General features: G+C 38.7%; 2 protein-coding genes across 2 annotated transcripts; one reads left to right on the top strand and one right to left on the bottom strand.

Annotated features, from left to right (window-relative positions):
• The first annotated feature begins 19,825 nt into the window (after nucleotides 1-19,825).
• CFTR (CF transmembrane conductance regulator) lies at nucleotides 19,826-109,261 on the top strand. The gene is made up of 27 exons (XM_059817050.1): nucleotides 19,826-19,878; nucleotides 32,806-32,916; nucleotides 34,213-34,324; nucleotides 40,996-41,211; nucleotides 42,133-42,222; nucleotides 43,634-43,797; nucleotides 44,257-44,382; nucleotides 48,112-48,358; nucleotides 50,680-50,772; nucleotides 51,302-51,484; nucleotides 53,829-54,020; nucleotides 64,622-64,716; nucleotides 67,389-67,475; nucleotides 68,359-69,091; nucleotides 70,224-70,352; nucleotides 73,335-73,372; nucleotides 74,571-74,824; nucleotides 75,883-75,962; nucleotides 81,443-81,593; nucleotides 82,692-82,919; nucleotides 83,634-83,734; nucleotides 91,709-91,951; nucleotides 95,639-95,794; nucleotides 103,818-103,907; nucleotides 106,978-107,150; nucleotides 107,504-107,609; nucleotides 109,055-109,261. The coding sequence occupies exons 1-27, from the start codon at nucleotides 19,826-19,828 to the stop codon at nucleotides 109,259-109,261; spliced, it is 4,458 nt and encodes a 1,485-aa protein (XP_059673033.1).
• Nucleotides 109,262-117,452: 8,191 nt separating this feature from the next.
• On the bottom strand, nucleotides 117,453-206,181 carry CTTNBP2 (cortactin binding protein 2). Its single transcript, XM_059817022.1, has 23 exons — nucleotides 206,113-206,181; nucleotides 194,187-194,294; nucleotides 172,383-172,607; nucleotides 164,279-165,941; nucleotides 157,573-157,776; nucleotides 152,034-152,133; nucleotides 148,543-148,693; nucleotides 147,166-147,420; nucleotides 145,636-145,753; nucleotides 142,920-143,195; nucleotides 141,967-142,062; nucleotides 141,480-141,559; nucleotides 140,281-140,367; nucleotides 140,098-140,197; nucleotides 134,814-134,966; nucleotides 134,358-134,545; nucleotides 131,444-131,622; nucleotides 127,717-127,922; nucleotides 127,305-127,490; nucleotides 125,421-125,481; nucleotides 124,407-124,539; nucleotides 121,098-121,199; nucleotides 117,453-117,982 (listed from the first exon to the last, which is right to left on the bottom strand). Exons 1-23 carry the CDS (start codon nucleotides 206,179-206,181, stop codon nucleotides 117,737-117,739), a joined length of 4,986 nt encoding a protein of 1,661 aa, XP_059673005.1. The 3' UTR covers nucleotides 117,453-117,736.
• Between the last annotated feature and the right edge of the window lie 48,694 nt (nucleotides 206,182-254,875).

Raw genomic sequence — 254,875 nt, 5'->3', positions numbered from 1 at the left:
AACTTTCACTCCAGACTGTAAGGCATTTATTCTGTAAAAAGCACTGAAGTGGCCTGTGTCCTTTCTGTGATATGTGCAATCACCCTGTGTGTTAAACCAGTTTTAGTTTTGCCATCGTGAAATTTTGTTATGAGCTGCTGCACTACAGCAAATTGAGTTATTCATAGTTATTTCAGTCATTGTTCTAATGGACTTAAAATAGATGGAAAGCATTTAATTTCAGCTGTTTTGCTTCTGATAATTCATTTTTTACAGCTGTGTTCATCCTGTCCACTTTGCCAAATCTCTCTGGATAGTACATGATGTAAAACTTTCAATCTGCTGCCAAAAGCTTGAGTATAAATTGCATACCAACTGTTTTCCTGTTCATAAAATTTATTTGTTTTCTGGTAGGAGCCTGAAATCATTGTCAAAATGAGACCACATAAACTAATTAGTGGGGAATTCACAGGTGTGGTATAAACCTGAATCCTTTTCAGGACCTCCTGGGTGCCAGTGTCATGAAAATATCTTATTATTGCAGTAATGTATAAAAAACCTAGAACAGGAGTTAGGATGTTGAAGATAATTTCTTCTCTTAGTGTCAGTCAGGCACATTTTTAGCTTCTTTCCATAAAACCTAGAAATTTCGGTCTATATAGCAAGTCCATGTCAGAATGATTCCTGCTATTAGTAGATTCATCCTCTCTGTTAAAATTTCCTCATTCCTCTACTATCTCTACTCTGTTCTACACTATTTCTTCCCCTTAATCTTGACTGGCAGTACTCCCACTTCGTTATCATGTTGCTGAATGGTGAGTACCTTCTTGTTTCAGCCTATTCACTCTCTGCTGATCCTCAGGCGGCCACTTCTAATAGTAGTATCTGTCTCTTGGAAACTCAAGTGTTTGAGTATACTGATGGCTGTTTATATGGTCAAGTGGTGCTTTGAACTTTTTACCCCATTTGCCTTTTATTCTGATATATCCCTTTATCTTACCACTTCTATCAAGATTGAAGTTTATCCAGATATTTCAGTATATTCACATATATAATATTTTTGTTAGCTGACACATTCTTATTTCACTCTGACCAGTTTAGAAGAAATATGTCTTCTTGGAAAAGGGACTGAATCAAAAGCTCTTTTTGCTTTATTGTGTTTGGTTGGTTGTTTTTTTTTTTTCTTCTTGGCAAAACATGTGATCTAATTGGCAGTTTTGCATATTGAACTGCCTTGCTATCATAGGTTTACCACAAGATATTAAGTCTCTGATTATCTCTTATTTTTATGGCTGCTGGGGCTGCTCATCAGTAATCTCTGGGCATTGTGACAACACACACATATACTGTCATCTTGGACTTGTTATGCTTGAGTTTATGTCAGGATGGTATTTTACATTATGGTCTGTGATGGTGGTTCTCCAAAATGATACCAGTAATTCTGAGCTCCTAAAGCTTCACAGCCTCTCTTCTGAGAAAAACTATTCAGCCCCTCGCTGAATTCCTAAGATGTGCTAACTGAACTTTGCTACTTATTCCTTTTATCTCATTCATCTCTTCCAGGAAAGTCAGCATCTCCTTTACATCTGCTTTAAGCTCTTCTCTTCGAGCGTGACTGTGATACTGTCCACGTCCCCAGTGGCATGAAACTAAAATTGTTAAAAATGTCAACATTTGCAACATGAGAACATGCTCTGTGGGAAAACCATCCAAAGATGTTGCACTGTTTTCTAGCTGTATTATACTTGCATTCTTATGCTACTCTGCAAACTTTTGTCCAGAAGTGTCTAACTGTGGAAGAGACTTTTATGATCATTTCTGGGTACTCTGACACAGATGGCCCAATAGAGGGAAGCCATAAGACTTCCTTATTTGTCAGGTGGGAGCTGTTATACACTGGGGATGCCCTGACTGACTGGCTGTCTAAAGCAATGACTACTGAGATTGCAGAGAAAGGTTCCTTCCCTCTAGTGAATCCCTGATATTTAAATGGCCATAGGCCAGCCTCCTGTGTGCCCATATTGAATTGTGTTGTTACATAAGATCCTGTATGTGTGTCTGCATCTTTTTCTCCCCAAGTCTCTAACCACTGATTACAACTCCTTCATGCAAGTTGCTGTTGCCATAGATGTAACAGTTCTCTTGTTACAAAACCCTTTTATTAGTCCCATTAGCTCCAGTGCCTGAAATCTCAGAATTACCAACAGGCACTAGTATATTAAAAACCATACCTGCTGTCTAATTTGTGCAGTAAAATCCTCAGAGGTTCCTATCCACTTTGATACTGTAAAAATGCTCTGAATCTTAATCATGCTATATACCAGAACTATTCAGGTTATCGAAGATATGGTTTCTTCTCTGTTAATGCAAATGTATAAGCTGCCAAAACAGCTGTTTGCTCTAGATTTCTTTCTCATAACGCTTTCCTACAAAACTTATCTTGCACTAAACTTGTGGAATCCTAATTGCCTGACTATAAGGCTCTGCATATAGTTCTTTCCTATGTTCCTCCTTGAAATACCCATTCCTTTAACCAGATCATCCAAACTATCGTGGAATGTATCTAAAAGCCAGATGTATACGGGGGAAAAATGGGGCCACGTGGCTTCCACTGATGATCCATGATCATAGATTTCCTTGGCCACATCAGCCAATTGTAACAAGCCTCCAATTAACCCCTTGGCTAACTTCCTGCCAAATATCCACAGTCCCCTTTGGCAGTGAGCTCAGACTTGTCATTTCAAGTAGATGGGTTTTTGTAATAGGCAAATGTCCCTCTGTGAGTTGAGCCACTTTCAGGTAGATAGCCTAGTAGACAAGAGCATTCTCTCCCCAATGAGCTGTTTCATCATTTGGTAGTATCTCTACTTAAAAGCGTATGTTAAGTACCTTATTTTGGTTACCAGTTGGCATTATGTCAAAAGAGACATTGAGATGTATTGATTAATGTCATGGGAATAATGTGAGGATTGTGGGACTACAATATGGATGTATCCATCACAAGTGGACAAGTGATGTATCATAACTTGGAGAAGAGAGGGGAATAGTAATTTTCTGTGATGGGGACCTATTTCTCTGATGTTGTTGCTGTACCATTTGGTCCTGTCAGTGGGATGTTCCTCTGTGATAACTTCACAGTCATTGTTTTTAACAGGAAAACAATCCTTTGCTCAATTGGGATAGCATGCTGTAGTAGCCTTTTTCCACCCTTGTAATCCACTATTGTCCTAAACTTTGTGAATTGTATTCCCAGCCTAAATACTTTATTGTCCTATCCCATAGAATGAAAAAAACCCCAACTTGTAGGTGCTTTAATATTTCTTAAGCAACTACTTGTTCCTCCAGAAAAGTCCTATATTTTCCACAGAATTGAATGAATTTGATTTTTTGAAAGGGAGAACAAAAATCCCTTTCCTCTCTTTCCAGTTACAGCTACTTACTGGATGCCTCAATATCACAACATTTTAAATCTTTCCTTTTTCCTGTGGATTGGCAATTCCTAGCCATTTGTATTTATGCTGCTTACGCCAGTTGCTTGTTTATGTCCGGAGTTTTGGCATCAGAAATTTTAGTTGATGATCCTGTGTAAATGCAGACCTTCTACCAAACGTGCAAAGTGTATGCTTGATGCTAAAGTTCAATATTCTAACCTTTTTTAAAATTATTGGATGCAGCAGTATTAGAGAATACTGGCAAGCTGGTGGAATTCCTGTCCAGTAGTAGCAAAGCTTAAGTAGTTTATTGTTGTAGTTTACCTAATTCTGGACTTAATCGAATTAATTTGAAGCAGTGATGCTTATGGGATTCTCACTATTGTTATCATCTAGAACAGACCCAAGACAGTGTGCTTTAAATCTTATTTTCCTGGGAAACTGAAATTGCAACTGGGTGTTAGAATTTCTGACTTGTGATTCTGAGTTGAGGGAAGCCCTTGAGGAATGCATAGTCCTAGCAAGGCTCTTTTTTTGTTTGTTCAGTTTGATTTTTTTTGTTTGTTTGACTTTCTCCCTACCTGTCTGGTTTCTGTGATCTGGAGTGGGATGGGCAGGTTTAGATACAGGTGACAATATAATTAAAGATAATTAAAGATAATAAATAAATAAATAATAATAAATAAAAAATACAAAATAAAGGATTTCAATGTGATTGGGTTTTGACTTTTGGCTTTGCAGTGTTCACATTTTTAACATAATAAGTTTTAGAAGTGTTTATATTCTAGTTCTTACTAGGTTTGGAGTTTTTCAAAGTTAACACTGTATATCCAAATAGCAAAATTAAGTCTAAAAACTTCAGCAGAGATACAAATACACTGCTCTTTCACCTTGGTTTTACCTAGCCTAGGGTTGTGTAGAGTACTGCACTTGGGGTGGAATAACCCCATGCATCAGTACAGGTTAGCGGCTGACCTGCTGGAAAGCAGCACTGTGGAAAGGGACCTGGGACTCCTGGTGGACAACAGGATGACCATGAGCCAGCAATGTGCCCTTGTGGCCAAGAAGGCCAATGGCATCCTGGGATGCATCAAGAAGAGTGTGGCAAGCAGGTTGAGGGAAGTTATCTCCCCCTCTACTCTGCCCTGGTGAGGCTGCATCTGGAGTTCTGTGTCCAATTCTGGGCTCCCCGGTTCGAGAAGGACGGGGAACTGCTGGAGAAGGTACAGCAAAGGGCTATTATGATGGTTAGGGGACTGGAACATCTTTCTTATGAGGAAAGGCTGAGGGACTTGGGTCTTTTTAGTCTGGAGAAGAGAAGACTGAGGGGGGGGATCTTATTAATGCTTATAAATACTTAAGGGGTGGGTGCCAGGAGGATGGGCCAGTCTTTTTTCAGTGGTGCCTGGTGACAGGACAAGAGGTAATGGGCACAGACTTGATCATAGGAAGTTCCATCTGAACATGAGGAGGAACTGAGGGTGGCAGAGCACTGGAACAAGCTGCCCCAAGTGGTTGTGGAGTCTCCTTCTCTGGAGATATTCAAAACTCACCTGGATGCATTCCTGTGCAATCCGCTGTAGGTGAACACTGTTTCTTTAGCCCCTAGTACAAAAAATGCCGCTATCTGAAGTCAGTGGAAGTTTGGTTGTCAGCCATAGAGATGGCAGTAGTTGGCACAGTTGTACTGAGAACTCCAATTCCAAGAGATAACAAAATTTAGTTTCTGTATTTGTAATACAATTGTGCTGTTTTCTCATCTTTAGTCATAACATAATGGTGTATTACACTCATTCATCTAGAGCAGCTCTTGAGATTTCTGCTGCTTTTTTCACCCTGCCAGATGTTTGTTTAAAATAACAGTGGAGGATGGTAGTCTGTTACGTGCTCCTAAACGTGGTTTCTTCTGCACAGTGGTCTAAAACTATCACTGTACCTGTTCAGAGATAGGGGAAGACACGTCAGGAAAGAAAATAAGTCATTGGACTCAGGCTAGTCATTTCTTCGTAGCAAAAATTGTCTAGTGCTAAAACTAACTCTTGAAATTACACACTATGTATAGGTTTAGGTGGTGACTACAGGAAATTTTATTCTTCTCTAGGCCTTGACTCTCTTCAGGACTATGAAACATACTTGCAAACTCTTCTTAATTCTAATCAGTGTAAGTTAGGGTTTGTCATTTTCTGTATGTATGTTTGATGTCCTCTAACAAGAATGCATGCTGGAAAAACACACTTTCAAAAAAGTGTTAAATATGACATTCAAACTTCATCTAAGCCTCATCTACATTGCCTGAACAGCATAGCATGAGTATTTACAAATAAATGAGCAGACAGCAGTGTTTGCTGAAAGAAACTGATTTTGTAAGGAATTAACGTGACCTTTTAAGCATAATCTAGGCTTGAATACAAAAAAGGAATTGGATTTCTCCATTATGTCTGGAATCAGATAGTGTTAAAGATGTTTATGCTTTCAAATAATTTAGAATTAATTTATAATTTTTTTTCCTACTTGCATTGTTTCTACTTTTGGTATGTAAATATGACTTCTGATTAACGTCTGCTTGTTATTCAGGCCTTTTTATTTATATGCATTAACAAAATAGTCTTTTGTTTTACTTGCTCTTGACATCCGCTGATCATTTTGTAACACATTCTAATGTTACAGCTTTGAGGCTACAAGGCCGCAAGTCACTGTATGGAAAAGACCGTATCACAGCTGACAGCAGAGGGGCGTTTCATGTCATGTCATGTTGTGGCTACTAACCGACAATTTTAGAATGGCAGAGCCCCAAAGAACACAAAGACCATAATGCATAAGAGTACGTATTGAGTATGTATCTATTCACAGAATACGCCATTACAACTCTGCCTTTTGCATGCTTGTTCAGACCTGTCAGAGTCACTTCCATCTTTCCTGGATTGGTACCAAGATATTTTGCTTCCAACTGATCTCCAGATCTGTGAGACAAAAGGTGGCATAGTGAATACAGTGTCAGGGTAAGAACAAAGAGTTTCCCGTTGAGAGTGCATGGTGCTTGAAGGGCAGGATCCCTGTGAAATTATAGTTCCTAGATGGTTTCTAGTGGGAGTGCTTGCTTCTAGTATCCATACTATCTAATTTCAGACTTCTTCGTATTTGTTTCAGAAAAAGCAATAAACAATCCCATTGGATCGAGGAAAATTTTCTTGTTTGTTGTTTTTTGCTGACATAATTTAGTTTATTTAAATGCTGCCAACAGAAAGTTTAATGAGTCTTCTGCCTTGTCTTGCTCAAGTGTGAGTAGATTTTTTTATGCAGAGGCACCTAGCTTCAATTCCTATACAAATTCTTTTTGTCTAGATGTCTCTGAAACTTAGAGCTAGTGAGGAAAAAGATCACAACCTAGGAACTTAGAAATTCTTTAGCCTCTCTCTAAGGAGATGATGAGTAGTTACCCATCTACTGATTTTCTTTTACCTTCTGCAGCTAGGCCAGGGATTGAACAAAGATTTCTTGAGCTATCATCATGTCCACATTACGCCTGTAGCTCCATGCAGCACATATACACAATATAGAGGCTATTCAGGTGATAGGTATCTGAAAAATCCATCTCCCTTTGGAATCATATTCCTACAAAACACTGTGAGCAGTGTTTTGTAGTGAGCAGTGAGCTCACAAGCAGGTGTTCCTTTTTGTACCGTTATTGTCTCTTTCCTTTCTTATATCTGAGTTTTTTAATATATATTTTCCTATCTAGTCCCAAAAACATCTTATCTGGAAAGAACGGGAAAAAATAGGTACTCCTGATACTGTAAATTTGAACCCACGTCTACCAACTTCAATGGCAACCAGTGATGTAAGTTCAAATGTAATGTATTCCGTTTAACATTTTGGGGATGTAATTGTTAGACATTCAATATTTGCTACAGCAATGATTGTTTTGTAAATGTGGAGGAAGCATGTAGCTCAACACCATCAAACGGTTACGCCTTAATTTGTTCCTTAATAAAAGATGCAATTTCCCAATTTATTATGCCAATTTTACAAAGATATAACTATACAAGTGCAAACAAGCCGTTTTGACTACAGCGCTAAGATAGACTTTGAAATGGCTGACTTCCTACAAATATAAAAAGCTTAGAAAAGACTGTTTGACATTTTTAAACATTTTACAAAGGGACAGAATGAATATTTTCAGACTTGAGTGCGTAACGTTAATCACCTAAAGTATTTAATGTCTAATAAATTACCAGCAGGTCCAGTGAGGAACTGTGTTTAGTTTGAGCACAAGATGATAAATACAGATCTTTGGGGAGTTTTTCTGCAAAACAGCACTGTATGTCTTGTTACACTGTTATTGAAGAGGACCTCTGGGAAGAGACAGCTTTTCATTACCTATGGGTTCTCATGCTATGATCAAGCGACCTAAACATCTGATTGCTCTATTGAATTGTTAATCTCAGTGCTGTACTTGTTGCAATACTTTTGGGAGACTCTATTAAAACTGCAACTATCTCTTGAAATAGTATTAAAAGTTTTCAACAGGTGATGGTATAAAAAAGATTAATATTTTTTTCCAGAAGACCTGAGGAATAAGGAAGAATTTTATACTAAGGCTTCTAGAAGCAATGAGTAATTATTAAGCCACTTCTAGTGATACAGTTAATGATCAAAACAGCAACGGCAAAAGTATAATGAGAACAGTGGATTAAGTATAAAGAAAGGCAGTGTTTTCCATTTGGTAGTGTAGTGTTCAGTTGACAGCATTGAAACTGGTGTTTGAAAATAAATTTAATCAAAGGCATTGTGTGTGGGAGTATATAGATCTAATTGATCCAGAGATGATTAAAAGGCAAAAAAGAGATTTTCTATTGATTAGGCTGGGTTTTGCATCATGTGCTTTATCTGTTACTAAGTTGCAGCGGTAACTTAAGAAACATCCCATTTGGTTTGGTTACATAGACTATTGTTTACCTTTCTCTGCCTTCATTCTTTCAGTACTAAAAAAAAAAAATATATAAAATTGCAGGAAGTAGGATCTAAGGGCCCTTTTTAGATAAATGATATCTGAAGCCTTCTGGGTTTTGCAAGCCTCTGACGGGTGTGGATCCTGGCTCCAGTTAGGCTGAATGATTCAGAAAAAAAAGTCAACCTCCTAGAAGAACACAAAGGATATTTTTTCATAGAACTCAGTGCCCGAAAGTCATGGATCAGACAGGGAAATATCACTCTGTAGTTGCTCTCCTGTTGGAGCAGCACTGATCCACACCTGCTTTAATTTAATTTCTCATTGATGTATTCCTGGGGGATATCCCAAGTGGGAATCAGTTGGTCTCTATGCATTTACAACTGATAGAGCTACAGAGAAAATTTCAGCATTCCCTTATCATGAGTTCTGTTATATGGAGGATATTCCTTCTTCACTGTTTTTTAGATCAAATTTTTGTTCTGATGGTAACAAGGTTTCTGCTGAGGGTCAGCTATGTCTGCATAGTGGTAAGTTATGCTTTCTGTGTTTTCTTTTAAAAGGCTGCCTTCTTTTTCAATGGAATCTGTTTGCTGTTCCTGTCTGCTGAAGCAGAGTATTTATGACAAGCTACCAGCTCAAGTTCATTGGATATAGAGAACGTGTTATACTGGGTGTGGGCACTTGATGTTCTAGCCTGTGTTTTGAGAGTGAGTTTTCCCCCAGGCATTTGTAGTAGAATACAGACATTTGTAGTTAGACAAGAAGGTGCTTGAATGGTAAAGAAATTTCTCATGGCTTAGGAAAACCTCCTCCTGATATGTTCGGTGTTCAGAATTCTTATGACATTTCTCAAGACAGATATATTTTTTTCAGTTTTCTTGTTTTGTGGTGGTTTTTTTTTTTTTTTACTGTTTATATTTTTTCCATCAATACATACATGAAATGAGGTGTGTCAGCCATACCAGTAGAGTTTTAGCTGCATCTTTCAGCATGGTATCCATTTAAAAATTCTCATCTCATTTCCTTTCCTGGCTTAATCTTTGAAGAATGAAAGTTAATTATTTCTGCTACTCCCTTTCTTCTAGCCTTCAGTGTTTCTACTCTCCCCTCAGCATCTATATGGAGTTCAGGGAACACAACCCTCAACTGTTTTTTCTAGCTTTGGTCTTTTTACTGGTATTCTTAATTATCTTGCCTCTTAAGGAAGGAGGTAAGAAATCACACCACACCTCTGTTTAACCGCTTTCTAAAAATCACAAATGTTTACTGTTTCTGAATTCTCTCTTCTTATGCATCCCAGGCATCCTCCTACCCTCCCAGGTGTGCTCTAACTGGGTGGACCTGCTCTTTAAAAGCATGTTTAATCTGCTTTACTCAGAGAAGCAGAAAGCTGGCTGAGGTTGGGAAAAGGGTGAGCTGAAAGAGGGGCCTGTAGTATGCGTGCTGTTGCCTCTTCTTGTTACAGGTTTTCTCACAGTCTGAAAGCTTGTCTTACTTGTATCTTACCTTCAAACTGGAACTAGTTTGAGGAAAGATGGTATAATTTTCTGTCTGTTTGTGTTCAGTAGAATCCCTATTTAGCTGACTGTAGGTAGTACCACAATTATAGGGAGAACAACTTATAAGGTAATAGAGTAAATAAACTAAATATTAGAGTAAATACCTCTTATTTCTGGTTTCAAAAATGGAATTATTGTATGGCCAATGGATGCATATGTGTTCCTATTCTTTAGTTTTCTGGCTAGTACTCAGATGTTGTCCCTTATTTTCCAGCTCTAAAAGGAGAGTCTAAAGCAGTACTGTATTTCTGTCAGAATAAGATTGTCTTAATTTGTGTCAGTAAAAACCTCCTTAGTTTCATGCAGCCAAATGCATATGACAGACCAATCTACTGTGGCTGCCAACCCTAGCCAGGATCCTGTATAGGATACCACAGCGAAAAGAATAAAGCTACAGTAACAGAATGTTTTGTGATAGGCTACATATACTGGATGTTGCCTCCTGAATCAGTACAAATAGAGATTGTCTTAAGACAAAAGCATTTCAGATTTTGATAAATAAACAGTGTAAATGCATTAAATATTTCCCTTTCTATGTAAATATCTGTTTGTGTCCTGACTCCTCATAAGCTTGACAAAGTCGTGGGTCGTTGACTTTCACAGCTTAATTATATGTTGAATAGCAAAAGCATTTCCTCTTACTTATATATTATGAAAAAGTGTAAAGAAAAGTGCTTGATATTCTTTTTTTCCCATACAGTATTTCAAATACATTTTTTATTGTTCTCTAAATTCTAGTCTATTGTTACATTGTTTGTGATAAAAGATGAATGAGACTGAAACAAGTATGTGATGAGAAATTGTTACATTTCTCTAGAATATAATGAAATATTTTAATTATTAGTTTCTGTCTCATAACTTGGGCTTACACCTTGTGTTGTCCCCTCCTGTTTCATTGTGCTGTCTACAATTAGACCCACAGCTGGTTCTTTCCCTCAATGGTTATACTAATTTATAACCCATTAGAGTGCATGAATAGATCATAATGTTCCTTTCATACTGGCACAGGGAAGTGTAAATTAAGTTTTTGTATGCCAGCAAGGGAGATGTCTATCCAAGGATAGAGTATTAAATTCCTATTTTTAATTTCTGCGATAAATGCAGTTAAAAATAAAACTCTTTTATCTGCAAGTATTTTCCATTTCTTAAGTAATAAAACCAATGTGTGAGTTATAATTATTTTTGTGTATACCTGGCTTTTTCAAACTCTGTTTCAAAAATATTGCAAATATTGGATGTTTTGGGAGGTAATTGTGAGCATATTTGGGTAACATTTGTCCACGTAAGGCTGACATTAAGCAATATAACAGACCTTGTTGTAGCTAGCTAATTACAGAAACCCGTGGGTAGGAAAATAAAAACGAACTTTTTTAAAAGAACCTTTGTAGATTCTAGAGTCTAATCTGAAAATGCTTTGTCCCATAAACTTTTTAGAACTGCTTGAATCTGTCATTTCAATGCTCAACGCTGTTAAATTTATCTTTTTTTCTTATTTTCTATTATCAAACCCCATTGTTATCAGCTCTCTCCAGTCTTATACCAAAGAAAACAGTGAGATTATCCATTCTCCCATTCTGCTGTGGGAAGAAACTGAGACACTTGACAAGTTTGGGGTTTTGGGTTTTTTTTTTTTCTTCTACTATCAAAGAGTACCTTTCCTTTCAGAAAAAAACCCATCATTTCTCATTTGAAAGATAGAGCTCAAATAAAGGATTGGAACTTGGGTTCCACTAAGCAGCTCGTGACTGCGGGTGCTCGGTGGTCTTCAAGGGGAACAGCTTTAGCAGAGCAAACGGAAGGCTCATCTCAGATTGATTGCCCAGGTAGGTCTCTTATAGTGTGGGAGATCATGGTTCAAGTTCATGGTCAGAACTTAGTAGAGCATGAATTTCATTACTAGTTTTTTAAGTCTTTGCAAAACTCCTTAATCTCTGGTTGACCCGCATTTTATTCCTTTACATATCAGCTGTTATATCCTCAATATGTAAATTTTGTTCCTTTAGTAAATAACTGAGTGAAAAGTCAGGGGCCTGAGTTGCTTTATATGCCCTTCATGTCCCTTGCTCCCTTATTTTTGCAGTGTAACTGTGGTAGTCAGTATTTTACAATAAACCTTAATTTTCCTAGATCACTGGGAAATATTTTTTGGACTGCAGCATCTGGAGGTGTGCAGTATTGCATTGTTCTGCAGGTTTCCTTGCAACAGCGGCAGGCTGGGCTTGATGATCAAGCTTTATGTTCTGGTGGTTTAGCAATTTTTGTTAAAAAGTGTCATCAGAATTCTTAAATTTCAGGGATTCCTTCTTACGTGGAGGAATGCTGATTTCAACCAGTTCTGTGAACAACTTCTTGAAGGCTAATAGCTGTTTTGTCACATATATCACTGTGCTGCGATTGTCTAACATGTTTCTTACTTTCCTGTAATGTAAGCTTTTTTTCTTGCAGGAAAGTCACAAAGTATTTTGTAAAGAAAAAAAAAGGCAGTTATCTTCCATAGATATGTAATGGTGGGTTTCTGTTGCTGTCACTTATGTAAATCACAGCTTTACATAAGTTTACACAAATACAAAGGTCCTGCTTTTAGCTCAAAAATCTTAACTATTTAAAATACAGCTGCACCTGTTTGGCTTAGTACAAGTAGCTGCAAGAGCCCATGATGAGAAACACTTTTCACCTCAAATAAATTTTCCATTGTGTCCAATGTGAAAGGTTTTTAATTAAACTCAGTAACTCATAATATTCCGCTGTCAGCTGCCATCTAAAAAAAAAAAAAGACATCACTTCTCATTTTGGCTGGGAGAAAATCCTTTGTGAAAATGTCAGTCAGCGAGCCCAATCCTTATTCTTTTGTACTTGAAAACACTATAGGTTTTCTGAAGCCTGACTGAACACGGGGCTTTAACCTACTAACCTGAATCTCAGCGTGTCCTCTGGAAATAGGATGGACGTGGGCTGAGAATGCTGAGAAAACTGCATGGAGAACGGGGGATTGTATGTCACCCAGCCCTTTGTCTTCATGTGGAGCACTGTCTGCCCCCTTTTCCCCTCACAGTGAGCTCAAAGTCCTTGGGTATCTTTAGGGGGGTGGTTATCCCTCCTTTATTTTTCATTTATTTTTATTCTGAAGGTTGAGGCAACTTCCTTACTGAAGAGGCAATTGCAGAGGCAATTTTAGGCTAGTTCAAGACTAGGAAAAAAGACTAAGTCTTGGAGTTCTTTTGTAACTTGAGTAACAGTGGTGTTTGCTTCGAACTTTTTCCATTATGATCAGAAAATATTTGGACCCATATGGAATTATTTTAGTCAAGAATAGCATAAACCAAACTAAGCACACTTTCAAAAAGCAGTGGGTTAAGGATTCATTGTACTGCATGGATTCACACTGCAGAGTTTATACTGCATGATCTTTGTGGTAAGATTGCAGTGAAGAAGATGCCAATCTCAGTGCTCTGTCAGGAACTCAAGCTCTTTCTCTTTTAAACAGTTTAAATAATTAGAACTTTTTCTTATGCTCTAGGTGGTTCAATAATCTTTGTTGCTCAACTGTTTAAGATTGCCGGCATATGGCTTTTATTGAGTCATAGAAGGTATCAGTCTTGGATTTTTGCCCTTTTAACCTCAATAATATCATTGTTCTAGGATTATTACATGACAGTATGAAGAGGAAGAAGTTGAAGCTATTTTTGGCAACATAAACCTTGCAAGCTTGTCAGACTTGGATTCTCAGGCTCTTAACTCCTCTCACGTTTAATCTGGACTGAAAGCAAACAAACCCTGAAATCTTCAGAAAACTTTCTCCAGCTCATTTTCTACTGCAGCTTCCAAAGAACCAAATATGTTTTATGAAGTCTAAAGTGCAAGAGTGTGCCCCTAGATCCAATAACTGTTCGTTATATTGCTGCATCATCTTGTTGTTTTTTTAATTAGCTTCAATATTTGTCAACAGTGTCTCTTATTTTTTCTTTTTATTTTTTTTTTTTTTAAATGCAGGTGCCCTATCTGAGAGGACAATTTTCATTTGTGATTAAGCTGTGTTCAAACTGATGAAACCCTCCACAAATCTTGGTATTATGAGGGTTACTACCAGCAGGGCTTTCACCATTTTAACAGATCTTTTAGAATTCATGCTTAAAAATGAGTAGTATGACTTTCTTATGTAATCACGGCCACAGTCCAAACTTCCTCTTCTCAGATTCTAGTTCCTTCAGGACTTTATTCAATGTAAGCTTAGTCAGCAAGACCTCAGTGAGTGTTTTGATAGATAATGTAGCAAGGCAGATCAAGATGACACTTCAGCAGATCTAAAAGTTTTTACTGGTTTTAATGCACTGGGGTTCATCCATCAGTACAAATAGAAATGGATTGTCACAGAATCCTGTGCTTCTGAATGAAATAATACATTTTCACTTCCCTTACTGTGCATCAGCAATTTCAAAAGGCTTAAAAATAGGTGGTATTGCAGTTGTTACTAGCTTCATAGACCAAATGGCAGCATGTGAACGTCTGACTTTTGTCTTGTGGTTCCTTCTAGTATGATGTTATAATTTTTGTTGAAAGACATATGCAGTTTGAAATGCTTTGAAGATGTTGGTCTGGAGTGTCTGTAGAATCAGCCTCTGCAAATTCAGTATGAGTTGCACTGAACACCAACACACAGCTATTCTTCTGTTCTTACATCAGGCCTGTGATGTATTCATAGCTGTTTTCCCTTCCATGATTTCCTTGTAAGAGCTTATCAAAATGTGGTCTTCTGCCCATTTTGCCTCTCCAGAATGAAAGGTCTGGTACTTTCACAGTACTTCACCTCCCAGCTCCATACCTTGTATCACAGAAATACATGCTTGATAGAAGATCTGCTTAGTTTCCCTGGAATATGAAACTATTTTCAGGATTTATCATGACCACGTGTTGAATTGACATAGTCAGATACTGATGATGCAGTGTGGGAAAGCATACATGACTGCTTGCCAAAAGTATCCGGTGTGTGCAGATCGAGAATGTTAATCTGCAAATACTGAAAGCATTGGCTGAAGCAATTTTAGCACTATTAAGACAATGCATTGGGATATAGTTTTTGCTTGTGTAAATGAATCCAGCAACTGTCAGTCTGGCATCTTCTGTATTTAAAAATAAAATATTCTGTCCATCTGTATTCTGAAAGTATTACGAATGCAGACTCAAAAGATATTTGCTTGGTAAATATCTGTGAATAGTTTACTTTTTTTAACAAGAATGCTGCTGTAGCTTTTATCTTGGTTATGATTCAGTTTTCATTATATTTCCTGGGAATAGAGAAGCTCTTTGGAATTCATAGTAGTATAAGCCAAAACTGACAAGCAATATGAAAAGCAAGACGCTGCTAATTTATCCACAACTAGAGAGTACTATGGGGACTTCAACAACTAAAAATAGGTATTTGTAAGCCATCAGGTAGAATGCTTTTGTTGAATATTAAATTACACATACAATTCTAGTTGACAAATTTCTTTTCATTCTTACTGCTTTACTATTTTGAACCCTTATTTTAGGTTGTCTCTGTCTTAGTGTGTGAGCAGCTGTGCGACAGAGTAATAATTTCTTTGTAAGCAAAAACTGTAGGGTAAAGTAAAGCCCTGCCCTATGGAAAGGTGGCCAGGCTGCTCTCCCTGCTCCCAAGAGTAGTTGGAAGTTAGATGAAGTTAAGCCATCTCACAAGAGATACTGAGGAGCTATACCTGACCCGTATCTTAAGGGCATTCATCTAAGAGGACTTGAAGCCAGGCCTCCCACCATTATTTAAATCACTTGGAACGAGGAAGTGAACCCAGGTGCGCTAGAGTCCGGTTGGGCACAGGGAAACCTGAGGAAAAGACCATTGTCAGATTTGTGGAACAAGTTCTCTGCTTTTAGTGAAAAAAATTCTGGAGAATAGACCAGACTGCTTTTGGGTTGAATGAAGCTATTGCAACCAAAATAGTTTCCAGTTAATTAAAAGATTTGGAAAAATTTGAGGGTTTGGTTAGAAATTTGATTGATAGGCCAGGTTGCTTCAACCATCAAACAAATAAAATTAACTTCATCTTGATACCTGTTTTCTCTCTCCCTATCCCTGCAGCAAAGGACTATTTTTTTTCATCAGGGCTATTTTAAAGAATAACATTTTCAGAAGATTGGAATTATGAGACTGAATAAAACACTTTTTCATTTTAAGCAACAACAAAAAATCAGTGACTTGAAATGTTACTTTTGGCAGCTCCTTAGCTTTGTTTTCTAAGGACATGGTATTTAATATGATCATGCTTTCTACTAATAATTTCTACCCCTTTGTCCACTGATATTACCTAATCAAAGATTCAAATATAATTAATTTCTTATACCCTTCTTGATAACCAGCAGTTGGATAAAAACCAAAAAACCTCCAGATCCCTAATGTATTGCTGCACCTAAGAAAGGGGATGCAAAACTCCACTGATTACTCTATGGCAGCTGAAGCCAATCTTCCCCCTGCCCTGCCTTTCTCCTGCCATGCCCCTTGCAACAGAGTTCATACCCTTACTTACCTTGGCACTGGCACTAAGTGGGTTTTTTCCTCCTCCTAAGTTCAGATCCCACTGAAAATGCACCGCTCTGGTGGGGTTTTCAGCTAGACCAGAAGCCTTAAGCAGCTTTACATGGTCCTGGAGGGGAATGTGAACATGCACCCAAGAGCAGGAGGGAGGCCGGGGTTACAGCCCCCAGGGTATAAATCGCTTCAAGTTGCCATGACCACAAAAGCATCTAATCAGCCAATCTGTTTTCCACACATGTGACTTCAGACTGACCGCTGCACATTGGTTCTCACCTGGTTGAGGTACCCTACACACGTGTGGTAGCCAAAGTTACGGCAGCGATGGCACAGGAAACCAGCCTTTACTTGTCCTCTTGTTCATGTGCCACCTGGTTCTGTAACTCAGCCTCACTATGTTTTCTTCAGAGATACAGAGTAAAGTCAGATAGATGGTGGATGTGAATACAATTAAAGGATAAAGTAGCTCTTGTCATATCAGGTTGCATTTCTGTAGAAGTAAAAGATCATGTAAATGAAATTCATAGATAATACTAAAATTGGAGGTATTTCAGTCTCTAGAGAGAACAGAAATATTATGGTTTATTCCTACTGACAGTAATGCTAAAGACAAGTTTCACATTCATGTCAGCTGAGTATGTTCAAGATCCCTGAGAAAATTAGGAGTAACAGTTGCTCTGAAACTACAAAATGTTCAGTCAGAAAAAAAAAAAGGCAAGGAAATGTACCAGTGGAAACTTTGTGGAAACAGTCAAGAGAAAAATGGCAGGAAATAATTCTGTAAAATGCAACTAGTTAGGAGTTTGTGACGGGGGTTGGGGGTGGGGGTGTGAAAGTAGCTGAGTTATTTGCACAACTGCCCGATCACAGAGCAGGGAAATAATCACTCCCCAGGTTCTGGTGGTGCTGAACATGGCCATAGCTGGTACTGAAGGAAGTAGGCAAAGAAATATTCTAAGTTTAGAGAAGAAATGCTCCAAATTAGGGCTCTAGAGAGCTTGACATATAAAATGTGGTGGAATTTTTAATGTAAAAAGTGACATAATCAACAGTGACTGATGGGATGTCTTTGTTAGTCCCAAATTTGCTACAAATGCTTGTTAAGTCAGCTCTGGTGGTAATAGCAACAGGGAGATACTGTTATGAGAAATACTCTGTTAGCCATTGACATTTTAAGCAGTTTGGACCTGATCCACAAAAGGTTTTAACTGACTAACATGCCTCACCTTCTGATGTAAATTACAAAAAAGTCTAATCCGGTGCTCAGTTTCTGCCTTATTCACCTGCACCAGAGGTCCACAGGCTAGAAAGGGAACGAGCCTGTAGCAGGGGGTGTGTATTGCTCAGAAGACTCGTTTCCCAGTCTGTTTTAAATCAGCATTTCACCATTTTCTAACGAAGTGAAAGGATTTTGGAGACTTAGGTGATCTGCATGTCAGGGCCTACCCAAAGAACTTTCTTCAGAGGTGGATGGAGCGTGTGGGATCACAGCCTTGCCCCAAGCCCGGCAGAGGAGGCGTCTGAATCCTGATCGCTGAGCGCAGCGGGGCTGGAGGGGCTGTGACCGGCTGTCACCGCCGCGTCGGGGAGCGGCGGGAGGCGCCTCCCTGGCGCCCGGCACCAAGCGCCCTGAGAGGCCACTCCCGCCTTCTCCCGGCGGCCGCGGTGTCGTGCGGTGCGGGCTGCGCTGCGGTGCCGGCTGCCGGCCCGGCTCCGGCTCCACTAGGTGGCAGGGTGCCGAAGGGACCCGCTGCTGCCCTGGAGCCCGGGCGGGTTTAGCCCTGCCTCTGCGCATTGTCTGAGGACATGATAAAGTGAGGACGGTTTCCTGGAGCCCTGCCTGCCCCGTGTTTCTTACTGGTTTTGTCATTAATAAAGCAGAATCGGGAAGGATCCGAGGGAGGTCTGAGGCACAAAGGAGCTCGGTGCGGTGACAGGGCAAGAGGGCACCTCTTAGCTACCCGCAGTCGGCGAGGGAGAATTGCCACGGCAAAGAGAAATTCTTTATGAAAAGAGTGGGGTGTAGCGAGAAGCGGTGAAATAAAAAAAAGTCTGCAAAGTTTGCAAAGAGTAACAGCTGGTTAAATTGTAGCGCAGTCTGCAAGTCCATAGAGAAGCACGTTTGCCTCTTTACAAGGCCGGTTTAGAGGGGAATGGCTGCAAGCTTAGGAAAGCGTGACCTTTTCTATCCATATTTTTTTAAGTTACAGAAGTGAAAGGAAACTGGAGTGTGTAAATATCACAATAAAGCATTAAATAAAATTAATTCTTATACAGAATTAAATCACAAGTTCTTTTTCCTGCTTCTTGACATCCTTGTCTTCTTTTAAGCATGCTTTCTACTGTGGACTCTGAACGCAGTGATTTTGTTTGTACGGCGTGTGTATAACGCTTCAGAAACGGCTTCAGTGCTAAATCTGGGTGTTAGGGCTAACTTCTTAAGGCTATACCTTCAGCTCCCATTCCTCTCAGTGCGGGTAGCTGTGCCTACCAGAAAACTTGAATAACTGAAGCAAGTGTATGTCGTGTGATCGCGCTTTCCGTTCGCATTCGTCCTCCCCTCGGCTCACCGTCCACCGTCTGCCCCAAGCCCCCTGCGCCGCGCCGCTCCGCTCCGCTCTCCCGCGGGACCGCGCACAGCTGTAGGGGCGGCCGGGAGGGCGGTGCGGGGGCTTCTGGCTCGGGCCCTGGGCACCCACCCAAGCCAAACCCCCTAACCCGGCTTCGGTTCCCGCGGGTCTCAGGGGGGTTGCGAACAGGCGGCCGGTGGGCTGGGGCAAGCTCTGCGGTGGGGAGCTGCGCGCGAGGGGGGCGAGGGGGTCTCCGTGCCCCGAGGGGGGCTCTTCTGGCTGCGCTGGCCCGCTGCCCCGGGGCGAGGGCAGAGGGCACGTCTGGCGGGGTAGTTTCTCCCGCACGGCCCCTGGCCGGGCTTAGTGCTGGGGGGAGGCTGGGGACCCGGCGCGGGGGGACTCGCGAAGCGGAGTCGGCAGGAGAAGGTAACGGGCTGGCCGAAAGCCGGCGGGGAGCCGGGGAGGAGAGGGCGACCGCGGGGGGAGCCGCGGGGCGCGCCCGGTGCGCGGTGCCGGGCGCGGCGGGGAGGCGGGGGAGGAGGCGGCGGCGCAGGCAGCGCGCCGGCCGGGGCCCCAGCCCTCCCGCTTTTGAACCTGGGCAAAGCAGAGGCGGGGAGAGGGGCAGGAGGCAGGCGGTGACATCAGAGCCGGCCGAGCGGATAAGGTGGGAGAGCCGCAGGAGCGGAGCGGTCGAGCGAGGCGTCAGCGACTAGCGGCTGCCGCCGGTCCCCCGCGCACCGCACCGCACCGCACCGCACCGCGCCGCGCCGCGCCGCGTGGCTCCGGGCACCATGCAGAGGTCCCCCCTGGAGAAGGCGAACATCTTCTCCAAACTTTTCTTCAGGTGGGAGCGCCGGCGCGGCGAGACACGTGCGGGCCGGGGCGGCGGGCAGGGGCGGGCAGCGGCCGTGCGGGGGGCTCAGCGGGGGCTCCTCTCCCCCCCTGCTTGGCGGAGAAGGGGGCCGAGCGCTGGGCGCCAATTAGCACTGGAAAGGTCTGTGGGCAGAGCGGTGGGAGTCTCGCTTGTTGCCGAATGATGAGATCTCTCTTTTTTTTGTTGTTGCTGTTGCTGGGGTTTTAGCACCAGGAATGGGCTTTGTCTGTCAGGTGTCATAACCCCCCGCTGGACCCGGACAGATGAATTTATGACATGATTTGAACAACCTTTGGTAAATTGCTCAACTAGTTAATCTGTTATTTCACTGTAAACTGTGAGAACACGGCGGGGTGGGGGGGAGCAGAGGGGAAATGCTCTCAGAGCAAGAATTCCTTCTGTTTGGCTTTTTGGGTGTTTAGCATTTGCTCAGTGTGTAGGTGTAATACAAGATCTTCCTGGAAACAGTTCCTGTAAGCCTTGAAAGTGTTCTTTTACAAGCAAAGTCCCTGGCGCCTTTTCTTTCTCACAACTTCAAATAAAAAGAGAAGAAGGAGCCAATACCAACGCCTGGGCACAACGTACTTTATAAGACAATATAGAAGCCTGAACATGTTTTATGCGACATTGCTAGAAATGACACTGTCAACCGGAAAGAGCAAATAATCTTTCTGGCTTTGGCCCACATGCCACTGTTTTTGCCAGGGTGCTGGTTCCCCCTTCTGTTACTTGAGGGTCTTCTGCACAGCAGGGAGGGGAGGGAGGAGATCTTGTGTAAGACACTAACATGGTGACTGAAATGGGAACACGTGATGTAAAAACGTAACATTGGCACAAGGTCTTGAGGGCTTTTAGCTCACTTTTTAATCCTTTTGGGGTAGCTTTCCTTTTCAGCAGGTTGGCCTGGACCTTTTTTAAAAGTTTCTTGAGGGAAGTCGGTCTGTATTAATCACTCAGCCTGCTTCCCTCATTTTGGCCATATGTGATAGCGGGGAAGGATCCCAAATATAACCTGTTTCTAAAGTTTTACAAACATCCAGGTAAAGGTGAGGATGCTAGAGGTGTCCTCCAGTGGTGCTGCAGTGGGAAAGAAGCTGTACCTGCTCTCAAATGCTGTTAGAGCCAGGGAGTGTGGATGATGAGTCTTTACAAATTCTGCATAGAAGCAGCTCATAGTCAGTGCTCCTGTCAAGTATAAGATACAAATCTGTAGGAAATAAAGATGCATATTAACTTCATTGCTCAAGGAGCCACTTGTTCTATTTAATTTTATTTATTTGTAAAGCTTCTGTCAGAGTAGTGCTCTTCTAGAACCTCTGATGCTGAAGGTGTCAAGAAAAAAAACCAGCAAGATAAAGCGAATATACTTCTGACTCCTACCTTAGTTAAAGTTCCCATGGCTGAAACCAGTGCAGTTCATGCTCATTAAGTGCATAATTAACCATCCTTAGGTCTGACCTGGTCTTTTAAAATCAAAGTCTTTAAATCAATTAAATGATGTTTGAATCATGCATGATACATTATATTGTACCAGTTATCTGACTGTAACTGAAGTGATAATAATTAAGTATACAAAGTTAAAGAGGCGTTTATGATGAATATTGACTAGAGCAGAGAAATTTCTTTACAAAACTTTATAGTGACATTGTTTCATAGAAAAATCGGGCTATTAAGGTAAACATTCAGTTCACTGGGTAAGGACAGCCAAATTTGTATGTGTACATCTATTAAGTATCTAATATTGTTCTAATACCTTTGGAATGATGTTTCTGTGAATGGCAAGGTGAAAGCTTGGTTGCATTTTACTGCATACACTGTGAACATCTTTGTTTCTCCACAAATACTATATGAAATAATTGAAAAGGTCACAAAAGTGAAAGCCACAAGATAAGAAAATGCATTGCATCCAAATTGGCAGCAAGGATGCCTTTCTCTTTAACTAACTAACTAACTAAACATTTAAAAAACATACATTATTTATAGCGATGAAACATGTTAGCTTGTTTTAAAATGCATCCCTTCAGTCTTCAAGGACTCCATCAGTTTCCGTCTCATCAAAAGTAGATCAACATCAATGCTAAAGATTATTAAAGGGTAAGTTATGACAGAGCGAAGATTCCTCAAGGTATAAGAATTTCACAATACTTTGAAGTATATTATTTGTGATGAGCTTTACAAAGTCAGAAGCACTTGCTACGTATCAGCAACAAGAGACCTGTCCACTCAACTGGAAACATCCATAAAGTATAGAGATTAACGAGTGAGATTGGAACAAGGTTTTTTAAGATGTCAGAATATTCTGTTAGTGTTTTAACTGAATCTACACACATCATTGATTTCTGATACTGATCGTATTTAGTAAAGCACTCCAGGACACGCCTACATTTCAGTACATGCTTTACTTCCATGAAAACATGTGAGACAAAACTCAAGGGCATTATATCTGAAATAAGTAGTCAATTCTTTCTTTTTTAGAAGAATACAAAACAAAAAGGTGTGTGTGGAAAAAGATTGTTTTTTCCAATGATGATGAAATAGTTGCTTTCAAGTGCAACATTGCAGAATGCTTCAGTGAACTAACTTTTATAGGAGGCTCCTATGCAATTATGTGTGAAGTACCAATATGAATATAATGCAATAAGTTGAACATCCCGTTAGCAGAAGTGATGCTAAAGTATTAATTGATATTATTCAGGAAATCTTGCTGATAAATGTAATATTATTATTTAATTTTGTACAAGCTGTTATCAGCATCTTGATACCGATGTCTATAAACCTATTGGCAAGGTTTCATTGCTTCATAATGTGTCCTGTTTGGGCTGGAGGGATGGGTTTAAAGGTGTTAAAGTCAGAATGGAAGTCCTTGCTCATGAGTGAATAATTTAGACATGTTTCAGTATTGTTTGTACATTTTTTTCTTAGTTCTTTATGCCAAAAAGTGAGAAAATGTCACCTGCATACAAGGAGTAGTGTCTTGGGGAAAACATTACCTTTTTGTTGGATTTCCAAGGTTAGCAACACTGATGGGTCAAAAAAAGAGAATTGCTTGGGGTGGTCATGATAGAAAGTATTTAGACATTAGAAATCAACTTTCATCCTAAAATTTGAACAGTTTTTGTTTAGAAACTGAGTTTTGGTGGTTAAGAAATGAAGTGTGAAGGCAAGTGGTTTGAGAGCTTCCATTATAAAACACTAGATACTGAGTGTTTGTGGTTTCAGGGTTTCTTTGTGTTTTGTTTTATTTTCCTTATTACATTTTCAGAGTTGACCCCTTTTGTTCCCAGCCACTTGCAAGACATTTACCTGTGCTCTGGCAACTTTTTATGTTGTTTAAAAAAAAATAGAGTTTTATGCACAAGCAGTCAGATGGTCATATGCTTGACTTCATATTCATTGTGAAGCTTCACTTTTGTCTTTGTAACAGTTACTTACGTTCTTGGAGTTTTGCGGGGTCAAGGCCATACCTTTTGTAGCAAACAACATCAGAGTACTTTGCAATTATCTAGTTTTTATTGTAGATTAACTGAGATCAGGAAGTGTTGTTATGGTTTTATTAAGGCAAGTTAATAAATTAATTATTTTTTAGCTGGGTACCGGCACACTGAGTTATTGCTGGAGTTTCAGAAATGGCTGCAACTTTGGAACAATTCTGATTTTTTTTTTTTTTAATGCAAATTTAGATATTTAAATACAAGTTCACAAAAGGCAATCCTTGTGCTCCTGTCCAACTCTCTAAGCATATACTTTTGCTTTGGTACGTATCAAATGTGACAACTGTCTTGGCAGGACCGAGTAGTTCAGTGCCTGATTCATTATTAAATCCAGATGAGAAATACAAACTAAGCCAGCTTTTGTGCTATGTCTTCTCATGGGCTCAGTCCATCAGACCTGCTCTATTTGCTTCTTTCCTTCCAAACCAGAGAAAAAGTAACCTGCTGCCTTTTTACACAGCTGTCCGGTGGTTCCAAGAACAGTTTAGCATGTAGGGGATAAGTGTTGGATTCCTTCTTCTGCCATGTGTGTGCTGGGAGGAGTAGGAAAAGGAATTCAATTCTACACCTCAACTCTTCTAGGAAGTAGGACCAGTGTTACCAATATATGTTAGTGAAGGTGTTTTAGTTCTCTATCTCCAGCTCAGCCAATCTTTTTAAAGTGTAAGAGCAAGAGTGACTCTGTAGTCTGGCCGGGTAAGAAGCTTGTTTGCAAGTCCTGATTTCTGTTCGGAGGGCACTTTTTATGAAGTCTGTTAATAGCCTTTAGAGTGGATAACGGAATCCAGGACTTAAGTTTTGAAATTACCTAGCCCATGAGCTAGAGTCATGGTTATTCTTTCACACTTTCTACCTTAATTCAGTCATAATTGCAAGTTTGGAGTGCCTTGACCAAGACAGTTTCTGGTTTGAAAAGTCATTCTCATGAGAATTAGTTTGAATCCCTTCAGAGAAAGGAACTAAAGGCAGACCTGCCCTAGGCAGTCCCTGCTCTATCCTTCAACTATGTATCTTAGGATTTAATACCAAGAGGGTATTTAGGATTTTGATTCCTGAATAGAGAAGGATTTGTGTGCCTATTTTCTTGGATATCAATACCTAGCCGCAGCATCTTGCTCATCTTTCCTCTCTGAGTAGGGAGTCTCTGTGTACGTTGGCAGCTGTGAGCAGGTGGATTGAACTGCACAATGTGATGGCTCAGTTGCTGGGACAGCTGGCTTAGACACTTATACAAGGCAAATTTCTTATAATATATTCCTAAGGCCCTTTATGAGTCTAGTGCTGAGGACCTGCCTTTCACTGATCCCAGGTAATCATAAATCCTGGCTGTTAGTGACAACTAAGCACAGATGCAGCCACAGCACAGATTATGGCCCCATGAGGCTTCCTGGTCATTTGTCTGTTGCCACAAGTGGTGCTTGGAGACCCGTGGGTCTGCCAGCCCTTCAGACCTGTTTGAAATGGCAAGCTTTCAGTACTTCTGAAAGTCAGCCCCCCCAGATGGTTCAAAGATGAATAGAAGTCAAATTTTCAAAAGGAGTGCAAGTTTTGGACTCCTTTTGAAAATTTGACTTCTATTAATATTTCCAAGGTAAAATACGAAACTTGAAGTGAACTGGAGAAAGGATGCTGAGTCTCCTACTCTGAAATAATTTCAGCCACAGGAATACCTTCTCTAATAATAAGGCTAAATTGTGTCCTTGGCTCAGACTGATAGTGCATCTTTGGTCTAACGAGCAGAAGTGCAAACTCTGCATAGCACAGTGACCTTCTCTGGCTGCTTTATACCTCTAAAGCACAGTTGCCTGTATCAAGCTGCATCTGAGTTTCTGAAATATATATAAAGCTTCTTTTCCTCCTGCAAGAGGAAGACTTACCATCTTGATATTCAAAATGAGATGATCAAGCATTTGAAACATTTGCAGACCTGTCTGTACCTTTTTATTGTCCTCCATGCTTATTTGATTTTGGTGGAATAGAAAATAATAAATCCAAATCCTTGAACTCTTTTTTTAATACTCTAGGCAATGACATGGAAATTAGTTTTATTTTCTGTTTTATAGAGGCTTCTAAATGCCCTATCAGAAATTTGAAGTCTACTGTACTAAGCACTGGAAAATATTTGATAAGGAAGTCTGTTTTGAAGATTTAAAGTCTAAGTAGATAGCACAAAGGATGGGCTAGAAGGAAGTTTCCTTATTAGGGGTGTGTGCAAGGATTGTGATTTGTCCTGGGAGCATGTGGTGGAGTCAGTGCAGACTGCTTGAGATCTCCTGTCCAAGACTTTAATTGCACAAGGGTATTTCTGGTGTGACAAAGTTATTTCAGAATATTTCGACAGTGAACAATTATCACCTCTTTCATACACAAGAGTCTCAGTCTCTGAATAGCTAAATTTTTTGAATATGCTAATTTTCAAACTGGTGAGAATAGTGTGACTTATTGCAGGAGAGTTCTACAGGTTGCTGTTATCTTGTTTGGGTTTTTTTTTTCCTTCACCCCCCTGCTTTGCAGCATATATATGTAGGTATAGTGGTTGTGGGGGCAGGATGGTGCCAAGCTGACATCTGGGTAATAACGTGTCACATTATGTCCTCTAAAATAAATAAGTCAAAGGTCAAATTAAACTGTAGCATATAAGAAGACTTTAGTGATACACGTTGAAAAATTTTGCAATGTAAACTTGTAGATGCAATTCAACTGCCTTCCATGAGAGAGGGGATACATCTGGGTGAGATGAGCAAGAACTCACAGGCTGTGTTTACATATCACTCCCTCTCATATAAGCAAAAGGATCTGCATGAGCATTTTCACGGTCAGCAAGTAGCTAAACCAAGGCTGCATTGTCATGAAGCTCCCAAAATTAGGAGAGAATAAGTAGGCTTTTAAGACATATTTTGAAACAGCGTTGTTTTTCCCTTGAAACCAGAACCCTCCTGCCTGTCAGGTATGGGTAAGCATCTTTCCTTCAAGAGAGGGTAGGTGAGAGAGGGGATCGATCCCAAAAGGCAGCTCTTGGGGTGGCCTGCTGCAATACTAGTGCCCTGACTCCATGGGCAAGGTTGTGCCTTAGTAGAAAATCCTAAGTGACAGCTGAGAAAGGTACTTGGTTTCAGGTATGTTCCCATGTTTTAATGTTGGAATTTATCTTTTTATAAACTTTTTTCCAACTTTTAAAATAAAAGATATGAACCTTTGTTGTATTGGAGTCAACCTGCTTTTCACTTTAACTTGTGTCAACTTAATTCAGTTTAAGGTTAATCTATAAAATCTGGGATGCTTTTATTTCTCTGGATGTAACAAATACAAAGAAAACAAAACCAAAAACAAATTAATGTTGCTTTGCTCAAAGCCCAAGATCATTTTGGAAATCAGAAGATACGTGACATTTTCTCATTAACTTGCAAGGGTCAGGCTGAGGAGTGGCAGCATCAAATACCAGGATACAGAGAAGATGGCAAAAAGCAATTAGTAGAAGCAGCCCATAATTCAGGATTCATTCCATATTGTTGTAGTGGCGATTTACCTTTTGATAGTTGGTATCTAAATTAAAAAAAAAAAAATCTTCCCACCTTCCTCTTCCTCTTCCCCTGTTCAAACTGCCACAAATCTGTTCACCAGTTTTGAAGGTGTTTATACCTGATCACGTATCAGTCACTGAGGTTGGAACAAATTACAGATTTGGAAAGGGCCATCGCACCTGATGTGCAACTGTATACTAATTTGTTATGAAATGTATCTATACGTGCATGGCTAAGACAGTGGAGTGCTAAATTGGGTGAGATTTGTTGGTGTCACATTAGTGACACATCTGGGAGCTTTTCAAATGCAGTTCAGTCATGAATAGCACAACTATGTTTGCAGATGCAAACTTTCTGCAGTGTTCTTTGCTCATTTTAAGTGTCTTTCAAAAGCCTAGGCGAAAGAAATCTGTTTCTCTTGTTCTTGCTATGGGATAGATATCTGAGGAAAAGAGTGAAGATGAAGAAACATTCTCTCCTAGCCGGTCTCACTGCAGGTATATGCTGAAACAGCCTTGCAAACCCTGCTCATAGCACATCATCACCAATATGTTATTTTGATAACTTTGTTAAAAAAGAATGCAGTATACATGTTACATTTGACTTTCGTATCTAAACAACTGACAGAATGTATTCTATCCTTGTATGTAATACTGCTTAAATATCTTTGTGCTCCCTAATGTACTTTATATTTTACCTCAAAAATAGCTCTCAGTAGTTCTGCAAGCTGAAATACTTCGACCATTTTACTAACTGTTAGGAAAAAGTATTTAATTTCTGCTAAAAATCTGAAACTCAAAAAGCATTTAGAGATTAGATAACAATCTGAATAAGTGTCACTTTGCAAAAGCTGGGCATAATAATGCAACCTTTCCTCAAGAATTGCTGTGGAGTAATCCTAATTAAGATTCGCTATTGAAATCCTGGGGTTTCAGCAGAACATTGATTATTCTTAAAATGGTGCTGCTCACAGCTAGTGGCAGAGTCAATGATATTGCAGCTAAATATTTTCCATGTCAAATAATACCTCATGGCGAAGAATTTATTGGTTTATTAGTGAAGACATTTAAATCTTAATTTTAGTGACCTGGGGGAAAAACCCCCACAGAAATAAGTAGGGTCTGCAGTTATCTTCCATTTTTGAAGCCCTGCAATAATTATGTGTAAATATTAAGCTCAGTGTTGCATTTGTTTGTTTTTAAAGGGAAAATGCTGAGGATTTAATATAGTTTTCAGAATACATAACATGCTATTTCAGCAGGTTACCATTTGAAACAAAATAACTGCAACCCTACTCTGCTGAGGGTAACCAGGGCACAGGAATTAGGCTGTGGTGCCCGGCAGTTGCGCTCCGTGGGCGCGCTGACTTGTCCCATCTGTTAGCAAGGATCCTGCAGAGCTAGGGTCACCCTTCACGGCCGGCTGCATTGCAGGATGCTCAGAGAAGAGGGCTGGCCGTGCAGACACTCTTCTGGAGAAACATGTTTCGAGCCTAGTAGGGCTGCCACCTCCAGTATAAAGTAAGCAACGATTTGCAATTTGCTCTGCTGCTGGAGTGATGGATATAGTTTGAGAGAGAATGGGAGTGCAGAGCCTCTCAGAGAGTCCCATCTGGTTTGACATTTTGTGACTGTCTGAGATCTATGTGGTACCTCAGTCTTTTCCTGCAGTCAGTAGGAATTTGTGGCTCTACAAACAGAAGTTGGGTCCAAAGTATCGTAATCATGGCTTGATTATGTTACCCGCTGCGCCCCCCTCCCCGCCTTAAGGGGATAAGATAAAGCCAGAGGCAATTTTCTTGCTCTGTCTCCATCAAGATTTAGGTCCAGTTCCTTAGGAGCTGCAGGCACTATGCCTAACTATGTCGCGCACAAGTATCAATGCTTTGTAAGAGAAGGAAGTGAAGCCATGGTCACCTTTGTGCTACTCAGCAGATATTGCCATGTTGCGCACAGGACACCTGTTGAAACGGTATCAGCCGGATCAGGGACCCTTGCAGGAGACCTGCTCTGCTTTGCAGGTCTTGGATAGCCCCGTGTCGCTGCTCTGTCACTGTCCCAGTGCCCTGTGCTTCTTGACTGAGAGGGTCTGATGGAGCTGGGGAATCCCTGCGCCTGGGAGGAAGATCTGGGCAGTTAGCTTAGCAACACGGAGGTTCTTTCTGTCTTCAGTGACATGCAAAGCAGCCTTAAGGGAGAGTCAAATCCTGTTGACAAGTTAACAGTCTGTGTTAATGCTCTCTGGAAAGCCAAAGACATCTGTCCTATCAGTACAATTTTCTCGAGTGGGATGAGGCTGAACATGCTGGAGAAAGAAATAGCTGTACTAAGAAATCTTAAAGCGAATGACAAAGAAATGGTTGTTAGAAATCTACCAAAAGAGACGTTAAAACAGCATGTTATGTATATAATATTTACATATCAAGCTCATAAGGTATTTTTTGCTACAGACAATCAATAATAGAGGTGGAACTTGTTTTCCTTCTTTTCTTCTTTCCTACTGTACACCCTTGAAACTTGTTCCCTGCTGGGTTTCATGTGTGTGTACCCATAATAACATTCCTAGTTGGTGGCAAAACTCTGACAACACTACAGGTTTCTCTGTGAAAGAGTTCATTAAATGCCAGCCAGTAATCCAGTGGCATTTACTAACATAATGCTGTAAAGCCAATCTGTTTCCCTTCCTTCTTGCTCTCTTCCTTTCAAAATAAGTTTCTCGTTCTCAGCAAACGCGAGAAGAAAAAACTCAGAATTAACTGAGTTAATTAACTGGTAAATCGTTTCTATTAAGCCAAAAAATGGAGGAGCCATATTCATTGACAAACTCTGACTGAACTGCGTTACCTGGTGATAAAGAAACATTGATAACTACAGATTATATTGCCAGTTAAAATAAATCTATAGCCATTTTGCATTTCAAAACTTTGCAAAGAATCCAGAGTATAACGGTAAACTGGATGCTACTGGAATCCGGCAAAATGTTGTTTTTAGGAGATGTTTATGTATTCTAGGTCTAGTATATTCTTTTTCATAAAATATATACTGTCTCCCACTGTTCTTGACAGCGCAACTCAAGCAGCTGCTGAAAATCTGCCTTGAGACAAACAGCACGTGACAGGCCAACTCCTCCCACAACTACCACTCCAACCTGAAGCCACCTGACACAGCTTGCAAATTGGCCAGATCTAGTTAGGGTGGGACTTCCGAGCAAGGCCAGGGCAGCTGGGAGGTGAACATCTCTGTGCAAGCCCTGCCAGCAGCCTGCGGTAGGAACCTGGCTGCAGACTAGGAGGTCCCAGGATAGCCCAGCCCCCTGCGCTGTAATGTCCCAATGCCCTATGCTTCTTGACCGAGGGGGTCTGATGGAGCCAGGGAGCACCGCTCCTTTAGCTGCCTGGAAGAGTTCATCTACTATAGTTGCAGCTACCCTGATGAGCGGAGATACGAGGACAAGGACTGAACTAAGTCTATATCAAACTTGTTGACTTGGGAGAGGAGGGTAGTTTAGGGACCACATAATTTAGGTGGCACTGATAAGTGCACCTGGTTAAAAGCCAAGTAGAACAAGAGATGTTCCTAGGAGTACAGGAGGTCTGCTAAGCGTGCCACCTTCCCCAAATGATAAAACAGCCTGTCTGCTCACTTTTGAAGTGCTGTCATGTTTTGTTACTTCAGGCAGTGGCAAAATGCCAGGGTATCAAAAGTATAAATAAAATCAAATGTGTGGAGGGAAACAGTGCAATGAGAAATGTTTTCCCAAAACACACAAGGCCTGAAACTGTAAAGTGTTTCTCTTTTGTCAAGACAGGTTGGGAATTGCTTATTGCAGTCAAAGCATTATTAAGGGGCTCAGCAAAGTTATTACTTAGCTACGGTATTGAGAATTAAAGAGGTTGCTTAGGAAGTACTGTTGCTTACTTGCATTAGCTGCAGTAGTGGTTTAGTATCCCATAACTTGTATTCGTTTTATCATTGCCAAAATATCTGCGTATACACAACTTTCAGTGAAGCCAGTCCATGAGAGCTTCTGTTCCTGAAGCACAGGGATTAGGCATTTCTGCACAAGATGTGCACAAAGCCAATAGCAACTGGTCCTTTTTGCCATCAGGAGATGGCAAAATACAAATCAGTATCTGATTTATCACTTGCAATGGCCATCAAAGTCTTTTACAGAACAATATTTTTTTAAATTAAAAAGTTTTCGTCTAATCCATCTTATTATGTTGCTGAAAATGTTGGCCCCTATTTCCAGTAGTAGTAAAGTTTATGGATGTTTTACCAATGAATCTCCAAAGTGGAATCTCCTAGCTGCCTTGCTGAAACATACCACGAATCGTGTTATTTCTCAGTTACAGTGGTGTCAAAGACTGAGCTAAAGCCCATATGATTCATCTGAAACCATAGTATGATTGTAGAAACAAAGGATAATCTTCTAATTTCTGAGAACACGTTCTCTTTGCAGTGGGTGTAATATAACTGTTCACTTGGGAAATATCTTTGTGCTTTACTGAATTATGGGGATTATAGACCGGTGTCTCATACGATTCATAACTTCATTAAAGTAAATGTTAAGAGCGTGCATGTGTGTGCACACGGCTGCACACAAATAGGCTTTGACTGTTGTGCTAAGGTCTTTTTGCACTCGTGTAGTGTCTAATGATGTTCTTTTACCTCTTTGCAAAGAGGTTCATACCTCTTTGCACTATCAGAGGCTGCAATTGAGAATGTGGATTACTTTGTGTGTATGATACATGTTCTTAGAGGCATAAGGGTAAGCATCTCCAATGAGCTGTTTGTATTTTCTAAGTGACCATGGGAAACATTATTGCAATTTTGTTAACTGTTTTCTATAAAGAGAATTTAAACCAAAAGATTTTGCAGTGATTGAGGTTTTGCAGATCATAACTTTTACCATAATCACAAATCATATGTGGTTTTTTTTTTTTTTACAAACTGTGTTTACATATGGAAGCATGACAGCAATCAACCACCAGCTACTTCTTTTGCAGGCATTTCATTTTTTTAAGGAAATATTTTTTAACACTGGCAGTAAAGCAAAAACTCAAATAGTTTCAAAATACACCATTAGTTCTTATGGTTGCTTTTTTATGTTTTGTTGTAGTCCTGTGCTTTCAAAAAGATTTCTGAACAGAAACTGCTGCAAAATTTTGAACAAATTGGCACTTGGGGATTCATAGGCCTTTCAGGAGCCAAATTGTTCAATAAAAGTAATGGCTTATAAAGATTTTCTCTACAGAGTAGCCATTCTAGAGTTCGTTTCTGCTTTGGTTTAATTCAGTGTGCCCTTTAAATTGGTGTTAATTTTTTAAACATGACATTTGAAAAAAGAAATGCAAAATGTTTACACATGATGGACGCAATGAAGACCTTATGAGGAGTCCTGTGAAAGATCTCATGTGTTGTTAAGTGCATACTGCAATGTAAGCTGTCAAAGGAACACTCAAGCTATATTAAGATTTTCTGTCTTACAGGGATGAAACTTATATGTCCAATTTACTATAGTTATGATTTATTATTCATTTATATGGACATAGCACGTATTTGGAAATACAGTACAAAGGTCTCAATCCCCTGTTCATTTGTCTGCTACTGACAGAATAGGAAGTTTGGGCCATGATCCCACCCCAAAACTGATTAAATGCAACAATTTTGCAATTATTCTTTTAATGTTATGTTTGTCAATATAGTTTTGTAAATATAATGCAGAGCTGCACTATATTATGTCATACTCTGTGTGTGTGTGTATATATGTATGTGCACATAGACATACTTGGGTGCCGTGGACAAAATATTCAGGGTGAGACAACGCAACTCCAGAATTAACCTCAGAAACTGGTGATTTTTTAATTTTTTTTTTCTGCTTAGATGGACAAAACCAATTTTGAAAAAGGGTTACAGACGACGGTTGGAGCTGTCAGATATTTATCAAATCCCTTCTGCGGACTCTGCTGATAATCTTTCTGAAAAACTAGAAAGGTACGAAAGATTCATGAAAAAACTTTGTTTCAGGAATCACACTGCAATTTTCATTAAACAGCTGTTGGATAAAATGTTTAAATAGCATTGGGTGCAAGCTGGTTGCACCCATTGACAGGCTCAAGTGTGTCCACATTCAGCACACAGTTGTTCTTTGAGGCTGACTGGGATCCCTGGTGCAGATGTACCACCTAGATGCTCTAAATTACTGTATACAGGTACCTGTGACATCTGTCCACTGACTAGTGAGGCTAGACTCACAGTTTCAATGTTAGTTCCCTATTCTGCTGTTCTTTCTTCCCAAAATATCCTTGTAAAACCTTGTTTTATTTTTTTCTTCAACTAAATAACATTCTTAATTTTCTTTGATACCACTGGTGAAAGACTAATTGCTTCTGCAGAAATTGTTCCCTGACTTTCCTCATTTAGACTTCCTCTCTTCTCTACCCTATTTCAGTGGGTCCTAATTCAGAAACTGTGCTACACTTGGGAAAAACTCTTACAGATACAAGTGCCTAAATCCGGTCCCTCTCCCCTAGCCTCCGGTGTAGCTTTCCCTAGCGTGCCAGGGCAGCTCATGTCTGCAGTGTTGTGCCAATCCAATTAAACTTAATTGCAGTGTGACATACGTATTCAAAACTGGTGGAAAGTATTGAGAACATTGGTATGCTTAGTGCATTTTGATAGTTTATAAATGGAATATTCTGGTTATTTAATATTCTGTTGAAAAATGGAGAAAATAGTTAGCTGAGGAAATTCTTAGTAGTGCTTTAATCTGTGAGTTGAATTGTGACTAAACATATGCTTTCTGTATATACCATTGCTTCTGATCAGCAATTTATTATCAAATAGAAAATTATTGTCCCATCAACACAGGTTAAGAATAATGCTGTGCAGTAGGAAAGTCACATTTTTGATGCTTTGTTGGTGTTTTCTTTTTTGCAGACTGGAAGAGCTCCAAAATGTTTATTTGCCTATTATTTGTGCTTGGGACTTAAGTACAGCAGGTTTCTTTAAAACATACAGTGTGACCTTTTCATGAATTAATTCCCTGCGGGGTGATGTATGGCTGAGTATTTAAAACTGCCAAATATGTGGCTGAACTAGGTTTGAACTTCTATTGATCTATCAAGTCAATGAAGGCCAGGACTTTGGGGTCTTTGCAAAGCTTTCTTTCGTTAGTCACCTTAGCTAAATCTCCTTGGATATACTTGAGTGAATTGAAGTATGTCAGAGCCATAGATCCATGTATTTGCTCACGTAACTTAATGGTCTTGTTTTTCGGTTCCTTTTCAGAGAGTGGGACAGAGAGCTGGCAACTTCAAAGAAAAAACCCAAGCTCATTAATGCTCTTCGACGATGCTTTTTCTGGAAATTTATGTTCTATGGAATAATGTTATATTTAGGGGTAAGATTTGTTCTTCTCTTCAGTAAACTTTTAGTGTTCCATAAATAGATCCAAGTCTTAGGGATTGCTAAATTAATACAGAATCCTGTGAATAGCTACAGATTTTGCTCTCTGTATTGCTTTTAAAGATGATAAATACAGAGAGATTCTTAGGGACCTTAATAAAAAAAGTATTTTCTGATAATGTCTTAATATCTTTAAAACGTACATATTAATAATTTTGAAATGTACGTAGTGCTAGGTGCTGACATATGCTTCTCTAAGTACAGGTAGAGCACCTGAATTTTTGTATCACTGAACTAAAGTAATTATTTTCTCATGTTACGGTTTTTAAGAAGTTTCTAATGAATTTCCTACCCTTACATTAAAACAAATGACAGTGCAATTTCACATGATTTGATCAATTTTGTTAAGGTGACTATCAGCCAACTTCATAGTTAAATGCTTTATTCAGGTTTACATATGCAATAAACGAGTTGTCTTCATTAGTGGTAACAATTCTGCATAGATAAACATGTGAAATATGCTTGGATCTTGGTGCTGTTAGTGCTTCAAAGTGTATGATCAGGAACTTGATGTGAATGTCTGAACTGATTATGTTTATCACCTTTCCAACACATTAGTTAGGATTACCTTGACTTACGAAATGCCACCTCTTTGACAGTCCTATCACTGGGGTTAGGAGCTGTGAAAATAGTTCATTATTAATGGTGCCTCACTAGATGTGTTGGGTAGCCAGACTGTAAATCTGAAAATTACTGTTAACTGTAGTAAAAGTGAGATAAACTCCATGCTTCTCTGTTCAACAATGCTGTGGTATCAGAAACTGCAACTATAGTAGCCCAAATGGCCCAAAGTGGTCAGATGTACTCAGATAGTCAGCGTTTTCAGATGTGAGGTGGATCTCTAGGCCAGATTTTTATTTTTGTAAGGTTGATACAGAAAGGAACTAATTCCACTGGCATTAATGTTGAATGTGATCTAGTTTAGCTGTACTCTCAAGATCATGGATTGGGCAGAAGAAGAGTGGAAAGGGAGTTTATGGAAAATAGCCCACAAATGTCTCTGAAGTTCACATTGCTTGCTATAAAACCAAACTTGGCTTGTCTCCTGGCTTTCTATCAAGTATCCCAAGGAACTATGCTAAGGGATTATCAGAGTTATAGAAATGACTGTTAGAATGACCCTCTCTCCCAGGCAGGAAGGGGAGGGTAGTGTGGAGAGTTCTCATCATGCCCATGAACTTGCTACTGACTCCTCTGTAGAAGGGAAATGTCAAGCTAGGTAGATCTTCTAGGAGGTAGATGGAGAAAGATCATAATCTGGTCTATGTCAGCCATGCCAGATGTATGATAAGTGAAATCACACCAACACCTATACCCTCAAGTTTTAATAATTTTCTATAAAACACTTGAAACATAAATAAGAATATTCTGAAAACTAAAACACAAGTCCTTAACTACATGCAGAATTTTCAGCATTAAAAGGGAACTTTTTAAGAGTGAAAATTTTTAATGTATCAGGCAGCATTTCAGGGCAAAGAGTGTTTTTCAAGTTAAGCATTGAATTTGGAGCCTGACTTCTGCTAGTTTTATGCTGGAATGGTTCCACCCCAATAAACTTCCATGGAGTCCCTCCTGTTTACATGGCTGTGTGAAAGACAGGCTGATCTTGCAGATTGCAAAGTAGGTAAATTTATTTAGGGTCCTGGGATGAAAGTCCTGTAAAATATTCCTAAGTGCATTAATTTGGACTGCTAACTATACAAATGTTCTGGTTTAGGTCACTGTTGATTTGATTTGGATAATTAATAACAGACTACAATTTCACTTTGGGTTGGATTTTCCCCTAAGAATTATGGAAAAACTGACTGCTTCTTTCTCTTGAAACACCACGTCAAGGGGAAATGAGTATCAGTAATAGAATCAGAAAGTCACAAAGGAAAATGGTATAAAGAAAAAGGAAGAAATTCTCTAAAGAAAATGAAAATTGCTTCCGTTAAAATGTAGCATTCACATTCTTTTTAGTCTATAAAAAATTTAGGATGTACCGCAGTCTGTCATGCTGTTTCCTGGATTGAAAAAAAAAACCACCTTAATTTTTTACAATCACATTTAGACTGTCCCCCAGATGTAGCTCATAAAGAACAACTCTGAAATTTCTCAGCACCAAGGCTTGGTTTTAAAAATAAAACCTAGAATGAAATAGTTTTTTATATTTTATCTTTTTGCTTCTTTCTTGTGGATAGGTACACTCACATGTGTGTGTACACAAATTCTGATTAAAAAATAGGGGAATCAAGAAATTAGCTCCCAATCCACCTTTGTTCTCTCCCAGTTTAAGTCTCTCCAACTTGTTGGACTCTTGTCACTAGTGAAGAGCCTCAGGTCTCCTCTCACTGCCACTCGCCTCAGCCTGAAGTTGCCACTGCTGCAGATCTGGTTCAGAGACATGCCGTGCTTGCCTTCTCCGTACCCAAGGGCTGCACCAGGGGAAAGGAGAGGAGATGTCTCCACAGTGCTGTCTGTGCTCGCTCTGGAAGGCTTTTCTGCGTCAAACCCTGGGTTACCCTCTGGCTGTTTGAGTGTTGGGCAGGGCTGGCAGGAGGCAACGGCAACGTGGCTAGAATGGAAGTTGATGAGTCAATTAATTGTCTGTGTCCCGGTGGGGCAGTTAACCACCTAGGACAGGGCCTCTTGCTATCTAAGGGGCTGTGTAATGACCGTTCTCTCTATACTCTTTCACCTTGTTTGGTGACTTTTCTCTGGGACAAGACCCTTTGTGGACTCCTACCCAATTCTGTCTTTTATTGGCCCCTGCTATCTCATTACTGTCTTTATTTTTTTAACCTTTTTCCCCACCAAGCCAGCAACTCCTTATTCATGTCAGGTTTGTATTTAAAAAAACCCCCAGCAGTTCTACAAATTTAGCGTACCATACACTGTAATAGGTGTTCCTGCAGAGTCTGCCAGCCAAAACTATCACAGTAATGCATTCCTGTTAAAAGTTAAGCAGTGTCTGAGGGCTTTTGTAGGCAGTTTTGAGGATAACTTCCTTTCCCAGAGTACAGGCAAGTGAAGTGTGTGTGGGCATGCATGTGTGGGACTGTGCAGGCTTAATTTCTCCGTGTGGACTTTTTTAACAGAGTACTATTTTAGACCAGGTGAGGACAGAACAGGACTGCAGAATTTTTGAGTCATATTCTTTTTTTTTTTTTTTTTTTTTTCATTTCTTTAGGAAATGACAGATGTGCAATTCAGCACATAGGAAACAAAATCTGCACCTTTCACAATGAACATGGAAAGATTAAATCTTAGTTTAAATTCTTGATTCTGTTGTCATTAGTCTTCATTTTATTGAAAGCTGTAAGAGGAAAAACTCACTGCTAAAGCCACTGGTGTTCTTTTCAGGCCCTGCTCACGGAAATTAATGGGAGCTTTGCCATTAATTTGAATGGGGACAGGATGTTGTGCCCTATTGGCATAGATGCAACCAAGTTGTGCATTCTTTTGAACTTCACTTTCCTTTCAGCTCTTCTCTTGTCTAATCCCTGAGCCATTTTCACGGCACCTTTGTTGGAGTGTGGTTTAAACTCTGCTGACATCCCTGCTGTTTGTGTAGTTGTTGTTGCAACTGGCATCACAGCTTTGCTCTCATTAGGTCTAATAGTTTTTCTGTCTCTCCCTTTCCCCTCATGCGCCGTAGGTAATGATGTTATTGCAGGGTGGACACTTGCGCTCTGGCCCCCTAGAGTACTATGACTCTCCCTCATAAATAGTGTTGTGTTAGGCACGTTGAGTTACTGCATTTAATGTATCATCTCCTCCCCTGCTGTTCGAAACAGCTTCCATGCTTCACCTCATCAGCAGACGTGTCTTGCAATTTAAAGAAAAGGTGGTATGGTGGTGAAACAAAAATCTTGGTTTTTAGCATGATACTGGCTAACAAACTGGGTACTTTGCTGTGAGGATCAGCTTGATTCTATGTACATTTTTCTCTTATTTTCATCCCCATGAAATGTATATTTTCACTCAGGCACAGCAGCTGCTAACATTAACTTAGAAATGGTTTTAGTATCATATCCCAAAGGACCCTAATGAGGATTTCCTGAGGTTCTCGCATATAGGTCACGGGTGTGAGTGAGGAGGCAGAGAGGGATATGAAAGTCCTGAAGCACTTCTTGGGCATACGCCAAAACAGAGATGTGCATTATTGTCTTCAAATGCAGAGCGATTGAGCATATGGGGGATACACGTAACATAAAAGTTCTCATTGCGTAAGAATAGCCGTACCAGGTCAGATTAGCAGGGTATCCTGTGTCATACTCTCATTTCTCTTCAGGTCTTTGCTTTTTTAATTAAGATTTCTGCGAGGGGGACGTTTCTGCATCTCGCAATGGCCTATGATGAATGCAGTGGAAGGAGCAAGGACAGGAGAAGGAAAAACAGGACCCTTGAAAACCGGGTTTTCTGTTAGGTGCACAAATCCCATTCCTTATTTAGGCAGGTCATTCTAATCTGTTTATTTATTCATGTTTATATCGGTGGGTAATTTTGAGGCTACAAAAAGAAAAATGAAAACCGGGTAGTTCTGATTTCATTTGTATGTAGACTAGATAATATCATCTTTGGTAAGTAAGCTGATAAATCTGCACTTTAAACCAGTGAATTTTTACGCCCCATGAGATAGCAAATGATTTGGCTTATTGCCAGCCATTATTCTACCCTTAGTCTGTAAATCACCTTTTTTTCCAGCGAGCTAGGCATGTATGCAATACCTTTATAGTCACAACAAACACAGCAGCAGAGCCTGGCATTTTCACTAGAATAGGACTAAACAAATAATAAAAAAAATCTTGCTATTTTAAGCCTATATATAAAAGCTTATTTTGGAATCTCTTGAGAGTATGATAGTACCACATTGTCCTTGAGAGGTGACTGTTTTGTATTTTGTGAGTTCTGGGGAGTTTTGGTTTGCCGCTTCAGGATGCATATGGTCTAAGCACAGCTGCCTTGGGTCATGTGTGTTTTAATAAACACTCCTCCATTTGCCTACTAGTAACATTGAAGTCTTTGTCAAAGCCGGCTCCAAGTTTACAGCATTTGTGTTGGGGCAGGATGGTGTTTAATTTGGGAAAGGTAGTGCGTAGCACAGGTATGCTGTTTGAGATGTAAAATTTCATCTCTTCTGTGGGAAATGTGAACGATGAGTATCAGCTCCACCAACAGCGACATTCAAAAGGGGTTACAGTAATGTTTGTAGAAGTAGTTGGTATTGCTCTTGTGTAAGAAACCAAAAGGAACCCAAAGGAGAAGAAAAAAATTAAAGGGGATTTCCCAATCTATTTATCACTGTAAAACATTAATTACAGCTGAGCTTCACTAGTTCATTTCTCTCTGAGTCTCTGTATGGTGGTCTGTGTGGTTTACAGCTGGAAGGCAGTACTAATAACTTTTTGGCAGAATTTAATACATCTGACAATAAAGAATTCAATAGTTTCTTGCTATTTTTGAAGTATCAGATGCTTTCTGCTGTGACACAACAGAAAGAAGGTTAAGGAGACATACATAGAAGTTCTTAGCACTAAGTATTTTTACACTGAATATAACAATGAAGGAAAGGAGCACATACATACTTCATACCCTTCATAAGCTCATGCAGAAGATGAAGCAAATTGCTAGACCGCAGCACACCGATGATTTTTGCAGTTCTTGGGGAGGGATTGGGGGAGGAAAGAGGTGGTAACAGGCAGAGATGGAAAAGGATGAGGTTATAGGAGTGAAAGTATGAGAATGATGGGGGCGTGAAGGGAAATGGAAGGCAAAGGTGAGATAACGCTAGTGGGGTTTAATTACAACAGAAAAGGAGGCTGCGGACAAATGTAATGGCAGGCTAAGGTAAAGTCAGCGCTATAGCAGATCATTTGGATGCCTTGCAGTTTAGCAGTTTGATACCCCCTCGTCTTCCGCTCTGGTTCTCTACCATGTTTCTCATCCCAGATGGGAAGTTCTGGGGCTGCCAATGCAGGAGGGACTGGTTTCTCTCTGGGACTTTTATTAAACTTGTCTCCCCTACCATTTACGGCCTCTCATCCTGCTTTTGTTACAACCCTGGATACACTGTCTAGAACTGTTGGGTAGGGCGATCCAAGTGTTTATACTTTTATTCTGTTGCTATTTCCATTTACTTTATGTTTTAGCTATATCCTCACTGTGTTCTGTTGGTGTTCATTTCAGGAGCTCTGAGTCTTCTTGTGTCCTGTAAGTCCAGTAAAGTGCAGTGAGAACTGTTCCCTAGGGGCCAAAACAGAGATCCAGCCTGCTAAACTGGAATCAGTCGTATGATGTGGCTAATCCATTACAACTCTGAAAAGTAAATGTGGAAGCTAATCTCAGTTGTCACTTTTGTAGAAAACAACAAAATTTATAAACTCGATTTGCTTTGGTAGAGTTGCAGGAACATCACAGATTAAGACAGCAGTGAGTTGTCTGTTCTTCTATCCAATTACTGCAACTTTCTGTGGTTTGCACAGCAAACAGACCTGGCTTCATCATTTAAGATACAAAGCTGTAAATCTCAGTTGGTAGGACTTGAAATTAAAATGTTAACCATTTTGAAAAAAATGAACAAACTACTGACCAAAATTATTTTTCTCTTGTTTCTATCTGCAGGAAGTCACCAAATCTGTGCAACCCCTTCTGCTGGGAAGAATAATAGCTTCCTATGATCCGGACAACTCTGACGAAAGATCCATAGCCTACTACCTGGCCATTGGCTTGTGCCTTCTCTTCCTTGTGAGAACGCTACTCATACACCCTGCTATATTTGGTCTTCATCATATAGGAATGCAAATGAGGATAGCTATGTTTAGCTTGATTTATAAGAAGGTAATTGTTTCACTTACACTCAAAGCCAAACCTCTGTCTGTAGCCTATGTAACTTTGAGGCCAGTTTGTTGAAAGATTGATAGTTTTGTTAGTCAAGGTACACAAAGTACACAAAAGAATAACATGGCTAACATCAGTTTCTGACAGCCCTCCATTTCCTAAGTCCAAAGAATTAAATACTTGTCTACAGCTGGTTTGACTGAAGTCAGCCTCTGTGTGAATTCAGACTTGCTGGATGTGTGGCGAGATGCCTTAATTGTTCTACCACTGTGCTCCTGTTATGCACGTGTATTGCAAAGGAAAAATAACATATGCTGGTGGCTAAAGAATATTTTCAAAAGAGGATTAGAGGTGAAGATTCAAACAATAAATATAACGTAGAAGGGATTGAGTTTGAATGATACTGTGTGAGATTTCTATAGCATGAAGAATCAACAAATACTGATGCATTGCATGTTCACAAATCCAAAGATTTAAAAAGGTGTTTGGTTTTACCAATACCAAAAGCAGCTAATTTAAACAAACATGTTAGTTACTCTAGTATAAAGCTCACTGTGAAAATATCTTTCAAAAATATTTGTCAAGGTAGGCACAGTAGGAGATTTTTGAGGGTGCACAGCAGCACACAGCATGCATACTTAATTAAAAATTGCATTTGCATATATATCTATATACATAAAATATGCAACAGAAAGCAAGGACTAAGTTGATAAATCAATATTTGTAAAGCAATTTAATGGCTATATTAAATTCAAGTGACATAAATAACAAGTTTAATGAGACTTTCTTTATAGCACAAGCAGGTAAGTGAATTGTTATTTATACTACTGTACCATTGCCTATTATCTTTATCTGTATTTATTCTGTTTTATGGGGATGAGTTACATGGACATTTTTCTATGGTTTTGTTTTCTTTTACAGATCTTAAAACTGTCAAGCAGAGTTCTAGATAAAATAAGTACTGGACAATTGGTCAGTCTTCTTTCCAACAATCTGAACAAATTTGATGAGGTACGTCATCAGTTGTTTAATCCACGTGGTGATCCCTCAAATACAAATACAATACTTTGAGCTGTTCATGACAAATATTAAGGAAGGAAGGAGCATAAATGACGGACTGCACTGAGTGCTCATTGTAGATATGAAATGAATCACTACCTTAAGAAAATGCGTTGGCATGTGGTCATGGAAGTGCTTGTTCTGATACTTATGACATCCTTTATCTCTTATGCTGATTAGTAGAGGAAACCTAAAAAACAGATATAACATAAAACCACACTTGTTCTACAGTCCAGTAAGAACCTGCCAGGAAACCTCTGGGTTATGCAGTTGGTTTCATAGAGGTCAGAACTTGCCGGTTCAATCCTTCCATCCTCTTTTCCTGACCACCGTACCTTTTTACTAAGGTTATCCAGTCCGTTCCTGCCATTGAACAAGTGATGATGTTCAGCATCCTGTTGCTACTATTACCCACTCTCCTAAAAGTCTGAATAAGTGTGGATGTAAGACCTTATTAAGAATCATTCCCAACACATCCATCTTAGACCATACTTCCAGAGTCTCCTGTAAAACTTCTCTTTCATTAAAGACACAGAGGTAAATCCCTGCTAATAGCTTTGGGGACTGGAAACTCTATGAACTTTTCATTCTGTGAAACTTCCGTTCAGCATGTATATTTAATTGGCCCATTGGCAGTACAAGGTACTGCCTATGAAAGAAGCAAGATCAAGGAGACTGTAGACACATGGCTGGAACTGTGGGCTGTATTTACTTTAAGCAGTATGTTACTATATAGAGCAATGTCAGCTAGCACTGAACAAGCTAGGACAAGTGCCCTATCATTGCAGAAGTGTAGCTGCAGTAACGCAGACCCCTGTGCAGCCTGATCACAGGATTCAGTCCAAAATCTCCCCAATGTGAAGGAACATGACTGAAGTTTACAACAATCTGTTTTGAATTAGTTGTGTTCACACAACAGTCATCTCATCACCAAAGTATTTGCCTCCTAAATCAGTTTGAATCACTCTCAGAAGATTATTCTGTGTATTTTTCTCATCTTGCAGTGGTTGAAAAACCCAGCATCAATGGCAAATTCTGTTTACTTTTACAAAGCTGGGATTTTTCCTTGTGCATATACATAGAGAAGAGACAACTGCAGACTGAACTTTGCCTTACAAAAATCAAAGTTTAGGTGTGGAATGTATATGTATTGCTGTGCTGTCATCATAATTAACACCCAGAATGCTATGTGCTCAGGATCACAAATTCTCCTTTATAAACTTGTTTTACCACTGGAAATATTTGTACCATTCTTCATTACATTTTTCAAAGTGTCACTTTAATGACTTCTTCCTTTTCATGTAGTTTTCAGAGCACATCTGTAACTTGTATTATTGTTATTTTCTGCTGTGGGCTTCCACAGGGTCTTGCTCTGGCTCATTTTGTATGGATTGCACCTTTACAAGTGGCACTGCTGATGGGACTGCTCTGGGATATGTTAGAAGCTTCTGCATTTTCTGGACTTGCTTTTCTAATAGTCCTGGCCTTTTTCCAAGCCTGGCTGGGACAAATGATGATGAAATACAGGTGACGAGACTGTTTTAAAATACTTCAATATATTTTCCTGAAACACGTTGGTTTAAGAAGTTTATACCCCTTGATTAAGGGTCTCTAGTTATGACATTGTTACAAAAGAGGAGTCCAAAGAGTGTTGGCTGTGTCGGGAAAGTCACGGACAAGCCTTTACTTATTTAGCAGCAGCTGTCTAAACGTAACAAAATGGAAGGTCTAGTGTGCAGTAAATAGTGATAATGCTTTGTAGAATTAAAACTCCTTGTTAGTGACTTGATTTATTCTTTTGAGATCTTGTATTTTCTCTTTAGTAAAACAGTTACTAGATTTCTAATCATTCCTTTTACATTCCTCATAATAATTCTGTTAAAATAAACGTTTTAAGTGTAGGTATATAGGGAAAGTGTTTTCATAAGATACAATCAGATACAAACTAACTATACAGGATGAAAAAGATGCTTTTTTACTTTGTAGGAATAAGAGGGCAGGAAAGATCAATGAGAGACTTGTCATCACCTCAGAAATAATTGAAAATATACAGTCAGTTAAAGCCTATTGCTGGGAAGATGCAATGGAAAAAATGATTGAAAGCATCCGTGAGTAAGTGTTCTCATTTGTTAATCAAATTTTTTATGTGCTCAGAAAAAAAAAAAATTAGGTGGCTATGAACACCATCTGTGGTCTTGTTAGTTAAGAAGTAAAGCACACAAATATTAATCTTCCATAAACTAACTGTGCATTCCCACACTGCAGCTTGGGCTTTTTCCCAATTTGTCAAATTCATTATGGAGGTGAGGTTGTATTTTTTTTTTATTTGCTTCCTCATTTGTTATAATGAAATTTCAGTTGTTAGCTTGCGCAGGTGAAACAATTGTGGCATCTGTGTTTATTTCTGGCCAACCCTATCCTCATCTTACAATAAAAAGCCCTTTTGTGATGGTGGTTACTTAAGGCTTTACAGACTTTCCTATTCTGCGGTGGAGGAAACAGTACGAGACCTCTGCAGCCATTTTCTGAGAAATGCAATAAAGCTGGTTTTAAATGTTACATGCAATGTGTGAAAGGATTAAAGTAGCACAGCTTCATGTATTCATCCTGCACAACTGCATTAATATTTATTGCCTGTAGATAGCCTTGTATAATGCTTATCTCTTCAATTAATATCGAGATTGAACTGGAACTACCAGACCTGAAGCAGAAAGGAGGTAAAAGAGCTAACCTAGTTAGCTGAGAGCTATGAGAAGGAGGTCTTTGTTACCGACAGGGAGTCCTGGGGGAAGGGAGGAGAAGCGACATATTGATTGATGGGTGACGCTGCACTAAAGCTGTCCCATGTGTTTGTTTAGTCCTTTGCAGAGAATTAAGATTCTGTGCCAGGTGTGTGATTGGGAAAATAAAAGAAAATAAAAGAAATATAAGTGTCATATTATCATGTAAACAAAAGAGATGAAACGATATTATTACACAAACACCTTCTTGTTCAGCTGCTTTCTGAAAGACGATCCAGGGAAAGTGAAGTGTTCTTTACCTTTAGAATAAGGAAGATCTTAAAATTTGTAATGCTTTACTGTAAATGATGAGAGAAAACTCAGTCAGAATCCAGGCTGTGAGTTCCATCTCGAGGATGGAACCAGGTTAGGATTCCCCTGGTGTCACTAGTCACATGCATTTATGAAATCTGAGACCACATCTTGTGAGCAAATCCTGTAGAAATGAATTAAATAAATTTTGGTCCACAAAATGGGCACAGAAACCTGGAAAAAGGAGTGTCATTTTATGATCTATATTTTCAACAACAATTTATAGTGAATTTTGTAATGCTGGAATTCAATTTTTACTATATTATGCATGGATTTTTAAAAGACAAGAATGCTAGCAATATTACAAGATCAAAGTATCTCTCTTCTACTTCTCTACACCAAAATACCATATTTTTTTGAGTGATCCAACAGGTTACTTGGTGAAGACATCACCAGAGCAGGTCAACCCGGGAATGTCAGAGTTTCAATTGAATTTTGCTTGCTGAGGCAGCTCTGCAGGGCCTCCCAATCAGTTGGCTTGTCAAGCTGGTAGGAAATGAGACCTTGTGTGTGAAGCCATGCCTGTATTTTAGCAACAGTGCATTATAACTCAGTTGTTACCAAACCGCTTCTACATGCTGGCATTTTCTGATGAAACCCAGTTTAATCAACTCTAATGAACTAGCTAGACCTGTGCCCTTACTCTGGTAGACTTGAACTGCCGAGGCTGGCCATCCTGCAGGTGTAACACTGCTGCAGGCAAACTCCCCTGGGGAACTGTGACACTTCAGAGGGACCAATATGGGCTGTCTCCTGTGTGCCCTCTGAAGTCTGTACTGATAATAACTGTAACAGGTGTCTGAATAAACATACCTGCACTGCTATGGGCTATGCAATGTATTCAAAGAAGTAAAAAACCACAACACCAAACTATTCCCCTGAACCATAGCATAGCACTGGAGAAGGTGAAGTCCAAGGTTGGAAGTGTCTATACTTTGTCAGAAGAAGATACATCTTTGTATAACGCAAAGAATCTCAGGCTCATGTATTTGTACTGATTCCTGCAGCATCACTTCAAAAACAGACTTAGGCTGGTCTATACGCTATACATGTACAAGGCTCGTAGTGTCCCTTGCATCTCTCTCCAAGTGCCCGTATTACATCAGCAAGACCTGTCCCAAATTAGTGCTTAATTTACAGAGCTCTCAAGCCTGTATCACAGACAGACCCACCTCTGGAAAACTTTTGCTTGTGGCTGGGTCAGCTTGTGCTTGGCACTTGGGAGCATACTGAAAAGGGTTAGTGTATTGATTCTCTCTCTTTGGAGTAGCAGCTGTGTCCCTCAGCACTGGGGGGATTTTTGGTAGTTTCTACCCAGGCGTTTGTGTGGGACTGGATGAACACTAAGCCCAAAAATCTTTGTTATCCCTATTCAGTGCTGCCACCCACAGTCTCATACAAGCTCTGGAGGGACTTACAATGCCCTTTCTCCAGGGCAGTGGCTACTCCTGTGGTGGTGACCTGCATGCCTGGCCACTTTCTTCAGGCCTCCCTTGTGAAATACAGACTTAACAAGAAGTGTTAGGCACCCTGCTCCAAAACTGGCTGAGCTCAGATTTTCTGTCAGAAACTTTTAAGAACACTTTGGCTGACAAAAGCTGGTAAGGTGCTGGATGCATGTGGAAGTCTCATGCATAAGTAGCGTGGAACTGAAAGGGTGTTCCACACAGCTCCAAAATCCTGGATGGATTTTGCATGCAGACACTGGCTCAATACCAGAAGACACGTAAAGATTATGGTGCTCAGCTTTGCAACACCAGGTATTACTATCACCAATGCGACTGTGAACTTCTGCACAGTATCCCAGTGGTTAGGGTACTCACCCAGTGAATGGGCACCTTGGGGTCTAGCTTCATCTCTAGCCACAGTTAGTTGCTCTTGCAGCAGAGCAATTGCTCTTTCACTGCAGCAGAGGTGCCTCTGTTCAGGGAAAGCTGAGCTGCAGAGCATCTGGGGAATGTGAATTGAATGGGTCAAGATGAGAGCAATCAATAGAAAGCTTCAGCACTGTGAGTTAGGGCTATCAACTCAGAAAATGAATTACACTCCCTGGATTGTTTCTCTTTTTATTTAATAGCTTGCTGTAAGATGCATAGGCAGTGTGGAAGCAGCTAAGAGTAATCACCAGTTGCATTCCTGACTGCACAGCAGTCAATAAACTGCTCCGTAGATTGAGTTTCTACGGAGAAGGAAGGGGGAGAGCAGACTCTCTGCCTTACACCTCTTCAAGCTGAGGTTAACTGATAACTTACTTCATGGGTGAAGCTGTTAGTAGGGTGCTCTGCAAAAGGAGATGACACTATAACCAGATTGTGGATTGTTCTTATTGTTTTTATGGCCATGTATAGCAAATTTGGCATTTCAAAGTATCTTATTTCTAGGAGAGTTACCTATCTAAAGGGCCAGATGAGTATGGGATGATGCTTCTGGGAGTGTATCATATACCACAGCATTAGATGCTTAAGGATGGTTGTGCCAGGAATTGTAGAGGCTTGTGGTTTATGAGGTATCTAAATCATGACATAGATAATTTTTATTTTGCCTGACATCTCTGAACATTGGTGCCAAAATTTGGCTCCAATTAGTTTTTAGGTCCAAAAATTGGTTTGAATCTTGCTTTTTAACTGCAATCTTAGAAAATAACAATGATGAATGAGTTAATTGTTTTACCAACAGTTCCATCCAAAATATTTGTAAGATGTAAACTGTGGAATTCTATACTAATTATCTGTATTTGTTTTTTTAACAGAACTGAATTGAAGCTAACCCGAAAAGCTGCTTATGTGAGATATTTCAACAGCTCAGCCTTCTTCTTTTCAGGCTTTTTTGTGGTGTTTTTAGCTGTGCTTCCATATGCTGTGATTAAAGGAATTATTCTCCGAAAAATATTTACCACCATTTCCTTCTGCATTGTTCTTCGAATGACAGTGACCAGGCAGTTTCCCGGGTCCGTACAGACCTGGTATGACTCTATTGGAGCAATAAACAAAATACAGGTAGGGTACATACACTAAAATCTTCCCAAGTACGTAAGCTAATTCTTTATAGCGTGTTATCTTGTCAGTTGATCAACAAAAGCACACAGCATTTATGCAGACTTTCCGAATATACTATATGTTGCTTTGACTACACACCATGAAATGTCATTATAAATCTTGATAGTGTTATATGGTTTCTCAGGCGGCATAACCACAGGAGTCTCACGCTGCCTGCACACTGCTTTTTTTGAAACAGTGGCATTTAGTTATTTATTCTCATTGCAGAGTAAGGAACTTAATAAAAATATATCATGAGTTGTGGTGCTTAAGAGATGGTTTCCCTTCAGAAAAGGAAGTACAAAATTAGTACATGTTTTATATAGCACGGCTTCCAGTAGTTGCAGTCATAGACCTTCTGTTTTCCTAGCTATTAGTGGCAAGAACAGCAGGATATTGTGCATCTTATGCAAATGTGCATCTCATTCATTATGAGTAGTAAATATAATTAAGGTACCGGTCAAATAATTATTACCTACCTTACCTACTGAGATCAACTGCTCATATACCAGCATGAGAGGCTTATCTACAGAGTCAAATCAGGATGAATTCTTATTAAGTCCATCTGTTTTATCTACTGTTTTGAAATCACTCCTCAGGAAAAGAATTCTTATTCTATTTAGGGGTGAAATCTTAGGCTTTTTTTTTTTTACATATTTATAGATTTTTTTTTGGTAAAACATACATTTTATTATTTTTAGTGTGATAAAAATACCTAATATGGAACTTAAAGATCTTAATCAGAAATCTGAACTTTAATATAAAATAAGAGGCAGGTATTAGATTTTTATGATTTTCAACTGCGCAGAAAATTCGAAAAATCTAGCTATAAACCTTCCTATTTGACATTCAGAAGGCTGCCTTGTTGGGTCCCAATTTAGGCAGTCCTTGTGCTCTTAGACTCCCTAGGCATTACTGGAGGTATCCTGTCTCTCCTGTTTCCTGGAAGAGCATATCCAATGCCCTGTCGCAGAACTGGCAAGCCCAGTTGTCATACCATTGCCCTCAGTTTGCTGAACGCTTGTCTTTGGGGCGTTAGCTCTGTGGGTGCTCCAGAATCCATAAATAATCATCTCTTTGTGGCAGGTTCAGTATAGACACCATAGAAAGACTGCTTAGAATCCCAAAACACTGATGCCCTTTACTTGTCACAAGAAACATAAGCAAAAATAATAAACCACTCATACATTTCTCTGATTTAATTTCCTCATCAATTTATAGAGTTCACTGGGCCAGATATGTCCCCTGGATTATTGTATTTGCCCTCTAGCTAGACCCGTGTTTTCTAGACCATGAAGTCTTTCAGGATCAGTGTGCTTTCTCTGACTACCACTGCTCCAGCAACTCCACTGGATGACCCCACTGCCTTTGTTATGAAAGCCTAGCTATCAGTTCCTTCTTTTGCATAAACTGTTTGTGTTTTGTCTTCCAGTTTTTTGGTTCCTGCCCTTTCAATCATCTGCTTTTTCCCTTCTGCTTGTTCTGCTTGAGAAATTTGCAAGTTTACTGTAGAGAACTGTAGATATTTTCCCCCTTACCATCTGCTCAGTTTGTCTGCTGTATTGCCCGTGTAGACCTACTTGGTTCCATGTAATTTAAAAAGACAAGTTAGAGGAGATGGTACCTACAGACTCCATAACCTTAACAAAATCATGGAACAGAAAAGTTATCTTCCCTACATTAACATAGGCTTACTCGTTTTTCCTAATATCCCAGAAGGTAATACAAGCGTCAGGTTGCTGACTTGTGTCATTTGAAATTACGCTGCTTCACTGCTGCACTGGCCAGGATCATTATCTGCCTTTTTTTTTGTTGGCAAAGACATCATTCTAAGTCTTTTAAACTCTTGCAGTTTTGGAATAGGGAGATAGCAGCATATAGCTGCTTTGTTTCACTGTTTACCAGAGTGCAACCTTCCACATCCTACTCCAAAAACAAAGCTTTATTTGAAAAGTATTAAGGTTGGAGGGGTGATGCAGCCTGATACAAGTCCTGAAAGCAAAGGAAATGCCAAGTTTTGATACTATTTCTAAAGCAGAACCAAATACATTTATGGTTATGTTTTCACTAGCAATGAAGGTTTGGTAGTTTCAAAAACATTTCTTTCTGCATCCTAAAGACGTTGTATAAGCTATATTTATGCCTCTCTTTAAGACACTACAATGCAATAGCACCATCAGAAATATTAACTAGTGCTCGGTGTTGGCAAGTATGTACCGCTTTGTGTGATATGGCTGTCATCCCTTATTGTTTCATCTCATCTGCTTTCATGGTGTTTCTAGGATTTCTTGCTGAAAAAAGAATATAAAGCCCTGGAGTATAATCTAACAACCACTGGGGTTGAGCTGGACAAAGTAACAGCTTTTTGGGATGAGGTTAGTACTTTTACCCAAACTAGATTGAAACACAGAGTGTATCTTTTTTACCGATACTTGCCTTGGTGTTCTCTAAAAAGAGCAGCCTACACTCTTTCAGTTTAACTGGCTTCAGCTATCAGCAGGCAAGGAAAATATGGCAAGTAATTAATGCATGATATCAAATTATCCATGGTTGAGAAACTTTGGAAAAGACCTTTTAATAAATGTTAAGGCCTGTAATAAGTAGTTATTTCTGATTTAAGCCAGCCTTAAAACAGAATCAGGCTGTGGCATGTATAAAGATTGGAAAGCAGTTCTATAATAGGCAAATTTTGTTTGTGTCCACAAATTTAGGAGCAAGTAAAATACATACATTAAAAAATGCTTATATTTAAGAATATAATAAATATGTTATAGATAGGAAAAGTAACATCAGAAAAGTAAGTTCATATGTTTTCATAAGTCCATAGTATGATATACATGTCTGCATATACATGTTCTATTTATTTTTTATGTACATACAAATACACAGCTGTGTATTTTGCAGGGAATTGGACAGCTGTTTGTAAAAGCAAACCAGGAAAACAACAACAGCAAAGCTCCTAGCACTGACAACAATCTCTTCTTCAGTAATTTTCCCCTTCATGCTTCTCCTGTCCTTCAGGATATAAATTTCAAGATTGAGAAGGGACAGTTATTAGCTGTTTCTGGATCTACTGGAGCAGGCAAGGTATTTCTATTTCTGTTGTTTCAACAAAAGTCCTAATAATTTTAAGGAATAATATTGTGTTGTTATCTGTTGTTACCTGTATTGTTACTGTATTCTTGCTATCCTGTGCTCACTGTAAAAATGATGGCTGCAGGAAAAAGTATGAATCAACTGTAAGTTTCAATAAAATGGCCAATAGTTTTTTGAAGTTTTACTCTATGGTCAGTATGAGAAAGAGTTTGCTGGGTATTTTTTTGTACATACAAGGATACAGACTTAAAAAGGAAATAGCAATTTAAATTACAAAACTATTTTTCCATAGGAAGTAAAAGGAGATTTGCAGGAATAATACAGACTGAAACCTAAAGGTAATGCTCATGGTGAGAATCTCCCTGCCTTTAGAACAATAAACTGGAGCATATAGCATAGGTATCCAGATGGCTCAGTGTGTTAGAAAGCAGACTTTTTTTTTTCCTGCCTTGCTAACATTTTAAGGAAAAATGTGAACACAATATGGTCAGTAACCTGACAAACCTGACACAGATTATCCATGTAACTAAGACGCGTGCCCTGGACACATAGTATACCTGGTCACTTGTGCTCCGGTTCTGACTGTTCCTGTTTAACAAATTATTGGTGAACATACTCTGATTTCTTTTACTTGCACTGGGTAAAATCTTTGGTCTGTTGGAGTCAATGGCAAAGGACCCATCAATTTCAATATGATCAAGGCTTCTATATTGTTTTTCAGTAATGATACCAATAGGAAAGAGCAAGGGACTCAGGACATGAGGTTGTCCTCAAGCTGATATGTTGAAGTACATTTTACTGTGATACTTCTGAATTAACAGAATAGCTTTCCTATGTTGCTGATAATCTCAGATGGCTATTGCTAAAGCTGATACTTGTAATACAAAAATGTCAACTGAAGGATGAAGTGCTGAAGGATGTATGTATATCATCTCCTTTATTCAGCTACTTAGGAAACTGAGGAAAAATCAGATCACACTGAGCAGTTTATGTGAGTATATACATAAAACAAATTTGCACTTTTCAAGGCAATAAAGATAAAAGGCTTATAATATAATCTGAAAGATTTACAAAAAATAAGGTTTACACCACCCCCCCCCCAAAAAAAAAAAAGAATTTCTCCTTTCCTTTCACCCTCTTAATTTAAGATTTCCTTCATGTTGCTTGAGGCTGTTACTGTATATTCCAGGAATTGTCAGGCTTGTGAAACAGACTACACACTTACTTTATCTATAACAGGTATGAAGCCTGACATCAGCTCTTCAATACTGCTTCAATATTAGATAGGGTTGGGTTTGGGTTTTTTTTTCCATTTATGTTATATGGCACATATAGTGTGCAAAACATACTAAGCGGCTGTCCTTTGCAAGATCAGACACTTCTTACTCAGCATTTTGGAAAATTCAGATTCCGGTATAATGGAAATAATCTTGTGAGACTCCCCCCACATATTGTATAACTTGTCAAAAGTTCTCTGGGCTTGACAGCACGGAACTGTGACTTAGACAGATTTTTAGATCTTTGGCTGTTATGTCCCAGCTTTGTTGACTGTTTATTAGTGATAAGAACACCACTGGAATGGCTCTGTAATGTATTTTTCCTTGTATTTCTCAATTCTGTTCTTTGATCTTGTAGCCAGTGATGTGTGACAAGGTTACTACAAGCTACTGATTAACTTGGAAATTATAACATGTCAGTACCGAAATTGCAATCAATTCTTTTATGAAGGGAAATAGTAAATATACTTAGGTCATGTATTCACGTAAATGAGTTGACAGTTACAGAGGAAAATTCAGATCACACTGAGCAGTTTGTGAGTAACTGTATACACGTACACAAAGAAATTGCATTTTTCAAGGCAATACAGATAAAAGGCTTATGAACACTAGCGAAATTGTAAGCATGAATTGTGTTGTACAAAGATCAAAAAATAGTCACTGATAATGTTAAAAATCAAATAACATTCTCCATAAGTACTAATACCTTATGCCTGTATGTGTCTTACAGATACCAACATTTTTACCTTGCAAAATTACTGGAAGTTTAATTAAACATACATACTTTTACAGCAACATGCCTTTTTTACAAGATATCTTACACAATTTTTATCGTTCATTGAATGAAGTTCATCTCATTTCAGAGGCCTTTCAGAACTATACGTGTCTTGAAAATCTCCACTAATTGCAGCTTGCACTAGATCAGTACTTACAGGGACACTCTTTACAAGACAAATGTACCATTTAAGTGACTTAGCAGAGTGACTCTCATTTTGTTTAGCAATTCTTATGGTTGTACAGATCTCTGATATATTAACCAAGTGTTAATGATTTTTCAGACTTCTCTTCTGATGTTGATAATGGGAGAATTGGAGCCTTCACAGGGTAAAATTAAACACAGTGGAAGGATATCCTTTTCACCTCAAGTCTCCTGGATCATGCCTGGAACAATAAAAGAAAACATAATTTTTGGTGTATCCTATGATGAATACCGATACAAGAGTGTCATCAAAGCCTGCCAACTAGAAGAGGTCAGTCATCTAGGACTCTTAAGACCTGTGACCCAACCCAAGTGAAAAACTTCAAAGAATAAGTCAGGGAGTGGAGCTTTAAGTAAGTGAGACATTTCTGAGATTTAAGGAACTCAACCTGGCATCCCAATCTTGTGGAACTGCAAATCAGCCTGTTGCCAGCTCCTTGGGAGATACACAGTCAGTGCCTGTTCTGGTAGTTTACACAACAGGAGCTAAATAAGCTGGCTCAGATATTATAAGGTGTCTGCCTTCTTAATCTTCGTTGCTAATTAAAAACCTGGGTAACATATTAATGTTGAAGAAATGACGTAAAAAGTATTGTTCCTGCAATTTTTTTTTCATGTTTCTCCCCATAAAGAAGCTTTTCCTTACAATCTTGGAAATTAACCCATTTTCCTCCTTTCTTTTTCACTTCCAAAATGGCTCCAGGGTTAATTAGAACTCTGTGCCAGAAACCTGAGTTATTTAAAGGAAAATCTTGACTGAAGTTGGGTTTTTCTGTGTGCACATTGAAAATTCTCACACTGAAATTATTGCAGGATCAATCTTTACGTGACATGTAGCCCACAATTAGTACAATGACGTGGAAATGTCCTTGTGTGTGTCAGATGTTGCCAGAGGGTAGTGTAGGGAAAGATATCTTTTCACATTGCAAGATACAAAAGGAGCCAGCATTTTAGACCTTTCCACCCTTATTTCTGTGCCTTAAGATCAGGCATTTTGTCTGTAACATGTAGATGAAAACAATAAATATTTAACTGTGCTGAATAGGATCTGTCTTTAGGCCACACAGTGAAACATATTTTCCTTTAGCGCCAGTCAAGCAAGAAAACAATAGCCAGTCTGTTTAAAAATAAGATGAAGTTACTGCGCTTTACCTCAGAGCAGAGTATAGTTAAGCAATAAAGTAGTCTTTTCTTATATGTTTATGGCCATTTCAGCTTGTGTTTGGATTGTGGTTTGCTGGAAATCTTCTTTGAAAGCTTCTGAAGACCGGAGAATTAACAACTTCTGTGTCAGGCTTTCTGAAGAGAGTAGTCCTTAACCCGGGTCTTAAAAGTTGTAGTTAATGCCAAACTCCAAGAAACAACTGACCTCAGCAGTTCAAAACTGTCCTTGCCCAAAGAGGCTTCCCAGCCCAGGCTCTTCCTAGAGCAGAAGGTGGTTAATGATGGCTCAGTGTCTTGGTGTTGGTGGGATGGCTCGGTGTCTCGGTGTTGTTGGGACATCTCAGTGTCTCAGTGTCAGTGGGACGGCTCAGTGTCTTGGTGTCAGTGGGATGGCTTGGTGTTTCGTTGTTGGTGGGAAGGCTTGGTGTCTCGGTAGGCTGCAGCTCCTTTGTTCTCCAAACAGGCTCAGTTAAGCCAGCTTTGATCTGTGTTGGTGCAGCTCTGTGCAGAATGATATGCTTCACCTCCTATGCTTCAGCCCCTGAGCAGGGCTCATTATTTGAGATCAAGTTTGATACTTATAATGATATAATGATATTTTCTTCTGGACTGAAGCTGAATAAATTGGGCTGGCCTGAAGAGAAGGCAGAATGGTCTGGAAGGAAGCCAAATGCATTACCTTATTGCTATTATTATGCTTTCTAGTCTTGTTAGCTTTCACATCTTAGTTACTGAACAGGACTTAGTATGGCAGATTGAAGGATGGATTTCAAATATTAATTCCCTGTTTATTCTCCAGTGTAACCTTTTAGGGGTTTATTGCGACAAAGGTTAGTGCTTTGTTGGATTGGGGTTGTGTGTGTTCTCATTCTTCAGAAAGGAGAGGTACCAGAGGGATTTTGCCTAAGGGAGTTCATTTTGTCCCCTTCTCTGCAACTTTCCTGGGTAGTTATATAGTCCACCTGAATGTAAGCCTGCCGCTGAGTCTAGTTCTTATATAGGCTCTTCAGGGTGAACCAAGATTGGTGATAAAAGAGAGTTTATTTCCTTATTGCACATACGCTGAAAGTCGGTTAACATACAGCTCTTCACAGTGGCTAAGTAAGATTTAACTCCAAGCTCCATGCTCACAAAAACTTTTTTGGGAATACAAAGCTATCTTTTTTGACCCAGTGGGTAAATAGATGTGTTACGACTGCAAAAAATAACATACTTGCGAAATGCCCCCTTTGCTTTGCCATCTCCACCATCACCCTATAGAGGAAGCATACTAAAGATCTAGACCAATTCCTAAATTTGATGTCTTTTTCCCTTTGACTTCATTAGTGCCAATAAAATACTACTCTATGAGGGTCATGTCATACCATATACATAGATTTGGGGCTTCCAGACACGCCGTGAATAACCTGTTCTTGTCCATCAGCAGAACAGGACACTGAAGCTGGGTGACTTCATACAAGGTGCTCTGCACTTTGTTTTAGGTCTATGGAGATATGCAAATGATATTAAGCAAGTGTAACTTAAATAATTTGCGGTGCAAGAGAATTTTCAGAAAAGTCAGCGCTACATTTTTCTGCCTTTTTAGATTGGTACGTAGTTGATTTGCTAAGGAGTTATCACTTACAGCCTCTTTAGAGTTGCTGAGTACTTGAGGTAAATTTATCTCAAAGTAATTATGAAAGATGGCAAAGGGCACCACAGTACAACCCTGTATGAGTGTATGAGATCTGAGTTGTTGAAAAGATGCACAATGGAAGACAATTGTGTGTCGAAGGCTCAGTGAGGTGAAGTTTGTCAGGTCTAAGTACCACTGCTTCTCATAATTTCAGGATGACACTGTATAGATACATAATACTGAAGAAGCATGAGAAATGTTCTCAAATGCATCTGTGTGCATCAATAAAAGCATGCCTAAGGTACTTTTTCAACTTCTGTTTGTACAGCTTATTTTTATGGTAGTGTAGCTTGCTTTATATGTGTAAAATGATTCAGGACTTTATTGTAACTACATTTCTTGATTATATTTTTCCTTTGAGGGTAAGTAGGGCATCAGGGAAGGTAAAAACATGTTTTACAATGTTGTTCTAATTACTGGAGTTTGGAAATGGGCAGAGGTTAAGAGGAGAGAAGTGGAAGGTGGTAGAAAAACAGAAAGACTGCTTTGGAGTTGAGATGAAGGGACTGTAATTAAGAGCTACCTTAGTGTTTTTCATACGCTATAGAAACAGCCTTACTGGCAAAAATTATTTCTGAAAGCCCAGCACAAACTAAACATGGCTGCAGTGAGATTTAAGTGGTGTGTAGTCATTGTCCTTATTCTTGTGTGATGCTGAACTCAAGGGAATGCCAATGCATTTAAATTACATGATACATTCTGTGAAACATCACACTAAAAAAAGTTTTACAAAAAGGCATAGGAGAAGGGCTGCTTGTTCCTCCTCCACTGCTTTCTTCCTCATTTTCCTTTCCTTAAGACATAGCAAATATTTTAGCAAGCAAGCAGGGTGAGTACCTAAGTTAACACATCTTCTAAAATGAAGGTCCCAGTTTGCAAATATGGAAGTGAAGGCTTTCAACTTCTAGATCAAACCATTCCAGCACAGACCAGTAGTCCTTACCATTTGTCCTTTATTCAGAAGCTTTTTTGAAATAAATTGTTTGAATGGGTTTAATTTTGAGTATGCAGGTATTATCACAAATCTATTACCTTTAAAATCTTAAGTTGGCATGCTATGATATAGAGAAGCCAAGATGTAATCGGTATGGATTCTAAACTCATTTCCTAAAGACAGTCCCCATAGGCAAGCTTAAAGGTGCTCAGAAAGTAAGATAAGATGAATTGGTGCTGCTTCAGCTTATGCTACCTTTTTTTTTTTTTTTTTGGACAAGGTGTTTTACCCGTTTTATCAAGTACTTTTTATCACATTCATGATAAAAATCAATTAGCAAGAGAAGGTGAACTTTTGCCTAGTACTTCAAATTAAGGACCAAGTATGAACAAATTTAACACTGAGAAATCATCCTGCGTAACTCATTGATTTTTATACTCATTCCTCAATAGAAAAAGCCACTGGGAGATGTGAACTGGATGAGTTCAAATGTCTGTGGAAACTTGCTACTAAATTTGAAGTAATTCCACAAGTGTAACTTCCCTGGAGATTGAAAGGTTGTATTAATGTCATGGCAGGGATAACATGAATATAAATGGGAATTTGTAGGAGTAGCCAACTGGGTTTGCAAAATCCTTGTTACTGATGTAATGAAAAATGGGGAAGGAATGTGGCTTGATTTTCAGGCTTTTTGGTTGAAAAATCAGTATTAATAGCCTACTGTACACAGGGTGTGTGATTTTTCTTTGGTTTTAGCACTTGCTAAGTTAAAAAGGTAAAACCTTTGGACAGTTGAAACAGGAATCTTCGTGTCTAGATGCTGTTAACATTGAACAAAATCATCCTAAGGGAATGCGTTCCTCCAGTCAAGACTGCAGAAGCAGGGCCGTTATTCTTATTAGAAAATAAACAAGCATCGTAACTCATTTGAAGGGGTGCAGTAATTCATTAGTTTTGAAACCATACTTCCATGACTTCCATTTTTACCTTTTTGCAAGGTAAAATAGATATTTTTCCACCTAGTTAGTTCATTTGATCCTTCAATAGTTACCTAAGAGGCCATAAACACATGATGGCAGACTACCTATAAAAGATTACTGCTCTTAAAGTAAACACGTATTCTGATTTGAGAGCCACCAGCTGCTCATGAATGTAATGTTTAACATGGCATGCAAATAGAGGAAGTGTTTCTGTGCAAAATGAAATCATATAATAGTACTAAAGAAATTTGTGGCCAGATCCTGTGGTTTTTTGAGCTGGTTTTACAGGGAGTGCAGGAGATTCATTTTCATCTAAGAACTTAGATTATAGAGAGAATAACTAGAGAGAGACAGTCAGTATGCCAAGCCCTGGTTTGTGTTGCTGCATGTTCGTCGTCTCCTTGCTAAGGATGGCATCCATCCCTGGGTGACGAGTTCACTGCAATATCAAGGATGCCCTGAAAGAGAAACACATACCTTGCATCTCACTGTACTGCTGCAGCCCTTTATTTGTGCTGGTTTTGGGTTTGTTTGTTTTTTGTTGGTTGGTTGGTTGGTTGGTTGGTTGGTTTGGGGGGCTTTTTGGCAGATAACTAAAATAGTAGGAGTTGAGAGGTTATTATGTCAGTGAGTGAAATGCTTTGTACCCTGTTTTTGTGCCTGTTTTTCACAAGGGATATTGGCAGATTACAAAGTGTGTGGAAGAGAGGAACAAGAATTCAAGTCTGGAACTGAGTGCTTTGTATTAGGCAATTCTCTACAAGAGGCTATCAAGAGGTAGCTTGATTACCTAATCAGGTACATGTCTACAGTGTGAACTACATGACAGCAAGTTACTTAGCCTATCTTCATAGCTGGGGAGAGCAACAGGCATATCAAGGTGAAGTTCATCTCATCTTAATGTAAACAGCTAAAATAGCATAAATGCCTCTTTCAGGCAGAAATTCCACATAATGTGTCAAATCTCCCACTACAACCACTGCATCTCAGACATGTAGGCCCAAAAGTTGGCCACCTTTATACTTTTTCCACCTTTCACTGGTATGATCCACTGGCATGAGCAGAGTCCTCTAACTGAAATTCTTGTCTGTGGCCCAAAATCATGGGCAGGTCAGCTGTGAAGCTGCTGACACAGTGAGTTCCCTGGGGGAACTGGAAGTAAATAGGCTAGCACAGTTTCTTTATAGCAGCGGAGCATCTCGATTAGAGAAAAATATAGTCTCAAACTCCCAAATGCACTGACTTCAAGAAGTTTATCAGCGATCAAGTAAATATGTTTAACAGAGCCTCTCTGCAATGTTCTGGGTTGATATCGTTTAGTTAAAAACCTGTTGCAGTCAAGACAGCTCTTCCCACTCCTTTCCCTGTCATAGGTACGGTACTCTGGACTGATTACCTTGGACGTTGTCCTATCTTCTGTGTCACTTCTGGAATTGCATTTAATTCCCTTACCCTGTGTTTAACCTACCCACACGCAGCATACCAACTACTTCATGTTTCAAAAATCTGTTCCACGGGAATGTTTCACCATAGAGAAAGCGAGTTTTGCCAGCATTCGTGTGAGTTTTGGGTGAGCCTGACACTCTGCTCAAGGTCACAAAATCTTGCAAAAACAGGGCTTATGCTCTTGAATCATGAATCCTTCATAAATTGTTCAGCTGAAATCTAACAAAAGCTTTGGCTTCAGGAATCAGGAAGAGAGAGGAGAGTTACCTAAATAAAATAAAATTTAAAAAAGTAATTTCTGATTTGAAATACTTTAAAGAGATCTGGTTTTCTGGCTTCTAGCCCAGGAAAATGAGGACTCGAGTGTGTTCAAGCTGGTTATCCAAAAGCCAAGATATGACAAACTACTGAAAATTCTTCATCTTTTAAAAATTAACAGAAATGTTCACTAGTAGGTATGAGTCTGAAACACAAGATCCGATTTCAAATCTTTAAAACTTCAAATTTTGCAGTTAGTTCATATCTGTCTTACTTTCAAGATCATTTCTTTTCTGAAAATCAGGAAAAATTGCAAGTTATGCTTTCTGCAAAATGACAGTTCAAATTAATTATGTAAAGATTTTTAGTAATCACTGAATTAAAATCTGGAGGTTTGTTTCAGTTCCATTTCTACCTCGTTGGTATATTAGAATTGAATATGGTTTCTTGGAAGTACAGAAATAATCATGTTAGTGAGAAAGCAGTTAACAATAATTTTTCCTCTTATAACTAAAGAGAAAAATTATCAAATAAGGTGGAACAGTATTGCAGTTCCTGCTTGAAACCCTTGGTGCTGCTTCTGCTTAACTTATATTCAGCTTTACCTGGCATTTTATACAATAAAGGCTTCAGCATTTTTATTCTAATGCATTGCGAATAGTCCATACTACAGAAAGGGAATTGCAACATGTATTCAGAGTCAGCTTCGCTAAAACACAGAGAGAAAGAAGGCGGCAAAAAAGGGAGTACTTTGGTAGGTGAGAAGGAGGTAGCAATGTGAATGGGGGGATTTTCTGGGAACTGTGAAAATAAACATGGGGAATGTTAATAGCAATGAAGAAAAGGAAGGGGATAGATATGGTAAAGAAACTGGGACTGTAGAAAAAAAGGAAGTGAAATAGAGGAAACGGTTAGTGAAGACGAAATGGAGAGAGTCAAGACTGCGGCGCTGTTCCATCAGTTTCATGACTGTTTTATCTTTTTGGAGGGGAGGCAGAAGAGGGCAGCTTGAAAGCCACGTCATTAAGGACATATTTAAGGAAGAAAGAGGGGCCCCATAAGTAAAATACATATGTTCTATCATTAGAACTGCTTGAGTAGTTTGAGTAGCCTTGGATATATAAAGCAACTATTTGCTGAAAGGCATGGTTCTTAGAAACTATTTTCTGTCATGCTTTATTATCTTAATTGTTGCTAATGATTTATCACATTATTGTGATAACAAACAATCTCTACAGAGAAGACTTGGAGTTTGAAGTCCATTCTGAGGTTTCCTCTTTTTTAATGAGATCCTATTTCCTATTCACCCTGAAAAGAGATATTACCTTAAACTGTCTCAGCTATATTCTTCCATACCAAGCCCAAATGTATTATGAGGGTCATCCCTTTGCTGCTGAGGTAGATGAATATGACATTTACACTGTTAAAGATGCAAACAGATATTAAAAGGGGTGCTTTCTCCTTGGGTGTGCAACTTGAGATTTTTTAGCTCCTGATATTAGAAGAACCCACAAAAGTAATTAATGTCTGTGGGAACTGTGGGGGTTTCTTCTCTGAATAGTTACCAATAGGTTTCTCAATTTAAGCATTTAGGAATAGATACATTAAAGAAAACCCAGTGGCTACTTCATTAATATGCTAGGTTTTGTGCCGTTCAGCATCATTACATTAGGTTTGTCCCTGGCTTGATTTCACTTCCTGCATAAAAGGACAAGAAGGATGTATTTGGACCAGCCCTATGTACTTTTTTACAATAGGTAATGCATGTTCCAACAAATAGCATTGTGTGTCTATTGGACTTCATCACTCTGTTTATGCCTTTGAAAGAAATTATTGAACATTTTTTAATTATTATAATTACAGCCCAAAAAGTTCTTTGTCTGTTCCATGCCATATATTATCCTGAGGTGAAAGGTAGAAGAGAGCAGAAGGGGAACTCATTAAAAGTCTGATTAAAATTCCATGTTGACACACCTGCAAAGAAATATATCTGATGAAATCCCACCACCGTTTAAAACAATGGGAGCCCTGGAATTATTTCAGTAGGGCTAGGATTTTACCCTGTTTGCAGGGGAAGACACACTCGGCCCAGTTCTTCACCTGGGCTTTTTTCGAAGAAGAGGTAAAATCAGGAAGCAGCAATGGCAGCAGCACCATTACAGGCAGCAGTACTGGTAGAAACGGGAAAAAGTTGAAATCAGCTTAGCTATAGAGATACTTAACCATGCAAAGCCCAATGTTCATGTGAAGCTGTTGGGTAAATGTCAAAGGCACAGATGAATAACATGAATCCCACATGCACAGTGAAACTACAAGTGATCTGAGCAGGTCGTCTCAAATAAATGCCAGAAAAGTTTTTATGCCAGAATTTCACATGTTCTCTCTAAATACTTCATGACCTATAGGAAGACGATTTTGTCACATGCAGAGAATCTTCCTTGAAATATGTTGCTGGCACTATTTTTCACATCCCTCTTTCTGCAAATACCTGAGCTGTTACATTAGTATCAGGGATTTGCTTGCGTGGTTCTCCTTTTACAAGAAGGAAATAACTAGTTAACATGAGAAGAACTTAAAAATCACCTGCAATAGCTTTTCCATACATAAAAGCATCTTGATTTTAAGGTCAGAATCCTCTAAGGCAGGAAGTAAACGCTATTATCAAATTAAAGAATTGGGAGAATCTCCCATTTCCTGACAGACCAGGCAGTCAATTTCTGGTCCTTGAGTGGCCGGACCTTTCATCTGTCACTGATCCAGGGCTGAACAGCATTGTTCACTCTTTTCCTGAGGTCACGCCAATTTACAGGGGAGGAAGAAGGAAACATTTCTCTGGAAGGATTTTTATTTATTTATTTATTCTGCAAAACCTCAGAGGCTTGGAATGCCAAAAGGCTGCCCAACAAAGAGTGATTAGCCGTCAAAATCACAGCAGGAGTGGTCAAAACTGGACTATATCTGACTTTGTATGAAATGCAGTCTTGTAGAGAGCAGCTTAATGTAGAATCCCAGGTCGTATTGCTCTGGAAGCGCTTCATGTGTCTTCCACTCTTTTTCCCAGAAGCTGCAGGATTTCTGTGGGTGCTGCAGAGTGCATGCAGGCAGCGGTGTTCCTGCGTGCCCCTTGGCTGCCCAGGGGAAGAGAGACCCCAAAACAGGCCACCTCTTCCAGGGCGTTGCCTAAAGCCTGCTCTCAGAAGCTCACTTTCTGAGGGATGTTGCGTGCTACTTTTTTTCCCCCAGAAGTTGCACTAAAAGGAAAATCTTTGTAAAGCATGAGAACACTGGAGGCAATTTTGACTGGTATCAGATGCCTCAGTCAGCTTCTTTGGCTGCGGGAGATCCCTGCCTTGGGAGCGGGAGTGCGTGCGCAGGAAGCGAGAGCGGCAGTTCGGCACTGCTGAGCGGGGAATACAGGCACTGGGAGCTTCTGGGACGCTCGGGGCTTCCAGCTCGGCGCCTGGCAAACTGTCCTGGAGTCATACCCGCTGGAAACCTAGGCATCCTGGGGCACGGGGAGGTCATCCAGCCTGTGTTTCTGGGAAAAGTCCCCTGAAACTACCACCACCACAGTGACAGTGATGTCACTGTATTGGCTTAAGGACATAGGCCAGGTAAGGCTTGAAGGCAGAATTAATATTTTTTGTTAGAGCAACTGTAAAAGTAGAAAAACTAAACAGCCTTCAGGCGTACAAGCCATTGTCCATGGATCCTCAGTTTTGGTGCTAAATACTCCTCTCAAGAAGATTTCTGGCCATCTCTGCCAGTGGGGCATGAGGATGTTCTTTGCTCCTTTCTCTGTCTCACTTGAGAGTGAAATGGTATTTTCTGGTTTTATCACTGGCTAAAGATTCTTTTTGGCATAGTCGTGAGTTGTAAGTAACTTACAGCCCAAGCAGTGGAACTTGGCTCCCAAACCTTTTGCAAACCTTGAGCATTCCTGGCATTCCCAGCTCGGAATTTTGTGCAAGCCTTTTTTAAAGAACCTGCCTGAAGTATAACTCTCTCTGGGTTTTGAAGAGCTCAGATTCAGAGTTTGCTTCTTGCTCCCCCCAACTTCGGTGGCAAGTGCATTTATCATCGTTATTTGACAGAAAACTCGAACAGTTAACGTCTTGGATTGATATTGTATGAAGGTACATTCCTTGCTTTTATAGAGATCTAGCAATTAAGACAAATATTTGTTCTTGAGATCTTACAGCTCCTGATTGCTCTCTCTGATAGAATATGTTTTCTTTTATCACCATTTCTGATTACATAAACAAATGGAAGAAATAAACCTCTGTGGGACTTTTTACCACTTCTGTCTAACGTGTCTGTACACTGTTGTACACTGTGCTTTCATCCAGTCTGTAGCCTGAGTTTCTTGGATATGGAAAATACACATCTGATTCTTAAAAAAAATTTGTTAACAGGACATTTCCAAGTTCCCAGACAAAGATTATACAGTGCTGGGTGAAGGTGGAATCATTTTGAGCGGAGGCCAGCGAGCACGAATCTCATTAGCAAGGTGAGTATTTTGCTCTCTAAGTAGTGTACTGTTTCGTGTATAAGAAAGGTATTATGACTAAGTACTCAAATACATGCGGATCAAGTCCTGCTAAATAAATATCCTTCAAGTATATCATAAATAAATATCCATCCGATATATTTTACTATCAGAAATCTGAGTTTTTGCTATGCGATTGTGTTTGTGCATATTTATTTACTGAATTTTAAAAGTTTGATGTCAGACATGCTATGGCTTAGCTGAAGATGAATCTTTCCCTCCCTGATGCAAGATGCTGTTTGGAGATTCAGACCTTTAAGTGTAGCTTTCTAAGTACCGAAGAAACCCATGCAAAGTTAGAAATAAGAAATATTCCAGGATCTTTCGCTGCTATGACAATTCTACAAAGCAGTTTATGTACTGATTAATGACATACTCCCTGTCTGCAGGTAACAAAAATGAAAAAAATGCCATGTTTCAAAAAATGTTGCTAATAGTTTTGGTCTTTTTCTGTTGTAAAAAGAAAAAGTAGAAAGCAATGGCTAGTCAGTACCTATGAATAATGGTCTGGCCTTGTCTGTTTGACCTTCCAACGTCAGTAATTTTGAAGGTGTACAGAACAGTAACATAGACGTTTCTCTTATAAATTATCTATGTGTTTCAGTGGGATCACTTAGCTATCATCAGAAATCCAGTAATGATAGCTCTGATGTGTAAATGGTCCCATTTATTTCTGTGCCAAGTGCAAACTGTGCTGGTTCCCATGCTCAGAAATGCTCGGCAGAAGTAAAATCACATCATGGTGATCCACACTGGCATCCCGTGAGAGATGTGCATGGCTGTGTGAGGCTAAAAGATGGGTTTATTAAAATAGAGAGGCTTTCAGTGTGGATCTTTCTGGCAGATTTGTGAGAGGGAAGAGGCATATGGACGGTTCTGTTTTATGCGGTAAGTAAGAGAGGAGGGGAGGATCAGGCAAAGCTTTCGGGGCAAAAAACCCTCAACCAACAAAACCCACTTAGATTTTAATTTAAAATGTAACATTTGCGTGAATTATTTCCCAGATTCTATGAATAATCATGTCTGTCACTTTTCAGAGAGTCACCGCTCATTTACTGGAGGATCACAGAACTGATATAATGTGTTTATTTTCAGCTATATAATTGTTATTTTTAAAACAATTAAATGTCCCAAACCAGTGGCTGTATCTGCTTTACATTTTGTTTGGGCTCCAGTCTAAGCTCAGCATGCAGCAAGGTGTGCAGTTGTTGAGGTGTGGGTTGCAGATGAAGCTCTGAGAAAGCTAAAGGAGAAAATTTAGGATTACAGCCCCGGGTTGTAGCCATTTGCACTGGCAATAAACTGGATGTTATTTGCTTGAATTGGCTGCATACATGTGTCTGGTGTACTCTGTGCAAAGTCATGTGAAATGAGAATCCCTGCTGGAAGTGCCATCAACCAGCTGTCATGAGAAGCAGATGGAGTTTGCCTGAGTCCATCTTTCTTACAGAGCACTGTCAGTGCCTGCAGCTACAACCTGGGGAAAGAAAGGACCAAGGGAAAAAAGGGTGCATGCCCTGGGTTTGAGCTAGCTCAATGGCCTGGTGCCCTAAAGCCAGTCATGTGTAGCTACTAAGTCCAACACAGAAATTAAAGCAATAATTTGAGTGCTACCATTATTCCAGGAAAAATCCTGCAAACTTTTTGCTCTTGAAAGCGCCAAGAACAGTATGAACTTTTTGTTGTTGTGCAGCCACTACATCATAATGTATGGTCAGTGAAATCCATCGTGACAGAGGATTTTTCAATAAAGTTGCTTGGTTTATTAACATAATACACTATTATTGAGGGCTTTTTCTCCTGGTGGTTAAATATTTTCACATTGTTTAACATAATGATTTTAGAACTAATTTTTAGAGTACTTTAAAAAGTACTGAAATGCAGCTGTCCAAATTTTCTTTACTAATTATACCCTGATTCATATCACATCATGATTTTCATACTCACAGAGGAAGGCAAGGGGCCTTTTTGAACTTCTATTGAAATTGATTAAAAAAAAAAACCTCTTCACCACAGGTTTAGGACTCAGTGAGCCATGTCCAGGCACATACAGCTTAAGGTCCTAATGCTACAAATAGTTTTTCATGTTCTGAACTCGAAATATTGTACAGTCCCATTTCAGATAACGTTTGCAAGATCATGGCTCACTAATACACGTCTTTGCTCACCAGTTATTTCCAAGTACTTTTAAAACTAAGTGCTGAGTACTAAGTCTTTTCACACACTTGTTTACATTTATGTAATATTCCCTCACGCACGAGTAGATGTTATAGTAGGTACTAAATTCCCATTTAAATGGTCATTGTACACCGATGAGGACTGTCAGATTCAGACCATTACAGATCTTTAGAGTCACCTGTGTAAAAGGCAGCTGTATAGCTTCCTTTGATTGCACATAAATTAGTGGAAAACTGAGTTAGTTTGTAATGTGATCTGCAGTAAGGAAAGGCTTTATTGAAAGGTGTCTTATAAGCACATTTAACGTTGAACTCCAGCTCCATATTGTTGCTCTAGAGAAGTCCATCAATTACAAGTTTTTTGAGACAAAATGTAAAGGCATTCTTTTTAAATTATATTTATGTAAATTTATAAGACTTGTGAAAGTTAATGTCATTTCCATTTTCTCTGTTCAGAGCAGTGTACAAAGATGCTGATTTGTATCTCCTGGATTCTCCTTTTGGACATTTAGACATTTTTACAGAAAAAGAGATATTTGAAAGGTACTGTATGTTTTTGATAGATTGTATTTAAGAATCCCACCAAGCAGCACAACGTAAAACCAAGAGCATAAATTTAATAACAGTACAAAAGTACTGAAGTGATCAAAATTGTACCTTTTGGGGATGTTTATTTTTAGGGATTCTCGTGACTGAGTATTTTGTGTTAGCTGTAGGACAGTGTACTGTGCTGGGAATAAGCCTGGGCCAGGTGTGAGCATTACTGCTCCCTCTTCCATCTCAATGTATTGAGCCTGCTATAATCTATTACTCCCAGAGTGCATGGCTTTGTATCTGGTGTGTCTGTGTACCAGAAAGGCTTTCATTTTAAAACACTTACCTGCTTTGTAAGTATAATTATTTACAAAAAGCTATATTCTGTCTTGTTTTTCTAATCACTGAAAGACTGAGCACCTTAAAGTGTCCACTGACGAAGAGATTGGTAGCAGGCTGGCCAAAGACAGAGACTTTTGGCTTGTCCTGGTGGTGTAGCTCAAAACAGTAAGGATGCACACTACCATCCATGACGTTTTTAGTCACCGTAAGTTTGAAGTTTTGAAATTGAGATAATACTTTTAAGTTTGGTAGCAAAAGAACTACGTAACCCTAAGATGAAAAGAAATATTTCATTTTCATGTTGAACTATGCTTTTTGAATTGACCTGGAAATTATTAAATACTCCCCCTCTTTTTGGTTCCTGCAATAAAGTACTCACGCATTACACATCTCAGCCTTACCACCTCCTTTGTAGTTTGAGGGAGCAGCCAAGACTGCTCATACTGGGAGGGGGCCAGGTAAGACCAAATACATTGAAAGGGAAAGGGATAAAAGCAACATTTAATCATGAAGAAAAAAATCTAATTTTTAACACTTTCATCTTTTATAGCTGTGTGTGCAAGTTGATGGCGAATAAAACTAGAATCTTGGTTACTTCAAAACTGGAACATTTAAAGATTGCTGACAAAATATTAATTTTACATGAGGGGAGCTGCTATTTCTATGGAACATTTTCTGAACTTCAGGGTCAACGGCCAGACTTCAGCTCGGAACTGATCGGATTTGATTCTTTTGATCAGTTCAGTGCAGAGAGGAGAAATTCAATTCTAACCGAGACTCTACGACGATTTTCCATTGAAGGAGAAGGCATGGGATCACGAAATGAAATAAAGAAGCAATCTTTTAAACAAACATCAGATTTTAATGACAAAAGGAAAAACTCCATAATTATTAACCCCCTTAATGCAAGTAGGAAGTTCTCAGTAGTGCAGAGGAACGGGATGCAGGTCAATGGGATAGAAGATGGCCACAATGACCCGCCAGAAAGGAGGCTCTCGCTGGTACCTGACTTAGAACAGGGAGATGTAGGTCTGCCTCGGAGTAACATGCTAAACACTGACCATGTGCTGCAAGGTCGGAGGAGGCAATCTGTGTTAAACCTGATGACAGGCACCTCTGTGAACTATGGACCAAACTTTGCCAAAAAGGGAAGTACAACATTTCGGAAAATGTCTATGGTGCCTCAGACAAACCTGTCTTCTGAGATAGATATCTACACCAGGCGGTTGTCTCGAGACAGTGTCTTGGACATAACTGATGAAATCAATGAAGAGGATTTGAAGGTGTGTGTTGATTTACATTCATCTTGGGTTTTGATATGGTGATAGTTTAATGCAATATACTCCTTACATATTTTTCTACCTGATTTTGTCATTCCCAATGCAGTACTTCTCTGTGGAATATATTTGTGGAATATCTGTGAATTTTTTTAACTCAAATATCATCTTGAAATCATTGAAATACTCAAAAATTTATTTTGCCTGATTTTTTTGTAGTTTTTGAATGCTATCTGTAGAGGATTTCAATACAGAATTTTAATCTCCTGCACTTTAATCTACGTTTAAGATTACTTATGCTAAAATTAAATTTGAAACCATAACATGGAATAACTTTGTTTTAAAATATTTAAGTAAAATTGGTGTTTGAGACATTAAGGCTCATGGAAAAAATAAACTACATTTGATGTACTAGCACAGTTTTTAAAACTGGAATTTGATCAAATTTGACAAATTTGTCAGAATGCTTAGCTCTTATGTTCTGATACAGATAATGAACAGAGGATTAAGCTGGATTTTACTCTGTTTTTATGGATGTGCTGGGAATTATGCAATTAAGGTTGAGATTTACACCAAGAACTGGACCAAAATTCCTTTTTCTAATAACTATCAACTGGTTATGATGAGCTCCTTTCATTTTCAAAACTGACAGGTGATTTTCACAGGATAGGAAAATTTTCTGAAGTAGTTTCCTAGGTGGAAAAAAGTCTTCAAGAAATATTTAAACTCATAATTTGCTGAAGTACTGCCCATTTTTTCTTTTGCTTTATTGATCTCAGCAGAAAAAAAACCCCTCAGAGTAGTTACAAATTTCCTCTAACAGCACAATAATAATCTCCATTGAAAGAAAATAGCTATGGATTAACCATTTCTGGACTTCTAGTACTGCTGGACAAATCGTGGTTGTTTCTTTCAGTGTTGTTTGAAAATTTAAAATTGTCTCTAAACTGTGTTGTTATATCAAAGACAACTCAACCAGGCAGTACCTTCCTCTCCAGCCATTATCAGCCAGTTTGGATGCTGCAGTTCAATTATTTGGAGTGAGTTAGCAGAAAGAATGACAGCATTCATGTGTCAGAAATTCTCATACATAGATATTATAATCATTCTGACTATGGTCTTATCAATTCTTCGACAGGAATGCTTTACTGATGATGCTGAAAGCATGGGTACTGTTACCACATGGAATACCTATTTCAGATACGTTACCATCCACAAAAACTTTATTTTTGTTCTAATTTTCTGTGTGACTGTCTTCTTAGTTGAGGTAAGAAAATCTGCGCTTGATGTCATGTTACTACAAATGATGTTTGTTCAAACTGTGTTGTTTGTGATAAAAGGATAAATGGATAAAGCATCAAGACGTTAGCTCATGTATGTATCACTTATTGGCAACTGCTGTTAAATGATATTGCAATGACTTTTCTACTGTTTAGATGAGCATTTCTCACCAAAGATAGTGATTAGTGCACAGCAGCAGAAGACCCACCTTCTCAAATTATCTTGGTTATTTTCTGCTATGTGGTACCATAAATAAAAATTATTGCCCTATGCAGGTCTCTTGTTCACAGGTGAATAATCTTCCATTTTCCATTTAAAAATATCTTTGTAGAGCTATGGGGGGTTAACAAAAATAATTACTAGAACTTTTTTGATGAGCACATATATAAATTCTGGAGAATTGCTTTCAAAAATGAGTGAGTAGCTTTGCTCCTAATGAAAGAGTGGCGAGTAAGGCAGAGAACTGAATGCCTGTGATGGCATTTAGAGATGGATGAGGTGTTCCTGCAGCATGCAGAGAAGACTTTTTCTGAGTACAGTGGAAAACGCCATCAGAAAAAGTGCTGAATAACATCTGCCTGATTATGCAAGTCTGACTATTTTACTTGTAACAGAAATTGCCTGCTTTTTGTCTTGTGTCCCAGTTTAGGAAAGACTTTTAGCACATATACAGAATCTCATAGTGTCCTCTTTTCCAATTAATATCCTAAATCAAGTGTTTTTCTGAGGGAAGAAACATGTTTCGGAGAGAAAACCAGGAGATTAATGAGACAGTATTCGTATGTCAACTTATAAAATATGGTACCAATTTCTCTTGGCATTTTTCAACACAAACTGAAAGAGGAGAAGAATCCATTAGGAATACAGGACTAGTTTCTAGCTGATTGTGTCAGAGAACATTTTTAGCGGTTCTGTGGTGGCATTCAAACTTCTAGTATCATCAAACCTGGAGAAGGATATGATTGCTGGTATCCTGAATTTACACTAATGTTATGTTGCAGGTGATTTAAATCAGTTCTTTTGGATCAGGAATAAAGCCTGGAGCTTAGATCTAGTTTGAGATCCCAAATTTTTAAACTATCTTCAAAAGCACGAGAGTATTTAGATGTATAGCTGTTCTTATCATGTAAGTTTTATTTTCATGGTAGTGGAAAATGGCTGTGTAAACCTACAACAGCAAACCTGAATGTGAGTTGTAGGGGAAAAGGAAATTTTAACTTTGAGGTGTATCAGATTTTTCCACATATACTCAGCGTATATTTCTAATGTTGATTACAAATTTTTTATTTTAAATTAGACTAAAACCTTTTTAAATAATTCAAAAGCCTCATCTTCTAATTGAAGAACAAATCTTATGACAAAGAATGTATCCATCTAAGTTAAACTTTCCAGTGTGACTGTTGCTTAAGTACAAGCCTATTCATAAATTAATGGGCTGGAAGATATTCAGTCATAGCACAGACTATATAACCTTTAGCAAATCTCTGTGTATGAGATGAAATACCATGCCAAGTGGTTATGTGGCCCGTGCTAACACTTTGTACCTTTCTGACCTTAGACAACGAAGAGAGGCTAGTGATGAACATCCAAGTGCTGAACTGAGAGAGTAGTGACAAGTAAACTCAAAGTGGAGTTTTGACACCCTTCAGAGCTGGGTGGGACTATCATGGAAATGCTAAAGATGCTATTTTACATTTAGAATGGCTTGTTTTGTATTGTAGGTCCCAAAGTGAGTCCACACAGATCACCGTAAATAGGGCATAATTTGTACATTCTTCCTAGACTTGCGGGGGGGGGGGTGGGGGGGGGGTGGGGTGTGTGTGTAGCTCACTTAAGTGGCTCAGAACTGTGTTTCCTAGATGTAATACTCAGAGACTTGGGTTGCTGAAGTGGAAGAAGAGCAGTTATGAATGGAAACATGCAGAAAGGCTTTGTGAAGTTATTCTGTCACAGTATTGTCTACTTTCATCTTCCCAGCTGAAAAAAAAATGGTCCTTTGTTGTGAGGAGTCAAGATCAGAACAGAATTCCACTGAGAGGTGTAAAAATATTATTGTGAAAGAAGCCTGATCCTTACAAATGTGTACATTCAGGGCATCATGGTCAAGCTTGAGTTATTTACTGTAAGACCTGCAAAAGTTAGTGGTTCCCAAGGAGAAGACTTTAACTATGTGCTAAGGTACTATTGTAATACATTCCTGTACCAGTGCCATAAAAATATATGGGAAGAGGATGCTAGAAACTATGTTTAGACCTTAGAAGAAAGATCAGAGGCAGAAATAGGACAGATTGTAATGTGGTGGACTCAACAAAGATCTCCAGTATCTCAATGGACAGACAAGAAAATGTGTTATAGAGGAAGCTTCTGTGGAGCACTGAAGCATCTCACAATAGAAAGGGTTTAATTCCAATTTTAAAAAATATTAAAATAGATTATTTGGAGAATTACATAAAACTAGCAGTCAAGCAATATCAGACAAATAGATATATCAAATGTAGATATCAGCTAGCAAGAACATAGCGAAAATAACAATGTTAAAGGTTTGACATTCATACCTGAATAGCTGCCTTTGAAGATATTGAGAGACTTACTCTTTTAGGCCCATCAAGAAATATTAATCCTTAAAACTTAAAATATGTTAAAGCATACAGTGAATGTTCCTTGTCATTAGGAAGGCATTAGCAAGCCTTTGTTAATAGTACAGTTAAAAAACAATAAAAGTATATTTAGGCACTTAAGAGCCTGATGTAATACAAGTCTAAATGTAGCTTTCCTGGTGGGATGCTCTAAATGGTTTCTGTGGAAAGAGGAGCAGATATGACAAGGTTTTTGCTTCAGGGAAGTTTGACTTCCATCCATTTATAATGCTCTCTCTACAAACAATTATAAAGTCAGTGAAAGAAGATAAGTAAGAAAAAGTACATAATGTGGTAAGACAAAAAATTGACTCTGTTTTCTTTGGTCACAGGTAGCTGCTTCTCTTGCTGGGGTATGGTTTCTTAAAAAGTAAGTAGTGGTGATGATTTATTGAGAGATTGGGGTCTCCTTTATATTGATTTTTGCTATAAATAATTAATAAATTCTGCCACAATTCTATATGGATAGGCACTAGCTTATATTCAATAAAACGGTTCATAGATGGATGATCTAAATACCTCATGTAGGCGGTATCTTAAGCTGATACTTCTTTAAGTGCTAACAACCAAATGGTTTGTGCCTTGTTATTGAGCACATAACACTTTTCCTGGGTCAGGTCACTCCAGAGATGCATGGACTTGATATCCTGAATACACTGTGGTTCACCACTGTCTTTCAGAGGTGCCAGGTGAGACATTTGTTTAGGAACATTTTAAGGGAGCAGTTTCTGTAAGACCCCATTTGTACAATTTCCTCTGCTCACCTATGAAAAATTCCCAGAAGTTGCAGCATCAGGCAGGTGGAGGTTAAAACATACTGAGCAGCCGTATGGCTTTTCCTGGGTTAATGATTTTGATCCCTGTTTTAGTCCTGCAGTGCTAAGTCTGTATGTTTGCATATAGAAAGCATATGGTGACTTAGGTCTGACCTGGAGGAGGAGGGATTTATGTTGATGTCCCCTTACAGTAGGTCACTAAGACCTTTGATTTTTGTAGTACACCTGAAGCATTTTAGTTCCATAACAACTCACTTTTTTCAACACTTAAACTATTTTTTCTGGTTAAAAGAAGTGGATGTGTTTTCCTTGAGTAGGCTACTTTTGGCAGTGATCTACTGGCAGTAGATTTGCAAGAGACTACCAAAGCAGTACATTTTCACAGCAGTTTGGAGAAAACTGTTGGAGGGGTCATAGTTATATTCCAATGGCTTAATTTCTAACTTGGTAAAAACCCTTCATTGCACAATTGCAACTAATTTCACAAATTACTACAAATGCTGATAGGCACCTGAATCACCAAAGGTATCTGAGGAGATGAATAAGCCATTTATTGCCTTGACCCCTGAATATACACAGAGTAACTTTGCCTTAGTGGAACACGGGTTAATTCATAATTTATATTTCATACATACAGGACAATTTAAAAAATGACTGGAAATATATGTAATTAACCATTAACATAGTTTTAAAACAAATGAACATTGCAGTACTATTTGTTTAGTAGAGAAAAAAAAAGAGAAAAAAATGCAATTTCCAGTAATGCATTTATTTTTAATTTCCGTCATACAGGACAGCTTTGAAAGAAAATGCAACACAACCAGAAAACAGTACCTCTGACAAACCTCCTGTGATTGTCACTGACACTAGCGCCTACTACATCATTTATATCTACGTGGGAGTGGCAGATACCCTGCTGGCCATGGGAATCTTCAGAGGTTTGCCCCTTGTGCATACACTTATAACAGTGTCTAAAACTCTTCATCAAAAGATGGTGCACGCAGTTCTTCATGCTCCTATGTCAACATTCAACTCTTGGAAAGCAGGTAACTGAGATGGGAACTGGTTGACTCATGTATGGGTTTCATTTCAATTAAACAGTTTTCATTCTGTTAAAGGATACTGTTGCTTTCCATTTACAATTTCAGTCAAGCTGAATGTTAAAAGTTTGCCACATAAAGTAATTTGAGGATCTTTTAAAAAACCTTGATTGTGTTTTAAGTGTGACATATTTCGGTTGTCAGTTCTGATTCTGAAATATCACCTTGTAAGTTGGAGAAAATTAACTGTTAACTGTTTGAGGCAGTAAAACCAGAATAACTTCTAATGAATAGACTTTGTCTAAAACTGCAGTAGGAAAGATATAGTCAGCTACCTGGTGAGTGACAAGGAGTCAGGTGTGGATGATAAATAGTGCTTTATTCCATGAGTAGTACTAAAATGGCATAAAACATCAGTTAGTGTGAATAATGGTATGCATATTCACATTTGGCTCTGGAGTTGATACAGAGTTCGTTGCATAACTGGTGCAACAAGTTCCATCTCCTGCTGTACATGAAATTCCTATCCCATACCCTTCTTACTGGTGTGTACTGGATTACAGGAGACACTGCTAAACGACAATACAACATAGAGTTTCTCCTTTGTTTTCTCATTATATTCTTAATTCTGTTGTTACCTGGTGATCAGTACAGTAATTCTGCTCAAAAGCTAAGAAACTGGTTTACAAACTCATACAAATGCTGGTGTGCAAATTACCTGTGTACCAGCAGAGCCTGCTGCATAAGCTGTACAGACCTTCTGCTTTGCGCCTCTGTTTCTGTCCTGTGTAATTATGTTTCTTTGTTTTTATTACATTTTCCTGGGTTTTTTACGAGATTCCAAGAACTGAAATGAAAGTTGTGGACCCAAATTCCTCCCTGGGGAAAGAAGCTGTAGCTCCACTAAACTGTAATGGAATTGCTCACACTAGAAAAAATCTTGTGCTTATCCTTAGTATTTTATATTCAGAAAAAGTTGTACTTTTTGTCAAAGTAATAAATGTAGGATTTTTGAGGTGTTAAAATGTTTCACTTTTTTTTTCTTTTTTTTCCTTAATCCATAGGTGGTATGCTTAACAGGTTCTCAAAAGATACGGCAGTACTGGATGACTTACTTCCACTTACAGTATTTGACTTCATTCAGGTTTGTAGAATAGAATTCTAAATTTTGCTGTCTTATAGCACTGTAAAGTTTCAGTCGTATATCATGCAACAGAAATCATGTTAATAAGAAGAAATAACAACTGGAATTAAATTCCTCTTCCTTTTTTTCTGTCTGTATATCTGTTTACATAGCTGCTTATCTTGTAAGTCAACTTCATTGCTTCTTTTTTGAGTACTTGCCTATATGTGTACCTCCACTGTTTGTGCAAACCACTTTCAGTACTCAGGCTCAGAAACATTTTTGCTCTGCAGATCCCTACAGTAGAAGTATCACTGCTGCTGCCCATATTCAACTTCAAAGGTGTAAAGGGAATTCCTTAGTTTCTTTCAGTTATCTTGGCTCAAGATTAATATTTTTTCATGCTATCCTTTGATTGCATTCAGTCATTTTCATGACTTTACCTCCTTAGTCTCTTCTGTTCCCAGTTTGCTAGCATCACCTTTAATTTCCTTCTTCTCTTTTGTTGAATATATTCTTGTTTTTTCTGTTCTTTTATTTTTTGTGAAAACTCTTCCAGGCCTGCCTTATTGGGCATTTTGACCCATGATGATGGGCTTTCAACTCTCAGTTGGGAAGTTCTGCTCTTTTCTTTTTCTTTTTTTTTTTCCCTTCATAAGTTTGCCTGCCTAATTTTGTCTTTTATCAGTCACAACTTCGTGACTTCCCCTGAGCCTCTGGCATTTAAGCTGAGTCTGTCAGGCACTGGGTAACTATTTGTGATGGAGGAGAGCTTTATATGACTCTACTCCTTGGAGGAATTTCACATCCCTAAGAGTTGTAGAATTGTAAACCTTTTATTTTTTGGATGGAAAGGCTTATTTCCAGCATAACTCCTGGGAAACTCCATCCATGCCAAAATCTTGAGTTTGAATGACCTTCCAATTCATCCACACTGAAGAGAACATTGAAGAAATACAGAGATAGAAGCAATTCCAGTGTTTCTCAAGGAAGATGCTCCCCATCCTGCCTATTCTGAGACTTTGTGGCTCTGTGTGGATCCCAGCACCCCCCATTAAGTGTCCCACCACTAGTGCTGCAATGCCAGCTTTTCCTCAGATAGAGCTGGTTCCCAGAACATTTGGAAAGAAAAGAGCAAAAGAGTGCCAGGCCCTTAGTTTGTTTCTACCTTTGTTTAGGAGATATGCAGGCCCAATTTAATCAACCCAAACACTCTGCTGCACAGATTGCCTCTCTCCATCTGTGAGTTTGCTCTGCTTTACAATCCCTACCAACATGATGGTCTGATCGAAACTGAGTCCCTTTCCCTATATCTTTGTTAGTAATTGGTAACTTTGGCTCTTGACTTTAGAGAGGCCAGTGCAGCTTGGCATGAAGAGGTTCAAGGACATTACAGCTCTACTTCATGTCCTGCTGACATCATGAAGATTTGCTGAATGAGTAAACATGGACATTGAGACCTTCTCTGAATCATTAATGTCAACTTCAGTGTGTTCAGGATTCACTACTGTCTTTTCTGGTGTGGCCATTTTGTTTCTGATATTTTGAATCTGCCCTGAGGATATTATACCAAAATTATTTTAGTTAGTCTGTCTCTATATTTCGAACTCTCTACAAGAAACTGACTACTTTTTCATGGTTTCAAGGATAAGGAAAATCCCTAGATTTGGCTTTTCTGTTCTGATGCCTTTCAGAGGCTAATCTATACTCTCATGTCCCATAGGTAGACCTCTATCTCCTCAGTCTCAACTTCAGAGGCTCCCGGACATGCATGAAAAGCTGGTCTGTCTTTCCAGGTTCTTCTGTTGAAGATCATTGAACCCACCTGCTGTCTTGAATGCTTTTTACCAGTCATCCCTTCATAAGACATTTCTTCTGATCCTCCATAGGTTCAGACTTGTTTGGCAGCTTCAGACTTCCATAGACTCTGCTAACGAGCAAAGTCAGATTCCTCTGAAAGATACAGAGAAGTTATACATATGACTTTCTCCTTCTGTGCTGATTATTGCAAAATCACAGAATGGTTGAAGTTGGAAGGAACCTCTGGACCTACGGCCTGGGACCTCTCCAACCGCTCTGCTCAAAGTAGGGTCAGCTAGAGCAGGTTGCTCAGGGCCATGTTGTATTTTGGATATCTCCAAGGGTGGAGACTCCACAGCTTTTCCGAGCAACCTGTTCCAGTGTTTAACCATCCCCACAATAAAAATGCTTTTTCTTATGTTTAAATGGAATTTTGTGCATTTCAACTTGTATACATTGCCTCTTCCCACCGAGTGCCACTGAGAAGAATCTGGCTCAGGATTATTTGCTCCACACCAAATACTTATTGGGATTTATATAAACAGAATATAATTTTTAAACATACATATATAATTTATAAAAATTGTTTGCATATATACACAAATTTATGATTTATATAAACATAATAAATAACATCAGATACTTATACAAAGTGATAAGATCCCCCTAAGCCTTCTTGTAAGGCTAAACAATCCCAGCTCTATCAGCCTGTCCTTGTATGTGAGATACTGCAGTCCCTTTGTCATCTTCAAGACCTTTCACTTGACTCGCTCCAGTACGTCTGTATCTCTCTTGTACCGGAGACAGTCTCACTGGTGCTGAAGAGAGGGGAAAGACCACCTTCCTTGATCTGCTGACAATGCTGCCCTTGCTTGCCTCCCTTGCTGCCTGGGCATATTGCTGCCTTATGGTCCACCAGGACCCCTAAGGCCTTCGCTGCAAAGCTGCTTCCCAGTCAATCATCCTCCTGCCTGTACTGGTGAATGTGGTTATTCCTTCCCAGGTGCAGAGATCTACAGAAAAGTTTAGCTTCTAAATGTACTGGGGTGCCTATATCTGAGTCTTGTGGAGAAGACTTGGTCCCTGCTAGCCTTCAGGTTTTGTTTACATAAATTCATCCTTCTGACTTCTGAGCTTTTCCCAGTAATTTGGTGCAAGATTTTAGAGCTGGTTCTTATTCCCTCTTCTGTGAGAAAGAGCTGATAGATGACTACGGCTAACTCCTTGTTTAGGGACACTGCCTCCTTCTGTCTTGCAGCTGTGGATGTGATGACATAGTTTTTCTTAGGACTTTCATAGATATTAGACATATCAGGGGACCTTCCCATTTAGGGAGCAGGGCTTTTCATCCAGGATGAATGAGGCTTCAGGATGAAAGAGGCCAGTGTTACTATCCAGTCACTGGGTTATACACAGTTGCCCATAAAAGAAAGCAGTATTAACCTTTACATGAATGACAAGAGATAGCAACTGTGATGTTTTCTCTGATTGCTATCTGACCTGCTTGCGTACATCTTGGGTATGAATTGTAGCCAGCTAATGATGGCAGTAGCATTGCCACTAGTTTTAACATCCATCTCAGTCTTCTACCAATGCTTACAGTGGGGTTATCATTTTTTGGAGATTCTTCATGTGACATGCTCATCCCTAGGGTTTAACATAGTCCTACTCAAAAGGTCATAGTGAACTCATTGGACATTTATACCTGTGGTCATGACTGGTTTTCCCTAAATGATAAACCCCCATTGGTAAAACAGATTGGCTGTTGCAGTCTTCGCCACCCTGAACCCTTGCTGAATTGCCGTCTCCAGCAAGCACTGCAACATGTCTCCCCATTTGGCCTCTGTCCCAGGCCTGAAAGCTCAGCACCTGGGATGACCACAGCGTAGCACTGTGACTCTTAACTGGGCTGCATGAGCCCTCTGCTGCCATTCCCTGAGCATATGCCAGTGTAGCTGGCTTGTGTGTTGATTTTTGCTACTGCCCTTTTAGAGAAGGTGTCATCTTCTGTTTGACTTTACACTTATTTTGTGTTCGGAGTTTATGAGATAACACAAATTTTCATGTTCAACTTTTTAGAGAAATAACTATTGGACCAGCAGTGAGAACAATACAGCATCATGGTGGCCTTTGCAAAATTTGAGTAAATGATGGAAACAGGAATTAAAACAGTCACTGTGTGACTGTGTAATCTCAAGTAATGTGAGAGCTGTATAACTTGGCTCAATATCAGTTGAACAGCTCATTTGCTTCTTAACAATTAGAGATACAGAGGTATATAGAGGTCTATAGATATAAGAGGTACTAAATTCTGCAGTTTGAAATAATGAGTAAACACAAACCCATTCTTGCATTGCTATAGACCAGTGCTATAGAGCCTGCACAAGCATAACCCACCTGTGTCACTGTTCTTGTAAGAGAAAGGAGGAAAACAGTGAAAGAAATCTTTAACTAGTTCAGCTGTTACAGTATTTTTTTTCCATAAACTTTGATGCTGCTATTGCATTGCTCAGATTTCTGATGAAAACAAAGGGTAGGAAACCTGGAACACGCTTACCTGCTCAGGAAAGACCTCTGACTTGGAGTACTGGGAATTTGAATCCCTTCTTGAATTTATGTGGATGTAGTAGCAAAAGCACCAACTGCAGTTTTCTTCCTAATGTGAAATTAGCTTTACTTTCCATCTGTTTCATTGCTGACTGGTCATTTGCACTGATGTTTCAATGCAATGTTCATAATTTTGTCCAAATTGCCTGTTTGCAATTGCTTTAGGCTGGTAAGTTTGCAGTTTGAAGTAGTTGTTTAGTGTGAAAGGTAACACCCTGATACAAAGCAGAGCTTTGCTATTCTGTGTACACCGATATACTTGATTTTCATTAGATTTAGGTATGATGCAAAAACAGTCTAAGTGTTTAAGGTTCTTCTAGAGTAAAGACCAAGGCCTGATTTAACTTAATCTGTCTGGAGCTACTGAGGATGAGGTCTTATGAGAATGGTAGTAGTCTTTGGTGGGTTAAATAGATTAACTCTGGAATGATTTTGTTCCTCTTGAGTCATCTGTCACCTTAAAACATCTTTTTTTTCTCCTGAAAATGCTAATTTTTCATACCACAAGTCCTCTTACAACTTATTTCCTGTCTTCTGATCAGGACGAGTAGTAGTGCTAGTTTCATATTTGGGTTACAGTCCTTTCAGCAAGCGACGATGTGCGACTTCCCACTTTTTCTGATGCTCAGAAAAACTGCTTGGCCCAGAACCTGCCAGGAACCTGGCACTCAGGTCCTGACAGTCTGGCACACCTAATCCAGACAAGACAGGGACAGCACCGTTAGGTTTGGGAGGTGGCTGCAGATATTGCAAGTGTCGTTCTTATGACTTTAACTGGAGAGAGAGTGCATAGCTGCCATTGTTTTTGTGTGTCTTCATAGTTTAGAAGCCTGCAATATTGGTTGTACTACAGAAAACACTTCTTCCATCTATTAAAAAAGATGGCAGCTTATTCCAACAGGTTATGGATCTGGTCTCAGTTATTCATAATCTTTTCATGGAGGTTTGTTCTCAGCTGCAAACCCTACTTAGGTTAGCACTTTATGTTTGTTGAAACACTACGTAGTTGCCATGGGAAGGAGATTCATCACCAATCTCTAGTTTATAAAATGACAAGTTTACTATATCAATAGTATTTTTCTTTCATTCTACAGTTAATACTCATTGTGATTGGCGCTATAACAGTAGTCTCAATATTACAACCCTACATCTTCCTGGCATCAGTGCCTGTGATAGCAGCCTTTATTGTGTTAAGGGCATACTTCCTCCACACTTCTCAGCAGCTGAAACAACTGGAATCTGAAGGTAGGATCAGCAAAATTGGTAGACTTCTAAATCCCCGACAAATCAATTGAGAAGTGATTCACCCTTTCACCTCTTCTTTGCCTTTTCTCTTGCAAGATGCCATTGTCTCTGGGAGCAGAACATGTATCTCCTTAAAGCCAGTGCTGTTACTGATGCAGCCAATACCAAGCGCTCTGCTGCCAAAGAGCAATGGAGAAGATCTTTTTAAAGCTGGGCTTTATCACCATTGCAGCTGAAAACAAATAAAGTCCTGATGTACAGTTTTCTTGAGAGTAAACATAACTTGAAAAATTTTGGTCAGTCTTGGTATGTTCTCTATGAGTTTGTTTCTTTATAAGAAAAATTTAGAATGGATATATCTTGATAACAAAGAATTCTTATTTCTGAATAAGTTATTTGACTAAATTTCCTTCCTCTCCCCCATTAAGAGACTAACATGTTCCCAATAAAATGGAAAACCTCATTCTGAAGTGTGGGTTTGCAGATCAGGCACTGTGGCCTGGCTTTACAACAAACTGGCAGATCATCAGCAAATCAATCCTGAATCTTAAACACTGATGATCATCTTTACTTAAGTGTAATTCTGAAGTTCCTCAGATCTAAATCTAAACTTCTTTGATGTTTACAGGGATGCAGCAATGGTGCACCACTTTTTATGTAATGCAAGATCTGCATAAAATTACCATGTCAGTACAGTGGAATCCAGAGCATTAAAAAGTACTCTGTTTGTGCTAAAAAAACTTCACTTGATGGAGTTATCAGAATTGCAGGAATTCGTTTTGGCTGGGGAGGAGCCGCCTTTCTCTTGTGGCATCTTACAGCAGGCCAGAAGCTTCCCCAAGTAGTATGCTAACTATGAAGAATTCATGTGATCCCTTCCTGGCAATACACTGAATGGAATTTCAACCCATTCATGCAAAGACTGTTGTATATCCTGTGCTAGAATTACTTCAGTCGTGTACTCCAACAACTTATGTAAATTAAACACTGACAATAGTTATACTGCTGTGAGTTAGGGTATAGGGCTGTGTATTAGCATTATATCAAAGGTATTTTCTTATGAGTGTTTATGATGTTTCTAATTTAAACACTTTACAGCTCGGAGTCCAATATTCACCCATCTTGTTACAAGCTTAAAAGGGTTGTGGACACTGAGAGCTTTTGGGCGGCAGCCGTATTTTGAGACCTTATTTCACAAAGCCCTGAACCTACACACGGCAAACTGGTTCCTCTACTTGTCAACGCTGCGCTGGTTCCAGATGAGGATAGAAATGATTTTTGTTGTCTTTTTTGTTGCTGTGGCGTTCATCTCCGTCATAACTACAGGTACGGTAACTTTACTGAAATAATGAAATGGAAGTCTTCTGCTTCTGTTTAACAGTTCAACTTTAGAAACTTCTGAGGAAAAGAAACCATTGCAAAATTTAGCATGTATTGGAGTGACTGATTTAAGTATGTCATAATAGTAAACACAATTTAATTAAAACAGAAGTTACACCATTATTATCTGCAATCTGATGTTTAATGTAACCACGTTGGTGTACTGAAAAGCTTGGATGTTGATTATCATCAGTATAGATCAAAGTTTTTACTAAATAGAGGTGAATGTTCCTCTCATTTGCAAATGTCTAAGACATGCAAAGTTTTAGCGATCTTTTAAAGCCACACCAATAGCAGAAAGTTGTTAGCTGTGGTGTTTCAGTTAGATAAGAGTAATTTCACAGATTCACATGTGTTGGAAAAAGGAAATTGAAATCAAGATTGCAGAGGCCTGGTTCTGTTCACAGCTTAAGTATCAAGATTGAATTTTTTCCTCTACCAAACTAAGATCACAGTTTCTAGTGAATTCAGTGTGAAAGCCAGGTGTTTAACTGATGATTAAGCTCTCAGTCCTTTGTGTAATTAAAAAAATCCATGTTTTCTCCATGAAACAAAAAGAGGAGAGAATGTGAATATGTATTTTAAGATACACATGCTAATTTTCTGATTTCTATTGGATTTTTATTTGCATATAAAATGAACATGTTTTTCTTTCTGCAGGTGATGGACCAGCTGGAGTTGGCATTATTCTTACTTTAGCTATGAACATCATGGGAACCTTACAGTGGGCCGTAAACTCAAGCATAGATGTGGATAGTTTGGTAAGCATAAAATGCAATGTGCTGTGCTTTCTTTTGAGGAATTGCCTTATTTTGTTGATTATGGGTGTTCAGTGAGTTATTTTCAGAGTTGGGTATCAGGCAGATGTGTCAGAAAAGTTCCTCTCATAACTTTCATAGCAACCTACTGGCTTTGACACGGCACAAACTGAGGTTTTTATGATCAAAATTTTCCCGGACTAGAATAGGCAACAGCAAATAATTGCATTTGAGGATTCAGATTGCAGATGTAGCAGTGACGGGAAAACTTCAAAAAGGCTTGGAGTTGTTTTGTTATGATTATATACCTTAGCAAGGTATATAATAAACTGTACTTGTTCTACTTAAGGGCTTTGCACAGCAGATCACGGTGGATGTTTTTAAACTCCTTCCACGCAGAATCAATAGTGATTTAAAAATCTGTCCTAGACTTCCCTGGGGGTCTTTTCCTGGTTTTGTGTAAAATAACCGCTGAGGTAAGGCTTTGGACTTGTCCATGTTTACCCCTTTAATTTGCGTAGTTAATCCATTACTTAGGATTGGCTTTAAAACAGACTATTTCACAAGGTTAACTCATCATCACCTATTTGTTGAGATATGAGAAGCAGACAGGAAACTCATAAAAGAATATGTTTGTTCTTGCAGTTAAATGTATGAAAGTTTTGGATGTTATTTTTAAATGTAATAGTTACTTCTTTGCTTACACTTCAGGCATACTAGGATTTATTTTAGACAGAATTCTTGTAACAAAATACAGGAGTCTCATAAACCAAAAAAAATTTCTGAGAAAAAAAAAATCTCCCATATCCAGTCATACCCTCTCTGAACCCTAAATTAGCTTCTCAAGCCAACCATTTCAGTATTGGAAAGCAAACAGCTTTTACAGCAGATCTTGGAGACCATTAAATCCTGATTAGCTGAAATGAGTTGTCATTTAAAAAAAAATAATTGGTGCAGATGATGACAGTGAAGGAATATTTGCCAGTTCGACATACATTTTTTAAATAAGTGATTCAACCAGCCTCATCCTGAAGGAAATCCTTAAGAGCTCCAAAACTGGGAATTAACCACTTACAACATCTAATCTCTTGTTTACGCATGTGACTGGTGATAGTCCAGAAAGCTGACTACTGTTCAGGGACACTTTTTTTCCCTATCCACCAATTGTTTTATGCTGACTCTTTCTTTGCCTGTTAGAACAGCCTGTCTTGAAAGGCAGGCACTTTGCAAAAGGGCTTCTTTGCTGTAACTGCAAGACACACCGAACAGCAGTTGTGTGACTGATAATGAAGTAAAACATGCCGTTGGTAAGGCACGACAGCGACAACAACGTTCAATCAGCTCTCATTTGTAAACTCCATCTTATCCCTGTAAGGCATAATGTGATCATTTTAAGTATAACATTCTGTATGAGAATCATGTGAACAGATTATATGGCTTAATACGAACTGAAGGTGTTTCACAAGAGCAACAGAAAGTCTTACTGTAGGATTCAGAGGGTGCTGTACGCATTAGTGCTTTAATAAAGAATAACTTCCCCCTTTTTAAAATACATTGATGTTAAAATGTTATATATTAGTAGCAATAAGGAAGTAACTCCCTTTCCCCTGAAAAGAAAGTCCCAAGTTGCCTTTGATGTTTGTGAGTACTTTTCTCTATATTAAGACAAACTACTGTACTGGAGCACTGGTTATATTATATTAATGATAGCCTTTCTAAGGTGTATCAGTTTATAGGTGGATCCTCTGGACTTCTTTTGGTAGTGGATAATTCCTCACCCCCATCCTATGGATTTTTAGGTATCCCAGATGACTAATATATATTGCTGGCAGGATGGTTTTCCTGACATTCAAAAGCTGCTTCTGTGCACAAGCAAGTAAGAATAGCTTCATGGTTTCAAGATAATGAAACTGCTCCACTGGGTGATGCAGATGTATTGTTTCCCGTTCTTTGTATTCTTTAAATTTAGCACTTCCCTCTTTAAAGACTTTCACAATTATTTGGTTACAGATGTCCTGCAAAGGCTTGCATGCGTGCCTGACTTAGTACTCTATTTGGTTATACTCTATTTTTCTCTCAAGGGGTGTTTTGGAGCTCCCCACAGGACCAGATTGGCTAGAACTGACACATCTCCATGTGTCTCCAGTTACAGATATGCACACACCGCTCTAGGTGACGTTACTCTTGCCCTTCCTTGAGCAGCTGTGATACCCATGTCTACAAGCCTGTACACAAGCATGCCTGAGTGTATAGCACATTTGTAGGTGGCAGTCTTTGGTTGTCAGATAAGCTGGAGTTTTCTGCAAGTGGTTGAAGCCCATGTCTGAAGGCACAGCTGCTGCAATTAGTACAAAATATTAAGCTTGTGCTGAGTTGTTTTACAAGATATGCAAGGTATGGGACATCAGTGAAATAAATGCAAGCAAAAGGAAAGGGAGGCAGGAGAACAGGGAAGCAGGATCACGTGAAGAAGGAAAAAATGTACCGGAAGAAATACTGGCCAAGCAGATGGGTAGGTGGCAAATTTGACTTTATTCCACACAATCTCCTTCTTGAGCTTTCTGTGACACTGGCTTACACATTGAAGAAACCTGAATTTCTATGTTGGTTTTTATTTTACATACACAGATATTCTCTTTGAAGCAATTTCTGTTGAACTGTTTTGGCTTTAACTGAAAAGTCCCCATTGTCTTTTAATACCCCATAATGGTTTTGGCATTTCATTCTCGACCGCCCTGATACTTTATCTGGTCTGTTTTGTTTTTTTTTTTAAAAAAAAACCCATATGTGGTCACTCTGTCAGCTATCCATTGTTTCATTTAAAGCTATCAGTTAGGCTAGATTTATCTTTTCACTTTTATAATTTCTGCTAATATCCTTTTAGCTGGTTTTCAGTCTTTTTCTTATCCCTCCAGGCAGTCTTGTAGTATTTTTAATTTTTTTCCTTCATAAGGAAATAGAAAATAAGTTTTCCAGTAAGTGCTGCTTTCACAGATAAGCATTGGCTAGTCCCAGTGGACTGTTTTAATGCTTTATAACCTCCTCCTTCACTGATGTGTATCCTGCAGTAGCAGCGCTATAACTGGGAAGGACAATTCCTTTTATCAGGGAAAGAGAAAATGCCATGCATTTACTGTTGCCAAGTTTACTTATGTAAGGAGATATAAAAAGAATCCCCCAAAGAGATACTAAAACCACATTTGCTAAACCTCACAGTGCCCCACCCTGTACATCAGGGATGCTGAAGAATTAAAGTAGTACATGGTAGAGAAGAGGACCAAAGGAAAAATTAGGACTGTGAAAAATAGTGGTGCTTTTACAGCTGGTTTTCGTGCTTTTATTTTCCCATGCCATTTCACCCCTTCAGTTGTTTTTTTGTTTTTAACTAGAACATGATCTTAATAAGCTTTTTACCTCTGTCAGCAGAAAACCTGAGAACACTGTCCATTTCCAAAGTTTAAATAGACTAAATACTTGACTGTAAAATCTGCATCAGGATGACAGTTCTCAAAGTGAGGTGTTGGTCGTCTGGAGGGGAACAGAATCAAGAAAAATCTGTTATAACATTTCCTTTTCTGCCTGCAAAGCAGTGTGAGAAACAGCAAAAAAATCAGTACAAGTTTGACATGAACTAAGTATTTCATTTTTACAGTTTGGAAGAGGAGTATATGTCCTAGTGCACCCAAAATGTAACAGCAGAAGATGTGAAACCTCAGTAAAACCGTATGGTCCGCCTGCATTGACACAGTTTTTGCAGTGACTTAATGCACAGGGTTTTCTTACAACATGAGCCATTGGACCAACCTCTCATAGGATCTCTCAGCTGCACACTGCACTTTCCAGACAGGATGTTTTTGAGGAGGTGGTGTCTTGCAACATGGTCGTTGAATACTGTATGTGTCTGGTCTGGAGAGGATAACTGCTCTCTTTCTAGCAGAAGAGAACATAGGCCCTGATGAAATTAATCGTATTAGATTACTTGTAAAAGAATTACATCTTCCGCTTTCTGGAAATATACATTACATAATTATATTATGAATTCTCCTTCAACATTAAGAAGAGTTTAAGTGATATTAATGAGAAAGTAAATTAAAAAATTTGCAATGTTATTAAAATCTCAGTAAAATACAATTAGGCAAGGCTAAAAATAGTGTATTATGCTGTAGACATTTTTAGATGAAAGTAGTAAATATAGTCCTTTGTTCTAAAGCATTAGTTAGAGAATGTGAATATAGCAGGCACACTGCTGATGGGAATAATGGCTAAGAAACTTGCTGTCACCTACACTATACCTGTCATTATGAATGACAGAAGATTGCTACCTGTGAAAGGAAGAATGGATATCTTTGTAAAATGTTACTGACATTTATGCTACATTCTGCCCAGATCTAAATCATAATGCAAATTGCAGAACCAGGAAAGCATCCTTCTGAATTGATTTAAAGTATTAAGCTGTCTAAAATATCTGCATATGTGATGTGACTGATAAATCTGTCAGGGAAGCTGGGACAGAGATGAAATTTTCCATTGTAAGGGAAGGCTCTTTGTCCAGCTGGCTTTGTAGCAGATTTTAGCTAGTGTGTAATGGTAGGATCTCTTGGGCAATTATAGGGAATCCCTGCCTGTACAAAAGTTCACAGCTCTTGATGAAGCAAAGAAAGACCTTCATTTCTGAAGCGGCAATATTTCTAAAAATACAAGATTTCTGAAAACAAACGTACATCAAACACCAATTAAAATAAATGCATGGTGCTTATTGTGGGGATTTACTAAAGACAGTCAGGGGAAGAAAACTGTCAGTCTGATACAAGGTCTTCCTGTTTGTATCACCAAAATGAGATGACATTCATATATCAACGTGATGATGACCATGCCTTTCCATCTTGCAGAGGGGTTGACATGGAAATTGTAATTGATAGGCTTGGGTGTTAGCACGCTTTTCAAAACTTCTGTCACAGTTGTGTTTCAAGATGGTGAGATGTAAGCAATTACCCCAGTATTTCCTTGCAATATATATATATTTGCTTCCACATGGAAAATCCACCTAACAGTATTTCAATCTGCATCAAAAAGGAGGAAGGAATGGTAATATATTAAGTAGAACCATTTTGCAGAAGAAATTACAAAAGCAGTTTAACAAGGTCAAAGATGTACAAAGGGTTTTCAATAATGCCACTGAAGAGATATATTACTGGGAATACAGATTAGAGAACAAATGCTAATAATAAGGCCCAGATACTCCTGGATGCAGTAGCTATGAAGGTATCTCTCTGTTTATTTATTTATTTTGCCAAATAATTTCTGACCAATAAGAATTGACACTATCTTATAGTTTACTCTTGTTGTTTACAAAGATCAAATTTTCATAAAATGAGGAATCTAGTTAATTAAGTTAGTTGCACTAAGGTGCTTAGGGACCTGAATGTAGACTAAGGCCACTTCTTCAAGTGAGGGGCTGAAATTTTTCCTCCTTAGCAGGAGAAAAACAGTAGGAAATTTTGGAGACTCTAGGACTACCAGGACGAACAACATTTTCGAAAAGTATATCATTAGTGACAGCCTCTACAGATGGATTAGTTAACCAAAACAAGCTACACGTTGGAGGTCAAGAAGCAGATAGAGAAGAGAGATTTGACAAAATCAGAGTTAGACTTGCAAATGGCCCAAATTCTGGATGAATACTTGATCTCAGTTTTAAGTAAAAGGACAGTGTTTAATCTGGGGAGTTGAAAGTGAAGCAGAAGGTAGAAATGGGATTTACAGTAACTGAGGTGGAAATTATATGCAAAAACCAGCCTACCTGTAGGCATGTAACTGAAGCTCCTAAGTTAGAATCCTGGTCTCCCTAAATTTCCTGTACAGTCTGTGGAGGGACACATACACCACCTGTGACTCAGTCCATCTAAAATCAGAGTCTTCAACTAAACGTGATTGGGCTCTGCAGTGGAGCATTTCAGTTAAACCTGTGAAACTGCGCTGAAACAATGCTGCCCCATGCATGCAGACCGGGTGGGACCAGACATCCCATCCTATGGTTCAGGAAGAATTGGCTGAGAAGATGGAGATCTGGTAATGGCCACTTCAAATTAATCCACCAGGCTGGCAGTGGTGGTGGCAGGTGATCGAATAACAACTGTCACTTTTGGTTAACAAGGAGAAATGGGAAGTCATTGATGCCACCATCAGTTTGTCAGTCTGATGGCAGCAGCTTTTAGAAACTAATTTGAAGAAATAATCAAAGACGCAGTGCTTACAGAGTGAATTCACTCAGGTTTGCCAACATTAGGGTTGCATCAGACTAACCTGATAACTGTATTCAATTATTTATTATCTAGACAAAAGCAAGGTAGTAGTTCTTATTTGTCTTCAGGAAAGCACTGGCTGTGGCTCCGTTTCAGAAACTATATAAATGAAGGAGATTGGGATTATTACAAGAACTGTAAACTAGTTAATGAGTTGGACAGAAAGGAACTGGCATTAAGCTGTAAGTATTAAGCTGTAGGGAGGCTACTCAACAAAGATTAGATTTGTGACTGAGCTCGTTTTAATCTTTTTTTAATGCTCTCAACAAAGAAAAAAAAAAATTGTGTTGATGAAATCTGCCAAAGGCACAAAGCTGAAAGGCAATGTTAGCATGAAGGATGCTGGGAGCTGAAAGATATTAGGTGACCTCAAATGGCTGATATAAAATAGATTTCAGTAGCCAAAATGTAGGCTTGAATTTAGAGACTGCTAAGAATAACCTCTGTTGTAAGTAAGGATCTCCTTGGTTAGAAATAGCTAAGATGGAGGAAAGCTTGATTAACCACTGCTTGATCAGAGGGTGACTATAAGATGTGACTGCGAAGAAAGAGAATATGATCCTAGGATGTGTTAACTGAGATATTCCTAATATAGATAGGAAAGTATCAATGCATTTGTACAATGTCCTTGTGAAACATCATCCAAAATGCTGTGTACATTCTGGTCAGACAGGAAAGATTAATTTGAACTGGGATGTTTGGAGAAGGAGAACATATGTTAAGAAAGAGGCTTAAACCTGGATTTGTTTTTTAGTCCTGAAGAACAAAGGGTGACTGGAACTAAGGTAGCCCTCCATAAATTAATGGGGAAATCAGCTAGGAAAAAGAACTATTTAGAATTTAAAATTAGTTAATTTAAAAGAATAAACTGGTCCATAGACTTAAAAATATGTTTTCTGACCATCTGAGCAGTGAAGTTCTGGTGAAGGAGATGAATTAACTATTTATTAATTGACTCTTGACCCATTTAAGAAAAATAAAAAATATCAAAAGGATACCTTCTAGTCCCATGCTCCTTTGAAAATTCAACAAGACTGATACTAGTAACTTCTGTCTCAAGTTCATGCAGTACAGGACTTGATTATTTCACCTAATATATATAATTACAGATATAAAATTAATTGTCATGGAACTTCCTACTATTTTTTTGTTAAAAACTATAGATAATTTCTCATAAATACTCAGTTGTTAATGTCTGATAATTGTTCTGCTTTACTTACTTGATGCTACTGCTTTACATCTTTCAAATCCCACACAGTCTGCTGGTCTTTGTAGATCAATCGTTATTCAAGGAACTTCAGTTTTTGGGTTGGGCAACCCCATACAGGAGGAAGGGGTTGAAGACTCCAAGATTGCTTTTGTGATCATACTTTGTTTTCATAAATACAGGTCATCTACAGTTTTCAAAATACATTTTTAAAGGTAGAAAGATCTATTGTGTCCATTTAAAAAGGAAGCGAGTGGAGTCACATTTTGGACCAATGTCAGTTGTACAAGAGCAATAGAATCTAGAGCTCTATACAAGAAATATCCTACCTTTGAAAATTATATCATGGTATAGCTTACACAAAAAAGAGACTCACTGTTCTGGCTAGGAATTAGGAATATTTTTTTTCATTTGCTTTGATAGCTAAGTATTAATTACAATTAGAATACTGTTTGTTTTGATGCCTAGATGCGGTCTGTCGGACGAATATTTAAATTCATTGACATGCCAACAGAAGAGATGAAAAACATCAAGCCACAGAAGAATAACCAGCTTTCAGATGCCCTTGTAATTAAAAACAGGCATGCGAAGGAGGAGAAGAACTGGCCATCTGGGGGCCAAATGACTGTGAAGGACCTTACAGCCAAATATGGTGAAGGAGGAGCTGCTGTGTTAGAAAACATTTCCTTTTCAATAAGTTCAGGGCAGAGGGTGAGACACTGTTTTGTTGTCTTTGATCTGACTTCTATTAAGCTTAACTATGGAAGTGTCATTATAAACCTATTCATTGACTAAAGAGTAGGTTCAGTTCAGTAAGGTTTTGTAAATGAAATTGTCGCAAAACAAAGTAATCATCTAAAGCACCGGAAGAACAGAAATGTTTTAGGTCTCTTCTTAAAAAGAGCTCATCTGTAGGTTTATTGGCTACAAACAAAAAAAGGCAAGGAAAATCTGCCTCAGTAATCCTAGAAATCTTGAGGCTATTTATACCTCAGTGAATCACAGTGGGGATGTTTGCTGGCCATGAGGAGCAGAATATACCAATAAAATACGTATGCAGCAGTTCCTGTATATGTATGAGTTGTATTCCTGTGCCTGAAGTCATCCACCTCCTCCTCCTAGGGAGAGGGAAGCTTGCTGGTGAGCGCAGGTGCTGAGGGCAGCCTGACCCAGGTGGAGCAGGGCATGAAAGAATACTGGCCGCTGTGCCAAGGGTAACGCACCGCTGGCTCTGGCGGCTGGAGGGTGGAGGTGCCGTCTCGCCCATTCGATGAGGGCTCTACGCCACCCCGAATTATTATATAACAAACTATAAACAGCTCTATTCTTTAGAAGATTGACAAACCTCTAACTAATCTTCATGCGTGTTTAGGGTTGCGTTCAAGAAAAAGCTTTAGTTTTGGAACAGCAATTAGGCAGAAGTTTAACACTTTGCTTTAAGTTCATGCTGAAGGACCATCCTTGGTGGGGTGGGAAGAAAGGCTCGCACCATTTCCTGAGCTGGAGCCATACAGATGAAGAGGAGATTTTAACTCTCCCACGTAGATGAGAAAACAGGTTCAGTGACAGCTCCTTGGCCGTGCCACAAGGCAGCTTTTTGCTCCTAGTTTGGATAGCACCCATCTCTGCCAGCTTTGGTAGGTCTGTCTTGGTTTACATGAACTGAATGTTTCATCTACCAAGTTTGAGGGCACCAAAATTTTGAAACTGGGGGTCTGACTTCCTGTAGCACCATCCCAAAACCACTCTGCCTTCAGAAGAGAGGCACCTGTGATTCCTGGAGCGTGGAGGTACAGGTGCCGCTGCAGTCTGGTGGATTTACTTCCTGGAAAATCCCTTGAAGCAATGGAGTATGGAAAATGAAAGATACTTTTGTACTGTTCAGAGAGGGGGCCGAGCAATTAAAACAAAGGTCCTTTTTTCAATGGCTATGGTTTAGGAACTCAATCCAATTTCTGTGATGAACCCTGGACTCAGAGGCAGCATTTCCAGAATTGGAGAGTGCTCCTTAAATTGGAGAGGATTTGTCTCTGCCCTGTAGAGAAGCACATGTAAAACAAGCAGGGAAGGGGAGAGCTCTCCTTTGCTGAGAGGGTCAAATAGAATAGAATAGAATAGACAATTTCAGTTGGAAGGGACCTACAATGATCATCTAGTCCAACTGCCTGACCACTTCAGGGCTGACCAAGAGCTAAAGCATGTTATGACAGGCATTGCCCAAATGCCTCTTAAACACTGACAGGCTTGGGGCATCAACCACCTCTCTAGGAAGCCTGTTCCAGTGTTTGACCACCCTCGCGGTAAAGAAATACTTCCTAATGTCCCGTCTAAACCTCCTCTGGTGCAGCTTTGAACCATTCCCACATGTCCTATTACTGGATACCAGAGAGAAGAGATCAGCACCTCCCTCTCCACTTCCTCTCCTCAGGAAGCTGTAGAGAGCAATGAGGTCGCCCCTCAGCCCCCTTTTCTCCAAACTAGACAAGCCCAAAGTCCTTAGCTGCTCCTCATAGGACATTCCTTCCAGCCCTTTCACCAGCTTTGTTGCCTTCCTCTGGACACATTCAAGGACCTTCACACCCTTCTTAAATTATGAGGCCCAGAACTGCACACAGTACTCCACGTGAGGCCACACCGATACTGAATACAGAGGGATCATCACCTCTTTTGACCGGCTGGTTATGCTGTGTTTGATGCACCCCAGGATGCAGTTTGCCCTCTTGGCTGCCAGGGCACACTGCTGACTCGTGTTGAGCCTGCTGTCAACCAGCCCCCCAGACCCCTTTCTGCAGGGCTGCTCTCCAGCCAGTCCTCTCCCAGTTTATACCGGTGCCCAGCGTTACTCTGTCCTAGGTGCAGAATCCAGCATTTCAACTTGCTAAATTTCATCCCACTAATCATTGCCCAATGCTCCAATCTATCTAGAACCCTCTGCAAGGCAACTTGTCCCTCAAGAGAGTTCAGCAGTACCTCCCAGTTTGGTATCATCAGCAAACTTGCTAATGGTGTATTCAACTCCTGCATCCAGATTGTTGATGAAGATATTGAACAGACCTGGCCCTAGAATTGAACCCTGAGGAGCACCGCTGGTGACCGGTCGCCAGCCAGCTGTAGCACCGGTCTCTACAACCCTTTGAACCCTGCCCTTCAGCCAGTTCTTCACCCAGTGCACTGTGAATATGCTGATCCCACAGTTGGACAACTTGTCCAGAAGGATGCTGTGAGGGACAGTATCAAAAGCCTTACTAAAATCCAGAGAAACTATATCCCCTGCCTTCCCTTCCTCCACTAGGCAGGTGACCTTATCATAGAAGGATATCAAATTAGTTAAACAGGACTTTCCCTTTGTGCGCCTGTGTTGACTGTGCCTGATGATTGCATTATTCTTTAAATGCCTTCAATAGTACACAGTATGATCTTCTTCATAATTTTTCCAGGAACTGAGGTTAGACTAACAGAACTGTAGTTTCCTGAGTCTTCCCTCATGCCCTTTTTGTAGGTTGGAATATAAATCTACCCAATCAATAGACTGGGTCGGTGCAACACAGCGCAGACTGCTCATCTGGTTTGGAGGCCTGAGACACTGTTACAAAAAGGATGCCAGGCAGCAGGAAGAATCCCCTTCTTCACCTTCACACATACATTGTCACCCTACAAAAGCAGCCCACTCTCAGGACATCATTAGCTGTGTAAAACCCAGCTGTTGGAAAAGGCAGAATCTCAGCTTTTGCTTGTGGTTACTGCAGATACTGCTCATTCCAGCAATAGGTCAGTGCAATTCCACAAGGGAAACACAACATTTAAAAACCCCCCTGCGTATTATGTTTCTTCCCACCTAACAGGTACGGAAAGGCAGCACCAGCTGGGCAGGCTGAGGACTTGCATTGCTGCTTGGGGGTGGTGTGTGCTGTGACCACTGCCTCAGGTCCAAGCTATCTCACTACAAATTCATGGTCTGATCAGAGTTAGGCCCTCTATTTTCAATTTTATGGAAGTGGAGTAGCATAGTATTGTGATTCAAGTGCACTCCCGACTTGGTTTTTGTCTGCTGGATTGGGTTTTGCTGAAGAGGTCTTCATAGCAAGAAATGGGAAAGGCACAAAGAGATGGACTAATCAGTATAAGATAATATATAAGCAAATTTCTGTTCTTCAGCTAAGGGTAGACTAACAGATTTTTCATCTTAGTTAATTCTAACAAAACCAAACAGAGTCTGACCCAGTGTTTCATTCACCCTCTGCTGTAGGCTTTTATGATTCCCAAATGAACAACATTCACTATCCCGTTGAGATCCATTTGGATTGTTCTCCACTGCTGAGATCTCTAAGTGTTTCTGCCTTGGTCTGTGGTTAATATCTGAGCAGAATTAAGTGTTTGCTTTTATGATTTGCATTGCAGGTGGGCCTTTTAGGAAGAACTGGTTCAGGAAAAAGCACTTTACTTTTTGCATTTTTAAGACTGCTGAATACAGAAGGGGATATCCAGATTGATGGAGTCTCCTGGAACATGGTCAGTGTGCAGCAATGGAGAAAGGCATTTGGAGTGATTCCTCAGGTAATGTGATTATTATACATTTGTGTGCCTTTATTTTCATTGGTTCTATATCCATATGTGCATAGTTACCTTCAAGCTGGGAGTTAGTTGCTTTATGCTGAGAAACAGAAAAAAAATGCAAAGATTTTGTGAAAAGGGGAGTGGTGTGGATGGATGGATGCAATGATTCACAGCAAACTCTACTTTTTGAGGGTTTTTCTGCCACCCACACAAGAACTCTTCTATAAATGGGAAGGTACAGCACACTCAAACAGAAGTGTTTGTAGCCTGCTTATCCCTGCACCTCTGAAACAGTTTGCGTGTTGATTTAAAATAAGATAGTTCTACCTGAAGAAAAAAATACCATCAGTGGTGTTCTCAGCTACTGTTTTCTAAAGCCCTACATCATGTATTATGGTTAACATGTAGATACTATACATTGCCTGTTTTCCCTGACAGGCTGGTAGCAGAATTACTTCTTTTCTAGTATTTTACTAGACCACTACCTGGTCACCAACTTGGACTCATCACTTTTTTAGCTGTCACCTCCTATTACCGTGTCATGGTGCATGTATAAGGGAGCGCTTCATGTTATTTATGCTTGCAGCAGTCCCGGTGTATGGGAAGTAATACAATTTCAGAGATGAAAAAGGAAACAGCTCCTCACATGGGTTTAGGCATCCTAATACTCTCAAATAACTAGAACAGAAAAATAGTCTAAGGAGGAGCAAACAATTAAACCTAGGGCTTCTGAGTCCCTTGCCAATGTCCCCACCACTGGACCAGTGTCCTACATTAGTTACAGCTCTGGATTATCTGTTTCAAAAATGAACATTATTGGCTGCATGCAGTAACACTAAAAAGTGATTGCTTACGGTAAAGGTAGGAAACAAAACTGATGGAATGAACTGCATACTTTTAATGCCATGTTTTTTATTTTTATTGTTGAAAGCTGTCAGTCCTTTCCAACAACATTGGTACAGGAGTAACACGTATTGGCCTTCTCTTCTTTGAAAGCTATACACTGGATAGTTCTTCAGCTACTAAACACATTCTTTTCCGTAACAATGTTCATTCCTTTGGAAATCTTGTGAGTGTGGCAGAATAATTCAAGTAACAGTTGACTGCAATCTTACCAATGAGTCACTTGTGTTGTTGGGAGGCAGAGGAAAACCAGTTGCAGGTCAGCCTGCCACACTGTGAGGGGACATGCAGTCTGTCCTACGCAAGGAGTGGGCCAACCAGGGGGATCAAGGATCTCCTTTTGACTGTCAGTTGTCAAACCCTTATTGTGCTATTCCCCACATCCATTCCCTACTGTAAAGGAGTTGCCAGCTGCTTTATGTGCACATTGGTTTGTTCCCAGATAGTCTACTGTCTTAGAAAGGTGGTTACTGTCTTAGAAAGGTGGTTACTGTCTTAGAAAGCTGGTGAGTTGCAGGGAACATATACGTGGTATAATGCTGTTGTGCACTGACTACATGAGGTGCTTTAAAATAGTTGGAGAGACTCCGAAACAGCCAGCCAATTTAACTGAAAAATATGCTGTCAGGTTTACATTTTCAAAATAGTGGTTTTCTTTTCCATAACCATCATAGCAGAGCAGAGGTCTGTCTTCACTTTCACCCTCCGCTGGTTATGTAGGCTAAATTTGGCTTTCTACCACAATACAAGAAACCAAACTAATTGTAGTGAAGTCACTAATATGACTGTCACTCAGTCACTACAGTCACTCCTGATCTATTTCAGTGTCATGGAGGTGGGATTTAACTCTGACCGAGCTGTTCCTGATGGCACTCTCTTGGCTTTGTTAGCTGTTAAAAGATGCTGAAATGCTCATGCTGGAAACACAATGCCTTTGATTTTGCAAACACAAGGGGGATTCAAAATTTAATTTTTCTATTTAATGATCAGTTTTGAGTTGTGATAGCTTCCCTTTCAAAAATGTTATCCCACAGTAGCCTGAGGGGTATTTATTTGAAGTAGGCATGCAAAGAAGGCACAACTCTCCTCTCTGTGCATTTCCACAATCATGCTCTGAAATTTCCTCAAAGGCAGCAATTTTTTAGCACTTTGACCTTGCCAGAACAGACCCTTTCTTCACTGCCAAGTTACACACCCCGAACTAAACAGAACCAAGAGAGCAGCGGTGAGTCCACTGGTTGGATTTGTTTCTTGTCTGAGCTCTACCAACAGCCTGGTTGGTCACATGCTGCCTGCTGATCTGAGGCTTGCTTGACAAGCTGCCCTTTGATAGCTGACCTGTCATCACCCTTTCTGTCCTCTCTTTGACATTTGCACGTCTATCTATTCCTGTAAACTTTTATTTCTTTATTATTGCTGGTTCAGTTCTGCAGCATGACTGTTGGTTGCAAGCATGAAAAAAGTCACCCCTTCAGATCGAGGCAGCTATGCAGTGAACTGCAAATGCAGCTGCATCTATTTATTTTGGAGGACAGGTATGTTATATACCTGTCCTCCAAAGGATGGCTGTACAGGATGAATGATGCGTTTACCAGTATAAGCTATGTCTCCATTGGGAAATTTTCCTGATATAGCTAGACAGCCAAGTATAACTTTCTGTATTGGAAGGGGCTTCCCTGTTTCTCCTGTAGTCATCCTTTTGCTCTCAGCCCTTTCTTCCTTTGGGATGTGGTTGCCCAGCAGGGTTTCTCCTTTCCATGCCCAGACGTCCTTGGGAACGTGTGGACTGAGGAGAAAACTGAATGCTTGGTAACAAGTATCCTCTTTTGCCCAGTGAAAAATATTAATAATTCTCATGGTTGAGTACTCACTGTTGAGTCAGTAACGGTATAGAAAACATCATTCTGCAGCCATCACCAAAATGCGAGAGACATTTATTACATGAGCCGTGTAACTTGCCCTTCTGCTAGTGAGGTGCATTGTTAGTTCATTGTCAAAATTACACATTTATTTCAGTTTGGAAGTCCCTGATACATGGATCAATGCCAAAAAATCCCAGCCCTCTATTCTCTGGAAGGTCATCGGAGTTGCCAGCCTGATTGTGTGCTTCAGCTGCAGCTCCTGTCCCAAAGCCTTGCCAAAGAACTGCACATTATGCCTCAAAAGTTCCTACATTCAGAACGAAATGAAGTTTTCACCAGCACTTTCCCAGCAGGGAAGAGAAATTGCATATGCCACCCTGCCTTTCCCTGCAGAACAAAGGGAGCCTTTTGTTCTTTGCCATTCAACTAGGGCTTCAGAATGGGAAAAAAGAAGTTGCCTTGCCTTTCCTGGGAGGCTGGCCTACAGCAACACATGGATATTGGCCGTCTCCAGGAGAGGCTCTGCTAACAAAAGGAGAACGGAGCTCTACCTGACGCATGCTTCGTTGTGAAAACTTTGCAACACTCTCCTCCTCTTCCTCATCCCTAAATGTCCCAATTTAGAAGAAAAGAAGTGCTTTTCCTCTGTGGGAACCTCATTGATACGTACCTGCATAGCATACACAGTGTCCTAACACACTGCCACCTGCTCTGTGCAGGTGATGCTGTAATGGCCTGCAGGTTGGTCAGGGATCAGGATGAGCTGGAGCAAAAGCAAAAACCTGTTTCTTTCAGTATCTCAAATCCAGCTGTCAGTGCATTGCAGTGGCATGAAGGGGTAAATCATATGAAACACATTTCCTGGAGCACGCACAAGGAAGTTCCTTCCTGTAGCTCCTCACACCCGGCGCTGCTGAAGCACAGCCTGACCAGAGCTCTGCTCCTACAGGATGTTTGTCATTCTCATGCAAAGCTATTACTCCAGCGATAACAGGCTGTTTGGAGTATAATTGCAGCCCATCATCCCTTCTTTCTGGGCAGTCCTTTCTGATGCTTATTCTGTAAGAGTTTCTCCACCACATTTGCAGGGTTAGGACATCCTCCTGCATCTGGTTTCAACACACTGAAACGCTTTTGCATACAGGTCCTCAGGCAGATTGCATCCTGAAGTATTTAATGGAGTCAAATTGAGAAAATGCCTTCAGAAAGTTGGCTTTGAATGGAGAACAGGAGACCTGCAGCCAGTTTTCCATTAAAATAAATGAGAAACCTGAGCCTCATAAGGTGCTGCTAGCTCAAAGGAAGGGGATGACTTCTGGTGTCTTCTTGGGTGTTATTCCACTGCATCCTGGCAGATCTCACACCGTTTTCTATGTGTAAATACTCCATACAGAGTTAAAATCAAGTTTAGCATGGAGAACGAGTTTACTACAGTTTGGGTGTAGTTTTGCTCCTTTATTTTACTTAAGAAGTGAAATTTCGCAGCTTTTATCTTCGTAGTTCCAATTTTTCAGTAGCTATCTCACTTTGTTCATTATGTCTGTCTGTCTCTCTGCCTGTCTGTCTCCAGCACTGTTTCACCACTTCTCATACCTTTCAGGGCTGTTCACTTGCAGAGGTCACGGGAGTGGCTGTTTTGCAGAGTGCCAGGGCACTCCTGCATGGTGCAGCTTGCTGAGCAGCGCTGCTCCAGAGGTGGTCCCGCAGAGGGTCCCACAGAGGCTGGGGTCCTGCAGGGCATCGAGACGAGTCAGCATCACCATACTGGAGAGCATCTGCTGCACCAGACCTATGCACAGAGCACCTGGGGACATTAATTAACAACCTCACATGCTCATTTCAGGCAGTATATAGGTTGCTTTCTGCATCATGGGTTCCGTGTTGCCAGGAGCACAGCACCTGGGTGTACCAGTAAGCTCTATGGGAGGCAGAGGTTTTAGCATCTTCAGGGGAGAACATTACAGAACTGGTCCCAAAAAACTTGCAGAAGGTCTTCATTGCTCCCATGCTCTTATTCTGTCTGTAAATATTTTAATGTCAATTTAAAGTTCCTAAAGAACACTTATGAAAACAAAACCTCTAATTCTACACCTAATACTAAAGCATTCACGTAGCAATTTGATTTTCTTTCATGTTGATATTGTCGCCATAATATATACAAAGCGGAGGAGGCTACATGGAGGTCATATTGTTGTTACTCTTAACTTCTCTGTGTGTGGAGCTGGTGTCTGGTTCCCGCTGATGTTGAGTTTGTTCTCCAGCCCTGGGACGTATGGGAACAAGGTTCCATGGGTCTTGCTGAGAACCTGCACAGGGGTTGTCTTTTGTTGCAACAGCAGCTACTCACAGAGAGGATACTCTCACTCCTCAGCAGCTTCTTGGCTACTGATCCTTTACTCCTCTGTATGCATTTGCTTAGGTACTCCAGGATCTTGGTTCTCCACATAACACTTATCTCACTTAGGAATCTTATCACCCCAAGCTGGGTGTATCTCACACCGTAACCAATACGCAGAGACTCTAGCCGTTGAGGGGGATTAATGCCCTTCAGAGGGGTTGATTTACAATATTTGGGGTGATCAGAACGCAAACATGACCATATTTGTATTCCCAAGTGTTTTGCTTGTGGGTGGATGTCAGGTCTGTGAAACTATTTGTTGTATGATCACACCCATTATCATCCTGGGTGAATTTGAACAAGTGACCAAGAAGAAAACAGTTCCAGATTTGCTGCCAGTGTCCCCAGCCATCGATTCCCCCTTCCAATGCTCTCCTTATTTCTACTTCTTCCATATTTATCAACAACACATAAGTCCAGGGGATTCACTTTTGTTTTTTTTCACTTTAGACGTGTATCTTCTAAGAATTTTGGGGTTTTTTTTCCTGCTTCTTTTTAAGTGGACTCTAAACTGCCCATGTGACTCACCTGATATTTACTCAAGTGAACCCTATGTGGTTTCTAATGAGCTGGGAGGAAGGAGGTGTTGAAATGGAGAGAGAAATACCAGAATTCAGGACAATGAAATATTTACCTTGTGAAAAAAAATATGTACTTTTGGGAATAGCTTGCTTTTACTGCCCTGCTTCTTGAAAGCACAGTTATTAGGAATAACAGCAGTTTCTGAGGAAAGTAGTTCCCTTTATTTTTCTGTCTGCAGAAAAAAAACATTTCTGCACTTCAGCAGGAATGTTACTCAGCCCTATCTTCTTTAAAACTGGTTTGTTCAGTTAACTGTTCTTTACCACTGAGAAATGAAAATACCTATTCCATTAGTTAAATGTGTGGTGCTCGAAGTGTGAACAAACCCATGTCTGACACTGTTTCCACAGCATTATTATTTCCACCGCACCCACTACTTGGAAGAATCTAATCCTGCTGCAAATACGTTGCCCCGCTCACGCTACCTAACCAGTGCAGGGCATGGGAAAAGGGCTCTGCTGTACTTCACCAAAGCATTCGGTTATTGCCAATCACAATTATAAAGGAAAGAGTCTACTCTTTCCCCTAGTCTCTACCAAAAGTGCTTCAATGACTTTTAGCTGCATGTGCTGCTGCCTCCGCTGCAGCTCGGTCGGTGTGTTCCTGGCAGTGTGGTGAAGGTATGATCGCACTTAAATCCACCCCACTGACTGCAGGGCACCATGGTGCAACTGCTTTTCTCCTCTGGTCTCTTCAATCAGGTACTTCCTTCTCTCTTACACCAAATAACTTATTGGCAATGGCTTACATATCTTAATTAAGCAAATTAATTAATGTAATTTATTTTCCTCTGCCACATTTAAACTTTTAATTAATCATAATTAAATGATTAATGTAAATGTGTGTATAAATCACTTTGAAATCTGATGAAAGAATGCCAAGTTCCCAGGTTAGGTCAGATGGAAGTTGTGGTAGACTGGCCAAACTCTGGGAAAGTACTTGCTAAGTATATTCTCTCAGCCATTTTCTGCTGGTACAGCTAGTCCTTCACAGCTTTCGGTAGCGTTTGACTACCAAGACTCCAAGAAATTATGTGACTGTGAATCACTGGCATTTCAACACGTTTTTCTCTAAATAAATATTTTCTTTAGGAAGACAAAAGGGAAGAAAATAATTGTCTCAAATCTTTCCTCTTGGTATTTGTTCCGTATGTACAAGGAAAGAGCAAGCAAATGGTAATGTTTCTCAACAAGGCACGCACTTACATTCTTTGAGAGCAAGTTCTCCCTGCTACATGCAGCAGGTGTACTTTGCAGCAGAGAAAGCAACAGCTTGGTTTTATCTCATAAGAAATGTTGTGCAACCTCAGTGTCCCCTGAAGAACCTCATTTCCACCAGCATCTGGCATGCCCACCCCATGTAAAAAGAGATTAAACAAATACTTAATTTTGTCTGAGGCATTGCTTTCTGAGCTAAAAAAAGTGTATCTAAGGGATGTTCGCTTAGATCTGCTTGCCTAAACCGATGAGAAAAGCAGAACTGAGTAGTAAACTTCAGGGCAAGAAGGATGCGCTGTCAGTGCCAGGAAACATGCATTCTCTTCATCTTGTGTGACGGAAGGGAGGTGCAGGACAGAGCAGGGAGAGAACATGGACCGTAGCATCAATCAGGGAAGCCTCGTATGAGAGCGGGTTGTTGCTGCTACAGTCGTGAATCAGGTCATGCTGCGTCATGTCTCAGTAACGTGACAGTGAGAGAGAGAGAGAAAAAAACTTCTCTTTTGAGATAGGACTGGGACATGGTGAAATGCCAGGTAACAGAATGATGCTAATATTTATGTGGCCGCAACTGAATAGAAAAAGGAAAATTCACTGATGAAAGCCAACTTAGGACAGTGTCACTGAATACTGACAAATAGCCAGGAGGTTTTTTGTCTCAAAACAAAGTTGTGGGAATACACGCTTTGGGTCAGCGATCTTTTTTTTTGTTTGAATATGTTTCACATAATAAAGAATCAAAAATAGTTTCTAAAAGGCATATTCCAAAATGGAAATATAGGTAATCTTTTATCCTGAAAACTGCTAAAATGTGATTTTTACTGTTTTTCAGGCAAGTTTGGGTAAGTTTTTATTAAGACAATTGCCAAAAATGAACACAAGGATTTTTAAAATAACTTTCTTTGGAACAATGTTTTCCCAAATTTTTAATAACCTGCAATAAGCTCTATCTGGTAATGGCGGCAGGTTATTCTTTCTCTGTATGCTTTACAATTTACAATGCTTTACACAATGTTTCAGGGTATCTATCTACCTGTGTCTCTATATCTTTTTTCTCGTAGAAAGTGTTCATATTTTCTGGAACTTTTCGGATGAATTTAGATCCTTATGGGCAGTGGAATGATGAAGAAATATGGAAAGTTGCAGAGGAGGTAAAACTGTTCAGTGTTACTTGTATCGCTCTGGTGAAGTGGTTACAGTAGAGTGCAGTGTAGGTCAAATGGTTGTCCTATGTTACATTTATATAGAGTCTCAGAAAAAAAAGTGTTGAGGAAAGATAATGATATGCTATAAACCATGTTTCCTTATTACCTAATAAAAAGACGCCTTTGTCAGAGATTAAAAAAAAAAAAAGATAAACTTCCATACAGCACAGTCTGGGTTCCTCATGCAGTGATTTAGCGTAGGTGAGGTTTTATGTTTGGCTTTGCTGGGTGACCCTGGGAGAAAAAAAAGTGGAGGAAGCTGATACAGCAAAACATCCTGTAATCTTTTCTCATTTTAATGCTTTGGCAAATATATGAAATATCTACAAGGCATTTTTTTAACAAAATGTGTAAAAAGGACTAATAAGCATTTTGGAGGCCAGAAAAAAAAATGAAAAATATCTGTGGCCTGTCCTAGAAATAAGACTGGTGTTACTGCAATAGGACATACTTATATTCAGCTTAGAAAATTTTTTCCTCCAAGTATTTTCCCATTATTGCAATTCTCAGGCCAACGTAAAGCCAGCTGAGAAGGAGCACGCTCTGACACTGCATTCAGGCTTACATACTGCTTGTGTCACAGACAGCTGCCTCTTCCATGGAAAATAAGAATCATGGAATACTAGATTTTATGAACCTGAAGGTTTTCTTCCAGTTTTATGTTGAGGTTTTAGCAACATTTTTTTTTTTCAAGATTAGGGGTCAGATTTTTACAGTTCTGTTTCCATGTTGAGCTGAACCCCATGCATTATGGTTGTCACATGCCACCTATTGGCTCTGATAGTGCTTAATAGGTTGCACAGGTGTACGTAATGCCTTGAGAAAAGGCAGATGAGAGTTAGGGGAGGGAAAGAGCTGCAGCGTAGAAAGCAGATTTCTATTTCCAAGGTAGGGATGACCTGATTAATACAGACTCAATAATGAACTGGTGCCATTTTCCTTGTTCACAGTAAGTCTCAAGTATGAGAAAATGCTTACAAGTGTGGGACTTAATCCAAAAGCTTCCTGCTTTCCCATCCAGGAGGTTAACTCTGTCTCTGCTCTCTCTCTTTTGGGTTTATCTAATTTCTTCCCTATGTTTGGAAAAGAGGGAAGTAGACACTTGCTATGAGTAATTTTGTGTCAAATAAAAACATCATGACATTTTTGGTTAAATGATGTGACAGGAGCTTTTCAGCTGGTCCTAGCAGAGGCAACAGGGTGCTGCGCTTCTCCGCTTCTCTGAGGCTCGGAAAAAAATGGAGTATGGATTAACATCCGCTTTCTTGAAAAAGACAAGCTCTACTTCTGCTTTTGAGGATAGTTTTCACTGTGCGTGTGAATTGAGCCTGGGATTTTAAAGAGCTAAACCTCATTTACAACAGTGTGAAAAAAATTATTTTGAAGTGTTTATCATTAAGGAGTTTGGCAAATCCATACGTGATACAGGGTTTTTCATTGCACAGGCGAGAGAGCAAAGCAAATAGAAAAGAAAAAGAGCTGTAATACTTTTTAGTAGGAGTGACTGGATTGTTTACAAAGTTCATGCTCTTGGAATATGACTTGTTAGCAACAGTGAGTCAGGGTAACTTCAGGAGCACAGCACAGAAAGAAAGTTAACTATCAGCTTATCCCTGGCCCACGTTGCCTGCTGAGGATTTAGAGGATCCTGCTGAGATCAGCATCAGCCTTTTATGTTCCTCACAATCGGCTGCAGAGAGCAAGGCATTGTCTGAACAGATGTCAGGTGTTTCACTTTTTATTGTCCCCATATTTGAGCGCCTGAATCCATCAGACTTGTGTCAACTTTTGAGGCTCAGTTTTACTCTTGCAGTCAGCTGTCTGGACCCTACAGGTACACAGAGAGACCTTGTGCAGTTTTAAGAAGAAAGCACCTTTTCCAGCCATTAGTTGCAAAATTTCATTAAAGGACACGATGTGTGTTCAAAATAGGAACGAGGAACAAAGCAGTGGCCTTAATATTTGCTTATAAATAAAATCATGAACTCTTCAGAAACTCAACAGAGGTACCCACACACCCCAGTTTAATATGGTTTCCATGCAAAATGGAAACACAAAGGAGGAATTCAAATTTTTTTTGCCCTGGAATGAAAATTAATTGCAGATCAGCAATATTTAAAAAATCCAAGGGGGGCTCTTCATAAACCACTCGGGTTGCATTGCATTTTTATAATGTCTTTTGGAGTAAGGCAACTCACATATTTCTCTGTAAATGCTGCTGATTAGGCCAAGGAGCACAGTCAGTTTGGACCTGTGGAAGGTGCAAAGCTTTGCTTTGAGGTGTACAAAATATATCTCCCAATGAGAGCAAAAAGGAGCACTGGAAGAAACAGTCAGAAGACATCTCCTGGGCTGGATTCTGGTTTCTGGTCCAAGTGAAGCAGCTTCACTTGGCATGGGCACCCCTCTAAACATTTTCTCAGCGGTGCTAGAGGGAAGCCTGTGATGCCATTAGTATGAACAAAGTGCACAAGACCTTTGGGGCAGCAAAAGGAGCAGATGGAAACGCTCTCAGAGCCATAGAGACAACGGCCGTGGTGACCTGGGTTATTTTCTCTGTTGCTGTAATGTAGCATGTGAATTTTGGTCCTTTCTTTTTACCCTCCTAGTAACCAAAGAGGCCTGGTTTCCTTTCAAAAATCACTTTTCTTAACATTTCAAATGACGTACATTGCTGCTGAATAAAAGGTTCCAAATATATTGCTTTCTCTAGCCTGCTAACTCCGAATGTTTTGGTCAAAATGCCAAAACTCATTGTATGTGACAAACAAATGAAGCATTAACTCTCAGCTTCCCAACATAAATCCTAGCATGTTGTAAGAGCCAGATATTTCAGTGCTTTTCACATCATCCAGCTACTAGCTTGTAGTCTTTATAGGACAGATTCTCCTTTTCATCAATTTATATTTTCTCTTCGCTGTCAGAAATGAAAGGCAAGGAAATTAAAGGCATTGGTTGCCATACCCACAGTCAGCAGTATCTCACCGATTTTTCCTGTCCTTTTTCTTTCTGGCAGGTTGGGCTGAAGTCTGTAATTGAGCAATTTCCAGGCCAGCTTGATTTTGTTCTTGTGGATGGAGGCTGCGTCCTCAGTCACGGCCACAAACAGCTGATGTGCCTTGCCCGGTCTGTTCTCAGCAAAGCTAAAATCTTGCTGCTCGATGAACCAAGCGCTCACCTGGACCCTGTGTATGTTTTGATCATTTGTTCTATCTTCTTATATGAAATAAGAAAATCAGTGAGGCAGCACAACCGAAAGAGACCATCAGTAACTTGCCTGGTCTGTTACTAAATCTGATTGCAGTAATGTATGTTAGTAATTCTGCATGGGGCATCAGGGAAGCCTAGCTACAACCTCAGCTTTATGGCTGATACGAACTTTCACGGCAGAAATGCAGCACACTGAGACACTGCAGAGTGTTGTTGTCCATGCATGTGAGCTTTACAACACGCAGCTAGACTATTAAATACCATCAATAAAGTTATGAGCTGTGCTGGCATGTACATTGCAGTCTAAACCCTGATGCTTGTTTGCCTTTCAGAACTTCCCAAGTGATTAGGAAGACTCTGAAGCATGCGTTTGCCAACTGCACGGTGATACTCTCTGAACACAGGCTGGAGGCGATGCTGGAGTGCCAGCGATTTTTGGTGAGCATTTCATGTAGTCTCACGTACTGTTGTTTCATTATATTTGATGAATGTGCAAAACACATCAAGCAGAATTGATGAAGTTGGCTGGATTGATGGGGGTTATTCACGGCAGTTGAGCAACCTAGTCACCTGCAGAAGAGCAGCAGGCTGCTGTTTGCTCTTTCTTTCACATGAGCTGTCATAGGCACCTGTGTTCAGACGAGCTGGGTCACATTATGGAAGAGCTGGATTCCTTCTTTCAACCACAAGGACAGTTGTGTAGGTTACCCAGCTGCTGATCCACGTGTCTTGTATTGCTGATTGGCTCAGGAGCTCCAGAAAAATCCCAGCATCTCACAAAGCTTTACCTCTGCTAATGCAGAAACAGCTGCACTTGCTCTTGAGCAATGGGAGGCTCCATGGGGCAGAGGGGTTTCCTGAGAAAACATCTGATGGTTAGAATCGCTGATTTCTTTCACCAAGGCACTTGAATATTCCTTTCTTGTTTAATCAAGGTGACAAAGTATTGAAGTCCTGAGGTATTTCCTTTGTTACATAAAAATGGTTAGTAAAGGAAATAAAAGGCAAGTTATGTAATTGTTCTTAAAAATGAGGTTCCTTCTTGACTGTTCCATAAGAGAGGACCTTCATTTTATTAGCTGAGTGAAACATCTTTTTCCATGTGTATTTGCTTGGGTGTATTAGCACAGCAGGAGGAATACAGTCTGAAGCAGGCTAGTCAATAGGAAGACTCTACGTCCTTTTGGACGTGCTGCTCCTGGATGAGTGTTGGCAGAGCCCCGGCAAGCACGCAGCCTCTGCCCGGAGCAGGTTTCCTGCTGTCCGAACAACATTTTAGCAACAGAGCTGCTAAAAGCTTTTTCCTGTCAGACCTGTGCCCTCACCCAAGACGTGCTGGCATTGCAGTGCCAGCGGAGGAGCCTGATTTTTCCGACTGCTGCCTGACAGGGGAGGCTGGCACAGCCGTACAGGGCAAACCTGTTGTTTCCTTCAAACAAAGGCCAGCAGCGCTTCCTTGTTTGGCGAGAAGAAAGCAAAGAAGGCCTGGCACCTTGCTGGCAGCCTTCTCCCTCTGCTTGTGATATAACTCTGTTTTCTGCAGTTAACACTTTCTTAACCTGGCAATTTAGCAGTACTGAGGAAATGCCACAGTACATGGAGACTTCAACAAACAATCTCAGAGGTAAAAATCAAGTTGCAAGGAGAAACCAGCAAGCCCAACAACATTTTGTAACTTGAGCAATAAGGCACCTTTTCCACATATTAAAATTTTAACATCTGTTTTTATGGTCATAATTAGAGATCGCAAACTGTAAACTGGGCTTTTCCTGTTTGAAGATCTCTGTTACGTCTTCATGTCTCTCCCCTGCTCCCTTAGTTGTGTTAGCTGAATTCTGTCAGCACCACCGTTGCCCATCTAATGGAGTGATATGTTTCTTCAGGTAATTGAGGACAGTAAATTGCGGCAGTATGAATCTATTCAGAAGCTGCTGAATGAAAAGAGCTCCTTCAGGCAAGCCATCAGCCACGCCGATCGCCTTAAGCTACTCCCGGTACACCACAGAAACTCCAGCAAACGCAAACCTAGACCCCAAATCACTGCCTTGCAAGAGGAGACAGAGGAAGAAGTGCAGGAGACGAGGCTGTGAGACGTGGTGTGGGCATGCTCTTTGTGGAGTGAATCGCCAGCAGTGCCCCACGATGACAGGACCAGCACTTCTGAAGCTGTGGAGCCATGCACAAATTGAACCTTGCAGGAGGTGTTCACTGCAGCGACTACACGTGCATTGGGGAATTACTTCCCTTCGATGGTTAATTGTGTGCAAGTTAGTACATTCTTTGAAGTTTTGCCACTTCTAATGGTAAAACCAGACTTCCTTTGAAAAGCTGCTCTAACTCGGTACAAACGAGATGGCAAGCAGAAGTAACCTGCTTTGCCCAACGTAATCATTTCAGAAAACTTTTAGAAATGTTCTTGCTGGGGTGAGAGGTCCACACAGCAGGAAGAATGTGAGAAAAATAATCAAACCTGGGTGGAAAACAGAAAAATCAGAATGTAAAAAGCTTCTTTGGATTCGCTTCCTGCAAAAGAGTTAAGGGACAATATCAGCAAGGCGCACAGAAAACTTCCTCCTCTTTGTTTTTCATGCAGCAACTGTAATTTCAACTTAGCGGAAAAGGCCAAATGCCCTTTTATACAGCGCACCACTCCGCGTGCGTAGGTGAGAATGAAGGAAAAGAGGATATCGACTTGCAAGCCAGTCAACATCTGTCACGTCTCCACAATTAAGGGAGAATTGGTATTTCCTCTTAAAACCTGGGAGACTGTCAACCCGACCCTGCACACACTCACAGCGGGATGAGTGCAGGCTGACATCGGTATCTAGTGAAAGGTAGGACTCCTGGCAGTGGAACTCTTAATAGTCTGCCTTGGTCTGGCACATTTACATGCTTTTTACTCTGTCCTAAAAAAAAAAAAAACAAAGAAGAAACCTCTCTGAAGTAGACTTTAATAATGAAATTAATTTTTATACTCTTCTGGTTTGCAGTTTTATGATGAAACTGAACTTTCTCTAGGATATTTTATTTATTTTAATATTGTTGCAAACATTTACTAAGGAAATGATGTATTTTAAGAGTGATTATGTACTATAAAGGAAAATATATTTGTACAAAAAGTTTTATATTTGGATTGTTGGTGGTTTTTTTGCTACTAGTCTTTGACGTCACCTTGTGATAGAGCTGTTAAAAACGAGAGCAGTCCCAGAGTCAGGCCAGGTACTGTCCAATGCTGTCTGTGCTCTAAAGTATTCTAGCGATACAGACATTTTAGATATTTTTTTTCTTTAAATAACAAAAAAGAAAAAAGAAACCATCTGCATGACACATTACAACACCCCCCTGCCCCCCCCCGGTGCAGACACCACAGACCTATTCCGCTGCTTCCACTTCAGCCATTGCTGCCCATCAAAGCACGTGCATCATTTTTAATAAATAGATTTTACTTCTTACAAAAGCAGTCGGTAAACTCCAACGCCGGCGCCCAGCCCGCCGTCGGGCCTGCCCGCGGGGCCGGGGCCGGGCGCCACTAGGTGGCGCTGCGGGGCTCCGGAGCGCCGCTGCCGCGCGGGTTGCGCGGGGTCCGGGCTCCGCCGGCCCGGCTTCCCCCGCGGAAAGAGCGCGCTGCGGCAGGTAGAAGCAGCGGGGTCCCTCACAGCCTTCATTCCGGTGGGGTTGCAATTTGGCAAAAGAAGGGCTCCTGAAAGAGCCCTTTGAAGGCCACCGCTACCGGCTGCTTAGCAGCACCACCACGCGAATGCTTTACAAACACGAAGCGGTTATAAATGGGCTTTGTATCTCTCACACCGCTTGAGCCCTAAAGCTGCAAAGAGCAGCACACGCTAGGCTGGAAAGTAAACTGCTTTAGGCATAATGCAGCAACAGCAACTATGCCCCTAGCCTGTGACAGCCCAGCTGGGCTGGGCACGGTGCAGGACGGCCGCTCAAGGTGCTGCTGGGTCAGGCTGAGCCAGAGAGCCCCGGTGCTCACTCTGGAACAGCTGCTGACCCTGTCCCACTCTTGTTTTCCTCTAGCTCTGTCCCACGTTACATATTTTCTGTACCACATTACATACTTCCTCTGCAAATATGCTTTTTTCTTCTGTCTTATTTTTCCCCACCCGGTCCTTCGTACTGTAATTTTATTCTTGTCTATCTTCTAGCACTTACCTGGGTCTCTTTCCTTTCTGTCTGCATTAACATCTTGCTTTGCCTGATTTTCTCCACAAATCGACGCTTCTTGCTCATAGAGGGTTCCGGGTACCCTTGAGTCTCAACTTTGCCATGCCACTGTTTCTCCGCCACTAAGCTCTGCTTGCTTTAGCCTTTATAACAACTGGAAACTAACTGTATATTGAAGTAGCATCACTGTTGAATCCCATCTCCATTCCCCCTCCCTCCTCAAATTGTTCACCTCACACTGTGCATCACTTTTCTCACACAGCCAGCTCTCCGTTTGTAGAAGTCCTTACAGCGTACGCAGCCAAGTCTGGCCAGGAGGCCAAGCCCAAGGAGGAACGCCAAGGATCACTCTTGTTCAGGATGTTACTCAGAGGAGTAGACATACCATGTGGGAGAGCCTATTATCTAAATAAACAAGATAATATGGAAAGATCAGCAGAAAAGAAGCACTGCATCATCAGAATCAGTGTGCACTTCAAAGCTTGCACAATTAGTAGCGTTAATTTTTTGGGGTCATTGTTAGAGAGAGAGCGTTCAGACTCTCTCTAGGCAAGTTGGACTGAGCAGACAAGGAGGCATTTCAGGAAAGGAAAAGGTAAATACAGCAGGAGCACATAGCAGAGGAGATGTATGTGGAAGCTGCTGATACAAACACGCAGAAGGAGTGCTTTGAAGGAAAAAAAGTCAACTGATTGCTCTCTGCCCTGTAGCACACGCTGCACAACACTCATCGAAACAGCTGCTGTCATCAGTACCTGGCTACCACCACCATACTGCCTGTCCCAAAGAGCCCAGGCAAGACCCTGCAGAAATTGTTCTCTCTCTGCCCTCTGAAGACAAGTGGGAAAAGGCTGGGGAAGAACATGCTATTTCTTTCAGTCCAAAAATACTGCTTCAGCTACTTCGGAGCTCAGGCTGGAACAGGCGGTAAGTCAGTACCAGTCTCCATAATGAGGAGGAGGACAGCATCTGCTTCCCAGCAAAGGTCGAGACAAGCGCATTACCTTCTGGAATAAGCATTCTTGTACTTGCTGTCAGTGGGATAACAGCTCCCAGGGCTGTTTGCCTGAAGCTGAGCTGGGAAGTTGCACGTGCTGCTCATGGTGGAAAATGGAGCACAAGGGGAGGAGGAAAAAAAAGAAAATGAGGTATAACCCAAGCACAGTGGAGAAAAAACAATGACCACCTTCATAAACACAGGCTGAGCACTATTTAAGAGAGTTTTTCTTTTCATGTGCTTTACTTTGCACACATTTGATTAAACAAAACAGCTACATAAAAAGGAATACCTCTCCCAAAGCACGTTGTTATTAGAAACACACACATACTATTAAAAGGGGGTGAGTGGAGGTGTGTAATACATGGCCAAAGAGAAGAGCATGCTGACTCTAGTACTACACATGAAGATTAGGTTTTACAGCCTGCCTGGAAGAGACCAAAAACGTTGAAAAGAGTCTAATTACCCTGCAAAGGATCTGTGTCTCTCTTTAAGTACAGAGAAGGGTGGCCAAACTGCTAATACAGCACTAAGAAGCTCTTAGGTCAGCAATGACCAAGCAAGGTTAGCCTAAACAAACTTGAACTCTACGCATTTAGCCATCTTTGTAAATCTTACATACAAAATAACTACACAAAGCAGCTTGATAATCATTAGTGAGCACTGCTCATCATCTCACTGGGCTTAAACAAGCCTGCTGTTCCAAAAAAAGCCAATTTTCCTTTCACAGTTGCTTAACTGGTGTCTTATCAGCTGTAGTATTTTATTCATGAAATATCTATTTCCCAAGTCTTTCTTAAGTTCAGTCTCCTCTGTTTCCACAAGCCTCACATCCCTCAGCCTGCTACACCAGTATCAATCAGAGCTGCTAAACACCCGATTGCCTCTGCACCTCTTTAATTCTCCCCTGTTCAAGCAACAGGGCTATTTCCCTGAAATGTGGCAGCTCTGGGAAAAGGTGCCTTTTAAAACATTTCCTCACATTAGGATTAATCCTGAATTGGCATTAATTGTTGGAGGTCAGTTCAGAACTATATAATTTGTTGCATTTTATTTACTTTACCTATAAAGTATTCTGGTAACTTTTTTCTCCTCTTGCCGATACAGATTTGGTATTTTAGATCTACCATTACTTGCCTATGATTTAACATTTGTGTTAAAAAAAAAAAAAAGCACTTTAGAACTGTGTGTACACTTGTTCACTAATGGACAATTAATTGCTGCCTAAAAATCTTGCAAATTAAGCAACATGCAATGCAATACAGTAACACGTTTCCTTTACAAATCCTCATATTCTCCAAAACCAATTTCCTTTTCCTAGGATAAACAATATTTCTACTAATTTTATCACCAGGCCTTACTTCAGTCTCAAAATACAGCTCTTGTAAATGCAGCTGGAGGTTTTCAAGTGATGTCTAACTTTCTTGCCTGTTATTTTCTCTTCTTTCTCAACAGGTTCCTTCTCATTGTGATGAAAGTTTTAATGTGTGAACGTGTTTTCTTAGTTTCCTCTCCCCAAACCTTTTAAACATACTCTATAAAAATGTATTTCGGTCACTCTGATATGTTCAGGGGCCTACAGTTACCGTTGCAGTCTCTGTGATGAGCCTGTGAGTTTGGTGCAACCTCTGCAGCTGGAAAAGGAGCGTGCCACTGACTGGACCTGCCAGTTACTTGCACTCCCTTTTCTCCTAAGCCTGGACTGCACTGCGTGACCTAGGGGACCGCATCCCAACTCCTTTTTGAGCTAATAGTAGCCAAACTGCAGCTTAACTACCACTGTGCTGAGGGAATACTTCCCCTCTTCCAGACTTCCTCCTGTTTCTCTAAAACCTTGGAATTAAAAGTCTTTTCTTTCTGGTATCTTAACTGTATGCAAAAGCAAACATCTGCCTTCTGAACCTGCCTTTGCTACAGCTAGTGCTGTCTCAACAGTCGCTTTGACTTCAAGTTTCTGAAGAACAGCCCACTTTGTAATTCTAGTCTCTTAATTATGGTTTGAGCATCACAAACATCACTTTAGCCAGAGTTAGCACCAAGAAAGTGGTCCCTCACCCTTTCTCCAAACTGGCTCCTTCCACAAGCATCTTCTACCTGCAGAGGCTATTCTGCTTCTCCAGTTTTACCGGAAAGATGGAGAATTTTGATTTGTTTTGTATATCACTGGAGCTGTATTATGGGAGGAGACAAGCCTCAGAAATTCAGGCCCTCTAATTTTGCTCTTGTTGATGAATGTTGCTGCCTTCATTGAATGATGGAGCAGGTTTCTTCACACTTCTCATTTTGGAGCTCATGCTCAGCAACTAAATAACTGAGGCAAATATTGTCTGACGGACTCAGGCATTCTTTTAAGAAACATATTCCATGTTCTTTGTCAAGAAATAAGAACCACAGGAGACATGCTGAAAGCTTTTATTTTCAGGACTGACTTGGAGAGCTGGAATGTTTAGGACTTACCAAGGTCATCGGTGGATGAGAATTATCTTTCATGTTCCTCTGGTTGAAGAGATTGAGCCGTGTGTAAGGAGTGTAGTGTAGTCAGATAGGGGCTAAATTAAAAGTCTTTTCACTGACCTAGTGGCCTGTGGAATGGATGCAACTCCCATATACTTTCTGAGATTCTTCTCCATATAGACAGGGTCTCTCTCCCTTCACTTACCTCACCTCTTCTAAAAGATATGGAAACAGGTAATAGACGGGAGCGGAGTGCAGCATGGAGCAGCGTGGTCCACCATTGACCACACACTTAAAACCTCTCTGCTTAAGACACAGGAAGGAATGTAGAAACAGGATTTTGCCCATTACTAACCCAAAATGAGAGTAGTTGATATCACAAGTCATGTATGAGGCGTGTTGTTTGCAGCATCACAGGAAGAACCTGAAGATACAGAGAAGCCCTGAACTCATGAACAGAGCCTTGCCTTGCTTCTGCACAATCTATCACAATCCAAAGGATAAACCAACGGAGAAGCCAGTAAGTTCACATCCAAACTATCTTACGGTTATGTGGTTTTCACCTTCTGAGGGCAGGAACTGATACGGCCTAACAAAAGAGCTTAACAGTTACTACAGGAGATAAGATTCTATTAGGAGATCTGCAAAATACCATGTGATTAAAGACATACGAAAACCACAGACTGTGTTGAACCGAAAGACCGACAAACAAAATGATAGCAGGTAGAAGTCAACCAGGTAAAAGATGCAGATGGAGAGGGATTAGGACAGCAGGCTGAAAAGAAAGGATAATGAGGGCATTGAAAGGCAATGCTAAATTTAGCAAAAGACCTAACTTTCAAACCATGAATAGATGATCAAAGTTACTCTGTCTTCTGCACAGTTTCACTCAAAGTACAGCACAGAAGTCTTAAAATATATCTGAAAACATGCTTTAGGACACTGTGCCTAACATCTTCCCACACATAAACACACTGCTAACTCTTGATCTAAATGAGGCCTGACATTTCCAAGGTGTATTTTCGGTGTAGAACAAACCTAGCTTAGAAGCATGTCAGGATTTTTCTTCTGTTCTTATAGCTCTTTTTAAAATAGAATTCATTTATTGTTATTACAAATCCTGATGTTGCAGCTCATGTGATCACTGCAAAAAACGTTTTCCACTTTGTGTTCCTCCTCACCACGAAATCCACACCTGAGTTTCACACACAAGTTACCACGCTGCTGCTCACACTGCTTCGGCACATAAGGGTTCCTAATTGCTGAGACCCATTGCTCTGACCTACAGTGGTTCCCAGCTGATGCATTCTGCTAAGAACCAACTGCAAAAGCAGTATCCCATTTTCAGCACCAAAATTACTGGGAGAAAAAAAAAAAAAGCAACCTCTAGAGAAATCATTGGTATTTGGTTATATGTTACTATCGCACAAGAAATTGAAGTTTTCATAAAACAGTGATTACCGAAAGACACTGTACTTTCTAAATATATTGTGCGGGGAATGATTACAGAAATAAGCTTCTAATATTCTATATCTATAAAGATAATACACATATACAAACTCAGAGACAGAAAAACAATATGCAGTACAAAAATTTTATTGACATGAGCTTGGGATGAATGTTTTACATATAAAGGTGAAGCATTAGGAAACAGTTAGGTAATCCTTTCCTCTTCCAGGCTTAATTTGAGAAAAACGCTACTTTGGAAATTATAGGCACAACCATGTTACTGTCCCTAGCTCTCAAACCATCTCCAGAGAGCCCATCAGAAGGCATCTAAGTCTGATCTCAAGAAAACTGCACTTTCCTCTGCCTACCAGATGAGGTATCGAGACAGCGAGTGTTTCCACATTATTACAATTCACAAGTATGTAACTGTAGCTACTGTAAGGAGAGACTGGGGAAATATTCCCTTCATAGAAACTCTCCCTCGTGGGAACATGGTCTACCTCTGTAGTGGGGGGAAAAATGAAAAAGACTTAGTTTTAACTGCAATTCAAGTATCATTTCACAGCAATTACATCTTAAATCCACAACAGAAATGGATAATTACATAGTAACTCATGTTATCGCTACTACATTATCTCTGATAATACTGTAGTTAAGCTTGTGCTCAAATTCCTTTTCAGTAAAATCTGTTTCTGTAAAACACTATTATTTTTCGGATACTTTTAAAACAGTAATGAAGTATATAAAAGTTTTTACAGTATGCAAGAAAAACTAAGTTAATAAATGATCACATTTTCTTCAATTCTATCAAAGAATAAGAGTCTGAGAAAAATAACTTTTATTGCATTTTAATTTCTCAATCTCTTTCCTTTTTTTAAAAGATGAAAGTTATAACGGAAATTCATGACATTTTAGATGAAGAGACGCTTGGGAGAAACAAAATCACAATTCAGCAGGCAGATGATGGGGAAATCAAAGTATTTAATATGGCTTGTAGCTGAAAATAATTCATCTACATTTCCAATCATTTTAGTTATTGCCACATTCCATTAATTTTTCATTAAGTGAAGATAAAAACATGTCTTTAAAATGCATGGACAATAGCTTTAAGCCATTGCTGTACATATTGTGCAACTCATCTGAATGTAGTTTAACACATGAACTTAATAGAATATATTTATGTACAGTATATACACAAACAGAATCCTGCGGTAATACCCCTGAATATTATCATTTAAATGAGTAATTTTCATAATAAAAGAAGAAAAAAAAAACCCAGTCTATGAAGGTGGCAAAACTGCCCATTTCTGAAGTTTAAATCAATATAATTTCCAGCTCACTTACATAGAAATAAAACTGTGGTCCTGTACAAACTTTACATTACAGGGAAACAGTTTATTTTTAAAAAATATTTACATATTTGAGTACTTGCTTCTTTGCAATAGAGATTATATGAACACAGAAAATTGTATGGTAGGCAGGTTTATTTATTAGATTTTTCTATTTGTTCTTTTTTGTGCAAATTCCAAATCTCTCTTTTCGTGTTATTATCTGCCTCTATTTGCCTTGTATTACTGCTGCTGCTTTTTTTAGTATTCTGAGAAGGCTGGGTGACTTTACTTCTAGGAACAGGAAGAAAAGATTTAACTCTTGAAACACCCAACTCTGTCTTTGATTTACTATTGCTGCTTTCCACAGTTTGACTGCTGCTGAGAGGACGCATTCCATCCTATGAATAAAAAAAAAAAAAAGCATTTTCTGTATAAATAATTGTTGCCGTTTGACCTGAAAAACAACGAACCAACCCTACCAGCCCCATGGAACTCTTGTTATTTACAATCTTTTGCAGTTTAATATGACAGCTTCTTACTACTTGGTGAGCAAACTATGGCTCTTTTTTGCTTCTTTGACTGAAAGGAAATATCATCAACATCTTAGAATACCAAAATAAGTCAATGGGGTTTTGCACTGCCATTGAAAAAGCTTAAATTTGATTCTCAGAGGTCTCAATTTTAGAAGTACCCAAATGAAAAATACATGTTCTTTCTTTCATTACTGTGGAAAAATGACAGCTGCAGCCACAGCTAAAAGGGAAAAATTGAAACTCAGGTAATTATGAGCAAAAAATTCAGCTTTACAGCTTGAATAAAGATATTAACTTTTTTTGTATCATCAAAGCCATAAATAATAACAAAATAATCATGACAGAAATAATACTTCAAGAACGGAAGTTGCAATGCTAGTTACATTTTAATCCATAATCTTATAGATTGCTTTCTTATAAATTAGATTTTAGCACCTCAAATGATTTATGCTAAGAAGCTACATTCTTAAGAACTGGACCATATTCACCCTGCCCAAATTTGGATACCTGAAGTGCCAAAGTCAGGTATGTTGTCACTTTTTGTTCCTTTATAGTCAAGGAGAAAGAGGTTAGTTAAGCCATTTTATGATGGTCACTAACATAACTTTCATGAGAGATGCCTACCTTTCCACTGACTGGAAAGGAGAATTAGGACCTCAGCATCAGTTGAATCCAGATCATCATCTGGGAAGCAATATTAAAAAGTTCATTTTCACCTTCAGCTACTGCTCTTCACATAAAGGTTGGTGGCATGAAAACCGACTATTCATCACTGTCTATTCCTTATTACTCCTTGATTCCATCAATTTGTTTGTATCCTGGATCAAAGATTTTGCATCTCTTATCAGTTTTCTCTTTCTCCTTCACATACTTGAAAGCATTTTTTCTTCCAGCCAATTAAAAATAATAGTAATTATAGGTATGTTGCCCTTTTAAGTAATTTGTCTCATTACTGTTGATAAGATCTCTGCTCATGCAGTATTGCTTTTGTTACCTGCAGAATTCTATTTACTTTCAGAAAAGGATGCTTTTCTAATCTCAAACTCTTTTTCAGACACCAGTTCTTGCAGCTGCATAGGTTTATCATTATTAAAATTCCTCTAAAAGTTTGACTTCTGCTTTCCAACTGAGACTCTGCTCGTCTAGATTTTTGATAAATTTGTTGTAGTAATGACTAAATCTAGAAACAAAGCTTGTCATTCAATTAGACCTCTTTCCCCTCTAGCAAAAGGTTGGGTTGTGTTTCCTTCAATTTGGCCAACATTTTCCCACAAAGAGATAGGAAATAACTTTTTTTATTCTGTCTGAAATCTTTTGACTAAGTTCTTCAAAAAACTCAAAGGTAGCTAAGCTTGTCTACCTCCAAAGTCAATATAGTTATGCCTTACATTGTTAGAAGGAATTTTAAAAGGAAAAAAATTTACTAGGAAAAATTTACAGTAGGAATGGGTAGATCAGCTGACTTACCAAATTATCCAGGCATCACTACTATGTGAAACTCTGATTTGCAATGTCTGAAATGAACGTGTTTAGAGAAATATTCAAAAGCAGTATCTCTAAATGTGGATCTGCGATTTTAAAATTGTTTCCATTAATGGACGCTGTTCTCTGGATTTTAAGTAAAATTACAGAAAATATTCTAACATGTTGAATATTTGGATATGAAAAATTATGATGGTAAGGGTAGTAAGTCATCTCATCCAACTTCAGCTTTTTTAATGCTTAGGTGTGCAAGTTAGGCTATTTTCAGGGCTACTTCATTACACCTGCAGAAGATAGAGTGTCTCTAGAAAACAATTTATCGCAGTCAGATAAAAGCGCCTGGATTGGACTCTAGAGGACCCCTATCGAGGGAACATAGAGGGCCTAGCGAAGGAACACAGACAACAGATTCTGCCCTGGCTAAGGTTAATGGAGCCGTGTACTCAGAAGCTCTCTTGATGTTCAAAAACACAAGGAGCAAGAAAGGAAAGGGAAAAAAGCATAACAACAGAGAAAGTGTAATTTTTACTTTATGATCCTTTTTTAATAATTTACTTTATTATATAAAGAATGAAAACTAAGCAGGATATAATTTCATCTTCATATTTAGTAGGGATGTTAGCACCCACAACCAATGATTTCAATTTCTGAAAAAGATGATGATAGCAGACCTATTACATCTTCTAGTAGTATTCAGCTTATCTTCCCACTCTGAAGCTGCTCTGAAGTTAGTAAAGTTTGTTTACATTTAGACTATCTCTTCTCAGAATCACCAAACTTATAACATAGGGTTTCTTTTGGTTTCTTATAAATAATATGGCAAGACAACTGTATATTACAACAAATAGCTAGGTAGAAAAAAGAAACTAAATCCCCTTTAAAAAAAAAACCACAACATTCTTCACAAACTCTAGTAATATTATGTCTTCTCAAAATTTCTACCACTGAGAGCTTTGACACCAGAGCAGCTCAATTCTACTTAGATAACAACACTTAAGAAAACAGTGGTTTGAAATCATATATATATGGGTAATCACTAAAAAAAAAAAAAGGGTAGAAAAATAAACCATAAGCCAGCAACTTTACATCAAGAATTTAAAAAGGTTTTGCACTTTTGCAAACTTACTGAATAACATTAATGGGGTGGGGGTGGGGTGGGGGGAAATGAACCCATGGCTTTTATTTCTCTCAAAATCTGATGCAAATGACTTATAATGTCAAAGTAATGTCAACAATGCTTTGCCTAGGGACATGGCTTTATGTAAACATGAAAACTGAAGCAAATACATCCATTGTTTAATAAATCTTTAGTTTCCATTAAGACACATGGAAGAAACTTGGCATGGTATGTCTAGCAAGTTTCCTAAGAATCATGACAGTTTATTCTTGTAATAAACAGGGCACTGGAACACTAATTCTTTGGATGCAATCAGGAATTCATATTTTGGAGAAACTCAAGACACCTTCCCTATCCTACTACAAAACTCATTTCACCTACCTTTTGTGCTGTTGTTTTACTTGGGTTAGTACCACTTGCTGAAAATACAGGATTGTTCTGAGAGTTATTGAACATCAATAGCTCATCCTTAGAATCTGCAATCTAAAAAAAGATAAGAAAATGGTGATTTTTTAGTTATTCACAGCAGAGATTGTTTCAATTTGCTAAATTTTGGAGTCTTGATTTTATTTTCATGTAGTTTCTGTGCAATGCAATGCATAAATAGCCAAAGAATAATTAGAATATCTTTCCTTTACTCTTGAGTGCATTTGTAGGAGATGGGAGATAAAGAGAGATATTTCACGTTGACTATTATCAGAGGGAGGTTGAACATACGTTTCCTGAGCAATACTATTCAGCGGAGCTTAAGGGCAGTTTCCCATTAAATTTTATCCAGTCCCAGGAACATCTCAGAAAGGAATGATCCCTTTCTCTTCCTCCTGCCATGTTTCTTCCCTGCTATTTTCCATCAAACGTTGTGACCATGCAATAGCAGATAGAGTGTGATCAGCCTTCTGTCCTCACTGCAACTACAAAAGTGCTCGATCCCAACATAACAGAGACAGCAGGAACATATTCAAGTGAAAGGGCAAATTAGAGAGTAGAAGTACTTATTTTGATGGCAGCCTGAAATTACATCCCACAAAGAAAACATGCAACAGCACCCTTACTTCTGTAAGGCTCTACTGGGCAGCTAGGGAATTAACAACAGAAATTCCAGTCATGGATGGTTCCACCCATGGTGAGGAAACTGAACAAAAGACAGTGACATCTATCTCCTTCCTTATCTAACCCATATTTCCTTGAATTGTCAACAACGAGCAATTACATTTTAGATGTTATTAAACACGATTTTAAGTTGGTTACCATTTCTTTAAGCACATCCCATTCTTTCAAGGATAGAAATGGTAAATCCCTGCTAAATGACTAGTGATTAGCTTGCCAGCTTGGTGCATGTGACTCATGCAAGTACTGTAAATACTTTAAAAAAAAATGCCCAAAACAAAACACCATAATAATGGAGTTCATTAAAATAGGTTGAAAAATCTTCCCAAACACAGTATTTCTCTTTTTAATAAAAATTTGTTTGACTTCTAAGAATAAACAGAATACTTAGTAAAGCAAAACAATGAAACTGCTGTTCAGGGAGATCCTAGAGGATGTAAATGTGCAGCCTAAGTGGACAATAGCCTAAGACTGACTCTATCTGTGTTTCAAAAGATATGGATCAACTGCTCTGGTGTGAACATAGCCTGCTGTCACAGCCATCTACTTTAGCTGTGCCAGGAGGAAAGAAGGAAGATAATAAATAGCGACAGCTACAGGGACAGCTGGATGCTTTTGGTGTAGAAGGAAAAAAATGAGAGATCCACAGCTCCACCCTCTGCTCCAGCAGGCCTCCCATAACCACCCACAACCCATTCCAGGGTAGAACTTAACCCCAAACCTATGACTGTTGCAAGCAGCCTTCACTCTCTTCTGCCACTGTTAAAGAAAAAGAATTAGGCCAATCCGTTCTTTCTTGCTTGGGGCAGCAAAACTGAATTTTCCCTATACAGCAGAGGAGCTTTGAGCCAGTTCTGTGATGGCTAATGGGATTACATTAAACAAACCAAACGTGCAATGCATTTTAGGAAAAACTTTCTATGTCTTTAAGACTACAAAACAGTTTCCCAGTGGAAGCAATAGTAGCATGAAAGATAACATGGGGAACAATAATTCTATGACCAGGTGACCCGCCTAGTGGATGAGGGGAAGGCTGTTGATGTTGTCTACCTGGACTTCAGCAAAGCCTTTGACACTGTTCCCCACAGTATTCTCCTAGAGAAGCTGGCGGCCTGTGGTTTAGACAGGTACACTCTTCGCTGGGTTAAAAACTGGCTGGATGGCCGAGCCCAGAGAGTTGTGGTGAATGGGGTTAAATCCAGTTGGCGGCCGGTCACAAGCGGAGTCCCCCAGGGCTCAGTTTTGGGACCGGTCTTGTTTAATGTCTTTATTGATGATCTGGATGAGGGGATAGAGTGCTCCCTCAGCAAGTTTGCAGATGACACCAAGTTGGGTGGGAGTGTTGATCTGCTGGAGGGTCGGAAGGCTCTGCAGAGGGATCTGGACAGGCTGGATGGGTGGGCTGAGGCCAACCGGATGAAGTTCAATAAGGCCAAGTGCCGGGTTCTACACTTTGGCCACAACAACCCCAGGCAACGCTACAGGCTTGGGGATGAGTGGCTGGAAAGCTCCCCCGCAGAAAAGGACCTGGGGGTGTTGATCGACACCCGGCTGAATATGAGCCAGCAGTGTGCCCAGGTGGCCAAGAAGGCCAACGGCATCCTGGCTTGTATCAGAAATGGTGTGGCCAGCAGGAGTAGGGAGGTGATCGTGCCCCTGTACTCGGCACTGGTGAGGCCGCACCTCGAATCCTGTGTTCAGTTTTGGGCCCCTCACTACAAGAAAGACATGGAGGTGCTGGAGCGTGTCCAGAGAAGGGCGACGAAGCTGGTGAGGGGTCTGGAGCACAAGTCTTATGAGGAGCGGCTGAGGGAGCTGGGGTTGTTCAGCCTGGAGAAGAGGAGGCTGAGGGGAGACCTCATCGCTCTCTACAACTACCTGAAAGGGGGTTGCAGAGAGGTGGGTGTTGGTCTCTTCTCCCAAGTGACTAGTGACAGGACTAGAGGAAATGGCCTCAAGTTGCGCCAGGGGAGGTTCAGGTTAGATATTAGGAAAAAGTTCTTTACTGAGAGAGTAGTGAAACATTGGAATAGGCTGCCCAGGGAGGTGGTAGAGTCACCCTCCCTGGAGGTATTCAAGGAGCGTGTGGATGTGGCATTGTGGGATGTAGCTTGATGGACATGGTGCTGTGTGGTGTTGGGTGGGTTGTGGCTTGTTGTTGTTGTGTGGCGTGGGTTTTGTGGTTTTTTTGGGTTTTTTTGTTTTTTTTTTTTTTTTCCCCCCCAGGTTGGACTCGATGATCTTACAGGTCTTTTCCAACCGTACTGATTCTGTGATTCTGTGATTCTGTGATAATGCAGAGAAGGCTATTGTCTCTAGCATTTATGAACTTATAAATTTCAGCCTCCACTGCAAAAACCTCTACAAGAAAAAACAGTGAAAGTGTAATTTAAAATAATATATACTAAAGCAGAACACTTGCCCTCAAACATGTAATTTATTAGCTGACTTTGGCTTATTCTCAAATAATTTAATAATTTTCTTCAGTTCAAGCAGTGCTTGTAAATTAAAAATTTATTTTAAACACGTAGCAAACAACTGCATAGGGTACTGATGTAAATTATTTAAAAACCTTGTGTTTACCTTGCTTATATCAGGCTCAGATTTGCTGGAACACATACTTTGAAGTTCCTGCACAAGATCTACTTCATCATCAGAACCAAGGGACAGCCTTTGCTCCAGATTTAGCGTTCTCAATTGATCCTTCTCTGAAGATCTGGTTAAAAAAAACCAAAACAAACTGAGAGAACAATTAAAATTAAGCTATGATACAGAATTTTAAAATAAATATTATACACACCTGGAAAATAGTAATTTCTTTCTAAATGACCTTTACTGCCACGAACAGAAAGAAAATAACATCTAAGTAAGTGGCAGCAATAGTTGTCAATAGTTGTTAAATCGTAATAGATCTTCTTTCTATTGAAATTATTCTCTCCATTCTGATTCTTCTGCTCACTATCTTCAAAGTTTCTCCTTTTTTTAACATGGAGCAATCAAATTTATTCCACTCTCCTATTTGGACTTAATTCCAAAGACTTAAAAAACACCTGGCGTACTGGATACATAAGTATTCTATGCTCTCTGTGCCTGTGAATATGGTAGAACTAAGGTTTCAGACTGAAGTCCCAAATGCAGTTCCCTCTGGCTAATTCATACAGTTTCTTAGAGAAGCTCTTTATCATTTAGACTAAAGTGCATGTACTATACCATTTTGAATTGTCATGCAGTAAGCTAAAAGAGCCAGAGGAGTTTTTAAAATATAATGCCAGGTGAAAAAAGCATACAGTTGGCTTTTCATGGCAGAGTAAGCGTTACATAATGTTTTTAAGTCATAGACTATTCTGTTACATAAAAAGACATGTAGTGCTGCAAGGTTTGAATTACAGAAATGGGTTCTAAAATTATACTGAAGTACATAAATTTTATTTTCTCTCAGAAATGAAAATTAAAAAGGATTCCTTTCTTCAGATGTAGAAATAAAACATTACCAAATACAAACTCTTCATCAATGCATTATAATGCACTGGTTTACAACACAATTTTACCATCTTTACTGTTTGCTAAGTGTTACAAATACCAGAAATTAAAACTTACTTTTTGGCGAGAGAAGCTCTTTTCTTACAGTTTGGTTGCAACATAGTCTTAGATTTTATACCTGCCCAAAAGAGAGATTGACTTCTTAGTGTGTTATCATGTGTGTTATTTCTTCATTCTAAAGTCTGTGAGAAACAGGGAAAATGTGTTCCCATTTACTGGCTAATTGTATCAATAGAGTTTGTCAAAGATCAGAATACATCCCTTGAAACTGTTCAGAGGAGCATTAAGGCCACATGGTACTGATAAAATGGGGCATGAGTTGCCCAAGCTTTTGTGGAAGACAGAACATGAGGTTTCTGTGTGAGGCACTTGAACCACCCTTACTGGTTCTCTCAAAGAGAAATCACTTGTCAACAGGAAAAGATTTAAGTAAAATCAAACAACTTACCCTTATTTGGAATCAGGAACAACATTTGATTCTGATAGTCAGAAATAGAAGGCTACTAAAATTAAATTCACCATCCCATTTTTTACTTATATTCACAGATATTAACTGGATTCCAAGAACATTCTCAGGTACAAGATACAGTATCAACTATCCTACTTCAGTTTATGTTAATTTGATTTCTTAAATCCTCTTAGCGGGATTAGGTAAGTTCACAATTCAAACAGAGAACTAGCAAGCAAAATCAGGACATTAGAGTTGCATTTCATCAAAAGCAGACTTCTTTCTGAACAAGCACTGAAGAAATGAATAGCTCAATTTAACATTACAAAGTACCACTCATCAGGTATTTCAGTGTTTTACATGAGAGATAATTGAGGCTAGAATCTTACTGTTTCTAAAGTGTGTGTGTGTGTAAGCCTCTTTCTCTCTAAATCCTTTCCTAACTCTTCTCTCTGAAGGAGTTACCTTCATTTTCTGAAAGCAAAAATAAGTAATTTGATTCTGTCCTCTAGAAGTTTTCCTGTTCGACATTGTGTTCGGTTACAGTATTCCTAAGTTTTCCTTATAGACAAATGTGTACTTTTAGAAGAATGATATGTTGCTTCTGCACATATCCAGATGTTATCCCTGTGTAGTAAACTGCTTGTTAGATGGCTTATGGTCTTGAGGTGAAAAGACATTTCAAAAGTGCCAGCTACTAATAGAACTTTCACATTTATACACATGCATAGACCCAGTCATATAAAGCCTTCTTTATCAAGCAGCATACTGAAAGTGATGTGGAAACTTCTTGAAAACTTTACAGTATCTGTGACCACACCGAATTTTTTACATTTATTTTTTGCAATTAAAGTGAAAATCAAACAAAAATCTTCAATTTAAAACCAAAGTTCTCTTCCTTTCACTACAGGGCTTCTAGATTATACTACTCAATTTATAATTCATAATCATAATTCAATTTATAATAAGATTGTACAAGGGATGCATGATCTGAGGATGCATGTATTAATTTATTTTTACTTGGATTCAGACAATAGAAATTATTGTAGTGAAGCTATAAAGTACGTGTAAAAAAATGAAAAATTAGGTATTCTGTAAATTAGGTGCAGAACTAAAGAGTACCAATCAAGTCATGAAGCTTTCTCTCATCCGGTATTGAGGAAGAGAATGATAAAGCATCATTCCATGCAATATGAGGTAGAACCACTGCTCAATCTTCCACCATCTGATCCAAAGCCTACCTCATTATCAGACAACAGGAAGGGCATTAGAACAAACAAAAAAAATTAATAAAATTAATTAGGATATCTCACAGTCACAAAGAAATAATTTGGAGGGGGAAAAAAAGTAAACAATTTTTTACTGGTAAACATAAACACGAGTGTCATTTAATTGAGAATTTTTAATTCATGATGTAGAAGAAAAGTTAGATTCTTATTGACGCAGCTTAAAACCCCACACCTTCTTTCCGAATTGAAAACAGAAAGCTTTACCTTCAGTATTTGTCTCCTGCTTATTCCATGACTGGGAGGATAAATGGCCTGACTTTTTGCGAGGACTTGTACTCACTTTTCTCCAAGAAGCATTCTCACCTCTTTTTTTACTACAATTTTTGTAGCTCGAAACCACGGATAAAGGAAAATTTCCTCCCTTGAAATCTGCTATATAATTATCAAGCTCTGAAACAAAAGTAGAACAATGTTAGGAAGAATTGGCTGTTGCAAATGATTCTTCTTTTACTACCTTTTACAACTACTTAGTTTAGTGACTGTAAATGCTTTTAACAACACACCTGCCATCATAACTCAGTTATGTTTTGTGGAAGTTTTAAAAAAGGAATCAAACAGTTAAAAGCCCCACATTGGTGACATACAAGTACTTGCCTTTCAGACTGTTCACTGTTACCTGTTCTGGGTAGAGGACAGCCATGCAAAACAGCTTTATTTAGCAAGATACTGAGAGCAGCTTTAACAACAGCCTGTTGACCTTGGCTAGGATTTTTTTTGGCTATTGTTTGTCCTGGTACAGATGGTCTTTTCACAGAGGCTCTGGAGAGTATTGCTTCTTGAACTCGAGGAGCTATCACAGCATTCCATAACTTGGACATCCACCTGTAGGATCACAAACAATCTCTTAACTTCAGAGACAATCATCAAAATGCAGGTTTTTATACTTTGGGTAACATATCAGATTTTGCATTTTCGGGAAGCATATACATTTTGGACTTCCTATTTTACCCCATGTCCGAGAAGAACCGATTTTTTTTAAGGTGGGGTTTATTTGTTTGTTTTATATTAAATTATTTGACCTAACGTTCTTCAGGTTGCTTTTGCAAACTTTACCATCTGATGCTTTTCCTCCTTCAGATAAGGACTATAAAACATCCTTTTCATTTTAAGGCTAAAAGAAAGAATGTCCCAGAAAGATGTGTGTTCATGAATATACAAAACAAAAAATCCCCTTTCACCTTTGCCAGTGCATGGAGAATTTTCCATGCTTGCAGGTGTTCATTCATAGCCTATTTGCTGCCAGATCAGGAAAAAGGAGGTATTCAGTTATCATTGCACCCTTTCCAGTATTCTTCCATTTCCAAAGTTGTCCAGCTTACAAGACCTTTCTATTCATACAGCTGCCTTGCTCTCACTCTCCTTTTGTTTATTTGATCTATGGTGAAATGTGTTTCCAGGATGCCGTGGATTTTCCAGATTGTCTGGTTTAGAGACTGGGTCTGATTACAAAAATTTGATTCAAAGCGAAATGGTTCTTCTGGGACTTTTGCTTTTCTAAGAGAAAAATATTACGTTGTTTTAGCACAGAAGTGAAAAATTTGTATTAGGAAATAAATAAATGTAATTTCTCACAGCTTATATAGTTCTCAAGGGATAAAGGCTAGGAGTTTCAGGCTTAGGGCTCAGCTCACATCTATAACAGATGTGAGAAAATCTTTTTTAGATCAAATTCAAGTCTTTTTTTTCCTTATACCCTCTTATGGGAGGAAGATGGTAAGATTGAGAGTCAGAGGATTTATATTAAAGGTCCCTAAGAAATGATAGGCTATAACACTGTGTTTCAGCTTTGCAGAAATCCATTCAGAACAAGTGAAGGCTAAAATGTCTGTTGGACTTAAATCAATCATTTTTTTAGATACATTGATACAAAGAAGCCATCTAATTACCCAAAAGATTATGAGGACTTTTTTGGCTTTTTTTTTTTTTTTTAAGTTAGAATGCATTAATCATTTGATAGATGTATTTTTGATTAGTTATGAAGCATAAGATTGAGTTTTTATGATAATATAAACCATGCCACAAAGTGCTGGTATAAGCTTGATAAAAGTTACCTTAGAAAAATAATTAGTACAGTTGTTAAAATAAGATGTGAAATGCATATTGGAGATGATCCTTGAAACTTCCTTAGCATAATGTTGTAGATACCATTTCATATAGATACAGTCTGCTTCTGCTAGCTGAGTTAAGCTACCAAAATAAACAATTGTTTTCATTTTAGTAATAAAGAACTCTATTTCTCCATTTCTGCCTATGTTCTGCCATTTTGCAATGCTGCTAGTATAAACAGTCAGAAATGAACACTGCAAAGATAAAATTAATTGAGCCCATTCTAATCTAACAGTTAACAACCGATGGGCTGTACAATGCCATCCTCTCTATATAAAGTTCCAACCTGGTGTTTAAATCCAGTCTTATGTTTGCACTCATCTTGATCCAGTCCCCAATTCTTTGATATAGCTGATACTTAGGAAAGGTGTAGCACCCCCCTGCCCCTGAAAAAGAGCTGTAAAGTGAAACACTTTCCTGTTGAAACACCATCTTTAATTCCCTAAATCAAAAACAAGAAAAAAAAGTAGCTAAAATTTTCCTCATTTATTCACTCTACTCTCCAAAACATGTGAAGCTGCATGAAACAGCACACAGCAGGAAACAATTTCCTGTCACACCTTCTCTCTCCCTTCCCAGCTGCCTGCTTCTACCACTTGCTTCATGCTAACGCTTAGCCCAGAACAAACCCAGTTTGTAGATAGCAGTCTACTGTCTTAATTAATTGAACTGACTCAGTGAAGCTTTAACAAATGCAAAAAGCAGCAGAATAGCACAGTGGAGTGGTTAATTAGACTGAAATAACAGCAATCAGTAAGCTGCTAATTAAACCTATTTATTGCTAGTTATATGACCACACTGTTAGCTGTCATGCTGCTAAACTAAAAGCGTCCAGAAAGTGCTCACTGGAGCTGTGCTTTTTAGTTGTTTGTTAGTGGACAAAAACTACATTAAAATGAGGAGTCAGACGGCATATCGCTACTATAAAAGACATTCTGGGATTGTGCTCAAAATAAAGCATTATGAATCCAGTCAAAGTTACACTTAGGAGAAATCAAAACTCGGAAATGCATAATTAAGGTATCTAAAGAATAGTTTTTCTGTCCTCTACTAATGCCATTGCAATAAACAAATGATTAAGACATGTCAGAGGACATGATTCAAGATGGAGACAGGAGATAAGATGCATGGTATACCTCATTCTTTTTTTATTTCACAGCACTCAAAATTTCAAGTCAATGCTACATCCACATTTAGACTTTGATAATTACTCTGGATATTAGATAATCTGTCCTTTTAGAAAAAAAGGGAAAATGAACAAGCAAAATGTATCAAGATCTGCAGACAGAAGAAAAGATGAGAAAACCAGTGCACATGCTAAGCAAAGGACCTTGGGAGACGAGTCAGCAGAAACTAGTACAAGAGGGAAAAGTCCGAGAGGGAGCAGAAGTGGCAATTCAGGAGAATGCCATGAAGCATGGTGAGAAAAGTAGTGTCACATCTCCAGAAACCAACGTTATTATTTGAATTCCGAGTAAGTTTAGATCTTAATTAGGGGCTCATTACCTTTCCAATATAGCCAAGCATGAAATGAATGTATTTTAAAATTATATAACTATTTCTTATATCATGTGCTAGCATTTGCAGAGAAGTTGGAATCTGAGCAGATGTTCATGCAATTGTAGGCAAGAAAAGAAAAAATTTTCACCATTCTTCTTTTATGTTACTGGACATCTAACCACACATATAGCTATATGTATACATCTGCCTTATTTACAAAGCTAATACATCTGTGAAATTGTATGTATGTTTAAAAATTACACCACATATCAAAAAGAGTGAGAAATCATTCTCCAAATTTCCCTCATATACAACTTCAAAAGGAAACTTTATCAATTTTTCAAGTTCAGAATTCTTGAATCTTATTTTGGTCTGTTCACTAATGAATAGCTTTCTTTGCAATGCTCTCTTGAAATGAAGAACAAAACCTTTAAAGGTTTGAGCGATATTAGCCATTCCAGTACAAATAATATTCTGCAACTTCTGTGTCAGAAAATAACTGAAAGATCACAAGACTGACTTTCAACCAGTTAGACACCCAGTTCCCACTTGTGTCCTTCAGAATTGCCCTTCTAGTAATTAAATATCAAACAAAAGTTTAAAACTTTCAGTAACTTCTTCTAAAATACTTTTAAGGCTGCTGAGTCAGATGGGTTTTGGGAGAAACATAACTACTACATTTCTAATAAGTATCTAGTTGGCACTGAGCAGTGTCAAATAGGAAACAGAAATCCTACTTCACTGTTGCTTGGCCATGCCCTGGCACCACAGGACAAGCGAAGAAATGTTTTGGCCCCATAAGTGCTTCAGGCGCTCCTAGACGTGATAAGCAAGAGTTCAGCTGGTGCCAAACAGCAAGAATCCAGTCTATGATCTTGCACACAGGATCACATGGAGGAGGTACTTTGCCTCTGAACTGCAGAGAGAAAAGATGTTTAACATGACTTAAGACCTCTCCTGCAAACACTTTCTTTGAAACCCCAAGAAGGCTTGGGTTTTTTTTCCTGGTATATTTCTGTTACAAAATTCAGGAACAGTCAAAAACTGGTCAAACCTTTTTATAGAGTATACTGAAGTCTTGTTGTATTAAAACTTATTTCTCCCACTATGCTTTAAAAGATATCTCCTTATCAATAAATTGACATGCCTCTACTTTTGTGTGGGAAACTGAGACACAAATTTGGCAGCAGTGCTTTTTCTATGGTATTCAAGCTTAGGATTACAAGAGATACCTACCATATTCTATGCAATGTATATGATATAAATAAAGCATATAAAAGAACAAATAATCACACTGAACAGAAATGTCTGATCCAGCCATGTTCTCAGTGGATTTCCATATTGATTTGAGATTTAGAAGCAATGAAGGAAAGATGCCTTCCTCTAAGACTTACATTTTTTAGTATGCCTTGTTAAAGGCAAATTATTTGGTGCCAGAAAAATTTTCTATTTCATCTGACTCCAAATTACAGTGTTCATCATCCTAATCCTAGGATTATCCTCTGGAACAGTTTGAATTAAAGGAAGCATTAAAAGATGCACTAGGGATAGTGTTGGATAGGACTGAAGTCAGAGCATCTTGACAGAGTCTACAGGTGAACAACACAAACTTAATGTAAAAAAACATTTAAACTCTTCCCATATATCCAAATAGTCCAAAAACATGAATATTAAGGCACAAACAAGGAATCAGAATACAGAGCAAGGATCTTTGAAATAGTTTACTGTTCAAACAATAAATGTGCTTTTACTTTCCCTTTGATTTTTATAACAGATTAATCTTTCTTCTATTTTTAACTTTGAAATCCACTATTTTAAACTCCACACCAACTGTCATTTGAGTTTGCATATGGCACATGTATGTATTTAAAAAAATGTCCTATCACACTGGGCATTTGTATTCATCCTTTAATTAGGGAAGATACAGGAAGACACATGGCTTTTTTCTCAAAATAGCCACCATCTCGTATATGCTTTAGAGAAAATAATGAGACTACTACCCAAATTCTGTTCAACTTCAGTCAGAGGTAGGAACCCATTACATTGTTAAACTCTAACCTATGAGATTGCTTTTAAGCCTAAACAAAAAAGCCTGAAAATGACATCTGTAACATGATGCTGCAAGTTCTGGTAGCCAAAGCAGTGTGGAAGAGCAAGTTTGATCCAGCCTTTGTCTGTGAACAAGTTGGAATACCACTGCTTCTGCAATTGCCTGCATTGCTGTATTTCTTGGCCTTGTGCTCAACTGAAGACAGTCCTTCTCTTTGATCTTGAATGATCTACGGTCAAAGTGTTTCTAGGGGCTTAGCTCACTAGATATTCTCCAGTGTAGGCTTTAGAGTACAATCCTTCTCCTCAAGAGGATGGAGGAGAATTCTGCTACATACTTCTATTGCACTGTCCTCTGGCCTATACCTCATTCCAGCACTATAGCGTATCTGCAAGATACCAGCTTCAACCAACCCACCTACTTGCCTACAGACAATTGCTACCCTCCCCATCCTTTGCAAGGATTGTGGAAACAATTCATACCCTCAACCACACAACCACTCATAATGGTTCCAGCTCACCATGTCTGTAGGGACTCAGATTTAAAGCACATGGGGAAAAAAACTAAACAATGTTTAATGCAGAAAAAAGTACTTATAAACAACTATGCACCTGGAAAAAGTAATCGAAGAAAAGTAATCTATTAAAAGTTTCATTGATACATTTCACATAATTATTTTTTTATATTCTGTATTCCTGTTCTTACTATTAAAGAATACCTAGGAAAGTTTCTAAATTTCCTCATTATCGTAACTGAAATGTTCAGTTACCACACATTTCCTCTTTAGGATCTCTTTGAATCAGTAAGCTTTTATAGATGAGAACTGTGGCACAGGGTACAGGAGATGACATCCCCAACGATAACCAAGATACATACAGCTAAACACTTAGAACTGACAGTAGGTCTGTTGTCCCAGAGCAGGACTCTTTACTACTGACAGTTTTTTCTATTCCTAGAACAATCTCCCTTTTTAAGCCTGTTCAAAACTCTGCTGCCAAGATTATTTTCCTTTGCAGCTGTTTCGATTAAACTCCCCCTCCCAACATCTAACACTGCCTGACTATCTGCAATAGCTGCTATCACACTGGAATGATTTTCTTTCAAATAACTTTCAAAATTCCACAATTCTGCTTTTGCCCACATCTTTCTTTTCGTTTCCCATCCTCCATTTATTTATTAATGTTAAAACAGACTTCTTTATTCTCTTTTGGACTTTTGTTCCAGCTTCAGCAGGCCTATTGGCTGCTGAATAAATTCCTCGAGAAAGGGATTTTACGTTTGCTGAGCAGATTCTTACTATCATGCTCATGCAGAAGATGAAAAAAATTACTGAAGGATGTTTTCATACAGTGGATAAGCAAGTATCCACAGTATCATTATTTGCAGCCAACCTGTGTGTTTATGCTGATCAGCCATGGCCGCACACCTTCCTATAAGAGGACAAGCACAACATTTACAGATACACAGCCTGTATCTTCCCAGAAATTAAGGCTTTTTTCCTGAAACAACATAGTTATTTGCTCAGCTCTTGACATTACCATCGCACATATTTCACAGACCTGGAGATGAACAAAATTGCTGAAGCCAATTGAAGTTCTTACCTTGTTTATAACTTTTCTCCTTAAAAACCTTTGAAGCAAGCCACACATTGGCTCCCCATCCCACCTAAGTTGAACCCAACGGAAATGCTGCTGAACCAGCAGGTCAGAGCCATGAAGATGACACTTTGCGATTGTCCCCAGTAAAAAGCAGTTCTCATGAAAGTAAAAGGTACCAGAAACTCCATTTGCTAAAAATGAACCATAAAACATTTTATTGAAATACTCAAAGCTTTGACATAATTTCATATAAAAGTAAGAAGCAGTGACATAATTAGAAAGAAAAAAACCCCACCATAAATTAGCCTTAAAACATGCTGTATTTCATTAAGAACAACTGCAATAAAATACAAAACCTGAACAAATTACATTTTTTTTTTCCTGTTCCCTGTTTGTCATGTATTATAATACAACAGTACTGTAGTAAAAACATTTCTCCATCCCAAATTCTTTAAATACCTCTTTGAATAGTGCAAGGATTTTCTGAACTCCGATTCTCAAGAGGTGCCAGAAAATCTCCTAGTAATTCAGATAAAGAAGCTCTCTCCAGATTTTCTAAAATCACAATGGTTGTCTTGCTTACAGGAGGCTGTTTAACTGGGACCAGACAAGCTGAAATACAAAAATCCTATTAATGTACTTATGAAAATTGACTTTTATTTAGCTATACAGCTTTTACTGCTACTAATGCAACAAAGGATTTTTTTTTTATTTTTTGCCTTTTAACTTGTTCGCAGAAGCAGACAGACTGTATAATATGTTCAAAACTGGAAGCATAAAATCAAACAATGGAAAGAGTATCCTACTGTACAATAAAGAAAAAATTGAAAGCTATTATTAAAATAAATTCCTGAAATGGCTATAATGGGATCTTCATAGGTAGGAAGGATTTCAGCACACTGAAAATAACAACAGAAAAGATAGCAAAGACCTCTGAAAACATTTCTTTCATTTGCTGTAATACCTCTTAAGCTTTCAACACGTACTCTATACCATGTAGTGATAAAAGGATTCAGAATATTCCATAAGAAACTTAATCATTCTATGAGATTGCCTATTTGTTTGCTACTATCCTCTCTTCAAAAATTCCTTCAATATCTTTAAGAATCACTCAAATAATCAGAGCTAGTTTGAGGCACAAAGAGTAGCACCTGAACCTAATAGGCATTAATTTTTTTTTAATATATATATACAAACACACACACATTTCATAGAATCATCGAATGGTTTGGGTTGGAAGATACCTTAAAGATCATCTAGTTCCAACCCTCTTGCCATGGGAAGGGACCCCTTCCACTAGACTAGGTTGCTCAAAGCCCCGTCCAACCTGGCCTTGAACACTTCCAGGGATGGGGCATCCACAACTTCTCTGGGCAACCTGTTCCAGCGCCTCACCACCCTCATGGTGAAGAATTTCTTCCTAATATCTAATCTAAATCTATCCTCTTTCAGCTTAAAGCCATTACCCCTTGTCCTATCACTACATGCCCTTGTAAAAAGTCCCTTTCCAGCTTTCTTGCAGGTCCCCTTCAGGTACTGGAAGGCTGCTGTAAGGTCTCCCCGGAGCCTTCTCTTCTCCAGGCTGAACAAACCCAACTCTCTCAACCTGTCCTCATAGGAGAGGTGCTCCAGCCCTCTGATCATCTTTGTAGCCTTCCTCTGGGCTCGCTCCAACAGGTCCATGTCCTTCTTATGTTGGGGGCCCCAAGAGCTGAATGCAGTACTCCAGGTGGGGTCTCACGAGAGCAGAGTAGAGGGGGAGAATCACCTCCCTCGACCGGCTGGTCACGCTTCTTCTTATGCAGCCCAGGATACGGTTGGCTTTCTGGGCTGCAAATGCACACTGCTGACTCATGTTGAGCTTCTCATCAACCAACGCCACCAAGTCCTTCTCCTCAGGGCTGCTCTCAATCCATTCTCCACCCAGGCCGTATTTGTGCTCATGATTGCCCCGACACACTTGCAGGACCTTGCGCTTGGCCTTGTTGAGCTTCATGAGGTTCACACGGGCCCACCTCTCAAGGTCCCTCTGGATGCCATCCCTTCCCTCCTGTGTGCTGACTGCACCACACAGCCTGGTGTCATGGGCAAACTTGCTGAGGATGCACTCAATCCCACTGTCCACATAGCCAACAAAGATGTTAAACAGTGCCAGTCCCCATACTGATCCCTGAGGAATGCCACGTGTCACTGATCTTCACTTGGACATCAAGCCGTGGACTGCAACTCTTTGAGTGTGACCATCCAGCCAATTCCTCATCCACTGAGCGGTCCATCCACCATATCCATGTCTCTCCAATTTAGAGACAAGGACGTCGTGCGGGACAGTGTCAAATGCTTTGTACAAGTCCAGGTAGATCATGTCAGTTGCTCTTCCCATATTCACCAATGTTGTAACCCTGTTGTAGAAGGCCACCAAATTTGTCAGGCATGATTTGCCATTAGTAAAGCCATGTTGGCTGTCACCAATCACATCCTTGTTTTCCATGTGTCCTAGCATAATTTCCAGCAGGACCTTTTCCTTTATTTTTCCTGATTTTAACATCTTATTGACTAAAAAAGGTACAGCCTTTGCAAGCATTCCTGTAACACTAAATCCCAAATGAATGCTTCTGTAATACAAATATTAAACAAAACACTTGTCTTTAATATGTTGTGCCTTGCATTGTTTCAGAACTTTTCAAAGGTGGTGCTAAAGATGGTCATTAAGGAAAATGATGACTAGTAGGGCAAAACTTAGAGAAACTGACTGTAGCTGATGATTGCTCTTTATTTGCAGTTTCCTGGATAGCAGGGAGGACAGGTACCTCTCCTCTGTGTCTGATGGAACCATTTAGAGAGAGGAAGAGAGTGCTCTCCTAGGAGAGATGTGGCAGAACACTGGGGCAAGAAGCAAGCAGAAAAATGAGACTCAACCAGCAGCACAATGCTGAATTGCAAGCACAGACGCAGAGTAAAGCATCCAAAAGAAGCAGCTTTCCTAAGAGACAGTGGCTAGTAAACAAACCAGACTATGAATGATTTTCTCGCCTGCAGGCCAAGCACCAAAACCTAGCTGACTTCTGACTAAATGGTCTCTTCTTCTCTCCCAACAATGTGATGGCACTCAAAATGACCTGTGGGAATAATCACTGGCACAAGCTATCCTCCAAACTGTGACCAGGATCTCCTGGGAGAAAAGATTGACATAGACTGAAGTTACACCAGGAAGTATCCTAACAAACAGAATGAAGCACTGCACACCATTGTACGAGCCTATGGGATGGCTCTGCTTTTGTTCATGAGCACAGATGTTGTCAGAGGGGACTGTGCAGAGCTTGTTGCAACCAGGAAAACCAATGAAAGCTACAGGATGGAAACATACTTGAAGGATAGGCCCACACTGCAAACGCACAGCGGGTAGAAGGCAGCATTCAATCTCACTCACTGAATTGTAATTTTTCTATTAAAAAGTTAGTAATTCTAGTTTGTTTGAATAAAACATTTGCTTATGAGGTTCAAATTCCTCTTGGTGTTTCTGGTTTGCCCATACTGAGAAGGAAAAAGGTAGGGGCTGCCCCTCACTACAAGAAAGACATCGAGGTGCTGGAGCGTGTCCAGAGAAGGGCGACGAAACTGGTGAGGGGTCTGAAACACAAGTCTTATGAGGAGCAGCTGAGGGAGCTGGGGTTGTTTAGCCTGGAGAAGAGGAGGCTGAGGGGAGACCTTATCGCTCTCTACAACTACCTGAAAGGGGGTTGCAGAGAGGTGGGTGCTGGTCTCTTCTCCCAAGTGACTAGTGACAGGACTAGAGGAAATGGCCTCAAGTTGTGCCAGGGGAGGTTCAGGCTAGATATTAGGAAAAAGTTCTTTACTGAGAGAGTAGTGAAACATTGGAATAGGCTGCCCAGGGAGGTGGTAGAGTCACCCTCCCTGGAGGTATTCAAGGAGCGTGTGGATGTGGCATTGTGGGATGTAGCTTGATGGGCATGGAGCTGTGTGGTGTTGGGTGGGTTGGATTTTGGTGTGTTCTGGTTTGTTGTTGTTGTGTGGTGTGGTGTTGTGTGTGGTGTTTTTTTTTTTTTTTTTTTTGGTTGGACTTGATGATCTTACAGGTCTTTTCCAACCTTAGTGATTCTGTGATTCTGATTCTGTGATCCTCTCAAAGCTCTGGCTGTCTCAAAGTTTCATCATGGTATCACATGAGAATACATCCAGAGGTGCTGCATTGGTACAATTTCAAATGCATAAAGCCCAGCCTCTTTCAATACAGAAAGTGAAATGTGAAAATCACAGCTCCTGAAACACAAGGTTATTCCAAGCAGTAATGACATTTATCACATTTTTTTTTAATGTGAATGACCATATTGAATGAGAGGTAAAGTTAAGATTCTAGAGCTGTAGAAGAGGCCATAATAATAAAAGAGAAAAACCCAACATTTTCAGATGAAAATGAGATCTTACTACCAAGGTTAGATTCAAACTATATTGCTACGCTTTGTCAACAAAAACCTGAAAAACTGAACACTCATAAAACAGAAATGGAAAAAAAAAATAGAAGAAAGCTGTAAAAGGGTGAAAGCAGCTACATATCTGAGAGCAGCTTGCAAACAGCAAAACTGTATTTGAGCCAAAATTAATTTGAACAGTACCAAAGAAAAGGAAGCATCATATCATCCTTCAGGCTCTTATATTATTACTGTATGTGTAATATTATATATTGTTGTATTATTTTATATAGTAATATTATATGCTATATTATTACTCTATGGTCAATACTAAATACTATGGTGAAATAAAATAAATCAGAGTTCAAATGCATGGGAATGGGAAAAACACAGCACAACCTGCCCATGAAAAAGCCCTCCACAGAAAATACTGCTTTTTCCTTCACTTTTAGCACTTTTCTATTCCTTTTTTTTTTTTTACATTTTCCTTCCTACTTCTGACTGACCCATGTGCTCCCAATTCTTCTGCTTCCATACATAATTTGCCCATTTTCACTGTCATTCATCTTTGGCTACTTTGTCCTTTTTTCACTCTTACCAATTATTCATCATGAATTTACACAGGTACAGGCTACTGACCACTCTGAGAATACTTTGTTGTGGAGCACCCAAGTAACAGGACTTTAATATACATGTAGCTATTCACATCCATTAAGAGAAACTGTTAATTTTAACAGAAATTCAACTTTGTCCTGTAGTAATGTGTCAGAATACACACACACACACTAACATTTGCCTGCCTGGGTGACAAAACTTGGCTCAGATCCACACATAAGTATCTAGTAAACAAGCATATATCAAAAGCAAGTTGTGTGACTTTTTAAGAACTCTTTCACTGCTCCTTTTATTCCCAGAATAATTACAGCTTCCCTTCTCATATCTTACTTTTTAAAAAACATTAGAACAGCTACAATAAGGCAACAACTGACATTCATTTCCAATTCAGTAGATCTGAACCATAGCAATCAACTTTTAAAGGCTCACAAAGGGAAAAAGGAATGAGAAAAAAAAAATGTTAAGAACTATTAATTTTGCTTAAATGGCATGAACTTTTGACAGAGCTCCCTATTGGACTGTCACACTTGGTTCTACCTCAGTTTAGACTCTTACCATTATTCCCCAAGCACCTGGGAAACTATGGGTTCTGTTAAAACATGCCACCCACTATGTAAAATGTTTTAATATATTTCTTTGCTTTGTACCATTAAAAATTTTCCTACAAATTACTGAAATCAGTCCTTCTGAAATAACCTTACCACTACTGATGAACAGTTCTGCAAGTTGCTCCTTGGAGAAACCAGCATCCACTTCAACTTTAACAATTTCACATGTGGATCCTGCAGCCACTTGCTTTTGCTGTGTTGAAAATGTATAGATTTGGTGAAATAGTGCAAACTGTAATTTATGAACTAATTTACTTTATATGTCTGTGTTAATACCTTCATGCAGGCCGCTATCTGGTATGCTATATAGTCTTGCAAACTTCCTTCTGGACCATGGAAAATGACATTGTGGTATTGTTCAACCTACAGACAGACAATAAATTATTCTTGAAAGTTCATAGACTTGGATTTTTTTTCTACCTAGTTGAGAGAGCCAGCACCTAACAGACAAAATTCTTTGTTTTGCACTAGTGGAGTGGATAATCCTTGCTATATTAGTTTCAGAATAGACAATATTTGCATACAACACTTTGGAAATATATTGATAAATTTATATCCTAATTCGTAAAATTACATGAAAAGGTATTTTGTCATTATAACAATCATTAAAACTTGAAAAATTCATGTAGGAAGGATGAGTTTAGGAATCACAAATATTTTTTTGATTTTGAATTAAAATAGATAAACCAGCATGATGTTAAAATCATCAAAGAGTAGTTTAAGTCACTGCTAACTTAAGGACTTAGACTAAGGACTTTATTTCCAGTTGAAATGGGATCATGCTATCAATATGGTAGAATAAAAATTATTTCATCTATCTTAACTGCAAAATTACTTTATCTCTAAAAAGTCAGTAAGGGAATACACTCATATTATTGTGCAATATTGTTGAATACAGCAGAAACCTATGACACGTAACCATTCTTCCAACAACATGAAATACTATCCAAGGACACAGCAGAAATTACACAGATTTTAAACTAATTCAGATTTGATTAGCAATGTTAAAACAAATGAGCTATGAAAGTTAACTCATATTATCCAATTATCCTTACATTTTGAGGTATTAAATAAATTGTAAGAGTTACAGGACATATAAGCTAATAATAAAATTCAAGTCTCAAATAATTGCTTACATGAATGTTATTCTAATTTACTTTCCCCTCAAAAAGTGGAATGAAATAACTTTGGAAAGAAGTAAGATATTAGAGCTTTTAATATATTTTCTTAACCGGTTCAGTTAATCAGATGGCAGCTACTTAAAGAAGAAAGTTAATGCCCTCACGTGACTGAAGTTATTGGGGTAAGATTTAGGGGAACTTAATTTTAAAATAAGAGCTTTCATCCCATTTCATTTTTAAGAAGTCTTGACATTCTTTCACAGAGTAGAAGATCAATTGTTTTTCAGTCAACACTATTACAGAAGTATTTTCACATACAAATAGCATGCAGAGGGAAGCTAGCTTAGTACTTACCAGGCGGAGGTAATTCTGAAGTGTCTGAAGATGGATCATAGATGCATAAGTCACACTATTTAGGCAGCCTTCTTGAGGTCCTTTAAACAGAGATACACAAATAACTTTTCTAAATCTCTCATGTTCATAAGCGTGTATGATGGGCACATATGCTTTTCATGCAGTATTCTACAGCGATCTCCTAAAATTACAGGCTATGCAAATTAAAATGGTGAAGAAATGAAAGGCATTTATCTAGCAACGTAGATTCACAGGTATCCATGACATAAGTAAAATGGATACTACTATACAACTGAAAAAGGTAGCAGAGCTTTTATGTGCCAGCATATTTTCTAAATGTTGTAGACCCTTTCAAATCTAGTTAAACAATTAATTGCATATGGTATTTCTGAGGATCAAGCAACACTGAAGAATAAAACCAGTAGCAAATTGTTCTGAAATTATGTATTTCATATGGAGTGTCTTAACATTCAAAATTTTAAATTACCAAACAAAAACACTGTGATGTGCTCAGCTCTGTTGTTCTTCAAAAAGTCCCATGGTGGCTGGGAAAAAATCTGACCTGTTGACCATGAAATGTTTCCTGTTAAAAAGAAAAAAATAAAGGGGAGACATATTCCATGTATCTATATAAAGTGTCCTATGCTCAAGCATATTCATTTGCTTACAAAGATTGTCAATTTTGTCAGTGTACGCACACAAACAAACCACTCCCATGTACTAAATCATACTATTATTTGATACATGACTGAGGATACTGTTTTCTGCCAATTGAGACACAAGTTTAATAGCTAGCCTGACTTTACACCTTTACGTGTAAAATAAAGTAAAATAAGATAATTTGCCCAGCCTAATGTGAATAGGCTTTTTTTTGGGGTGGTGGGCAGGTGGACAGGGGAAGGGGATTTAAAATGAAGCACCTGAATTTTCAGAATCCTATGCAGCTGTTACTACTACCACCACATTTTGGCCAATTTCTCATAATTTTAAAGATTTTTCTAGTTTACTTTGATAAGTAAAGTTACATAAAACAGGAGTAGTTCTGTTCTACCTATGCTGATGATTTACAGTCTGGATTTACTGTATATTTGGATGCACTGTGAAGACATAGCGTGGGCTTTGCTTTGAATTGTTTTGTTTCACCTGTAATACAGATCTCTCCTCTGGAGTACAACATTGAGTAAAGGACTAATTAACATAGAGCCTCATGGTCCCCAAGATTATATTAATGTGCTTAATGAATTGTACCATACTCATAGCTAATAGTAAAGAATGCTTTCATGCCAGCACTGTTCAAAGTTTCATAGCTAGTATTGGTCTTTCTTAGTCTAAGCTTTAAAAGATCCAGAAATCTAAAGATATTTTTATCTTACTTGTAAGATTTCACAAATTCAAGAAACCCCCCCATTTTTGCTTTTCTTATTACACCAGTATTGATACCTAGTTTGACAGATAATATACTGCTTGCACTGAGGCCAATGTTGGAGTCTGCAGCACTATTAAATGACAGGTCTTCTAGGCTCCTCCATCCGTCAGAAGTGATTGCTTGGAAATGGTTTGTCACTGCCTGACTCACTGCTTTTGAAAAATCATCCCATGATGTCTGTTTGCGGATATTTAAAGCACATATTGTGTTTTCTGTATCAAAGTCCTCTGTACCACAATGGGCTGGTTCAATGCCACTGACTGAAATCCTTACAGGTACATTAAGAGCATCTGTTGACAAACAGAAGACCAAGAATGAGAACAACTGTAAAACTCAATTAAAAAAACCTATTATTAAAGACCAGTAACATCTAATAATGCAAATGCAAGCTACAAAATAACTCCTGCTACAGAAAAGCCAACGTTAAAGAGCAGCACAGACCACCACCACAAAATCAGAGCAGTGATAAAAACCAAATATCAAGGTATGGACCTTTTTTTACGTTACAAAAAAACCAGTATTATTATGCTTAAATAACAGGAAGCAAGATCAAACTTACTTAATCGTTTATTTCCTCTTTACAGACTAATTACTTATAAGTTAAGACAGATGGTAGGTAGCATCTTATCATATCAGTTTATTGTGGTTGTGCACATTTTTATTATCAATGCAGAAAGGAATTTTCTGGCACTAGTGCACAAGTGGAAAACACAGTTAGCTCAGCCGAATGTCTTTAAATAAAAAGCGAAGAGCTAAGACAGAAAATTCACTTGGAAATGTATATTTGATTTGCTATAGAATAAATTGACAAAATATTAAAAAAAGGAAGTAGGAAATTTACATGCACATTCTTGAAATTAATTTAGTGAAGTTATATTAAATCTTGCTCTTTGAAAAATGGAATACAACTCAACAGAAGCAGCAGTCTGAATGGATCATTTAGATGACTAAACGTGAAAATGAAACTATCTTCTAACTTCAATGACAAAACAATACCTTTCGGAAATTATCCCTGAAATTAAAATAAGTGCACCACAAAAAAAGATATCAGCTTATTACGAAATCTTGCAACATGATCTTAGTTTTGCTTTTGAGTTCAGAAGCCAAATCTTCAGCTGATACAAACTAATGAAGCTTTTCTGATGTCAGAAAAGCCCTGATTTAAACCCACTAGCCTACCATAGGGAAAAGATTACTCAAAGGCATCCTTCAGATGTGGGATTGTGAGAAATGTATCAAAGGCTTGCCCTTCTGATGGCTGGACCTCAGGGAAATGAGCAATGACTATAAGCAGTACAGAGGGTTCTCTACAAGGGAACAGGCCCCTAGGACAGAGGTACAATGTATGCCTCAATTTCAGCGCATGTGACCTCTATGGCATAGCTGGCAATCCTGGTCCCCAGCCTTTTAGATCTGTTGGAGCACATCCTCCTGTCCTACATGCATGTAATTCCTTACAGTGGATACCTTACGGGACTGTGAGGAAGGCAGAGGATGGTATGTACACAGCTTACCCAAAATGCAGTCTTGGCTCGTTGAGGCATATACCCAGATGAGAGTGGTGTTTCCAAGCTTCCACAGATCCAATATTGTGGAGGCAAAAAAGCTAATTACGATTGCACTGATGTTAACTACAGACTTAACAAATGAAAGAGAAGAGAAATGGAGTCCAAAGGTTCTGACCTGATAAAAGCAGCTGGATTCATGATAAGCCTGACGAGAGAAACAGGGTACTGGGACTGGTAATACAAACATAAATTTAACAGGCTACAGATTCAGCCATGAGAAATTGGCTTCAGTCTGACAAAGAAGTAGACCACAGAGGAGTTTCTATTAGAAAGTGAGTTGTGTTCCCCTCTGCACCTACAGTAAAATGGTAAGAACCTGGATATTGTAACAGCTGAAGAGGAAAAATCAGAAGCAGTACACAGAAAGCTTCCCTAATGTGTTGATAATCAGTGAACTTGACTACCCACAGCCCTACATCCCACAACACAAACACAAAAAAAAGTGAATAAATACAAAGCATACAAATCTACAAAGACAATACTTCTGACTCTACAGAGAAACAGAAAACACAGAACTTGTGAGTGGATGGACTAAGTTCTAACTCAAGAAATACACAGGTCAGCCTGCTCTACTGAATTTTGAGAAAACTTACAAAGGAAGAAGATGAGAGGTTCCAACAGAAGAACAATCTTCTGACAGAAGTTATTGATGTTGGAAAAAAGAAGTTGTTGTTGTCTCTAAGACTTTTTTTGAAGAATAAAACAAACAATCCCCTCAGCAATAAATAAGTGACACATAAAACTATGCTTTAAGAAGATTCAGGTATGACTAGATGATTGTTTTAGCCTGAGGGAATTTGACAGCTATCCACCACTAAGTCATTTTTCTGCAAGAATTTGAAGGAACGATAAAAGGAGGATAATAGCTTTGGAAAAAGTAATTACTAATATTAAATTCAGAAATTTTAAGAGAATATGGCTGTTTTCACATGTACAATATACACCATCTTTTCAAATGGTTTAAAAACAAAGACATAAGTCATTTAATAACCTCCGACAAAGTTTTATCACATGCTTTTGCAAAATTTGGAGAATAGAAACCGGCTAGGCTAAGAAAACCTAATTTTGTGGTGCCAAAAAAGTGACAACTACCCTCTTAATAGTTCTTATTTTTGTCCCACAAACTCTTTACTAAAAACATTTTTATATAGCATGTACTTACTTAAGTTTTCTAGAAGATGTTTGCAATCATCAGTAGCAACATCATGCAGTGTTCGATTACACTTATCTTTCCTCTCAGCCTCTAGTCCACCATGGCTACAAAGGATTTCTAGACAGTTCTGCAAAGGTAATAACTGTATTATTTACTTGTCCATTTGCTGCATTAAAGAGTTCTACCAATATGCAGTTAGACTCCTAATTGAAATTCTCACACATGCATTTCCAAAGATAGGCAGCTACGGAGTTTCTATATACGAGCGTCCAAATGATGTTCCTCACAGGGTTGCAAACCAGGAGTAAAAGTATTTTATAGATGACTTGAGAGTCTCAAATCAAGATTTTGAAAAAGCAGAACATATGCAGCAAGGCTTATACAGTCTCCAAGCATCAAAAGCTGATCAGTTGAATTGAGAAATTCTTAACACCTAGCCACTAGTTTAGGTATTCACACAAGGAAATAGAAGCCCAACTATGCATCCTGTTTTGAACATCTTGGCCTTAATGTTCATGCAACACTAAAAAGGCAATTCTAAAGCTTAATACAGACTAATTAATGAATCTATTCAGATGACAATCCATAAAACCAGTTTTCATTTTGCAATTCACCAAGTAGGAATTTCCATCATGCTTGACATCTGAGTGGGACACAGCAAAAGAAAAACAGCCATTATAAAATCACTTTCCAAGTCTCTTCTTTGGCAAGTAAACCTGAATTTCTGCAAGCATAGTAACAATGCAGTGAAGTAAGAATGCATTTCTATTAAAGTCAGAGCACAAACATTTTGTGGATGCCAACAACATGGTGCCCTCTTAAAATTCAAAGACTTAAAAAAAAGTCATATGCTCAACAAAAGCAAAAATTCATTACAATTCATTAGAAACAAGCTACAAGAAGATAAATTTGGATTGGTACAATCTTATTGTAACAAGAAAAAAATATTAATTATATATAACCTCCCAAACTGGGGGGTGGGGAGTGGGGTGGGTCATTCTCCATGTCACCAGTAATTCCAACCCCCAAAAAACCTTATTCATTGCTGCTAAAAAGGCTGCTGAAAATAACAAATTAAACAATGTATTACTACACAAATGTGATTCTCAGATTTCCTTTCCTCCCCTCCCTCTCACAGGAAAAATTGTTCATAGTTAAGTCATCCCTAACTGTAACAGGAAACTTTGACCATCTAATATCTGTAAGTACATTACAACCCATGAATTGGCATTTAGGGTGGGATTCACTTCACCTTAACTTTGAATATCTGAATCTCAAGTAATCATGTTTTCTCTTTTTACTGTTGTCCCAAAAGAAATAGGCATTTAAATATGACAATTCACCCCATTTGACACCTAGCTTCTGGGGTAAATTATCATAAAATCATATCCACTGGAAGCATCTCTCTGTCTCTGTTAAATCAAGTGTGACAATAAACTAGATAAAACTTAGATATGACATCTTAGTTCTTCAAAGATGAAAAAGAAGGATTTTGCCTAAATTCTATCAGGTTACTGTAATTTGTTCACATAGACTGACCTTAAAGCCTTTTGATGCTGCTATGTGGGCAGCAGTCCAACCCTCTTTGTCAGCATGGTTGATGAGATCTGCAGAAATAACAGGCTTTATTCTATTGCTATAGTTGTCTTCTCTCTTCTCCAAATCAAAGTAGTCTAAATTAGGCTCTGCATCAGTCAAAGAGTTCTCATTGTTTGGCTCTCTGTAGTACATAAGGAGCTTGAGACTGTCAACATTACCAGAATCCACTGCTGCGTGAATTGGTGACCAGCCATCCTAGAAAAACCAAAAGCAAAAAAACACACTCCCACCAAACACATAGAAAAATATTTGCAGAACTTAGATCAGCAATGAATCTGAATCAAAGGCTCTATTTGGTAAGCAAGAGTGACATAATAATCCTTTGGGAAAACAGAGTTGCTTGTATATGTTTGGGACGGAAGAAAGAGAGAGGGAAGAAAATGTAGCAGAAAGAAAATTTTACAGTTTTCTCCAAGGACAGTCCAACAGACAGAGACTTCAAAATTTTTAGAAGGGTCGAAGTAATATAGGACTTACATGCTGTTAATAAACTGTTTCCTTATCATGTATCAAACTAACACAATTCTAACGATCGATAATTTGTTTCGTGTTGCATTAATCAATTTATCAGTCAGAAATTTTCATGGTTTTGACATCATAACTTTCTCTCATTTCAAGTCAAAACTTTCCAAATCAAAAATAAATGAATCAAAAAAATTCAGTGTAATAGAGGAGCAGATTGTATTGTGAAGGTAATACTCTTTGTGCTGTGTTTCTGGACAATCTACATCCCACATTTATTGTCATGTTTACATCAAAGTCTTGAGAAAAACTTCAGGAAAACACCTGAAAAGGGCAATACCTAGATGTTAATTTTGAGCCAGTCCTCCTCCCTTTCTCCTGTAGATACAATTTTTTTTTTGCCATATTCTCCCACTTGTGATATATAAGACTTTACAAAACTGGTTGACAAATTTGGGGGTGGGGGTCCCCTCAACAATAATGCACCCTAACATAAAAGGTGGAAGCAAAATCCCTATCTCCACTTCTCCACCTTAAAAATAAGTCAGAACAGAAGAGTTCTGTTTTGCAAATCCAGTGCTGAAGACAAGTCTGCAGCAAACTGCAGGCAGAATCTGAAATACGTAAAATGATATGGAAGTCACATAATTTAGGAGGAGATTTTAGACAATACATCACTTAAAAAAAACCCCAGAAAGTATGATGAAAAGAACAAAATATTAATTTCAAATTACACGGTTTATTCCAGCTTGAAAGAAAACTTTAAATAACTATTTTAATGTAAATATTTCCTAGCTGTTTGCAGTTATTCAGTACTATACAAGGTACTTCAATTTTGCAAACTATTTAACTTACGCTGGTTTTTACTGTTCGATCTGCTCCACCTTCCAACAATAGCTTAATACAATCGTTATTTCCATTTTTACAGGCCAGGTACAAAGGTGTCTGTCCTCTTTCAGCAGCATGGTTAATATCAGCCTGATACATAATTAATAATTCTGCACACCTATAGCAAACAATAAGGTAGTAAAATTATCTTATATTTGACATCCAAAACCTCTTTATAACTTACAACATTTAGATTTTTTTTTTGTAAAGTACTGATTTTATAGATACACATCTACCTGTGATTTTATCCATCACATATACACAAGGGATAATTTTATACATAGCTATAAAGACAGAAAATCAGGTTACTTTAAACCTGTAAATCTTAAACTACTGTAGCTGCATTTAAAAACTGTGAATGTAAAACATTTGATTTTAGAAGACTAATAAAAACCTGAAGACAGCTGTGTAAGAAAAACCTTCAGCTGAGCAAAAAAGTAACATTCATTTCTGACTACTGATACTTAAAATAGTTTTAAAAAGAAAAGGAAGAAAAAGAAGGACTAAGACTAGCTTTAGATACCAGCAAAAGGGACACTCGCTTAGGGTAGTAACCTGGTGGGGACAGCAAGACAGCTATGACACTACCTACCATCCATATCCCTGAATGAAGGCTATTCCAGAAGGATGTCTTGGAGTGTGTTGGTAGCAGCTAATGGATTAGGGAGGATAGAAGATGTGGTGGAGTGCTTAAGAGCGTCTCACTGGGGACCGGCATTCAGATCCAAGATCCTGTACTTCCTCACAACCCTGTAGCAGTAGGTCCAGCTTTCTTCTCGGTTCTTGTGCCAGGGTTGGCTCCCTTTCCCTTCCCAAACCCAGCTTTTCAACAACTCTCAAGACTTTAGAAAAATCTTAATGCCAGTCTATTCCTTCTGCAGTCCAAACAAGGGCTGTAAAAAAAGGTAATTCCCCTTCTCTCTGGCTCAATATTTATCAGTCCATAAAAATAGAAGGATATCAACAATAAAGCCTCAAAGCAATTAATGCGAATGCCAAATACCTACTGGTTAGGAGACAATACTATAACAAACAGAATGACAAAATACTTAAAACAATGGAAGGTATATATAAGAATATAAGAAATTACAGATTTAAAAAAAAATACCACAAGTATTTTAAAAAAAAAATCTCTTTTTGGTAAGTTTTTATTTAGTCAGAAAATCAATCAAGTTCAAGATAAAATGCACAATTTTAGAAAAGAGTAAACCAGGTAACATTAATAAGAATTACTTAGCTGCGCTTTCTGAAAATGCTCAAATGAACAGAAAAGATACAAATAAAAGTAATGCTCTATCTTATCAAATGTTGAACATGTTTCCTAACCATACGGTCACACAAGTCATCTTAAGATGGGCTCATAACAAGACACCTCGATAAAGCAACTCAGATTGAGTATTCAGTCTGCTGTGTTAAAAATATCTGTTTTATTATTTTGCATTGTATTCAATGATTCTGGAAATGCTACACTGACTTTCCACCTCAAGGTCAGGTAGCATCAGCCTGGCCTGGACCACATGGGAAATGATTTTGAAAGTTTCTCCTAAAAACATTTTCTGAATTGGTGATATTACTGAACAGCCTCAAAAAAACCATCATTTTTTTTCTGACTATGTAATTAGGGTTGGAACAACAGTATTGTCTCAGTTCAGGAATAAGGTTAATGAACGTGTCACAGGGGACTGGCTAGCAAATCTAACACAGACAAGTACTTTGTAATTGATAGTTCAGTGCTGTCATTAACCCCAGATTCTTAGTGCTATAGTACAAGTAACAGGGACCACGCAGTGCAACACTTGAAAGGGGACACACTATACTATTGCCCCAAATCCTGCCTATTACATAATTTTTCTGAGCCAGAACTTTGAAGCGATGAACAAATCAAACAGCCTGAAGCACTCATAGTCTCTCTGATATTTTTGGCTGGCCCCGTTATTATTCCATGCTCACTTTTACAATTTGGTTCATGTTTAATATCTAAAAAAAGTGAAAGCAAGAAAAGTGTTTAGGGATAGCATACTACATAACTAACTCTAAGGGAAAAAGAATAAAAAGTCTGCAATATCATAACCCAGCAGGTAATAAGTGTTGTGAGGTAAGTCAGAGAAATAAATAGCTTCCTATTTAAACAAAGTCTAAGATATTTATTTTAGTGAGAGAATACGAAGAGTGTATTTTTGGTTTGTCTTGTCATGTCACATGTAATTTTTACAGATTTTATGTAAAACAATGAAACGTTTAACTAGATATGTATTTCTGTGCTCAAAACACCTAGCGGGAATCTGCTGCCTCTGGATTAAGACTTCCAGTAAAAGATGCCTATTAGTTGCTAAGCTTGAAGTCCTCCAAAAAGTGGCAAGAATCTCTGATGGTCTTTATATACTCGTGGAAGACCATGAGAAGAACAGGGATCCTACTCTTCCTCATTATTGGGTCAGGGCCTATCACAGTATAATAACACTCAAAGACTCTGAGCTTTTTAGTAAAATGCAACATTAAAAGAATCAAAAACTGAAAGATGAGCAGACGCAAAGATACATAAAACAAAGGTAAAGTCTGTAATAAAGATTCCTAGTCATGCTGTTTAAGACTTTTTGCATTTGTAAAATAGTTTTATCTGGATAAAAATGGTCTGGAACAGGTTATCTAATGGTTGCTTCCAACTTCTATTGCCTCTGATTCTACAATACACAGTAAAGCTGCAGAGTGGAAATGCAACATTAGCCTTCAGCTCCTCTGATAAAGGGAGGAAAAACCCAGTCATATGGATGAATTGATGTCTACTGGTTCTCAGTATAAAAAGAAGACAGAATTTTCAAATCATGCTGTCATAAACCACCAACCTTTATAAAATTAGGAGCTTCAAAAAATAAAAGAGAATTATTGTAACTACATTTTGAAGAATGTTCTTAGAAATATTCTTTGACTCATACATAATTTTCTGCTTTTCAAAGTTACTGATACAAAAAACTTTAAACCTTTAAAAAAACCCCTGGTTTGTTGTTTAAAGTCTTTGATTCTATATCACTCAGGAGAATACTCAGATAAATGTTCTTTTGACTCTGAATATGATATTCATACTTCTCTATGCTTCAAAAAAACAGTGCAACAATAATTTCTTTCCTCATTCCTCTGTTAATCCTGTATTATGGCTGACAACTCAAAGAAAATTAAGAAATTCAAAGGTACGATGCCCATGTAGAGCAGTATCGTATTGTTACTAAGAATACACGTTCAGCAACCTTAAGAGCTGCAACTGGAAACAAAACAAATGGAAAATATTAAAAACAGAATGGCATATGAATATGAGTTTCATAGATGCTTTCAATAAATGATAGTTAAATGCATTTATACCTAAGAATGCAACAGTAATGTAATGAGAGAAGTATATAATATAATGTAAAGAGAATATAAAATTGAGTAATAGCTGATGGGCAAAATCTTAATACTTCACTTACTTGACATGTCCCTGAGCAACTGCTGAACACAAGGGTGTAAAGCCATTTTTATCAGCAGCATCAACTTGTGCTTCTGCAGTCAGCAGCAATCTCACACAATCTATAAATTGAGCAAAAACATAGACTGATGCAACAAAAACAAGTAGTTAAAACTACCAAAAGTTAAAACCTGCTCAAGGGGCAACAGCAGCCAGTCTTTTTGACTATACACCACACACCTTAGTAAACTGAAGTAGAAGCTCAGGAAGTAGTTTATAGGAGAGAGGTGAGAATTGACACCCTGGGGGCACCACCACTCTTTTGCAAAAGGGGCTTAGGTTGGGTTCTACTGGGATCCAAATATGTGCCCGTTGCTGGCAACTCCCACAGTGTTAGCTAGTTTCCCTACAAAGTAGGGAATTCGAATTATCCAGCAGCCCCTAGAGGCAGCACAGTCCCACTGGCAGTCACGTGGCACATCCCAAATATGACAGCCACATGGGAGATGCTCACAAGCCACACGTAACTCAAGCAACACACTGGCCAGTCTTGTTTTAGGACAGTTTGACTTGGGATTGCAATGACAAATAAGATAAGCTGGCAATCTCAAACCTCCTCAAACCATTCCCATTCATATGTTTCCAAAATCATGTGCTAAAAATAGCACCAGCCTGATTCCATCATCCTACAGCTAAATTAAGATAATTAATTACATAGTAATTAGACTGCTTTTCATCCACAAATTGGAATATCATTTGATGCAATTAAGTTTGAAGAAAATACTTAATCTGCTCTATATTCTTGAAATTGGTTCTAGACCAAAATAAAACAAGTCTTTTGTAGTTGAAACTACTATTTTGAAAATAAGCTCAGCCAGAACACCAATTATAAACACCTGACCTGATTTCTGAGCAAGCTTAACGCACTCTGTTCCAGCACTGGGTAAAATCTTGGAGCCAAGCTTTGCTAGTGAAGTTTATCTCTAGATATCAGAAACATATTTAGAATTACTTAGAAATCTGACTAATCTAAAACATTCCTGAACATATTTACTCCTGTTACAATTCTTTCAAATATTAATACAGATGTTGTGGAGTTGATTGAATAAATAATTTAACATTAAGAAATAAGATTTTAAAACACTGTAAACTATTATATTGTAAATTAAGGTTCTTAAATTCTTAAATAAGTAATCTGATGTGAAATGACTTTTTTTTTTTTTTTAAAGCTGGTTGTCAGGATAAGCTACCAGGACTTCATTTGTAATAATTTTTTTAAGGCAGAAAGAAGCTCTCCGTTAACTAATTTACCTAGTATTTCCACTTGTAAGATAATACCAATTAAAATAAAATTATATTTTCAATCACTTTGTAACAGAAAAAATACTTTAACAATGACATTTTTTTTTTCCTCTTTCCATTGTCAATCCCAGTCTTATATTAAACAATTAAATTGAAAATACAGATTCCTGCTTGACATCCTAAAATAATTCTAAAGTTTATGAAGGATGTTGAAAAAATTTTCTTCTAGCAGCTTCAAGTATTTGGCAAGAATACTCTTTGTTGTCTTCATAAAGCATATGTTAGCCATGCAAAAGCCACGAAGAACGCACAGAACAAGACCACCTTCTAGAAAGGTATGGTTAACTCACAATTATTGATTGGCAGATCATTCAGGTGGTAGCTTATCTATATGAAAATACTGTTTCTGATGAAGATCACTGAAAAGAGCTGTTTATTCTCAGGGATAGGTGCAAGCGTGCGGAAATACAGCTACTATCATAAGGCATACCATGTGAGTTAGTAAGGTCTACATGACCTGTTCTGGTGGCATATCAAGCAAAAGAGCAATAATCTCTGAGAAGCCTGGGTCCTCTGGATGGACTTTTGATTGGGATTTGGAGAGGGGTAATTTTGGTCAATCCAGGCTCATTAATTCCAGTTCACTGCCATCTGCCACAGAAGTAATCAGCAGCGGAGGGGACTGGGCAGAAGGGCAGGCACAAGACAAACATCGATGTTGTCACTCAGTTAAAGGTTTTGGTCAAAGCAAAAGCAAAACATGGAAGCTTATTAGCACAAACACCTGGAGACTTTACTGCTCTCCACCACAGCTGGGTAGTTAGTTCTTCCAGAGTGCTGGCAAACACCATGCAGATACATCCAGTGGCTCGGCAGAGCTGACTCCATGTAGCTGTATGTCTCTGCACCTCACTCCTTTCTACTTCCCACATCATTCCAGTTTTTCCTATCAATCAGGGTGCCACAGCCTCCAAATACTCAGGATAGAAGAGAATCGATTATATTGATATAAATGCATAAGATTAGCACATAGCCGAGTCCAAAAGATATTATTATTCTTCTCTTCACATCTCTCAGTTTCAGGAACTCTTATTATTTCATTCTCTCTTTTTCAACCACCTCGTGTGTGGGATAGAACAGTCAGGATTGGCAACATAATACAGATATGCAGATATATTAGCTAAGTGAACACGTCATAAGTGCATAATAGACAGAAGCAGCTCCTGCTTTGTTAATGGATCAAACCAAGACGGCCTGACAAAACATTCTGTTCAGCTACCCAATCTAGTGGTTAAATCATAAAATCAACAGTTTCCTCATGTCCATTCAAACACAAAGAAAGCATTTAGTGTATATTTTTAGGGCAAAGTTCTCTCTCTCAGACCTACAGAATTGGGGACAGTGTGTGCAGAAAACAAAACAGCTGCTGTGAGCTTCATGTGCTGGAAAAAACCCTCAGCTGCAGCTCTCAAAAGGCAACTGTTTATGAACAGGAAGGCTACCCATTTTGCAAATAGGACAGATATTTGAAAGAATATTTGAGTGCTCCCTTTTCTTGTGTAACTCAATTTTCTCTACAGACTGGGCTGAGAGCACATCACAGCTGCTGCTACCATGCTGGTTACAATGTGCTCTACCTTTCTCTAGTTATCTATACATCTCAAAATACTGTATTTCTTCACTGAAAATGTGTGGAGATCATTCACTTGCCACTCTTCCCAGACTCTCTGCAACATGGTGTTTGTTTCTGAAGGGAGGTACACACTATGCTGGCTTTTAACAAGTCTAGAGCTACTCTTTTCTTCTGGCCGACTGTCTCCCAGGAAAAATTGGAAAATCTGGTTAGTTGACTTAGAAGAAACAAGGGGTCCTGCAAATCTATTTAGTCACTAACTCCAGGTTGAAAGTATTCTCAATAAATTAAATCATGGTGTGATCACCCACCAGGGTAAGCTTATATGTTAAGTCTTACAGTTGAACTTGATGATCTTAAGGGTCTTTTCCAACCTAAATGATTCTATGATTCTAAGGAAAAAAAAAAAAAAAACAGCCAGAAGACAGTAACTTACCATTGACAATCCTACTCAACGCAATGAAAAAATTTACAATAAGTTATTTTATCCTTCTTAAAATTACATCAGTGTCATTTCTTTCCACCTGGTTAGTTAAAAAAAGCTATTAAAAAGGACTTACTAAAATAAGACTTTTTTCCTACGCTTCCTTTCTTAAGCCTATATATTTTTACATAAATTTGTTTTTAAAAGTCTCCACTTTGAAGAGCTGCATCTATCCATGCACTTGGGAACAAACTGCAAGTAACAAAGAAAGGATAATGTACTAAAAGTGAAGCACAAAAACCTTTATAAAACTACTACTTTCAATTTTCATACAAGGTATTAAGGAGACATCAATACTGCTGCTGTGTGATTCTCTCATTCGGAATTCATACACTCCATTTAGTCACTAAAATGCGCTGATTTGTACAACGAAGTGTTTTTCACATCCTGTCAACTATAAATAGAAGTCCAACACTAAAACCTTTGTAATATATTTTTTATCTTAAAAAGTAAAAGATACTAAACAATTACAGGATGCATATGCATGTGTTTGTTTTTATTATCGTGTTTTCATACTTGTGTCAAGTGCCTCTCTTATTTGAAATTTTGACAATAAAACAAGAAACCAAATTGCTTTTGCTGTCAGTAAGAGCTGCTCAGTAATTGTAACTGAAAATCATGGCATTTGCTTCGAAACATTTTAGGAATACAAGATGAGTAAAGAAGAATTGGGCCAATTACAGTCTCCCACAAACACCAGCAATGATAAATGGATGTAAGCCTAGAAGAATCCACAGAACATTCATTCAGTGAGGGAAGAAAATAAATCCACACAATATAATAAACAAAAGAAAAAAGTGCCAAAGAAAGAAAATAAAATAAAGGACTTTTCCAATATTTTAAGGGTCTTGGCAACAACAAAGAATCTGTCAGATGAAGAGGCCCAGATGTTCCTACAAAGTAAACCATAGCACCTAGCAAGCAAAGACAAAATATACCATTCCGAACAAAGGGAAAATTTCTCCTATCCCTAATGCCTGGTAGCAAAATTAACCCTGAACATGTCAGAAAAACGTACACTATCTGCCTAGCTATGGATTTTGGATCCTAATTTTACTTTGATTACTTGAGAAAAAGAATGGAATAGTCTCTCTAAATACTATTTTGATCACTGGATTGGGGTTTTCTAATTGTGTCACTAACAAATACATTGTTCAATAAAACCACAAAGTACTCTTGAAACAGTGGCTTTAAAGGCACTATGTTCAACCTTTTACTGTGAAATAAAATACTGACTTTACTAAAAATTAATGGAATTTTTATCATTGGTATTGGTAGATTTCCTCTTTAGTGTCCAAAACTGCATAATGGTATTATTTGCAATATAAGAATCTAGGAAATTTTTACGTAAGTAGAAAAAAACTACAGTAACGTGTACTGGAATTTTAAAGAAAGCTGCTGTTTGAGATCCTTATGTTAACAGTCTGAAAATTATTGCTTGGAGTTTATATCCATGAAATTTGTATCTGTTACTAACATATTTGCCTCATTTCATAAATATATTCATAAAATATGAAGACTGACTGTTGAAAGGTTCAGAGATGCTACCTCCTTGAGACTGAGTGTTGGGATAGTGGGGAAAAGAAAAAGAAAAATGTTAACTATCTCAGTAGTAGAGCCTAGAGAACAAACTAAGGCTATTTCATCTAGTTAAAAAATAAAAGACGGTTCCTTTTATTTCCCAAGTCACACACTACTCTGAAACCATCTTCCATCATTTTCACTGCTGCTGCAGAAGATCAAAACACTGGTGATGACCTATTCTTTCCTGCTTACTCCCTGTAGAGGAAGGTTCTTTCTTTCAAGTTGCCTTTGCTACAAAAGATCTTTAGTTTGTCACAGAACACGGGGTGATGATATCTGGTGGCTTCTTATAGGAAGGGAGTGAAGAATTAGAATGGATGTTCCTGCAGAATGTTACCACAAGCAAGAATGCTTTCTGTGTTCCAAAATTCTGCCTCCAGAAGTATTGCTCATATATACGTTATACTATGACTTTTGTCATATAATCTATATATATCTCAGTTTCAATTTCACATTTTTAAAAAACATGCATTTGACCTTAATTTAATATTTAAAACTTATAAAATAAGCTTTCGCTATTTCACTTGAATGTCAAAACAAAACTTTAGAATCACTTACCTGTATGTCCATTCGTAGCAGCAGAATACAAGGCAGAATAGCCATCTTCACAAGAGTAATTAATGTCCAGTCCTTCTTCATTAAGCAGCATTGATAATAAAGTGACATTTCCCTGGGCAGCAGCTTGGTGAAGAAGGGTGGGCCTGCCACCCAGGGGGACAGGACCACCACTTGTTAACAAAGGGGTTAGGGAGGAAGACCAGCCTGTGAGTTAAAGCAACAGAAGTTAGATAGAAGACACATAAATAAAGCTCTGCATTTTCTGTGTTCTTTTAAAAATTAAAAAGGATCTTCAAAATGACAGGATTCGTTAGTTTAGCATAAGTTTTGTGATGATGCTTTACCTATACATCAGAAGGTATTCTGAAGAACAAAAACTGCGTACAGGGGTGACAGTTATTAATGCAAATGAACAGGATTTCATTACAACATGTTAATGTGAAACTTGTTATGAACTGTAGTAGCAGCTGGATGTCTCAAAAAATTTATACTATTAAAATTCAGAAACTACTGAAAGTTTTATACGAGTTTGAATTTAACTGCTGATATGCTGGGAAGGTTTTTTTAAAGTATCTAAAGAAGGTTGCCAAAACAAAATATTTATTTTCATTTAAAATTTCACCCTCCTTTACAGTCTCAGTGCAAACATTAATATTAATATCCCACCTGCAGTTATACAGACAAATCGCACAGAGAGCCCTTAATAACTTTAAGCATCTTTCAATATGTTTGAAAAAAAATGCAGAAATAATTTACACAAATAATACAGAAATACATATATTTATTACTGAACTGTACCTTAAGGTAATGTTCCTTTTACTCAGCAATACTTAAACAATGTATTATAAAATGCTCCAGTGTGAATGAATAACAGGTTGTATCAAATTTACAAGTGAAAGCTTTCAAGTCACCCCATTAAAAAAAGAGTATTTAATTCAAAGCTTTGAAATTTTAGGAGTTATCTTGGTTAAATGTTCTGTTCATTACTTATCAGCTTTAGTAGGAAGTTTGTTAAGAATATGAAGTTTGCTGCATAAGGCATAGAAAATTTTGTGCATTCTTCCTTGATCAAGGACTGCAAGAGAAAATAGGAGAAAGATTTTTTTTCTTATTATTTTCACTATTATCTTTAAAAAATCCATGTTGTATTTCTCTCTTGAATCAATAACTTTGTATTCTGTGGCCACACATAAGCTATTATATGAGGCTGAAATCTGACAATACAAAGCAATTGTATATAGATTTTACTGTAGGTGTGCAACACCCAAGACTGAAGAGGAGCTGCAGGGCTCCATCAAGCTGATCAAGTGCTCTCCAATCTCCAACATCTGGAACTAGAAAAAGCATGTGGCAGTAGTTCTACCATGCTAGGATGATCTGCTCCACATTTTGGAAACACAAAATTAAATTATGGAAGTTCCCAATAGAATTCTATAGAAGCAATAGATTTGGGAACCTTGCAAGATCTGGACAAATTTTAATTAAGGTCCAGACTTACATAAGAATCCATCATCTGAGCAGCCCCAATGAATAACACATAGTTTGATCCCAGTTCAAAACAACAACAACAACAAAAAAATGCTTGGAATATTTTAATATTTTTTTCTGAAGTAAGCTAAATTTGTCATTTTAAATTAAGTTTACTAGTTTAGTATGTAAAGGAAACGTATTTGCAGTATTTTCACAATGTTAGCTTATTATTCAACTTATTTATTTGATATTGACTATAACAAGTCATCACTACAGCTGTGAAGTTACCTTATAAATACAACTTTAACTGATGATAAACTGTAAAGTTAACTTCATCCTTCTTCATATAACTTCAGTTCTGAAGCTACCTTCTGACTATTAATACTCTTACTAATATTTATTTCTCCAATATTTTTAATCAGAGGATTTTGAGGGTTTTCTGAACTTTGTAAAAGAAAATAAGCAATATACAAAGTAAACTGCATCCTTTAAGTGGTAAAAAAAAATAATATATTTCCACTTCCAATATTTCAGAACAGTTAATTCTTACAAAATCCCCAGAGGTCTGAAGAATAACTTTTGTTCTCCCTTTCCATTATAAGTGATTTTATTTTTCCAACCTTTTGTTATTCTTTGAAACGAACGGTACTGCAGGTGTTGCTATATACATCAATGTTTTTAAAATGGTATGTGTGTAGTTTGTACTGTCTTGCCATGGTAGTTAACTGATAGTGGACATTGCTTGGGTGGCACTCCAGATGCTAACATTCTTTGTCCAACTTATATTGGAATTATTTGGGGGAATATGGGGAGCCTGACGCTAAGCTTTAAGCATGAAGTTCACTTTGCCAAGCAGTTTTGTAATATGAATAGTGTATCTGGGTTCCCTTCCTTATTGAAAATAATGCAAGTTTTTTGTTGTTTTTTTTTTTTTTAAAGCATCATTAACAGAAATGCCAAAATAAAAGGAATTTTTTTTGGTGCCGTATGTGGTATCCTAACTTTCATTTCCACTCCTTGAAGTGAAAAATATGTTGTTGCAATTCAGTGAGGAAATTCTTTATACTAGGTTATCATTAGATTAAAACCTTCTACTGAAAAAGATACAAACCCTAGGTAATAACATAAACATAACTTCAGCTTCTATTATCAATGTAAAGCAATATAATAAACCTGAATTCATTCAACAAAATACACCAATGATAGAAAATATCAATAAATAAGGTACACCATTACAGATGCAAAAAGTTAGGAAATGTGAAGCATCTGTGAAAGCTTGTAGGGCATGCAGTGATGAAGGGCAGAGGGACAGACAAAAACAGCTTCTGGCATCAGCTTCAGAATGTGAGATGGTTAATTTCAGAGCCCAGGTCAGTCCTTCACCCCCCCCCCCTTTTACCTTTGAAGCCAATTGTATAGAGAGAATAAATCAATCATTACAGAAATGAGCAAAATAAAAAACATACTTCGTTGAAGAGTGACATAAAAAGCGCAAAACCAAGAAGAAAGTGAAAGCAGAAATCCCAGGGGTATGAAAATCCAACTGTCTACATTCGTTTCCATTTTGAAGGCTTACAGCCATTGAAATGTAGAAATCCAAACAGAGCAGAAGCATTTTGGCACCAGTTCAAAGGCTGCTAAAGTTAATGAAAACACTGTCGCAGATTTTGAATCAGGCCATAAAAGTTCATTGTAATTTCTCTATGTGCAGTCTGTTCAACATTAATGACAAAAGCTGGTGTCTTTTCCTACCAGGGATGAAGAGAGCAACATGCAGTGCAATGTCCTGTCTCTAAAAGAAGGTATTGTCACATTAATTTAGCAGAACACGTAACTGAAACAATCGGTGCTCTGATTTTAAGTTTGCTCTTAATAGTTGCTCTTTCTAGAACCAAGACACTCCCTTACTGAAAATCAGGCTGTTGATATGTTCTTAAAGCAATCTGAGCTAACTAGGAAACTGTTTTAAAATTAATAAATAGAATACTTTAGTGATTAAGCTATTATCCATTCTTCTGACTCCACAGTAAGAAGAAAGAAACATTAATTTATTGACAAACAAAAAATATAAAAAAGAGGATTCTTTCAATGTCTTTTTTAATGTTAAATTTGTTTTGCACTGTTGTCTTAAAATATTAAGAAATCCTGATTGAAGCTTACTACTTACTATACAATATAAATAAGATTTCACCATGCTCTGCTTTAACAGTAAGTAAAATTGAAATTCTAAACATTTTCTGAAAAAAGTAAATAAACCAGATTAAAATCAAACAGAACATTAGTAAAACTAACTGAATCTGTGCCTAGAGGGAATGAAAATGCAGATATGGAAGGAGGTTTCAGTAGTATTTTTAGTTTGTTAGATGTTGTTCACCTCAAGAAAAGTCACACTTAAAAAAGAAACTGAAAAAAGAAAGTGAATGTGACATGAATTCAGGCATTACTGTCCGCATCATGTTAATGAAAACAGTGTTATTAAATTTGGTTTATCTTTTCTTTTCTAAGACAAAGTCTATTTCCATATATATTTATAAAATCTATTTTTTTTCTTTTCTCAGCATAAAATTTTGAAGGAAATGTCTTTCCATACTTGCATAACATCTGTTGCTCAAAGTTTTTTTAGTTCTGCAGTTTGCCAGAACACTTGGCCAAAATAGATTAAGTTCCCTTAAAAAAACATAAATAAAATGGGATTGGAGAATAAGTACAATAAAATATAAGCATTAGTTTGGGTAGAAGACAAAGGAGCTCCTGAATATTTCAGAAGTTGTTATTAAAGTTCTTTGAGCCTGTCTGTAGTCAGTAAAGGAGGGATATTAAAATGACATCTTTACATTACTAAAATAAAAGAGCAGACCACTAACTAGAGTTTAAGCAATCTTTCATTGCAGACATCAGATTATGGGGTACGTTTCCCATTTGCAATTGTAAAAATTCACAAAAAGCAGTGCCACTTAGAAAATACTAACAGCCTCAAACGTTCAGAGCAAGGATTATAAGGGGATTAAATGAACCCAAATGTTTCCATCCCTTCCAAAAACAAGTGAATGGAGTGTAAATGAAGAAAGGCAATCGGAACACATCAACCAGCACAGTTTTAAAAAACTAACAGTTTTTTTAAAAAATCCTATCTTTGAGAATTGTCTCTGAGAATTGTCACAAATTTCATAAGAAACACAAATTGACTATTTGGTGGAGGAGTCCTATTTAAAAGGCTGATTGTTCTCCTAAGAAAAAAGTTCATACTTCGAAGCACAACCTAAAGCAATAACAATACATGGAGTCATTAAGTCAAGTGGTGGTAATTTCGTCTTTAAGATAGAAGATTTGTTATTTTATAGAATAATCAAAAACTGTCTTAAATGATTACCAAACATCATCTAGTTAATGTAAGACTAATTGAAATATACAGCCTAATTCATGCTGATAGGATTTGTGGAAGATAGGCTCTTGCCTACAAAAACTATTCACTTTGAAACTGATTTTGCCAATAATTTGTTGTAGGTTAACAAAATCTTAGATTTTTTTTTTTTTTTAATGAAATTTTAATTCCATTATGGAGCCTAGTAGCACTTGAAGGCCAATGAGGTTTGGAGAATATCTGGAATACTGGGAGACTAATGATCTATCTGACATGGCAATCAGACTCAGCTAGGAATAAGAATTTGCGATGAAAATTCTGGACATCCATATGAAAAACAGCAAACTAAGAGGCAGACATCAAAACCCGCAGTTGTTAAGTCTGAGAAGTAGTAGACAAATGGAAGATAAGATTTATGAGCTCATATTTTTATGGCACAGTTCAGAAAGGAGAGAGGATACTGACAGTATGGTGCCACAGCCAAATGTTAAAAACATGACTAGGTTACTCCAGAAACATGCAGAAAGTCTTCAATGAAGTGGAATGGGAATATAAATTCCTTAATAATGTGAACCCTGGAATCTCCTATACCTATAGATACAAGTTTGCCACACACTGCTTTTGGAATAGTTTCCCCAAGACTTGTGAGTGAGTTCAACTGCCTTACCAGACAGTGGTGCAGCTACCAACAGAAAGTGGTTGGTTGTGTGATGGAAGCAGACCAGCTGTGCAGGGGTTTTATACCCTATAGGTGATGATATGGGAACTAAAGTTATGAGGGGCTGAAGTACTATAACTGAACTGAGAATAATTGTTGAAATTTTAAGACCATTCAAACATTCTTCAATGCTGATGAAGGTCTGAAGTGTTCCATAACTCTGTGTCCATCTTCCTCAGTGCAGTGCAAGTCAGGCTAAAGAGGGGCTTCTACCTAATGTTCTAGTGCTATTGATCCCAGCAGGGAAATATGCTGACAAAAAGATTTATAGGAGATCTACAACTAACTGAAAGGTAGATCAGGGATGCCTCTATTCATTTAACTGCCATCAAGAAGACACCCTGAAGTTGGCAGCACATTAAGAACACAAATAAATCCCCACCACAATGCAAAATGAAAAGCAGATACACGCACTGACTCCAGACTTAGACTATCAGCATAACATTTAGATTTTAACTGTCCAACAACAAAGCTTGTTGGAGCAAACCTGTGAGATGCCACACTCGAGTATTAACAAAGCCTACAACTAAACCCAGAAGAACTATAAGAAAAATGGAAATAAAAATGAAACATGTTCTATAGGTAGGAAGTGATATATTTGAAACTGCACTGTTATCCGGGTGTTTATATACCTTAACATGCAACCACCTAATGCCATAGCAGAATACAGTAGCCCTAGCTATGCCCTGTTTTTTAAATGATTCATAAAGCACTGAAATACATGTTCCATGGAAGATAACCAGTAGAGGTAATTTTCAAAACATTATTTGAGACTGAGAAAGCATTTTGAAGTCAAAAGTAATAGCATTCACCAAAAAATACCCCAACCCCCCCAAAAAACAACAAAAAAAAAGGAGTTTCTTTAATATACCATAATCTGCAGCCCATTTACTTTAAACATTAGTCCTCTTTACCTTTAAAAAAAGCCTTCAATTTGGAGACCTCCTTGAGGAAGCAAACAAATTTATAACACTACTAAATCAGCAAAAGAATTCCCATACCCCTGGATTGTGGAAAAAATATAAATGAAAATTTCAGCTTTTAGAAAGTAAAAAAGAGAAAGGAATAAAAAGATAAATAAAGCAAATGAGAGATGTATAGGAAAACCAAAACATTATTTTAGAGGGAGACAGTTTGTAGCATATCAATCCCTTTACCTGATGCTGTTACCAGGAGGCTGTCTGAATCACATGGTCTACAGGATGAAGCACTAACAGGGTTTATGGAGGAGCTACAGGCAATGGTGGTGGGAATGACAAAGGAATTTTCTGAACATGCAGGTTGGTTCAGTCCAGGGAAGTGGGAAGGCCAGGCACCCACCTGAGATGAGGCTATGGCTGGTATGGCACAGCCTGCAGGTGCCACAGATAAATCTATAGCAGGTTTTGGTGGCAGCTGAGGTGAGGACTTAGAAATAATTTCCTCATTTATTACCCTGATTCCTTGTGGTGAACTTGAAAGAGGTGAGGTCACGGTTTTGCTGTCAGTTTTTGCACTTGTATTTGGGGATCGACTACTATCCATTAAAAGCTTAAGCTGTGGGTGAGGTGGAGAAGGAGTTTGCGAAAGCCCTGGTTTTTTAGGAGGAATAGGTGGAGGATTTCCTCTGTCAATTCTTGATACACTGGGAGTCTTTAAACTCATTCTACCGACTGGGGGGTAAGTGCCAACTTCCATTGAATGTGATGTCCCCAGCCGCGACGGAGCGCCACTCTGAGGGCTTGTAAATCTCGAAAGGACTTGGGTAACGGTATTCCGAGCTACCTGTTTTGCAACTAGGTTGTCACGACTAGTAGGGGATACATCCCTAGAGGGAGGGCTTTGGGTTGTGTTTCCATTTTGGTCTTGATCATTTGCATTCGCTTGAAATCTAAATCTAGCTGCTTGGATTCGTGGGTTTAGGCCTGGATGCCCAGTAGTGTTGGCAGATGGTGAATGCAAACCGTGCATAGATGAAGGGAGTGAGGAATTCTGAGCTGCAGCAGTCGGTGCTGCAGGGGTACAAAGGGAAGTACTATTTGAAAAAGGGGAAGTGCTACTTGGTAAATCAGGTGATGAGCCTGTACTCGGTCCATTTTCCTCAATTCTGTTTTGATTCTGTGTAAGAACAGGAGTTGCGGGAGGGACAAGTTCACTAGATGAAGATTGTCTATCAATGACAGGCTTCACAAATGCTGCATTGGCGCACACATTCATTTTTGTATTGCCAGACACTAGTGGGTTCACTGCAGAAGGCTTTACAGATACAGTCAAAGGCAACTTCTTAACATTTTCTGTGCTACTGTCCATCACTACAGCGTCTGTTTGGCAGGCAACAGTTCTTGAACTTGGCTCTTCTGTTTCAACAGAAACAGAAACAAGACTCTTATCTTTACTTTTATCTTTATTTTTAAGAGAAAGATTAGCTTTACTTTCATTCTCCTTTTTTAATTGCTCAATCATTTTGATCATTTTATCTCTCTCTTCTCTGAGGTCACTGGTGTGTGCTTCCTCTCTATGAAGTTTGGCACGCAACTGCTCTCTCTCTGTGTCAAACTCAGACAGCTGCTTTTCCATTTGAGCTTCCATTTGTGTACTCCTTTGTTTCTCAGCTGCAAGAGACTCCTCCAATTCAGTAGCCTTTTTCTTTTCCTCTTCAAATTTTAACATCACTTCTTCCAGTTTCTGGGCTTCCTCTACAATTCGGCCAGACAACTGCTTACACTCTTTCACTAGCATCAATACTACATGCTTATTCTTTCCACGTTCTTCTTCAAGATGAGCTGATAGTTTTTTGTGCTCCAGCTCAAGATTCTGTAACTGAGATTTTTCCATTTCCAACTGTAAAGAAGCATAGAGAAAAATTCTCATTAACAAGATGGAGACTTTAAACATAACCTAGTATTAACCGGACATTGATATTTTAACCTTTGAGAGTATGCCTGAAATGAACCTGTCCGCCCCAGGAAAGTAGGAAAGTGATTTGTGATATCTAACACAAGTGCCTATAATCTTACACAAGCAAAAGAAAGAGACGGGCATCTCTGAAAAGCAATTCAGAAACTAAGTAAAGCCCATCTACTTTCCTCCATTGACAACAGAGAGACTCCCCATAGTGATTAAATGCTTGTGATTCCTGAGTGAGGAGCTACCTGTTCTCCAGAAATTAGGCATAAGACATCACAGAAAGTCCTATTCTCAGTAAAGGAACCAGACACAAGCAAGACATGAGCTTTGCAAAAAAGCTTTGAGCGCAGAAATGAAAGGTTTAGGTTTTAGGCCTTCCTCAGACTGAAGGAGATGAGGGTTGAAATACACAGTCCATCATGACCATAGGTCTTATTTATAAATGTTGAAACAAGATATAAGACATTCATTTCTGAGACCAACTTTTTGGCACAGGCACAAATATCTTCCTATACTTACTAATAGTGGAAGGTCTCACTGACATCAGTGATGTATAAACTATGTTATAAGCTAGAATCAAAAAACTACCTACTATATGCAGATAATGGATAAGAATAATTTTTCCCCTCATTCATATAGTCATTACCTCTAATTCATCTTGCCTGCTGATTATGCTTTTATTCAAAGACCCTGTTCTAGAAAAGCACTGTAAAAATATGTAAATGCACCATTTTATAAAGTACCTACTAGTAATAATGCAACCCAAATTGCTTCATATTTTCCCAAGAAAACTTTTACACAAGTCAAATAACAACAAAAGAAAAATTTATTTCTTTCTTCCTGCTCCTCCCTTCACATACTGATGCAGTAGCTTCCTATATGGCTTATCCAAATGACTGATAAAGAAACAAAACCCCAAGAAACTGCTGAGCATTCCTTCTCCTGTACTCTTTTTATTGGTTTAGCTTTCTCAGTTCTGCTTCATATTTACATACAGATTGATACAGAAATAACAATTCAGAACTGTAACACTAAAGTGCATTTTCTAAGTGGGCATTTTTTCTGGAAAAATACTTTCAGATACCTATGAAAAAAAAATAATCAAGTGCTCACAAACATGAACACTTCATTTTGACTGCAACAGAAAAGCGTTTCATGCTTCTACAATGCAAGAACATTTCACAATGCTCAATAATTTAAGAAAAGCTGTGGCAAATAACAGTACATTAAGGATCTTACTTGGAATAAATGTTTCACTTCAATAGATGAAGGAAGAATCATAGATTATGCATTCAGATTATAGTGTCATGGTAATATGATACTAATTTCAGAGTTTAAGACAATACAGTGTCGTGAATATATTTACTGTAAACTGTAATGTGGGAAAAAACATGGCCTAGGGGATTGGTAATAGCTATGGAATACCTCCTCCCTCGTCACTGCTTAAAATATTGTCTTGATTGCTAGATGAAAAAACCAAACAGACACACAGGCAAAAAAACCCCCAGGCATTACAATTTAATAGCTTTTCAGAAGCCTGTTGCTACACCACACTATTCCCTGTCCTCTCCAATAGGAGATTAGATTTCTTAGCTCTGGAAGCTTTTTCCATGTCACTGTAGATGTGTCTACAATTAATTTTTAACTAAACTGCATTTAAACAAAAGCTAATATAAATACAATTTCTAAATAACAGTTTTGTTACTCTCCAGTTATATACCACAGAGTAGAGTTGAAACTCATGCCATCAAGAGATGAGTACAAGAGGGAGAGAGTCTGCAGTTGTAATAGAAATAAATCCCACCTGCTATAGCTTATTGTGCCCAAGATAATTTTTTCCCACATAGTAAGTAGAATTCAAACACAAGAAAACACTTAAAAGGGAAGGGAAGTGAAATGACATAGAGAGAACAAACAGTAAATACTGCATGAATTTACACTTATAGATGAACATGTGTCTCAGTCTCCCAACATTTCTAATCATGTCACCTGACTCTAAATTTCTCTTCTGTTTTCTTCAGAAGAATGGGAAAAAGCATAAAGAGGTGATGGCAATATTGATGTCATGTATATTATAGTAATAGTAAAATTTCTTCCTAAAATCATACCATTATCATAAGAAACAGTGAACTAAGAGGAAGAAATCACTATGGGAAATTATACCTACATTATAAATGTCATCTTGGCTTCAAATACCTCAAAACCTGTTTAGCAGTAGAGGGGCTCCACTGGGGTTTTAGAGCTTCATCCCAGGTTAACAAATATACTCTGTACAATACATTTCACTAAACCAAGTCCACCCTTTCTTAAAGTCAGTGTTAAATATATAAAAAATAAGGTATGGCATTACCAGTCATCTCTAAACAAACAGTATCAGCAACAACACCTTTCCAGTTATGTTAATGACAGTACAGCTGAAAATTAAATTAACAAGCTATTACAATGACACTGTAGTTATGAATGGTCCCATTCACAGTTCTTCACATGCAGAAAAATCATTATTTTTTCTCAAGTATTTTGCTGTTTTTTTCAAAGCATCCAACAGCATTTGGATGCTTCACAAGCATTTCAAAGCAAGTAGATCACCCAACAGTTTCTTTTTTGGTAAAACAGACAAAAAAATCATGAGAAATGTATAACATTTTTAAAACTTGGAAATGCAATAAGATTATAGTAAAAATGTTTTAATCAAGATTTTTTTTATACTTTATTATTCCTCCATTTTGCTTTCAGATGAGGGACTAGTTCTATAAACTGTTGTGAAATTATATTACTTCCAAATAATTACAAACAGATTTTAACATATAACTGGGATGAAATCAGCTTACCATACTATTATAATATCTTATTTGTAAGCATTGCATATAAATAAAGAATCCCTAATATATATATGTATAAAAATATATATATATATATAAAAAAGTGTCCTTTATTTGATTTCAAATTGATGAGAGTGGCATTAGTTTCTCATTTTACTTTGTATCCTATGCCTATGTCTCCCCCCAGCCTTGTTTTGGCTGCGTCACCTTGAACAGGAAAAACCTCTGAATATTTACACTGCATTTTTTCCTTTAGATGACAGATTTGGAACTAGCTGTAATTATTTATGAGTTTATGAACTAACTACGACCTGATTTTTCCAAAGTGTACTATATGCATACACTATATCATACCAGTAATGTAAACATCTGGAAATGTGTCTGAGAAGGATTTGAAAAGGGGTAAAAAAAGGATACTGAGAAAAATGATAGTGTCCCACAAAGAACTAACCAGCAAAGGCCCTTCAAAGATAAGAGACAGTGTGCATGACTTGTGAGAAAAGGTTGAGTGCTTGGCCTGCTTAGTCTAGTGAAAAAAAGACTGAGGGATGATCTAATAGCAACATACCGCTCCTTTTGAAGGGCCCTTACAATGATGACAAAGTCAAATTCTTCTTGGTAGTGGCAGGTGGGTCTCCATAACAGAAGGTTAACATGAAAAATTGCCCTTTAAGAGGCTCAGTCTTGGAAAAAAGTTCTTCACACAGATAGTAGTGTAGAAAGGCTGCAGTATTGCCATTCCTGGGGGTTTTCAGGACTCAGCTAGACAAATTCACGTATGACCAAATATACTGCTGGTGATAATCTGCTTTAAGGGCAAGGTTAGACTAAATCACACCAACGGGCCTCTTCCCTTCCAACCAATGTGTCTGTCTTTCTTTGAGCATGCATCCCAATACTAACTTCTCTGCAAACACTTGACAAATTAAGAACTGTCATTTTGATTATCTAGTTTTGAGTTCCCAGGAAACCTCAAAATTAATTTCAATAGCAGCTCCAGGAAAAGCATTCAAAGAGATGGAAGAAGATGGAGACTTGACACAAAGCGGATGACATCTGGGGATTAGGTGTTTTGTATATGATAAGCCTATGACTGACAGTCATTTGTGCACCTCTTTCATTTTTCTACATTCTGGCACATTGTTATGACTTGCTTTTTATGATCAAATAAAAATTTTATTTAAAGAATACTTTTCAGGTCACTATATTCTCAGATAATAAGTCCCCAGGAATACGAGTTCAGCCTGAGTCTGCTTAAAGTCCAGTAATATCCAGAGAAAATAAACAAACTGTACACAGACTTCATTACTTAGTGTAAGAGTGAGACAGTGAGGCAATTCCAAACATGTAGATAGAGGCATCACACATTCAGAGAAGGAGGAACCACTTTTGGAGGGAGGAAGTGCAGCTGGCTCTGTATTTAGATCACATTTGTCTAGGCTTAACTTTTTTTTTATTCTTACATTGAGTCACCCTACTTTGCTGAACATTTCTAAAAATCCCTCAAAATGTCTTTATTACCCTCTTCCACGGAGGGATTTGAGGTGGATAACAGACAGAAAAATGTGGAACTAAGGGAAGGCAAAACACTGAATGAACAGTTTGTGAATGGAGAATGAATGGAGATGGTTGAGAGATATGTCATCTGTTGCCACAAACCCAAGAAGTTTAAGAGGGTGGGTGCCCTGTCCAAATAGCATTTCAAATTGGCTTTAAAAGAGGAAGATGTAAGTTCTGTAGAACATGCTCAACACCATGCAGTTTGTTTTCAAATCCTGTGTTATTTAAATCTCTTATTTGTTACAAGGAGTAAAAACAGTATGATCATAATGACACACTTTTAAAGCAACACAGGTTTTTTTGAAGTCTAGTGCTTTAAAGTTTAGCTTCAAAGTTACAGACTTCAGAATTGAGTGTCCTAGAGGTTTAGGTACTTCTCAAGGTAAGAATCAAACTGCAAAAAAAATTAAGATCAAACTACTTGATTTTAAGATTTAAAGAAAAACCCTCATATATTCTTCTAGGAAACAAAAGACAAGAACATCCTTTCTGGTACATGCAGACTTACAGACTTTGATAATAAACCTGGGCAAAAAAAATGACAAAAATGGAATTTACGAATACCCTGACTTTGAGACATATTCTCAATATGTAAGCCCATCTTACATGCATGTATCTGTCCATATACTAAAAGCCAGAGATAGATGAAGAATTTACGTACAAGAAGAGACTTGTGGCCATGCACTGAAACAAGAAACTAATCCAATTGTCCAGGCAGATGTGTCAGGGTCTCTCCCAATATCATTCTTCAGTCAGAATAAGCAAGCTCACTCGCTCTTTTCTACGCTGAGACAATACCTTCCCCAAATTCTCAACTTACTTACAAAACATATGAAAAAGAAAATTAACATTTGAGAGTCCTCAAAAAGAAGTGCTAGGTGAGTACAAGTAACAGTTCACTACATAGGCATTACGCTGTTTTAAGACTTACATATCATACATACAGTCTAGTATTATTCATTTTTTTGAATGCGGTTATCTGTTTTTCTGAAGTCTTAACAGAGCAGGGATGCTTAAACTAAACTAAACAACAGAGCTAAGATAACAAGAAAATGTTTCCTGATGTAATTTAAACATGTATTTCCAGCATACTTCCAGTACTTTTGTGTGCATATTATTTCCCACAGAGCAATTACTACCAAAATGAATTTTATGTCAATTGTCTTAGCATTTTCTGGGGTTTTTTTAAACATCAATATAAAACTGTCACCAAAAAGCTATTTCACAGTTGCTGAAGACGTTCTATCCATCTTATACCCAGTGAGGATGATTCAACGCTTAGCAAGCACTTCTTTTCTAATTATTCAAAAATACCTCGTTTAGATTAGTCTATTATATTACTGTTCCCCTTTTTCCTCTCAGAAACCCCTCCCCAACATATTCATGTTTAGCTATGCTTTAGGAATGTATGGCTTACATATTAGTGAAATATGTGCAACCCACCAACCATTCACTTCCAAAATGACATTTTTTTATCTTTAATATGAGACCTTTTTTGCAACATACTTGTTCCAAAATAATTTTCTCTTTACAGCAAATGTTCTAAATATGCAAAAAAAGTATTTTTTAGAGTTATAATTTATTTTTACTGATTTAGGAAACAGAGCAACCTAATATAAAATGCAAATAAATTATTTATTTTATGCTATTTAGGTTAGAACAAAAATAACAGTAGCTCCTCTAGTCTTCAATGGTGTTGGTTTAAAAATATATTGTGATGATGCTTTCTCAGCTCACGCTGAGCTATCCACTTATATACTGCATCGATTTATACCAGTTATGTTTCATTTATTCCATAAGTAAATTCATGGAACGAATGAGGTGTGCACACGAAATATCACCAGAAAATCAGCACCTCACTATATATGACAATTACGTGATAACATTTTAACACTCATAATGATAACTAAGTTAGGCAAAGATGCAAATTAAAAAAGTGGCATGAAAGAACAAATCAGGAGAGAGAAAAGAAAAAAACCAGTTGGTAGCAAGATACCTTCTTTTGTCTGTTTTCAGCAGCAGCCAACTGAGCTGACATTCTTTCTTGCATTTTCCTGCAGTGAGCCATAACAGCCTCTAAAATGGACAGAGGGTTCATGCATATTGGCTTCTTTTCTTTATCACCGGCACCTGCCTCAAAGTCTCTCTGAAGAGCCAGAAATGGGTCACTCAAATTAAATCTTCCATATCGCTCCTGGATAAAAACCTCTTTACGCCGGGCCTAACAAAAAAAAAACAAACAGACAAAGAAATAAAACTAAATGCATTCTTTGGAGTACATCCACACATAGAAGAGACTTAAACCACAGGGAAAATTACGTTACGTATTTATGTTTTTTAAATATTTTCTTTAGGTATTCGTTTACAATCTCTAAAAGAAATAGTCAGATATGTTGCACACAGATTTCATTACAGTCAACACAACTCACTGTATTAAAAAACTCCTCCCCTTCTCAACTCAATACAGAAATATCAACTTGGAGCAGTTTCAGAAGTATCACAAAAATAGCACCTTCTAAATTGGCTGATACACAGAGAGGAAAGGGAAAAAAAACATTCTAAAATAAAGTTTTCTATTTCTCTGTATTAAGATGATGCTAGTAAACCACATGAAAACATGCTTTGTGTGTTTACTGCAGTACCAAAATAAGTATTTTTCAAATAAAAAACCTGATGGTATGTTTATACATGCAGAGATTTTCATAAGTAATAGTAGACAAGCAGAGAGCAAAAATACCACCAAGGCTTTTCTGAAATTAAGACACTTCTCATATCTCTGTTCAAGAAGTACTTAATGGTCATACGTTTCTCCTTACCATTATTTTAAAACATGATTTTATTTCCAAACTACAGTACAACACTTTACTGTCATAACAAAAAATATTACACAATAAAGATCAGAGGTAGTTATACTTGACAAATTTTTGGTTCTTCAGCCCAACATGAAAACAAGACCAGTTTCAGAGAAGGTATTTTTATACATTTACTACACAATACACAGGAAGGCCACAGATAAGTACTGACTTCTAACAGTCTTCATAGAAAATATTGTTCCAAACCCGCAGGCTTAAGACCCATATAATTTATGGGGAAAAGAGAAAACCAAACCAAGACAACCAACCAAACAAAAAAAACCTCACCAGAAAGATCCAATGATTTCTAAAATTTTGTTGTGGCGTTTCTGTGCTTGAACGCACAATAGAAAGCCGAAGGAAGAAAGCCAAACCATTATAGCACAGATTTTGAAAGAAAATGAAGGCTTGTTACCTTAAAAATTAGTACAGTCACCAGGGCAGCTCTTTAAAGAAGTATGTCTCAAAAAATGAGAAAAAAACCCCACAGTGCAGAGAAACACCATCAGAAAGATGAACCCATCCAAAAATGGATAAAACATTTATCTGTGATTTTGTTCAAATTCAGTTTTGAAAAATAATCAAAAAAGAGGAAGAATAAGCCAATTCTGAGATACAAAAGAGGAAGAACAGGTCTAACGGTTACCAAATGGGTTAGCAGATCATTTGAAAAGCTTGAAGTTAAAATTCTAACATATGAAAAGGTCATAAAAGGTAACACATATTTCAAAGCATGAGAACCCAAAGAAGAACATAAGAACTGTGCTAGAAAAACTCTCGAGAGACTAACTACAAATAACACACTTTAGTGAATGCCCAACTTTTTCCTATATATTGTCTACAAAATTGAAATATTATGGGAAATTAAAACATAAAAGAGAATTTTAACTGCAACAGAAATAAGTGTGCCTACATATGCTGATGCTTGAAATACTTTTAGTTTATTTTTCAATTTGATAGTATAAATAGAGCTTGAAAATATTTATAAAAAAGCAGGCCTTTGGGGCATAACTTCAGAAAAAGCTTACAGAGTTCATTCAGACCTAAAGTCTAGCTAGGCTTACAAAGTCAGGTAGTGATTGGCTGAAGAGACAAAAATAAGCTGATAGAACCTAGTTATATTTTATAAACTGCCTTGCAAATAACCCCTAAATCTAACTAAAATCTAACATTTTAATCCATTAATTTTTAAATTTGATTTTAAAATAAAATAAAACAAAATAGCTAGTTCCAAAGGTAATATTACAAAGCCAGGTGGGGAGGGCCTATATTTGTAGCTCCTGGTTCTATATACTGAAGTTACAGGACAGTATGCAGTGTAGGAATTCACCCTTCATTTATAGGAAAGAATCAAAACCAAAAACCTAACCCTAAATGGATTAAAGTGCTAAGCAGTCAAGATGACAAACCCAAGCAGGTTAAGAATTTCAATGGAGATGGAGGCATAATCCATATATAAATTATCAGCAGCGTAAAAGCCACTTAGTTTATATAAAGAAAGTGAGCCATCAAAGTAAAGGAAAAACACCGATGTAGCAGCTCATCTGTAAATAATAATAAAAAAACAGATCACCAGAACCTCCATCCTTAAATCCAGAGACCAACAGCAAAAAAAGAAGCCAAGTAGATTAACTGATCTCAGAGGCAAAGGCAACCACCCATGCCTTTAAGGAAACACAGGTAGACAACCAGCGAAATAATGTGTATTTTCCAGTTTATTCTATGACCTATGACTAGCTGTCCTCTTGGCACATACTGTATGTATGCAATATGAATATATTCTTTGACATGTTCCCTAACATGCATAGCAATTAACAGAGCAAGCAAGGCAAAGGCTCAGTGCACACCTGCCAAAATAGTAATGGGACTGGGTGTTCAGATTCATTAACTAAGGAAAAGAAAAGATGAAACTATACAGAAGGGATGAGCTCCATCTAAACGAAAATCAAAACAATCTGCTGGCATTAAGAATTAAAGTGGCTACAGGTAAATCTGAAAGCTAAAGACTGTGGAAAAACCAATAGGTCTTGAACAGCACATAGTTTGGGATGACAGACCCTGTAGGGCTGAAGCCATAACTGTATACCCTCAAGCACAGGGTAAAACAGACTGGCAACTCTCAAACCATAAACAGCCAAGTCATCTCAGGATGCTTGCAACTCAAAAGGAAGCTATATGCAAAATATTAAAACAAATATTTCCATGCTTCTATACAAGGACTAAAAATATAAAATAAAATGATGGGATGAGCATGCATGATTTCAAATGAAGATACCAGACTAAAAGATAAAGCAGAAGCTTGATAAATGGGAAACAATGAATAGTTCCCTAAAACTTAGGCACAAAGTGGCAGAAAGACAAGCTAGGCTTGGGGTTTTTTTACATGGTTCCTCCAGCCCCTAAATAATGCTTCTGTCCCTTTGCACTTCACTGAAGTACATCAGATGGGAGAAATAGAAATACTAGAATCAGAAAATTTTCGCTCTTACATCACCTTTCAGCACTGAATTTCAAGTCATAAGAGCTAGTGGCAATATCAAGAAACCTGGTTTTTATGGCACTCATTATCTGGTGAATGTACAGTCTAAGGTCATACGGGTAATTAATCCTTTAAAATAGTCTTTGTATAATTTGGTGGCTGTGGTAAAACAGCATTAGCAGTGTTTGATATATTAACTTCAACTGCACAGCAATATATACAGAAGATAACATGTAAAATGTTGATTTGTGAATAATTAACTGAATGCATTTTCAAACAGAAAATTTTCAAAACCAGACAGATTATGCACCCAGTATAGGAGGTAATCTGGACTGCTGCATTGTGAAAGGTGCTATATGAATTTATAAACGGTCAGCTTTATTTTTCTGTACATACCCATTTGCACACTGACTAGCCTTTTAATGGAAGGACTAAGATTGAGAGTATTGCAGCCTATGCCGGTGGTACACAAAATTAGGACTGAAGACTAAAGCTAAATCATCCAACAGGTGATGAAAACTGACAGTAAGCACACACAAATCTAGAGAAAATACCTAAAAACAAAGAAAAAACCCCTTTAAATAGTTAATTCATGAAATTCACTACTACAATAGAGTAAAAGCTTAAACTTATTTACAACAGCTTTTGAATTCAGTCCAATAAGAACATCACATTTATACAGAGCTTTTAAATCCTTATACAGGATTTGAAACATTAAACAAGGAGACTAAAATAAGAGTGCAACTACTACCTAAAAAGAACAAAACACAAAGTTTCTTTATGGACAGTCTTGTCTATAGCATTACGTTAGACCAAGGATGGACTACAAGTTTACACTGAAAAAACATCGTCAGAGAGGAGTGAAAGATGATCAAAAGCTACAACATGGCTTGTCTTCATGGAAGAGTTAAGTAGAAATAGGACTTTTCAGTGTGAAACAGAGACAACCAGGGAGAAACATGCTAGAGGTCTGCACACTGACAGGAGAAGTAGCAGTCGTCCCACAATCTAATGAGGGAAATTTGAGTTGGACACAAATTCTTCTCGCTCAGAGCAGATAAGCACTGGAACGTGTTGCCCAGGGAAAATATATAACCTCTGTCATTGGGAGATTTCCAAAACTAGATTGGATAAGGCCATCAGCAACTTGATCCATGTTTGACGTTAGTTCTGCTTTAACCAGAAGATTGGACTGAACAATCTCTCGAGGTGCCTTCCAACCTAAATTACTCTATGATCAGTGATTTCTTCTAGGACTGTTATTTTTTATCTTGTAGATGCTAGCAATCTTCTCAAGTAACAAATGACAGAAAGGAGCTCTCAGAGGAAGGAAAAACAACCAAATACTTATTGGTGGAACAAGTCTTCTATCTTGCTTCGGATCGTGAAAATACTTTTTATGACTTAGAAAACAGAACTTTTAGTCTGTGATATTTTCAAAAATAAAAAATCAGAACTGAACAATCCTAGGGATTACGCAGCTATGTGACACAAGGGGAAGGTTTACTCTTTTTTTGCTCCTATGTCTGCACCCAACAAGAATCTGGAGGATCAGGCTGTAAGATAAACTGCTTCTTCTATTACTGTCTCAGGGAGCCTGTCTCCTGACACATACAGCAAGACAGCTCATTCACCCCTACACCAACTTTTCACTATTCAAGTCACCTCTATGCATCTATCTGCCAGCTCCCTCCTGGACACTTCCATCTCTTCAAGCTGACCCTTTGCAGTCACTGACCCCATTTATCTACTGGCAGATGAAGACTGGCAGTCAGGTGTGCAGGGAGAGGAACAAAAGGAGCAGAGGTATCCAGATGATGGGCTGTGGGAGAAGCTGCAAATCCAGTATAAGAACTGGCCTGCAGTCACTTGTTTCTTATATTCCACTTCAGAAGAAAAAAACCTATTTTCAGTGACCAAACTGAGAATTATGAAGTCTAATTAGGTTTTTTCCCCCCTGTTATTGAAACAAGAATGTAAGGGGGCAGGGAGGCCTTCAAATTGTATCCATCTTACTGTGGACTTAAAGCTAAAAGCATAAAAAAAGCAAGGAAAAACAAATAAACCCAATTAATATGTAAGTAAGAAATAAGCCAAATAAAAAAAATTGAAAAATTAATCACGTAAGTTGTACTGTTAGTTTTCTTTGGGTAATAATCGATGTTAATTAGTTGCACACATTTGCTGAAATGAGTTTTCATAATCAGTTTACATAATCCGTAACAGAATATATAAGCAACAGTATTTTTAAGGTTAATACTGCATTTTTCCCCAATGTATCTCAGAGTTTCCTCTTCGCTTACCTGCCAAGTTAAGAGTTCAGCAAGTCCAAGTCTTCCATGCAGCAATTGATGATAAACATCAAAAATAGGACTGTATGTCCTCACTGCTGTGGAACAATGGAACTGAATTAAAGCTGCCCCAGAACCCTTAAACAAAATTTCCTTCCTTTCAAGAGAGTTTGTTCCTCTGATTAATTTCCTTTTCCACATATACTAAAATTGTTTCAACAGATGTTGATAGGTTCATATTAATGTTTTCTCTTGTCATATGTGGTAGTGGTAAAAAGTTTTCTGAAACTTACCAGCACACAAGAGGAGGCAGTAAAAGCTTATTTTATGTGTTATGTTAAAGATGAGGGTGAGCCTTTCATTCTAAATAAAATTAAAAGGGTAGTAGATTTTTTTAAAAGAGGAAGGTGGCTGAAAAAGAAAATGTTTATAAATCTTACTTAGTGGCATTATACAGTGTCTTGACATTATTTGCTGGAGCTATTCATTTAAGCAAAAGAGAATTATCAATGAGTATATACTTATAATAAAAGCAGTACTTTCAGAGATACCTGCAAAACACTGGGGTGGGGGTAGGGTGGGGGATATAATGTCTTACTACGATTAATTAAGAATGGCTCTTTAAAGAATGCTAGCAATTTTGTTACACAATAGGGTTTGGGGGCTTTACTTGTTAACTTTTTTTGGTTGTTTTTTTTTAAATGCAGATGTAAATGAATGTTTTCAAAGTATCATATGAGATGTTACTTCCATATAAAGTTTTACAGAACAAACTAAAAATGGAAATGTAAACACCATTTCTTCAGCAGTCATTGCTATCCTGCAGCATGATTTCTGTCAATGAACACGATGGTCAATTTCTCCGTAACAATCTTAACTACAGTCTCAATTTCTTTCTTTGGCACCATGACAGTGCATACCTCTGCAAAGTCTACAAGTGAGTTAGATTTTAATTAACTCAGTATTATATGAAAAATATTTGATCAATATATCCAAACTGTCTGTTTCCATGTTGTGTCAAGTATCATAAGAAAAAAGCTTGTGTGTACACTTTAAGGATGAAAAAAAGGAAATTCTCTGAAGACTGATGACCATAACAGGCTGCTAGTTCAAAAAGAGTGAAAACAGTAGAAGGAATTGAGAAATAGGAGGGTGCAATCAGCAAGTTAAACAAAACCAACATAGAGGTTGATTATGCTCTGACAGACCTATGTAATTGTTTCATACTATAAAAAATGCTCTTTACAGATGACTGATCAGGATCATGAAAGAATTGAAGTCTTTTGGTAGAGGTGCTAATAAAGAAAAGAAAATATACCCATTTAGTATACTCATAAAAAGCATTCAAAACTCTCTTGGAGCAGTGTCTCGTAACAGTCATAAGCCATGCAGGTATATCAACAAAACTCGCTGCATGAAAGTGGAGATATAATGAGTTTTTCTAGAAAAAGTTATCCCAAGCATGAACCATTGAAATAAGAGTAACAACAAAAAGTTGCATTATACTCTCATTCACAACAACCCATAGAACTTTTCCAAAAATTTGTAATTCAGAAAGTGTCCCTTTCTCTCAGAATCACATAACTTTAAACCCAAGCTTTTAAAAAGCATTTTTCAAGGTAGAAAGAAAGTTCTGAATATAAGACTGTAGGTTGTTTTACAAGGCTATCCTCAGTAACCTCCATCTAAGAAGATATACAAAAACATCATTTTAAGGCATAAAAGGTCAGATCTTACCTAGCAGTTGATGAAAACAACAGCAAGCCAGATTTTCTCTATTGCATGCCAAGTATGCAAATACTAAAGTGGTTTGCAAAAAGCTGTACAATTTCCTCTTCTCTGCACTATAAAGCAGACTTAACAAAAGTCCAACATGCCTAACAATTAATTAAAATCTCTCTGTGTATAGGAGAACAAACATTTAATTGACACTTAAACAATCCTGACTTACAATATAACAGAAAGCACTGAAGAAGAATTATACAACCAAAGTAATGATCAAGCCTGAATTTCCTTAAGGGTCTGACTCCATAAAAAGAGAATATCACCCAATAGTACCAGTTTACTATTACACCAATATTGCTAAGTGGCACAACCTCCTTCCCTTTCTTCCTGTTTCCTGACAAAAACCTCCATGAAAGAAAGAGGTACAGACAGGACAGACAGACATATGCTTCCAATCCTTCATTAATAATTTTCTCCCTTAGAGTAATGAAAATCCACTATTTTGAGGTTGCAGATTTAAAAATTAAAAGGCCGTATTACAAAGCTAACATCAGTTACTAACAGATCAGTACCAACAAGAAAAAACAATACAGTCAATATAAAATATTCTTCACTTCTTACAGAGGTAAAAGGTGAAACTCAGGCCTTGCACTAAGCTTCTAAATGAGGAAGGAGAAAAAGCTTGTCATGAAACAACATGTGTTTTTAATTGAGAAGAGCCATCCAGATGTTCTATATAAAGATTACATGAGACCTGTTTTATAACAGCTTTGTTGTCTGATGCTTAAACGTTTGAAAATTATAGGCCAATATTTTGTAAGGAAGTATCACTGTTCGATGATCTGATTATCTAACCACCCAGACATTTATTTCTGAAAATAATACAAATTTTCATACTGATAATGAGTCTCAATGACTAAAAGAGACTTGCGCTTTCTGGCTCCTTTAAATAACCATTTGTCATATAGACTTTTTTGCATGTTCAAATTTATAGTTCAAATTCATGCAAATCAATTCATAATTCTTTGCATGGAAATCTGTCAGCCATTCTTCTGAAGTACTGAAGGAAATCTACCTTCACCTCTAATCAAAAAAGAACACTTTAATCTCTATGCTTAGCCATTAAAAACTTTCTTCAGCTCAGTAACAGACAAAACATACCAAAGGCATAACAGAAAAACTTTAAGTAAATCAATCTGTGTTTCTTTTTCATTTACAGTATTTAGATTTTCATATTTTGAAGCTATCAAAATCTCAGTTAAAATATCATCCCATATTACTGCATGGCAATTACATGATTACTAAACTTTAACTATTTTAATGAAAAGGTATGCAAATTATGACTTTACAGTGCAATCATCAGGCACAGACAATATGGGTTCACAAAGGGAAAGTCCTGTTTAACTAATTTGATATCCTTCTATGATAAGGTCACCTGCCTAGTGGAGGAAGGGAAGGCAGGGGATATAGTTTCTCTGGATTTTAGTAAGGCTTTTCATACTGTCCCTCACAGTATCCTTCTGAACAAGTTGTCCAGCTGTGGGATCAGCATATTCACAGTGCACTGGGTGAAGAACTGGCTGAAGGGCAGGGTTCAAAGGGTTGTAGAGACTGGTGCTACAGCTGGCTGGCGACCGGTCACCAGCGGTGTTCCTCAGGGTTCAATTCTAGGGCCAGGTCTGTTCAATATCTTCATCAACGATCTGGGTGCAGGAGTTGAATACACCATTAGCAAGTTTGCTGATGATACCAAACTGGGAGGTACTGCTGAACTCTCTTGAGGGACAAGTTGCCTTGCAGAGGGTTCTAGATAGATTGGAGCATTGGGCAATGATTAGTGGGATGAAATTTCGCAAGTTGAAATGCTGGATTCTGCACCTAGGACAGAGTAACGCTGGGCACCAGTATAAACTGGGAGAGGACTGGCTGGAGAGCAGCCCTGCAGAAAGGGGTCTGGGGGTGCTGGTTGACAGCAGGCTCAACACGAGTCAGCAGTGTGCCCTGGCAGCCAAGAGGGCAAACTGCATCCTGGGGTGCATCAAACACAGCACAACCAGCCGGTCAAAAGAGGTGACGATCCCTCTGTATTCAGTATCGGTGTGGCCTCACGTGGAGTACTGTGTGCAGTTCTGGGCCTCATAATTTAAGAAGGGTGTGAAGGTCCTTGAATGTGTCCAGAGGAAGGCAACAAAGCTGGTGAAAGGGCTGGAAGGAATGTCCTATGAGGAGCAGCTAAGGACTTTGGGCTTGTCTAGTTTGGAGAAAAGGGGGCTGAGGGGCGACCTCATTGCTCTCTACAGCTTCCTGAGGAGAGGAAGTGGAGAGGGAGGTGCTGGTCTCTTCTCCCTGGTATCCAGTAATAGGACACGTGGGAATGGTTCAAAGCTGCACCAGGGGAGGTTCAGACTGGACATTAGTCAAACACTGGAACAGGCTTCCTAGACAGGTGGTCGATGCCCCAAGCCTGTCAGTGTTTAAGAGGCATTTGGGCAATGCCCGTAATAACATGCTTTAGCTTTTGGTCAGCCCCGAATTGGTCTGGACTACATGATCATTGTAGGTTCCTTCCCACTGAAATAGTCTGTTCTGTTCTACTAACAATATAGATTTATTTGAGGTATAGTAAGAGAATTCAATGTTTTCAAATGATTTCCACTATTCACTGGAAGGTAAATTGTGAAAGTAATATGTATTACCTCCAAGAAGAATTTTATTCTTGCTACTACCCGCGGTGAAGAAGCTGAACAAACTAATAGACGTACCTAAAGAAATTTGATTTCTAGAATGGAAGATTTTAAAGTAAACAGAATAGTAATCTGCATTGTATATTTTCAATTTTATGCCCTTTATTAAAACTTTAAAGCAATTTTCCAGCTAGTACTCTCAGATACTATTACTTAAAAGTTAACAATTTAAGAATTGTCATATAACAGGTTACATTTCCACAACATCTAGCTAAATTTTACTCTGCTCTTTCAGAGAATACTCACTATAATCACTGTTGCTCTGTTTTCTCAAATTTTCCATTTATTTGTACAAATGGAATGCTGGCATTTATAAGAGACCTAGTGCTAAGTATTTTTAGTACACTGCCAGAGCTTCTAAGACAGATGCCTCTCTCTGGGAGAACTGCAGGTGGAAAGACTTATCCACCAGCACACCATCAAAACAGAGTGAGAGGGAGAAAAGCATGGGAACACATACATCCAGACATAACAAAAGTAATTGCTGCTATGTGAGTATTTTCACAAGTGTTAAATTTGAAAAGGACCCCAATCAAATCTCTTATCTTATTCATAATTATTTTTTATAAATTACTATCACCATTTATTTGGAAGAACCAAAACCAAACCTTATACATGTTACTGGTGCTGAAGAAAAAATGAAGACACACATAAACAAAAGAAAGAAGTGTTATGTTATCAGTTGCACTTTAGTGTTACCATCAACAAAATTAACTGTACCATTTACTGGCATAGAGGAAATATCCTGTGTGTGTTCCCTTAACTAAAAATGGAAAATTTCAGTTAACATCATAATACAGATAGGATGACCCAATTACATTTCTCATTGTCAGCAACATGAGTAATGATGGCAAACAGATAAAACATTTAAAATAAGTCACTGACAATGAAGTCACAGCTGTATTATTCATAAAGATCACAGAAACTGAGAAACAGTTACATCAATAGGAAGTTGGAATTTTTTATTATTTTTACAAATAATAATAAATGTGTGTATCTCTACTCACCAGTTTATGTTGGATTATGCAGAAAGATCAAACAAGGCTAGGAGGAATCAATTGGAAAAGGCAAAGCAATTATCCAAATAAGAAACCGGCATAATACTTTCAGCTAAATTACTAGTTACTTGCCTGACAATAATAAAGATATTCAGATCTTGTGTGAAAAACAAAGAGACTATTATCAGTTAACAGTCACTGCTGGAAAGGACAGAGTGAAAAGGATGTTTGCAATGCAAGGCCATAGATTTTTCATCTAGAGACTAGAAAACTAGACTCATAGTTTCATACTTGCAGCCTCCAATTTTAGGAGAGCCTGGAATAAGGGTATTTACCTGAGTAGTGCAGCTTAAGCTTAGTAAAACAACACACATACAGGACTGCTTTAATATTGTTTACCAAAAGTTTTGCTTTGCTCAGTGCTTAATATCTCCCTTTGGCAAATAGCAAATAACTACCACAAGAAGTGATGTAACACTACCGAAAACTTATTTTGTCAGTAGCTTCCAGAAAAGGCCTTTAAATGAGTCAAAATACCAGGATCCCTCAGATCAACAAAGGTAATCAGTCCAGGGACTGCTGCTGCTACATCCCCAACATCTATTGGAAAAGGTGAGACTTAGTTCCATTCATAATGAAGTGCAATAAGGGTGTTACTTGAAGAAAAACCCAAATACAGCTCACTTGATACCTTTCATCATGCAAAGAAAAGTATCTATCGTTAGTCATCCATGTTTACAGAACTATTAATAGAAAAAACACTGAATATAAGAAAAGTAAATACTTTAATAGGCAACTAAAATGATCTTTTGAGTAAGATACTACATGTAAAGCCAACCCACTAATACTATAAACAATATTTCCAAATTATTATAACATGGACTCTGGCAGTATCAAGGATAAGGTATAAGACTGTCCTTTAACTTCACAACATTTCCTGAAGTACAGTGTTAGGTTTTGCTGTCTTAAACAGGCTTGGTCATTTTGATGTCATGGAAGAAAAGCTATTTGCTTACATTGTAACCAGCCATGCAATTCTCAGAAATTGAGGTCCATACAGATATTTACTGGAATAGTGTTAGTTTCTTGAATTGTTTGGCAATAAAGCAGTGTATCAAAACATGTAAAGTAATTTTATAAAAATAAATTTAGTTGACGTAATATGAACTAAAAAAATACAATACATAAACCATAATTGAGATGGGGGAAAAAAATTTAAACATTCTTTAAGATTGTGTCTAACAACACTTTTTCAATTAGGTGAACAAAGAGCATGCTGCATTACTTTAAATAAACCACAGATAAAGAAAGAATTCCAAACTAAGCACTGAAAAATCATTTCATCTACTACCTGTCTGAGGTTTATTCATATTTCATAGTTTCCTTGCAATCAATTTTGAATAGCTTGCAATAGTGAAATAATACTTTTTGACAGCCATGTTCAAAAAATTACAATAAACTAATATTAAGAAAGTAAAAGCTTTAATCACAACCAGAATCATTGGACAGGTAAAGACAAACTACATTTAAGAGCAGAGAAAATGCATGCGCAACCATAATTAAAGTCAATCAATGAAAAGTGGTGATCAGATGAGCAAGGACACGAACTGCAGATCATTACCTCCCCAAAATTTAGTAAAAATTAATTTTTTGCAAAGAAATTGCAACATACAAAAATGACAATGCAAACAAGGCATTATCTGACTTCTATTTCATGGTTCACTTCTGCCAACAAGGCCAACAACTGCCATCATACTGCCTACAACAATAACCTTCTGTTACACAGTTTAACATCTTCTGCTCCTCCTTCTACCTAATCATCATTTTTCAAAGATACCTGCTACAAAACAGGCTGTCTTACGGGCTGCCAGAAACTTCTAAAGCTGCCTTCTGTGTGCTTTTAGTTCCATTCTTTGGTACGAGAGAGCCATGGGATTCATACGTATAGAAGTTCAGATTTGCATTTTAAATTTACAACAGCTTAGCACAATTACTGCAGGAAAGGGTCTTCTTAATTTATGGGTGGTGTAACTTCCTTTGACAGATTACACTTAATATACATGTAATTTTTCTACCTATCAGTCAATTTGAGAACAACTAAACTATGGGGATTCATTCCCCTTTTCCTGATAGCTCCCAGGTTTCTTCCCCTCTAACCCCGAAGTTCATTGTAGAAGTCTTATAGTACAATTCTTGTTGACGTTGTGCAGTAGTTTGGGATAAAAACTTTATCCACACACAACTGACAATTATGATGTTGGTAATAATTCTGTTTTAATGTTTAACTTACAGAGTACAAGCAAAACCAAGTATCACCCCATCACAAGATGCAAAAGACAATAAACAACATAAAAAGGACATGAAAACTCTAACTGATAAATCAAATTTTCTTAACTAAAATCTCAACCTGCAGTAGGCAAAACTCTGCCTTGGCCAAGTGAAAGAAGCTCTTTTGCTAGACAGAACTCACTGGGAAGCAGACAGGTCAAATTAGGCAAGTATGGCTTGCGAATATCTACAGCTCTCCTTCCAAATATTTTACTTAATATTTACCTGAAGTTTTTGTTGTTTTTTTTTTTCAAGGGACAGCTAATTCATTACTGAAAATGCAGAGCCAGCCATGAAAGGCTGCACATTTTGCATAGTTATTCCAGTATCATTCTCGGTTACCCACCAAAAACCTAATGTTGTTGCATAGTATACTGTCATGATAAACTATGATACACTTAGTTTTTTTTCTTAAATATTGTTTTATCTTCACATACACTTAAAGAATTGCAAAAGTGGTACAGAAATATGTACACATGACAGTTATCACTGAAACAGTTCATGTTTTCAATGAGATTAAAATAAAACTATATTGTTCAGTGCTTAATCATTGTTGGCTGAAATTGAAAGACAAGTTTACTAATAATAGCCTTCCACAATGCACAGCTCAGGACTTGAAATCAAAGGAGCTTGAGCAGAAAATGCATTCTGCCCTTTGGGGAGAAAGAGACTCCAGAGGGTCATTGTAAAATGCTCTATCTGGCAATTGCACAAGCAAGGTCCATCAAGAATGATCACAATGGTAAAAAGCATTGGGGAATTTCTGGTTTTAGAAAGTAAACATGGGGATATAAAGTGTTTTGGTTTTTTTTAAATCTATACCAAATGAACTCACATTTCCTACTATACTTACACAAACAACCCTGGAAAAGGGCATTTATAGGTATACAGCGACTACATCAACATTAGCAGGTAGTGCAGCACAGCAGGATCAAGTTTGTAGAGCAACACAACTGGTACTGGGAATGTGCCTATGGTCCTGCGATTTGGAAGGAGGTGCTCTCAGTTCAGTTGACACAGTCTGAGAGTGGTCTGTGATGCAGATCAAAGCAAAGTTAGGTGGGGACTATGGGGAGAGTTTCTTCAAAAGTGTGCTCTTGGTCTGAATGCTAAGGTAGGTTCACTCAAGTAGCTCATTCATAAACTCGTATTATATAGATATGGAAAAAATGGCCTTTATCATAATGAACTCCAACATCTTACAAGCTACCCGTATCACCAGAATTCTCTAATAGAATGTTAGTGCAAATAAACATTGGTTTTGTTGTTCTAAAATGCAGTACTTTGCAAAATAACATTCAATTTGACTATATGCACTTTTAGAAAAAATGGAGCAGAGTTTTGAAGTCATTTTGGATTATACCCTTATAGCCTTGGAAATGGGAGTGTCTTTTCATTGCAGCTAGTTATTTAAGACATCTCTGAAACAATCCAATTATTTCAAAACAAATGATCCTCTTAAAAAGTATTAACACTTTTTTTTTTAAGACTTGCTTTAAACTACTGAACTTCTCATGGAATTGAATACTGATATCCTAGTAGTTCTAAAATGATGAACAGGAGAGCTGGAACCTGAAAACCGGAATTCAACATACTATACATTATCTATTTTCAAGAAACATTGTGTAATCTACAAAGTAATCACTATACTTTCTAAAAGCTGTTTACCCTTAATTTAAAATCATGTTCTTTTTAGACTGGAAGCTTTTTAAGGTAAAGCTAATAGAATGGGTTATTAAACTTAAATGTGGCTATGAGGTATTATTACATGATGCATTAATTTCTGTCTTTTGACCTACCTATTTCATTACATTAACAGCCACACCTTCATTACAAAATTCAACCACTGCTCTTCAAGAATTCACATGCCTTGCTAGGGGAAGTCAGAAATTATCTTATATAGATTTTCTACTTGGACATAATACAGAAAGTATGATTCATTTCCAGCTCTATTGATTAGCCTGCAGGCCTGTCAAAATGCTTAGGTTCAGGAAGATAGACTGTACATACAATTTGGGCAGAACTAACTCCCACAGCAGAGATCATCTTCTTCTCATCTTTTTACAAACCTAGGTAGTCTAACTTAAATTTTCTAAGCAGCTAAATTAACGGTCTGATTTTCCCTAACTCTGTATTCTCCAGTTCATATACAGTGTTCAATAACAGAGACCACAAATCTCTGCCCTTCCTTCAACTAAGGCCCTAACAACAGTATGACTTTTCTTACCCAGATGCCTGGTTTTATGACACTACCTATTTCTGTAATACTTAGCATTTCGTCAGATTTTGCAGAAACTGGCTAAAAGATTCAACAGACATTGGTACAAAGACATACATAGAAGATAAGCTTTCCTGCCTTAGGAAGTTATGGTAAAAATGAAATACGGTAGGGCTTTACAACACTGAAGAAACACCTACAACCAATTCACCCTGCCATTCTCATACTGTCCTCCTGACCCAGCCATCACATACACAGAATCTGTTGATTGGGAGCTCACTTAAGCTCAGAGAAAAGACATTGCTCCACAGCAATGTCATTGATATTGTAGTCAATTTTAATTAAACAAAAATATATACATTGTTGGTATTGGCAATTCTTTTAGTCATTTTTTTATTTCATTCATGATGTTTTCCAGCAATCGAAATAAGTTGTTCTAAATCTATGCAGTGCGGTATATTAAACGATCCAGTATGACAAGAATTTGCATTTTTTTGTTCACATTAATTAATGCATACCATAGAAGCAAGTATAACATACATTTTCATTTTACCATTCACCCCCTAATGAAATTTACATAGACAAACAAAATTATTAAAAAATTTTAAAAAATCCCAACTAAATCGGGCTTTAAAATTTTAGATGAAAAATAACCTACTAATGATTTAACTTTAGAGAGAATCACCACTAAAAGCAGCATTTAGTATTTGTAATTCCATGCTTGACAGCTAACACTAGCACTTCAATTCATCATACAAGGGTCAATGCACTTTAAAAAATCTTCTAGAAAGCAGGCAGATACAGCAAACACTTCACAGCTGGAGAAAAAAAACAACAAATGAATGTTGTTTTTGAGATCGCAGTTGTGGGAGCCCAGATCTATGCTTTGATTATGTGGCCACATTACCTCCACATTAGGAATATATTATCCCCTCATTACAGGCAGACAGTTTATTTGGATAACTGACACAGATGGAGGCAGCAGCTATAGTTAAGTCTCTGTCCTTTTTTAACTATATGCGTTGACAATAGCAATTAAACAGCATGTTATTTCTCATTAACAAAATAACTTTAATGATTTAAATGTTAATCTGAATTGAATTTTAATTGCAGTGCAACCCTGATCATGAAGCTACTAAAATAAAGAAATTACAGATTCAAAAAGAACCATCTTAAGTCATTTGGTGTAGTAGTTACATAAAATCAGAGCACTAATGAGAAAGATTTACACAAAGGTCACCCCCTTTGAGGTGAATCCTGATGCTGCTCTCCACAGCAAATTAACTGTTCACTTGGAGAATATTTAACCTAAGTGTGACAAAGGTCTGCTCTGCCAAGGCTGCTGGTCCTCACAGGGCTGAACTCGTCCAGCAACTTAAATTGCTCTGGTTGATAATTACTGTAACTTTTTAAAATCTGAATTTCTCTTGATTTCCAAATTCCAGACAGCCAATGTTCCCCAAAAAAGAAACAGTGTTCAGACAGAGATTAATTCAGCAAAACACTGTGAGTTCTGTATTGTACAAATCAGAGTATACTACAACAAATTTATACACGCTAAGGGCAAAAAAGATAGCATTCTCTGTTTATATCAAAGCACCAAACTACTTTTACGGCAATAGTAGAAGACATTGACCCAGTTAAAGTTTCAATCACTGAAGCAGGAAGCAACGGCCAATTTTTAGAAATAGCAATGCTATGTGTCCTTATGTATCTGCAGTTGTGCATATTATAAAGGAACAACAACATATTGTGAAAACATGGAAGTACACAGATATCATCTGCACATTTCTTAAGAATGCAGTTTTGATTTGAAGTTTTGTTTCTGTTTCAAAAGCAGACTTCAAGGTATCAAAACTTCATATAAAATAATACAATGGAAACTCTACAATACATTATGCACAAAGATGCAATAAAAAGAGTTAATTGTTATATGTGACATCTTGGGTTTGGTTCCCTCTAATTTATCATGTGGCACAAATTCAAATGTCTTAATAAAAATCTATTACAACACTATTAACTTCACTAACTAAACTTATCTTCCCTCCCCCCCTACCCCTGCCCCCCGGGATGACTAGTAAATTTAACAATATTTCTTCCCATAACCCCAAACTACTGGCCTTTCTCACTTTTTTTTTTTTTTTATTTACACAGAATGGACACTCTGTGCTGGAACAATACCCAATAGACAGACTTAAAATTTCCTAGTTCAATCTTTTCAAAGCAAAGTAACAAACTCTGAAGACTTTCTACTTTATTCTCATTGGACTACACCTTTTTGAAACTAAGCTTTAAATAAGCAAAAAAGTTATGCAACATCTTAAAAGTGCTAAATGAGGAGTTAGTAGCCATCTTCTCTGACAGCTACTAGCACCAAGAGAAAGTAAACTGAAAGTCATACAATATATATTAATTTTATGATACAATGAATACATTGTAAATGAACAGCCGGAAGACAAACACCTGAAAACAATACAATTCTGAAATCCAAGGGCATTGTCTCCCTGTCAGAAAAGCAGTGTTACAGCAGTACTAACTGATACAGGGTATCATTTTGGAGTTTAATTTTTCACTGACACCTTAAACTGTGCATAATTTTACAGCTATTTTTTAAATAACAGAAGAAAAACACCAGGAGTCATAAAAACACAACACGTTCAGAAGATTATTATGTTAGATTTCTATGAGCTATTAAGCTGTAGAGTTTGCTCCATATATAGGACTGAGGCTCAATCCATAAAAAACAAAGATGTCATAAGTGTTTTCTGCTTAATCCATCAGAACCCACACAGGCAAATTACACTTTTAGAATATATCAAGAAGCATTAAACTGTAATCCTGAAAACGACATTTCTAAAATAAGTGAAAAGAATTAATTTAAAATAAAATTTAAAAAATTATTTAAGTGAGAACTCCATAATACATGTATATATACTATAAACATGGCAGAAAAAACCCCAACATAACAACAAAACCAGTAAGGCACAAGTTCCAACTCCATCTCTTATCCAAAAATAATGCTTCCTAGATCTTACCCCTTAATTCTCTGTCAGAAATCTCTGTTCCATTCCATCAGGGAATACTGTGGATAAGGTGTGGATTGTGATGATATGACACGTATACCAAGAGAAAAAAAATATTTCTCACTGTGAGAACCATGCTCCTGTAAGAGTCAGCCTGAAAAGAAATCCTACCTATGTATCTTGAAGGTAGGTATGGTTTTTACCTAACTGGCTTCACAGACACAGAAAAAAAATCAGATCTGTCTCAGATCTTCAGTAAAGCACATGATGTGTCTTCACACAAAATTAGTGAAGTGGGAAACAAGAGAGGTCAGTGTAAAAATTTATACAATGGGAAAAGGGCACACTAACAGATGCATCAAACAGGTCTTGCTAAAATGAGAAACTTCATGCTAGGTGCAGATTAAGAGTAGTACCATGTGCGTCAGTCTTTAATTATATTCAGTATTATCAGTTCTTTTGTGATCAGTCAAGACTGACTCACTTCAATGCCAGAACTTTCCAGGAGAGGTATTTCCAATACATACATAAATACTATTTATTGCCCAAATTTTACAAATGCTCAGTGAAACCCTGCAAAATGAGTATGGATAAGGGCACACACATTTAGGAATGATGTAGTTAAACTTAAGTGATTATTGAGAAAAATCTGAGATGACAACCACAAGAATGAACAGTTACTTTCTAAGAGCAGATTAAAAGATCCAGTTCTATAGTCTTACAAAAAGACCAAGAACATCTAAAACTGCTTAATAAATATGTGACTGAAAACTGACAGGAAGATCACTTAACAGGAAAAGACACACATATTATCTAGTATAGGGCTGGAAATTATCAGGCTTTGACCTATCAGAGAAATTAGGCGTTGAAACAGCCCTGCAGTACTAGTAGGATTAAAAAAAGCCCAAAACCCACAAAACAACAAACTCCCCAAACACACAAAAACACACTCGCAAACTTTCCTAATTTTGAAACAAAGCTTGATCAGCTTTTGAAACAATAACATAAGAAGTCTTTTCCCTTATATGAAAACCATTTCCTTCTTGCTTTAAGGTTACATAAAGTATGTATGCCAACTTGTTGAAACAAATCAAAGTACCAAATGTGACACAATTCCAATGGAATTCTCTGGTTATTCACTTTTTTATATAAGACCTGTATTTGGCTATCTAATAGCTTATTTTGTGCACTGCTTGGAGACTCCAGCTGCTAATACTGCTGACTTGTGGCTTCCCAAGTACGATGCCAGAAGATCCAAAAGTATCATATTTCAAGATATCAGGCTACAGTTCTTCAGCAGGTATAAATTCCAAGTTTTCCAGTACTAGTACAGCTAACCAGGCAAGCTGCCTGGAAGATTTGAGTTCCACATGGATTTTGTTTAGAGGATTTTACTAAAAAATACAGGAACTAGAAACTGAGATGCAGAAGAAAAAATAAAACAAAACAAAACCAATTTTCAACATTTATATACCTTATGTGAAATTGACCTTTTTTTACATTGATCTATATTAGTCACCAAAACCCCCTGGGTACATACTACCCATTTCAGCAGGTGCATGGGAATCTGATGTAGAGTTTGTCTCTCCTGGGACTGCACTATCCTGAATGTTTAATATTTACTATCATTAAATGTGTTTTGCATTCTTCTTTTTTTTTTTCCTAGATTTTTTTTTTTTTACTATCATTCGATTTCAATACATCCATTATTTGGTATGTAGTATAGTAGCTTGTTCATGAATATGTATTAGAGAAAATTGTCCGAGTATTCTATTTGCATTTCTCCAAAGTTAGTAAAGTCAAAAAAAAGAGATTCTGGATGTGGTCTGCATATTGTTTCCCCTTTTACAAAACCTTAACTGGCAGTCAAGGAAAATAAAAAGTCCTAGTCCAAGCAAGTGAGATGTGAAATTGTAAAACAGCTAGATGGAAAAGCAATACATTTCAACATATGCATATACCTGAAGGCCAAACACCAAATAACTTTGAAGTGTAGTAATCCCCCAGAAACATATTGCTTCCAGTGTCTTATTGTCATTACAAAATGAAAATTGTGTAAGAGAGGTTTATAGCTATAAAGTCTTTAGTTATTAATGCAGGTGCATCAATGCCAGCTACTTTAAAACTCCATTTGCATCAACTGATCTGAAGCCATCACAAAACAAATTAAAATTGAATAAAAATGCATTTACAATTGTTACTGTGACATTACAAGTGGAAAATGTTCCCACACTACTTCATAATCATTACACATACTACTAAAAACTAACATTAGATACAGTTTATTACATTGAGGTTTTGCTTTAAGAGACCTTAAAGAGCATAATTTCCCTCTATCCAACTATGAAGCTATAAATATTTTCAAACCATGTAAGGCTGTTTTCCTCCCTAAACCCGCAGTCTGTTTGGCAGCTCTGTTAAATTTTATGCTGTTCCGGATCAATTTTAAAGTCATTACAGTCACAAAAATTTATAATCTTTTGATTAAAATACAGTTTTGTTTGTACATTTGCAGTCAACTTTCTAAGTTACCTTTCAGACTGCAACCTTCTGAAGCAGAAAACCAACCTTCACATGTGCCTAGCACAGCAAAAATCTAATCAAGTATTTGTGAGTGCTGTTAAGAGTATATAACCCGTATTTAACTCTAATGTAAAAAAAAGTAAAAAAAAGGCACAAAACAAAAAAAAAAAAAAATCACAAAAACTTTTCCCTAAGTGGATATGACCATCCAATTTTGTCCCTCCTTCCTTCTCACAGAAAATGAATACATTGAATAGACTAGATGCACAAATATATAGACCATTAGAACAAATGACGAATGGACTGAATGAAGTTACTCCTTCCTTTCACAAATAACAGACTCTACAATATAAAAGAATTTAAAGAGGAAGTAATTTTGCAGTTTTTGCGCTTATTTATCTGAAATTTTGTTGGTATTTTATACCAAAATTACATAGAATTACTGAATGGCAACAATTAAACAAGAACATATTTTGTGATTACCGAGATTTAGTCAACCTAAAACTTTAAAAATCACAATTTACTCTTCCACTAATAATATTCTATGCACAGTATAAAGTAAGTGGCAAAAGATAATTTAAAAAAAAAAAAAACCAAACACAACAACCCAGTAACTTACCCGCAAGGCTTCAATTACAAGGTCTCGTGCTTCTAGTTCTCCTTCCATCACACTCAAAAGCATTCGCAATTCTGGCTTGCTCAAGTTATCCACATCAAACTCTCTTTTCTGTAAGAAACAAAGCACTGATGAACACACTAACTAACTGACTGCAACAGTTACTGTAGATCTGAAACATAGACATATCAGCATCCTAATTAGGGGTTCCTCAAACATCTGTAACTGTCAAAAGTTGAGGTGGCTTTATTTGTAGTATATAAAGTCAAAATTAATAGCAAATAGTGTGATTCTTTTTATTTAAAGTGAAGAAATTAAAAGCACTCCAGTATGATACTGTTTCAATTCCTATGCTGTTGCAAGGAATTGCTCCTGCAAAGTCTTGTGAATGATAAGGGTGAAATGGTAAAGAAACTAACTTTGTGACTGACAGTTCCCATACGCAGCCTCACGGAGACTGAAAACAATTCAGCAGACCTGAAATAGCACATCAGGGGTGAAAGCAAGAGAGGGTGAAAGAACCTAAACCACAGCACACCTAATCCAGTGTAACCTGTGCCTCGGTTGCAGACAACTACCAAGTCATCCCAGTACACTGGGCTAAATGTGAATTTTTGAAGCATAAGTTGTGAAAAGATGTGAAATCTTATTTGTATGCTTTACTTGCAATCCCATTTGTTTGGCTGGAGGGTACAGTTCAGGTTTAAGAGGCACTGACAAACAACAGTTCATAGCAACAATATCTTCTCACTCCACAGTCACCAAGATCAGTGTAAGTCTGACTTCTACCCCTAGCAAGACAGTAGAATGAGTTTATACTGACGAATAAGATCACTGAGCACATGTATAAACACTGTAGGCTGGGAATATCAGTAAGGCTTCCGTAAAACCAAATCTATGTCATGAACTGCTATAATTCTATAACAATGTCAATAAACACATGGGTAAAGGGGATCCACTGGACACTAATATATTTGGATTTTCAAGAAGTTTTGGACAAGGTTCTATATCAAATATTATTACAGAAACTCCTATCCAACAGTATTGGATGAAAAGATGGATAGGAAGCAGACACTATGGGTAACAACCACTTTTCAAGGTAAGCCATGGGGCACCTCTGGGATCAGCTTTATTCAACTTCTTCACCAATAACCTGGAAAAAGGACAGAGAAGTGGCAGGGACGTCTGCCTCATGTGGGAGCTGGCACATAATTCCTCACTTATAAGGTTAACATCCTCATTTTGCCGCTATATAAAACCCTGATAAACCCATATGTCAAGTACTGCATAAAGTCCTCATCTAAAGGTATAGAATTGGCCAACTAAAAGGATGAAGAAAGGAGTAACTATGATACAAAGAAAGACTACAAGGCTGGAAGTCTTGGTTTTGGAGGTGGGGGGGAATGTTATTAATATTTACAAAATCACAAAGGTAGTAGGTAAGATTAATACAAATCCCTTGTTCACCAATATCCACAATGCTAACACAAGTAGACGCTTAATGAAATTAGAATGGGATCATTTTAAGGGAGAGAAAACAGTATTTATCCCATGTGCTAGGTTCCGCTGACCAGCTTGATTTCCAATACGCTATTCACTGCGAAGGAAATACTAGAGTCCTCACCATGATGTAGATGTGTCTCCTCGCAAAGCCCTGAGATGCAGACACTCAGCTGTCTTCAATATGAAGTAATCAATTACCAGATTAGCTGAACTGTGTATCTGGATATACTGTCTATTTTCCCTGAAGGACGTAAAATCTAAGAGTTCAGTCACCCAGGAGCTTAAATTCATCGCAGGAATATCCAATAAAAATTAAAGCAAGTACCATTTCTGCTTTCTCAAGGTAAGAGGATGGCAAAACAGTTGTTCTTCCCTCAGACTAGAAGGCCATAGATCAAAACTACCCAAAAGCTGTAACTGTATTAGATTTACTCTGTGTTCTATTTTTACTTTGTATTTAAAACACACAGAGGTGCACAAATGGCTAGTGAGAACTGTACGCCAGAACTTTAGCTATTTGCATACAATGTACATTGGATTAAGCTTCTTCATTTATGTGAGCAACATAGATCAACACGAGGAGCAATGATTTCTATTAAGCTCAACTTGTTTCGGGGACAGGGCCATCCACTCTAAACAATATTTCTAGACTAAACAATAGTTATCCTCTATTTTTGCTGCCTGGGTCAGCTATTCCTCTAATCCAAAAGATACCTCTTACCCTCCCTGCCAATGGATCAAGAAAAGCAACCTGTTTCTCTGAAGGCTTTTTCCCAACATACACTGCAGCAGCCTCTCACAGTGCTCCTCACAATTCTATACAGTGCTCACCAATCTATGGACAAGTATGAAGTGAAAAGTTACTAAACGTATACAGTTCCTCATACAATCTAGTGTCAGTAGACTAGGTTTTACCTTATAGGCTGCAGCAGATTTCACTCTCAGCACTTCTAACTACTAAATTTAATTCAGTCAGGTAGCAGGACCCACTTACCCACCTTCCTTCTTTTATGAACCACTTCATAATATCTAATAGCTCAAGGACAGCAATTGATTTATTCATGTGGCTTCCTTTACAATAGAGAAAAACTGTCTCCATTTTTCAGATGGAAAACTGATGCAGAGGTGGTTTTTTTTTTTCCCAAACAACATAGAAAGCAAGTAGTATAAAACACAACATTCAGTAACAGCCTTTTAAGTCTCCATTCAGTGGTTTAACCACTACATTATCTTCCCTTTCTAAAATACGCTTGCCTCCTCTGACAAAAAAGGCACCCAAAGTTTCTGATAGACAAAGGCAAAGTTAAGAAGGGCATCCACAAAAGTACAGTGCAAGAAACGTGATCCTATTCTTTTCTCCAAGTCAGTAAGTTCAGCTTGTCAGGATGTATAACACAGGGCAGCTCTTTGTCAACAGACTGATTGTACATCACAGGTGAAACTTCTCATACAGTCTTCCACAAGACATAAATGAAAACACTCTTACATTCTTAACAAACCAGAGGCATTCTTCAACATATGTAATGCAGTGATGAGCTTTTTTAACTAAGCATCTGATCACGCAATTAGATTTTGCTCAAGTACACACCCTGAACTAGAACATATGAAAAGACAGCAATAACAAGCAATTAAAAATGCTCTCTGGTAATTTATAGTTAGATATAAATAAACACACAAAAAAGTTAATAGAAAGACATACCAACAAGATACACAACTTAGTTTTTTTATTTTTTATTTTAAAAACTTGAAATAAGAACTAGCAAAACCACTTCATATATTAACAGTTCTAGCACACCAGACTAAAAACCCACTTAGCCGAGCATCCTGTCTCCAAAAGCAGCCAATAATGGATGCCTTGAAATCAGTACCAGAGCAAGGCAAGCGCATAATGATATAATGATACTTCCCAGAAATACTCTCCCAGCCTCCAGCAATTTTCAGCTTATGCACCTTCTGAGCCAGAAATTGTGATTTTGCACGTAGTAGCCCTTGACTGACATACCTGTTGTGAATTTGCCCCGTTGCTTTTTGAATTTCTATGTAATTTTAGCATCCACAACATTCCACAGTACAACTACACATTTTATGAAGAACCACCACTTTTGCCGTCAGTCTGCCATCAGCTAGTTTGGTTGATGCCTTCTGATTTATTAAGCAGAGAAAACATAATCTATTACTACCTACACTCTCCATGCTACACACTCTATCAGACAAGTCTTCACATACATACAAAAAACAAACAAAATTTCCCAAAACTGATGTCCAAAATCAACCAGAAAAGACACACAAACAGAAAAAGTAAAATAAAGAATTTAAGAGCTTTTTAGGATGAAAGAGAAGGACATAATTTTTCAAGTCTTGTTTATGAATAAGTTTATGCCCAGTGAGGCTTTCTTATCAAAGCTTTATCTGACAAATTCTGAAACTGGAATGACCACTTTTTTCCAGTACTTTAAGGACATCTTAGATTTGTTCACTATGGATAAGCAGCCTTGAATCCCCTCACACACGGTAAGAGTTTGCATGGCAGTTGCTGAAGAAGCTACCATACCTTCTCTCCATGCACATCTCTGAATCAGCACTTACGGAGCTATACCGTAGCTTACCCTAACTGGACCAAAATACACAGTTTAAAGATTTAATATATTCTCAGGCATAGTTGCAAAAATATTTTTAAGATTTGAGTAGATAAAGCCTATGATGAAATAAAACTGTCCTCCCTTTTAAACACTCCCTGCCATCTTCTGGGGATCAAGATGTCAGTCATGGCAGGCTTGCCTGAAGTTCTTATTCAGATGGAGCACTGTTTGCCTAAATCATAGAGAAAACTGTTGTTTAGATCCAGAAGAGTAATCTTCCTAACATCTTTCAGTGCAGCAATAAGTCTCAGATCTCCAGAAAATAAAGACTGCATTAGTAGCTCATGGCTTATGTGTCATCTGGGGTTTAGCTACAATACCTCTGGTGGAGTTCCAAACTGTAACAATTTAACCAACAATCTTACAACTATGTAACTGAGCCATCCATTATATTGGTTTTATAACAGAGATATACGAATATGTTGCTCCAGGGTGACATTTGGCATACACAACCAAAACACAAAAGAGTTTTTTTCTCTACATCATTCGGATTTTAAAATGTCTGGTTTATTTGATTTATAAGAATAAAGTACCTGAAAAAGACTATAACTTCAGTCCTTTATGTCTCTAAAACTCCACGTTATTTTTCAGATCAGTTTTGTAAGGTGTGTGTGTTGCCTGACAGCAAGTGCATTGACAATAGAGCAAACAGCTAATCAGCTAAAACTCATTCAACCACCTGTGTATGCATCACAGAAAGAGTACAGGCAACATGACAACCTGCATTGCTAAAGATTAAAATTGGTTCATTACCAAGAACCAAAAAGAAGACAAAAGCATCTCTTCTGAACAAGAGAAGGACCACTTAGGACAGCAGTGATCAACCTGGACAGGCATTTTCCTACCTCCATTGTCTTCCAAAAAGACAGAAAGAGGATAAAATTGGAAGGTCACCAAGAGGCACAGGAACAGAAGGTACTCTTTCCCACATGCATAGCTATTTAGAGCAGAGACGGTAAAAGTCTTTAGGGTTAAATTTATCCCACCATTCTCCCTCAAAAAAAAAAAGAAAATTTCTTGTGGGGGATTGGCAGTGCCAATAGTTTGGTTTTGCTGGCCTAGCCCAGTTGATAGTACTGGCAACTTCAGGAGCTGAGAGTGCTGTTCATTGTGCTACCACAGCAGCTGTTACAAACTCTGCTGCCTTCAGCAGAAGTCTGAATAAGTAAAGTATAAAAGCCACAGCTTTGTACCTTCCCTAAGCAAAACAGAGGCAAAAAACAACTTAGCTGTGGATTAATCACAAATGACCATGGAAAACAAGCTTCTTCCTGCTCAGAAAGCAGCTACATAGACTCTTTAAAGATGGAGCTAGGTAATAACCCAGGACTTGGGAAAGAAACCTGTGGAGCATAATTGAGGACTGAAGTGGAAAGGCAAGGGAGGAGAAGCATAAAAAGCGTGTACAGGAAAACACATAGGGAAAAGCTGTAAAAAAAAAAAGAAAAAAAGACTCCTTTCAGAAGGGAACGGAAAGGTACATATCTACCTTTGTTATGTATTTTATATTGAGTTCCATTAAATACACACAAGAATCCTCCTGAGGATTCACAAAGCAGACTTCCAAGATGAGGTTCTAAAAATAAAAAGGTTTGCTATTACTTAATAGGCTATACAAAGTAAGCTTTTAATATCATGATGGCCTCACATCTGTCAGATCCATGAAACAACTGCACCAGGGGAACACAACCCTGATTCATACATTTTACAACACCAAGTATGTCCCCCAGGTACAACTCATCTGACCAAGTATAAAGATCTATTTAGTTGCCTACACAGAAGAATGTAGTGCAATTTGAAATGTCCAGGGGATCAGAGATATCATTTTGGGACAGGTAGATATGATACAGGACTTAGGAGAATCATCCATGCCATCTGGACTGGTAGAGGAGGCCAGCTGGGATACCCCAGAGTATCACATATGGGCCACTAAAAGAAGCCCTCAAGATAGGACTAAGACACCTAAAGGTAGGTGTGAGCTATGTAAGCTAGGTACCTAATGTCCCTTTATTTTCAACGGAGAACTGATCAGCCTAGTCAAAACAGCCAGGAAAGTTATTCAGCTAACCAGCCACCAGAACTATTTGCTCATGGCTCCACTGACTGTATTGGTCAGATTTCCACTGACTGTACATGTACATGTAGACACCTAAATTTAAGTGTCTTGAACCCCATCCATACCTCCAAGAGTCAGCTGCCTCAGTCACTTCACTAAAAAACAGAAAAGCTCACAAACCTGTTTCTAAAACAGGTTATTCCTTCTAACCAACTTCACCAACTATAAAAGGAAGTTTCAAGACCTAGGTCAACATAAACATGGGTACATGGTCAAATGAATCCTAACCCTTTTCTAATAAAGAAAACTCTGCAAACAGAGTATTAAAAGAAGTGGTTATAATATCCACACAGTATTCATTAATACTTCAGGGAAAACCACAATTTATTGCTTTGGCTGTGGAAGGCTTGTTATTTAGTCTGAAACGAGGGTAAGAGTCTGTGACCCCATGCTTCTCTAGAAATTATCCGACACAAAAATACATGTCCATTTCCCACCCCACTCCAAGATGAACTTAAGAAGTAAGATCTGACCTATAGGAATGTTCTTGGCAACAGAAACAAATATGAAGGCAGAGAAATAACTTTCAAGGAAAAGCAATGCTGTGGAACTTGCTCCTCAAATAAGACCAAGTTTCTTGCTGAAGAGAATATCATTTGATGTTAACATCCAGGACTTACACAAAATTTCATACAATCATATCTGAGGGATCACGAGGGGACTGTACGTGCATTTAATCATGCCCATCCATTAGCTCGGTGACTTTTATTGGATCGGATTGTTCACCACATGAAGTTACCTGCTTATTCTGCCCTCCTCTTCCCCAAGCACAACTCCTTTGCTTTCTGAGTTTTCCAAAGGTTTTCTTTAAAAGGTATGGAGGAGGTTTTGTTTAGTTGTTGTGGGTTTTTCTGGCTTGAGCTAACTGCAAAATTTTCAACAGCTTCAACATTAACCATAAATATGCCTCAAAACTGGGAAATTTATTTTAGAAATAAAAAACCCAGCCCCCGACCCCTCCAAAATTAGTAAGACACTGACCTTTACACATACCCAGATACTGTCATAGCTGTTAAAACATGTTTGCAATCTATTAACAGTCACTTAGTCATTTTTTATTTCAGTGCAAGTTAGGTAACTAAGTCTTTTTTTTATGGATCTAGGCCCACAACCCTTCAATAACCATGTTTAAACTCTTACTTAAATTTAACAGGTAATTTCTATTCAGAAAGTCGCTTTCAGATAAATCACTCCTAAGTCAAGTAGTGTATGATTAGATCCAGATACAGGTACACATTGTTGAAGCTATCTTTAGAAGTTTTCCAGAAGCTATCTTTCAGTCTTCCAGAATTGCCTTCCTTACCCTGTGCTACAATAGAACCAAAAATCCATGCCCAAGAAAGCTTAAATTCACATACCACAGAGGCAGTACCTCTGCCCTAAGCCTACTTGACACCTTTCCGTTTACATATTCAAGGATTACGCATGTATTGTAAATCAACTGATCCTTTTCTTGGGTAGGACTGGGTGCAGAGGCAGACCTCAAGCTGTTGGCTTCCTGAGCTCTTTCCTTCCCATCCCAATTTCCATCTCTATTCCTATCTTGCTATACCACCTCTGACACTTACACAAATGAAGTCAAAGCTGTTGGGAAAACAACAGGACGTACTGCCTCCTACCGATTTGCACCTCCATGCCACTTTCACACATCCGGCTCACAGCATCGCCCCTCAGCATTTCACCTTTAATGACAGACAGCGTGACAAGTCCTCATTTGGAAGAGAAAGGAACATTTACAAGGTGGACTACATTCAGTGGCTTTCTTTTCTCATCCCCCAGGATGAGAAAAAGAAGGGAAGAGAGGCTGTTCTGCAGGTCGTGGAATAGAAGGCACAGAAAAGGCAATGCTGTAGTTTGGAGTAGGGGGAGGAGAGGCAGAAATGAGATTTGAAGTATATCACTGCAAGATGGATCAAGACCAGTCTCTCATCACAGAGGAGCAGCAGAACTAAAACTGATAGAACTGTGCTGTCTTTGCATCTCACCTACATGTTGGAACACCACAACAGCATTGCGCATCTGACCAGATGAAAATAACTTCTCTGAATGATAATGCTACACTGAGAACTTGTATTCAGATGAGGACAGTGGTAGTTAATCAAAGTCCTTTTGCAAGTGACAGTTTTCCAGGATGTAATCCCTAATAAGAGATATAGTTTTTGCTTTTCAAGGGTTATGGTCTCATTTTCTACTACTTGTAATATTTTTCAGATAAGAATCTTTCCAACTGATCTAGATCAGCCTGTACAATTGATCTAATCAAACCATTATTTAGCATTTCGCTACATTGACAAGAATGGCAGTTCTATTACAAGCATTCTTGCAAATCAATAAATAGTGAATATACCAAGCTAAGTATAAAATCCTACACAATGTCACCACAAAGTGTCGCGGAATTTCTCTCCATTTATCGTGTTTTTTTAATATTGACAGTTTTTTCTGTAGTGCAACTTTTTTGTACTGTTATGTGACCCATAGCAACCCAGACTGATCCTTTTGGGTATGCACACGTCATTCTCAATGAAATTTTGACTGATGAAGACAGCAGCAAAATCGCTACTCACTTTAGAGGAGTCAAGATTCCACTCTACCCATATCCTCTGTATGTACAGCTTTACAGACAGCGGAAGGTACTGTCTTTCAGAGAAAAATAACATTTATGCTTTTGATCACCGGTCAAGCAAAATCAAACCCAGAAATTTTACTGAATAATTTTAACAAACTTCGTGTTTGATGTAACAGACTTTTCATAGGCTTTGTTAAAGCTACACTGAAGCTACGTGTGACAAGCCAGACATCTATGTGCAGCAGGCTGATGTTCAATGTTTCAACAAAAAGACTGTCAAATTGGATTATTTCTTGCTATTATATAATCATTATTGGTAGACATTATGCAGATGGAAGTCATTCAAAGATGTTTTAAAATACACACATATGTTTTCTCTCAATTCTAGTCCAAATTGCACCAACACAATTTCACTGGCTTCAGTGCAATCAAGCTGTGCAGGTATGAAAAAAGGACCAGAACCACTCCCCTGCCATTTTTCCTTGTCATCCTTACCACTATAAAAATGCCAGTATTTTGTGGGAAAGTAGTGGTGGGCTTACCAAATGCTGTGTTCCATCCAAGGAAACTCAGAATGACAAGACTATCAGCTTTGCTCCTAAATGTAACACACTATAGAACAGTCTAGGTTTTTTCAGTCAAATTCCCTGGTGAATGTAAAGGGAGGAGGGAGGGGGGCACTTTTAATCCTTTTCTACAGTGCTTCTAAAAGCAGCAAAAAAAGTCTTTTTTTCCAGTGATGTTACTGAAAGTGTACCAAGATGTAGTAACAGAATTTAGTATCCAGAAACCCTACTGTACCCATCCCATGTTATACATCTCCTGCTTACACCATAAAATTTATACATTAACAAACTACTATTACAAATACTGTTCTTACAGAATTTTACTGCACCATTTGTGCAATCAGAATTCTGAAAACTGAAAAAAAGAAAAAGAAAAAATCTAAAACTGCACTGAAAACAGTATTTCATTATAAGTTGAAGTGTAGTGTGACTTACAAGATAGTCACCTGGATGTGTACTGTCATCCTAAAAGTAAGCAAGATGATCCAATTCATAATTCTGTACCTTGAGTTTAAAGACAGAAAATAAACTATTCATACTAGCCCTTCAAAAGGACTATTGGAGTAGTCTATAAATATTTTCTTAAATCTTTTCATTGCACAGAGGATTTCTTTTTACTTTGCTGTACCAGAGATAAAATGAAATCAACAACACAGCATTTATATTGGCAAGGAAAAAAAGATGAAAAGGAATATTCAATATTTAATGACTGAAGGCAAATTAAAAATAAAGGTAATAATTTAAAAAATATTTTGGTATTGCTTAAGTATAGCTATTACTTTTGTTAGGGAGCAACACACGTTACTTCCTAGCATCTCTTCAATTTAAAAAAAATATTTTAAAAGCAGTGTGCAGTGTAGAGTTAATGCTCCTACCTTCCACAATGAGAACACCAAATTGCATGAGTGGCTTACACTGCACTGCCTAACAGGACAATATCAGAGTGCTACTTGATTATGAGCTACTCGTTTAAGTTTTTAACACTGAAACCCAAGGCAGTAATAATATGAGTATACTAAAGAACACAGTATAAATATTTTTTACTCAAAACTAGGGCTTTAAAATATTTAATAGTCTGCTTTTATGAATTCTTACCTTGGATATTCGTTTATGTCATGGTTATGTCATTGTTTTAAAAGATAATGATGTTATAAAAATTCACTATGTAAGGTTTACCTTTCTTAAGTAAAACTCAATTTCCACAACAATGCAGAAGTTAAAGCATGCAAGGAAGATTAAGTGCACAGTTGGAACAGGGTTTCAGATAAGAACTAGTGCCTGTTTGAATGAAAACAAAATAATAAAAAAACATGCCAGCAATAACCTCGATTTCACGGTAACTAGTGACCCCTCCCTTCGAGGGTCATCACCTTCAGAAACGATCCCAAGCAAAACGTGCACCACAGCGGTTGTACTGCCCTAAACTTTGCACGTCGTTACGAGGCCGAGCGCTTACAGCCTGATTTCGGACCTGGCCACCCCGCTCTCAGGACGGCTGTCAAGCAGGCGGCTAACACGGGCTGCTTAGCCCCGCTCGGTCCCCAGGCAGCTTTGACCACGCCAGGTCCGGGATGCGCCGGGCGAGGGAGAGCTGCCGGGCTGCCACCGCACGGGTGAGGAGCCGGGGGCCCACCCAAGGCGCAGGCCGCCCGAGGGGGCGAACCCCTGCTCCCCTGCCAGGGGGTCGGGCCGGTGAGCAGGAGAGAGGAGCCCGCCGCTCGCCAAGGGGAGCGCAGCCTCCACCCGGCACCGTTTTAACCGGCTGGCACCAGACCGCGTCCCCCCACCTCCCCAGGCGCCTCACCCACCCGCAGAGAGGACACGCCGGGAGGGGGGTTTCTGCTCGGCTTTTGGGGATGTTTTAAGCCGGTGGACAGATCCTGCCCCTGGGGCGCAGGCCCAGGGAGTGGAGACGGCTCCACACGCTGGCGCTCGGGGCGGGAGGGCAGGGGACGCTGCCCCGGCGCCGAAAACGCCACAGGGGAGGAAGGAAAGAGAAAGCAAACTCCTTGCGGGCCCGGCAAAGGGTTAAGATCAACGCTTCTCCCCCCACCCCCCCCTCCGCCTGGTCTGACAGCTCCCACCGCCCCGGCCGCTGTCACCTCCTCAGCCCGCCCGGAGAGACGGGGCGCAGCCGCCCTCGCTATGGCGAGCGGCGGGAAAAAGGGGGTGGGTGTGAGAGAGCCGAGACCGGGGAGCGGACCCCCCGCTCCGTGCCCCCTCACGGGCGCCGCACGCCGACCCCGCGCCAGGGCAGCGGGAAGGAACAATGCGGAGGAAAACCCTCCGCCCCCGTGGAGGCGAACAGGGAGGCCGGCAGGGAGGGAGACCCCGCGCCCCTCTCTCTTCTCCCCCGGGGCGGGACGGGGCTCTGCTGCGGGACCCGCTGCAGCCGAGCCCCGTCCCGCCCCGGGGGAGAAGGAGGGAGGAGGGAGGGAGCGGGGGAGGCAGGTCTCCGAGCGCCTCTTCGTCCCATCCGCACAGGGAGCCCTCCTCGCCCCGGCTGGGTCGAACCCCCCGCTCCCGCCAAGCCGGTTACCGCTGCCGTGGCCGCTGAGTCCTCCCGTCCGCCAGAGCCCGGCTCGCCGCTTGCGCCCTCCGTCGCCATCTTCCCGCTGTAACGGCTCCGGCGCGGAGAGCAGCGCGGAGCCGAGTGGCGGCAGCCGCCGCCGCCAGGCGCTTAACCCCCTCCCCGCCGGCAGCGAGCCCACCAGGAGCGGGGGCGCTTAACCCCTCCGGCGCCGCGCGGGCGAGGCTGCCGAAGCCGAGCCGCCCCCTTCGCCGGCCGAGGCGAGCGACTCCCGCCGACGGGCGCTCCGCTTTCCTCACCCACCCCCTCCCCGTCCGCCATAAGGCGGCCCAAAGCCAGGCGGAGGGGGGGGAGCGGGACCCCACCGCGGGCTGCCGGCGCGCAATGGTAGCTGAGGGGAGTGCCCCCGCCACTGCGCTGCCCGGGCCCCACGCAGGCACCGCTCTCCTCCCTTCCCCGTGGCTTGGGAGCAGGAGAATGAAAGGAAAGGTTATGGATGGGGCGATAAAAAAAGGGTTTTTACAATGGGCTTCGCCCACCTTATCGGTGAGATCCTTAAACCAGCTGAAGCCTTTGAGGGGAGGGCATCTCTTTGTCTCTTTCCTTCTGGGGATGCTCACAGACTCACCTTTCCCAGTCCCCCGTGGAGCAGCTGAGGGAGGACATTTCTGCCACCAGCCCTTGCTTACGGGCTTATTTTCAAGGTAGGGTGGCTTCAGAGCCTCTGTGAGGGTGAAGCTTCATCCGGGCTCAATGTGTCAGGCCCAACGCTTCGGTGCCTCTCAGCCCCCACCCTGGCCTGGGGCTGCCCTTTGCAGGCTGGTACTGAAGCTGAAGCCTGTTCTAACTCCTCCAGAGGAAGGTTCGGGCTGCTGAGCTGAACCCACTAGCACACAGGCCAAACGTTCCCCCCTTCCAGGAGCACTCCTCCATCTGTGCTGCACTGTCTGCCTCCAGAGGATGTTTCTCAAGGTCTCGCCCCTCTGCTTCACCCCGCTGCTTCCCCCCAGCAATGGGAACCTACTGGGTGAGCTATACACCAAAACCAAATCCAAATGTACCCTCTTCTGGAACCAACTTACATCCATTATAAGCTGAATTTGCAACACTGTTTACACTGCAGCCACATACAACTTCCACCAACAGCAGGCTCCTCTGAGCCTTGCCAGTCTTCTCCTTTCATAGGGCTGCTTCAGGTCTAGGTTCGTGCTGAACTCCCCTAGCACCATGACCATAAGGAAATGGGCCAATGCCTTCCCTTGATCAAGGACAGCAAATATTCTTCTAAGCATGCTGTACCTAAGGATGTAAGTAAAAACATGTATGAACTTTTCCCCCTTTACATTACCGGAAGGGGAACCAACGAGCAATTAGTAGAATAAACTCCAGCTGTAACGTAAATGTACACTGAACAGAGTGAGCAGAAGGCAGTGTATAGGATCCATTACAGGGCACATAAAATCCAGTCAAACAGATGCTTTCTGGGTTTAGGATTTGTTTTTCTTTTTCCTTAAAAATCATCTAGCTCTCCTCCTACTCAGGCTTTACACTTTTTATAACTATAGTGAGTGCTCACATCCTTTCCACTGCCGAAGCTGAGAAACTCCATTGATGACACAGAGCCTGAAACAACTTGTTTTTCTCAGTTCGTAGCACTCTAATACCGTTTAATTGGTTTTAGGATATATTGTTGCTTGCTTACTTTATTGACAGCGAAATAGCATACATTACTCATAATTATTATTTATATAAATTTTGAAGAGTATGTGGTGCTTTGCCATCAAGAAACTCAATGCAAAGTCATTTGTTTGCTATGGACTTTGTCATGCTTACTCCTCTCCAAAATGGTTTTAAACACTGAAGTTTTTAAACTGGTTTGAGAATATCTTTTCTCTTACTGATTCCTGTCTGCCATTATCATTGCCAGTATTTCCTTGTTGCATTAGAATCATCTGCTGACCATCAGTTACTTACGTGTCTTTCTAACTGAGTTGGTACAAAACATGCAGATAACATACTGTGTAAGTATTATTTTTTAAACTCCATCCACATCACAGCAGTGATGTAGCAAAGGCTGCACCATTTATCTCTCGCTCTGCTGAGATCATAAACTCTGGTTTAGCTGGTATTTTATCAATTACCAAGCGTACATTTATCAAAATAACAATTAATATTAGATTAGTCATAGCTTTCCATCTCAGAATTGAGAACTGATCTCTCTTTCCTCATCTGAAGACAAATTCAGAATGATTTCTGAGAGAGATGGGGGTACTCAGATCTCAGCCACCAAAAAATTAATAGGATAGATGGACCAGCAAAACTTCAGTTAAAAGCCTGTCCCCAGACAACTAATATCCAGCATATCACCCAAGCGTTGGAAGAAGTTTGACCTGCTGTTGTGGTCAAAAAGATGACAGGCATGCTTTTGAAGAAGAAATTATCTATATTTCTTCTTTATGCCGTAAAATGAATCGTCACAACATTTTGAAAGTACTATTGATTTTTATAATTGCATGAGCCTGCATGTTTGTGTTTCTTTGCTCTTTCCCCTAATGACAGCAACAAGGCTTACTGTTGGCATGAGAGCACTAAAATCCATATTGGATATTACCAGTTGCTACTGGGAGTAGATTCTCATGCTGCATAGCAATCGTCACTGGGTGATGGTGCTGGGGGCCCAAATGCCTTTGAGGTTTTGCTGCATGAAGAACACCTTTGGACCTGGGATCATCTGCAAAGTAGGGAACGTTTTTTCCTTGATTGTTAGCACTGCATCACTGGACAAGGTCTTAACCTATTCTCTGGTTACTCTGTTTATGCTACTGACATCCTGTCTCAGAACTGGCTTTAAACCCTCAGTAATATAGCATCTACACACATAGTAAATGAGTTCAGGGAGGGACAGCATGACTTCATGACTGCACCCATAGTGCACTGTCATTGCTATGCCTGTATTATACAAGGTAAAACACCTCTTTAACGCATGACTAAGCCAGAGCCTTTCTAGGAGCAGAAATTGCCTGTGCTTTTACAGATAATTTTATCACTACAGTAAGGCAAAAGAGTTGCTTTTCTCAGAGGAAGGTGCTCACTGTTTTACTACTAGCACGTAGCTGGCAAACTGAATGCAGTTAACTCTTTTTCTGCTGTTCCAGTTTTATTTGGCTTGAGTGACGTAAAGGAAAGGCCAAGGTTAGGAGCAGGACTTACAACTGAGCTTTAAATTTATTTCTTTCCTACGATTAGAGAGCTGGCACATAGCGGTGGAATGTCCACACCTTACAGGATGCAGCTGCTGGACTGCATGGTGCTCGTTCCCTGAATCTAAAACAAGCAGGAGATGCTGAAGTCCCAAGGTAAATTTTTACAGAATATTGAATATCTGAGAAAAAGTAATTAATCATTGTATCATTGCAATCTTTTCAAAGGTCACCCCAGTGCTAACTTAAGGCATTTCTGCCATCACCCTCATCCAGGACTCATCAAGCCAAGCCAAACAGCATAATTCAAATACGGCACTGATTACCTCTTCAGGGAACTTTGGTCTTTGAGACCTATAAGCAATAGAGAGCACTCTGATAACTGAACCATTAGCTCAGGTTTTGTGAAGAAGGGGTTGCTTTCTCTGGAAGATGGCACACCACTGTCTGAGTGCAATTCAATAGAAAAAGAATCAATGTTCTAGAAGGCACATTTGCTGTTTCTGAGGATGTTAAACTAACATCAAAAAGAAAGGTGAAAAGGAGATAAAAATCAAAGCGTTGGGAATAAAATGGAATCTCCAGTAGGCATCAACAGAAAATATGCCTTAATTGACTATGCACAAGGAGCATAGCTAATAAATAAAACGTGTTGGAATTGCTGATATATGAGCATAAATTCAACAGTGCTGCATATTACTATAAGCTAGTGATGTGATTCACATGACTAGAATGTTGAAAACTGGCTATAATCTGCTTAGAAAGGCACAAGTGGACAGAAAGAAGGGAAAACACTATAAAAATAGAGTGTTTTGTGTGTCTAATATCTGAAGTATTAGATAGCGCCTACTGTAAACCTCACATCATACTAAAGAACGAAATGACAAGATCCTTAAGTATCTTTTACATAGAAAGAGAAAACTGCTATCACTGAGGCTTCACCTTGAATGACATCATTCTGCCAATACTGTAACATCCTGGAAATGTCTAAAAATTACAGGTGACAATTCAAAAAGTTAACCTTCAGCAGGAGTATTCTAAATGAGACCTCATTTTACCACATGAAGAGAGAAAGTTAGCTCCAACTGGAATCTAAAATTTGAACATTTGCTGTGCCTAACTTTTAGAAATCTGAGCCCAGAATGGAATCCAGAAACTAAAAATGGGTACAGCCTATGAATTTGAAACATTTATTTTAGAGAAGTCTTGCAGTCTGTGTTGTGCAAAAAGAAAAGGTCACGCACTGATCTCCCTAGAGTTGAAATCCATAAGCTTCTACTGGAGTATCAATATATTTCAAGTCTATGCTATAATGTCTGAAAAAGCTGGTTATTTGTTTGTTTTGCATGTGTTTCCCTATGAGGAAGAAAATGATAACTCATTTGCTGTCAAGACAAAAAAGAGTGTACAGCTTTTTAAGTACTGGAAAGGTATAGGACAGTTAAAATTATCAGACTGAAAATGTATGAAAATATTCAGAAAACCTGTCTTATTTCTCTCTTTCACTCATCTTCTCATGGGTACCAGTAATGTGAAGTAGATCCACAAGAGATTGCTAACTGAAACAATAAAGGTGCAGGAATCAAGAATTCTCAGAAACAGTTTCCCTGAGCAGGCATGATGACTAATGTACTTTTACAGGCATCAGCACTTCCAAGAAAAAAACACTTTTTTTTCTTGACATAGGAGAAATGCATGCTGCTGTGATCATATTGGCTGTAGTGGCAGGAGTCAGGGGAATTCATGCTGCAACTGCCAGACGTGGAAGAGTTTGTTCCTTCACTGGCAGGAGTTATGCAGTGATCTGCAGTGCTGGGAAGTACACTACCTCATTTTGGAATTTAACTCTTAGCCCACAAATCACCACACCATGATATTAATTTTTTCAGCGATTGTTAAATCACTTTATTGCAGAATCTCTTTCTGTTTTTTTTGCCTTTTTTTCTTTTTTTTTTTGAGAAAGAATCCATTGATTGCTATCCCCACTGTTTTGGCATTTTTCCCTTTTCATTATGCAAAAGGTTAATTTTGAAATTTTCTTATGCTGCTGACATCCTATGAACAAAATTGGATCGCTAAATGCCCCCCTGTAGGGATGAAGCTGTACCACTGCCAAAATGGACCGCTGTATCTTAGAAGAAACTCGGCTGGAATTGAAATGATAGTGCACACAGTGGAGGCTGTCCTCTCTGCCAAAGCGCAACTATTGCTCTGAGAGCTCACTCTGCGAGTGCAGCACTGTATGCGGGCATTCAGCACATGAAACAGCTTCAAGAGGATCTTTACTCTGTAATTGTAGAAATAAAATCTCAGGGGAGGTTGATCAATTCATTGCCAAGAAGGACTAGTCTCGGTAAGGTGGTAACTACCTTAGCACTTGGATTGAACTTCTATATGGGGACTTGGTAATGAAATGTTGTTTGTGTTGAAATGCTCCACTAGGGAGAAATTCCCTTGCTAATGAAACAACACTGCTTCAATAGGTTGTTAGCTCCACCACTGACACTGTAGAACTACAGCCCAGGAGAATTAGCTCCTGTGCTGCTGACACAGAACAGAAATCACTGTGCTGAGGAGTTAACTCCCTCCTGGAAAACAAGCATTTGCTAGAATAAAGGAACAAATTTGCTTGCCTGTAGGAATGTGATGCACTTTCTCACTGATGCAATTCAACTTTTGCAATGTAACTTTATTTATACTCTCAAAGTTGAAAAATAATTCTGTGACAAGACAAGAGATCTGAGACAGTGTGTGTTCTATAAACTGAACTAATGTGATCATATTACCAAGACTCATAGTGACTCGAACTAAAGATAGGCAACTCGTGTGTAAGTCTGTGGTTCAAGTTTATGGGTAACACAAGTGCTGATGAATGTTTTAATCAGACAAAGAATTCAGTAAGACAGACTTTCATTATGAAAACACAAGTAAAAAAGGTGAAATTATAATTCATGTGGCATTCAGTATGTGTGCAAAATTCACTTATTTACATGGAAATGAGGCAGACAGGGGAAAAGCAATGAGCCAGGGAGAGATAACCCTATCTAGTCTTTCCTGTCAAGCACAAGCATCTTTCAATGTACAACCGTGGTGAAATCTTTAAGTCAGGGATTAGGGATTCTGCCTTTGCTGTACCATTTAAATTCTGAATATCCATAAGATTATCTTTCATTAGAATTTTGCTCAGCATGTGCCTCAAGACTGAGATGTGTTATACCATTACTTAGATTATATGGGACTTCGGTCCCCAATGTGTCAGTTGCCTACCTTACTGACAATTAAGTGGGAATGAAATTCAAAAAATGAGTATGAACTAGCTGTGTTGCAAAAATGAAGAGCGTTTAGGCTCCTGAGTTTCATCAACTCTCAATGGATGCTGGGGACTCTTCTGCCTTCTGTGCCTTGACAATTTCCTCTGAGGTTTCAAGACTGGGCATGAATGTAAAACCAAATCTCTACAGAAGATCTGCTGCAACCAGAAATCTGTATGAATATAATGACTTTACAAAATATCTCAAAAGACTGAATAATCTTGATGCAGGACAAAGGCAGAAAAAAAGGAAAGCCAGTGGATTTGGAATGAGGAATATTTACACAACATTTGATCTTTGTTATTTTAAAACAACTACAAAATATAATTCATAGAAACACAGGACTGGATTACCAACCAGTTAGTCTAACCTCTTCTAGGTCCTGTCAATAAAATGATTACTTTGAAATCAGATTTTTTGCTGTATCCTTTCTATTCAAATAGTGCTGAATGTGTTAGCTTAAAACTATATAAATTCTGCATTATTTATGACAAAGTTAAATATGTCCTGATACTGGTGACTTTTCCTTAAGGGCTATCAAATAACATAGTAGCTACTAATTAAGCAACACAATATCTTTCTGACTCTGAAGATATTTGAGCGGTTATTTCAATGTAGAAACAAAGATAAAGGAAAGCTCAGTGACTTGCTGAAGACCACTGAACAGTTCAGAAACTGTAACTGAGAAAGAAAACCCTGGAATACTGGTTTCCAGCCTCTTGCTCTTACTGAAGTGACCATCTGAGTAAACATACACATTTAATGAAATGAGATTTAGATGTCCCTGTGCCAAGATAAAGAGATTTCACTGGAAATGAACTGGTACTTAAAAAAATGGCACTATCAAAAAGGAATGCTTTCACAGCTGGGAAAGATGGCATTTCAGTGAAGTTTGTTCTACTCTGCTCTGTATATACCACTGAGGTACAACAGTATTTGTATAAAAACACTTCACAGCCCAAGTCCTCTTTTAAATTTAATGTATTGTTTGTCCAAAAAACCAGTTGATTGTAAAAAAATCAGCCCTGTCACAGAGGTGAAACTATTCCAATTAGAAGTAGAAATGAACCCACAGAAACACTTCCTTTGGAAACAAGGCTCTGTTATTGGAGGACAACAAGAGGATAGTGGTTGTATTTCTGATCGTAAAAGGTATCCCAAAGTATAAAAACATCAGCATGTGCAGCATTTGGCTTCTGTTTAGCCTTTGAAAAGGCTTTTCAGACATGCAGCCTCTTAAGGGAGATTTGTTTTGCAGAGATCACTCTAGAAACAACCAGAACAGAGCAGCAGCCTAGAACAAAGCTGCTTCTCACCCATGGCAGTACGAAAGGATCCCTCTTCTGCCTTTATTTGAGGCCCCTTAGGAAGCCTACGGGATGCTGGTTGCTAGGCAACACCCAAAGCAATGGTGTTTATAGCATTAGGTATTAATTATTGTCATAGGCCTTTTCCACGGAAGATCCTGAATGTAGGCAATTAGACATGTCACAGGACAAGTCATTTTGCATTCTGATGGACAAGCATTATTAATCCGCAGAAAATTCAGAACCTGACAAATTATTCAAAGGTGACTGACTGTGCCAAGCCTAATATTTTCTTTTTGTCATGCTGTTTTTTTGTAATTGCAGCAGGGGGATTTGAGCAACAATATGGTTGCAGTAAGCTGTTTAAAAGTTCTGAACTAGAATATAATATTGCTTCATTTGTTTCCCTGACTAAAGTGCCTAAACTGATCTTTACCAGCACTTTATTCCGAGCAGTTCAGGTCAGCAGTTGAGGGGGAAAAAAAAAAAAAAAAAGGAAGCCTTTAGAATATGAATATGAAAGCTATAAAATAAAATATTTAATAGCAGCTGCATGTAGAAATAAACAACTCAACAAATGAAATCTTGTGAAAGAGGCAAGGTTTAATCTGGTAGTGTTGTCCTTGAGATACGTTACTTCATATCATTCATGACACTGGACACATAATAAGCTCATATTTATAAGAAAGAAGAGTTAGCGTAAGAGTAGCTGCTCTTCCTCCTCTAGCATTGCCTACCTAGGTAATCATCACTAGCATAACAGGACATATACATGGTCCATTCCAGTTTCGAGGGGATGTTTATCCATTATATGAGATAGGTTATACCCCCTGAAATGTATTGGGGCAGCCAAGAGTAGACTCCAGTTAGTGCAAAGAAAAATGGAATTCACGCTAAAGCAAGTCATTACCAAAGGTGAAAACATAACCAGCAGCATATTGGAAACTCCTGTGAAGTGACAGTGACAAAATGTAACCATCACCAAAGCAAATAAATTACTGACTTAGCACATGAACTGAGTAATAAGAAAATTAGAGAAAGAGATTATTAGACTTTTATCAATTACTGCAAGAGAAGAAGTGATTATTATTTTCCGGTTGAAGAAAGAAGTTGAGACTGTGGATGGGAAAGGCTCAAGGAGACACTAATAAGAGGTTGTGTGGCTGTTAATCTTTGTACACACAAGGATGCCTTCTCCCACATCTTGAACACATTAATATTTGTGCAGAGGGAGAGTGAAATGCGGCAAAGGTGAATAGGAAGCACTTTGGTTTGTCCTGCCTGTAGATGAGACATATGATAGAGCGTAAAGTTCCTATTCTGTTTCCTGAGTCATGTCCCTAGATGGATATGTGGCAGAAAACTGTCATGAATATTGATATCTGATAATTTGCCTCAGGATGCTTCAGAAATTGGAACACTAGTCAGACTGGTACTGTGCTGCTTCAAATGCCCATAGAGCATGCTAGCAAGCAAAATTATCAGGCAGGCAGCAAAAATGATAAAATCAGAAAAAGTCTGAAACTGTCTTCTTCCAGTAGGCAGTGAAGAGTCTGGGCATTCAATTTCAATCAAATGGGGGCAGAAGGCACGAAAATTTCACAGCTGTCTCCATAGCAGCATTGAGCTCAGTTGTTGAGGCCGCTGGCTGTTTTTCTTTTCACTGCTTCCAACTAGAAAGGTATGAGGAGCAGCCATTTCATTCACAATTTTGGTGGACACGGAAATGAGACAAAAATAATTTCTTTTGGCCATTCATAGTGACAAATGGTGTTCCATGTAAGCTAGAAGGATGTTATTTTGGACACTGTTTTTTCAAGCATCTTACCAATAGTACGTATATTTTTTAATGATGCGGTATGTTAGGGAAATCAGTTACTTTAAAAAAATGAGAAGATTGTTCCACAAAGACATGCTACAGGCAGAGGAAAGTGGAAATTAAATTAGTCTTCTTGAAAAAGAAAACTAACATACTGTAATTTCATAATGAACGTGAATGCATATGTTGATAACATCATATTGCTCAAGCATTTGTCATATGGAATATCTTTCTATCAGCTAGCAGAGATTTTCCTTTGGTAGCATTTCCAAAGCAGGTGGATTTGCTGTCACTGTCCAGTTCTGAGGAGCCAGGATGTACTGCATGATGGCAACCATAAATTTCAGCCTGGCTCAGAATGTGTATCTGTAATAGATCCTGACCAATACAATTTGTTTATGTGACAGAACTCGCACAACAACCTACAAATAAGTGTGACTCACATCCTGCCTTATTTTAATACTGATTTTTGTCTACCTGCTGCAATCTTATGAATCTTCATAAAAACCTCCTCCTCTTTTCCTGGTATTTGTTTGATCAACATGTTTGTCTTTTCTCTCACTTGTCTGGTTTGAAAACATTAGATAAAAATGGAAATTAACTGTGTATTGATGTTCTCTATTTTTCTTATATTTTGGGGTGTAGCTATATTACTTTGAATTATTCTGCAACATTGCTAGTCATTTGGTATAGTGAACCCTGGGTCTCAGGTCAAGATTTATTTATTGTGTATTTTTACTTCCTTCATTTTTCTCATTAGAAATAGCTCAGATTTGTTTTATGATTCTCTGATCAGAAGTTTTCCTGAATCAGGTATTATATTTAGTTACAGACTCTGCCTAAAACCTTTATCTTATTTCCGCTTTAGTGTCTGTCTGTGATATTGTTGTGCTTAATCCAGTTGTCTTCAGCAATGTTTTCTCTCAGACCCAGATCCACAAAGAGACCTGGGTAGCACATTTTGCCCAGCAAGCCAGAAGCTAGCTTTGAAGATGTCTGGATCGAACAGGAAGATCACCTTGGGTTAGGAATTTACACTTCCTTACAAAATTGGTTATTTTGGAAAAGAGGCAGCAGTGGCAGCCTTTCACGGCTTTTTAAGATTCTGAAGCCTCAGTCCCACTTTGTGGATATGGAGTTTAGAGGATCTGAACATGAGCTGTTGTTCTAGGTGTAGAGTGAACATACACCTTCTTTTGTATTCTTGAACTTTGTCAGAGCTAATGTAATAAACTTTCATATTTATTGGAGACTAGATTCTTGGCTGTTGTACAAAATGAACAGCCAAAAGAACAAAACAATGCCAATGCCTATCAGCTGCAAAGCTGACCCCAACCTGCAATTTGCTTAAGCCCAGTACAGTATTTTTCAGTGACCTATTTTAAAAAAAAGAACCCTATAAAAAATTTCAATCCAGTGTTCCATAGTGCTGGGAAACAAGAGCTTAAACACTTGTCCCCTCTAGTTCACTTTTCCTTACAGCTTTGCTGAAGGTTATATTACTATCTAACAAAAAGAACCGTTCTTGTGCAGTTTAGCCAGCAAGATTACAACAGGAAAGAAATTGCTTGTTCCAAGAGCTGAGAGAAACACAAATCCAAATGATGACTGGTCCTGGCCTGAAAATGCTAAAAGAAACCTTTTTCCTCCCATCAGAGAGGTTGCTTTGGGGAGAGGCTTTTTAAAGTCCTTAAGCCTGTTTCTAATGGGTATACCTTCTATAAAACAGTTGGCAGCATTTGTGGCGGGGCTAGAGATGGACTCAGGTTCAAAGTTAAATAACCTCTGGGGTTTCAGGTTAGTTTCATGGGTTCATATTAACTGAAATGATTGATACAAACGTGACATTCAATGGCTGTACCTCAATTTCTATTCCTGCAAACTGATTTACATTAGCCTTATTTTTTAACCCATGCATGTTACTGAAAAGTAGAGCACAGTGATCTTTAAGGAATACACTTGCTTTCATATCTACCTATCTTCATTTCCAAACTTCACATTTTTCTAGTTGTCTTCCATTGAAATGGAAACTTATGCTATTTGCTTTGATTTCGCTTGCAAAGGTTTGCCTCAATATAATCTAGAATTCCCATAGTTTTATTGAAAACATTATTTAAAATCAGAGAAAGTCAAACATACTTAAATAAACTGTCTGAACAACATCCCCGTTTTCCTACTCAGTCATAGCTAAGCTACATCAGTACATTTTGTATAACTTGTGCTAGAAGAACAATCGATCTTTTTTAGGGAAAGTGTTGTCTTTATCTGCTAGCTGTCCCATTCAGTGACAAATTCTTCTTGAATTCCCTCCTTGTTTGGAAACAGAGGCCTTCTTCATCATACACACTCATAATCCAAGAGAACAAAAAATCATTATAGTGGCTACAGAAGGCTAAAAAGACAGATTGGTGTACACAATGGTGAAGTGTTTTCAGTACATAGAATTAGAAAAGCTCATGTATCTGATTTACAGCTGCCCTTAAAATGTAGATCAGAACATGAGATCCGCCCTGTGCTATACACTTTATGGTAAATAATAGCCAGAACCTCAACTAGGCAGGAACAATAATGGATTTTCTGTAGATTTTCTTAGCCTTCCTTTTTGCTCTTGCTAAGCCACTGTGTAGCTTTTAGGATTCAATACTTCTGCCTCTGTAAAATTAGCATGCTCTGACTTTTTAACTTCCATATATTTAGATTTTTGTTTCTGAGTACTGTACTGAATTTGTCTATTTTTTCTACCTATTTTCCTAATTAATGTTTACTTATGCTCTGTTTTCCCAACATAATGGCACATTAATATGCAGGAACATAGTATAGTTTGTCAGACTGTTCTAAATATTCTGGCAATTTTAGAAACTTGTTGGTCTCATTGGCTGCAAATAAATATAATGATCTACATGATGCAGGAATGAGAGAAACGCAGTTGAAAATAATGCGCTCATTGACGTAAGTAAACCATGACTGATAGGAAATGAGCCTACACTAGTGGTGCCAAGATCACTATAGAAACAGAATGATCTTGTGGCAAAATTCAAAATACTGATCAACTGAAGAGAGGCACAAAGTCTGTGAGTGCAACAGAGGAGAAGGAAAACAGCTACCAATGCCTCTACTGATAAGGCAGTAAGGAATCCTGCCACTTAAAATGCCACACCAATGCTCACGGTTCCCATTACTCCACATGGGTGGAACCAAAGGAGATAAAACTTTTCATGTTGGAATTACAGTCACCTACCCTTCTATATTTGTTATTCTATATTCTACTGCGACAAAGCAGGTATTGTAAACCTTGTGTGATCATCTGGAGAAGTTTGTGTGGTTCCTCTGTGTACATCTGTGTTAAAGCATAGGCTCCACTTTGAACACGGAACTTCTCAGCCTCCTGTGCTTCTCTGTCATACGAGGTAATGGGAAAAATACTGTATCCTTTATGGAGATGAAGAGATGTGGTCTCTGAACTTCTGTGATGATCCATTCAGATGGGATATCCTTGAGTGAAAGAAATGGTCGCTGCTTAAGACAGATTTTTCAAATCTGAACAGCGCAATGGAATTTTTCATGACAGCTTTGATCATTTCATCCGGCAGATCATAAAATCACCTGAAAAAGAGGTTTAGAAAATATGCAAGGTAGATTTTCAACAGATTGCTTCAGAGGAAGCTTAATCAGGACAACAGAGAAGGAAATGGATGGACTAACTAGAGGCAAAGCCATATATTAGAAACAGAAAAGGAATCTGATCTAAGCTTAGAGAGTGCTTACTCTGAGGAAGAAACTGAGGAACAGAAATATATCCTAGTATTTTGTTGGTTTATTTTATGTGCCAAGTAAAGATTAATTATAAACCAGGGTCCCGATCAGAAGAAACTTTTAGAAAGGGAAAGCAATAGCCACCAATATCTTTGGAGCCCTACGGCATGTGGACCAAAATATCTTTATAAGAAGGTTTAGCAGACAGAAAATCTGTTACTCAGGAATTGTTCTGGAGAGGCTAAAGAAGGACACTGTGCAGGACCATATTTGCTCAGAGATGACCCAGATATTTTCCACTTAAATTTCCATTGTAAGCACCTTGAATTCCTAAGTAATGGAATACTAGAAAATTAATAATTAATGCTAGAAAACCATCATTCATTTCCATTGAAATGAAATAGTTTGATATGCTGAAAGACTCTAATCTTCATCATCTTCTAATAATAACTTTCAATAACTGGTAAAATTACATATTCAAATACAAAGCAAGAGCCTCCTTCAGCAAGGACCCTTTCCTGGTTAGATGCATCAGAGACAGTGAAAGGACCATCATCGGTTGCTACACAAAGAGCCTTGTTAGTACTTAGACTGGTACATAAGATAGAACCATACTTCTGCTTTCATCTTATTCTTCCCTCCCCTCCTACGCACATCTGGATTCCAAACTTAATGAGTTAAGCCTTTTCAAAGGGAGAGTACACCGAGGTGCCTGTAGCATTCATATGTGGCTGGAGCTTTCTAGATGGTCAGCAGGGGTTCAAAGAGGTTTTGAGCAAACGGTTGTAAATTCAGTTGCTCTGCTCTTCCTTCACCATGCAACAAAGGTGGATCTCAGCCAAGTTCGGGCTAAATGGCAAGTGAGTACTGGTAGACAAAAAAAACCCCTTTATATCATGTAACTTGATGTAACAAAAATCTTACGAAATTGCTAAGGCACTGCATAGAATATCGTCATTTTGGAGATAAAGTGTGATTATTTCATTACAGCCTGAGTTCTCCTCCAAGGGAAACAGGGTAATCTTTAATAGAGGTAGTCTGTACACTTAGCTTTCTTTTCATTCCTCATGCAGAAAAGTCATAGCTATATATTTGCTTGTTGACTGTTACCAAGGAATAGGAAGTCAGGAAGGGCCACTCTTCTGATCAAATGCTTTGTCATTTTAATGTTCTATTTACTTTTCAAGTAAATTGTTGGTGAATAAGGAGTGCTTGTTGAAAGTCAGATAACACGAATGCTTCCCAGCACTAAGATAACCTGTGTGCACAGTGCTGAGACTGAAATATTTCAATGCGGGGAAAAAAAAAAAAGACAAATAGTAATATGACTTGACTTCAAATTACACAGCATGAAGCCCATCACTTGAACTGCATCAGGAAAGATGCTGACTGCTCACATCATCCTGTGATACTATTAAATCTAATAAGAATAATTGCAAGTCTAGGAATGCTTCCAAGTAAATTTGCTTAATGATCTTAAACTCTAAGGAAGAGATGTCCACCTATTGCTTAATTATTTAATCTATTAGAGGACATGTCCATAATGCAGCAGCTTATCTGCCCATCAGTACAACTCAGCAGGAATATAACTCTCTCTAATTGTTCTGTGCTGCTTTCGCTTTCGGCTGAAGAATCCAACTAAGGGCTGTTACAGCCTGCTAGGACACAGGACCTGCTCGGAGAGGCAATTGCCATCTCATCCTGTAATTCATCTACCCTGACAGATTACCTTCACTGGCAAAATAAAATAGTTCACAAACAGTGAAGCACCTTAACTGCATGGGGATAGACTTGTCCCAGTCCCGTGGCTTCCCCAATGGCTGAGGTGAACAGGTATCCAACCTCACTGCACTGGGAGCTGCATGCAAAAGCACTCATTTTGACTTAGCTGTTCCGTAACCATACTTGCAAGCATGACAATATTTTCAGATTTTTGTACGTGTGGTTTTTTGTATCTGTATTTATATATGTACAGACACACACACACAAACATGCATGTACTACATGTATACATAAACAAATCTGAAAATTTAAAAAGCTTGGTTTCGATGGCAGGGCTGGGAAGACAGGTTTTACAGTATTTTCTGTATCACACATCATACAGATAAGTGATCCGTAGATATGTGTTTGTGTATTTTGTATGTTTATATGCACAGACTATATATTAAAGATCAAGCATTCATAAACTGCTGTAAGCTTGGATCTGAATCCCTCTAAATTAACTCCTCTGGATGTTCAGGTGGTGATGCAGATCCTGTGTGAATGCCCACAGCACGGGGCCATTCCATCATGAAGGTATAAGTTTTGTCTTGTTTTCTCTGATGTTTTTGAAAAACTTCAATTTTGGTCAGATAAGGTGTGAGGGAAGGCTGAGGATCCTGCAAGACTGGCAAATCATTTCCTGTTCTGCTGTCCTGTGTTCTTAATTCAGATCTGTGGAAATTAAGAAGCAATGTAGTTACACAAATTAAGATAGCAGAGAATCAAGCCATGAAATCAAAATGGAAAAGCAATGAGCCAGGTAAAATTTAGTCACACAACATAAAAGGTACACAATCTAGTCCCAGATTGACTTGTCTGAACAGGGAAAATAAAAAGTGATTGTTTTATTTGAGGTTTCTGAGATTCCTTTGAGTCAGAATGGTTGGGGCTGCTCCTGAAGCTGTTAGTGGGCTTTCTCGGTCCTGCCTGCTTAACAGCAGGAAGGCCCATACTGCAAACTCAGTTGCTCGAGTTCTGTTGGGATCTCTAAACCATGGACTCTTTTTCACTCCTGAAGTCCTGGTGAGGTAACTATGCCAAAGCAGTTAATCCACAGCCAGTGGAATTGGTGAAGCTGGGTTTCTCATGGGTCTGTGTAGTATATCCTTTAAAATACTCTCCCCACTCAGCTCACCCTTATGTTCCTTTGCCTCGCTGCCATGATATCTATTGTCTCCTAGCTTCCCCTGCAGTACACGCAGCCTCCTCCCAAAGCCCCGCGCCCTCTCTTCGCACCACAGTAGTCCTCCAGCCTGCTGGTGTTAACCTAGTTCTCCCCTCATCAACACTTCTTACGAGTCTGAGCTATTTTTTTTGGCTTTTAGCTGTGTAGCGCGGTAAAATGTGCATGGTAAGTGGCCAATCAGGGCATGCCTGCTGACTGACCAGCTAGATGCTGCTACAGAGGTTGCGCTGAATTCTCTCTGCCTTTACTTCAGAGAAAACACCAGTAGGGTCTCTCTTCTTTAATCAGCATCTAGACTTCAGTGTAGACGTTTGCTGTATTTGAGATCTTTAACCATCTGCTATACGGGCTGAAATTGGTCAAGGAGTACCAAAAATAATGGGCGGGTGGTGGGGGGGGGGCGGAACTGCCTGCCAGCCAGCTAAAAGAAGAAACAAAGGGTGTAATTTTTTAAACTTCATGTCCTTGGAAAGATAGGCCAGAAAATAAAGTGAGGATGCCTCAAAACAGACAAAACTAAATCTACTGTATGCTCAGAGTTCCTTAGGAATGATTCTTTGGCTTTGCTCCAGAGGCTGTGCAGTAGAAAACACAAATCTAGGGGACCAATAGCTTATTTCTGAATGAAAGAGAGGGCTGAGAGCAGACGCCCTCTATATCTTTTATATTTATGGAAGGACAGTGAAGCGGTAGCCTGCTGCCAAGACAGCAATTCACTAGTGTGTGATATTATTTGAAGTGTCTCATTAAAGCAACTGATTTTTTCTGTAAATTTGAAAACAGAAAGCCTAACTGCCACAGGAGCCAAAAAGCCAAAGACTAGGCTGTGTCTTCAGTGGTAGCTCTGGGCAAAGTGTGCTGGGTAACCTACTCCTTCCAGGAACAGCCCTTGGAGGAGGTATGTCTCTGAACCGTGCTCTCCTTCTTCCCCTTGAATATGGGTCAGAGAAAATGATCATGAACATCTGTATCTAGTAGCTGCTTTGGTCTTTCCCACGTGGGAAGGGAATGAGGTAAGGAGATCTTACGCTTGCACAGCAGCTGGAGCCGAAGCTGAGAAGTGCTTCTAAGGTCAGAAAGAACTCTTTTCCCACTGGTATGGACAAAAACTAGGACAAATTGGGTCAAAACAGTATAATATATGATAACAAAGATGTGCTACAACATCTTGAGTTGCATTCATATTTTCATCTGGAACTGAAGAATCTAATTTTCCATTATAAGTTACCCCCAAGAATTATTTCACTATTTTTACTGCTGAATAACTACATCTCCTTTTTCCTTTTGTTTTGCTTTTCCTTCTTTGTGTATTTTGCTTCCCACTGTCTATTCATGATCTGAGCAGAATGCTGCCATGTGGATTTAAGCTATGATTTTTCTGTTCCTTGTTCTTATATATTCTTCTAGAGCTGAGAGACTGTATTAAATAATTTGCATTTAGAAACTAGAGCTTGCCTTTGATTGTGAATGCATAGCATAAACCTGGCATTCCTGACAATAATTGCTTTCATTTTTGCTGTGACCAAAGAAAATTTTTGCACTTATTGTGAACCTCATGGGTGTTAAGGAAATTCTTTAGTGCTCCTTTTTTAAATGCCTTCTGTAACAAGTGGGAATATTCAATCAGTCGGCAAAATATTGTTCTAAGATTTATTGCAATATACAAGAAGAAGAACACTTTTCAAAAATAAAAATGATCACTTGACTTGCAGAGAAACAGATGGGCATGAATTACACAACTAGCTAGAATGAAAAATAGACCCAAAGTGAATTAAATGCTGGTGGATGAAAATTAAGCATTTTTTTTCTGCTGAAGTGAGAAAACAGTCCTACTTACAATGGAAAATTATACACTCTGTACTGTAGTGTAAGACAAAATCAATCACACTGGAAGAAGATATTACTAGACTGTAGAAGTACATGGTCTCACCAGTAGAATTGATTGTCTCGCTGAAGGGAGAACTACAAATATAATTTAAAATTCAGCAGTTCTGGACAAAAAAAGAATGCTTTCAGTACTTACATATTTAAAACTTTTATTGAGTGTGTAGAACAAACAAAACAAATGTTTTTTAAATGTGCTAAAGTTGCAAATCTTTTTTTTAAATTGTAAATTTGCTATGAGATTTCATCACATTTTTATCTCAATAGATCTTGCTGTTATCATTAATTACAGTTGTGTTTCCACAAACATCAAATGTTCCTATAGAATCTATCACTTCATCTTTGGCTTTCAAAGGGCAAGTGCTGTAATAAAACTGAAATTGCTAATTATCACTTAGTTCCCACAGTAATTATTTAAGTATTATTTATATCACTGTAACCCAGAGAGATCTCAGCTGAGACTGAGGGCCTTTGTGCTACATATTATCTAAGAGTAAGTTTAATATTCTTAACCACATTAGTCTAGCTCAATTGAGAATGGCCACTTTACAAAGTATCGGCTGTGCTGCAATGATCAGACTTTTGTGAGAGCAGTTTATAGAGAATGATCTAATTGTTCTATGTGCTTGGGGCAGCTGAGCTGCTCTAAGATCCCAGTGAACTGCAGGAAAACATCTTTATTCCTTCTGGGCACCCAGGGTAGTGCTGACCATGAAGGTGTGGGAAAAGCACTGGAGGGCTAACCATAGGACCGGACCACTTGCATGCCACAGCGTGACCATGTAAGCCTCTGACAAATTGTTAGTTGTATTTTTCTACCCATTGGAGACCACGCTTGATTTTTAGAAACCTATGGTACTGATGTTTGGGCCGTCACATGCTGATGTTACTTGACTTGGGGATGACATAGGTTATTACTGACATTAATTTTACAAAAGAGCCAAAATTCGCAAGAGTCTTTGTCCAAAAGGATTATAGTCTGAATAAAGAAACAATAGACAGATGTACTAGGAGAAATGAAATATCTTCTTTGTTTACTAGATGAGGAACATGAAGATTAAGAATTAAAATCTCTCCCTGTGCAGGTCAGTGGGAATTTTGCCAGTGACAGCAACTGGTTTAGGCCTTTACCCGCAAGGGTGGTACTGCAGCGGTACAGGCAGCATATTGTAGAGACAGGAACTGAATGCAGGTTTTCTGAATTCTGGACCAGAAAAGGGACTGTAGGAACACTTCTCTTGATTGGAGTTTGGTAGGCATGTCACCTCTGTACTGTACTGTACACCACCAATATAATTACATTTATATAGCAGTGTGGTCAACTACAACCATTTCCCTCCCAATACCGACACCTGGAACTTGGATCACACCAGAAAGTGCTTTAGGGAATGTGTATATGCTTCAGGAGGACTGGTCTATCATTTTAATAATCACTCTAGCAAGCTCATCAGGGCGCCAGTTGCAATGCATTTTTTACCATCTGGTTCTAATCAATCTTTGTGTGGCACCATGCCTACCATACACAGGTTCCCTGCTGTAAAATGACATGTTACTGCACAGTGGCTACTCATTATTTCAGCCAGTGTGTCCTCACAATGTCATGCAGTGCCTGGAGGGGTCTCATAAATGTATGTGCTACAGTGAGGAGTGTGGTGTAAGAGAAATGTTCATAATGGACTTCACTTCGTTACAGCTGGCTGCAGTGGTTTTAGACGTGTTCCCCACATTTTAATATTTGAGCATTAGAGAGGGCATTTCTTAGCAGAAGAATGACCACCACCCTGCAGCACAGTTAAGGATGTGGAATGAAAAGCAGCAGGCCACAGTACTGATTGGGGGAGGGATGATGCTAGTGGAGTTACACAATTCACTTTTCCTGTGCAGACTTTTTGTTTTAACAGGGGACCATGTTGCTAATGCAAAAAGTTTAAGGAAAAGAATTTGCCTTATAAAGATGCACAGTATACACAGTGTTTGTCCATGAATGCTACAAACTAGACATGACAGAGGTTAAAAATTCATCTTGGAGACCCTTAACTAAGATCCTGATAAAATCATCACACACACTGAAATATGCAAAAACTAATCTTGGTCGAATGTCAAATACTGTGGACTGAGGAATTAAAAGAGAAAATCTCAAAACTATAGTTTACTGACCTACACATTAGACAAAAGACTAAATGTAACGCATGCTTTGTGAGACGGGGTATGCATAAATAGGAAAACCACGTAATCTACAGAGAACAATCCTTTTTGCTGGTGGAATTGTGCATCTAATGGATGCTGAATCTCACAAATATTTGAAACTTTTAGCATAGTGATGTCAAACTTTCATTTCCACAGAGGCTGTTTATGGCCCCTTATACGCAACATTTAAAATGTGTACAAAAAATTTTTATCCCACAAGATGAAGGAGCCCCTCCAAGATCACAGTACTTAAAGTCTTTTGTAAGGGACCCACTCTGGCCTCAGATGTTATGGTATAAAATGCTTGCTGAAATAACTGGGATTACAATAGTATAAAACAGAGGTAAGTGAAATCATGTGTAAAGCAGTACTAGAGGTTTTGTTCATGCAAGTGAATTTCAGATGCAGTAAATGCTCATGGTTTTTCCTCTCTCCCCAGACGAAGTTATTTTAATAAGATAAATTAACCAAGCACTGGTTATGCATAGGGCTTGCAGGTCCATGCACAAAACTGTTTATTCTATTCAGACAGGGGGCAGGATATTTTGGTACACTGGACACGTTTGCTTTATTACCCTCGTGCTCTTTTCTCTGGAGCTCTTTCCTCCCTGGTGTCGCTGCCCTCTGTGCTCCTCTCAGCTGCCAGATGTTTCTTCCAGAGTCTGCCCTGGACCTGCGGAGCACCCCGAGGTGGTGGTCCTCGCATCTGTCACCATCTGGTGCCTCTCTTGCCCCACTGTGGTCATGACTCTGATTGTAGCACACATCGCATGTGCTTGTAGCTGACAATTCATGCGGGTGTGGGTGTTCTGGACAAAAAATATCCTGTCTCCAAATCATGTTTGTCTTAACCTTTTAGGATCCTTTGCTTTATCAAGATAGTTTCACAGTAAGGATCAGGTTTAAGCCTGGGTAAATACATAGAAAAGATTTTACAAAATCAGTTCTTGCTTATGTTCCTACAGAAGAGATGATTTCACAGTAATTATGCCTGTGTCTGAGATTAGTACTGGACCCTGAGTACCATTAAGACATTGCTATGGGATACATTTTCTGTTTTATCCTCAGCGAAGTGGTCAGTTGCAAGGGGGATATTACCTTCGCCTTCTGGCTTACTTTTGCAGAAACTTGCTCAGAAAAAGGAGAAGCCTCTTGTTTCAATATTTAAAAATACCTTCTGTAGTTACAATAATAATTTACAAAGACTGCAAAAATCTTTAATTTGTGCTCCAAATGCAGTGTTGTCCTCAGATGTAAATCAAGGACTTCTGGGGTAAGTATCGAATACCAGGAACAACCACCCTCGTCCTGGAGTATTTAGGTCATTTCCACTACATGATTCTGATGCTGTTGCTACATTGGGTGGCACTTTATTCTGAAAAAAAAAACCCTTTGATTTATACAGGGCTTTTTGTAGAAGAAAGTGCCTAGAAATATAAGTATCTGAATACATTTCTTAAGGTTATGAACTTTGTTTGCAGATGTCAAACTCTATGTAAATATTGCGACAAAAATATGAATCCTCAAAAAGATTTTGCATGTATGGAGGTAGGCAGTGACAGTTCATGGTGGGAACAGTAAAATCCTTCCCATTTAGCAAGTAGAGCCATTGGGAACATCTGAGCAGGGAATCTGTGCAGTCACTGAAACACAGCCCGTCTGGTCTATCATTTGAAATACACTCTTCTGTAATCTTGTGAAAATGAAACTCCAGGGAAACTAAGTGCACAGCACCCACTTCACAGGCATCCTAAGCATTTTCACATTATACAACAAAGCCACTTTGGTTCCTCTGGGTTCTTGACTTACTGCAACCTTTCTCTGGGCCATCCAGATGCATCTGAAGTATTGTAGAAAGAGCAGAACTCAGGCAGAGATAACCTCTGAAGGAACCAAGGAGGAGGGAAAGTGTTGTTATGGAGGTACCTCTCAGAGTCTAGTCTATTAACAAGGGCCGGAAATTCAAATTTCCAATTAACATTCCAGCAGAATCTGAATCTGAAAGATAGCTATATATCAACTGAGAAAATGACATTTCCATCCTTATTGCATCCCAATGTTAAATCTCATGTAGCCAGGTCAATTAAAATAAATCTGCTACCAGCAGTTCAGTAATTCTTGTGGAAAATGTAGTTAAATTTGCTGTTCACACTATATATGCATGCACAAACGTATTTCCCACATTTTCTGTGTTCAGTTCACTGATATAGTTTGCTTTTTCATCATATAATTAGGTCACAAAGTATTCCAAACATGTGAGTTTGTAAATGTAAAGAAAAGGTACATGCCTATTACATTTCCAGTTCATACAGAAAGTTAAATTTCAAAGCATTAGTCAGGAGAAAAAAAACCCTTAACACCCACTGATAGCTGCAGGAGTTGTGCAAATGCATGAAGGCTAAATTTCAAAGGTAAAAAGCTTTCCCGTCCCTCATAAACTCTTCTAGGTAAAGATCTAGTTGCAATGTTCTGCTAGTGTACCCTTTCCAGGCATTTGGCCAGGTAACTGCACTGGGTTTGGGTCTGAAGGTGACAGGCAAAACCCACTAGCTTGCAGAACCAGGCAGCCAATGTCTGTAGTCAAGGATACCCCCCAGTGCTCACCATTCTCATTCTGGCTTCACATCCCCTGTGAATGTCAAGCTTTCAGGAGGCTGGGCTGTGGCAACTTCAGAGCAGACTTTGTCACCCACAATTCATGTGGGAGGGCACCAAAAAGATGCACGGGTGAAGCCCTTGAGAAAGCAAATGGCACCGTTCTCGGTGGGCACCCTCAGAGACCTGCTGAAGAGGCCAGCGTTCTTTGAAAGCTCTTTGAGACCTCCTGTCTGCCAACAGCATCAGTGCAGAATTGTCTCTGGACAGTGTTCACCAGTAACATCTTCAAGGGAAAGAGTCCAGATTCCTGTCCTGCTTTCTCTTATTTGGGGAGGTAAAAAAACCCACAGCAAATGTAAGGAACAGAAACAACAGCAGTTCTTTAAATCAGACTACCATGTATAGTTAATTAGGAATTTTGTTCAGAAATGGCACTAATTAAGTACATACACTCTGACTCCTTATTTTCTTTTCGGAACACAGAGCAGACGTCCCCAAATATATTCTCTGCTGACTATCACGAATGCATAAGGCTTCCACCATACCCTATTCTGTCTTACAGAATCTAGTGCAGAAATATGGAATTAATTAAGAACCACAAAGTACAGTAAGATGTCATCCTCTCCCGTTTGTCCTCAGCAGTCAGCAGGTGGTGTGTCGCATACTCAGCACTGCGGCGCAAAGGCAGACAAACCTAAAACTGCTCCCCAGACCGTAGGGTGCCGCAGCAATGTTTCTCAAGTGTGCTTGTGCAAATCAAGCGTTACACAAGGGAGACCCCTGATTTATAGGTGTCTGAGTCCAGAGCAAGCGTAGGAGTTACAGTCCTTTAAAGGAGTTTCAGATCAGTTTCTATAAGGATAACATTTACAAGTGTTCGTAGGGTTTGGGACCCCTTCCTTGCTGCCAGTGCCCAGGACAGCTCATGGTCTGTGTGCTGTGGCAGGGCAACAGCACCTGCGTCGCCCCACATACACCCAGCCCATGGCAGCTGCTTCCCTGCCTGTGCAGATTCATCAGTTGCCTTTTCTTGGCACTGATTTGTGGTGAATGTTGTTCATATTCTATTCAGGTTCTCATAACTTGTCCATCACATTGCGTTCTGTGAGCCCATTACAGCAAAGCTTATTTTACAGTCTGTGTCAGATGCTGGGTTTTTTGCACGTTATGGAAATGTATTTTTTGGTTTGCTCAGTGTGTGTGTGAATGATCCCATGTGCAATAAAAGGTTCTCATTGCATGCTCTACTTGTAACCACATTAAAGACCCACATGTGTCTGCAGCAGTCAGGATGTGTGTTGTGGTTATTCTCTCTTTTGAGGTTTTTGTGGTTTGGGTTTCAGTGGATTTCTCAAGGTTTTGCTCTGCGGTTTTTTTTGTTGCCCATTTCACATATGAAGGAATTTTTAATTACTGAAACCTTTTGTCTATACAGTCTTTCTGTGGAATAAAATTGTATTGCACTGACCCAAAATTTCCTTGTTCAATGCAAGAAGATGGATTAGATGGTTTCTTGAGACCCTTGCAGCATTTCATTTCTGTAGCTCTGTGTCTTTACTGTTGTTGGCGTGTGGGAGCCATACGGGAGGTGTTGATCTGTGCTGAATGCTCGCCTGTGAATTATAGTCTGTATTTTGCCATCTGGCTGCCTGATAATTAGTCCATCTTTTTATCAAATGAATAGCACATGTCTTCCTTTCCTCAATACATATGCAAAACTATATATTTTGGAAAGGATTATTTTCAACTTCAAAAAATAGCCAGAAAGCAGTGTCTTTCTGCAGTCACGTGTATGTCCTCAGACAAACCTCACCCACTTTTGGACCTAGATTAGCCCCTGCATCATACTGTGGTATTATGCACTCCAAGTATTGGATTACTGATTACGTGATGTTTTGAATTTGCTACATACATATATAAGCTGAGAATTGGATGATATATTGTTGTACTATATAGCTGCAATATGTAGCTATATTTTCCTACGTTCAATAAATAAAAGAAGTATTGAGTTTGACAGCGTGTTCATTCTTCTATATCCTCATCAATGCTCCAAGTATGTTTCCATGAGATCCATTCCTGATGGGACTCCATGGGTGGGGACCCTCACGAGAAGCAGGCTGAGTAGCAGGATAGCCTAAAGACGACAAGGGGAGCATGAAGTACCCGACATCAACTCCTGTGGTACTACTGCTAGAGAAATCGATGGTTCATTATGACATGTGAAATCAGGAAATCATGAATTCAATGAAAACCTACCCCGTAACCCCTGGGAAAAACTACATTTTCTGAAACCTTTTTCTCCTCATTTATCAGGAAGCCCTTGGAAAAGGTTGTCCAGAAGGAGATGGAAGGCATTTTCTCACTCTGTGGGAAAATTCTCTATTTTCTCTGTGGGAAAACTCTCTATTTTGGGATGTTGGCTATCCAAGTCGGTACTTAAGAGCTATAATTCATGAGTCACTAGCTATGTATTAAATGCACAGGGAAAAATCTCTTTTATTGATATATATTTGGAGAAAGACATTCTTGATTTATAAAATTGAAGGAGCTATCTATTTTTTGAGAAGTTAAAAGTTTATTTCTTAAAATTTTTCAAGAATGCAACACATTCAAAATTAAAGCTATGTGTTAGCTTGTGAATTATGGCAACTTATTTTTTCCTGTCTAGAAAGAATTTTTACCACAAAATATATTCATTTATGCAACTCCCAACAGGTTGGCAACTGCCAAACTGCCTGAAAAGACAACCTAAGGGACTACTTCTGCTCAGTCATTGTGGTTTTGGTAGTGTGAAAATCATCTGCTAGAAATTGGTTTGAGGCAACAATATCTGCCATCAAAAGGAGGTGAATAAAAATGTACCATAAAGTCAAGATTTCTCACACATCTCATGCACTGAATAAGACTTTTAGCTATAACCAATCTAAGCTGTATTCAAGCTGACAGTATTAAATATGTATAAAGAAAATTACCATTTTCCTGAACTAGCTAGTCTTATCTAGTGGAAATGAACATGTATTAATTTTCTAGCAAATCTGACTGTACATCCCCTTTCCTTTAGAATACCTTTGCTTTTCTACTGCCATTTGCATTACCATCTTTTGAAATGTAAAATAATATCTATACAGGAAGACTCCATTTAAAAAAAAAAAAAATCATGATCATATGGATCAGGGTAAACCCTTCTCTTTTCTTTGTAATATGTACATACTAAAGTAGTAATAGCTCTTCTTTTTGTCATTGATATCACTGACAACAAATGATGGCCAGAAAGGGAAATGACATTTCTGAAGAGATTTCCTTCTACACAGTGTGGAATAGGGGTGTATGAAGATAACACAACCCTTTGCCTTGAGTAAGCACTGCACGATCAGTCTTTGCTTCATTTCAGGTTGATGCCTATTACGCTGGTGAAACTGTCTCCATTTCTTCATTCTGCTGTAGCCTATTGTATCCACTGTTATCTCCCCTTAACTGTGCAGATGGTAAGCTTTTGGGATAGGGCATGCTTTTTGTTATAGATTTGTATAGCACATGCCAAGTAGGGGCCCTCATCTCCAGTTAGAATTGTAAGCACTGCTGCAACACAAATAATATTCTTTGAAACAAATATTAACTCCAATAAAAATAATGGATATTTTCTTCCCAAGTTAGAAGACATAAAAACAATTAATTGGGTTATTTTCTGCCCACAAACGCACACACACAGGTACACACATATACACAAATACATTAGTCTAGATGAGGGTAATATCTTCATCTTCCATACGTTCTATATTTGATTAACCTATGTAATCAGATAGGAAAGGATAACCTTAATAAACCACAAAAGCAAAGTAAATGCATCAGAAAAAAAGTGCTTAGGCTGCTACAGAAATAAAATAAAATTCTTGTGTCCCCAAATAAATATAGATCACATTTTGCTATGATCCCCACTACCACCACCACAATTTTATCTCTTTCTGCTGATGTAAAATGCCTCTCATCACAGAATTTAAATGTGGTGACTAGAACATGAAACGAGACTTCCTAGAAAGCCATTCAAGTACTCGTACATCTACTCATACATCTTCTTGTGTCCTGGTCTTCTGAGTAATAGCATGTCAAAGCGATGAATCTTAGTATGTGATACGATGACAGAAGGGCACTTTCTGGGGGAAAGGGGAAGGCTTTTACAGAGCACTGTTCATGCTGCTGTGAAGCCTTCGCTCCCAGTTCCTTTGCCTGTACCTCTGCTCTCCGACTGCATTTCCCAGATGACCAGCGACCAGCAGGTTCTGGGCACAGGGTACTTATTTTGCTGACTTCAGGTTTTGAAATGTCTCTCTAGATCAGTATTCAGTTCTGCAGAGATAAAAGCTTCTCTTATTTCCAGAAAGAGAAGTTATACTTGCAGAAAACTGTTTTGAAAGCTATGCCTTCCAGTACCCAATGCAGCCTTGGACAGACATGAATCTTTGGGTCCAAGTCTCCAAGCAGTTTTGAAAGGAAATTGGATCACTGCTTGCTTGTGACATATATCATATTGTATTAATCCTGTGCTTCAGGGCATTCACTGGCTGCCTTTGGGCCAAGAAGGATTATTTTTTTTCTTTTCTCTCTTGATGTATGAATTGGCTTCTAGTTTTTTTGGTTTGACTTTTGTTCTGCTCCTCTAATGACCAGCCAACTGGAAATAAGCCACGTGTCTAGACAGGATGTAAAAGCACAGTGCTGCACTGCTCCTGGTGCCACTTGAAGTAAGCTTATAGTTAAACTGGTAGCCAGATTTAGGATCAGGAAGAATTTTTCCCCTAATCTGAGTGGAAAGGTTAGGGGATTTTTTTTTGCTTGTTTTGTTGCATTCCTCTACATTGAGGGACACAAGCATTCTCCTAGATGCCCCATGAATATGCAAAAAAAAAAAAAAAAATCCTGCTATGCTGGAACCTACAATATTAGTAATATCTTTTGTTTATGCTGCTTCCTCTCTGTAGGTCATTATAGATCTATTTTTTTTCCTGTAGAAATTTTTTGTTTCCAGTAAAAACTTGGGCAGTATTATGGCAGGAAGTAGATTTTTTTAGCCCATTCAGGACTCAGCTGCCTGCTAGTACAGGGAAACGGATGCGTTGACCTAGATTGCCATTTCAGACTGATGTTCCTATAGAAGTTGAATCCCGCTTGCAGCACCATCATCACAATTCACTTTAGATCCATTTATTGCAAAAGTGTGCAGCAGAGCAGAATTCAGGGTCTCCATACATAGGTACAAAATGGCAATCAGTTTTTTCAAGGCATGAGAATGTAACTCCAACAGCCAAGCTGATCACCTTTCTACCAGCTTATTACTTAGAGTGACTGAAGGACATTTCTCTAAACAAATGGTCATGAGCACTATGTCAGATGAGACATCCAAACAGTTAAGAAAGAAACGTCTGAGGCATGTTCAGGTTTGTTGAGACCTTACATTTAATCCAGGCAATTCTTTTCAAGTGTGTTTTCTGAATTGTATAAGGTGTGTCTAGCAAATAGAATGGACTTTTATAATTTGCTAGGGAAAAAAAAACAGTATGTGAAATGTGAGATCCTTGTCCTGTTCAAAATAAGCTTATCTGTTTTGTAATCCTCTTGTGCATACACTCACAACGCTGTACTGTGTTTTTTCAGCTTAAGGAAGATTTCCCCCTTGGAAATTCAGTACAACGGAAATGGCAACGTAGCTGCTCAAAAGATGTTTAGTGTGTGCGGATTTTTGACATGTGAACAGCCCAATTTTGAATACATAAGGTAACAACTAGAATCAGTCTGAAAATAAGATCTTTCTGTTATGTTTTTGCTTCACAAACATGTCTATTTTTCATGCACAATCTTATTCTGAATTTCTGTAAAGTCTGGAAAAATTTCAAGTAAATTCAGCTAAAATTTTATTTCAGATAAGCAGAGTTTTCTGCTAGTATCAATCCTGTGCAGTCTCAGGCTGGGACACCAATCACTGTGTCTGTTTTCTGCAGCTAATGCCCCCACAAACTCCTGGCAATTGGGTAAAGGTGTTATATTTTTAAAAGTCTTTTGACAGAGGATTAGAATAATTGACATCAGGCATTTTGAAATACATGTTTACTGTTATGTCATTAGAGTTGCAGATGGTCTCAAACACAAATCAGTACATTAAGTAGACAGATACGTTTAGCAAAAGCTAGAAGTCCATGGCACTTTTGAACTTCATCAAGGTATGCATTTTGCACCATCCAGATTCTAACTGCTTTTATTCTCATTTTTAATGAATTCTGTAAAAATATGAGGCATCTTTTGATTTCATAAAGAAAGGTGCAGATCTCTTATTGTGAAAAAATGGAAACTTAAGCATGCTACCAACAGCACTACCCTAGTTTTGCTTCAGCCATGATATGGGATATAAAAGCAGTCTCACTTAGTCACTTAGTCACTTAATACTACAGTGCAGAAAGGCATATTAGAACAATGATCTGAACCTTTGACACTAGTGCCCGACTTGACATCAACAGAAAAGGTTGACTGTAACAGCAATGAGCCATACACTTTTAGAAATATGCTTTAGATTAGAAACCCCAAAAGATTTCCCTCGGAGCCTGTCACCCACAGCAAGAACCTTCAGACTGGCCTGGCAGGGAATGGGAACCTCTATCCCCTTTCTCATGAAGTCGGCACAGTGTGAGACTTCAAGATATTTTTTCCTCCTTTAGGTGCTGCAACATTCCCATCCCCAGCTTTGCTATGGCAGAAGTCTGCCTTTCAAAACACTATTTGACACAACCTGTCATCTTTTAGTAAACCATCACGACCTGCAATGCATCTCCTTTTCAGTTCCTGAGTTTTCTAAAATGGATGGCAGGCCTGGCACTGCCTCTTCCGCAGCGTGTAACAGAGTATGTGGTGCATCATGCACCACACTAAAGAGGGGCTATAAATCTGCATTGCCCAGTAAATCCATGCCTGGCTGATAGTAGATATTATCCACAGTATTTTAGGAAGCCTGTTATCATGACTAGTTGCTGGCCTCATAATGGCTGATAGGAGTACTCTTTATGGAAATATGGCATTAGCCCTAAAAATGTTTATCAGAAGTGATTAATAGGAATAATTGCCTGTTAGGTAAACAAGAAGTTACAGCAGCTTATGAACTGATTTCTAATGATTCACGCAGTCCCTGCACATTCAGACACAAAGCCAGAGATCAGACTAATCTGGTGGTAATGACAGCCCTTACATGTTTTGTGATGTTCTAATTTAATTTTAAAAAAATTGCAGTAGGTGCATCCCTCCTTACTTCCCTGCTCCTCCCTGAACCAGGTCACAGAGCTCCAGAAGCAGCACAGGGAGACCAGGCACCAAATTGTCACTTTCCGTGCCCTACTTCAGACTATGAACCGAAGTGCCACTTTCAGCACACACGGTCTCAGGATGACCTGCTTTGCTCCCAGGACAGCATCGTTCAGAAACTGGAGACCCATGAGCCTAGGTAGTCCAGATATGGACTCAGGCCTGATGTACCCACCACCACCGTTGCTGAATCCTTTCATGGCTCCTCTTCGAAACCTGGCTGCATCAAGCTGCTCCCTCCTTGGAGCCCACCCTAGTGACCTTCATACCAGAGTTCAGCCTTCAAATGGCCAAACTGCAGGTGACCAGTCCTGGCCTTCCCCTGTAAGCACTGTCCAGCACGCAGCTAATTTGTTTTTAGTACTGGAGGGCATCCAGAGTTCACATATATAAAATACTTAATTCCTTTACCTTAAAAAATCACTTAACATTCAGAATTGTGACAAGGATGAACAAGGGTCAATATAATGTCCCACTTTTTATTACGTCTTTGCCTTTGTTTAAACTTAAAACACCTGCAGTTGGATCCTCAGGTTACAACATTTTAGTCCCATAAAATTCTGAAATCTAGCTAAAGAAAATTAAAAACTTCATCTTAAATTCTTTATTTCTCTCTGTACTCTCTAAGCTGTCATTTCAAAACTGCATAGGGCAAACCCCTTAGGAAAAGCAGACTGGCAAATGACCAGGGTTTCTTTTTGTTCTGATTAAAGTCAAGTGTGAAAAAAGTGTCGCATTCTACTTTGTCAAGAGCAGGAGCTAGACATTAGGGTGTGTGTTCATCAGGAACATCTATTTGTCTTAACTGCTGCCCAGCCACTTTAAAGGACATCTATTCTAATGCCTGTGATGCAACACCTGGGTTTTTCGGACACTCTGTGTTTATGATGAGCACGTTATTCATCACATAAAGGAGGGAAAACAAAGAGTCAGATTCTCATTTCCCTTGCAGTGACATAAATCCACAAAGGCTAATGGAATTATTGTAGATTTATGCTCTGGTGAGTGCAGGATTTGGCCCCAGCAGCTCTATAATTTCTCTAGTTTTCAGCATAGCAGGACAGCTATACATACCATGTAAGTCCTGAACCATCTGGTTTCTCTGAGAGCTCAGGAGCTTTTTGGGGAGTTCTTTCTGGCTCTAATTGAATAAGGTTAGTTATTTCTTTCCCTATTCCTACCATTGACTACAATGATCCCTTTCTTACAAATTTTAATTACTGCATGAGCTGTACAGCACTTGACTCGATGTTACTTCATTAAGTTGAAGGGACTATATAAAAGGTTGAACTGATTGCAGCTCATATGAAGAGAAGGAAGCAAAGCCACAAGCTCTTCATTCAGTAGAACGGGATAAAGATTTGTGGCAGCCAGGGACTGCTAGCAAAGGAAGGTCTTTGGAAGTAAAGGTGAAACACAAGCTGAGATTGAAATTCTTGATTGTAAACCATCAGGGGAGCAATAGAGTATAGCAGTAATGATTGCTGATAATAGGCACTCCCTTTTTGGAAAGACATAGCTGTACAGATCACATATAACCTAAATTACAAATGGTATTCCCTTTTGTGCAATCATATAACCAAGACTGCACAACTGACAGGATTAAGAGAAAGAAAAAAAAAAGAGGATTTTTACAACAGATGTTATTTCACAGGCATGTCAAGACCACATGATTTTCCAGAGGTTCTTTGGGAAAGCAGAGACTTTTTTCCAAGTAATTTGCTAGTCTTAGAAAGTTTTTTGTCACCTTGAGGAAGTGCTAAGGTTTAAAGGGCACTGAGGAGTATTTCAGAAATATTTGCCTTGTTTGCAGTTAGAACTGTAGCAGAGCTCCTGACATGTGTCGTTCTTTCAGGGTTACAGTAATGCAGGGGAGGCTGGAGGGATTGACAAGTTCAGGAAAGTCAATACAGTGCCATGGCACGTTAGCCAATGTTCAGTCAACCAAACTCTTTGATTAGCTCAGCCTGGCAGTACTCTTTTTCCAGAATAAATTACTTGATGGCTCTGAACAGCTTTGACCTTACTTTACCTTTAGGATAACTTTACCCTTCCATTGTTTATCTTCTAGAAAAGAAATGCTGTTTTCAGAAAGGAGACTTGCTTTTTAGAATAATAGCCATGCAGTGTCTGGGACAAACTTTCTCAGCACATTTAGGAAGGTACATAATGTTTTACGAGAGACCAATCTGGGTGACAAAACTAAAACACCAAACACATCATCCTTTATTAAGGAAAGTCCTTTGTGTCAAAGGCAGTATCCATGTGATCACTGTGATATTTCACAGAATCACAGAATTACTAAGGTTGGAAAAGACCTGTAAGATCATCAAGTCCAACCATCAACCCAACACCACCATGCCCACTAAACCATGTCCCGAAGGGCCACGTCTACATGTTCCTTGAACACCTCCAGTGATGGTGACTCCACCACCTCCCTGGGCAGCCTGTTCCAATGTTTGACCACTCTCCCAGTAAAGAAATTTCTTCTAGTATCCAGTCTCAACCTCCGTGGCGCAACTCGAGGCCATTTCCTCTGGTTCTATGCTAGTTACATGGGAGAAGAGACCAACACTGACCTATCTGCAACCCCCTTTCAGGTAATTATAGAGAGCAATAATATAATAATATTTGTAATGTATGAAATAAACCATTAGCTTTCTAGCATGAGCATTTCACACAGCATGAAGCAAAGAAACTATATGTTGATTTTGGTACCCTTGTGAAACATTACAGACTTTAGAAGTATGATATAAAAATAGGAGCAGTGATTAGCCCAGTCTTTGGCATATCTTGTACAACAGTTTATGAAACTAGTAGTTTTCCTTTATGTAGCAACTTTTATCAGTCTTTCATAGCATCCATACAATAGTTGAGTTATTTAGCCTCATTTTGTGGAGAGGGAGAGAGAGAATGGCAAAAACAAGTTAAAGAATTCATAAGAACCCACATTATTGAGAAGAAGAGTAGCATACAGCAGAGCTCAGAGCTTTTGTTTCTTCCCTTAAACTTTTGTCACTACATTACTCTAAATCTCACAAATACAAGTCTTTATTTTGAAAGCATACTTCAGTGAGCTCCAGTGGTGCTACCTGTCCCAGCCAGTGCTGGACCTTCCTTTCAGGTCAGCCATACCGTTTGAGAGCCCAGCTGTTGAGACATCTGGAAGTTAGCAGCCTGAGCGTGAGACTCCCTTGCTCCCTCCCTGCTGTGTGTCCTTCCAACACCCCCCATCAGTCCACGGAACTGACATAATCCAACTGTCTTTGGCTTTGTCCTCTCATTTTGCTTTGCAACAGAACTGTGTTGGTAGCAACTCACTGCTGACTTTGTATGTTCTCTTAACTAAATGTGCATTAGAGAGTTTGAAAGAAGTCCAGTATATTGAACTAGGCCAGAGTATATGAGTTTTTCACAGGGGTATGCATTGGTAGACTAGAAATACTCAACAGAGATTGCACTAGATAGTATTAGGAAATATGTTGATTAGCTGGCAGTTTAACTTTGTCTTTGAAGTTAAACATACAGCCTTATCTTTTTAAAAAGATCATGCGGCAACCAACATACATATATCCGGTTCTCAATTACTTGTGGGCAGATGACACAGTTGCTAATTGAATGCCTTGTGCCTTTTCTCAGTCACCCTCTTTCTCTCCTCCAGAAGAAGGACAATGCCACACCTTCCTCTTTTTGACAAAGCTGAAGGATACATACTGCCCACACGCAGTCGCAGCCTGCCCACTACTGCTTAAAGCTTCATCTCTTGTCTTCAGAGACCTATACACACATTTTTCAAAAGTAAATACACTACATATGCTGCTGTAGCTTAATTTGTACTTCTTATAGATTATCCATGCCTTTGCTGAATACAGGTTTTCTCCTCTGCTGCTCCTTTACGCTGGACAACTGTTATGTAGCCGCTGCTCACTTGTAACATATGTTGGTGTCTCAGTGAACAGTAGTCTCTTGGGGAGCAAATGGGACTGTACAGAATGAGCATAAAGAGGGGGGCCACAAGGAACCCTTAGACTCCTTCATCTGGAGGCACTTGCCCAGGACCACGTCTCTCTCTCGTCTCTGGAAAGCCGTAGCACAGATTAGCTATGACATGTGGGAGATTTCAGCCCCTAGTTTCATGGTGGTACGTTTTAATCCATTTGTATTTGTGTAAAAGTTAGGGGTTGAGCAACGTTAAAGAGGAGTGTTTGAAAGCACTGCAAAAAGGTGCTGGCAAATGATGAGCTATGCTCTTTATTGCTTAGCTGTTTCGAAAATGTCCAGAGCTTCTTGTTTCTCATTTTGGAAATGTAATATTGCTTTATGTTTATTATCTTGGCTCTTCCAAAACACTTTGCTTCTTCATCTTACTTTTGCTAGGATTTAAAATTTCATAGCTTTGTTTATATATCGAATTTCTGCCATTGAATGTAAATCTTCCTCTGTCCCTCCTAAGATACTTCCAGATCAGATTTTATGCAAAACAGTTTTTATCCTTTGATTTACTTTGCAGATATGATTAGCCCAGAAAAGTTGGAAATATTTTTAAAACAGAACAGAAATATTTTCCTTTGCTAAGTCCTTTGCTTTGGTAAGATGCGTTGAATTGACTGCAGCCGATCCAGGGTATCATGTCTCCCCTCACACGCTCACAGATGCTCAGCTCTGATCTGTTGGCATAACGTCACAGACAGTTGCACCCTAACCTGGTTCTGTCAGTATGACAGAAACACTATAGGCGAAACACTATCTTTAACCACTTTTTCTTTTTTTTTTTTTTAACCTGGATCATCCAGAAAGACTGCATCAGAGAGCAATGGAGCAACTTCTTGCATAATCATATCATTAACTGTTTAATCCAAGCTTGGTCCAGAAGGAATCAATCAAGCAGCTGGGCTTGTTGAGCCAACGTTGAGTTGCTCTAGAATCTGCAATAGGAAATCTGTTGGAGGCAAGGAGAAGATGAAAAAGCTGAGAAAGCTGAAGTGCTCAGCTCTGGTCTGGACTAGGTTAGAGATAGTTTTGCTCCACAGGAAAGGAGCAAGAGCACATCTGATCTCATAATGCTAAACCTGCTTTTCACGGTTTTGGGGGTTTTTTTCCAAATTTCAGTATGAATAAATAATCAGATTACCTTCACAGAAACTGATGTAAAGAAATCTGAAGGGGAGTTATGCCACACTCACCTCAATAATCCTGTATTGTAACAGAATTTAGTGACAGCTTTGAATATGGAACAATTACTCCTGTTTCTTAAGAGGTAGAGCTTGAAATACTGTTACCTGCATCAACACATTTATTCAAATGAAGAATATTTCGTGTCGATGTTTACTTTATAAGATTCTGAGGGGTTTTTGTGACTATGACAATGTGTTTTGCACCTGGAGAAAGCGGTCTCAAACAAAAGACAAACTAATGGAAAGCACATTTTTAGAGCCTAGTATCCTGAAACTTACTGCTCTGCTAATTAAATGTTTAGTCTGTGCTCTGTGTTGTTGTTAATCTCTCTTTATTTAATCTCTCTCTACATAAATTCTCGTCATATTAAGTAATTATAAATAGTGCAATTGGCTAGTCTCTAATTAGGGGAGGAAAACACTCAGTGATGCATGAACTACAGGTTAATGTAGAGCAGTCTGTAAATCACTCTGCCCAGGGCTCAGCAGGTTGTATTATACTCCTTAGGCAATGGCTTTAGAAAGCCTGTGTAACATAATGAAATCAAACCAGTGTATCATTACATGCATATTTGTAATTAATAAGAACAAAACAAACATTCACTGAGCAAATCAGTGAAGTGATGTGCTGTTAAAACACCGCATGCTTGAGGTTTAGAAGTTTTTTACAATACTGAATATGTAGTGTGTAAAATGAATGTGCAAAAGAGCTGAAAACAGCAAAGAAACAAAAGATTTGTAACTTTAATATCTCCCATTGTATTAAGACAAGATAATGTAAGTTACATAATAATTCCTGGGGAATAGCTACTTCATTATCTCACGAATTAATTGAATCTTATCAAGGAAGAAATAATTGCATGCTAAAAGAAACGAGCAAAGGTTGCACATTAATGTTACATCTTAAATGTGTAAAATGCCTCATTTCATTTCTACTCTCTGAAGGGCTAAAACCAGAACCCTAATGTGTGGCCGTAATTTAGGGTGAAAATGAATAAAACCAGTTTGTGTTTTGTTACTGGGATCCTGCTCCCAGCAATGACTGAGATGAGTTCGCGTAGGAGTAATTTTGCGCACCAACCTGGCAGCAGCTGAACCAGCTAGTGGGCTGTAGGCTTTGTTTCTTCTTTCAGGATTATGATTTTGTTTTGCTTTTGTTTTATTCTAAGCTATTTGATGGGTATCATGCCCTCCATATGTCTTTTTTTGCTAAGAAATCTCCCCTTTACAAATCAATGCATTACTGCAGTGTCTCAGTTTCCCTTTTGGTAATAATAGTCCTCCAGCATTTTGAGATTTACAGCCAGAGCTGGGTATTGTTCGCAAGGACTCGATTCCTGTGCCTGGTTTACAGAGATGAGGCTTGTCCAGCCAGCTGGTGGGGCATCCAGTGAACTGAAAGCAGCTGGGGCAAATTAATTATGACCTTTGAAAAGAACGCTTGTTGGCCATGATAATTCCTTACTTGGTTTTCCCCTGCAAAGCTCTATCATCAGAGTTGTGACAGTGCCTTGTTTGCTGTAACTGTTGATGTTTTCATCATTCATTTACAATAAGATTAATTCTTTTCTTTTTTATTTTTCAGTCTTGATTTTAATGATGACTGGTGGTGATGAGTTCCACTAGTGTTTGTGGTGTCACTGACCCAGTTTTGAACCCTTCTTCTTCCTGTTTATATCTCTGCTGAGGCAAGCTGAGCAGAACCGAACACAACATTCCAGGAAAGATTGATTTACACAATATTAGATTACTTTCAGTTGTATTTTCTACTCCATTCCTTCAATATTCTAACTTTGTCCGCTTCTAGGACCTCACACTGGATAGCAGTGACCCCACTGACCTGTCCTCCATGGTCCCAAATGCTTTTTTCAGTGCTGATACAATTAATTTAATATTCAATCACATGGTATGAATAGTTAAGTACCTTTCTTTCAATGTATATTGCATTTCAATTCTTAGCTTTTTAAAAATATTATGGCTCCAAACTGTTTTTTGTAATAGTACCTAATTTTAAAAAACAAGTTTTGCTATCTCATTTTGCTATCTGAAAGAGGAAATTTGTTAACTGCTTCATCTTATGCCTCTTATCTGATTTCTGATTCAGGATAATACATTTTCTTTTGCTTCAAACCATAGTGTAATGACCATATGGCTTATTTAACATGGATTTCATTAGAGAATATGCGAATCCCCATGCTGATTATAAACAACAGGGTTTTTAGCCATTACTTCAGAGTCTGCACACAGGGAATTCTACTGTATTAGAAAGGTATGATTTTTGTATGCATTTGTATGCATTTTTGTATGCTTTTCCTCTATAAGGTATTTATAATGCTAGTACTGAAACATATTACAGACATTCAATATTTCACTGTTTGAAATATTTTATTCAGTTCACCTGGCACTGAAGCAAAGCTTATCCCCAGATAATCTATTATGCTTTCTTTGAAATGTTTCCTACACCCCAGCCCTCCGCATCATTGAAGTACCACAGTAGCTGATTCTACTGTAAGTTCAACATTCATTTTAAATTCCTGGCACTACTCCCAGTGGAGCTATGTTAATTTGCAGCAGCTAAAAATATGGCCCAATAGTGCTGTTTTGCTGCATATCCTCTCCTCCGCAAACAAAACAAAGCATTTCAATGCTTAGAGAACACATTTGTCATATATACAACGCTATTTAATAACACATTGACAGAGAATAGTATGATATCTAGAAGCTGTGATGAGTGCCTTTAATCTGTTTCAATAACAGCTTACAGTGCACTGAAATACCTGTTTGACTTTATATAAAGCATGTTAATAACACTTCCTGAACTAAATTTAATAGTGTTCCACTACTCCTGGCTTTTTTTCTCCTGATTCAGATGCAATAGTAGAAAGTATCAGGCACCATCTCAGCATATCCTAATTATCAGTTTTCCAAAGTCAAAATAATGTTAATAAACTGGAAAGTTTCACCTCCTGAAAATCACCTTGTCAAGAATGGTTCGTCATTGTGGTAGGAGCAAAGCAGCATCCTAGTGTATTACAAAGAAAGGAAACCTGGGTCAGGAAGCAAAAGAAGACCTCAGCTGCCCATTACCTGTCTCTACACAGGTCAGCCCTCAACCCTGTGAAGACTCACTGTGTTGACCAGATGCTGTCTGTGTGTGGTGCCTGCCTAGTCAGAGGATAGATATTTAAGTACCTTTGAATCCGTAGACAAGTATAAAACTTATGAGTAGAAATAAAAAATATTGATGAGAACCAGGAAGATAATAATTAAGACAAAGAACTTCATAATTAAAAGAAAAGTATGCACTTTTCTTTTTAAAAATAGACAAGAAGAAGAAGAAGAAATCTAATTATTTTGGGGAGTAACCTATTCCCAGTGTGGTCCATTCCTATTCATTAGTTAAACCTTTGTACATTCTTCCCACTGATGGTCGTGTGATTTAGACGGATGTCTGAGTTCCCTCCTGAACAGAACAGTCTTCTTGAACTGGGACAGAGTGAATGTCATGTTGCTATGAAATGAGATCTTTCATGGACAAGATGAAGCAGTATTTAGCTTAAACATATTGAATTTTGAAGTAGAATGAGTCTCTGTTAAATATCAGAAGGTGCACTATCAAGGAAGAATAGCACAAATATAAAAAAATATACTCTGTGTGCATTGCTGACACTTGACTCAAAAGCATCCTGAAGTTCACTTTACCTTGGTCTTGGTGGTGAGCACAGGAAATTCCCAAAGCTGAATAAAAAGCAGAAGGCCCAAATGCCTTTATGTAACAGTTTTGCAGTTGGAAACAGCATCAGAGAACAAAATGAATCATTCATCCTACATGGAGAGAGAAGCAGAGGTAACTTCAGGTTTTCAGGCTAAGAACTTTAGGCAACTGTGTCATTAGAGGTAGAGGAGGAAAATGCCTCACAGGCTTCTGCGTTGGTGGTAAATCTTCTATATTAAAGGGGAGGAGAAGCTAATTCCTGCATTTCTGGCTGCAAAATCACTGCCTCAAGGACAACATCATATCTAAATCCTGCCCTTTGGTCAATCTGCATAGCACAAAGTATTACAAAGAGAGGTAGGTTTTAGCCTATGTAGTGTATGTGAAGAATAGCCTAAACCACGCATTACTAAAACAGACTGGAGAGGTACTCCAGCAAGCATTCAAATTAGGTTAGATCCTTACTTACACTTTCTTTCTCACCACCTGTCATGCAGCTATTTCCTTTGGCTGTTTGATAAGTCAGTGCACTTTTTCACAGCAGTACTCTGCAGCCTTCACCTCATGAGAGATTTTGCCTGATTACTGGCAAGACCTGCAACATGAACTGACATGCTAGAGAAAACATCATTATTCCAAACCTGATTGATCACCGCAGGACAGAGTACAGCTCCTGTTTGTAAAACCTGCATCTTGACTTAGCAAGGGTATGAAGTTCAACAGTAGTGTACTCTATGTACAATAAATTGCAGCGCTCCTCCTATCTCTTGGACTTCTCCACAGCATCGTGGGATAACTACAGTGCTTAGTGGGCACTCTCTCCATGCTCTGCTCACCCTCACAGAAGTTGGTACTGCTGTTTCTATTCAGTGACGGTCCTTACCTCACTCACCAAGCAGTACTCCACCTTTTCCTGCAGACTTTTACAAAACTCTTCCAAACAAACTAAATTCTCTGTCCTTCACGAGCCTGAGTTTTCAGCTGTTCTTATAGTTTCATCCTCTTCCTCCACCCTTGTACATGATGGCTTGTGAAAGTGCCTTGCCTGATTCTTATTCTTCTTTATGGTGCCCCAGACAAGCTAAACCCATCTGCTTCTTGATCACATTGTTTGACTGCTTACTGGCTCTTTCATGGTCTGGAGAAGTTTAACCACTACGGCTTTTAAATTTTTATTGTTCTTCCTTCTGCATTTCATCTTCACCAGTATTTTTTTCTTTTGGCCTTAAACTCGTTTCTTTAAGTCATCCTGGTACAACTGCCCTCCCCCAAGAGTGTACAACACAGCTCACAGGTTTCATCTTAACTCTTCTACAGTCCTCACAGTATATAGGGTCCTAACAGACTTTAAAAAAATCATTGTAAATACAGTGTGAAAATGTTCAGCCATGTCTCTGATAGTATTTGGAGATGATTTGTATGATATAAAGGTAGTTGGGATACGGTGCCATCCCCTGGACTTTTGCTCATATATTTTCCTCCAGGTGCAATAGCTATATTGCTAAAACTTGAATTCAAGTAAGGATTTAAACAAATAAGCCTTCTGCAGTGTGTATCATTACCTGAAAATATCTAAGCTACTTATGAAGGTAGGTTCAAAGATTCAAACCATCCATCACCTTTATGCAGATAAGTCAAGAGGAAGCCAAAATTTGTTTCAAAAACTTCTACAAATCCTGATAGGAGCAAAGACTCCTGGAAGTGCAGCAAGAGACGATGGAGAAGTAAAAAGCTGATCTCCATTCAGGACTGCATATTAAGATATTAATGAAACAGTTTCACCTCATACTTAGTCCAGCACCCACAGTGTCTCCTGAAACCTCCTAGAAGAGTTTGTTCCAATGTTATTTGATGTTTTTATCAATGAACCATAGAACATATAGTTCATATCCATAGAATAAAGATGCCACCAAGATGGGTGAGGCAGTAAATAATGAGATTAGGGACAAGTTATTGGTCACAGTCCAGCAAAACATACTCTAATACAGGCAAGTGCTGTGTATTGTATTTGGGTACAAAGAACACCACCTGTGCTTACAGGGTGAGAGACTCATGGAAATAGTCACTAGAAAAACCCAAGTGCCTCTTCACGGACCTGTTTCAATGTTATGGACATGGCATTTAATAAGGTGCTTGCATATGCACCAAGAGTAATACTAGAATAAGCTGGGAAGGCACTTTGCCTCTGAACACAGCATTGCTGGGATAATTAGTAGAACCCTGTTTCTGACTCTTGACAGTCCCATTTGAGTAACAATGTGGAAACTGCAGAGTGTACAAAGCGGCCCACGAATAATTCAGGTCATGAAAGACACAATTTACGATGTGGAGACTGAGGAGTACTACTGAATTTTTTTAAGATCTGATCCATGAATAAAGCTTTTGTTCACATAGTGGTGGGGTTTCCAGTCTTACAGGCAAAGGCATTGGAACATCCAATCGCTGGAACTGAAGATAAAGGAGGAAAAAATAACTTTGAACCCTAAAATGAGATGTAATTTCCTAGATGTGAAGGTAGTTAAACATTGGATCAGCCTATCAGGAGGCTGTAAGTTCATCACAACCTTAGGTCTTCAAGAAATGATTATGTTTCTTCCTATAAAACCTGCTTTAATCCAGCTTCTGAGCAAAAGTCTGCAAACAGAGAAGGTCAGACCAACTGATTATACTGGTCCCTACTGACCATCACCTCCATGAAAGGAATCTGTAAAGAGCAGAGCTGAGATTTAATGAATCACATTTTTAAACTAAAAGCTTTTTATTCACGTTGAGTTTTGATTCTTTCTTTTCTTCATGAGACCGATTACCAATTCCATAGAGAAGAGTTTACAGTAAATACAAACAAGAGCTCAGCAATAATAGTTTAAAGCTGAAGTATCATTTTACCATAAATACTTAGTGCGGAGCCTGTGGTGGAATTATGTCATTTGGAACAAGTAATGCCTATAATCCACTTACTCCCTTCATTTTTTGTTCCTTTTAGTATTAATTCAAATTTTAATAATATTGGAAAAACACAGCTGCTTCTTGTTGGAAAGATAGTTATTTTCTCTATATTTACAGGAATAATTGATTCAGTGAGATGTAACCTATAAATCTGGTTTTTAAAAATGAAATTATATAGTGAACCATGTTTGCCCAAGCTGTTTCCAGGGAAGATGTGTCATTAACTCTTTTTTCTCATCCTGTGGATGGTTTTGTTCCAAATGTGATTAAAAGGCTACTGTCAAGATTTAGACATGAGTATTAATCTTCATACAAATTGCTCAATTCCATTGCGGAAGTTTCCCACATTGTGTTCTGTGTGATCTGGAGCAGAACTTTTACTGATAGATGTTCATGCAGTGACTATCAAGGGACATTTGTGAACAAAATTAAAGCCTAAAACAAGAGAGGAAACACATGTATATATATTTATACATAATAGTTATTTTTTTCCAAAGAAGTTATTAAGGACGTTGTGGTTCAATATAAAACTATCTGGAGTTCAAGATAAAATTATCTGATGACACACAGAAGTAATATCAGCAGGATTTTGGATAGTTACCTACATGTAGGTGGCAAACCATGAATCAGTTATGTAATTCATGCAAAATTTATATATGCAAAATTCTGACACCCCCTGCAGAACATATGATGTTGGGAGATGTCACATATATTACAGGGTGGGGGGAAAGCACAATATTTAAGGGGACTTTTAGAAATGCCACTGGAGCTACTTTTCATATCCTTCTCCTTATAAATTGAGATGATTTATCTGTAACAGTACTACATAAAACATCTGAAAACAACCTACCTTATGCTTTCTGAGTGCCTTATCTTGAGACCTAGGCAGACAACTAGCTATGGGTTCCATTGGTAGGCTGCAGATTTCTTGTACTCAGAAGGATAAAGTTTCTATTTCTGGGCCTGTAATGTGGTGAGATATTACACTTTATTCATGGAAAAACTGTTATAATTTTATGTACAGAAAATCTGCTACTAGGATTATGATGTTTGCTGAGTATCTTTTTTATGTGCGTTTGTAGGGAAAAGCATTTGCTCTGGAAAGAGTTGTTGCTAGCTAATACCAGAAACAAACTAAAAATATGTGTGGCTATATGTTTGATTCTCATATTTACTAAGGCTGCAATGTAAGCAGATGTGATTTACATTTGCAGGTATGCATCTTTGGAATGACACCATGAAAGACACTTAAAATTATGCCCATATGTAGATCCACCTACATCCACTCTAACTAGAATAAACGCAAAGAAGACAAATCTGTTTTGTGGCATCTACTGGGGTTTTACAACTTAGTTCCACTACACAGTAGAATGAAACTAAAACCTTTCAAACAGATTCATTAAGCATAATTGCGTGAAAATACTGACAATACCAGCAAGAAGATGGATGTCTAAACGGTTAGGACATGGCCCAGGATATGGGACAAAGCTTCAAATCTAGATCTACATGCAGTGAGCCAAAGTTCTTCAATGCAGATAATCCTGAAGCAATTAAAAGGCCTTGGATGGACACCTCCCACTTCCTAGGGCCAGTACTTTAGTGACCATGCTGCTAAAATCTTTCTCTCTCTCTCTTTTCTGTTTAAAACTGTGTTGATACATCTTTGTGAAACATTTGCATTTGCTAAATTGTCATTTATTCAGAAATGTCCCAGCCAGTTCTAATACAAATTTGTTTCATAGACTCTACCAAAAACAATAAAGAAACTCCTCTGCACTGCATTAAACATCTCCCATCCATGCTTAACTTACACACATGCTCTGTTCCAAGACCTGTACCAACATCAGTGATACTTGCCCAGGAACATGAAGATTTTGCAGTGCCCATCCTCTTTGAAGACAGAACAGTCATTTCACCTCTTGTTGCAAAATGCAGGGAACCAAATTAATCAATGATTGTCAGAGAAAAAAGGAGAATATAAAACTTCCATTTCTATGATTTTTTTAAAATTAAATCTCAGCAATATTTTAAAAGTATCTCATCTATAAGATACCCAAATAATGATTGAAAACTATTCATATCCCAGCTTCCCCATCACAATGGAACACTATATGAAAACACAGTGATCAATAATAATTAGTACAACCCCACTGCGCACAAAAACAGACAAAGCACAATAGTGTTACAAAAAATTAAAACAAAAAGCTTCTAGAGGCACTCCAAAGGCAAAATGAAAAACCTGTAAAATCTAAGCAACTTTTGCCAGTCTAATTCAATAGGTGACTTTGCTACTTTGCACAGGTCTTGGAGGAATGCTCCAGAATGCAGGCTCTTCTGGTGAGGGCACCTTCTCCCCCCATGCCTCCCACGTGTCTCCCTGTGCTCTCAGCAATCACAGCAGCAATGCTGGGGATATGGGAACTGGAACAAGCAGAAGCAGCCCTGAAGCTACTGTGTTGGAACTGGAAAGTAGATCACCACACAGCTGGTCTAGGACCAAGCAGCACTGACATGGCTTACAGCCACCACTGCAAACTGTTCCTGAATTTTACTTTTGCCCTTCAGGTACCAGAAGAGGATTTGGGCCATTAGCTCCTATTCTGAGATAACCAAGCTGGCTAATACATAAACTTTCTGGTCTCAAACATAAGAATTCTTAAAAAATATTGCTTTATAATTAAAGAGACATTTGCAAGCAACAACTTCTATACAAACTACGTCCATGATCCCCTTCCCCTCAGACATTAAAAACGTTATTTTAAAGTATCTTTACATATCCTTTAAAGCTATGAAAACTGTCTGTTAATAATATTAAATACTATCCAAAGAGCTAAACTGCAGTAAATACAACTATTCCTAATATGGTAAGATCCCTCCACTTTAAGCAGCCTTCTTTGCATCTTTATGGTACTGTAACTCCCAGTGTTCGTCTAATAGCAAGTGTATTAGATCTGGTTAAATGCCACAAGCAAGGCTTTGGTGGAAAAGACAGGATAATCTCACAGTGCCTAAGGGATGAACAGCTTATGCAAGTGGGGTATCATTTTGCCCTTGAGTAAATCATTACGTTCTTTCAGTGTCCTACATATGTATAGATGCATAGTTATGTCTGGACAGTGTTGTAAAATACCCTCTTTTAAACTTCAAATACTGCAAAAGCTACAACCACATCATTCCTCCTTCAGGAATCTGCCTCTTGTGCCATGTGTGCTAATGTGTAGATCCTGGACCACCATTTTCCCTGTTTCCTTTCAACTCCCATCTAACTTGAATATGAACATGCTGACAGGGCTCAGTACTTTGTTATCCAATATCTATATGGAATCAGTTCTGATGGATTTTTAACTGAAAGCTTCTCAGAAAAATTAGCAGCTGTGCACTGTCAATCTGGTAGGTGGCAGGCACTGAATACTGTCCACTGTGGATCATGTATGGACTACAATTCTGATGGAGTACTGTAGAAATGAACGATATCCCACTCACCTTAACCCACCTAAAAGTGGAGATCCAGTCTGAATTAAAGATGCAATCTCCCTAAGAAATCACTGCAGAGAGACAGGCAGTTGCAGAGCCAGATTCAGATCACACTAAAACAGGTATCTGAGATAGATGAGAAGAACTGATCCCTGGAGGTACCTGTATGCCATCACTGCACACAGAGAGAGCTGAAATGATTACTCAGGACCAAGCATCTATCTTCCAGATGGTCTAACGTGGGTGAGATGAATCCAACCCTCGCCTTCCAATTCAGATGTTGAAATGATTAAAAGACAAACACTTCAGTGCAACAAACAGAGAGGTACCTCAGATGGCATCTTTAGCTCCTTCTCCTAACTCTGTAGGGTGCTGAGGAACTTGCATGATGGAGTGATCCTGAATGTTGTGCAGGGAGATGCCAAGGACTAACCCACAGGAAACCCCAGGCACAGGCTGTGTCTGAACAGGCTCTTCTCTGATCTCTTGGGGGAATAGGTGCCAAACTAGGAATAAATTAGAGGATAGGAGGCAGCAATCACTCAGCCTGGTAGGATAAATATTTGGTCTGGAGAGAGCTCTATTCTAAGCATTCCTCAACCTAAATAGTTTCCAATCCACCTCCTGACTGTGGGTGGTGGCTCTAAACGATATAATTGTGGTGGGGTTATTTTCCAGCTCCATTTTTAAGCTGGGCCACTGTGCAGATAGGGGTGTGCACATCACATTGCAAGATGTGAAGGGGTAAAAAGAGCCTAAATAAGAGGAGTACTGATTTAACCACGCTTAAGTCTTAGTCCTGTTGTTTAAGACCCAATCCCATCCCTGCTCTCAGGAGTCCTCATGCATTTTCTATTTAAGTTATTGGATGAAATACAGGCACAGAACTGGGAGCTTGAATCAGAACTGGTAGTCCTGGTGTCTAAGATCAGAAACAAAACAAAAGCTCTCTCAGACCTTGTTAACACAGCTGGGAGGTATCAAGAAGAATAATTCTATGACAATTATCACAGACCTGGTAAAATTCAAATAGAATTGATATAATATTTTTTTTCTTGTCATTCTTTTGCATAAAGGACTGACTTTGGGTCCAGCAGCTCTAATAGCTCTAATAATGACAAGTTTGTGAAACAGGGATATCAGGTGCTTCCTGACCCTGTTGGACGTGTATGTTTTTGGCATACAAATCCCTTCAGTAATCTGGGAAGCACACAGATTACTGGGTAGTAAATCTTTCCCAGCTGCATTTGCCTGAGTCTTCTCCCATCCCACCTCTTCTCATCCCATTGGTCCTCCAGGCCTGGCCCCGGGAATGCATAAGCACTATAACATCTGTTTTCCTCAGAGGGAGGCAATAGCGTGAGAGCCCTGACGGTCTCCTCCTCCTGTGCCATGGCCCTGTATGCATGGTAAAGCAGAAATTTTCAAAAATACTATTTAGGAAAACAGAGGAACCAGGAAAGGATTTTATCCTGGAACCTTTCAGAAAAGAAATAACTCAGCCCAGAAGCACACCATTATACATGACAGCCTGTCAGATAAGTAAAATGATCCAAAAGATACTAATATAACAAAAGGCAATGGAATGAAAACAGAGTCCCAAGAAAATCAACAACCCGTGCTTAGAGCCGAACTCCTCTGGTTGGGAGAGGATCTTTGAAGATCTCCCACAACCCCTATTTAGCAGTGAGAGGAGGTGGCAGTTCAAGGAGTAACCCTAAGCTTCTTCACCAGATTCCCCAAGAGAGCACTGTGGAGCACTAAGGACAGTAAGATGGTGCTTTCAGCGACACGCTGTGAAGCTTGTGCTTTAGGGTGTTTGTCTTACACCCTTAACTTTACATTAAGGGACTCAAGGCAAGCAAGATCTTCAGGGCAAGATGGTATCTGGATGTGTGTTTTATCACGCCCTTTGCTCTAGGGCCTTAAAGATGACATAAGTCTCTAAAAACTACTGCACCATAAATCATCTTTACCATTTTCTTCCCACTGTGACCCTCACCTCCTCCTTATAACAGATCAAAGTCTGTTATAGAATAGCTGACCATTTCAAGCATTCATCTTCCTCTGTTGATGGATTGCAGAGCTTGTACCCAGAACAGGGTCCCACTGTGAACCAGCTCACTCAGGGTAAAGTGACCCATTTGAACTCATCTTACTAAAGATTACAGATCCGGCTGAAGTACCAGCTCAGATGGAATTATATTCTCAAGACCTAAATACTACTGGTTTTACTCCTTGCCAGCAGAACCAACAGAGCCTTGCTGTGATTCTGTAGCTCTTTGAAAAGCTAATTTGTGGAGTAAGCTCAGGTGACAACAATATTTCTTTCAGACCTCATATCACCTTATTATAAATAAGAAGTACACTTTGGTCTGAAGGATAGAGAAGGTTTTCAGGCACAGGAAGGAAACAACTGAAATGGAACAGTGGGCTTTTAAGTCACATTGTGCTTGAGCAGGATTATAATGCTCTCAGGGCTGTGTCCCGAATCCCTTCTTCAAACACTTCAGCATAATCAGCTTTTTAGGCCTTTCAGCTCCATGCCAAATGGCAATAATGCCAGCGCTGTCCACATGAGCCGAATCACCTCCAAATAAGACATAATAGTATTGTCATCACACCACTCCAATAACACTACGCAGCAATAAGGAAATCAGGTTTCTTTATCCTGCATTGGAAGAGAGTCTATCATCATTTTCCTGTTAGAAACATGGTTACCAAACCCACAAGGTGAAAAAACAAAAATGGGAAATAGGCTTTTCCTGTTGCCAAAAACCAACACCCCCGTCACAGGAGATCCTGATGTTTCTGGATACAGTGGTATTACCAGAAGATTACCATGTGACATTACTACACTCTGGAACCTGCTGTTCTTGCTGGGTGGGTGCACAGGGAATAGACAAAGGCCTTATCCTGAAGACATCAGTACAGAGATAACCTAGAAAGCATCTCTGTGATTGCTTCCTGAGATGCAGTAATTGATTATGTTGACACTTCTAGTCCCTCTAGGGCAATGTTAAACAGTCCAATGGACACCATGGTGGTGTAAGCTGAGCAAGTAGACTTTTCCCTGGGATATTCACAGGTAGTTAAGAGGTGAAGAGAAAGAAACT

The sequence above is a fragment of the Gavia stellata genome, chromosome 4, assembly GCF_030936135.1.
Source record: "Gavia stellata isolate bGavSte3 chromosome 4, bGavSte3.hap2, whole genome shotgun sequence".
In the NCBI taxonomy this organism is placed as follows: Eukaryota; Metazoa; Chordata; class Aves; order Gaviiformes; family Gaviidae; genus Gavia; species Gavia stellata.
The sequence above is the reverse complement of the archived record's forward strand: the minus strand, read 5'-3'. Positions and strand labels throughout refer to the sequence as shown.

Bases quoted from the DNA above. Each gene is read 5' to 3' on its own strand.
- CFTR (XM_059817050.1), top strand. From the start codon at position 19,826: ATGCAGAGGTCCCCCCTGGAGAAGGCGAACATCTTCTCCAAACTTTTC. The intron at 64,717-67,388 runs GTGAGTATTTTG...TTCTCTGTTCAG, and splicing joins GCACGAATCTCATTAGCAAG to AGCAGTGTACAAAGATGCTG. The intron at 83,735-91,708 runs GTAAGCATAAAA...TTTGATGCCTAG, and splicing joins GCATAGATGTGGATAGTTTG to ATGCGGTCTGTCGGACGAAT.
- CTTNBP2 (XM_059817022.1), bottom strand. From the start codon at position 206,181: ATGGCGACGGAGGGCGCAAGCGGCGAGCCGGGCTCTGGCGGACGGGAG. The intron at 141,560-141,966 runs GTAATTTAAAAT...CTCTGTTTAAAG, and splicing joins CATCACAGTGTTTTTGTTTG to GACCTCAAGAAGGCTGCCTA. The intron at 134,967-140,097 runs GTAAGGTTATTT...TTTGTATTTCAG, and splicing joins AGAACTGTTCATCAGTAGTG to CTTGTCTGGTCCCAGTTAAA.